A 288,358-nucleotide genomic window follows, 5' to 3' on the forward strand; every position below is an offset into this window, starting at 1 on the left:
GGGACACCATCGTAGGACCTAATCACATCAGCCACGCTTTCAGAGGCTTGTTCACCTGCACATCTACCAATGTGATATGTGCCAGCAGTGCCCCCTCTGCCATGTACGTTGGCCAAACTGGACAGTCTCTACGTAAAAGAATAAATGGACACAAATCAGACGTCAAGAATTATAACATTCAAAAACCAGTCGGAGAACTTTTCAATCTCTCTGGTCACTTGATTACAGACCTAAAAGTGGCAATTCTTCAACAAAAAAACTTCAAAACCAGACTCCAACGAGAGACTGTTGAATTGGAATTAATTTGCAAACCTGGACACCAGGCTTGAATAAAGACTGGGAGTGGAAGTGTCATTACACAAAGTAAAACTATTTCCCCATGTTTATATTCCCCCCCGCTACTGTTCCTCACATGTTCTTGTCAACTGCTGGAAATGGCCCACCTTGATTATCACTACAAAAGGTTTTTTTTCTCTCCTGCTGGTAATAGCTCACCTTACCTGATCACTCTTGTTACAGTGTATATGGTAACACCCATTGTTTCATGTTCTCTGTTTATATAAAATATCCCCACCGTATTTTCCACTGCATGCATCTGATGAAGTGAGCTGTAGCTCACAAAAGCTTGTGCTCAAATAAATTTGTTAGTCTCTAAGGTGCCACAAGTACTCCTGTCCTTTTTCCCCACTTGTAAGTTATTGATACAAAGCCTGCCCCATCCTGGCCCTTTGAGTTCATTACACTCCTGAGGCAGTGGTATTTCAATATAACCTCCTCCCTCTCAGAGCCAAGGGCAAGGGTAGTAGGTTCTTACCTCCCAGCCATGAGGCTGCTGCCTTGTTTTCCCCAGCAGCACCCCAGGATTCCTCCTGGAAACAGTCTCCTCCTCACAGTTGGGAGATCTCAGTGCTTTAGCCAGAGGGAGAGTCCTTCTCTTCTAAACACAAAATGAAAGTGCACACTGGCCCTCCTCGGCCCATAGCCTTCAGTGGTTCCTCTGACACCTCCAGATGGGAGAGATTTCCCTTCCCCAGGCCAGACAGTTCAACTGTCCTATCCATCAGTATCTACCCTGCCCTGCCTCCAGTCTTCTCTGGAAGCCTGTGCTGTGAGCCCTACAACAGAATCCTCACACTCAATTCCCATCCCAAGCCCCACCACATTCTGCACCCTTCACCCCACCCCATTAGTCCCTTACCCAGCTGTTCACAGCCTCTTTGGACACCTACCAGGACCCTGCACAGGCTTCAACCCAGGTCTCCCATCTCCTGGGCCAGGCTGTGAACAAGTTACCTCTTTTCAGGGATCCTACCCCATCTCAGGCTACTTCCCCTGCAACTTCAGCAGCCACTCTACTTCTCTACAGCTCTTGCCTCATCTCCCTTCTCGCAAAGCCACAGGACCTGCTCCCCTCCCTTGCTCTCTGTCACAGGCTTCCTTTACATTACAGCCTCCAGAATGCCTGGCTTTAAACAGGAAGAGGGGTGTTGGGCTGCACCTGCCCTTAACGGGCCAACACACCCTGGCAGAGGAAACATCACATTGTACCTATGTTCTTTCCTCAGCATTGTTGCATAAATTGTACCCATTGGTGTGCGAGGGTCAGCAGCCGAGGAACCTGCCCCCTTACCGTCTGTCCAGAATTGATGCACACTATTAATCCCAAAGATGGGGGACAGATTTGCTTGAGTAGCTCCATTCCTGTCTAAGAGGACCCGGGGTTAGGGAGTGCACGCATGCTGAGAGGTATTCGCTGTGCAGATGGCACCCAGCTCCACCTCCTTCCCCTGTCTGACCCAGCTGGGGCAGTGGAACAAATAACCCAGGACATTGTTCTTAGAAAAAGGCACCCCGCCCAGATTAGACCAATAGCCACCAGATTAGACCAAAATATAATGGACTTTATAAACTTGTATTGGCCAGGAGAGGGCTGGACAGTACAGGACGTACATTTCTGGGGGAATATCTAAGACTGGGGGTGGGTTGAGGTCACCCTGCTGTGTAACCCAGACTGGTGAGAGCTCAGTGTGACTGGGAGGCTGCAGTTACACACACACACTCAGGGTGTGGCTTGCATGCTGGAAGGCTGTTTGTGAGCAGCCTGGGTGGGAGCTACTTCAGCAAGGCATTGTAAGGCACCCAAGCATGCAGGGCAGGGGTGACATAACTGCTCATTAGTCTGGATTGTACCCTTGTAGTAGTAGGATTTTATGTTTGTATTTTGTGTGATTTAGAATAAAGAATACAAAATAATGAGATAATAAAGCATGTATTAAATGTATTGGTGTATGATTTGATCATATTCTGCCAGCCACCCTTTTTGAATAGCAGAAAGGAATGGGCTAATGAGCCATTTGGTAAAGATGCATCAGCCGGAATCTGTGTCTGGGCTGATTTCAAGGCAGTAACAGACGTTTTAAGGTCACTATTTTGTTATAGGTTTAGCATTTTAAAATAAGTAAAAGAATGTCATGATTGTTGTCCTGTGCATTGCAATTTGATATCCCTGTTCAAAATGTTCTATGTAAATTAATTCTGTTTTGTGTGTGAATAAGGAATGTATGTGTTAAGAGATAAGCGTGAAGGCCATCGCTGAGCTAGATGTATGAGGGAGGAACCAGAAATGGACACAGGGCGCCGGAAGGCTGCAACACACCCCTATTAAAATGTCAGAGGAGGGCAGATTAATGACTCTAAATATACAACAGGCACCTATCAATGGGGACAAAATAGCTGTGATCAAAAATAAGGAGGACAATTTAAAAAAACAAGCACTTGTCAAACAACAATTGATTACAGCATAACAGTGCAAAACTCATTGGTCCCAATAAAGGAAGATCACTATATAAACACGGTGCCTTGCCGTGAAACTTTGGGTTTGTCCTACCAAGACTTCCTCAGAGCATCGCATCGCAGCCGACAGAACCCAGCTCCTCCCTACCGGTTGACCTCTAGGTTGATCCAGACTCTGGACTGGAAACTATAACATCTACTGGCAGGACAGTGTGGGTGGGTGGGTGGTGTGATTGAATGCATATGCTAATTGTTGTATCTTCAATCAAAACGGCACATTACCCTTTCCCCTGAAAAAGATCCCATGTGTTTCTTATAAGTATAACATTTTTGGTGGAGAATTGCGAAATGGGGAAGACATGCACTGTGATTGTTAAAAATACTGCTAAATATCGCTAAAAGGTATACCATACGTATAAAGTGATCAATCACTCAGGTGTGCACATCCCCAATCGTAGAAGTGCTGGGCAATAGGGGGAGGATTAGAGTCCTTGCTCTGACCCATCTGTTGGGGAAAACTATACAAATAAGATATATGCAAATTGTCTAGGTATATATACACCCCCGGTCACAGAGCTGCCAGGCCATCAGAGGGAGGGTTAGAGTCCTCACTCCTACCCGTCTGTAGGGGGAAAATTGCATAGGTGAATATACCCTCAGTTGTAGCAAAATCAAGCCCAAAAGGTAGGGGGCTTAAAGTTTCCCCCTCCTGCTCTGTCAGGCAAAGGTTTTTTAGTGGGTATAGACTTTTGTGTTGTGTAAGTCCCAGCACAAGCGTGGGCACAGAAAAGTTATAAAGGTAAAAAAAATTCATAAAGAAATATGTTCAGGTGGTGTTTTCTATGTGTGGGCAAATAGTGGTAGCACCTGTGTAGGAAATGTTTAAAAGGAAGCAATCCAAAGATGATACTTTGTTCAAGAGATTTAAACAGATCTTGCTCTGTTCAACCAAACTCTGAAGGATATAGGAGTTTGGGCAGTGTAGTATTTTTTTGTAAGTAGTATTATGGTGATTTCACAATTTTAAAAGAAATGTTGAAGAAAAGGGACCAAAAGGGTGGGGGCTAGTTAAAAAGCCCATCCTTCTTGCTAAATTGGTAGTGGAACAAAGCCTGTGTCCATAAAAAGAAACAGTTCAGCAAAAAAAGCAGAATCGGGCCCAGACAAGCAGGCAGGCAACAAATAAAAACATTAAAAAACAGATTGGAAGCCCTGAGGGCATAGAGGCAAACGTAAGTACAGGCCTGGGGATTTCAAATCCCTGCAACAATACTTAAAATGGTAAAATCTAAATTAATAAAGGTGTCATTTTAAAAAATAAGCAAATAATTAAAAAAAAGTTTACTCTGCAAAAGCTAAAAGAATTTAAGCAGTTAAAAGTTGTAAAAAAAAATGTTTAAAAAAGTGTTATAAAAAAAATCTTGGTTTCTTTGCAGCCATTCTGAAGGGAAAATGGGCCCTTTTCCAAAAAAAAGTCTGTAAATAAGCCAGGCAAAAAAACCAATCTGATTTAAATCATTTGACTATGAACAATTTAGTCAAATTCGCTAAAAGAACATACGGGGTTTCTTTTGAAACTTAACTGCCCCCATATGTATACAAATGTAGTCTATGTACAGCTGTGTAAAAATTAAAGCAGTGTAAGGGATATTAAAAAAAAAAGAAAAGGAGGACTTGTGGCCCCTTAGAGACTAGCAAATTTATTTGAGCATAAGCTTTCGTGAGCTACAGCTCACTTCATCAGATGTTTTCCACTGAATGTATCCGATAGAGTGAGCTGTAGCTCACGAAAGCTTATGCTCAAATAAATTGGTTAGTCTCTAAGGTGCCACAAGTCCTCCTTTTCTTTTTGCGGATAGAGACTAACACGGCTGCTACTCTGAAAAAAAAATGTGTGTATAAATATATTGTGTAAATATGTGGAGTATTTAGAACCTAAACCAACACTCCTGGTGAGTAAAACTCTTGTAGGTTTAAAATAAATTGGTTTTGTTTTTAAATAATACCTCTAATATCCATTTGAATCTTTCATTCAAAGTTGCAAAACCAAAAAACACTTTTTGCCAGACACAAATAATTAGTGTTGTTTGGCTTTGGTATTTAGCATTTAACCCTTCAGGTACCATAATGCTTTATAAGTTCAATATCTTTTTAAAAGACCAAAGTCATAGCTGCAGCAAAGCAATCAAAACCAAAAAAATGGGGGAAAAAATCTGGATTTGTCTTTTGGTAACAAAATAGCAAATAAAAGCTGTAGTAAAAAAAAAAAAAAAAGATAGTGTCCCACACTGAACCTTATGGTGGCTCTATGCAATCAAACTGTCACTTTAATAAGGGTACATAAAAACACAAAACACACACACACAAAAAAGGTACATAAAAACAGTTACACCTTATGTAAAAATTAATATGGCTAATGTTATAAAAGTTAAATTATAGAAGAAATGTGCATTTTCCCCAGAATATGTGCAGTGTATATTGTCGAAGGGGTAAAAGATGCAAAAACATACCATACTACTTAATTAAAATCCTATTAGGACTTCAAAGGGAGCCACAATAGGTTGTGTTTTCTTTTTCAGACCGCTGTGTGTTTTGGAAGCAAAAGTTAAAAGTGAAAAGTAATCAAAACTCTGGTGAAAGTTGATTGTGTCCCTTTTAAGACAAAGTCTCTAAGGGTATGTCTACACTACGGAATAAGGTCGAATTTATAGAAGTCAGTTTTTTAGAAATCGGTTTTATATATTCGAGTGTGTGTGTCCCCACAGAAAATGCTCTGAGTGCATTAAGTGCATTAACTCGGCGGAGTGCTTCCACAGTACCGAGGCTAGCGTCGACTTCTGGAGCGTTGCACTGTGGGTAGCTATCCCACAGTTCCCGCAGTCTCCGCTGCCCATTGGAATTCTGGGTTGAGATCCCAATGCCTGATGGGGCTAAAACATTGTCGCGGGTGGTTCTGGGTACATATCATCAGGCCCCCGTTCCCTCCCTCCCTCCCTCCGTGAAAGCAAGGGCAGACAATCGTTTCGCGCCTTTTTTCCTGAGTTACCTGTGCAGACGCCATACCACGGCAAGCATGGAGCCCGCTCAGGTAACCGTCACCGTATGTCTCCTGGGTGCTGGCCGACGCAGTACGGCATTGCTACACAGTAGCAGCAACCCATTGCCTTCTGGCAGCAGACAGTGCAATACGACTGGTAGCCATCATCGTCGTGTCCGAGGTGCTCCTGGCCACATCGGCTGGGAGTGCCTGGGCAGACATGGGCGCAGGGACTAAATTTGGAGTGACTTGACCAGGTCATTCTCTTTAGTCCTGCAGTCAGTCCTATTGAACCGTCTTATGGTGAGCAGGCAGGCGATACAGATTGCTAGCAGTCATACTGTACCATCTTCTGCTGGGCAGGCAAGAGATGAGGATGGCTAGCAGTCGTACTGTACCATCTTCTGCCGAGCAGCCATGAGATGTGGATGGCATGCAGTCCTTCTGCACCGTCTGCTGCCAGCCAAAGATGTAAAAGATAGATGGAGTGGATCAAAACAAGAAATAGACCAGATTTGTTCTGTACTCATTTGCTTCCCCCCCTCCCCTGTCTAGGGGACTCATTCCTCTAGGTGACACTGTAGTCACTCACAGAGAAGGTGCAGCGAGGTAAATCTAGCCATGTATCAATCAGAGGCCAGACTAACCTCCTTGTTCCAATAAGAACAATAACTTAGGTGCACCATTTCTTATTGGAACCCTCGGTGAAGTCCTGTCTGAAATACTCCTTGATGTAAAGCCACCCCCTTTGTTGATTTTAGCTCCCTGAAGCCAACCCTGTAAGCCATGTCGTCAGTCGCCCCTCCCTCCGTCAGAGCAACGGCAGACAATCGTTCCGCGCCTTTTTTCTGTGCGGACGCCATACCAAGGCAAGCATGGAGGCCGCTCAGCTCACTTTGGCAATTAGGAGCACATTAAACACCACACGCATTATCCAGCAGTATATGCAGCACCAGAACCTGGCAAAGTGATACCGGGAGAGGAGGCAACGTCAGCGTGGTCACGTGAGTGATCAGGACATGGACACAGATTTCTCTGAAAGCATGGGCCCTGCCAATGCATGCATCATGGTGCTAATGGGGCAGGTTCATGCTGTGGAACGCCGATTCTGGGCTCAGGAAACAAGCACAGACTGGTGGGACCGCATAGTGTTGCAGGTCTGGGACGATTCCCAGTGTCTGCGAAACTTTCGCATGCGTAAGGGCACTTTCATGGAACTTTGTGACTTGCTTTCCCCTGCCCTGAAGCACATGAATACCAAGATGAGAGCAGCCCTCACAGTTGAGAAGCAAGTGGTGATAGCCCTGTGGAAGCTTGCAACGCCAGAGAGCTACCGGTCATTTGGGAATCAATTTGGAGTGGGCAAATCTACTGTTGGGGCTGCTGTGATGCAAGTAGCCCACGCAATCAAAGATCTGCTGATGTCAAGGGTAGTGACTCTGGGAAATGTGCAGGTCATAGTGGATGGCTTTGCTGCAATGGGATTCCCTAACTGTGGTGGGACCATAGATGGAACCCATATCCCTATCTTGGCACTGGAGCACCAAGCCGGCGAGTACATAAACCGCAAGGGGTACTTTTCAATAGTGCTGCAAGCTCTGGTGGATCACAAGGGACGTTTCACCAACATCAATGTGGGATGGCCGGGAAAGGTACATGATGCTCGTATCTTCAGGAACTCTGGTCTGTTTCAAAAGCTGCAGGAAGGGACTTTATTCCCAGACCAGAAAATAACTGTTGGGGATGTTGAAATGCCTATATGTATCCTTGGGGACCCAGCCTACCCCTTAATGCCATGGCTCATGAAGCCGTACACAGGCAGCCTGGACAGTAGTCAGGAGCTGTTCAACTACAGGCTGAGCAAGTGCAGAATGGTGGTAGAATGTGCATTTGGACGTTTAAAGGCGCGCTGGCGCAGTTTACTGACTCGCTTAGACCTCAGCGAAACCAATATTCCCACTGTTATTACTGCTTGCTGTGTGCTCCACAATATCTGTGAGAGTAAGGGGGAGACGTTTATGGCGGGGTGGGAGGTTGAGGCAAATCGCCTGGCTGCTGGTTATGCGCAGCCAGACACCAGGGTGGTTAGAAGAGCACAGGAGGGCGCGGTACGCATCAGAGAAGCTTTGAAAACTAGTTTCATGACTGGCCAGGCTACGGTGTGAAAGTTCTGTTTGTTTCTCCTTGATGAAACCCCCCGCCCCTTGGTTCACTCTGCTTCCCTGTAAGCTAACCACCCTCCCCTCCTCCCTTCGATCACCGCTTGCAGAGGCAATAAAGTCATTGTTGCTTCACATTCATGCATTCTTTATTCATTCATCACACAAATAGGGGGATGACTACCAAGGTAGCCCAGGAGGGGTGGTGGAGGAGGGAAGGAAAGTGCCACACAGCACTTTAAAAGTTTACAACTTTAAAATTTATTGAATGCCAGCCTTCTTTTTTTTGGGCAATCCTCTGTGGCGGAGTGGCTGGTTGGCCGGTGGCCCCCCCACCGCGTTCTTGGGCATCTGGGTGTGGAAGCTATGGAATCATAGAATCATAGAATATCCGGGTTGGAAGGGACCTCAGGAGGTCATCTAGTCCAACCCCCTGCTCAAAGCAGGACCCATCCCCAATTAAATCATCCCAGCCAGGGCTTTGTCAAGCCTGACCTTAAAAACTTCTACGGAAGGAGATTCTACCACCTCCCTAGGTAACGCATTCCCGTGTTTCACCACCCTCCTAGTGAAAAAGTTTTTCCTAATATCCAACCTAAACCTCCCCCACTGCAACTTGAGACCATTACTCCTTGTCCTGTCTTCTTCTCCCACTGAGAATAGTCTAGAACCAACTTGGGGAGGAGGGCGGTTGGTTACACAGGGGCTGTAGTGGCAGTCTGTGCTCCAGCTGCCTTTGCTGCAGCTCAACCATACACTGGAGCATCCTGGTTTGGTCCTCCAGCAGCCTCAGCATTGAATCCTGCCTCCTCTCATTATGCTGCCGCCACATTTGAGCTTCAGCCCTGTCTTCAGCCCGCCACTTACTCTCTTCAGCCCGCCACTTACTCTCTTCAGCCCGCCACCTCTCCTCCTGGTCATTTTGTGCTTTCCTGCACTCTGACATTATTTGCCTCCACGCATTCGTCTGTGCTCTGTCAGTGCGGGAGGACAGCATGAGCTCGGAGAACATTTCATCTCGAGTGTATTTTTTTTCTTTCTAATCTTCACTAGCCTCTAGGAAGAGGAAGATCCTGTGATCACTGAAACACATGCAGCTGGTGGAGGAAAAAAAAGGGACAGCGGTATTTAAAAAGACACATTTTATAAAACAGTGGCTACACTCTTTCAGGGTAAACCTTGCTGTTAACATTACATACATAGCACATGTGCTTTCGTTACAAGGTCGCATTTTGCCTCCCCCCACCGCGTGGCTACCCCCTCAAACCTCCCCCTCCCCGTGGCTAACAGCGGGGAACATTTCTGTTCAGCCACAGGCAAACAGCCCAGCAGGAACAGGCTCCTCTGAGTGTCCCCTGAAGAAAAGCACCCTATTTCAACCAGGTGACCATGAATGATATCTCACTCTCCTGAGGATAACACAGAGAGATAAAGAACGGATGTTGTTTGAACGCCAGCAAACATACATTGCAATGCTTTGTTGTACAATGATTCCCGAGTACGTGTTACTGGCCTGGAGTGGTAAAGTGTCCTACCATGAAGGATGCAATAAGGCTGCCCTCCCAAGAAACCTTTTGCAAAGGCTTTGGGAGTACATCCAGGAGAGCCGCGAATGCCAGGGCAAAGTAATCCTTTCACATGCTTGCTTTTAAACCATGTATAGTATTTTAAAAGGTACACTCACTGGAGGTCCCTTCTCCGCCTGCCGGGTCCAGGAAGTAGCCTTGGGTGGGTTCAGGGGGTACTGGCTCCAGGTCCAGGGTGAGAAACAGTTCCTGGCTGTCGGGAAAACCGGTTTCTCCGCTTGCTTGCTGTGAGCTATCTACAACCTCCTCCTCCTCATCATCTTCTTCGTCCCCAAAACCTGCTTCCGTATTGCCTCCATCTCCATTGAAGGAGTCAAACAACACGGCTGGGGTAGTGGTGGCTGAACCCCCTAAAATGGCATGCAGCTCATCATAGAAGCGGCATGTTTGGGGCTCTGACCCGGAGCGGCCGTTCGCCTCTCTGGTTTTCTGGTAGGCTTGCCTCAGCTCCTTAAGTTTCACGCGGCACTGCTTCGGGTCCCTGTTATGGCCTCTGTCCTTCATGCCCTGGGAGATTTTGACAAAGGTTTTGGCATTTCGAAAACTGGAACGGAGTTCTGATAGCACGGATTCCTCTCCCCAAACAGCGATCAGATCCCGTACCTCCCGTTCGGTCCATGCTGGAGCTCTTTTGCGATTCTGGGACTCCATCATGGTCACCTCTGCTGATGAGCCCTGCATGGTCACCTGCAGCTTGCCACGCTGGCCAAACAGGAAATGAGATTCAAAAGTTCGTGGTTCTTTTCCTGTCTACCTGGCCAGTGCATCTGAGTTGAGAGTGCTGTCCAGAGCGGTCACAATGGAGCACTCTGGGATAGCTCCTGGAGGCCAATACCGTCGAATTGTGTCCACAGTACCCCAAATTCGAGCCGGCAAGGCCGATTTAAGCGCTAATCCACTTGTCAGGGGTGGAGTAAGGAAATGGATTTTAAGAGCCCTTTAAGTCGAAATAAAGGGCTTCATTGTGTGGACAGGTGCAGGTTTACATCGATTTAACGCTGCTAAATTCGACCTAAAGTTGAATCATGGAGCAGGTCCTCAAAGAATCAATCCTGAAGCACTTGCATGAGAGGAAAGTGATCAGGAACAGCCAGCAGGGATTCATCAAGGGAAGGTCATGCCTGACTAATCTAATTGCCTTTTATGATGAGATTACTGGTTCTGTGGATGAAGGGAAAGCAGTGGATGTATTGTTTCTTGACTTTAGCAAAGCTTTTGACACGGTCTCCCACAGTATTCTTGTCAGCAAGTTAAGGAAGTATGGGCTGGATGAATGCACTACAAGGTGGGTAGAAAGCTGGCTAGATTGTCGGGCTCAACGGGTAGTGATCAATGGCTCCATATCTAGTTGGCAGCCGGTATCAAGTGGAGTACCCCAAGGGTCGGTCCTGGGGCCGGTTTTGTTCAATATCTTCATAAATGATCTGGAGGATGGTGTGGATTGCACTCTCAGCAAATTTGCAGATGATACTAAACTGGGAGGAGTGGTAGATACGCTGGAGGGCAGGGATAGGATACAGAAAGACCTAGACAAATTGGAGGATTGGGCCAAAAGAAATCTGATGAGGTTCAATAAGGATAAGTGCAGGGTCCTGCACTTAGGACGGAAGAACACAATGCACAGCTACAGACTAGGGACCGAATGGCTAGGCAGCAGTTCTGCGGAAAAGGACCTGGGGTGACAGTGGACGAGAAGCTGGATATGAGTCAGCAGTGTGCCCTTGTTGCCAAGAAGGCCAATGGCATTTTGGGATGTATAAGTAGGGGCATAGCGAGCAGATCGAGGGACGTGATCGTTCCCCTCTATTCGACATAGGTGAGGCCTCATCTGGAGTACTGTGTCCAGTTTTGGGCCCCACACTTCAAGAAGGATGTGGATAAATTGGAGAGAGAGTCCAGCGAAGGGCAACAAAAATGATTAGGGGACTGGAACACATGAGTTATGAGGAGAGGCTGAGGGAGCTGGGATTGTTTAGCCTGCAGAAGAGAAGAATGAGGGGGGATTTGATAGCTGCTTTCAACTACCTGAAAGAGGATGGCTCTAGACTGTTCTCAATGGTAGCACATGACAGAACGAGGAGTAATGGTCTCAAGTTGCAGTGGGGAAGGTTTAGATTGGATATTAGGAAAAACTTTTTCACTAAGAGGGTGGTGAAACACTGGAATGCGTTACCTAGGGAGGTGGTAGAATCTCCTTCCTTAGAGGTTTTTAAGGTCAGGCTTGACAAAGCCCTGGCTGGGATGATTTAACTGGGAATTGGTCCTGCTTTCAGCAGGGGGTTGGACTAGATGACCTTCTGGGGTCCCTTCCAACCCTGATATTCTATGATTCTATGTAGACCAGGGCTAAGCTGCTAATGGCTTTGGATCCAAAAGCAAGCCAGAAAGCGCCTATGTTAATGCAAATTATGTAACTAATAGATGTAGGCAGTGTCAGGATGAGCTCCACCCTGACATCTGGTGGTGAGGTGTGGCAAGTTATGGAAAAGAACTTCAGGGGCCGATCTCATTTGCATAGGCAAACCCACCCCGCCTAGAATGAGGCCATAGCTGCCCAAATGGTCACTTTGGCTGCTGTGGGATCCCCAGTGTCTCTCTTATTGGGGCAGGAAGAATAAATTGTTATTACCCTGATCATGGGAACTGTGCTGGGAACTGTACTTGGTCTTTTGTTATGATGGAGGGATTCACCATCAACTGAGTAGCACTCGCTAGGCAAGAGTCATGGGTTCCAAAACTCTGTGAATTGAGAGAGGCTGGGGACAAGTATTAATACTTGGTGGTATGGGCCCCTTGGTGAGGGCCTTACGTGCTAATTGCATTTCCTCCTCTCTCCACTGTGGAATATCAGAGCTAATTTTAATTCCATTAGGAGTCTAGTTACAGGCTGCTGAGCTCACTTTGGGCTAATGGTGGACCAGCACTGAGACTCCCCTACTACAAGCTGAATTCACCAAAGAGCTGAACTGACTAAGAGCTGAAATCACTGAGTGTTCTGTTCAGTAGTGGGGGAGCCTGAAGATATATTGTGGAGCAGTTTGCAGGACGGCTGGAGTGCCTTGTGGACAGGCTAGTGGAGCAGTTCGTGGAATGGCGGGAGCTGCTTGTGGGACGTGGAGCGGAGCAGTTCGTGGCCTGGCTGGTGGAGCAGTTTGTGGGACGGCGGGAGCTGCTGGTGGGCAGTGGAGCGGAGCGAAGCCGAGCGAAGCAGTTCGTGGGGTGGCTGGCGGAGCTGAGCAAAGGCCTATGGAGCTGTGGGGTGGTCAGCTTCAGATCATGTAAGGTGCCCCTTACCTCTCTTCCCTCCCCCCCATCTCCACCCAGGTTGGGAGGTAAAGTCCTGCAGATAAACGTTCGAACTCTGGGGCTCCCCTGACCAGGGAAAGAGACTTTTGAGTCATTGGACTTTTGGGACTTTGGGTGATTTGGGGTTGCTGGACTCAAGAACCAAAGGGAAAAGGGCACGCCCTAATTTGCTTGGGGTGGGTTTTTGCTCATGGGTTGTGTTACGAATCCGGTTGGTGGTGTTGCCCCAACATAATGCCACATTGTTTCTCTCTGTTATTAAAAGGCTTTTGCTACACTCAGACTATGTGCTTGCGAGAGGGGAAATATTGCCTCTTGGAGGTGCCCAGCGGGGGTGGTATATATGTGTCCCAGGTCACTGGGTGGGGGCTGGAGCTGGTTTGCATTGTGTTATTGGAATGAATCCCCTAGATATTGAACCCGGCCCTTGTTGCTGCCAACTCTGACGGGCAGAAGGATTACATAAAAAAAAAAACTGCCCATAAATGGCAACACAAGTGCCCAGATTATTAAAGCAATCATAAAAAAAATGCAGCCCTCCTTACAAACCAATATTTAAGGAATAATTCACTCCCTGCGAACCAATCATAAATTCCTATCCGTAATCCAGTAATCCTCATAAAATAATATAATAAAAATACTAGCCAACTCTTAAAACCTTTAAAAAATACCAGTATGTATGTCTGGGAAGAAAAAGTGGGATTTAAGGTTCACCTTATAAACACCACAAAAATACCAAACCACTGAGCATAACACCCTGGTCTGTCACAGTCACCTGCTGCTGTCTCCTTTCTCAGCACACATAGCTGAGCCCAGCCATTCAAAAGTGCTCAGCACCCCATAGCACCTATTAAAGAAGGAGTTTGTAAGACTTTGCAGTCACCCCAAGTACTATCTGGGAGGGTATAGCAGAGACCCAACAGTCAATTGTGGAGCCACCCTCCATGGGCGTGACCTCCTCACCTGCCCAGTCTGGGGCATAAGTCAGTCAGTTAGGGGCTATCAAGTTAACAGCTAAGAGTCCCTTTATCCCCAAATGGAAATGAAGAATGTAGGGCACTTTTACAGGGTGGGAGCAATGACTGAAAAGCAATGACTCTGAAAAAGGACTTAAGTGCTATGGTAGATAAGCAACTGCACACGAGTCACCAGTGAGATGCTATGGCAGAAAGGAATAACGTGATCCTTGGTGTAGAAGAAAGGGGAATGTCAAGAAGGCGTAGGGAGATGCTGTTCCCGCTGGGCATGGCTTTGATGAGACCATTCTTGGAATGCTGGGTCCGCTTCAGGTGTCCACACTTCAAAGGATAATGAGAAACTGGAATGGATTCAGAAAAGAACGACAAACATTATTCCAGATCTGGGAAACATTGGTTATTATGAGAGAATCATTATAACAAAAAGAAAGTGAAATGGTGACTTGATGGTGGTCTGCAAATGTCTACGTGGGGAGGAGATAAATTATAGAACTGGCTTTTTAATCTAGCCAGCAAATGGAGCTGCTGGCAATGGAAATGAGAACAAAATGTATTTTGAAATAAGATGCAGCTTTTTTACATGGAGGGTAATGAACAACTGGCTAATCTTGCCGCGGCCTGTGGTGGAGCCTCCAGTACATGGAGTCTGTCAGTCGAGGCTGGATGTCTTTCTAATAGAGATGCTCTAGTTCAACCACCAGTTGCTGGGCACAGTGTTGTCCACTTACATAGCAGGGAAGAATTCCCTGCATTGTGAGAATCACTGAAGTTCTTTGGCCTGTGTTATACAGGAGGTCAAACAAGGTATGATCATAGTGGTCTCTTCTGGTCTTAAATTCTATGTACAAGGAGGGGTTAGCTCCTGGTTTTGATGCCTATTAAATATGGGGCAAGATCATCAGAAAGATGTTCACGTTGGCTCAGAGTTAAAGTTTTGGTGTTGCGATGAAATAGTCTCCTCTAGCCACTCACTAAGCGTAGCTAGCCAAGTTGTCCTGAATGGCAGCAGATTTTGGATGCCTGATTTGCCACACCTGCATCTGAAGAGGGCTGGGTACTCACCACAGCAGCTGAGGGTGAGGGGAGTGCTGCACCACTGAAAAGCAGGCTCAAGTTGCTGATTTTTTTAAAAGACTTCTGTGAAGCACAAACATTCCAACAAAATCATGCTGAACATTAAGGAGCATCCCTCTGGACGTTGCCTCAGTAAGGAATTAGCAAGCAACAGCTAAGATTGGCAGAAAACACTCCAAGCCCAGTCCTTCTAAAACATCTGCCCAGATGTGGTGACACACAGCACAGCCTCCCCCCCTCCCCCATCTTTCCCCTGCCTCCCTGGATTGTGACTAGGACTCGTCTTCCTTTCCTGCCTCCATCCCTCAGGAGGAACCTCACTGGGGCTCATCCCTGGTCGGTCACAGCAACCCCTCTCCCAACCTGCTTCCCCATGTGGCTGGTTCCTGGCGCAGATCCCACTGCAGCCGTGCTGCATTCAATGCCTGGCTCAGCGCCCTGCTGTGGGAGCACTCACAGCAGGTGAGCAGGTCTGGTGCCATTTGGGGAGGGAACTGACACTCTGCACAAGGCCTCACAGTTCACCAGGAGTATCTGCCTCAGCACCTAGTGGATGCAGTCTGCGGTTCTCTCCAGCCTGAATCAGAGCCCTCTAGTGGCCACCGCTAATGAAACCTCAACCCTACACTCTTCTGGGTAAAGTTATGCCAAAATCCTTGCCTCCTGCCTTAGGAGAGGAATCTACAGCACAAATAACCCAGAGGTTATCTCAAAAATGTGGCCCCTGCTGACAGTCAGGGTTGCACGCCATCTGCCTGAAGCCAGGATCCCATCAGCCCCATTCCCTTTTATTTTGGGGGAGCCCCATCCTGGTCCCCTTATCCATGGACTCCTGCAATCTCCTGATTTCCATCCTCGCTGCTCTAGGGAGAAGGTGGGAGGCCAAATGCTAACATGTCTGAGTTCTTTAGAGTGCCCTTTAACTCTTCCCCAGGCAAGAGACTGGGCCAGCTGGCAGGGGGCTTTGTCAGCTGCGGCTGTGGAAGTCCCCAAGTCTGCCCAAGTCTGGGAAGCCAAGACAACTCTGCGTCCTGCTCCAAGCCTTTGGAGGGAACTGGCCTAAGAACTGTGCTGGGGTTCTGGTTTTTTGGCCACTAGCTGAGAGTATTATTACAGTATATTATTGTATTATTTCCGCTGCAGCTATCATGCAAGGGATCTCTTGCTAAAGGGAAGAGGCTGATATGGCCAAGTGGAATTAATGGACTGGCCAACCAGTCTTGCCACCTAGTGGAACATGATAGTGTCTCCCAAGGGGCTGGAACTCCAGAAAGACCCATGGACAGGCAAAGTAAGCTTCCAAATAACTGAGCTAAAGAGCCATTGAGCTAGTAATTCTCTTGTTTGACATCCCTGACCAACACTCCAGATGCAGAACAGACAGATTCCATTGAGTTAGTCACTCTGATTTGACACTGAACCGGTATTAAAACATGACTTCCTTTCCCCTCCCCTCCTCCCCCGCTATGAAATGACAACAGCTTCAAAAACCTTGATTGTTAACTTGCCTCCTGGGGCTGATGTCCCTGGGGGCTCATGGCATCTTAAATGGCCTTACTCTCACCATCTGAACAGTACAAGGACTTCTGAAATTAACTGCATCAGTAGAACGATTCCAGGCAGCAGTCTTGGGAGCCGTGGGACAGATCCTCAGCTGATGTAAATCAGCTTAGCACTATTGCCGTTCATGTAACTATGTAAGTTTCCACCAGCTGAGGATCTGGCCCCATATCTCAGGGAGTAGGAATGCTCTACTCAGAGCAACTGGCGGCTGCTTTACAATGATCGGAAGAGCCTTTTTACCAGCGATACTTAAATTGCGTAGAGGTAGCTACCTGAAGTGGGATTCCTCTGACATGCTGAAGGCTCTGGCACTGGGAGAGATGGTTTTTTTTCTCTGCAACCATAAGAGCTAGAAATGTCACTCCATGACTAGTTTAGTTTCTGCAGAAACAGAGTTTAACTGGAAGTGCTGATGCAATGCACAGCCACATATAGGCCTCTGCCTTCTAGGGGCTAGTTTGTTAAACAAAAGCCAATTTCAAAATACAGTAACTTCTTGCTTAACGTTGTAGTTATGTTCCTGAAAAATGCTACTTTAAGCGAAACGATGTTAAGTGAATCCAATTTCACATAAGAATTCATGTAAATGGTGGGGTTAGGTTCCAGGGAAATTTTTTTCACCAGACAAAAGACTATATATATACACACACACGCACAATATAAGTTTTAAACAATTTAATACTGTACACAGCGATGATGATTGTGACTCTTGGCTGAGGTGGTGAAGTCAGAGGGTTGAAGAGGGTGGGCTATTTCCCAGGGAACGCCTTACTGCTAAATGATGAACTAGCACTCAAGGGTTAACCCGTTGTTAATGTATCCTCACACTCTACAAGGCAGCACAAATGGAGGGAAGAGACACAGTATGGCAGAGAGAGACAGAGACACACACCCTGTGTGTGTGAGAGAGAGATGCGCATTGCCCCTTTAAGTATGCTCACCCCACTCTAAGTACATTGCCCTTTTAAGTAGATCAGCAAGTTGAGACAGCAGCTGCTGCCAGCAAGCTCCCTCCGTCCTGAGCCCTGTCGTGTCCCCCCTGCTCTGTGGAGATGGCCCGATGGGCTAAAAGGGGGGGGCAGAAGCAGGGAGGAGGGGGACACCCTGACATTAGCAAAAACCCCTCCCCCCACAACCCCTTCCCCAGGAAGCAGGAGGCTTCCGGGAGCAGCTCCAAGGCAGAGGGCAGGAGCAGCACATGGCAGTGGGGGAAGGGACAGCTGAACTGCTGGCAATTGATAGCCTGCTGGACAACTGCTGCACAGGGAATTTAGGGTAGCTGATGGGGCGCTGCCGGACCACCCTGGTTCCAAGCCCCCACCAGCTAGCTCCAATGGGCTGCTCTTCCTGCAAGCAGAGGACAAAAGAGGTGGCTGCCAAATAACGTCATAAGGGATAACTGTGCAATTTTAAACGAGCATATTCCTTAGTTGATCAGCAGCGAAACAACGTTAACCGGGACGACTTTAAATGAAAAGAAAAGGAGGACTTGTGGCACCTTAGAGACTAACAAATTTATTGAGCGTAAGCTTTCATGAGCTACAGCTCACTTCATCGGATGCATCTGATGAAGTGAGCTGTAGCTCACGAAAGTTTATGCTCAGATAAATTTGTTCGTCTCTAAGGTGCCACAAGTCCTCCTTTTCTTTTTGCAGATACAGACGAACCCGGCTGCTACTCTGAAACCTGACTTTAAGTGAGGAGTTGCCGCAATCCTACAAGAAAACAGTGCCTGAGTCTTCTCCCCAAGCTTGGCAATTCTTTCCCTCTGGACCGGTCTATCCCAGGGAATATATTCTGAGGACTTCCCGTGCCTCGCTTATAGCTGAGGGAGATAACTAACCAGGTGCACCAGCGAGTGTAAACCCACTGAACCTTTCCCTGCAGGATCAACACCTGCTAAAGTGTGTATTTCAGGCAAAGAGTTAGCCTGTTGCAATGGGCTGTAGGTTACAGGAAAGGCCACGAAAGCAATAATAGCAGGGTGTTAAGCAGACTGGGCAAAACAGATGTCTCTAGAGCAGCATTTCTCAAATGCAGCCACCAAGGGCTTTTCTTGCAGCCACAGCCTGCTGGGCTGTGATTGGGGGAGGGCAAAATAGTGGCCCCTCCCCCTGCCCGTTGCTCATGGCTGCACCGTGTTGGCACTGATTGCTGGGACCGCCAGCAGGGGTTGGGCTTTGCCACCGTCTGGAGACACCTGGGGCACAGTGCTGTAGGAACAGGCAGCAAGTGAATTCCCCACCTTCCCAGGGGCTGTGGGGCTCAGGCTTTGGGCTTCAGCTCTGGAGTGGTGGAGCGGCAGGTTCTGGCCAAGAGGCTTCGGGCTCCAGCTCCGGGCTCTGGCTGTGCAGTGGCAGGCCACAGAGTCCAGGTGCACAGCTTCAGGTTCCAGCCCCCCACTGCCTCCCCCAGCCTCCCACCCACCAACCCCCATTGCCCCAGGCCCCCGCTCCTTCCGTCAACACCCCATCCGGCACTTAATTTGTCCCCAGGCTTGGCTGGGCTGCGTAAGTCTGCTGTGAAAAGAGATATTTGTATGTTTGTTAATATCACTTTTCACAACAGACTTACTAGCTAGCAATAAATACATTACAAGGATTTGGACGTGTATATGTGCATATTTATTTGTTTTTCCCAAAGCTACTTGAGTGTTTTAGGGAAAAGTGTGAGAGCGGCCACAAGCAAGAGTTGGTGGCTGCACTCTGAGGCCACCCAAAAATTCCTCCTGAGAACCCCTGCTCTAGAGGATAATTCTGGGCTAGGGCAAAGGAAAAGCTAAATGATCCAGCTGGCCCTTTCCCAGAATGTGAGATTCTGTGTAAACTGTTCTCATCATGACCTCCTGCAGAACAAGGCAGGCAGAAGCCAAATCTTTCAGTACTATCCCTGTGTTATATTTTATGTTCAATGGGAACCTAAAACAGGGGTTCCCAGACTTTTTCTTTGTGACCTCCCTTGTCCACAACGTGCTATGAAAACTCCACAGCCCACCTGGGCCACAACAACTGGTTTTCTGCATATAAAAGCCAGGGCCGGCGTTAGCGGGTAGCAAGCAGGGCAATTGCCCAGGGCCCCACGCCACGGGGGCTCCCATGAAGCTACGTTGTTCAGGCTTCAGCCTCAGCCCTGGGTGGCAAGGCTCAGGGCCCTGGGCTTCAGCCCCATGCAATGGGGCTTCGGCTTTCTACGGTGCTCGCCCTGCTTGGTGGCCTCCAACACCTGCTCATGGGCCCCCGGGGGTCTCAGGCCCCTGGTTGAGAACCACGGACCTAAAGGAGCTTATATGTTGTTGCATTGTGTACCACAAATAGCACCTTCTTCTGCTATGTGCCCTTTGCTGGGGTATTGGCATGGTGGTATTCTATTGCAAAGAGGCTGGGTGTGATTTTGCTTTTTACCTGGACTGGGTGGTTTCAAGTTATCCAAGAGGGACTAAGATTGCATCTCAAGTACAAAACTGGCAGGATATGGCACAAAGTATCCTTTGACAAGGAAAATGTTTGTTGATCTAGAGCTTTTGTTTGTGTCTCAACAATTAACAGTAGATGGCTCAATAAATAACCCACACAACTTTGCTGGGATAATCACACCTTTGTTCCCTTTTCCATATCAGACTAATACATCTCAGCGACCCAGAGATGGAGCAGTAATAGTCAAGGGGTTGCAGGTGAGGAATGAGGTACACAGAGGAAGCTTGTACACTGCATAGTAGGCTATGCCCGGTTCCAGCCAGTCCTCCTAGTTTCATGCTTTTGTGACTAACACAATCAATAACAATATCCTCCCCTTTTTATTCACCATGGAGTGTGTAGGGCTGGGTGGCTCAGGGCTTGGTGATGAGTTATAGACTTTTTCCTCATCAAGCCACCACCAGTTTGAATCTAGCCTGGGCCAGTGGTGATTAGAAGCTGGCATTGCTGGGGATGCCCATTTGCTTCCCTAAGCGAAGGGAGTTGGTGGTTGCCGTTCAGTTTCCAGTGGCCAGAAACAGGGGGTCAATATTTCAAAGACCACCCCTCCGTTGTCGTCAGTCTCAGCGGAGAAGCCACAGGATGAATTGGTGAGGAGCTAAACCACTTTCTTAGCCAGGGCTGTTACCTGGCACAGGTTTGAGGTACATTGCTGAGGAAGCGTGGCAAAGCTCACCTGGTTATAGTGGTCTGCTGTTCACACAAAGGAGTTCACCGCAACAGCCGGTGGTGCTGGGGCTGATGGTGATGAAAACACCTGGGCCAGGTACTGTGAAAGAAAGCCCCCCCTCAGAAGGTTTGAAAGGAAAATATGAATAGCTCTGTAGCACAACTGCAGAGTGCATTACGTTTCCCCCTTTGAGGCTGAGGCAGGGAGGATAGGCACCTGCTACTGTCCCCAATGTAAGAGGCTGCAAGTGGGATTTTCAAAAGAGCCTTAGGAAGTTAGGAGCACAAGTTCCATTGACTTTCAACTGTGCTTGTGCTCCTAAGTCTGTAGGTTCTTTTACAAATTCCATCCTTTAGTTCAAATGGTACAGCCCTGCCTAGGTTTCAGAGCTACAGGTCCCAGGGTCAGTCTATACTGCTGACCCAATCAAGTGATCACTGCACATCTATTAATGGATAATCCCATTTGCAGACTAAATGTGATTGCCAATGCACACGATAGAAAAGGCATCCTACTGAAGGATTCTCTCACCCTTTTTTTACTGCAGGCATGGCCAGAATGGTATTGTTGGTCCTTTTCAACCTGAGCAGCCAGTCAAGGTTTGGGGCCCTCTGGGTACTCCAGGCAGGAGTAGAAATTGATGGAGACTGATATTGTCTTTGATACAGTTTGGTTTATTTACAAAGAATGTACAAAGTTTCTGTTTCTGAACACACAGGGAATCAAGAAGAAGGAAACAGCTTCTTTCGCTCCCAGCAGCAAGAGCACTCTTGTAGCCTTCCCCCCTGACCTCAAAACCTCTTCTCAAGTTTCTTCTAGGGACAGCCCCCTTGCTTTCAGGTGTCTGTTCTTGTCTGACTTCCATTTCTGTAAGATCTCTTCCCACACCCAAAACAACACTCAGCCAGAAACTCCTGGGCACAAGCGGCAGGTCGCATGGGCAGGGGGAGGCATTGCCTCCCCAAACAGCCAGGCGTGACCCCACCCCCTGCTGTGATGCTCCCTGTGTGCGGCTGCAGCTCCAGTCCTCCCGGCTCCAAGGCCAGCAGCCTCCCCAGGGCTCTGGAGATGGGGCTGTGTGCTGCCCATCTTCCCAGCACTCCAGAGCTGGAGAGGCTGGGGCCATGCGCCGCCTGTCTTCCTGGGGCTCCGGAGCTCAGGGCTTGGCAGGGCCTCGGGCAGAAGGGCTGGGGCTGGGGGCTAGCCTTCCCCAGTCGGTGGTTGATGGGCTGCCCATGCTCCTGGGCCACACATACCTTTTGTCTTAGGTGGGGCCTATGCTTACAGTCATGTTAACTGAAGGCGAGTTCACATCTACCAATCTCAATGAGGCTTTAACTCAAACCATAACAACGTTTCCCCCAGCTCATAACAGTGTACAGTAGCTTTCCCTTTCAGGCACAACCCACAACCACAGAATTCAATGGAAAGACTTTGCATTGACTTAAATGAGCATTGGATTGAACCCTAAGGAAGGAAGCCCATGTACATTCTTCCATGGAACTTGTGCTCTTGATACACTTTTTCAATTAACCATGTGATGCATTTAACCACAAGGAAGATTCTGTGAATTCCTGAACTCTACATTTTCTTACCTTAACATGTCTGGATTTGCTTAACGATGGACTTCCTGTCTTTATCATGCTTGGTTTGGGGATAGTTACTATATTGCTGTAATTTTTTTTTAGCCTGAAATTACTGGTATGTGCTCAACCTTAAATCCATCTTACTGTGTTTTTTTGTCTGGGAATTTCCTTAGTTTCCTGAGCTAAGATTACAAATTTTGTACAAGACCACTAAACAAAATCCCAAAGAGAGTGCTACTTCTAATGATTTGAAGATAGGTAGTATGTGTGACGATGCACTCCATATGATTTTATGAAAATATGCTAATGAGTGTGAAATATAATGTAACTAGAATATGCTTCATGCAAAAGGTCTCTTGTAAGGTATCCTTACAAATCTTATAATCTACTGAGTGTGGTCATCCAATTTGTATGAATGTATCATTCTTGTATCTGAAACTAGGAATATAAAATATAACTCTGAGGTCCTATTGCAGTTATGCAAAGTGTGGGCCATTAATGGTGGTTTGGAATCTTGATGTCTCCCATCAACTAGGACAATTGACTGTAGATGGATCTGTTTACTTGCAGGCCTTCCTGTGAGTCAGGCTGGGAGCAATGAAGGGTTGGGGTCTCACAGGACATGACACCATGTTACCTTGTACTGGAATCCATCTTAAACCTGGTGCTTTTCCATTTAGGAGGAGGGGTGGGGACCCAAAGAGACAAAAGATTCCCACCTTGTAGCAGTGCCAAAGCTATACGAGGGGGTGGAACAGAACAAAGGGGGAGGCAGATATGAGAAATCCCCTAGCTACCACCTGAGCTAGAACAAGGACTGTACCAGGGGAAAGGATTGGGCCCAGGCTAGATAAGAGTCTAGTGTGTGGAAGATGCTTATTAGAACATCTCTGAGAGTGAGATTTTATCTGTAGTCAGTTTCTTAATGTATTAGGCTTAGACTTGCATGTTTTTGTTTTATTTTGCTTGGTAATTTACTTTGTTCTGTCTGTTATTACTTGGAACCACTTAAATCCAACTTTTTATACTTCATAAAATCACTTTTGCTTATTAATTGATGCAGAGTAAGTAATGAATACCTGGGGGAGCAAACAGCTGTGCATATCTCTCTATCAGTGTTATAGAGGGCGGACAATTTATGAGTTTACCCTGAATAAGCTTTATACAAAATAAAACGGATTTATTTGAGGTTTGGATCCCATTGGGAACTGGGTGTCTGGGTGCTAGAGACAGGAGCACTTTCGAAGCCGTTTTCAGTTAAGTCTGCAGCTTTGGGGGCGTGGATCAGACCTGGGTCTGTGTTGCAGCAGGCTGGCATGTCTGGCTCAACCAGGCAGCGTTCTGAAGTCCCAAACTGGCAGAGAAAACGGGCTCAGAGGTAGTCTCAGCACATCAGGTGACAGTCCCAAGGGGGTCTCTGTGACCCAACCCATCACACTCCCAGCATTTAAATGGTTAACTTTTAAAACTATATTTACATCCCTACTGCAGAGACAAATGCACCATGAAAGCAATGATACATCTGAGATACATTGATGATATTTTCATCCCTTGGCCAGATGACTTGAACTCCCTCACAGATTTCCACCACAACTTCAACCACCACCACCCGTCCATTAAACTCTCCCTGGAACACACACACACCAGCATCAACTTCTAGGACACCAGGATCAGCTTCAGCAATGGAGCCCAGCAGACAGCTATACACAAGAAGTCCACAGATCACAACGCCCACTTTCACAGATCCAGTGACCATGCCAAACACACCAAGAAATCTGTTATCTACACACAGGCACTCAGATACCACAGAATATGTTCTGAGGAGAAAGTCCAGGATGCACACCTTAAACACACTCAAAACCACGTTCAAACAAGGACACTCCACCAGAGAAGTAAATTGCATCATGGAATGGGCCGCCCAAATACCCCGAGAGAACCTGCTTCCATACAGAATTAAAATCCCCTCTGACCACACACCCCTAGTTGTCACCTACCACCCCACACTGGAATCCATATGATACAGGGTATCATCAAACAACTACAACCTATACTTGATGGGACCCCATCCTGAAAAGAAATCTTTCCTGAACCCCCTCTTCTGGCATTCAGACACCAACCTCATCAACAGAAGCAAACTCCCCACAGAGCAGGACATACCAAGTCAAAGAGGCACCAGACCCTGCCAGAACAACAGATGCAAAACCTGCAGACATACCTCCACCACTACAATGATCAGAACTCCCTCCTCACACCCTAACACATCTTTCAAAATCCCTGGGTCCTACACATGCCAATCACAATATGTGGCGTACCTCATCCAGTTCACTAAATGCCCCAAACAACAACTATGTGGGTGAAACCAGACAATCACTATGCTCTCGAATGAACTCACACAGGAAAATCATAACAGACAAAAACACCACATCACCTGGGGGGGAACACTTCTCACAAAGTGATCACTCTATATCTGACCTCTCAGTCCTCATCCTCAAAGGAAACCTGCACAACACTTTCAAAAGCCAAGCCTGGGAGCTTAAATTCATTACTCTACTAGACATTAGAAATCAGGGATTGAACAGAGACACTGGATTTATGGCTTATTACAACAATCTATAACCCACTAACAACCCCCTCCATCCCAGTTGCTACTCCCCTCCTTCCTCCCTGTGACTGGAGGGGTGTTAATGTGATGCTTCACCTTGAACGGTCCCTTGAAATATGTGATAACTACTTATACTAAACAATCTGTTCCACCTTGTATTTAGCTGTGACACCCAGACCTAAAGCAGAGCTCTGTGTAAACTCGAAAGCTTGTCTCTCTCATCGAGAGAAGTTGGTCCAATGAAGGATTAGTGGCTACAATAACAGTTTACTGCAGAGATGTGGCCCTGTCTCCAGTTACAACTATAATTAGTTGGCTGTTAGGTTACAGTAGCTGGGCAAGATGGTGCTAGATGCAATGTTAATCCTGGAGGGACACAATGATTTTGTCGGGGTTTGTAGATACTGTAATCTGTTCCAGTGTTTTAAGCTATCCCCCAACTGAGTCTCTGTTGGCAAAGGATTAGAGCTATATTAAAACATGCTTGGGCATGAAGAATATTTACTGCCAGTTGCTATGATAGCTATTAGCCAGTAAGCCCCTGTGTTTTACTGAATAGCAGAATGGAAGAGCCTTGTGTGATTCACTTTCCAATATGTGTGCAGTCTTTATGTCAGAGCTGAGGACGCAGCCATGCTGACAAGATCTGTCTCCTTTCGTGTGTGGGGCAGGTGCCTATTCCAGCCACCCAAGAGAAAAGCCACCCTCATAATCAGCTGGAGAAAGATGCTATGAATGATCCAAAAAAAATTTTTTTTAAATTACTAGTTGTATCTCCCTTTAAGTAAGCATTCAAATAATTTACATGGGCCCTAGTTCTGCAGTGCACTTAAGAAAGTGCTTCTCTTTAAGCGCTTAAATCCCATTGAAGTCAAGGGTGCTTAACCACATGCTTAAAGTTGCTTTGCTGAATCCTGGCCCTAAAGATCAAATCTGAAGCTGCTCCATGCGTAACATTTGGGAACTGCAGAGCCTGAAATCAATGGGAGCTTTACTAACTTGCCAGGCCCTATGGATCACTGATTTGGATTTAAACTATTAGTAGAAAAATGAATAGCCTTTTTTACTTTCTGTATAAATTGATAGTGCACTGGTCTGGGATGCAGGAGACCTGGGTTTTATTCCCAGCTCTGCCACTGGCTTGCTGGGTGACCTTGGCCAAATTGCTTCCCTTCTCTGTGCCTCAGTTTCCCCATCTATAAAATGGGGGTAATGATAATTTGTGGTTTTTGTAAAGCACTTTGAGACTGATTGAGACTCAGACTCCAGTGATGAAAAGCACTAAATAACAGCTAGGTATTATAATAATAATAATAATTAATAAATCTAATAGCTATAATAAGAAATAATTAATAACGCATCATTTAATCTCAGATTTTTCATCTAAACTCAGGCATTGAGGAAAGACCCTTGCTTAATCCCTGGATTTCTCTGCACTTCTTGACAAAGATTCTGAGCACTTGTCCCAGGAAATACACAAAAACAGCTGCGAGAAAAGGAACTTGGTGATGTGAATCCAGATTAGGGGCTGATCCTTCACATCCTAATTTTTGCAACTAGTTGTTTGAACTCCAGCAAGTAGCTTCTTGGAATTACTTTCCTGACTAGGATTGACTTAGACAGTTAAGGGCTTACAGGACTGATCTTCACACATGTTGCTTTACAGGGGAGATATGAATACAGCTTTGGGTCCCAGCTCCTTTGCCAGCTCTATTCCTTGCACTGGATACAGACATTAACTTTTCAAAATCTATGGGTCTCGAGTAACCTTTTTTTACCTTTCTTAGGTACATTATGTGTAGCGCTGTCAAGTGATTAAAAAAATTAATCGTGATTAATTGTGTGATTAAAAAAATGAATCGCAATTAATTGCACTGTTAAACAATAACAGAATACCATTTATTTAAATATTTTGGAGGTTTTCTACATTTTCAAATATATTGATTTCAATTATAACACAGAATACAAAGTGTACAGTGCTCACTATATATTTATTTTTTATTACAAGTATTTACACTGTAAAAAAAATATTTTTCAGTTCACCTCATACAAGTACTGTAGTGCAATCTCTTTATCATGAAAGTTGAACTTACAAATGTAGAATTATGTACAAAAAAAACTGCATTCAAAAATAAAACAATGTAAAACTTTAGAGCCTTCAAGTCCCCTCAGTCCTGCTTCTTGGTCAGCCAATTGCTTCAGACAAACAAATTTGTTTGCATTTGCAGGAGATAATGCTGCCTGCTTCTTGTTTACAATGTCAGCTGAAAGTGAGAACTGGCATTCTCACAGCAGTGTTGTAGCTGGGATTGCAAGATATTTACATGCCAGATGTACTAAAGATTCATATGTCCCTTCATGCTTCAATCACCATTCCAGAGGACATGCTGATGACAAGTTCTGGTTGATAACAATCCAAAGCTGTGTGGGCCGACACATGTTCATTTTCATTATCTGAGTCAGATGCCACCACAGAAAGTTGATTTTCTTTTGTGGTGGTTCGGGTTCTGTAGTTTCTGCATTGGAGTGTTGCTCTTTTAAAGACTTCTGAAAGCATGCTCGCCACTTCGTCCCTCTCAGATTTTAGACAGCACTTCAGATTCTTAAACCTTGGGTCGAGTATATAGAAATCTCACATTGGTACCTTCTTTGAGTTTTGTGAAATCTGCAGTGAAAGTGTTCGTAAAATGAACATGTGCTGGGTCATCATAGAATCATAGAAGATTAGGGTTGGAAGAGACCTCAGGAGGTCATCTAGTCCAATCCCCTGCTCAAAGCAGGACCAACACCAACTAAATCATCCCAGCCAAAGCTTTGTCAAGCCGGGCCTTAAAAACCTCTGAGGGTCATCATCCAAGACTGCTCTAACAACATGAAATATATGAAGATTGTGGGTAAAACAGAATAGGAGACATACAGTTCTCCCCCAAGGAGTTCAGTCATAAATTTAATGAATGCCTCATTTTTTTAACAAGCATCATCAGCAAGGAAGCATGTCCTCTGGAATGGTGGCTGAAGCATGAAAGGGCATTCAAATGTTTAGCATATTTGGCATGTAAATACCTTGCAACGCCAGCTACAAAAGTGACATGCAAATGCCTGTTCTCACTTTATGGTGACATTGTAAATAAGAAGAGGGCAGCATTAGCTCCTGTAAATGTAAACAATCTTGTTTGTCTTAGCAACTGGCTGAACAAGAAGTAGGACTGAGTGGACTTGTAGGCTCTGAAGTTTTACATTGCACTCAAAAACAAAACAGTTATGTAATAAAAAAAATCTACATTTGTAAGTTGCACTTTCACAACAAAGATTGCACTACAGTACTTGTATGAGGTGAATTTAAAAAAAGAAAATAAATAGTATCATTTTTACTGTGCAAATATTTGTAATAAAATACACTTTGATTTCAATCACACCACATATGAAAATGTAGAAAAACATCCAAAATATGTAATAAATTTCAATTGGTATTCTGTTGTTTAATAGTGCTATTAAAACTGCCCATTAATCACGATTAATTTTTTTGAGTTAATCGCATGATTTAACTGCAATTAATCAGCAGCCCTTACTATGTTTAAATGTCACACTGTCCAAGAGCCTGTTAGATGCATTATATCCTAAGCAGTACTAAATAAGAAACCACATGTAAGTTGTCTAGCAACACACAGCAGGATAAATGAATGTCAGACTGCTCCGGCGAGAGCACATACTCAGGGCTGTGCAAGCTCAGTGAATGTCAGAGCTGGGAGGCCTGCTGCCGGAGCCACAGGCTACTTGCTAGGAGGTTGCAACTCGAAATCCATGCCCATTTGGCACTGTAGCGTTTGTAGGGGTCCCACCCCCATAGTGGGAGAGGGGTAGTTTCATCTGCCCCAAAGCAGAACAAGGCACCTGACATGAAGTGATCAATGTACAGTGAGGTTGCAGACATATGGTCCTGCTGTGCAAATGTCCAATGCAAGTCAGGGCTCCTCTCACAAGTGCTAACTTCCAATCCGCTCACTGTGTACGACTGGGGATCACACACAACAACTTGCCCACATGGTCCTTCCCACATGTATCCACACCACTGAACCCTCTGGTGATACCAGGTGCATGAGAGAAAGAGGGCCTGCACCCAGAAGTTAATGGGCTTGATGCAGGGCCACGGGGTGAGATTCTCTGGCCTGTGCTACGCAGGAGGTCAGACAAGATGACCGTAATTGTCCCTTCCACACTTAACCTCCATGAATCTACAACTGGTAAACGTGGTTGTGGCTCTGAGGGCCTTGGCTGTAGCAAAATCTCCCACTTAAGGCAGGAATTCTTGATGACCTGGTAAGAGTATCATTGACTAATATGCATGGATCTAGCCCAGAGATGGGCAAACTACAGCCCGCAGGCCCCATCCGGCCCGGCCCCTGAGCTCCTGGCCTGGGGGGCTCGCCCCCGGCCCCTCCAACACTGTCCCCCCTCCCCCGCAGCCTCAGCTCACTGCGCCGCGGCGCAAGGCTCTGGGCAGCCGGGCAGCGCAGTTGCAGAGCCGTGGCCTGACCCAGTGCTCCGGGCGGCACGGTAAGGGAGCAGGGGGTGGGGCTTGGATTGAGGGCAGGGGAGTTGGGGGAGGTGGTCAGGGGGCAGGGGTGTGGGTAAGGGTCGTGGCGATCAGAGGGCAGGAAACAGGGGGGTTGGATGGGGCAGGAGTCCCGGGGGGCAAGTCAGGAATGAGAGGGGGGTTGGATGAGGTGGCAGGGGGCAGTCAGGGGAGGAGAATCCGGGGGTGGTCAGGGGACAGGGAGTGGTGGATGGGGTAGGAGTCCCAGGGGGGCAGTCGGGGGGGGGGGGTTGGATGGGGTAGGAGTCCCAAGGGAGCCATCAGTGGGCGAGAAGCAGGGGGTCGGATAGGAGGCGGGGGCCGGGCCACGCCTGGCCGTTTGGGGAGACACAGACTCCCCTAACCGGCCCGCCACACAATTTTGGAAACCCAATGTGGCCCTCAGGCCCCTGATCTAGCCAGCACTTGCTTTGGGCAGCAGGTTCGGTAGAATTGTCCTGTGTCGTTTCTCTATTGTACTGAAATTACACAGTACAACAATGAATCACCCTGTATTAGACCTGCCAAGCATTATGCGTTTTCCGCTACGATAGTCCCTCATTTTCCCAGTGCCGTTTCAAGAAACTGGTTGGCGAGAACAGGAGAGAACAATCAAATCTCTGTGTCTGACAGCATGTTGTGGTGCAGCTTCTCACACAGATTTCCGCACATTTGGGCACCTTCCATCCTTCACTGCGAAGGGCAGGTAGGGAGCCAGTGGGACATGTTGCCGCCAGATACTTACACAGCAGCTGCTATACGAACACCCGCTAGAGCAGGGGTGGGCAAACTTTTTGGCCCGAGGGCCACATAGAGGTATGAAAATTGTACAGTGGGCCATGAATGCTCACAATATTGGGGGTAGGGGTATGAGAGGGGGTGAGGGCTCCGGCTGGGGGTGCGGGCTCTGGGGTGGGGCCAGAAATGAGGAGTTCAGGCTGCAGGAGGGGCTCTGGGTTGGGGTGCTGGGGGATGAGGGGCTTGGGGTGCAGGAGGGGGCTCCAGGCTGGGACCAAGGGGTTCAGAGGGCAGGAGAGGGATCAGGGCAGGAGGTTGGGGTACGGGGGAGGGTTGCAAAGGCTCCAGCTAGGGGTGCAAGCTCTGGGGTGGGGCTGGGGATGAGGGGTTTGGGGTGCAGGAGGGTGCTCTGAGCTGCGATTGAGGGGTTTGGAGGGTGGGAGGGGGATCAGAACTGTGGCAGGGGATTGGGGCACAGCGGTGGCTCAGGCTCCGTGCGGCGCTTACCGCAAGCAGCTCCCAGAAGCATGTCCCCTCTCCGGCTCCGAGGCCTGGCCAGGAGGCTCTGTGCACTGCCCCTTCTGCAGGCAACACCCCTGCAGCTTACATTGGTCGGGAACCAGGGCCAATGGGAGCTGTGGGGGCGGCACCTGCGGCTGGGGCAACACGCAGAGCCACCTGGCCACGCCTCCGCATACTACATAGGAGCTGGAGGAGGGTCTAGCCAGTGGGGAGGTCATGCTGGCTGCTTCCTGGGAGCTGCGCAGAGCGGGGCAAGCCCCTGGCCTAGCTCCCTGGCTGGAGTGCCGGAGCCAGGCAAACCCCCAAGCCAGCTCCCTGGAGGGAACTGAGGGCTGAATTAAATGGTCTGACAGGCCGGATGTGGCCTGTGGGCCATAGTTTGCCCACCCCTGCGCTAGAGACAGTTACAACGGAACGGCTAATCAGCAGGCAGCCCCGCCATTCCATTCAGGAGAGTGAGGAGTTACAAAGAGACAGTACAGAAAGGACTGAATTAGAAGGATAAAGGCTTCCAAACCAGACTGCACTGCACTCTGTCCATTTGTACTGGCGTTGATGCATTATGCTGAAATCTGAGGGCTAGATTCCTTATTCCACATATGCCTATGAGAATTTAGGAGGATTCCTTTTTGCTCGGAAGGGCCCAGCAAACCCAGGATTTTGAGCCTCATCCAGAAAAAGATAGGTGTGTGTATCTGACTGGAGGTTGGGTTTTCAAATCCATGTCCCAGCCAAAGATAGCACCCCAAAGCTAATGGACGGCGGCTCCCACCTGTGTGTGTATTCTCCTCATATCTTCTCCTTCTCTCTGGCACATGGTAATGGTCTCTGCTTGGTGTGTCAAACAACCCTATATAAGCCTTCCAGCAGGGAACAGCCCCACATCCATTTCACAGCTTGCAGGTCTAAGTGGAGGCTGGGGGTTTGTCTTAAGGGGTGGGAATTTAAAGGGTGCTCCGTGCTGGCCTAAATCTGTTAGCTGCCCATTGCTCTAACTGAGAACAGAATTTGGCCAGTGCTGAGAACTTTGGAAAAGCCCAGCCCCAGTGTTGATAATTGCTGTGGCTCTCTGAGTCCTTTCCAAAGCTCCCCTGGCCTTCCCAAGGATCACAGCCCACTCCTACACTCCACTCCCACTGATAGATACTGCTCTATGCCTCCACGGCCCTCCTCCAGGCTCTCTCACTTCTGACCCATTTCTTGGAACAGCAGGCCCAAGTCAGGGACAAGTGAAGGATGCTGTTTAAGTATATTTCACCTCCAGTTGGGCACTGTTAGGAGGACAGGCATGTCCCCTCTGAGCGAATCAATATGGAGTTTGGAGGCAGTGAATACTGCTAGGTTTCCTTAGGCCCTTCAATAAGATAAAGGATCATCTGCAGAAAACAGGAAGAACGAGGAGGACTTGTGGCACCTTTAAGACTAAAATTTATTTGAGCATAAGCTTTCGTGAGCTAAAGCCCACTTCATCGGATGCATTCAGTGGAAAATACGGTAGGAAGATATATATATATATATATATACACACACACACACACAGAAGACATGAAACAGTGGGGGTTCCCTTACCAGCTCTAATGAGACCAATCGATTAAGGTGGACTATTATCAGAAGGAGAAAAAAAAAACACTCCTGTAGCGATCATTAGGATGGCCCATTTCAAACAGCTGACAAGAAGACAGTTTCCTGCAGAAAACAGGAGCTGAAGCTGATGAAACAAAAAAAAAGATCTGAGCTGAGCAGATTAGGTGTGTGTTGTGGAGCAGCACCGGAGACAGATCAGTCTCTCAGGTATAATACCATGGTAACCGCCACTGGTTTACAGATAAGAGCAGATTGCATCCAGGTGCTGGTGAGTACAGCAGTTTTCTCCTTTACTGAGCTTTCTATAGAGATCCTTTCCTCTGGCTCTGCAAGATCGGGGGCTTGTTACAGAACCAGGAAACTCCTAGGGGCTTGCATCTGCTTTAAATGATCTGCTACAGTGATGACAAGCCACAGGGAAAATGTAGAGCATAAGCCTGACTGGCCAGGATTCTAGCTCTAGAAGCAAATCTCCTGCAAAGCAGTTCATTTTCCATCATTGTATATTTCTTCCCATGAAAATTAAATATGTATTTGTAAGGCACCTATCACTGTGGCTGCTATGTATTACAATAATGTCAATAATGTAGAATTACTAGCCAAAAAACCTCAGAGCATTCAAGAAGATCTCCCTGCTACAGGCATGGTCATTCACTAATAAGAGTGGTGGATGAAATGTTCAATATATAACCAAAATAATTTAATTACCAACTCCCTGCCATTGCAGCTGCCTTGGCGGGGGGCCTCTCAGTCCCTCCTATTGTCTGCCTGTGGCACACTGTAGGTTAGTCTCTGGGGGCTGCAATACTTGGATTTACATCAGGCTGTTGGCTTGGTGTGCGGGTGGCATTTAGGGTGTGTCTACACTGCAATCAGACACCCATGGCTGGCCCCCCGGGGCTCAGGCTAAGGGGCTGTCTAATTGCTGAGATAGAGTTTCAGGCTCAGGTTGCAGCCTGAGCTCTGGGATCCTCCAACCTTACTGGGTCCTAGAGCCTGGGTTTCCACCCGAGGCCGAATATCTACACCGCAATTAAACAGCCTCTTAGCCCAAGCCCTGAGAGCCTGAGTCAGCTGGCATTAGGGGTACCAACTTTCTACTCACACAAAACCAAACATCCTTGCCCCACTCCTGCCCCACACCTCCAAGGCCTCACCCTGCCCTACCCCTTCTCAGAAGCCCCGCCCCCTCTCACTCCCTCCCCTCTCCCTCTGTCGTTCGCTCTCCCCACCCTCACTCACTCATTTTCACTGGGCTGGCTCAGGGTGTTGGGGTGTGGAAGGGGGTGAGGGCTCTGGCTGGGGGTGTGGGATCTGGGGTGGGGCTGGGAATGAGGAGTTTGGGGTGCAGGAGGGGACTCCGGGCTGGGGCTGAGGGGTTCGGAGCGGGCTCTGGGCTGGGGCTGAGGGGTTCGGTGTGGGGGAGTGACGGCTCCGGCTGGGGGTGTGGGCTCTAGGGCAGGACTGGGGATGAGGGGTTGGGGGTGCAGGAGAGTGCTCTGGGCTGGGACCTAGAGGTTTGGAGAGCAGGAGGGGAAATCAGAGCTGGGGAATGGGGTTGAGGCATTGGGGGTGGGTGCAGACTCTGGGCAGTACTTACCTCAAGCAGCTTCTGGAAGTAGTGGCATGTTCCTCCTCCAGCTCCTAAGCAGAGGTGTGGCCAGGCAGCTCTGCATGCTGCCCCATCTGCAGGTGCCGCCCCTGCAGCTCCCACTGGCCACAGTTCCTGGCCAATGGGAGCTGCAGAACCGGCCCTTGGGTGGGGGCAATGCATGGAGCCCCCTGGCTGCCTCTACCCGTAGGAGCCAGAGGAGGGAAATGTTGCTGCTTCCGGGAGCTGCATGGACCCACAGCAGGCAGGGAGCTGCCAACTCCGCTGCACAGCCGACCAGACTTTTAACGGCCCAGTCAGCAGTGCTGACCGGAGCCACCAAGGTCCCTTTTCAACCAGCTTTTCTGATTAAAAACCAGACACCTGGCAACCCTAGCTGGCATGGGCTAGCTGAAGGTTTTTAATTAGAGTATAGACATACCCGCAGTGGCCTGAGCTATACAGGAGGGCAGTCTCCCTGGTGGTCCCTTCTGCCCTTAAACTCTATGACTACCTAGATTACGAGCACGTTTGTGCTTTTTGCCACAAATTCAGGATGTGCCCTCTTTGTGAAAAATATTTGCACTCCGGGCTCTGTGAAGATGAGCCTATGTTTGAGTGCATCAGGTTACACTAAAAAGAACAGGAGGACTTGTGGCACCTTAGAGACTAACAAATTTATTTGAGCATGAGCTTTCGGGCGCTAAAACCCACTTCATCGGTTAGTCTCTAAGGTGCCACAAGTACTCCTGGTTCTTTTTGCTGATACAGACTAACACGGCTGTTACTCTGAAACCTGTCAGGTTACACTGCAAGTCATGCAGTTTCATTCAGAAGACTGGATGTTTTGAAAGCCAATTTACAGCTTTCTTGAAGTTATGGAAAAGATGCAAGATCGTGTTCTGCAAAACCGCAGAGACTAATTATTCAGGCTCAGCTCCAGCAAAGAACATGCTTAACTTTAAGTACGTGAGCAGTCCAATTCATCGCAACGGGCCTTGTTGCTCAGGGATGAGATTTTTAAAGAAAATAAAGAGTTGCTTTTCAAAAGCACAATGGGACGCCTGCTCCTACCTCCCTTAAGCACTGTAAATTCTAAACACTGGCGTGCCTGGCCGGTCTGTACCTTGCCTAGCATCATGTGTGCGCGTGGCACTTCACAGATATATTCCATGCCAAGGTACCTGTACGAGGCACTTTCAGTCTGAAATAAATTGCATCTACCAGAGGACAATATACTTACGGCAGGTTCACCACCCTGAGCCACTCTCTCCCTCTGTCTCAGCAGGCCCTGATGCAGCTCCACCTAACCTGGCTGCAGGAGTCTTTCAAAATAGAGTGACCTCAAACACAAAACCTTGGTAGTAAATGTCCTTCCTCCCACTTATTCCACAGGGAGGGTTTCCATCCCTCTGCCACAGACTGGGGAGGGGACTCCAGATCACCCCTTTCCCTCCCAAGATTGCCAGTCCACTGACAAACAGCCCTTCTCTAGTACCCCTCCATGTGCAGGCAGAGAGCATTCTATCCGATGAAGTGAGCTGTAGCTCATGAAAGCTTATGCTCAAATAAATTTGTTAGTCTCTAAGGTGCCACAAGTACTCCTTTTCTTTTTGCAAATACAGACTAACACAGCTGCTGCTCTGAAACCTATCCTAGTTCAGTGCCTCCTACAGGTACCCTCTCTACTGTTTTCTGCAGCTCCTAAAGTCTCTCCCTTTTCTACCCCCAAGGTCTGAATGGGTCAAATTATCTTAATTTTCCCTACCTGGGGAGAGGAGTTGGCTATGTTACAGCTGGGGCTGAGCCCCATCTCCCTTTAAAGGGCCAGCCACACTGTGACAGGTCCCCTCATGAGTCTTTTCTGTTGAAAAAAAATCACAAACGATGCAGCAAATCCTTGGTGACTGGTGTGAGTTTCACACACTGTTTTCCCTCCTTTATTAGGCTCCACACAGGGACATCAGTTTGCATGAAGAGCACATTAGATTAATATTTTCTGAAGGAGCTAGATGACGAACAGGTGAAGTATCTGAGACTGGGATGGGGGAATTTATTGCCTGAACCAAAGCCCACCAAAGTCAATGGAAAAACTCCCATAGATTTCAATGGGCTCTGGATCCTGCCTTTGGCTCTAGACATTTCCCCTTTCAAACTTTGCTTCCACATGGCCTTACAAGCTGCTGAACACCCAGAATCCCCGGTGATTTCAGTGGCAGTTGCAAAAAGTCAGCATTTCTCAGGATCAGGCCCTACTGTAAATGTGCAAATGCTTTTTCACGCTACTGGACACGCAATTGATAATAGGAGACTGCTTAGTACTTCGATAGATAGTGCTTTCCTTCTGCAAGGTGGTGTACAGGCACTAGCAAAACCCCCTCACAGCACCGGTCAGGTAAACACTAGCCTTCTCCTTTGGCAGATAAGGATATTGTTGCGGAGAGGTAAAGTGACTGGATCAAGGCCACAGAGGGAGTTCAGTGTCAAAGCAGGATTACAGTGCAAAAGTTCCTGATACCTACTCCTTATCTCAGCACTAGGGCCAGACCTTTCTCCATGGCACCTCTAAGCCCTGATTCAACAAAGCACCTAACTTCAATGGGATTTAAGCTACCAGGACTACTCATGTGCTTAAAGTTACACACATACTTAAAAAGAAAAGGAGTACTTGTGGCACCTTAGAGACTAACCAATTTATTTGAGCATGAGCTTTCGTGAGCTACAGCTCACTTCATCATCCCCTGCAGGAGAGTGAATTTGTGTGGGGGGGTGGAGGGTGAGAAAACCTGGATTTGTGGTGGAAGTGGCCCACCTGATGATCACTTTAGATAAGCTATTACCAGCAGGACAGTGGGGTGGGAGGAGGTATTGTTTCATATTCTCTGTGTGTATATATAAAGTCTGCTGCAGTTTCCACGGTATGCATCCGATGAAGTGAGCTGTAGCTCACGAAAGCTCATGCTCAAATAAATTGGTTAGTCTCTAAGGTGCCACAAGTACTCCTTTTCTTTTTGCGAATACAGACTAACACGGCTGTTACTCTGAAACATGACTAGGAACGTTATGGATCATTCATATCTATAATTTGAGTGATATTTGATTTTGCTTTCAAGCTTTTTTTACTGTATTTCTGGCAGCACTACAATGCCCTGGATTAATGCTTTGCTACTCATTGTTTGAGAACAAATCTAAATGGCCACATTTTCAAAAGAGCTCAGCATCCAGCAGCTCCCCAAGAAACATCTGAATAAATCTAGCTACTTCACACAATAATTCTGCAGCTTTCCATTGCTAAGAAGGGACACTCCCCACACCCTCCCTGGGAACTCTGGTTGCCGTGAAGTTCTTTGGAAAATCTGAGCCCAGCCTTTCACAACTAGAAATCGTTCAATGGACAGCTTTGATCCCCATTGAAAATGGGTATAGGAGTCTCATCCCATGTGTCCACAACACAAAACCACCATATCATATTGTGGGACTGGCAGCCTCTGTTCAAGAGGGACCAAGAATTCAGTAACATGGGTGTCACAGGTCAGGCTTTATGTGTATAGGCTGATCTATTCCTGAGGGTGAAATTTACACACCTGTCCACAGAGATGCTTGATGTAGGTTACTGTTGTGCTGTTATAAGTGTCAGTTCCAAGAGCATTGTATTTTACATGGTCAAGGGGTCCACTCACCACAGTGGCACCTCCTGCTGGCCATCGTGGGGATTAGCTCTGCTAAATGGTGCCTCTCCCATTGTCCTCTCACCCTGCAGACCCACCTCACTCCAGGAATCCCAGCATCCTCTTCATGACTTGGCCCTCTGGCCAGGCCACTATCTATGTTTCCCCCTTCTGAGGTTACCTAAAGTCCTTCTATGCAAACAGTCCCAGGCAGTCTTCACCCATGCTGCCCTGATGGTGTCCCTTCCCCCAATGGCCAGCATGGGAACCATCGTCCACTGCAGGTTCCAGTCCAGGGACTCTCTGCTTAGCAGTTCTGTGCTCTAGCCACTCAGCCCTCACTGCTCCTTCCTAGTCCTCCCTTAGAAGCTCCAGTCTTGTCTTGTCTTGTCTTGTCTTGTTGCCTGCTACCTTCCTACCATGCAGCCTTTCCCAGGAGCCCCCTGTCTGTTGGGGGCTGCCTGGCTTTATAGGTCCCACCTCTCCTGCCCAGTTGAGCCTGCCCACAATCAACCCTGCCCCCTGGCTCTCCCTCCAGGTGCAGCCTCTGGAGTTAATTGGCCTACCTGGCCACCTTAACCCGTTTGAAAGAACACCCCATCTCGCACACAGAATTAAAATGAAATACATCAACAAATAAAGCTCTTTGCATGTACCGCCCAGAGAAGCTGCTTTGATAATATATAATTTAAACCTGCAACAAGAACTGCTGTGCTTTATCTAGTGTGGAAACCCTGGAAAGTGAGTGTTAAAAGCTCATTCCCTTCTTTCTTTTAGAAAGACATGTTTGAATTTAATAAAGGCTGGAGGTTCTCTGGAATCCAAAGGATATTTTACAACAATCTGGTCAAAGAACTGGGAGGGTTTGGGACAGAGCCTGGCAAGTTCATCTGGCCAACCAATGTGACCATGGCTCTGGATGGAGATCTGGTTGTAAAAGATAGTGGAAACAAAAAGATCCAGCTCTTCAGCCCTGATGGTTGCTATAAGAATGGGTTTTCCTATGGATCTGAACCAAGAAAAGGTCTGGGAGATGTAGCATGCACACAGGATGGCTTGTTGCTTGTGACTGATGGATCCAAAGCCATCAAGGTCTTCTCTAAAGATGGTGAGATGATCCACCAGCTGAAGTCTCCCAAAATGGACTGGAATCATTCCTACAGGATGGCAGTCCTGAAGTCCAATGATATTGCAGTGACAGACTGGATAGATGGGGGAAAAGTTCACATCATTGGGGTGGACTGGAGAATGAATGCCATCCTGAAGATGAACGCGATAGATGGCTTTCATAGACCAGAGCACATTGCAGTCAATAAGGTACAGTATAGTACAAACTACTAACACAATGATTATTTACATTGTGGCAGTTCCCAAAATGCACTAAGTGCTTTCTAAACACAGGGAAACACAGTCCCTGCCCCCATGTGCTTGCAATTATTGATATTATTATCAATATTATAATTGATTATAATTATAATATTATAATTATATAATTAAATTATAATTATAATATTATAATGATAATATAATAATTATTATCATTATTAATTATCAATAATTATTGATATTATTATTAGATAATCTCAAATTCAGAGGTAGTTTAGAGTGTGTGCCAGGTTTTTTCTGATAAGTAAGGGGAAAACTGTAGGATCTCAGATCTGATGTGTAGTCATTGTTGGTAAATACTGACATTTGAAGAGCTAATTAAAGTGATCAATTCTGTTCATTTGCCTAATGCTATTAGGATATGAGTTTGCTACTTGTAAGCTTTCCAGGTGTGCTGGGATGTACTCTCCTGAAGACAGGGTTATCCTACATGTGGCCGCTGAATTGAGACTATGAGAGTATTTGTATTCAGGGCTCTCTCTTACCTTTTTGCTGTAATGGAGATGCACTGGGAATCATTCAAATATCAAATATCTCCTCTCACTGCAGTTTTTCCACCAACTCCAAATGTGTTGTAATAATCTCTGTAACCTGCCTTCCTGCCATCTCTTTTGGTCAAGAGTCTTCTACCCAAGCCTCCCAGTGGATTCTGGTTGCTTCCTAATATAAAGTATCTTGATTCTTCTTCTTTAAGAAGGGGAGTGTTAAATAGGAAGGGGAAAAGTTAAATATTGGAGAGGGGTTTTCTCGTCATAGACACAGAAGATCATGAGCAGTACTACAGGAACTTCTCTTCCTCACTTCAGAATCGCAAAGAAATTGGTTAGTCTCTAAGGTGTCACAAGTCCTCCTTTTCTTTTTGCGAATACAGACTAACACGGCTGCTACTCTGAAACCTGTCAATGATGGGGTCCTCACTTCAACAACACTAACAAGGGCGGATAGCACCAATATGTTAAAAAAAACCCTGTGAATTAGTCAGATACGATTTATCAGTAAGTATCTGCAAGTGGGTAAAAAGGGTAAGGTACACTGACATAGGTTACATGCCAAAGGGCCAGAAGGAAGGAGCAGAGCAGGATGATGTAAGAAGGTTCAAGTCATAGTTTGGGAAAACACGGTTACTTACGTTACAGTAACTGTCATCCTTCGAGATGTGCTACGCATGTGGATCCCACTCATGGTCCATGTGCACCTCATCTGGCATCCATATGCACAGGGACTCCAAGACTTTAACTTTCAATCTCCTCTTAGGCCTTGTCTTCCGCAGGAGAAAAGGTCTGTTTTCAACATGTGTGAGCTAGCACATAGTAAGTGACAAATCTGCCTGCATGCAGAGGGCTGACCAAAGGCCAGTGCACCTCTTGAGCTGTCGCTCATACGCTCCCCTAGAGTATGTCTATGTCTCAAGCAGAGGGTGTAATCGCCAGCTTGAGGAGACACACCCCCACTAGCTCTGATCAAGTTAGCATGTTAAAAATAGAGTGCCAGGCAAGCAGCAATGGGGCTAAGGCACCTCAAGTACAATACCTGTCCGAGATGCGGGTGTAACCCCCACACCTCCTGGGTGTAGGGTTCTGTCCCCTCTAGTGGCACTGAGACCATTTAGAGAGAGAGAGATTCTGAGTCTGCTCTACAGCCTTAGCCAACAACCAGCTGACTTTCAGCTCATGTGCTAGAGGCTCACGCGCTAAGCTCCAAAGGGCCCAGGTTTGATCCTGATGACGGGGGTCTGTCACCGTTACACGAGGCAAGTACTCGTGGTGGCTAGCCGCTCACAGTGCCGCGACCGCTGTCTGTTTTTACCACGCTCGCTCAATTAGAGCTAGCATGGATATTTCTCATCAGGCTGGGAATTACGCCCCTGGTTTGAAGTGCAGACATACCCTTAGACACCCTTGCACTTGTTTTCTAACATGTAACATTCACCACCTTAGAAATCAGATCTGAAATTTGCTTAAAGTGTTCAAACATGCCGTGGGGCACTTGGTTTCCTGGAAGGTGTGATAACAGACTCCAATGCTGTACATTCTTCCTGGGGTTGTCCGAAAGGAATGTCTCATTATCAAACTTTAAAATATTCTTACAAAACCCAAGGGATTCGGTGGCCTTGGCACATGAAACAACAGTGACCACAAAGTGGTTAAAGAAGAAGCACAATGTATTAATAAAATGTTTTAGCAAACCAATGGGTTATCAGTGATGTGTCCTTAGACAACCAACTATTTTAATACAGAGATTTGGAATAGAACCATTTTATGTTAATGATTTAAACAACCATTTTATTTTTTAAACAAACTAAAACGATAGCATTAGTACAATATGAACATAGTCATCAGAATGTAGGAACCTCAGGAGGAAATCTAGTCTGTCCTCTGGCACCATGGCAGGATTACATATTAATAAGCCTGAAGGATTCCAGGGCGTGCAAGACAAGACAGATGGCGGTATCCTCAATCTTTAACATGCTCCTTCCTTTACAATCTTTATATTCATGTCATGTTCCCTAGGGAAAACAAGAAAAAACTCTCAAGCTTTCTCAAGCTGGGTCACAGGTATGCAATATTCCGGGGTACTGCTCTCATAGATCAGATGCACAATGCACCCAGTCTGAATAGAGACTTCCTACACCCAGAACAGATACTGAAATCTTTGCTGTCAACTCCAGTTTCTTTCTACATAAAAGGAAAATACCAGGCAAGCTTGCGTTGCACCCTTCCATTGCCTGTTATATGTCACCCCTGAGAAACAATCTGCCTCAGCAGCTCAGCACATCTTCAGTCAGATGGCACAAAGAGCCCTGACATGAATCTCACCTGCAGTAACTGCAGAGCTCACACTTGTTCCGGTAGGTTCTCCCGTCACTGCCACAGACAGGGCGATAATACAAAATACATATTGGTCTGAGGATGTAATGAACACACACAGGCTGGAAAAATTGAAGGAAAAATCATGAGATCAGTATTTCATTATTTAGACTTTCATGGAGAAAGCCAGAGTGAATACAAATCAGAGGGCTGCGTTCTGCACACCCAGAGCAATCCCCACTGAATCCAGTCGAGAAGCCTGGAGTGTAACGCAAAGTCTGGCCCATGGTCACTAGCTCAGACAGCACTGATCGTGATAAATGGAAGAGTAATTTTTACTGCTAAAAGTTATTTGAAAATAAAAAGTGCATATGACACCTACATTCAATCAGAGAATGTTATACACCCCTTGGCTAGTAAAAGCATTGGTTGTAAGAGAAATGGGGGGGGGGGTTCAAAGGCCTCATTGGCAGCTAGACACCAAACTCCCATTGAAAGTCAAGGGCCGTTAGGTGCCTAACTTGCTGTTGTGTTTTTGAGACTCTTCCCCACTTACCCTTTCGGGGGAAGAGCTAAGGACAGCACTTACCAACAGAAATAAGAGAAAACTCCAAGTTCCACCTTAACAGATGGTCAACGTGGAAGTGATTAAGATGGAAATGCTGAATGAGCAGATGTGATCCTTGGTCATTTGCCAGGGAGTTAAAGTCATCAGTAACTTTCTCTAAGTTTAAGCAAATATCAGTTGATGTTACATAGTCTTAGGCATAGTTAAGCCCTTTTGTACAGAATGTTTCTTTTGCTTTATGCACCACCACTTAGATCCATTTAGATCACAAAGGGAACTAAATAGCCTGTCCAATGCTGGACCACGTTCAATAGTCATTTTTGTAACAATCAGATAAACACTTTCTCTCTGGTCTCCCTTTATGGAAAGGGGAGTGATCAGGGGACTAGAATTGACTTGCTCACTCACAGTCCCCTGCTTTCACCACTATACAAAACTGGCCCTGCCATGTGTGCTTATAGAAAAATATATCCACTCCACTCCCATGTGTTCTATAATAATACATACAGAAAAGAGTAGACAGGGAATGGGATGAATTCAGGTTGATGACAGTGAGTAACAGAGCTGGGTGAATAATTTGTAACAAATAATTTTTTCAATCAATTTTGCCCATTTCATTGTCTGCGAACAGATAGTGATTTATCCATATTTATTATCTATTCAAAATTCTTTGCTTAATAATTTCTGGGAATAATTCCCAGCCTGTAGCTTGTTCATGAGGAATTTGTAGTGAGCATTTGATATTTAAAATTTGAGCTGCATGGAGGAATTTTGATCAGACACATAAATCAAAAGATACGTTTCTGGTCCCTGCTTGGCTGAGTGAAATTTTGACTCAAGTTTCCAGTTTGAATACTTGTGATTAAAAGTTCAAAATTTGCTTTTTCTGCCTTGTCACTTAAAATTATCTATTCCATGGTCATTCCTGCCAGTAACCTTATTTGTTAGACTGTTTATGGAAAGCAGAAGGGTGCAAGATAGTCACAGCAAATTTGTTTAAAAATTCAAATTAATATTATCAGTATTTGCTCAGTTCTATTGAACAATATTTCATACATGTAACAGAGTAAACAAAGAAAGATCTTACATAGCTTGGTAATTGTCCAGTTCTATTTAGTCCTTCATATCTTCCTGTGCCTTCCTCTGAAATACAATTTGTTCATATGAAATCAAAACATAAGCTTGAAGTGGTGAACACTGCATCCATGATCAAACTTTAGTGAAATGTGCATAGAATTAATCTATGTAGCCATGTGTTCCTCATCCTCCCGCAGTATGTTTGCTACAATCATTTGTTGTTTCTTGTTTTAATTTAGATTGAAAGATTTGGGGGCACAGACTGTCTTTAACAATGGGCAAATGAGTGTGCAGAACTACATCGAACGATAAGAGGCAATATGAATGTTTCCCTTAGGCAGTCTCTGCACCTAGGTCACAGCTCTGGTACCTGGGGGAGTATCTGGGGCTGCATGCCAGATTCCCCCCACCAGCAGAAACTGGGCAAGGAGCAAACAAAGCCATAATTTCTCTCCCTCCCCCCCTACAGTGGGCAGTGGAACTAGCTGGTTATGCAGGGTGAGGGATGGAATATGCTGCACCCCTTACAGGAGAGTCACAAATTATTCCCCCCTGCCCCAGCACAAACAGGATCACTGTTAGGCAAAGTCCCGGTGCCTCCTCCAGATCACACCCAACACTGTGAGCTGCTTGCAGATAGCATGATCCCTTTATGGGCGAAATCCTGGCTCCATTCAAGACAATGGGAGATTTACCACAGACTTCAATGCAGCCACCATCTCACTCTATGTATTTTTACAATGCCTAGCACAATAGAGTCTCCTTCACAAATAATAAAATAAGAGCTGCAAGATAGGGCAAAAACATGTAATAAAATTCCAAGCACTGATCATCCACCTGTTATAGAAAGGTCACAGTTAAACGAAAGAATATTGGGTCAAATCCTGCAGTTTGCAGCCAATGAGACCTTTCGCCGAGGAAAGACCAAGGATTGTAGAAATTAGCCCATTGACTCTCAGGATTTCATCCTCCAGATGCTATAGGATGTGGTAATGTTCTTACTACCAGGAATAACTCCATGGAAATCAAGAAGATAAGTGAGTCTTCAGCACCCCTGAAATATCAGGTCACTTATATTTAGTTGCTCAGCTGTGGCTATAGGTAGCTAACTCCAACATCCAAGTTTGAGAGTTTTGGTTCAGTGTTTCTAAGCAAATGAAAAATGTACCCCCCGCAACACAGTGAAACAGGAAAGAAAATATACGGAGACTTACCGGCAAAAGCAGAGAAGCAAAACAAGAGCACAGCAATGTGAACTTTAAAATTCATCTTGGTTTTGACATCGCCCACACACTAGTAGATCAAAAGCTTTGCTCTGATACTGTTTCTGGGCAGCAGTTAACTGTCATTCTTTTCATAAAGAAGTGTCTATTATATGGGCTGGGAAGTGCCAGAGTTGTTTATTTTTGGTATTTAACTCTTTCACTTCTGACTCTTCAGAAACTCCACCTCCCGCTTCCTTGCTCAATTCCCCCGACTGCTCTTCCCCTATCCCCGAGGAAGCCCGCTAATCAATTTCCCTGTCACCTAATAAATTCCATCTACAGCCAAAACTCTGATCATCCTTTGATGACCTGGAGCAACCTCCCATTCACCAGCACCCCAGTTATCCTATCCTGCTCATCCCACATTCCACCCACCTTTCCCAACAGCAATACCCTCACCCCAAGTAACCCATACAACAAATCCTAAGAAATACCCTCCGCAGAGCAAATTCCCCCACTACAACAGCAACTCGACTCATGCTGCTGGTTACAACATGTGCTCACTGGAGGAATCATGGGTGAAATTCTCTGGGCTATTACCTAGGTCAAAAGAGATCATCATGATGGTCCTGTCTGGCCTTAAAATCTATGCAGCTATGATTTTCAGAGATACTGAGCCCCCACAATTCTCACTGACTTCAGGTGGAGATGTGGGTGTTCAGCACTTTTGAAAATCGGGTCCTTGGCACCCATGTGTGTTTACCTACATACACAGAACTTCTGTCCAGGGAGATATCCCACAGCCCTCACCAGCAGCAGGAGTGGTCTTCTTGGAAGTCCTCAGGAGGAGATGTCTTTTGGGAAGTGGCAGGCCAGTCTGTTCCACACACCAAGAGCACTTTCATCTTCCTTCTGTAAGCAGTGTCATGACGAGCTCCACCCTGACATCTGGTGGTGAGGTGTGGCAAGTTGTGGAAAAGAACTTCAGGGGCTGATCTCATTTGCATAGGCACACCCACCCCGCCTAGAATGAGGCCATAGCTGCCCAAATGGTCCCTTTGGCTGCTGTGGGATCCCCAGTGTCTCTGTTATTGGGGCAGGAAGAATAAATTGTTATTACCCTGATTATGGGAACTGTGCTTGAAACTGTACTTGGCCTTTTGTTATGACGGAGGGACTCACCATCACCTAAGGAGCACTTGCTAGGCAAGGGTCATGGGTTCCAAAACTCTGTGAATTGAGAGAGGCTGGGGACAAGTATTAATGCTTGGTGGTATGGGCCTCTGGGTGAGGGCTTTGCGTGCTGATTGCACTTCCGCCTCTCTCCGCTGTGGAATATCAGAGCTAATGTTGATTCTATTAGGAGTCTAGTTACAGGCTGCTGAGCTCACTTTGGGCTAATGGTGCACCAGCACTGAGGCTCCCCTCCTACAAGCTGAATTCACCGAAGAGCTGAAATCAGTGAGTGTTGTGTTAAGTGGTGGGGGAGCCTGAAGATATGTTGTGGAGCAGTTTGTGGGACCTGCTGGAGTGCCTTGTGGACAGGCTGGTGGAGCAGTCCATAGGACGGTGGGAGCTGCTTGTGGGACGCGGTGCAGTTCGTGGATTGGCTGGTGGAGCAGTTTGTGGAGTGGCGGGAGCTGCTTGTGGGCTGCGAAGCTGAGCGAAGCAGTTCGTGGGGCGGCTGGCTGAGTGGGGCGGCTGGCTGAGTGGAGCGGAGGCCTGTGGGGTGGTCAGCTTCAGATCATGTAAGGTGCCCCTTACCTCTTCTCCTTCTCCCCCCTCCCCCATCTCCACCCAGGTTGGGAGGTAAAGCTCTGCAGACAAACTTTCGAACTCTGGGGCTGCCCTGACCAAGGACAGAGACTTTTGGGTCATTGGACTTTTGGGACTTTGGGGGATTTGGGGTTGCTGGACTCAGGAACCAAAGGGAAAGGGCATGCCCCAATTTGCTTGGGGTGGTTTTTTTTTGCTCATGGGTTGTGTTACGAATCCTGTTGGTGGTGTTTCCCCAACATAATGCCACATTGTTTCTCTCTGTTATTAAAAGGCTTTTTTGCTACACTCAGACTATGTGCTTGCGAGAGGGGAAGTATTGCCTCTTGGAGGCGCCCAGCGGGGGTGGTATATATTTGTCCCAGGTCACTGGGTGGGGGCTGGAGCAGGTTTGCATTGTGTTATTGGAATGAATCCCCTAGATATTGAACCCGGCCCTTGTTGCTGCCAACTCTGATGGGCAGAAGGGTTACACTTCTGTGGGAGGGGGATGTCTGAGAACTGTTTTTCTTCCAATCCTCTGCGTGGGTGGGCGCAGGGGGTGCAGTGAACAGCATAAGCTGCTTCTTCCTTTTCTCAGAAAGTGGGAGAATTTAGAATAGCTTCTTTTCCCCACCTCATTGGAACAGGAAGCCCAGGTGGAGTCTCCTTAGTTCCCACTGTGGAGCCTACTGATGGTGCTAAGTTCCCAGTGGGGCATATTTGTTGAGGGCCTCAAGTGCCGTACTTCCTACTCAGGCAATGAGGGGAGTGCTCCTGTCAGAAGTGGCATGCGTGCCAGGTTTGCATGGACACATGCACCTGCTGCTGGGTTGGGCTTGAAACTCCTCAGGGATTTCAAGGGGAGAAAAAGTAGCCTGGCACAGGCTGCAGGATCAGCTGCTAATGGCTGTTGTAGGCCCCAGGGCCAACTCACTGTGGGACCCGGCTTCCCTCCCACACATCATCCTGGTTGTTAGCATCACCCTCAGACTTGGGTGGGTAGGGCAAAGGCAGAGGGGGACACAGGCAGAGAATAAATTCCATGCAGTTCAAGAAGACATTGCTTTAAAATAACTAAATGTGGGGATTATATTGCCCCTTTCATTTACTTCCCCTCTCTTTCCCTGACAGAACTCCATTTCTTATTATTACTGGCACTGGTTCCCTCACCTCGGCACGTACTTAGGACACTGAATCCTAGCTATGCAACTAGTTCAGATCCGGGCCAGGCTGGTGCTGATCAAACTAGTTTCTGTGCAATGGCTATTCAGGGGGCTATAGTATGCACTAGTGGAGAGTGAATTGGCCTGAGTCCACCCTGAGCAGTAGCCACAGTTGCGACAATCAAAATGCTACATGTGTGGGCAGGGTGTGGGGGTGCAAGGGATGGGATATGGAGGTGGGTGGGGGTGGGCAGGCTATGGGGCAGGGTACAGGGAGAGTGGGGCATGGGGTGTGCAGGGTGTGGGGGTGCAGTGTATGGGCTGTGAATGTGGACAGGGTGTGGGTTGGGTAGGAGGGAGTGGGGGGGTACCAGCATAGGCAGGGTACGGCAGGGCCGGATTAACCTTTTGTGGCCCCGGGAGTGGTGCAATCAGCCAGGCCAGGGCCTGCCCCAACAAGCCTCCCTCAGGACCCACTTGCCTGGAGGGGCCCAGCCAAGCCCCACACACTGTCCCCCACAACTGGCTGAGACTGGCCAGGCTTCTTAACCAGTCCCAAGCAGCGCAGCTCCGGGGAGACCGGAGGGGCCCCACAGGTGGTGAGAAGCGGAGACTGCCCGGAGCCGGATGTGCACTGGGGGCTGGCCAGGGGGTGAAGAGGAGCCCTTGGCAGGCAGGCCAAGAGGAGCAAGTGGTGGGCTGGTGGGGTCTCAGGGTGCAGCGTAAGCTGAGCAGGCTAGGGCCCCATGGCAGGGTGCAGGGGACTGGCTGGAGGGTGTGCTGGGTGCAGGTTATGGGGTTCATGAATGGGGCAGGGTGGTGCTGGTGGCAGGGTACACAGAGTGCTGGGGGTGTGGGGCAGTGCCAGGGTCTGGGGGGGGAGGCAGGGTGGGGTGGTGGGGTGTGGAGGTGGGCAGACTTGGTAGCAGAATACAGGGACTGTGGGGGGTATGGGTGTAGGGGTGCAGAGTATGAGGTGTGGACGTGGGAGGCGGTGGTGGTAGCAGGCTACAGGGAGTAGAGGTTATGGGGGTGGGCAGGGTGTGGAGGTAGCCGGTGTGTGAGCAGGCTGAGGTAGCAGGGTACAGGGAGTGTGGGAGGGTAAGGGGCTAAGTGGGGTATCGGGGGTGGATGTGGCCGGTATGTGGGCACGCTGTAGTGGGAGGGTACAGGGAGTGTGCAGGGGTGGGCAGGGGGGAACTGGCAGTGTGGGGAGTACGGGGGTGGGCAGGGAAGCAGGGTACGAAATGTGGGAGGGTACAGGGAGTGTGGGGGGTACGGGGTGGGCGAGGTGTGGGGGAGCAGGGTACGGGGTGTGGAAGGGGACAGGGTTTGGGGTGAGTAGGCTGTAGTGGCAGGGCACGGGGGGTACAGGGAGGGGGGGCGGAAGTGCAGGATATGGGGTACGGCATTGGGCAGGCTGTGGTGGGGGTGTGTGGAGGTGGGCAGGCTGTAGTATCAGGGTACAGGGTGGGCGGGGTATGGAAGTGGACAGGGTTTGGGGATGGTGGGCAGGCTGCAGTGGGAGGGCTCAGGGAGGGGGGGTGTGGTGGGGGGGAGGGGGCGGTGGGGGGGTGCACGGGGGGATGGTGTGCAGGCTGTAGTGGGAGGGCTCAGGGAGTGCGGGGGTGAGGGTGCAGGGGGCATGGTGGGGCAGCGGGCAGGGTTTGGGGGCAGTGGGCAGGCTGTTGTGGGAGGGCACAGGGAGCAGGGGGGTGCGGTGTGAGGGTGCAGGGGGGGCGGTGGGCAGGCTGTAGTGGGGGGGCTCAGTGGGGGATGTGGGGTGCGATGTGGGGATGCAGGGGGGGCGGTGGGCAGGCTGTAGTGGGGGGTTCAAGGAGTGGGGGGGTGTGGGATGGGGGTGCAGGGGGTGATGGAGGGGCTCAGTGGGGGGTTGTGGGGTGGGGGTGCAGGGGGCTCAGTGGGGTGTGCGGGGTGGGGGTGCAGGGGGGGCAGTGCGCAGGCTGTAGTGGGGGGGCTCAGTGGGGGGTAAGGGGTGGGGGTGCAGGGGGGCTCAGTGGCGGGTGCGGGTGCAGGGGAGGCGGTGGGAGGGTGCAGGGAGGCTCAGTAGGGGGGCTCAGGGGGCGTGGCGTCACAGCGGAGAGGAGTTGTCGGGGAATGTGGGGGCGCAGGGGGGCGGTGGGCAGGCTGTAGTGGGGGGCTCAGTGAGGGGAGGTGCAGTGTGGGGGTGCAGGGGGGCTAAGTGGGGGGCTGCGGTGTGGGGGTGCAGGGGGGCTCAATGGGGAGTGCGGGGTGGGGATGTAGGGGGCAGGGCGTGGCAGCGGACAGGAGTTGTCGGGGGAATGTGGGGGCGCAGGGGGAGCGGTGGGCAGGCTATAGTGGGGTGGCTTAGTGAGGGGAGGTGCAGTGTGGGGGTGCAGGGGGGCTCAGTGGGGGGGTGCAGGGTGGGGGTGCAGGGGGCGCGGTGGGCAGGCTGTAGTGGGAAGGCTCAGGGAGTGGGGAGGTGCAGGGGGGCAGCTGGGGGGCTCAGTGGAGGGGCGGGGTGGGGGTGCAGGGGGTGGGCGTGGCAGCAGAGAGGAGTCGGGGGTATGTGGGGGTGCAGGTGGCGTGGCTGCAGTGGGGGGCAGGCTAGGGGTGCAGGGGGGTGGACAGGCTGTAGTGGGGGGGCTCAGTGGGGGGGTGGGGTGGGAGTGCAGGGGGCAGGGCGTGGCAGCAGAGAGGAGTTGGGGGTATGTGGGGTCTTGGAGGGTGGCTGTTGTGGGGGGCTCAGTGGGGGGGTAAGGGGTGGGGGTGCAGGGCGGCTCAGTAGGGGAGGGCTCAGTGGGGGCACAGGGGGGCGGCGGACAGGCTGTAGTGAGGGGGCTCAGTGGGGGGTGCGGGGTGGGGGTGCAGGGGGCAGGCTGGGGGTGCAGGGGGCGTGGCGTGGCAGCGGAGAGGAGTCAGGGGCATTTGGGGGTGCAGGGGGCCGGTGGGCAGGCTGTAAGTGGAAAGGCTCAGGGAGTGGGGGGGTGTGGTGGGGGGGTGCAGAGGGCTCAGTGGGGGGATGGGGTGCGGGTGCAGGGGGCGTGGCGTGGCAACGGAGAGGAGTTGGGGGCATTTGGGGGTGCAGGGGGCAGTGGGCAGGCTGTAGTGGGAAAGCTCAGGGAGTGGGGGCGTGCGGTGTGGGGGTGCAGGGGGGCTCAGTGTGGGGTGGGGGTGCAGGGGGCAGTGGGCAGGCTGTAGTGGGGGGGCTCAGTGAGGGGGGTGGGGTGCAGGGGGGCTCAGTGGGGGTGCAGGGGGCGTGGCGTGGCAGCGGAGAGGAGTCGGGGGAATGTGGGGGCGCAGGAGGCAGGCTGTAGTGGGGGGCTCAGTGGGGGGGCAGGCTGGGGGTGCAGGGGGCAGGCTGTAGTGGGAAGGCTCAGGGAGTGGAGGGGTGCAGGGGGGCTCAGTGGGGGGGCGGGCTGGGGGTGCAGGGGGGCGGTGGGCAGGCTGTAGTGGGGGGCTCAGTGGGTGGGCGGGCTGGGAGTGCAGTGGGCAGGCTGTAGTGGGAAGGCTCAGGGAGTGGGGGGGTGCGGTGTGGGGGTGCAGGGGGGCTCAGTGGGGGGTGTGGGGTGCAGGGGGGCGGTGGGCAGGCTGTAGTGGGGGGTGTGGGGTGGGGTGAGGGGGCAGTGGGCAGGCTGTAGTGGGGGGCTCAGTGAGGGGTGGGGGTGCAGGGGGGCAGTGGGCAGGCTGTAGTGGGGGCTCAGGGAGGGGGGTGCGGGGTGGGGGTGCAGGGGGCGTGGCGTGGCAGCGGAGAGGAGTCGGGGGAATGTGGGGGCGCAGGAGGCAGGCTGTAGTGGGGGGCTCAGTGCGGGGGCGGGCTGGGAGTGCAGTGGGCAGGCTGTAGTGGGGGGGCTCAGGGAGTGGGGGGGTGCGGTGTGGGGGTGCAGGGGGGCTCAGTGGGTGGGCGGGCTGGGGGTGCAGGGGCAGGCTGTAGTGGGGGGCTCAGTGGCGGGGTGCAGGGGGCGGGGCATGGCAGCGGAGAGGAGTCGGGGGAATGTGGGGGTTCAGGGGGGCAGTGGGCAGGCTGTAGTGGGGGGCTCAGGGAGGGGGGTGCAGGGGGGCTCAGTGGGGGGGCGGGCTAGGGGTGCAGGGGGGCAGTGGGCAGGCTGTAGTGGGGAGGCTCAGTGGCGGGGTGGGGTGCAGGGGGGCTTAGTGGGGGGGCGGGCTGGGGATGCAGGGGGCAGGCTGTAGTGGGGGGGCTCAGTGGCGGGCTGGGGTGCAGGGGGGCTCAGTGGGGGGGCGGGCTGGGGGTGCAGGGGGCAGGCTGTAGTGGGGGGCTCAGTGGGGGGTACAGTGTGGGGGTGCAGGGGGGCTCAGTGGGGGGGGCGGGCTGGGGGTGCAGGGGGCAGGCTGTAGTGGGGGGCTCAGTGGCGGGGTGGGGTGCAGGGGGGCTCAGTGGGGGGGCGGGCTGGGGATGCAGGGGGCAGGCTGTAGTGGGGGGGCTCAGTGGCGGGGTGGGGTGCAGGGGGGCTCAGTGGGGGTGCAGGGGGCGGGGCGTGGCAGCGGAGAGGAGTCGGGGGAATGTGGGGGCACAGGGGGCAGGCTGCAGTGGGGGGGCTCAGGGAGAGGGGGGTACAGTGTGGGGGTGCAGGGGGGCTCAGTGGGGGGTGTGGGGTGCAGGGGGGCGGGGGGCAGGCTGTAGTGGGGGGCTCAGGGAGTGGGGGGGTACAGTGTGGGGGTGCAGGGCGGCTCAGTGGGGGGGCGGGCTGGCGATGCAGTGGGCAGGCTGTAGTGGGGGAGCTCAGTGGCGGGGTGGGGTGCAGGGGGGCTCAGTGGGGGTGCAGGGGGCGTGGCGTGGCAGCAGAGAGGAGTTGGGGGCACATGGGGGTTCAGGGGGGCAGTGGGCAGGCTGTAGTGGGGGGCTCAGGGAGTGGGGGGTGCGGTGTGGGGGTGCAGGGGGGCTTGGGGTGGGGTGGGGTGCAGGGGGGCAGTGGGCAGGCTGTAGTGGGGGGCTCAGGGAGGGGGGTGCGGGGTGGGGGTGCAGGGGGGCAGTGGGCAGGTTGTAGTGGGGGCCTCAGGGAGTGGGGGGTGCAGTGTGGAGGTGCAGGGGGGCTCAGTGGGGGGTGTGGGGTGCAGGGGGGCAGTTGGCAGTCTGTAGTGGGGGGGCTCAGTGGCGGCGTGGGGGTGCAGGGGGGCGGTGGGCAGGCTGTAGTGGGGGGGCTCAGGGGTGGGGTGCAGGGGGGCTCAGTGGGGGCGCAGGGCGCGGGCCGTGGCAGAGGAGAGGAGTCGGGGGAATGTGGGAGTGCAGGGGGCAGGCTGAGTGGGGGGCTCAGGGAGTGGGGGGGGTGCAGGGGGGCTCAGTGGGGGGTGTGGGGTGGGGGTGCAGGGGGCAGTGGGCAGGCTGTAGTGGGGGGGCTCAGTGGTGGGGTGCAGGGGGGCTCAGTGGGGGTGCAGGGGGCGTGGCGTGGCAGCGGAGAGGAGTCGGGGGAATGTGGGGGCGCAGGAGGCAGGCTGTAGTTGGGGGCTCTGAGGGGTGGGGTGCAGGGTGGGAGTGCAGGGGGGCTCAGTGGGGGGGTTCAGGGGGGCGGTGGGCAGGCTGTAGTGGGAAGGCTCAGGGAGGGGGCTGCGGTGTGGGGGTGCAGGGGGCTCAGTGGGGGGTGTGGGGTGCAGGGGGGCGGTGGGCAGGCTGTAGTGGGGGGGCTCAGGGAGTGTGGGGGTGCAGGGGGGCTCAGTGGGGGGTGCAGGGGGGCAGTGGGCAGGCTGTAGTGGGGGGCTCAGTGGGGGGCGGGCTGGGGGTGCAGGGGGCAGGCTGTAGTGGGGTGGCTCAGGGAGTGGGGGGTGCGGTGTGGGGGTGCAGGGGGGCTCAGTGGCGGGGTGGGGTGCAGGGGGGCTCAGTGGGGGTGCAGGGGGCGGGGCATGGCAGCGGAGAGGAGTTGGGGGAATGTGGGGGTTCAGGGGGGCAGTGGGCAGGCTGTAGTGGGGGCTCAGGGAGGGGGGTGTGGTGTGGCGGTGCAGGGGGGCTCAGTGGGGGGGCGGGCTGGGGGTGCAGGGGGGCAGTGGGCAGGCTGTAGTGGGGGGGCTCAGTGGTGGGGTGGGGTGCAGGGGGCGGGGCGTGGCAGCAGAGAGGAGTCGGGGGAATGTGGGGGCGCAGGAGGCAGGCTGTAGTGGGGGGGCTCAGGGAGTGTGGAGGTGCGGGGGCTCAGTGGGGGGTGTGGGGTGGGGCGCAGGGGGGCGGTGGGCAGGCTGTAGTGGGGGGCTCAGGGAGTGGGGGGTGCGGTGTGGGGGTGCACGGGGGCTCAGTGGCGGTGTGGGGTGCAGGGGGCAGGCTGTAGTGGGGGGGCTCAGTGGCGGGGTGGGGTGCAGGGGGGCTCAGTGGGGGTGCAGGGGGCGGGGCGTGGCAGCAGAGAGGAGTCGGGGGCATGTGGGGGTTCAGGGGGGCAGTGGGCAGGCTGTAGTGGGGGGTACAGTGTGGGGGTGCAGGGGGCTCAGTGGGGGGGCGGGCTGGGGTTGCAGGGGGCAGTGGGGCGGCTCAGTGGCGGGGTGGGGTGCAGGGGGCGGGGCAGCGGAGAGGAGTCGGGGGAATGTGGGGGCGCAGGGGGTGGCTGTTGTGGGGGGCTCAGTGGGGGGGAGTCGGGGGAATGTGGGGGTGCAGGGGGGTGGCTGTTGTGGGGGGCTCAGTGGGGGTGCAGGGGGCGGGGCGTGGCAGCAGAGAGGAGTCGGGGGCATGTGGGGGTGCAGGGGGGCAGTGGGCAGGCTGTAGTGGGGGGCTCGGAGTGGGGGGGTACAGTGTGGGGGTGCAGGGGGGCTCAGTGGGGGGGCGGGCTGGGTTTGCAGGGGGCAGTGGGGCGGCTCAGTGGCGGGGTGGGGTGCAGGGGGGCTCAGTGGGGGCGCAGGGGGCGGGGCGTGGCAGCAGAGAGGAGTCGGGGGCATGTGGGGGTGCAGGGGGGCAGTGGGCAGGCTGTAGTGGGGGGCTCAGGGAGTGGGGGGTATAGTGTGGGGGTGCAGGGGGGCTCAGTGGGGGGGCGGGCTGGGTTTGCAGGGGGCAGTGGGGCGGCTCAGTGGCGGGGTGGGGTGCAGGGGGGCTCAGTGGGGGCGCAGGGGGCGGGGCGTGGCAGTGGAGAGGAGTCGGGGGAATGTGGGGGCGCAGGGGGTGGCTGTTGTGGGGGCTCAGTGGGGGGGAGTCGGGGGAATGTGGGGGTGCAGGGGGGTGGCTGTTGTGGGGGGCTCAGTGGGGGTGCAGGGGGCGGGGCGTGGCAGCAGAGAGGAGTCGGGGGCATGTGGGGGTGCAGGGGGGCAGTGGGCAGGCTGTAGTGGGGGGCTCAGGGAGTGGGGGGTACAGTGTGGGGGTGCAGGGGGGCTCAGTGGGGGGGCGGGCTCGGTTTGCAGGGGGCAGTCGGGCGGCTCAGTGGCGGGGTGGGGTGCAGGGGGGCTCAGTGGGGGCGCAGGGGGCGGGGCGTGGCAGCGGAGAGGAGTCGGGGGAATGTGGGGGTGCAGGGGGGTGGCTGTTGTGGGGGGCTCAGTGGGGGGGCAGGGGGCGGGGCAGCGGAGAGGAGTCGGGGGAATGTGGGGGTGCAGGGGGGTGGCTGTTGTGGGGGGCTCAGTGGGGATGCAGGGGGCGGGGCGTGGCAGCGGAGAGGAGTCGGGGGAATGTGGGGGCGCAGGGGGGTGGCTGTTGTGGGGGGCTCAGTGGGGGGGAGTCGGGGGAATGTGGGGGCACAGGGGGTGGCTGTTGGGGGGCTCAGTGGGGGGGAGTCGGGGTAATGTGGGGGCGCAGGGAGGTGGCTGTTGTGGGGGGCTCAGTGGGGGTGCAGGGGGTGTGGCAGCGGAGAGGAGTCGGGGGAATGTGGGGGCGCAGGGGGTGGCTGTTGGGGGGCTCAGTGGGGGGGAGTCGGGGGAATGTGGGGGCGCAGGGGGGTGGCTGTTGTGGGGGGCTCAGTGGGGGCGCAGGGGGCGGGGCGTGGCAGTGGAGAGGAGTCGGGGGAATGTGGGGGTGCAGGGGGGTGGCTGTTGGGGGGGCTCAGTGGGGGTGCAGGGGGCGGGGCGTGGCAGCAGAGAGGAGTCGGGGGCATGTGGGGGTGCAGGGGGGCAGTGGGCAGGCTGTAGTGGGGGGCTCAGGGAGTGGGGGGGTACAGTGTGGGGGTGCAGGGGGGCTCAGTGGGGGGGCGGGCTGGGTTTGCAGGGGGCAGTGGGGCGGCTCAGTGGCGGGGTGGGGTACAGGGGGGATCAGTGGGGACGCAGGGGGCAGGGCGTGGCAGTGGAGAGGAGTCGGGGGAATGTGGGGGCGCAGGGGGTGGCTGTTGGGGGGCTCAGTGGGGGGGAGTCGGGGGAATGTGGGGGCGCAGGGGGGTGGCTGTTGTGGGGGGCTCAGTGGGGGTGCAGGGGGCGGGGCGTGGCAGCGGAGAGGAGTCGGGGGAATGTGGGGGCGCAGGGGGTGGCTGTTGGGGGGCTCAGTGGGGGGGAGTCGGGGGAATGTGGGGGCGCAGGGGGGTGGCTGTTGTGGGGGGCTCAGTGGGGGTGCAGGGGGCGGGGCGTGGCAGCGGAGAGGAGTCGGGGGAATGTGGGGGCGCAGGGGGTGGCTGTTGGGGGGCTCAGTGGGGGGGAGTCGGGGGAATGTGGGGGTGCAGGGGGGTGGCTGTTGTGGGGGGCTCAGTGGGGGGGTGTCGGGGGAATGTGGGGGTGCAGGGGGTGGCTGTTGTGGGGGGCTTAGTGGGGGGGAGTCGGGGGAATGTGGGGGCGCAGGGGGTGGCTGTTGTGGGGGGCTCAGTGGGGGGGAGTCGGGGGAATGTGGGGGCGCAGGGGGTGGCTGTTGTGGGGGGCTCAGTGGGGGGGAGTCGGGGGAATGTGGGGGTGCAGGGGGTGGCTGTTGTGGGGGGCTCAGTGGGGGTGCAGGGGGCGGGGCGTGGCAGCGGAGAGGAGTCGGGGGAATGTGGGGGCGCAGGGGGTGGCTGTTGTGGGGGGCTCAGTGGGGGAGAGTCGGGGGAATGTGGGGGCGCAGGGGGTGGCTGTTGGGGGGCTCAGTGGGGGGGAGTCGGGGGAATGTGGGGGCGCAGGGGGTGGCTGTTGTGGGGGGCTCAGTGGGGGTGCAGGGGGCGGGGCGTGGCAGCGGAGAGGAGTCGGGGGAATGTGGGGGCGCAGGGGGTGGCTGTTGGGGGGCTCAGTGGGGGGGAGTCGGGGGAATGTGGGGGCGCAGGGGGTGGCTGTTGTGGGGGGCTTAGTGGGGGGAGTCGGGGGAATGTGGGGGCCCAGGGGGTGGCTGTTGTGGGGGGCTCATTGGGGGCACAGGGGGCGGGGCGTGGCAGTGGAGAGGAGTCGGGGGAATGTGGGGGTGCAGTGGGGTGGCTGTTGTGGGGGGCTCAGTGGGGGGGAGTCGGGGGAATGTGGGGGCGCAGGGGGTGGCTGTTGTGGGGGGCTCAGTGGGGGGGAGTCGGGGGAATGTGGGGGCGCAGGGGGCCCCCACTCCTCAGGGCGGGGCACCGAGCCACGAGCGCCACACTCGGACGGGGCCCAGCTGTCGCCAGGGCCCGTTGCGCGGGCGACGCCCTGCGGCCGGGATTGGCTGCGTGTAGCGCATGCGCAGAGAGCCCGCCCCTGCCGCTGTGGTATTGCCCATTCCTCCTGGAGAAGGCCCAGGCGCTGCGCGAGGGCCCTTTCGCGCTGAGCATTTTTTTCCTTCTTCCGTTTCCGTAGCCACCGTAACGTGCTGGGAGCCTCGTGCGGCGGGAGGGGCCGAGCGAGACGGGGCGGGGCTGTCGATCGTGGGCAGGGGCACGCGCCGACGCCGATTGCGCTCGCGCTCCGCGGGGAGCGGCCCCCAGCGCCTCTGTCCGCGCGCACAGGCGTCCGGCCCGCCGCCATGCTGGGCCTCCGAGCCCTGCTCCTGCGGGGCGCGCGCCGGGCCCGGGCCTGCCCCCAGGTAACGGCCGGGCGGGGCCCCCCTCGCGAGGGGCAGAGGAGGGCGAAGGGAGGGGGCGTGGCGTCATGGGGGCGCGGGGGAGGGAGGGAGAGAGGGGTGTGTCAGTCAGGGTGTGGGGAGGGGTGGGGGGCAGTGCAGGGGCGGCTGGGGCGTGGGGGGGAGGCAGTAAAGGGGGGCATGGAGCTGGGTGGGGGAGGGGGTTGGTGGTATGGGGGCGCTGGGGCATGGGAGGGGGGATGCAGTAAAGGGGCATGGAGCTGGGTGGGGGAGGGATTTGGTGGTATGGGGGCGCTGGGGCATGGGAGGGGGGAGGCAGTAAAGGGGCATGGAGCTGGGTGGGGGAGGGATTTGGTGGTATGGGGGCGCTGGGGCATGGGAGTGGGGAGGCAGTAAAGGGGCATGGAGCTGGGTGGGGGAGGGATTTGGTGGTATGGGGGTGCTGGGGCATGGGAGGGGGGAGGCAGTAAAGGGGCATGGAGCTGGGTGGGGGAGGGATTTGGTGGTATGGGGGTGCTGGGCATGGGAGGGGGGAGGCAGTAAAGGGGCATGGAGCTGGGTGGGGGAGGGATTTGGTGGTATGGGGGCGCTGGGGCATGGGAGTGGGGAGGCAGTAAAGGGGCATGGAGCTGGGTGGGGGAGGGGGTTGGTGGTATGGGGGCGCTGGGGCATGGGAGGGGGAGGCAGTAAAGGGGCATGGAGCTGGGTGGGGGAGGGATTTGGTGGTATGGGGGCGCTGGGGCACGGGAGGGGGAGGCAGTAAAGGGGCATGGAGCTGGGTGGGGGAGGGGGTTGGTGGTATGGGGGCGCTGGGGCATGGGAGTGGGGAGGCAGTAAAGGGGGGCATGGAGCTGGGTGGGGGAGGGATTTGGTGGTATGGGGGTGCTGGGGCATGGGAGGGGGAGGCAGTAAAGGGGGGCATGGAGCTGGGTGGGGGAGGGATTTGGTGGTATGGGGGTGCTGGGGCATGGGAGGGGGAGGCAGTAAAGGGGGGCATGGAGCTGGGTGGGGGAGGGATTTGGTGGTATGGGGGTGCTGGGGCATGGGAGGGGGAGGCAGTAAAGGGGCATTGAGCTGGGTGGGGGAGGGATTTGGTGGTATGGGGGCGCTGGGGCATGGGAGGGGGGAGGCAGTAAAGGGGCATGGAGCTGGGTGGGGGAGGGATTTGGTGGTATGGGGGTGCTGGGGCATGGGAGGGGGGAGGCAGTAAAGGGGCATGGAGCTGGGTGGGGGAGGGATTTGGTGGTATGGGGGCGCTGGGGCATGGGAGGGGGAGGCAGTAAAGGGGGGCATGGAGCTGGGTGGGGGAGGGATTTGGTGGTATGGGGGCGCTGGGGCATGGGAGGGGGGAGGCAGTAAAGGGGCATGGAGCTGGGTGGGGGAGGGATTTGGTGGTATGGGGGCGCTGGGGCATGGGAGGGGGGAGGCAGTAAAGGGGCATGGAGCTGGGTGGGGGAGGGATTTGGTGGTATGGGGGCGCTGGGGCATGGGAGTGGGGAGGCAGTAAAGGGGCATGGAGCTGGGTGGGGGAGGGATTTGGTGGTATGGGGGTGCTGGGCATGGGAGGGGGAGGCAGTAAAGGGGGGCATGGAGCTGGGTGGGGGAGGGATTTGGTGGTATGGGGGCGCTGGGGCACGGGAGGGGGAGGCAGTAAAGGGGCATGGAGCTGGGTGGGGGAGGGATTTGGTGGTATGGGGGTGCTGGGGCATGGGAGGGGGAGGCAGTAAAGGGGGGCATGGAGCTGGGTGGGGGAGGGATTTGGTGGTATGGGGGCGCTGGGGCATGGGAGGGGGAGGCAGTAAAGGGGGGCATGGAGCTGGGTGGGGGAGGGATTTGGTGGTATGGGGGTGCTGGGGCATGGGAGGGGGAGGCAGTAAAGGGGGGCATGGAGCTGGGTGGGGGAGGGATTTGGTGGTATGGGGGCGCTGGGGCATGGGAGGGGGGAGGCAGTAAAGGGGCATTGAGCTGGGTGGGGGAGGGATTTGGTGGTATGGGGGCGCTGGGGCATGGGAGGGGGGATGCAGTAAAGGGGCATGGAGCTGGGTGGGGGAGGGATTTGGTGGTATGGGGGTGCTGGGGTATGGGAGTGGGGAGGCAGTAAAGGGGCATGGAGCTGGGTGGGGGAGGGATTTGGTGGTATGGGGGCGCTGGGGCATGGGAGTGGGGAGGCAGTAAAGGGGCATGGAGCTGGGTGGGGGAGGGATTTGGTGGTATGGGGGCGCTGGGGCATGGGAGTGGGGAGGCAGTAAAGGGGCATGGAGCCTGGTGGGGGAGGGATTTGGTGGTATGGGGGCGCTGGGGCATGGGAGTGGGGAGGCAGTAAAGGGGCATGGAGCTGGGTGGGGGAGGGATTTGGTGGTATGGGGTGGGAATAAGGCAGTAAAGGGGCATGGAGCTGGGTGGGGGAGGGGCATGGCAGTTAGGGGAAGCGGCTGGGGGCATCAGGGGTGAGGCTGTATAGAGGCATGGAGAGGGGTGGTGGCATGGCACTATGGGGGCCTGGGCAAGAGAGGGGAGGGAACCCCTGGGGGCATGAAGGGGGAGCAGGAGGGAGCGGGGAGTTGAGTTGGTGCTGCCCCTGCAGGTGGCTGGAGACCATGTTGCTGCTGCGCAGTGCAGACAGTAAGGAGGAGTCACTGTCCTGGTCCTTAGTGACTCATGAAACCAACCCTGTGTGAGCGCTGCACAGCCCCTCTTACTTGTCTGTGAACATACAGAAAGGGTTAGCCCGTTTCTGCTCTGGCTCCCTGCAGTAACTTACATGTGCTAGGTGCATTTTCACTGTTTCGCTCCAACGATTTCCATGAATAGAAACTTGGTCTCTCTGTCAAAAAAGAAAGAAAAAAAAAAATCGCTGTTCTAAAGCAAGCACAGATTCAAACTCAAAGAGTGGCAATGGCAGCCACATTGTGGGTTTTACACCTTCACTTTGAAGATAACTTCAGCTTCTCCTCGGTCCAGACAGCCAGGTAACACAGTGGCAAGCTTTCACTTCTTGAAATGTCAGTATCCCAAGGTTCCCTCTCATTCTGACTTGCACCGAACAGGCTCTGGCTTTTGATATTCAAGGTATTCCCACAATATTATTGGGACTGATACATCATTGCAACACGATACTGTAACATCACATTGTAGCAATGCAGTGACCGCCTCTAAAGACATTGTTCTTAAATTGGAAACTCTGAACAATTGCCCTCTGCACACAGAAGTTGATCCAGGTTAGTGCTGCACTTACTAGTGCTTTTTAGGCCTTGTCTACATTGCAAAATATAATGGTGCGTAAACATTTGAGTTGGATGACGCAATACTAGCCATGACTTGGAGGTAAGTGTAAGCTGCAATAAACTCTGGTCGGCATAATGTCATCCACTTGACTGCTCACAATCATGTTCTCAAACAACCACATTTTGTTATGTAGCTGAGCCCTTGGAGTCCTCCAGGGACCTGGGGCAGCTTCTTGTGGAAAGGGGAAAGATGAAGCAACAGTGACTGGTGTCTTATGGAACCAGTCAATTATACAGACTTTAATCCTTGAAATGCATGTCAGAACAATCTCTGAACATGTGCTGTTGGCACTCATGAAGGATATGAAGGGCAGAAACTGTGACCTTGACACTGATTCACCATTTGCCTCTATGGTTCTCTGAATTTTTTTTCAGAGTAACAGCCGTGTTAGTCTGTATTCGCAAAAAGAAAAGGAGTACTTGTGGCACCTTAGAGACTAACCAATTTATTGAAAGCTCACGAAAGCTTATGCTCTAATAAATTGGTTAGTCTCTAAGGTGCCACAAGTACTCCTTGAATTTTTTTTGTCCTTTTGAAGCTTGACATTGAGTGGGTAAATGATAACACATTGCACAATTGTGGTTACTCAAAATATGTGCAGGTTTAAAATTTTTGTGACAATCTTCTTGCATTAAGAAACAATGAACCTGAAAGGAATCCAGGGATATCTCCATCAAGGCTAAAGTTAGGATACCCCAAAATTTATTTAAATGGCTATCTATACCATATGTAGTGCACTTTAAGGTATTTGTGTAGCAGGGGTTCCCGCGGAGTGATGTATTTAAGAAAGTTCTTCATCACACAGCACATTGTCAACCTATGGAACTTGTTACCAAGGGATGTTGTGAAGGCTAAAATGATAACTGAGTTTGAAAAAGATAATTTAATGCCAAGATGCTCAGGTGCTCAACCCAATGCTCTGGGTGTCCCTTAACCTTTGACTGCCAGAAGCTGAGACTAGACGACAGGGGATGGATCACTCGATAATAGCCCTGTTCATTCCCTCTGAAGTATCTGGCACTGACCACAATCAGAGGACAGGATACTAGGCTAAATGGACCATTGGTCTGACCCAGTATAACTATTCTTATGTTAGGAGTAGAGAGGTGACTGCGGCTATGGGCTGGGTCTGTGGGAGCTGCTGTGGCATCTCTCAGATGTTCCCAGTACATTATGTGTTGGTTCTGCTCTTGCTTTGGTAGCAACATCAGCCTGGCCTCAGAATGCTCCTGTTTAGTCATTATTTTTGATATCCTGCCAAAAACTTCCTGAGGAGAGGAAATGAGAGAAGGGAACTGCTGATTTTTAACAGTTAATATCTCGGCAAAAACTGATCAGAATTTCATTGGAAAAAGAAAAGGTACCTCAATGGCCTGAGGGCTATCCCTTGCCAAGTATTAAAGGGCTACTGCAAACAATGGAGGTGAGAGAGCTGCTCAAAAGGTGTCAGGAATCCTTTACAGTGGAAAGTATTAAGCAGGCTAAATTATAGGCATTGCTACCAGCTTCTATCTAGAAATGAGATGCACTGAAATCTAGAATGAACTGGCAGATTGTTTTATGTCTCCAGTAGTAACTTTAGTTATTTTTTAAACATTCTCTGTTCAGGTCCGCGCATCTTTGGCTACAGGGCCCAGGCAAAGTGATGGCACGTTTTATGAAATTCGTACCTATGATGTTAAGCCATCAAAGATGAAGGAGTTTGTAGAAATGGTCAATAAACACATCCACCTGCGCACAGCTCATTCAGAGATGGTTGGAATCTGGACTGCGGAGTTTGGGGGCATGAATAAGGCCATCCATATTTGGAAGTTTGGTATGCGCAGCATCACTTCATATTGCTCTTGTGTGTCATGTGCTTTAGACAGATGAAACAGGATGTTTGTCTTGGGCTCTTATAAATGAAGGATTAGAGAATAGCTCCTATACTGACAACTGAAAACAAATACAGTAGAGCCTCAGAGTTTCGAACACCTCGAATGGAGGTTGTTTGTAACTCTGAATGTTCGCAAAAAGAAAAGGAGTACTTGTGGCACCTTAGAGACTAACAAATTTATTTGAGCATAAGGTTTCGTGAGCTACAGCTCACTTTAACTCTGAACAAAACATTATGGTGGTTCTTTCAAAAGTTTGCAACTAAACATTGACTTAATTGACAGCTTTGAAACTTTACTGTGCAGAAGAAAAATGCTGGTTTTAACCACGTTAATTTAAATGAAACCAGCACAGAAACAGTTTCCTTATCTTGTCAAACCTTTTTTTTTTAACTTTCCCTTTATTTTTTTTAGTAGATTACGTTTAACACAGTACTGTATTTGCTTCTTTTTTTTTTTTTTTTTTGTCTCTGCTCTTGCCTGATTCATAGAATATCAGGGTTGGAAGGGACTTCAGGAGGTCACCTAGTCCAGCCCCCAGCTCAAAGCAGGACCAATCCCAAATAAATCGTCTTAGCCAGGACTTTGTCAAGCCTGACCTTAAAAACCTCTAAGGATGGAGATTCCACTTCCTCCCTAGATAACCCATTCCAGTGCTTCACCACCCTCCTAGTGAAAAAGTTTTTCCTAATATCCAACCTAAACCTCCCCCACTGCAACTTGAGTCCATTACTCCTTGTTCTGTCGTCTGCTACCACCAAGAACAGTCTAGATCAATCCTCTTTGGAACCCCCTTTCAGGTAGTTGAAAGAAACTATCAAATCCCCCCTCATTCTTCTCTTCTGCAGACTAAATAACCTCATTTCCCTCAGCTGCTCCTCATAAATCATGTGCTCCAGCCCCCTAATCATTTTTGTTGCCCTCGGCTGGATGTTTTCCAATTTTTCCACATCCTTCTTGTAATGTGGGGCCCAAAACTGAACATGGTACTCCAGATGAGGTCTCACCAGTGCCAAATAGAGGGGAATGATCACATCCCTCGATCTGCTGGCAATGCTCCTACTTATATAGCCCAAAGCCTTCTTGGCAACAAGGGCACACTGTTGACTCATATCCAGCTTCATGTCCACTGTAGTCCCTAGGTCCGTTTCTGTAGCCACTCAGTCCCTAATCTGTAGCAGTGCATGGGATTCTTCTGTCTTATCCTCTGCACTTATCCTTGTTGAACCTCATCAGATTTCTTTTGGCCCAATCCTTCAATTTGTCTAGGTCACTCTGGACCTTATCCCTATTCTCCAGTGTATCTAGCACTCCTCCCAGTGTAGTGTCATTTGCAAACTTGCTGAGGGTGCAATCCATGTCATCCTCCAGATCACTAATGAAGATATTGAACAAAACCAGCCCTGGGACCGACCCTTGGGGCACTCTGCTTGATACTGGCTGCCAACTAGACATGGAGCCATTGATCACTACCCGTTGAGCCTGATTATCTAGCCAGCTTTCTATCCACCTTAGAGTCCATTCATCCAGCCCGTACTTCTTTAACTTGCTGGCAAGAATAGTGTGGGAGACAGTGTCAAAAGCTTTGCTAAAGTCAAGGAATAACACGTCCACCGCTTTCCCCTCATCCACAGATTGCGTACTTCCGGTTCCAAATGAGGTGTGTGGTTGGCCGGTCAGTTCGTAACTCTGGTGTTCATAATTCTGAGGTTCTACTGTACTTGCAGAATTAAGGTGAAGCATTTTTTATATCTCCATGCTACACTGTCTTACAGGACTCTAAAATAGTTAATGGAGGAATTGCAATTGAGACTCTTAATTGCAGTACACATTCAAACTTAGGGCCTGATCCTGCGCTATTGAAATCAATGAGAATTTTTAAAATTGATTTCAGTGGAAGTAGGTTTGGGTTCTTCAGGTTAAAGTGTGCATATGTATAGTTCTTAGGTGGCCAGTCCAATATTTTAGATTCCTCTCTCACCTTTCTTGCTCAGATAATGTTTAATCAGTTTTCTTGTGTGCTTGGAGTCACTGTCGTACTGGAGGATATTCCGGGACCAAATAAAGCTCCAATCCTGCAAAGAGAGCTGTGTGGATGGACCCTTGCACCCACACATAGCAGCCCTGAAATCATTGCAGTTTTGTGCAGGTGCAGGGGTTAAGACTTCAGGTATCGTATAGTAGATTAGGATTTATTTCTACTCTGGGGCATTAGTATCCTTTTTAAAATTTTCCCCAGATCCCCCCTTTACATTGATAGAGCCTCATGAAGTCTGAGCAACTGTCTAGAATATCCTTTTACCTACTAATTGATCTAGCATCTGTAGGGCAAAATATTTTGAATTCAGATTTAGCAATGATTAACACATAATTCTAATCTTCGTTAATTTCTCCAAATTTGTTGTCTGTTCAATTGCTTCTCTTTTTACTTAGTTAATTACTTAAATTCATTTTTGAAGGGTAAACCACTGAGAAACTAATTTATTAGGGAAAATTGGGATGAAGCTTGTGTGTTTTTGTTTTGTTTTACTTGCTTTATTTGTTCTCTAACCATGCTCCAGTGTGGCTACACATCATTCTCTGTCTTTTTCTGATGCACTTAGATAACAAAAAAGATGTAAAAACAAAGCTAATTAAAATTAATTTGCTTAGTTATTCCCTGTATTTATGTCAAGATACTGGTATGTCTCATTATTCATTTGTGTGGCTTTCTTTTCTTAAATTATTGAAAATTCTGTGTGTGCGTCTGTGTACTTTCATATATCCTAGTTATTCAAGGTAACAAGCAGGATTTAGGATTGTTACTGAGCCCTTAAAAATGGCAAATTTAATCAAGAAATTTTATGCTTTTCCTTTGTTTGAAAAGCTGTCTGAAAGATTTATGGTTTAGTAGTGTTTCATATAGCCAAACAAAGCATACTTAATGTTACATAAGGGAGAATTAATAAAAAATATTCTCATATGAGCAAAAACTCAACCTAAAATTAGAAGCCTAAAGCAAATCTGTTTATGGAAAAGGCTAAGCCACTACTTATTTTCTTATTTCCATTTCCCTGTCCCTTCTTATTTTGTACCAATAGCCAAATATCTAGTAGGTTTAGAAAGCGTATACATGAAAGACTTAGTGCCAACTTCTTGATACTGAGATACTGTGGCCACCAGCTTTCATTAAAAAACCCTGCTTTAATATTGATGGGAATTTTGCTTGGAAAATTGGTTTGTTCTGAAAATTGTTAGATTAACTCTGAGGGCAAAAGAGGATATTCCTGAAGAAAGTTAAACTGTTCTTACGTTGTCATTTTAAAAAAAATTACCCTGAATTTAACTTTTGAATGTTCACGGATGACATTAAGCTATGGGGAGAGGTGGATACTCTGGAGGGTAGGGATAGGGTCCAGAGTGACTGAGGCAAATTGGAGGTTTGGGCCAAAAGAAATCTGATGAGGTTCAACAAGGACAAGTGCAGCGTCCTGCACTTAGGACAGAAGAATCCCATGCACTGCTACAGTCTAGGAAACGACTGGCTAAGCAACAGTTCAGCAGAAAAGGACCTAGGGATTACAGAGGACGAGAAGCTGGATATGAGTCAGCAGTGTGCCCTTGTTGCCAAGAAGGCTTACAGCATATTGGGCTGCATTAATAGGAGCATTGCGAGCCGATAGAGGGAAGTGATAATTCTCCTCTATTCAGCATTGGTGAGGCCACATCTGGAATATTGCATCCAGTTTTGGGCCCCCCACTACAGAAAGAATGTGGACAAATTGGAGCGAGTCCGGTGGAGGGCAATGAAAATGATTATGGGGCTGGGGCACATGACTTATGAGGAGAGGCTGAGGGAACTGGGCATATTTAGGTTGCAGAAGAGAAGAGTGAGGGGGGATTTGATAGCAGCCTTCAACTACCTGAATGGGGGGTTCCAAAGAGGATGGAGATGGGCTGTTCTCCATGGTGGCAGGTGACAGAATAAGGAACAATGGTCTTAAGATGCAGTGGGGGAGGTCTAGGCTGGATATTAGGAAAAACTATTTCACTATGAGGGTGGTGAAGCACTGGAATGGGTTACAGAGGGAGGTGGTGGAATCTCCATCCTTAGAGGTTTTTAAGGCCCGGCTTGACAAAGCTGCTTGTAGGTCCTGCTTTGAACAGGGGGTTGGACTAGATGACCTGCGGTCTCTTCCAACTCTAATATTCTGTGATTCTGTGAATAGTTTGTCTCCTCATAATACATTTATTTTAATTGAATCCAGTCTGACAGAGCTGAATATAGAATTTTAATGTCTTTCCCTTTCTGGTAGATAACTTTGCCCATAGAGCAGAAGTCCGGAAAGCAGTAGCCAATGATAAAGAATGGCAAGGAAAATTCATCTCTCCAGTTCTGCCCTTCTTGAATAAACAAAACAATGAAATCGTTTACCTGGTACCTTGGTGTGAGATTGGGAAGCCTTCAAAGGAAGGGGGTGAGCTTTATCTGTCTTTGTATTGATTAAAGCTATCAATGTGGATTCAATAATAAGAAATAGCTTAATGTTTTAACCAAATGTGTAAAAGTCTAGGGAAAAGTTCAACAGTGACTTTCTTTTACAGGAATATGTAGGTTAGGGTAGGGCACAGCATACGTTTGTGTGTGTGTGTGTGTGTGTGTGAACTTGCACTTTCATGAGTGGTGGCTAAAGCCCTGTGCAGTATGGTTGGGAATGAATTGGAAAATTGGATGGATGAACAGCTAAGATGAGCAATCTATTCCCCCTACAGCAATGCTCTGAATATTTTTCTCTTAACTTGCTTCTTTGCTTAATGTATGGGAATGCATTTTCTAGAGATATTAAAAGACAATCCAGTATCCCTTCTCGCTTACAGATTTCATGTTTTACAGTATAAAAGAAAATAAGATTGCTGCAATTTGTAGTGTGATTTCACGCACAAGGTCAGTTTAGCAGATGACACTCAGATTTTTCACAAATCCATTCACTTTTCTCTCTGTTTAGGAACTATGTTTTTTTTTTCTTGTTTTGTCACAATCGTGATTTTAAAAACCTTCTATGAGGTAAATATGCATCATTCATGTAGAATTCATTGCGTTTTTTATAAGGCATGTTGGCCACAAATATTTTCCTATCTATCTACTATCTACATCTTCTCTAATCCTTCAGTAACAGTGTTGCCAGTTTTAACTGTTCATCCATCTATTTATCAAGCCATCCAAACCTCATATTGTTTATTACATGGAATTTTCTCAACTATTTGGAAATGGTGGAGATTTAATCTGTGGTATTTGTGTGTATATCTGTATATATAAAAAAGAACCTTTGTTCTACATTAGTGAGTTTTGGATTCTGGGCCTTTTATTTAGTTTTAGTTAACAGGTAGATAAACCCTGGCTAACTTCCTGTTAAAAGTAAGCAGGTAACAGATTTTTTAAAAATGTCAATTTGTTGCCTTCCACTTATGTGTAGAATGGAGCTAAAATGTATATGCTGTCCAGAGTTGGAGGATTAAATTGGAAGATATATTGCCTGGTGGCACTTACCTTGATTTATATTAGAGTTTTTGTTTGAGATCACATTTACATTGGTGTCAGTACAGATTAATCCCTGGAATGTCAATGTTAAAGGTGGCATGTCTTTCAGCAAGCCTGGAGTCCAATCTGTAAACCTTGCCCTTCCTGTAGTTCCTCCTCAAACAGGAAAGACCCTTGAAGGATAGAGCTGATACGTTTGTCCCAGGTGTCTGGTCAGTGATTGCTGCTTTGGCCTTAGGACACCTCTTGCTGTGATGGATGCTGCCAAGATTCATGTAGTGGTTATGTCGTCACAAATAATATTGACCACAAAGGACACTGTCAGTTTCAGAAAGGGTAGTAAGATCTGGGCTAGTTCAGATTGTTCATCTTTCTGTAGACTCAAGAGATTTTGTTGATTTCTTTTCTGTGACCTGTATTCCTGTGTGACATGATGGATCTTGGGACCATTTGGAGAAATGTTTTGGTCTATTAACCCCAAAGAGTTGAAAGTTACTGCTTTAACTGAATCACAATAAATGTGAGGATGGCTTGTAAAATTTTTATACCTTTTAGAGAATCAGACGATTAATTTGACATTTTGTGGTTTGTACTACTGTATTCTTTTTCCATCAGGGGTGTATGAGATGGTTACTTTTCAGATGAAGCCTGGTGGGCCAGCTCTGTGGGGCCAAGCGTTCAGAGCTGCAATCAATGCTCATCTCAATACAGGCTACACGAAGCTGATTGGTGTTTTCCACACAGAATATGGATTACTTAACAGAGGTACAATACTAGTCAGTTTCCAGTACAGTCATGGGCACAGAGGGGCAAAGGTGCAAATCAGCAATACTCATGAGAGTGTTCAGACTCCTGATTAATGTAACTACAACTTTGGAGGCTGCATTTTGGATCCTGGGCCTCTTGTATGGCTTTAGCTAATCAAAAACTGTGATGTCTTATCATTTCTGTCACCATAACTTTACTTGCCCAGAGTCTGCATCCATAATGCTAGTACCGAGCACTGGTATGATGATGATGGGGTGCTTGTCTCATAGAATCTCAGGGTTGGAAGGGACCTCAGGAGGTCATCTAGTCCAACCCCCTGCTCAAAGCAGGACCAATCCCCAGTTAAATCATCCAACAGATTTTTGCCCCCTCAAGGATTGAACTGACAACCCTGGGTTTAGCAGGCTAATGTTCAAACCACTGAGCTCTCCCTCTCCCTGTAAGCCTGCTACGAACCAGTGCCAGCACAAGCCCTGTGGGGAATTGAAACTCCATATATACACATCTTGCTGATAAGCAAGCCCTGAAATCATTGAAAGGATTTAAATTTATAAATAAGTCTGCCTCATGCTTGCTTATGGATCTCTTCCCCTCTCAAATATGGCCAAATTACTCCCTCTTGCCAGGGGAAAAGGAGCAGCATCTTGGCACTAGTTCTGATGTCACTGTAAGTGCATGGAAGAGCACACATGCACCAGGATAGCCCCATTAGTATCATGGATGCTGCATATGGACATACTGGCTCTGACTAGGTAGACAGTTGTGTATTTCTTTTTCCCTGAAATCATGTTCACTGTCTCCCTGAATTCAGCTTGACATGGGGTCTAAAGACAGTTTACTGAAACTAGAGTTGTGGCTTAAAAGGGTTAGAAAATGCAGTGTTAAAAATCAGTGTAAGGAAAGCTCTGCAGAAGGAATGTCTTAGAATGTAGTTGTCTGATGAATTGCTGCTTCTGGGTGGAGGATTTCAGAACAGAGCAAAGGACCTGTAGGATATTTCATACTGTAATTTAGCTATGGTCTCACTCTTCAATTTGTTTTGCTTTTGTTTTCACAGTTCATGTGCTCTGGTGGAATGAGAACCCTGACAATCGTGCAGCAGGGAGGCATTATGCCCATGAGGATGCTAGGGTGGTAGCAGCTGGTAAGCAAGAAGGCTCTGTCTTTTCAGCATGTGTACTGAAAATTCAGAATACAATTGATTTAAGAATGCTGTCTTGATTTACCTAATTCTGTGTATTTAATTTCAGTGCGGGAGAGTGTTAGATTCCTGGAGTCCCAGCAAAATATGCTCCTGATTCCTATGCCTTGTTCACCATTGAAATAGTTTTCTACCAACTGATGTAATGGCAGACAACACAACTTTCATACAGCATTTTTATCCTGAACTGTCATATGGGTCTCTCTCAATACCAATATAATCTAGCCAAATATTCTTCAGTTTACAGTATGTGGATAAAACCTGAATCCACATGCTTAATCTTAGCCATAGTCCTCTGCACTCTATGCCACAATAAGAATTCAAGGCCTGTCCACCATGCCATGAACTCTGCAAACGCTTCATATTAGCCATGAATTTCTCATCTTATTGCCACTTGAAGATGCATCCATACAGAAGTATTCTATAACTGGTACAAAAAGGTACAAGGCCCTTGCCAAAGCTCACAACTGTGCCAGTGCAAGGGAGATTAGAGAGCTGTTATCTGTATAATGTACTTTGCTACCTCCTGAAAAGGTCACATCTTCCCAGTTACTACTTGTTGCCCTAAGAAGCAGGAATCCTAGCCTAGGTTTTGCATGCTGACCATACATCTCACGGATGTGTCTGCTTGTATTTATTATTTTTAATAAGGTTGCAATGAGGTTGGAATTAGGTATGAGAAATGTTGCAGTAAAATTGTTCAAGTGGTGATATAGGGAACTCCGCTTAAGTATCAGGAGCACCTTTTTTACTTGAAGTACTGTATTGCGATTTACTTAAATACTTTCTATTGTGGGTCTACACCCCTTTATTCAGTTACGACTGAACAGTAAGTTACATGGATCACCTCTCCATGCAAATACTTGTTTATTGTGCTGAAATGGATTATGAATGAACTGATTAATTCTGAGAGTTTCTTTGTGGATTGTGTATCAGATTAACTGTCCACTAAAGTACATATGCCTATACTTTTGAAGAAAGCTTTGCTAGACTGTAAAGCTTAAAGCCTAATAAAAGCATTGATTATTGTTTTGCATCTTCTATATAGCTATATTACATGCCTAAAACTCTTCCTGTTCTTCCAACCAAGAGGCTATAATACTTCTATAAATGCAGCATTCTGAAGGTTCTACATGTTGGTTCCAGCAGCCGAGATAATAGTTCCTTTAGAGCCAGTAATCTTTCCCCTTAACTTGCTGGAAGGAGTCACTGAGTGTGTCAGTGCATGTTGCCCATCCGTCTGGGACTAAAAATCAAATCTTGGTCTAGTTTACAAAGCATTGCCCCAAGATGTTAATTCAGTTACTTCATACACTGAATAAGTCAACTTGTGTGTAAAGACTTACAACTAAAGCCTAGTTTTAAAATAAAAGCAAATATAAATGGGAAAAATACTGTCTTTACAAATGTTAAGTCGCATCCCATGGGCAAGTGTATGCAGTGCAGATAGGCTCTAATTGAAGTTGCCAACTCTAATAGCCCCCCTTAGCTGTTCACTGCATTACAGAGGACACGGGCACTATCCTCAGGATGATAGGACCAAGGTCAGACTCAGTGGAGACTGACTTCTTTAGAGATCAGTTCTTCCTATCTTAAAAAAAAAAAAAAAAAAAAATCAAAGCGCTAGATTAGGTCTTCAACTTGAATCTGATTTGATTACGCTACTACTATCAAATTTGAATATCTCTGACCTTAACCTGGACTAAGTTTTAATAACCAGATGTTATGTGGCAGAGGGGGAGGGATAGCTCAGTGGTTTGAGCATTGGCCTGTTAAACCCAGGGTTGTGAGTTCAATCCTTGAGGGGGCCATTTAGGGATCTGGAGCAAAAATTGGGGCTTGGTCCTGCTTTGAGCAGGGGGTTGGACTAGATGACCTCCTGAGGTCCCTTCCAACCCTGGTATTCTATGACACTGAAATTTACCCTCCACCATACTGGACTGCAGAAGTAAAACTTACATTAATATTGTTTGCATTAAAGGACTAAAACCATTCAGTTCATGGGGAAAGGTGTAAAACAATTTTCCACTTTGTGCGGAAGTTCACATCACAAGCCAAACATAAGGTCCTCCTGCTTGTCACAGATGAATAGCACCCTTCTAAGCAGTAAATGCAGAACAGCAAATTTTGTCGAACAGTGCTGTTACAGCTTTATTTTTGACTTAATACAAGGCAATTAAAATGCCTAATACTTCACAAACAGTTATTGGCAAATACAAATATATATATATATATTTATTTTTAATGAAAATGTCCATTGAAAGATTTAACTTAAAAGTTTTGTTGTGAAATCTCTAGATTTTGCAAAGTTAATAGATATTCCAGTGCAAAAATAGATCCCATTACAGACAGCATAAAGTGCTTGGAATGAAGGACCAACAGTATTTTTGGGGGGCAGGGTGGGGGGGGTATGAGGAAGGGGAGAAGCACTTTATCTTGGGAAAAATAACATGTATCGTCCTTATTGAAATACAAATATACTACAAAAAGGGTTGCAACAATTTAATAGCATACAGTAAGTGGTAACATTGTTTCAAATACATAAATGCCCTCAATGCAGTTCTGTTATCAGAGTGGTTCACAATTGTAACATGTGTGGCACTAGGATAATTTTGCCTGACATCCAACTCCAAGGGCAGAAAAGTCGTTGGAAATCATTTCATCGAGTGAGAGAGCAGTATGAGAGAACTGTATGGCACAGGCTGGATTCCATACAGATTAAAAAAATGTACAAGATCTGAGATTTCTCCAGGGACTGAAGAGTTGTGAAATATTCCTGTTACCTTCAACATCTAGGGTAACTTTCTTTTTATCATAGAAGCCAGATTGTGCATTAGGAATCTTCAAGGCTTTCTTCTTTGGCAGGGTTAGGAGAAATATGTACACTGTCTATGCACTGCAAATGAAATCATCCATCAAAAAACTGCAACCATCTGTATGGTTTAAAATAAACTCCATTGCAGTGGGCTCAAACTTGCACACCCCACATTCGTACTATACTGACTGGTAGTTCTGTGCATTGCAGGATTGAGTCTATTGCTGTAATCTTTCTGTTGATATTGTGAATTAGTGCCACTTGTGGTGTTGGTTTTCAGAGGTACTAAATGTTCAGTGTGTTCGCTGACTCTGAAAATCACACCGTAGCCCAGATCCTTCAGCCCTTAGTATCGTATGAGTTACAGCTGCAGGATTGGGCCCAATATTTATAACAGCTCTGCTCTTGAAAATATAATGTATACTGTTAATTTATATTAATAACTCGCTGAGGATACTGTAGGGAAGTGTCTGATTGAGTTCTTGTAAGTACAATACAGATTATGCTTTAAGAAATGAGGTATACTAACCCCTTCTTCTGTCCTTTCCCCTCTACAACTGTATTCTGTGGATTAAATTATGAATACAGAATGTCAAAGGCACTTCAGCTGAGCTGTAGCTTGGTTTGCTTTATTCCAATGCAGGAATACAGTGAGTACTGGTAGACTTAACCCTTTGCACAGTGCTTCATTTAATAAAACGCTGAATTTATCGATGCCTGGAAGTATATAAATTACCATCACATTGCCTAATGCTGCTAAAGTGATAATTTCAGTTCATGGCACTTTCCATATTTATTAGTGTAAGACTTCAGGGCATTTACTGAAAAAAATCAAGTCATGATGGAGGAGCATCAAGAGGTAATAAATACATTTTAGAGGCACAGGTTCAGCAAGGGACGTAAAGCACAAATAGCCCTGTTGAAGTCAGTGGGGCTGCTCATGTGCTTAGAGTTAGACCCAGCATCAGCAAGGGGCTATTTTATCACAGGTTTAAGTATTGAAGCACGGCCAAGGTACCTGAGGAACACATTTGTGCAGATGTGCTCCCAAGGCACAGCCAGACGAGAGAGTGTGTCAGTAAGTCTCACCATGATAAACATTTTTTGGTAAAGTTTTGAAATTTAGATGACTGATAGCTGTCACTGTGGTGTTGTTCCCAAGGGGAACTTGAATGAGGTGGTTTCCCACACGAACAAAAGTAAATTCTGCAATTAGGGTTCACCTAATAACTGAAACTACATCACATTAATCTAACCCTATCTCAATTTCCATGTAGGAGAGTTTCAGGCAAATTTTTGGAGCTGAAGCCAGTGCTAGTGGGAGTTGCATAGATCCTGTTTAACAACATGCCTATAACAAATTGAAGCATTTCCATACCCTAACTATGCTACCTTTTTAAGGACATAAATAATACTACTGAAAAAAAATCTACATCTCATCAGGTTTTCAGTTTAAGTGACAAAGCCAGAAATGACACCACATTTGAGCTAAGCAATAGAGAATTTCAGATGCTGGTTACCTTTCTGCTGCCTTGAAACGGGAATTCAAGACACTACGTAGCAGAATGACTGTCTTGTGTTTTGTAATGTACTCTGGGCATTAGCAGCATATGCAACCACTGAGTTTGCTGCTCTAGTCTGATCACTAGTTCTGCTTCTCATCCACTGCTCTCTACGCAGTCCTTGTGCAGCCTTCCAAGTGGCACTACTGTGGTACCTCAAGAGGAGCAGCAAAGTACTTAACTACAGAAAGGCTAGTTAGGAAGCAGGTGATTGGTCTCAATGCTAGTGGGACAGTCCCATACATTTGCAAGGTTCACAGTTGTGCACACTGCTACCCCTGCAGCGGATGATGAGACAGGTTATCAAATCTCTGCATACCATCTACACACAGTATGCGTCGTGGTTTAGGATTATTACCCATTGACCTCCACCAGTCTATAAAGATCTTTACAGAGTAGCTGGTCAAGTGATTCCCCCCCCACACACAAAATAAGGCCACAACACTGTGCCTTTTGGTAACTGGTTGGCACTTACTGTTTCGGTGCATTCATTGCCGGCAATGCATGTAGCACCAGGGAAATTCCACTCCCAATATGAAAAAAGTTAAAGAGTATGAACGTGCACACCTTTAAAATATCAATAAATAAGCACTGGCCATGATTCCTCAATGAACGATTGTTGCAACCCTAGGAAAAGTATATGATGTAGGAACAAAATACAGTATGGCTGAAAGCCCACAGTGTCCAATGGGTTCCATACTACAGTTTCACAGAGTTATACTGTAATGAACTAGATTCAAGTCAGTCACTTGAGAACAGTACAACAAGGCAATGACTCCCAAGAGGCACTGCCTCTGAATTGGAATTTTGTTTTCATTGCATTGAATTGCATTGCATTGAATGGTTATCAGTAGAGTGTCCAGTTCACATCTTTCCCTCTGTATCCTCTAGCTTTCGCCTTTGGGAATATCCCATTCCATGCAAAGGAAGGTGCGCTGTCTCCTCCTTCTGCTCAACACCATGTCCTTGCCTATGGTAGCTCACACGCAACTTTCTTTCACCTTCTCATCTCGCAGAAAGGAAGTAAGGATTGCAATGTCCACAACAGTCTGGTTTTTGTGCAATGACATGTCCTTTGTGTGGTCATCATCGCTTTGGTCCTTGGCAAAGTTTACAAACACCTACAAGAGAAAAGGGTCGTGTCTTTAGTCACTTTGGTTCTGCTTAGTGCAGGATATTTTCCTCTATGAACTGTTTGTTTAACATGGATTCAACCCTGCTCCCTATGGAAATCAATGACAAATTTCCCACTGGCTTCAGTGGCAGTAGGATTAAGTCCAGTATCTACTTCTTGTCAATTAAAATAAGAGTTACAGAAGAAAAGCCCAGGTGGAAAAATAAAAAATCTGCCACACAGTAAGCAGCATTGTCCAAAGGCCTCAGCTGCCTTATCAGCTGTTCTGGCTACAGCACCCCTCTTCATTGCACTGGCTTCGCTGCTCACTGCTTTGAGCTCAACATCCTATTCATCAATTTCTTCCTGCTTATAACCCTCATGTCGTCCTACCTTCCTCTGCATCCTCCGTCTCTCACCCTTTGCTTCCGATCACTCTTGCTTTCGGCCTCCTTTTCCACTATCCCCAGAGTGGGACCTCTGTGCCGAGCATCCTCCTCAAACCCTTTCAACACAGATCTCTTCAGCAATGGCAGTGCCATTCCTTTTCCTCCCTTCATACTGCACAGTGCCTGTGCTAGATTATAAACTCTTGGAAGCAAAGGCCCTGCCTTTTGAAGTCTCCTGGAAGGTGCCATGTATTTTTACAGTGCTGTGTACCTTGCATTTATAAATACCACAGGTGTTTACTGCGTGCTATATACCTTGCACTGTCAAGTATTACCTTGCACTACTATGGTGCCTCTCATCTGAGGATTTCAAAGGCTTTTATACACATGAATTTCGCCTCACAAGACCACTGCAAGGTAAGCAGGCATTCTGAACCCCATTTTACAGATGAAGAAACACATACACACACATCGGGTTAATGACTTTACCCACAGTCACACAGGAAATCTGTGGAACAGGGAACAGAAACCAGGTATCCTAACAGCCAGTTCTGTACAATTGCAAGACTATAATTCCTCCCTCAAATGTGTTTCTCTTAGCTTTTATGTCGCATTTAGCCTGCATGTTTGATTCAGAATAGGGAGAAAAAGATGCAGTGAATAAGCCAATTACGATAATGAAGATAATACCTAGCTCTTACGTAGTCCTTTTCATTAACAGATCTAAAAGTGTTGTAGAAAAGGAGGTCAGTAGCATTATCCGCATTTTATGAATAGGGAAACTGAGGCCCAGAAAGGTAAAGTGACGCCCAAGCTAGTTGCAGAGTTGGGACTAGAACCCAGGTCCCCTGAGTGCCCTATGCACTAGGCCCCACATAAGTAACCCATTTGCCTTGCTACAAAGGTGAAATTCATTGATGTGTTACCATCTCCATGTAGGAAATACTCAGCTGAAGACAAATGGCCCAGCTCTGCTCCCAGTCACACGCTGGAGGGCCAATGACGTCCGTGAAGTTACTCAGGGTTTCCCAGCCATGTGAGGAGAGGAGAATTCGGCTCACAATGCACTAGAAACTTACTTGATCAAGTGTAGTCTGAGAAACGGAGTAGTCTTCTATGTGGAGTCTTTTTTTGTTCTGGGAGAGGACGCTAAATATCCTGGCCAGAGAGGATGGTGAGGATGGAAGCTGGTACTGCAGCATGTTCCGATGCTTCTCCTTCAGGACGCTGCCAGGAAAGGCAAGCCCAAAGAATTCCTGAACGGGCTTCAGGTTAGGGTTTGCCCCCGCTATTCGCACTACTATTGTATAACCATCTCCAAACCTGCAAACAACAGCACGCAGAGGAATTTAGGTGCTTTGAAAAAGGGGTGTCCTTTCTTGTAGCTTAAAGAGTAACAAGAAAGCCACGTAAGAAGAACTGAAGAAGGAGAAAAATCACTCATGTCAATATCCCAGCAGCTCAGATTGAACTGGGATGGGCAGCCCTAAAAATGCAGGCCCACTGACCATTCTGTGGCCTGAGCAAATTGAAAGCGCTCACCTGTTCTTCAGATGCTGGACACTGCCAAGACACCTGAACCGCCCGTTGACCATTATTGCCATTCGAGTGCACAGGGCTTCGCATTCTTCCATGCTATGGGGGCAAATGAAAAAACATTAGCCCTGCAAAAAGGCTGCATTTTCTGAACTCACCACCACCATGTAGCACCAACCTGCGTTAACAGAAACAAAACAGGTGAGCTGAACGTTTCGATTTCAAAATCCACCCCCAATTAAATCAGACTGGAGAAATACAATGAAGTATATACCCAACTATAATGAACACTACATGCCTGTGAGATGTAAGCACCACTGATCTCCCCTCCTTGATGATGCTCAGAGCACAGTTCCATAAGAAACGGCGTGCTTTGGGATCCATTCCTGTGGTTGGCTCATCCTGAAAATTACATTTAATAAACCATTTTCTACTATAACATGCTACTGATAAATATTGTCATAGTATATGAAATAGTGTAACTGTGAAGAGTGAAAACCACACCCATCCAAATGATTTTTACTGGAAAAGTTTAAAAGAAGAAAAAGTTTCATGGAAACTTTTCCCCTTTTCAAAACTTAAAGTATGATTTTTTCCCAGAAATGTTAACTTAGTAAAAATTTGATCAGTTGGTCAAAATTTGGGGAACAAATTTTGTGAACATCGTTAATTTTTTTTCTCTAATTACTAAATTTGATCATCAGTTTCAAAATTGGAAAAAATTAATGAGCTCTAGTTTAAATAGAATGCGTAGCTCTCACTGATCACATACTATGGATTTTAGTAGTTGTCTTTCAAGAATCCACAAAAGGAAAGATAAAACCGTTGCTTTCTTATCTGTTTTTTTTTTGCAAACTGTTTACACATAAAGGGCTGGATCTGATCATCCATCTATGCACAGTACTCCCTTGAAGTTAAGGGAGTTTTGTATATAAAGCAGTGGCAGGCTATTGTCCTTAATTCTTAGTGAGTATCCAAATCTAGACGGTCATTGCCAAAGTAACTGGAAACAACTCTCTGGAACAAATTTCCAAAAATAGAGGCCTGAAGCTCATGCCATATATTTTGCCCTGTATTTGTACATGTAACTACATCATGTTCACATATAGGTTGGCCTTTGCACACGCAAATGACTTGTTATGCATTTAAATGTATACTTCATTGCTAAATGGCAAAACGTCACAGACCTCAATGGGAACAGCATTCAGACCTAGTTATTTTTAGTGGAAAAAAATGTTAATACATGAACAGTCGTGAACTCACCAGGAACACCACCGGAGGGCTCCCAATCAGGGCAATAGCAGTGGAAAGCTTGCGTCTGTTCCCTCCGCTGTAGTTCCCAGCATATTTTTCTCCATATTTCACAAGGCCCAGTTTACGAATTGCCCATTCGCCAACCTACAGGAAGAGAGGGCAATAGGACCTTCTGAATCGATATCAAGGGGTGAGGAACTACTGCACTGGAAGGTAAAGAGTCTTTGGGAAATAGAAACATATTTATAAAAATTAGGGCTGTCCATTAATCGCAGTTAAGTCATGCGATTAACTCAAAACAAACGCGATTAAAAAAATCCTGATTAATTGCACTTAAAACAATAGAATATCAATTGAAATTTATTAAATATTTTTGGATGTTTTTCTATATTTTCAATATTGATTTCAGTTACAACACAGAACACAGTGCACAGGGCTCACTTTATATTATTATTTTTGGTTACAAATATTTGCACTGTAAAAATGATAAACAACAGAAATAGTATTTTTCAGTTCACCTCATACAAGTACTGAAGTTCACTCTCTTTATCGTGAAAGTGTAACTTACAAATGCAGATTTTTTTCAGTTACGTAACTGCACTCAAAAAGAAAACAGTGTAAAACTTTAGAGCCTACAAGTCCACTCAGCCCTACTTCTTGTTCAGCCAGTCGCTAAGACAAACAAGTTTGTTTACATTGACGGGAGATACTGCTGCCTGCTTCTTATTTACATCACCTGAAAGTGAGAACAGGTGTTGGCATGGCACTTTTGTAGCTGGTGTTGCAAGGTATTTACATGCCAGATCATTCATATGCCCCTTCATGCTTTGGCCACCATTCCAGAGGACATGCTTCCAGCTGACTATGCTCATTAAAAAATAATGCAGCAATTAAATTTGTGACTGTACTCGTTGGGGGAGAATTGTATGTCTCCTGTGCTGTTTTACCCACATTCTGCATGTATTTCATGTTGTTATAGCAGTCTCGGATGATGACCCAGCACGCGTTTGTTTTAAGAACACTTTCACAGCAGATTTGACAAAACGCAAAGAAGATACCGATGTGAGATTTCTAAAAATAGCTACAGCACTCGACCCAAGGTTTACGAAGCTGAAGTGCTGTTCCAAAATCTGAGAGGGACGAGGTGTGGAGCGTGCTTTTAGAAGCCTTAAAAGAGCAACACTCTGATGCGGAAACTTCAGAACCCAAACCACCAAAAAAGAAAATCAGCATTCTGCTGCTGGCATCTGACTCAGATGATGAAAATGAATCTGTGTCAGTCTTCAGTGCTTTGGATTGTTATCAAGCAGAACCCATCACCAGTATGGAAGAATGTCCTCTGGAATGGTTGCTGAAGTATGAAGGGACATATTTATGTGCCAGATGCGCTAAAGAGTTGTATCTTGCAACACCAGCTACAACAGTGCCATGCGAACGCCTGTTCTCACTTTCAGGTGACATTGTAAACAAGAAGTGGGCAGCATTATCTCCTGCAAATTGTAACCAACCTTGTTTGTCTGAGCGATTGGCTGATCAAGAAGTAGGACTGAGTGGACTTGTAGGCTCTGAAGTTTTACATTGTTTTATTTTTTAATACAGGGTTGTTTTTTTTTGTACATAATTCTACATTTGTAAGTTCAACTTTCATGATAAAGAGATTGCACTACAGTACCTGTGTAAGGTGAATTGAAAAATACATTTTTTTTGTTTTTTACAGTACAAATATTTGTAATAAAAAATAAATATAAAGTGAGCACTGTACACTTTGTATTCTGTGTTGTAATTAAAATTTATTTGAAAATGTAGTAAACATCCAAAAATATTTAAATTAATGCTATTCTGTTTTTGTTTAACAGCACGATTAATTTTTTTAATCACTTGACAGCCCTAATAAAAATAGATCCAGTTATACAGCACTCTCGTTGGATAATGCTCAGTGCCCATTCACTTGGTGGCAAGCTACTGTTTCCCAGGGCTTGTAGTAACATGACTCATTGTGCGCTCATAGGAAATGGCCCAAGATTCCTCAAGGTGCTTGCAGTTACTACACACCACCACTGCAGATGAAGGCCCTTAAACTGATTGAGGAAAATCCTCAGCTGGTGTAAACGGCCACAGCTCTTTTACATAGATACAGCCTGTTAGTATTTCCAGACCAGCACTCTGTTGAGATCTCCCGCATTTGGGATGCAGATGGTGCACGTTGCTGACAGCATGAGAAATCAACAGCAGAGAGGGAGGGAGTTGATACCAATGGCCTGAATGACTGCTCCAGCACTGGGAACACCAAAATGTCAGTGTTCAAGTAATGAAAATTTAGTCCCTATAAAAGATGAGTGGCCAGACTGGGAAACCCTTAAATTGGTGAGCATTTATTCCCAGTGAACTCAGTGGGACTGCTCCTCAGAGTAAATGATCAGCAACAGGAATAAGGACTCCACCATTTGTCCCTAAATAAGCATTCCTTAAGGCAACAGATCAGTCTAGGAGTAATGGTGACAGTAGGAAAAGCCCAGGGAGGGTTTAACTGACTTGAAACCCAGATTTACTGGTAATATCAGCTGCTTTGGGCAGGACACAGTTGTCCTAGGTAGGAGTGAACGAGCAGAACACTTGTTTGGTACTGAAAAAATACAGGAGATGACAATTTCGCTATCCTGTCCAAACAAACGGATTGCAGTGGGCAGCGGAATGCATGCCAGCAAAAATGTGTAACCAGTTCAGCCAGGGTGTGTGCTTTCCGTTTTGCGTACCTGGCAGACCTCTTTCTCAGGAACACCCCGTAAAAGTGCAAAGAACTCCAGATGTTCTCTCCCTGTCAACAGCTCATTAATAGCATCAAACTGAGGGCAATAGCCCATGTTCTGATGGACTCCTTGGATGTTAGATAAGATACTGTAAAGCAAGAGAAGATCCATAGTTAGGGTGGTGCAACATCCATTGCCTTTTCAGGTAGGGAATACAGAACAGGGGTGTAACCAGTCAACATTCTGGAAGTATCAAACCCCAGTGGCTTAGGCAAAGATGTAACTGGATCCCCAAAGCAATTCGGGGTCACATTAATTTCTTTTAAAATGTGACCGTTAATCATGATGGGTACCTTTTCAAAACGCCTACGTAACTTCAGAGCCTATTGGCATGTCTACATGGCAAGTTACTGCGTGGCAAGCCTGGTCTGCTACAGCACAGTGAAAACCCTGGAGTGTCAGCAGTAAGGCAAGCTGCACTCTGGGACTTTCGCTATGCAGCAAGCTGATGTGCTGGAGTTTCATACCGTGGTTTGCTCCGCAGTAACTTGCTGTGTGGACAAGTCCTAAGCCTCAATTTCAAAAGTGACTTGGGGTTTAGGTACATTTGAAAATGTTACCCTATGACCTTGACTCAGCAGAGCACATGCTTAAAGTTAGGCAGGTTTAGCCCTAGTGCAAGCAGGGGCCAGTCTAGCAAAGTCAGTGGAGTTATATTTGCTTGGGAATTTGAGCACACAGGAAGGAGAGAGAAGCAGAGGTTTTTCTTTGGTGTAAAGCAGAGGGAAGAGGAGTTGTGTCTTCTGCTCACCTGTTTCCCTTCAGAAAAGCTTCTCCTCCCGTCACATCTGTATCTCCAGTTAGCATCTTGAAAGTTGACGACTTGCCAGCGCCATTCACTCCCAGGAGGCCAAAGCACTGAAAACATTAAAGAGCATATGAATCCATGTGTATTTGAGTGCATGATTTGTCCTGCAGAATCTTTTATTACTGACAATGACACATAAGGCGGGAAGAAGTCGCTGGACTCTCAGAGCTCAGGGTGAGAGTGAGGGACTATAGGAAAAAAACATCTTTTTATGTATAAGTGTGAGCAAATTTGATCTGGAATTAGCAAGACAGACTAACGCTGGCTCCCCCTATTCTGACAGCTGCTCTTCAGTGTAATACCACATTTTCATAGGAAGTTTCTGAACTTTTATTTCAAACTGAAATCATTTGGAAGGGAGGAGGGAACAAAAGCATTTTATCTAGTGGAATAGCCTCAGACTGCATACCAAACACTAATGTATTTATCCTGCCACCCCAAGGGAGGTCCAGGAGTGTGATTATCCTTGTTTTCCTGAGGGATTTAGTGATTTGTCCAAGGTCACACCCAGAGTTTATGGCAGAGCTGGGAACTGTCTTAAGCACAAGACCATGTCTCCTCTTTATTACAATGAAAACCTGAAGGATTTCAGCTCTTATCCTACTCACTGCCTTCTACTGCTCCTAAATAGTCAGGTAAAAGCAAACACAGATCTAGATGACCAATAGGACGTTACCTCCCCAGGAGGGATTCCAACACAGATCCGGTCAACAGCTGGTTTTCTCTTCATTCTATAAATCTGAAACCAGGATATACAAATTAATAAGAATAACAAACGTGGGAGGGTGGGAGAAGAGAGAGAATCTGAGCCCCTCATACTTTCTAAGACATCCTTAAGGCTCCAGTCCTGATCCCCCTGGACTCGATGGCTAAACTCTCATTGGACTTCAGTGGGACAGGATTAGGCTTTTTACAACTGCATCAAATCATACTAACCATACTCCCGGAGGTAACTGGTGGTTGAGATAATCAGGGGAGCTGATTTTGGTGTCTGCACTCAGGCATACAAGGCCAGAACCTTGGCTGGGGTTAATTGGCGCAGTTCTGTTGATTTCAATGGAGGGTCTGGCCCAGTATCTGATTGGGGAAGAAACTGTAATGTGTCAAGACAGTACCCCAGACATGTGAGACTTGTGCCCGAGATGTGTGTGTTTCTGGATGAAGATGCATTGCTGACATCCAACACATTTTACCTGATGGAAGTGAACTGCCTTTTAAGTCTGTGAATAGAATATATCTGGACCCTGACTCAAAGTCCACTGAAATCAGTGGGAGTCTTCCCCTTGACTCCCGTGGGCTCTGGATCAGGTCCTGGGTAAGCTGTGTGGTACTAGTGAGGGACTGCCCCACTCCCTACCTATCTAGGTAAGCATGAGCAGCCCTCTATCTCTCACCTTGGTCAGCTCTTTGATTTCAAGGATGTCACTCTGTCCACCACCACTAATTATCCTCTGCCTCTCCCTGGTCACATCCTCATCCTCATCATTGACAGGAGACAACTTGGCACTGACAGGCCTTCGAAGGGGAACGAGTCAACATGTGAAAAGGAAGAGGAGAAAGCATGCTAGGTGAATGCATTACAAATGAAAGACAGAGAGGGTGAGACAGGTATCAATCATGCACCAGCATCCAAACAGAACACACCTGGGGAAGCCCATCTGTGTTTGCAATTCAACCCTATGCAGAAGGCTAGCAAGCTGCTTCCATCCCACTTAGGCCCTCAAAGCAAGGCTTCAGTGCACAGGCCATGTGCTGACCCTGTGCATGCTGGGGAACTTCACCCATAGCGAATGCTGATCTGTTTGGTGTCAGAGATTCTATAAATGTCTCACTGTTAAATCCAGGAACATGTCCTAAGGTCTCCAGCACACTCCTGGGCTACTGATTATTGCTGTGTTCACATAGCATCCTCCAGGCAAAACCGATTTCACACCAACTAACGTTTGCTCAAGTTCAAAATATCGCCAAGGACCAAAATGTCCTTTCTTTGAGATGCCTCCCCCAGCTTTTCTCAGGCTGGTTTGATTGGCTTGGGGTACACAGGGAGGTGGTTTTGCACTAGAAACTTTAGGCCCATTCCTGCTGCCACTCAGGTAAATGGAAAAACGACGTACAGGGTCTGGCTGCACAAGAATTTCCCACTGTCAATTGACAATGAGATGGTACAGTGGCTGGCTGCACAAGCATCATCACTAACACAAGGTTGATAATTGTGATTGGACGTTGCTGATTGTCTAAGTTGTAGCATGGGTCTTTTGCAGTATGACCGGGCCAGCTGTGTCCTATATGTCAGAGCCAAGAGCACACCTCAGGCTTCTGTGCATCTTTCCCCCCAGCCCACAACACTGAAGCATGGTGCAGAGCAAGCTTACCTCGGTTTGATGAAGAACCTGTACTGGATGAGCACTGTGATAAGGAAGAAGACTGCCCCTTCCACAGCCATGGCAAAGAGGTTCCGTCCCACCAGATCCCAGGACAGAGGGGACACAAAACGGTTCTCGCCTGTTTGGAAAAGCCGAAGCACACAGTCAGCTTTGCACAGCGGCTGGAGAGACCAACACAAAGATGAAAGGCTCTTGCCCTGAGAGAGCTTTACAGACTCATTTTAGACAAGATGCAATGAGGGCGTGACACTAAGGGGAAAGAGAGGACAAAGATAATAAGATCACGTGGTAACCCAGTTTTGGCTTGTGCACATAGTACTTTTATAATAGTGATATTCAGATGTTTGGTGTGCTAGGAGCTGCACATAGCTATAGTAATAGACAGGCCCTGCCCTGAACAGTCTACAATCTCAATAGACAAGACAGTGAAAGGAAGCATTATCCCCATTTTACAGAGGGGGAACTGAGTCACAGAGAGATGAAGTGACTTGCCCAAGGGCACACAGAAGGTCTGTGGCGATGCCAGGAGTTGAACCCAGCTCTCCTGACTCCCAGCCCCACTGCCTTAACCACACGACCATCCTTCCTCTCAACTTGAGGCTGCATTTCACACAACTACATTTTTGTATTTTTAAAGAATCAGTTGACTCCCTAATAACTCAAGCTCTCTAACAGCTGAGAACTATTTGCTCTCTAGTCCTGGTAAGGAATCAGATGGGATAGCTACAGGCTCTGGCCAGTTCAGAGCAGACCTCTGTACTGTTTTCACTACTGTTAGCTAGGCACTAATCCTGCCAGGCCCTGTGAGCCAAGGGCCCTCAGTTCCTGGTGATTTTAATGGGAGTGGACGGTGCTCAGCACCTCCCAGGCTCATGCCCTGGGTGTCCAGCTGACGTTGTGGATCCCACACTGTGTGAGGTCACTTACCAAACCTTTCCAAAGCGTCGGCCATGGCCTGATTTTTCACCATGTCGATCAGTCCCCGCCCCAGGCAGAAGTGGGGGAAGACGAGGAAGACAGACTTCAGGATTTCATTGATGTTGTTCAGCTTCTAAAGGAACAAAAGCCAAGCACAGATCAGCCACTGCGCTGCTTCTCAAGGCAGAGAACAAAAAGGCAGGGAGGCTTAGCTTGCTGAGGGTGACTGTCCTGCGAATTTGCTTCCCAATGGGTAGAAACAACCACTCCACCACCAACCTCTGACAGCACAGATTAGACAAACAAACCTGACAAATAATGGGAGAACCCTCTGGACATGATGATAATTGTGCCCCAGGACCCCATGGTGCAAAGCACTGTATGTACCAACATCACAAAGACAGTCCAGCCAGGAGGGCTCACAGTCCAAGATTTAGATAATATGCTTGAGGTGAACAATTAGGGCTGGGTCGAGGTAACGGCAGAGAGATGCACTGTCTCAGCGCCCATAATAGTCACAGGTTACCATCAGCTGAACTAATGCCAAGCAGGCATGGGATAGCCCATTCCCCCAGGTCTCCAGAGGGCAGGGGACTGATATTCTTATCTCAGCTTTCACTTCCATCTCCCAGTGAATACAGAGCTTAGCTTGTCTGCACAGCACTCAGTAGCTACCAAACTCACTTTTTTCCCTTTGACTATCGATTAGAAACAGCAGAAGAGTTTTAAGCCCCTTTCAGCAAGGAACGTAAGCACGAGTCATGCCACTGATGTCAAAGGGGCTACTCGTGTGCTTAAAGTTACACACATTCTTACTTGCCTTCCTGAACTGAGGTCTTCTGGGCAACATGCCCCACTTGCTCCACCATTCCCGATTCTGACCACCTGACCTAGCCTTCCCTACCATTCCCCTGAATACCAGGAGTGGACACTGGTTTTCTAAGGGCCATGTAAAGCAGCAGCACTGGGGGATGTGGCGGCGGCAGGACACGTCAGTGGGAACATACGTTGTTGGTGAAGAGCTCGAGGACGAAAGTGGCCACGCTGCCATTTATGCCAATGAAGAGATTCACGCTGGTCAGCACCACGTAGGCTGTGCTGGGGATCTTGAACACAAAGGAAGCTGGGTACATGAGTGGCGTTATAGACCACCTGGTGAGCAGAAAGACACAGTAACACACGTCATTCACAGCACACAGTCCACTGGGGCCTCAGGGATCCCCTCGAGAGATGCAACCTTACCCATAGAGCAGGAGGAGAAGGGCCAGTGCAGGCAGGTTGGAAGAGGACACGTAGGACTTCTGCTGGAAGCAGATGAAGATGATGATAACCAAGGTGGCTGGAACTATGTAGTTGCACTGGAGGAGGAAGAAATAGCTCCAGGTTACTTGCAAAATAAAATCAAAAGCATCTTAATGCTCTAAATGGAGGAAATCAGGGTAAAAATATGGGAATAGAATTGAAAATTATGATGCTATCTGCTCAGAAAATAAATCTGCACATTATACGTGGTGATTGGAGAGCTGGCCAGCCACTCCACATCTTCCTTAGTCCAGCACTGGAAACATACTGTGTACTCATCCTAGGGTGAATCGCAGTGCCCAGGATGTTCAAATAAATGAAGAGGAATAAGTCAAGGTGTTTATGATTGTCACAATTATTTGTATCAGAATAGCCAGATACGGATGAGAGGTTTTTCACATATGGGGCCCTGTTGTGCTGGCTCTGGACATGCACAAAGTGACAGCCCCGCCCTGGAGAGCTAGCAATAGATTAAAAGACAAGATATAAAGTGGGAGGGGAAACAGAGGCATGGAAAGGAGAAGTGACTTGCCCGAGGTCACAGAACAGGCCAGCCAGCAGCAGAGCTGGGAATCAAACCCAGAGCTGCTGAGTCCCAGGGCAGTGGCCTGATCACACTGTCGAATCTTCAGCGCTAGCTAATGTCAGTAAATTCCCCTGAAAGTGGGAGTTCACCATGCCCTTTCAGTAGGTGTGTGGCCATATGCACACGTCTGTGTGCACACATGCATGCACCAGGGCCAAATTCAGCCCAGCCAGAACTCCATAACTGCACCAGCTTATTCCAGGGATGGTCAGCTGTGCAGAGAGACAAATGCTGTGTTGGCAGGACAGCCAGGTGGGTGGAGCAGGGACAGGAGCAGCTTGTCAGAACTACCAGGCACCAGAACACGCATCACATGCATCCCGTTAGGGCACGGAGAACAGCACACATTCCTTCATCCCAGGGAACTCTGCAACCAAGGCGTAGTGCCTTTGAGGCTCTGCACTGCCTCCGCAGCAGGCCTGGGCCTAACCGGCACAAGCTGGCCTTAGTTTTGCAGCAATGGGTGTTATACACATTGTAACCTGCTCTAAAGGATGAGCTCCCGCGAGGCAATCTTACCATATCCCAGACGAAGTTAGCCAGCCAGTAGATCACCGGCTTCACCCCGCTGATGAACTGCAGGTGCTTGGCCTTGCTGACCCGCTCCTGGATCAAGAAAACCACAAAGCTGGCTGGGACAAAGGACATGGCGAAGATCACACAGATGGAGACTAAAACGTCCACCGACGTGGTCATCCTGGGCAGAGGGAAATCAGAGTGGCAATAAATTACTGCCAGAGTCTCCCTCCAGACATTCCAGTGCACATTAGCACCATAACCTGAACAGGGGCCCGATTCTGCCAGCCTCGCTACGCAATGGGAATGCAGGTGGTAGAACTGGGCCCTCTGTTTAAGCCCTGTTGCAGGTATGTTCATTGGAAAGGCATTGTTAGGACGGATAATGATGAGAGGTCTTTCACATGTGTCTAAACGCATGGGAAAATGTAGGGATTTACAGCTGGTCTTTACTCCACCGAAGATCAGATGTGCAGGGTGCGGGCGCAGGAGAGCAAAGCTCCGCCCAGCACTTTTCTAGCGTTAACAAGTTTCAGCATAATGCAGCTGGGAGAGTCAGGGACTCAGATTTGCAACGCTGCTTAGGGGATATGGACACCCAAGTCCCATTAATGTAATGGGAACTGGAGATGCAATTCCCATAGGTGGCTTTGGAAATCTCAGCCTGGAGTGCTGCAAAATCCCTGGCCAGATCCTCAGCTGGTGACTACAACTGGCCATGTTAATCCACATTTGAATCACTAAGGTAACCTGGTTCTTTTATTTACCCGCTCCCCTCCCCAAACACTCATTTCTTGCAGCTTCCTTAATTCCAAGGCATTTTCTTCTCCCCTCCTTTCCATTCCCCATAGCCCCCCCGTCTCCAGCAGGCCGCAAATAACGTTCATACTAGGACGTACAGGGCGACCTCGGAGAGCTGCTGCTTGGTGAGGTTGAGCGGGTGGTTGAATGCGGTGATCCCGTAGGTGCTGGGATTCTCGCCGTCTTGAAGGTTGGCCCGGAGGATGGCATTGTTGATCACATTCAGAAAGGAGCCAATGGCATGCCAGCCTTTGTTATTGAACCAAACCTGAAAAGCAACACACCAGCATCAATAGGATTGCCAGCCATGCCTACCATTCTACAGGCTCCCTCGTGTCCATAGCCAAGGGGTTCAGAGGTCTGCAGCCACTTCCGTGTGGTGGGACGTTGTACTGATTCTTCCTGCCTTTTTACAAACTATTGTCAGCCACCTCAGTGGCACAATATACGGTTTGACAAGGGCATCATATATGCCCCCTGGTCTCCTGAACAAATGTCGTAGCATCACTTCAGTTTATGAGGAACCTGGGATGAGGTCCTAAGCATGTGTGAATGGATGCATATGGCCCATGTGCACTGGGAAAGCACAATCCATGGTTCCTATGCTGGTAGCAGGTACATGCCACGATCTACTGATTTCCAAGACCTTGATCCAACATCCATTAGAGTCAATGGGCTTTGGACTGGGGTCCAAGAGGCCACTCTCTCCTGGAAAATCCCACACAGGGATGTGGGCACTTTGGTTCTGTTGGCAAACGATTCGGGTGCAGTATCCCCTGCTCTGAACACATGCTGCATACAGATCGCCATTAGAGACAGAGCTTGGTTTAAAGTGCTAGGGTCTGGCTCTGAATATCAGGCACAGCAGTGGGTGGGCAGGATTTACCTTCACGTTGTTTTTTGTGTCCATCCCTTTCATGAAGCTTCCCAGGCTGTGAAGAAACTGATCTCCAGAACTCCCCTGTGAACAGCACACAATGGCACATCTGCTTCATTCATTATAGACCGTGCTATGGATACCTTATTTATACTGGTTTCTTTGCCACAGACTGAGGAATGGGTAAGATGTCCCAGCCTCACACTCCCCCCTGCACTGCAGTCCCAGGGCTCAAGAGTCTGCTCCCGCACTATTCTTCTGGGATGACTCCAGAGTGGGCAGGAAGTTGAGAGAGCCCCAGGGAACTCCAGAACTCTCTTTTGTGTGGTAGCAACTAACCACCACAGTCCCACACAGAACTTTCCTATTACACCAGCTCTCGGAGACACGGTGTCACAAATACTTGCCCTCCCAAGAAAATCAATAGCCTAGATTCCTTCCTGTGCCAAGATCCATTAAGTGCAAAGGGGTGGGCCGAGGCTCACTGATTCTCTGAAGCAATTTGCACTTCCCAGGCACAGGTTAGAGCAGCTGCGAGGCTGCTCTAATTTACACCAAGTGGCAATTGGGTTGGATGGGGCATAGAGGCCCTCTACTCCAGCTCTGTGCCATCTGAGTGTAGAGGAGCTCTGAGCTAGCCAGATCCAGCTGCTATCTGGCTGCTCTGAAACATCAGAGTGGCACAGAGAGGCCAGAATGAATGAGGATATCAGGCTTGATTTTTTTCCCCCTGTTCTCATGTTGTGGTTTCTGAGACACCCAACTTGCTCTCTGCTCTCTCTCAGATTCTGAGCTGTGCTAGCTGATAGTAACTGGGATCTTTTTTTGTGGCTCCTCACTGACATCAATGGAAGCTTACTGGAGTTAAAAAGGAGTAAAAGCAGAATAAGGGCCTCAGGACTTAGTCCTCTTTAAGTCAGTTTCCTGACTCTACTTTGGGTTTATATGATCAGGTATTACGAGACCGCAGTTACCAAATGGTTCTTCTGAATTTGAACAATGACGACTCCTCCCACAAATGCAGTTATATTACAACCCATGCTAGCATAATGTGGCTCAGCACATGGTCCTTTATCTCAAGCAGAGGAAACTCATATTTTTAGACCCAAAGGTCCCGGGGTTCAATCCCTGCTGGCCACACTCCCTCCCACCCCCAAGGGGGTACTGTGATATCAGCACATTCTGAGCCCATACGAAATTGTCTTCACCTTGGCTAGCTCCAAGATTTTCTTCACTTGCTTGATGGCATCACTGACTTCATCGCTGGGAGGAAGCAGGAGGGAACTGCTGGCGCCCACTGAAAACCCACCATACCTGAAAGCACAGACAGACAAGATAGTGAAGCACAGACTGACTCCACAGTGTCCTCCATAAAAGGCCCTTTTTTATAGCCTGTGGCTTTTAGCTTGCTGCTCTGTGCTGGGACCTAATACCTCAAAGTTCAGTGGCCTTCAGTGGCAACTTGAAGTTTACATTTGTTTGTTAAGCTTCCATTCGACAGGAGCCTCTCGGGGAATCCACCCAGCTCAGAGCAGTGAGCCTGCCATGCAGACATGCCCGAACTCTCATAGCAGCATGCGCTGAACTGAACAGAACTCCAGCTCGCTGAGCTCTCAGAGGTGACAGCAGGACAGTCAGGGTTATTCCTCCCAAGAGCTGTGCTAGACTTGAGATTAGTTCCCCCAAACAAAATTAGATCTGACTGTTTACAAAAGTAACCTGTGGCCTTTCCACACTGCAGTCCAACCTTTTAGTCTGCTGCCCTTTCATCGGGCTGGGGTTCGAGGACGGGGAAGCAAGGCAGAGAGCAGCTACCGTTCCACTGCTAACAGCAAAGTGGGGTCCTCTCTCTGGCTTGGCTGATCAGTGCTCCCCTGGCCCCTCTTAGGATGGTGCAATTGATTGTACTAAGGACCCAATCCCGCAAGGGCTTGCGAATGAGCATCCTGCTAACTGGAACTACTCACAGTAGCAGGCAGTGTAGTAGGCAGACAGCATTTGCAGGATTGGGCCCTTGACTGCTCACAAAGCCCAGTGACTAGGGAAAGGATCAGTAATTGTGGATACTATTTCTAGTGCAATGCTAAAAATAATCATTTCACTGAAATATTTCTGGTGGGTTTAGATTTTGAAAAAAGCTTTGTTTTACAAAAACTAAATTTAGGGGCAAATTTGACCAGACAGCAGCCCACAGAGCATGGCACTCAATCGGTTAATGAGTTCCAAGCAACCTAAAGAAAGGACAGTAACTTACCTGAACTCATTCACCCAGATCTTGTTCCTTAAACTGGGAAGGCAAAGAGAAGAAAACAAGTCTGTTATTTATGAGATGGACCATCAGTCAGACCTACTCTCCAGCCACATGAACGCAGACTGTAAGGAGACAGTCGTGCACTAATGACGCGGTCAGAGTAATGCTTTGTGTAACTCCAAGGAGTTCAGTTGTGTCACCCGGCAGAGGAGTTTGCCCTGATGCTTTACACGGATATAGCAGCTCCCGGGCTCACTGCTGCACCACTGCACTGCACTGCCTTTGCCCACGGGATAAAGCAGAGATGGACCTGAGCTGGAATTGGACTCAGAGATGCTTCTGAACTTGGCTGACGTTCTGGGCTGAGCCCACTGCCAGACTTATGTCCAACGAGCTGCCTTTGCATCCCAAAAGCATCAGAAGCTGCTCAGAAACCGTAGCCGGGGGCCGGTGGAGTCTCCATCCCTGACCAGACTTAAATCAAGAGTGGGCGTTTTCTAAAAGCTCTGCTCTGGGATTATTTGGGGGAAATTCTCTGGCCTGTGTTACACAGGTGGTCAGGCTGGATGATCACAGTGGTCCCTTCTGACCCTGGAAGGGACCCAGCAGTTTCAGGCCATGGTTTTAAAGGCCTCATATTTTACTTCAGGAAGAAACATTTCAGCTAGTGGAGTACTTTGCTGGAAACACTTCCTGCTGATTTGGGCTGGCTTGCACCAGCCATTGAGAGAACAGGCAAAGTGAGTTCGAAATGTAGGGTCTGATCCAAAGCCCATTGAAGTCAATGGAAAGACTCTCACTGACTTTGCATCAGTCCCTCCAAGATGATCGGGAAGGGACTGTTAGCTCTACACAGGCGGGTCTAAAAGAGCCGAAGTGCGTACCAGGGAGTCGAAGCTGGGGTGTGCCAGGAGAAAGCGCAGACTAAACTCACTGAGCCTCCCATAGCGCCACCTCTGCAGATGGCCCAGAGTTTAAGGCTCTCTAGGGGTCAGAGTCACCCCATAGGAGTTATGTGGTGCAGAGGTCTCTGCACAGGGGCAGCAGCAATCGCCAGGGAACAATGTGTGTAATAGGCACCTTTTCCCAATGATCTGCGCGTAGGTCTTCACCAGATAGTCCGATACGTTCCGGCCCGTCAGGTTCTGCAGGATGTCACCAGTGTTCTGTTCTCTCTGGTGCCAGGGGGAAGCAGAGGGACTTGGAATCAAGGATGTTTTCCTTGGCTTCATGCACATCCCCCAAAAGACCCAACCCAGCCGCCCGTGCTCCACGCACATCCCCGGGCTGCCCTGGGGCTACCGAGCAGCTGGGACCTCTCCTACCTGTGGAAGAGGCAGCCCCCCCGCGCCAGGTGGGCACACAGGGAGCATTTTCTTGATCTTCTCATTGCTGCATTCGCAGGCCGGGGAAGGGTTCTCCATGGTCCAGTTGCCATTCAGGAAGACGTCCAGGACCGTGTCGGGGACAGAGGCGGTGGTCCATTTATCCTCTCTGACCAGGCAAGGAGTGTCTCTGCATGAGGCCAGAGCCAAGGCAAATGCGACGTTTTATGAGACCGGTCAGCTGGCTCCAGGGCGGCTCCCCAATTCCGCTGCCCCAAGCAGGCGCCGCCGAATTGCTGCCGCGCCAATAGCGGCAGAGCTGCCGGCCAAAAGCCGCCACGGCGGGGAGGGCGTCGGAGCTGCCGCCAAATTGCCGCCGCGGGACAGGGACGGCCGCCCATTTCCCACTGCCGCCCAGGCACCTGCTAGCACCTAGTTTGCTACACTACGTAAACAGTCAGCGCCGGTCAACGCGCCGATGGAGTTTTCCGAAGCGCTCCGCTTGGGCCTAGCTCCGCTCCCGCTGAAACCAACAGTCAGACTCCCACTGGCCTAGCCTGGCCCCCGGGGAAGGCAAAGGGAAAGCTCTCAGTAACATCAATGGGAGCAGAGTCAGGCCGACGCCGGGCACTTTGGACAATCCCACCCATTATCACTCCTCTCGGGGGAGCTTCGAGACCTTTATTTAACTCCGCCTCACAGCCCCCAAGAGAGCTATTTTGTGGGGCGGGGACGCTGACACGCAGGGGTGTTTGCGGGCTTGGGTGGGCCCCGAATGCCAGCTCTGCCTTTGGGGTGGACATGGAGCTGCGCTGCCCCAGGGTAGCCCCAGGAGGCAGTGTGTCTCGGAGCTCCCGTTCACGCAGGGTGAGTCTGCCTGCTACTGCACAACTTTGCAGGTGCAGATAATTACCCCCCATCAACCGGCCTACCCCACTGCCTGATGTGTGGGGCAAGGAGCTATGGCCCCATCACCACCCTACCCAGCTGGGGGCAGTGACTTCAGTTCTGGGTGGCCAGATCACACAAGGGTTGGTGGCGGGGAGGGTTCTCCTTTGTGCCTTCCTTCCAGGCACAATCAGGCCATAAATGACTTGCCCAAAGCCACGCAGAAAATCCGTGGCAGAGGCCTGTCTCCAGGCCTCCCATCCTGCCTGCTAGCCATGAAAGCCCACTTGTGGAAGCCACACACAGAGAAATCCTGCAGAACACGGAGCAGAGAACTGTGGGAGCAAAACAACTAGACCAAGCCAATGATACACTGCCCCGTGGCCAGTTCAGCTTTTTCTTTTCAAAGCCAGAATCCCACTGCTGGTAACCTGGGGACACCCTTACGTCTCTATCCCGGTCAATGACAGTTCCCAGCAGGCTGCCTGCATGGAGCACGAGCAATGGTCTGGGAAACCCTGGGGGGCAGGTTCTTGAAGAAAGAAGGAGAGAGGTTGTTTTCACAGTACACGACTGCACCCCTTTGTGCTCTGTTCTGCCCTGCGGAGCGAGTAGCTCCCACTAAAGTCTGGGTCAATACTCGCAGTGAGCAAGGGGAAGGAAAAGCTGGGCCTGAGCCTGCAACCCTTCCTTATCTGAGTGGCGGTGGCAACGAAGGTTGCCACCATAAATCAATACTTTAATACAACATAGGAGGCAAGGGTCCTACACCTCTGAAGGAAGAGCTTTCAGATGAGTCCAGGCCGCTGGGATCAGGCCTTCTGCTTGGTATTTCCCTAAGCTGATTGCTACAGCTACTTCTAACTAACCTCCGCCATTGTGCTAATACGAACACCGCACCCACCATGCTGAGGTTACGACCCCTGAAAGTGGATTCGGAGGCTGGTGGCAATGGCAGCTATGATTTATGTGACACACATTAACAGCATCTACCGGTATCTGAAAGCAGCAGCAACATCCAGTGGCTTAGAAATGACAGAGCTGCTCCTTGCGCCTACCCTTGCTCGGGTTCTACTTACGGAATGGAGTGTCCTTCCACACAGCGGGTCCCAAAGCCGGGTTCATTGACAAGAGTGTTCACAAGCTTCTGAGTGCCCGCATCGTCTGGTGCGTCATTGCTATGGGCGCATCAAAGAAACACAGTCAGGGCACCGAGATAAGGCTTGTGCAGCAAAACCAGCAACATGGCAGGGCAGAGACACAGGCAAGAGGGTAGGAAAAGGAACTGGGTGGAAAGTCTCCTGTGTGGAATGTGTGTGTTCTCTCTCTCTCTCTCACACACACACACGAAAAGTACTGTAACATTTGGAAAGAGTTTGGGATACTTTTAGCTTCTTTTCTGTGTGATTTAGCATCTGAGAACAAAGTGAATTGAGATCTGAGGAAGAAAAGTGAAATAGTATTCTATTCCTCCTGCCATTCAAACTCACTCTTATTTGGAGCTTGCCTTGTTAAAGCTACAAACAGGCAAAATGGTGCCTTTTCCTTACACTGTACTTTGGAGCTATGCACACAAATGCAAACTTAGGTGATGAGACCGTAATGGTGAATAGAGAAAGCAGAACCAGTCCTAAAGAATGTTTTCTGGTCATTTGAAAGGTACCTGATAAAAGTGTACTGCTCATCATACATCCAGGGCTGCAGTTCCAGGCTGGGGTATTTCCCAAAGGGAGGTACGATCAGGCTGAACATGAGAGCAATGCACACAAACACAGCTGGCAGTACGATCTGAAATCACAAGGGAAGAGGCAGAGCCACCTTTAAAAGAACCGCCCCCATAGGCATCAGCCACCCAGAGTGATGCATTTAACCACTCGGAGACACTGGCCGTTTCAGTGACCTCTGCAGGAGCTGCTGCCTGGTCTCACCTGGGCGAAGAAACCCTTCCTGCTGCGCTTGGCAATGAGCAGCCTCTTCCACAGCAGAGCTACGAACTGCTGCCGGATGAGCTTCCAGCCCTTCATCTGGTAGGAGCCTTTGCCATCCACCCCACTGAGCAGGTCTGTCTCTCTGGATTCTGCTGACAACGAATGATACAGGACTCTCACCCACATAGAAACAAAAGCAGATTTCCTTCTCCTTCAGAGGCTGCTCCTGCTTGTGCAGACAGAACCCTGGTGGCTGCCCATGTTCTTACCACTGTGTCTCCTAGACACGCTCTGAGCACAAAGGAGTATGGCGTGCAGTGGGGCCAGGGGAAATGATCTCTCATGAATATGCATTTGAGTGTTTATCTTTCTGCATCACCGAGGCTGAGACTACTTCTCCAGACAACCTTCTGATCTGGCTGCCATTCATTTCCAAAGGGAACTGGGCATCCAAATCACACATTGCCTGATGTGTGGGGAACCTCACTTTTGGAAACCTCAGCCTTACAATCTATACCAGTGGTTCTCACACTGTGGGTCACGACCCCCTTTGAATGGAGTCACCAGGCTGGCTTAGACTTGCTGGGTCCCAGGGCTGAAGCCCGAGCCATACTGCCCAGGGCTGAAGCCAAAGCCTGAGGGCTTCAGCCCTGGGTGGCAGGGCTCAGCTTCCAGGCCCCCGACTAGAGGCCGAAGGCCTTGAACTTCTGCTTTGGCTCCCCTGCCCGGAGCAGTGGGGCTCGGGCAGGCTCAAGCTTCGGTCTCCCCTCCTGGGGTCGTGAAGTAATTTTTGTTGTCAGAAGCGGGTCATGGTGCAATGAAGTTTGAGAACCCCTGCTCTATACTATCTGTTGATTAAACCCCTCTTGGAAGCAGAGGTGGGCCAAACCAGAAATGCCAGCTCTGAACATCCCCAAACATTGGGGAAAGTTCCACTCTAGATGGAACTTTTCAGCCCAGGTCCACCTTTCATTATAAGGTGTCCTATAACAGACAAAGGTGAATTATATATTTATCCTGAGGATTAAGAATATTAACTTGGCCATAAGGAAGGGTAGATGCATTTCAAAGGGCAGGGGAATGTTGATATGACAGCCGAGATCCAGCAACATCTGGACATAGAAAGCCCCTGCTTGAGTTATTGTGGCTAGGTCACATTGCCATAGTCTAGGTATCACTATGGGCACCTCTCTACTATAAAATGTCCTGATGCAGTGCCCAAGGAAATCACTGAAAAAGCTCCCATTTGACTTAATGGGTTTTGGGTCAGGCCCTAAGTCTGTCCCCTTTGGACAGACTGTCTCATGCATGTTCACACATTAGATTCTCTTGCCTTGGCCCATGCAGGGAAGCAGAGATTAATAAACATCCTGCATGAGGATGGAGCATCCAAGGTTAAGTATGTCAGGAATTCTAGCACACTTCAACAAATGCCGGAGAAACTAATAGGACATTTGCTGGAAGGAATTTAAATAGCGTCCAAAACTCTTCCAGGTGTGCTGGTTAGTTCGTTTAAATGCCCTCATAAAATCTAGTATTTCTTGCATTGTGATTCACCCAAGAACATGGACAATGAACACATTTCTTTAAAACATTAATATTTTAGAACTGTAGATTAGTAATGAGGCACAGACAGACAGTTGAGATTATTGCAGTACAGCTCCTTCCATCTTTACCTGGATCTATGTCTGAATCATTAGGGTCGAAAGCATCATCTTCTGTGAATGGATGAAGGCAGCTCTGTCTGTCTCCAAAGACACGCCTGTTCCTTCTTGCAGGTAATGTGCCATCTGAAGAGGACAGCACATGTTAGCTGATTTGCTCAAGTTAACAGAGACAGTGAACAACCCTATTCTTCTATGAGCCCCAAGCACTGGGAACTGAAGTGTCACCAGCAAGCTACTGTATAGAAATCTTCACTGAATATTTGCTTTCAACTTTTAAGAAGTTCCCATATGCAGACTGAACAGCTGTAGACTGCCTCTGAGCTGCTGCTAAATTAGCACCAGTGCGGGGAAATGTAAAGTGCATTGATATGTAAAGTGAACCCATGTGCCAGGTTTCATATGGTGTCCAAGGAGCTTACTTTTAAGAACACTTCAAACGTCCTGTTTTCACATTGATCAATTAAAATTTGGGGGGCGGGGGGATAATCCTAAAATGTTAATTCAAGAGTATTGTTACATTAAGCAGAATTTGTTCTGTGTTTCCCAGGAACAAAGAGTCTAGTAGAACAAATTCGTGGTGCGAAGAGCAGCATTTGTAGTGAAGAGAAAAGTCAACTGAACATAGACACAGTCAGAGCTGATCATTTGCTCAGAAACTTACTTAATGACATATTCAATGTTTCATGATAAACTCATTTGGACACTAAGTTACTGGAAAAAATCTTCCATTCCAAGAAATATGTGCACGTGTCTTGACACTCAGTAATGACAATTTTGTATGGCTATTTTGTGACTTTAAAAAAGTCACCACAAAAGTGTTCCAGTTTCTGATTTTGAAAATAATTTGTGTATCATCTTTCACTTGTGACTTCTACACCAGGGCAAGAACCATCATTTTACAGATGGAAAAGGTGACACCCAGAGAGGTCAACGGATTTGCCCAAAACTATAGCACGTGTAAGTGGCAAAGTGGGAGACAGAACTCGTATCTGCTAAATTCCACCCCTTGCTCTAACCACTAGATGGTTGATTCTGCTTGCCCAATGGCTTAATTCCTTGAATGGGAATTTATATCAGTTGAGAATTTAACCCTCTGTCAGTTGTGTGCATAAGGGATGATGCATGCAAATCCCAGGTATAAAGCTGTACACATAGAACCTCCTTTGACAATGCAGCCCTGAAACGATTGCACTAACCTGAGGTCTCTGCATCCACCCCATTATCTTCAGCCACTTTGAGAAAGATCTGACAGGCAGAGAGGTTAAAAAGAAAATTAGAAGTGGTCTAATACAGCAATAATGTGCTGCCTGATGTAACATGGGAGATCCAATGATTCCAGTACAGAATGCATCATGTCAACATGAGGGGCTATATGGAATATCCCTTGCCTATAGCAGTGGTTCTCAACCAGGGGTACGTGTACCCCTGGGGGTACTCAGAGGTCTTCCAGGGGGTACATCAACTCATCTAGATATTTGCCTGGTTTTACAATAGGCTACATAAAAAGCACTAGCAAAGACAGTACAAAGTAAAATTTCATAGTCAATGATTTGTTTATATTGCTCTGTATATTATACACCAGAGGGTCTCAAATTGGGGGTCAGGGGTCACAAGGTTCTTACATGGGGGCTTGGGAGGGTCAGAAGCTGTTGGCCTTCACCCTAAACATTTGCCTCCAGCATTTATAATGGTGTTGAATGTATAAAAAGCGTTTTTAATTTATAAAGAGGTGTCGTACTTAGAGGCTTTCTATGTGAAAGGGGTCACCAGTACAAAAGTTTGAGAACCACTGCTCTACACTGAAAGGTAAGGACAATGTTTATATTCCAATTGATTTATTTTATAATGATATGGTAAAAATGAGAAAGTCAGCCCTTTGTCAGTAATAGTGTGGCTGTGACACTTCTTTTGTCTGAGTTTATGTCTGATTTTATAAGTCTTTAAGTGAGGTGAAACTTGGGGGTACACAAGACAAATCGGACTCTTGAAAGGGGTACAGTCGTCTGGAAAGGTTGAGAGCCACTGGCCTAGAACAACTTAGAAATATAACCAGTGTGACACCTGAGGACTTGGCAGCCAAATGCAGCCCTATGATTTTGATTGCTGAGTTTGGGACAGTATTTTTGGGGGGGGGGGGGCGGCGGGAAAGGGGTGAACAGCACACATGTTCCATTAGCTCCAGCTAAGAATGGCACGGGACATTTTTTATCTGCTCACTATTCAATAATCATGATGCAGAGTAAGCACTTATTGTAACCTTCATCCCTTTCCAATGAAGATGCACATATGAAGCGTGGTATTAAACTGGTGGAAGTCCACCTGCCTTCTAATCAAGAAGGAACAACATTCCCAGCTGTGATGGGATAGGCTTTCCCCTGTGATTTCTTACACAGGAAGGACCAAGTTTTCAAACACAGAAGACAACAACAATGTTCTAGAAGCTGCTGGAAGAATCAGGTTTTCCTCCAACCAGTTACAGAGGAAATCATGATAGTAAATGTGTTTCAGAAGGTGTTGCAGAATACAACAGACAGGGCTTCAAGGGGACTGGCTCTTTGTGCTGCTCTGGTGACGCAAAGCTACAGGAAAGCCAGTGTGCCCTAGTGAAAGTGAAATCTCTAGGTGGAGGAGAGTCTGGGCAGGGGATACGACCAAAATGTTGCTGAAATCCAGCAATCCCTGGCTGCTGGAATGGCCCCTTGGAGTCTCTTGGAACCAGGTGCACTTACAGCAGCCCCGAGATATCTGAAAATACTTGACAGAGTAAGTTAAAAACCTGATCATTAGAAAATAGTTCGGGCCAGACCCCCAGCTGGTGAAAATGGGGAGCTGTACTGTCTATAACAGAGCTGTGCTCACTCACCCCAGCTGAAGACCTGGCCCTCAATTTTTAATGCACGTTTCCCTTGTGGGCACACTTAAATTGAGCAGGAGGAGAGAATTCTTTTCACACTTCCGTGGGTTATGAACTCAGGGCCAGACCAGTTCCCTGGTTGACAGGTTTCCCATGGATACACAGGGGATTTTGCCGTGGAGTCTGCAATTACTTGTTTGGCATTGTCTAAGCCATCAGATGAGCTTCAGCTCACATACTTCCTCCAGGGTAGTCTCCGAGATGCCGTAACTCGAAATGCCCAGGTCAGAGAGACGGTCGTCGATCTCATGGAACAGCTCCACAAAAGCTCCTTCTCTAGCAGCTTCATATGGCAAGATGTAGGTTAACTCATGGCCAATCTCCTCTACCAGCCTGGCCTCAGGAACATGCTTCATAATGAGGTTGGAGATAACAGAGACGTCTGGAGGAACCAAAATACAAGATGCCTGTCCTGTTACTCTGTGGGTCACCGGTAATAAACACTGCAGAGACTCAGGAATCTCACTGAGACACATCCTCAGCTGGGGTAAAACACAACCCAGTGAAGGATCGACTTCAGTGGAGCTAAGCCCCAGCTGCAGATCCAAGCAGCTATTTCTATTTGCACCATTTCTGAAGACCTTTGAAAACAGAACACAATCAACAGCCCTGCAAGCCACACTACACAAATGTTCTCTGTGCAGTGCTAACAATTGGCAAGCACATCGGCTTTGATGGCCCTTAAATTCTGGTCTCGTTTGATCGTTAGGTAAAATTTCATACTATTCAGCACTTTGCATTCATTATACTTTGCAAGTATTAAATGTCCCTCAAAACCCCAGATAGGGCAGTGCTGTTATCCTTTTTTTTACAGATGGGGGAACAGAAGCAGAGAGGTTAAGTGAGTTGCTCAAGACCACAGCGGTGAGATTCAATTTCATGCATGCCTTTTTCAGTCCTTACCTATTGTCAAGGTGTCACTTTCATGGTCACTGCCAAGCCCAGCATCCGAGCTGCTCTGGGAGACACTGTCGTCCTAGGTACATAAGAAAGGATGAGCATATGTTAACTGGATCAAAAGGCAGCCAGCTGTATGCTGCACTCTTCTTATAACACCACCCAGAGAGGCCAAGCAATCCGGATGCTCTAGGAAGGGGCTATAGCGTAGAGGATCTTAATGTCCTTTATTGTAACAAAGGGTTGAGATAAGTACTGTAAGAGGATGTAAGAGCAGAAGCTAATATCAGCAGTGATGTATTTAATCTATTCAGGTAAGCAGCCAAATTGCAAAGCAGCAGCATCCATTGTCAGGCCAAAAACACTGTCATTAAAGATGCCATGCAAAGAGGGTGTAATGGACACAAGCCTCCAATGCAATGGTTTAACCGGATCTGATCTCAGGGCTGTGCCAAGGTAGATAATGCTTCTGTGCCGTGCTAAGGGATTTCTTTTCAACCCATTTACTCCATTGCATTTTAACTGTTGCTTCTTGGCAGCCTTAAGATTTGGTGTAAGGAGGACAGAGGTGGAAGGAGAAAGGAAGTGGACAGCCGCTATGGGAACTGTACCTTTTTCAGATACGACACCGTACTGCTGCTGTTTCTGCAGGAGCTCAGTGAAGAGTCCACATCCTTCTTGACCAGGGTCAGGTAATAGCCTGTTCCCAGCTGGTTCTTCAGGAACAGGGAAGAGCCAATGCAGCACAGTTTGCCATGAGAAATGATGGCGATCCTGTCCCCTAGGATGTCTGCCTCATCCATGTGATGTGTGGACAGAATGATGGTGCGTCCTGTAAACAAAGAAGGGAAGACAAACACCAAGGAGTTTGCCAGTAAGTCAACAATATCAACGTTCCTAGGTCATGGGGGATGCAAGCACCCTGCCCTCCCCATACTGCTAAATGGGTCCCTGGTATGAGTGGGGGAATGGTATGGAATAAGTTAACAACTACTAGCTCCGGTGGATTCTCTCCTCTCCTTCATGACCTAGTCCCCATCCTGTTTGTATTTCGCCACTCGTCTTGGTAGGCATTTACAGTGCTAGCTATGGAAATAGAACAAGCCACACCCAGCAGTGAGTGGACACACAGTGATCTGAGCAGTGGAAGATGTGGTGCTCCTGAATTCCCGATTCACCAGGTTCTGCTCAACTGGAGCAAGGGTTGTGATTTCAGGGTACACCAATGAAAGGGGTTTCATACCAATAAGTAAGCCTACTTAACACCAGAGGGCTTTACCCTAATGCAGACACCAAGGGTCAGCTTCTGATCTGAGCTACACCCATATGAATCCAGTTACTCCAGATTTACACCTGTGGCAGTGAAATCAGAATCTGCCCTCCTATCCTCTTCCCTCAGTGGGAAGTGTACGTAGAACATGGTTTACTCTTGAGCACTGAAATGCAGTCCCATCAATTAAAGAGAAGGGTCTCGTTATAACGAGACTGCAGAAAGGGTCTCATTAATAGGGAATGCAGGTGTCTGGGTGCCCAGAGCCCAGGGCTGGGGCTGTCTGTTGCCGTCTTCTACCAGGGCACCAAGGGATTTGCAATGACACGTTAGTAACAATTTCCCCATACGATCAGCAAAGGCAGAACAATGTATTTTATCAAAGCCACAAACCACTGATGCCCTTTCGCTTTCAACTATAACTGGGTGAAAGAATAGCTACCTTGGCGATACTTCAGAAGCAGTTCCCATATCCCTCGGCGAGAGTAAGGATCCACCCCAGCTGTTGGCTCGTCCAAAATGACAACCTTTGATCCACCCACAAAGGCCAAGGCCACCGACAGCTTTCTCTGCATGCCACCTGCGAAGCAGACGGCACGAGAGAAGAATTCAGGCTGGAGGTGTGAACAAAGGAGCAGTGATCTGTGCTGTAAGGTGCTGTGGGAGAGATTCCTCACCCCCTGCACACAAATGCCTTCTGAAGCCAAGTGTGCACACAGATAAAGGTAAATCACTCTAGGCTCCATCCTCCCGCCATGACAGAGCTCTGCACCGTGCCTGGGAACAAGGAGGGGGAAGGGGAGCCCTTCAAGGAGCTGGTCGTTGCTCCTGGATCTTGCGCTGCTTACCAGCATCAGAGCAGCTGAGCAGCTGATCTAACTTATTTGACTGGTGTAAAGTCTGCGAAGTCCCTTACTGCCAATGGAGAATTGGCAGAGTGGAGCTCCACCCCACCTACACTGGGAGCGGGGCAGCTGGTGCAGGAGCCAGTGCAGCCAGCCTCACACCAGCAGAGTGTTCTCCTACACAAGCGGATTCTCAGTTAGCCGTTTGGGGCCAGAATCCACTCATCTGGCACTGCCTGAGGGGGATAAAGCGAACAGAGCAGACTGGAGAATACAGGCTTTAACCACTTTGCTTTTGGCTAACTTTCTAGGGGTGGAGGGCAAAGCATTGCTCCAGTCACTGCCCAGGGTGCCAGACGTACTGGTTTAGTTTTATATTTTATTAAGATGTCTAGAGATCTTTGAACACTGGCTACTGATAAATTCAATAGTGTATTTACTATGAGAGCTTTTGTAATGACTGTCATTGGATTGAAGCTGGGACCTCTGGAACTAGTGGGCAGGGGGCTCAGGGAGGGGAAGGTGCTGATCCGCGGGGCCATTAGTGCATGCTGAGCACCCACTATTTTTCCCCCATGGGTGCTCCAGACCGGGAGCATCCATGGAATTAGCACCTATGTCAACAGGGATTGAACCTTGGCAGGTCCAGAACTAAGAGCATAAGTCTCCTCATCTTGAGCTACAGGACTAAGTTCTCAAGCTACTAGCTGTAGCAGACCCACCTCTGTTGTAGATTAGGCATGGAGGTGGATATTTAACACACACTGAGTGGCAGGTTACACTGTAGTACCTTGCTTTGCCTCTCAGTATTAGGGAACGACAGTGCCCTTGTCGAAGCCTCCTGAGCAGCTGAGATGAGACACGCAAAGGGCTGAAGAGTTGGACCTACCAGAGAGTTTGCTGGTTCTAGCTTTGAGTTTGTGAGGCAGGCCGACATCCAGCACCATCTGCTGCATCTCCTCTTTCACCTTTTCTTCTGACAGCCCTTTCAGACGTGCGTAGAACCAGATGTGCTCTTCCACAGTCAGCCTAAGGGGTAGGGAGCAGAACCGGCAAGGCACTATGGCTCAGTCAGGCTCAGACTCATCCCATGAACCGTTTTTTAATTAGTTACAAAACCCATTCTTATTTAGGCAGGAAAATATTGTACAGGGATAAGATTTTTGGAAGTGACTAATGATTTGGGGGACTCAACCTGGGACACCTTAGAAGGGCCTGATTTCCAGAGGGTAGGTGCTCAGTGCAATCTGAAAATCAGGCCATATTAAGGTGCCTCAGGTTGGACTCCCAAACACTGAGGTGCCCCAAATCATTAGTCACGTTGGAAAATTTTAGCCTTTTTTTTTTAATGGAAGGAACAGTTTTCTAAAAGAAAAACTGGGAAAATGGTCTCGATGGATGTGCAAGGCACTGCTGATAGACCCCAGATACATCGAACAATAAAACAGAACCTACTTCTGTCCAGCTACAGATTCTGAACACCTCCATCACTGAGCTATCCCAGACCACATATACAACTCAGAACAGCACCTCCTGGGTGGGAAGTAATCCCTAGTAGAAGCCACTATTTGCTGGTTTGAGCCCATGAGGTGCAATGTCTCCCATGTGACACCAATGACCCTCAGCTTCCATTGAATATTATGTTCCAGATCCGCAGCTGGTGTAACCAATCCACCCACTTCAATTGAGCTATGCTGAATTACACCACTGAGCAGGTAGCCAAATACAGTGCATTTTAACATCCTGATTCTTGGTTCATTCCCATTTACCACTATATTGATACTACTTCAACACTACTTCATCGTTCAACTGCCTTTAAACAGCAGCCTTTATACCCCTTGCAAAATGATATGCCAGTTACATCTACTTCTGTATGCACATTCGCTAACCGCTGTCCCATGGAGTTACTCTGGATTTACACAAGCAAGAGAGAGACCAGAAGTGGGCCTAGAGCCATAGAGGGTGGTAATGTCAGAAAATGAGAAAAGGAATCCACTGTAATTTTAAATAAACACACACACATTTTTGTGTTGTATTACAGACCCCATCATTGTGCTTCCTGGCTGCTACTCACAAGTCAAAGAGGACATTGTGCTGGGGACAGACGCCCAAGTTCTGTCTGATGGTGCTGAGCTCGGAGCGGATATCTTTGCCCAGGATGAAGGCCGTGCCCGAGGTTGGAGGAAATAAACCAGTTAAGATGGACCTGAATGACAAATGCAGTAAATGGTAAGTGAGCTCCAAAATGTCACAGCACAATCCAAATCAAGGGGGGGCTTGTTCCATATGCACTAGGGAATGAAAGGACAATGGCTAGGATAGAGTCTTGCTGATATCCCACATCACATGATTATTCCCCAAAGGAAAACAATCAGAGAAACATCTCGCACGTGAGCTCAGTTTTAATGGGAGCTGGACAGAACCACATGCTCTCGGTTCTGCAAGAGAAAAATACCCTCCACACTCCCTAAAAGCTTTTAATGCTTTCAGAATTCATTTCCTTATTCTGATAAAGCAGGGTCACAAAGTAGGTTATTAAAAAGTGTTGCTGACATTGTACCAAGTCAGCCATAGTCCTGATCTGGAACCGTGACAATTCACTGGCATCAAAATGTTCCATTCCCCAATATCGGTGTGTTTCATGGGCCAGATTCTCAGAAGATGTAAATCAGCAGAGCTCTACTGAAGTCAGCGGAGATACACTGATTTACACCTGCTGAGTCTCCGGCCTTGCAAATTTAATCTATACATCTATCCACATGCATATATTACATTGTCGTGTTTTGACAAAACACTAGGTTTCAGAGCCACTCTAACAAGCGTGCCTTCCCTACCCTTAAAAATATTGTCCTTACATGGTTGTGGTTTTCCCAGCTCCATTATGTCCCAGAAAGGATGTGATCTGCCCTTCAAAGAAATTAAGTGTGAGGCCATCCACAGCAACCTTCTTGCCATCACGATAAATCTTCACCAGGTTCTGAATGGAGACCCCCAGGCTTAGATGAATGGGTTCCTCCTCCATGCAGTCTGCGAGAAGAAAAAGTAATCAGCAAGGCAGCATAGAACAGACCACCACCAATAAATATTAACACACATCTTTCCATGGCCAACAAGAACCCACAGTGAAGTGGGGCATCTAGGAAGATTCCTGATCTCCCTTCCTGGGTGTTATCCCTCCATGGAGGTTCACTTTAGCTTGGCACTAATCAGTTCTTTGGAGGCCAGTTGTAAGGCCCTGATCCAATGCCCCCATGTCAGAGAGGACCCAGTCCTGTGAGATACTGAGCACCCTCCACTGAAATCAGCGGAAGTGGAGGGAATGCCACAGCTCACAGATTCATGCCTCAATGCCAAAGGAGAGCCCAGTCCTGCCTGCCTTATTTGGGCAAGATTTCCAGCGATATATGTGGGAGTTTTATTGGAATAAGGACTGCACAATCACGCGCACATTCTGTTCATTATCAGGGGAATGAATAGCGAGTAGGACAGGAGCAGCTTTAATTCCATGATGCTAAATTCCAACATCCTTTCACGCAGTCCTTACCCAGGGTAAGTCATTTAAACCTAAGCGCCTGCCTTCTGGCCCAGCGTGGGTCAGACACTTACGCTCCGACGGCCCTTTGTGATCAGAGTGAGCATGCCGCCTCTCCTCAGATTCCTCGCCGAACCAGTAAGTCTTTGTAAAGGGGAAGTACCAGGGCCTGGGAATTCCATACTGGCCTAAACGGGGAGGAAAGCATTCACGTGAGCCCAGCAAAATCCACCATAACGTCTCGATGTTTAAAAGCAGAGGGCAAGTACTGACACATCGTATCTCCAGCTGTCGGGCCTTGGAGACCAGCAGCACATATAGGTGAAAATCCCCCTTCTAGGATGGAAATTGGCGACAGATTGAGAGATTTTAGCCAGGTGGGGAATATTAGATGATTTCAAAATGTTACAACCAATCTTCCCAAACCCCACTTTACTCTAATAGTTAAATGCCCGATACCTGGGAGGTGCTAACCACCCTGTGCCAGGTACCAAGTGCCCTCAACTCCTGGCAAAGCCAATGGGAACTGAAGAGGCTGAGAATCTCATAGGAGGTGCTAGCACCTGGCTGGACTGAGGCTAGGTTCTCTGTATTCGGGGGCACTTGGAAATTGTCCAGGAGTTTGATCAGCGGCTTCGATGTGCGGGGTTGCCCCCTTCCCCCTTCTGTAACATGTGCTGCCTGGAATGTGAAACGCTCTTGATGAATGGGCAGGAATACGCAGGACCCACAAAGAGCAGGACACCACGTCTCTAGGCAATAGTAAAGGCTCACCTGGGAAGACAGACTCAATGTACCAGGTCATAACCCCATAGAGGAAGGTATCAAACAACATCATGAACGCAGATATGGTGAGGTTGAAGCCATCTTCTTCCAGGGGGCTTTCAAAGAGGTTGTCCCACTGCACGCCAACCCCCTGCTCCTCAAACAATGCAAAGTACTCGCAGCCAAACCCAAAGGCGACCGGGGACAGCAGGCTCTAGGAGAGCAAGATGTTCACACTCTTGAGACCATTCACAAACTCATCTCTTCATCTTTAAAAATAAACGGAGAGGGGCTGCTCAGCCCTCATGCTAGTGTCATGACTCAAAACACAAAGGGTGGAATCTGGGCCCTACTGAAGTCAGGTGGGGCCAGGGTTTTCACTGAGGGCTCTGCAAGCTCCCATTGCCTAGTTTTGTGCTTGCATAGCCATCCTGAGTTTGAAAGCTTGACTCCCACTCAAACGTGACGGGGTTTGTGTTGCTCTTATAAGAGACTGAAACAAGGAGCAGAGGTAGAGCGAATAATGCAGTAGAATAACTGTGTGTGTGTCTGTACAAATAAGTAAAATGAGGGGATTCTCTACCCCTAGTAACCAGAAAGGACTTTCCTTTAGCTGCAGAAACATGTTGTCCTTGTTTGTTTTTATTGAGTCACCCTAGGAAGAAAACCCAGGTTTAAATTACCGGGGGGCGATTGCAAACTCAAAATAGTGCTGCAACCACCCCAAAAGTAAGACCAGAACAGGCACCCTGGGTCAGACCAATGGTCCATCTAGCCCAGCATCCTGTCTTCCGACAGGGGCCACCACCAGATGCTTCGGAGGGAGTGAACAGAACAGGGCAATCATTGAGCGATCCATCCCCTGTCATCTACTCCCAGCTTCTGGCAGTCAGAGGCTAGGGACCACCTGGCATGGGGTTGTGTCCCTGACTATCTTGGCTAATAACCATTGATGGACCTATCCTCCATGAACTTATCTAATTGTTCTTTGAACCCCATTATAGTTTTAGTCTTCACAACATCCCTGCAACAAATTCCACAGGTTTACTGTGTGTTATGTGTAATAGTACTTCCTTTTGTTTGTTTTAAACTTGATGCCTTTTAATTTCATTGTGTGATACCTGGGTTCCTGTGTTACGTGAAGGGGTGAATAACACTTCCTTATTCACTTTCTCCACACCATCACAATTTTATAGACCTCTGTCATATCCCCCCTTAGTCGTCTCTTTTCCAAGCTGAAAGTCCCAGTTTTTTTAATCTTTCCCCATACAGAAGCTGGTCCATAACAATGATTTTGTTGCCCTTCTCTGTATGTTTTGCAGTTCTAATCGATCTTTTTTGTGATGGTGTGACCACAACTGCACCCAGTATTCAAGGTGTGAGCATACCATGGATTTAAATAGTGGCATTATGATATTTACTGTCTTATTACTGTCCTTTTCCTAGTGGTTCCTAACATTCTGTGCGCTTTCTAGACTGCTGCTGCACATTGAGTAGTTGTTTTCAGAGAACTATCCACAATGACTCCCAGATCTCTTTCTTGAGTGGTAACAGCTAATTTAGACCCCATCATTTTGTATGTATAGTTGGGATTATGCTTTCCAATGTACATTACTTTGCACTTATAAATATTCAATTTCATCTGCCATTTTGTTGCCCGATCACCCAGTTTAATGAGATCCCTTTATAAGTCCTTGCAGTAGCTTTGGACTTAACTATCCTGTGTAATTTTGTATCATCTGCAAATTTTGCCACTTCACTGTTCACCCCTTTTTCCAGATCATTTATGAGTATGTTGAACAGCACTAGTCCCAATACAGATCCCTGGAGGAACCCGCTATTTACCTCTCTCCATTCTGAAAACTGACCATTTAGTCCTACTTTTTGTTTTCTTGTCTTTTAACCAGTTAGTGATCTGTGAGATGACCTTCCTTCTTTCCCATGACTGCTTACTTTGCATAAGAGCCTTTGGTGAGGTACCTTATCAAAGGCTTTCTGAAAGCCCAAGTACACTATATCCACTGGATCGCTGTTGTCCAGAGGTTTGTTGACCCCTCAAAGAATTCTAATGGTTTGGTAAGGGATAATTTCCCTTTACAAAAGCCATATTGACTCTTTCCTAACAAATCATGTTCATCTATGTGTCCAATAATTCTGTTCTTTACTACAGTTTCAACCAATTTGCCTGGTACTGACGTTAGGCTTACCAGCCTGTAATTGCCAGGATTGCCTCTGGACCCTTTTTAAAAAATTGGTGTCACATTAATTATCCTCCAATCATCTGGTACAGAAGCTGATTTAAGTGATAGGTCACATGCCACAGTTAGTAGTTCTGCAATTTCATATTTGAGTTCCTTCAGAACTCTTGGGTGAATCCCATCTGGTCCTGGTGACTTATTATTGTTTAATTTATCAATTTTTTCCAAAACCGCCTCCACAGATACCTCCATCTGGGAAAGTTCCTCAGATTTGTTACCTAAAAAGAAGAGCTCAGGTGTGGGACTCTCCCTCACACCCTCTGCAGTGAAGACCAATTGAAAGAATTCATTGAGCTTCTCCACAACGGTCTTATCTTCCTTGAGTGCCCCTTTAGCACCTCAATCGTCCAGTGGCCCCACTGGTTGTTTAGCAGGCTTCCTGCTCCTGATGTACTTAAACATTTTTTGGCTGTTAGTTTCTGAGTCTTTTGCTAGTTGCTCCTCCGATTCTCTTTTGGCCTGCCTACTTATCCTTTCACACTTCATTTGCTAGTTTATGCACTATTGTCCTCAGTAGGATTTGACTTCCCATTTTTAAAGGATGCTTTTTTGCCTCTAACCGATTCTTTTACTTTGCAGTTTAGCCATTGTGGCACAGGTTTAGTCCTTGTACTAGCCTGAGCAGTTCTCAAAATTGCAGTCTGCATGATGGGCACCCATCCCTATCTGCACTGGGATCACTGAAGTGTTCAGAGAGTGACAGATTTTACGGCCAGAAGTGACCATCATGATCATCTAGTCTGAGCTCCCGCATAACACGATCCGTGGAATTTCACCCAGTGCTCCTGGCCCTGAGCCCAAGGTTTGAACACTATGCTGTTATGTGGCTAGGCAGTGCCCCAATGGGAGTTCTTCATGCTGCTATGCTGAAGACAGGTTTGGTTTGTTTCCCCCTCCTCTTGCTCCCCAGATGACTAGACCGCAGTATGGAGGAAGGGAGGGAGTGTTGTATGCAGCCACCCCCCCAGCGAGTTAAGGAATGCTGTGGAGAATCTCTAAAGGGAGGCTGATCCAGTTCCTCTCAGATGGACAGGCCTCTAGGGGAGAACAGCTTAAGGGTCTGATCCTGTCACAAATGGGCAATACGACATGAACTTCAGCGGGGCAGCATCAGGCCTCACAGCATCAGATGGGGGAATCTCAGTACTCCCTGAAGAGCATGCCCAGAGATCCCTTCCCCACTCCCAGGCTCTCTGATCACTATCAAACCCAGAAGTTTTTAATTGGTGCCAGCTCTGATGGCCCTTTGCCCTGGGTACAGTGGAAAACAATGGCCTCCTGCACACCCAAGCCCCACATGCTAAAGAGCCACCGAGCGCTTTGCTGGCCATGGTATAATATTCAATACAGCTCCTCTGTGCCAAGCCCGCCGTGACTCACCGCAAACATTTTCAGGGAGAAGCTCACGTAGTCCTGCCAGGCGACGCACAGCACGTAGGGCAGGTAGAGGGTGAAATAGATGATCCCCCCACAGGCTGTTGCCAGGTTGGCCCTGGAGAACATGGTGCTGATGAGGAAGCACTGCAAGATGGTCACCACGGCAAAGACGGAAAGGAAGACAAACACCACACTGGGGTCGCTATAGGGCAGCAGGTTTCCCATCTGGGCAAGAAGGAGATACATGTGTCACAAGGCAAACAGGGCTCACTGAGACGCAATCTACAGGGCCCACTTGCAGAATCGCTATTCAGAACAGAACTGCCCTTTAACTGCTTTAGCTGCCCTGTCCTGTAAGCAGGAGGGATTGTGCCAGGGCCAGAGTGCATTTTGCCCTAGGCATGGTACTCTGCACGCTGAAGCACCTCTATTGTTTGAAATCAGTGGTTCTCATCACGTCATCTCCATATTTGCCTAGTTTTACAACAGGCTCCATGAGAAGCACTAGCAAAGGCAGCAAAAACTAAAATTCCACACGGACAGTGACGTGTTTACACTGCGCTACGTACGACACACTGAAAGGTAAGGACAACCTTTATATTCCCATTGATCCATTTTATAATGATACGGTAAAAATGAGAGAGTCAGCCCTTTGTCAGTGACAGCGCGCTGTGACACTTCTGTATGTTTATGTCTGATTCTGTAACAAGTCGTTGTTAAGTGAGGAGTAACTTGGGGTCACACAAGACAAATCCGACTCTTGAAAGGGGCACAGTCGTCTGGAGAGGTTGAGAGCCACTGTTTTAAATCACTCAGCCTCGTTTGGGAACCAAGAGCCCCTGCCCAGTGAGTCACTGCCTGATCCAAGTTCCTAGAAGATTAATTAACCCCAGATCATTCGTTACCAGGCTGACTGTCAGCAGGGCCCTGCATTAAGCTGCCCCACGGGAAATCAACACTGCTGAGGTGGGGAGAGAGAGAGAGAGGGAGATGGTGCCGGCCTCACCTTCAGGATCAGCACCAGAAGCCCAGCGCTCATGAGGAGGGGGATGAGGCTGCTGATGAACCAGCTGAACCAGAGGGTGCCATTGTCCAGGCCCATGATTCTCATGGTCTCCTTCAGCCGGGCTTCCTTCTCGTACACAATCCCCTTGATTATTACAGCCACCGAGTAGATCCAGGCCAGAGTCATGAAGAGGGGCATGGAACGACCCATGACACGCAGGAAACTGGTGGCGGGAAGGAAAGAGACGGGAAAGATTGCGGCGGTTATTTACTTTAGAGAGCGTCACCAAGGGCTGCCGGGTACCCTACAGGCGCGGAGGACGAGGATCACAATCGTGCCTTGAGGTCCCTGTCGGGGCCAGGGCTCCATTGTGCAAAGTGAAGCATGCACACAGGGCCAGGGCCTCACCTGGTACAAATCGGTGTAGCTCTCCAGAAGTCACTGGGGGAGGGGGCGACTCACAATGCGGTGCTGCTGCTCTGTTAGCAGGGCAATGCTTGACGACCTTTCTAGACTAGTCCCCGGCCACTTCCGGGCCAGCCTGCAGCTGCACAAGCCTGGGTGGAGGAGAGGGCCCAGGGACCAAGCACAGCTACATTTCCTGCCCCCCCACTGCTGACCCCTGCCTCTCCCGCTGAGGCCTGGCCAGACACCGAGAGGGAGTGACACAGCACTGTCCTGATAATGCACTCTCCCATCCCCACACTCTGCAGTTGGGAGGCACCATCCTCCACAGAGCTCTCCTGGGGCAGGGCCTCCTTGCGCAGCCCCCTCAGGAGCCATCATGGAGCCAGAAACCCTTTGGGTACCTGCACAGAGCAATACACCCAATCCCACATTAAGGAGCTCTGTTCATGCACCAGCAGAGGAATGCACAGGTACCACTAGACCAAATCAGTGGGGTAAAAGAAGGCCCAACCCTGCCCCTGTCAAAGCCAGTGGCCGCAGTCCCAGTGACTCAGGATCAGACATGGATCCTGCTACCTGGTCGACCTACTTCATAACTTACATATCATCCACGTAACAGGGGTAGGGCATCTGCTGTACATAGACACCAGTCTTCTTCTCCGTGCCAGTCAGCGCCCTGATGATCGCCTGCTCCACAACATCCTGCAAGTACACGAAGCCGCCCCAGACATACCGCATGTCTTCAAAGGGGTCAGCACGAGGACCAGGGTCCCAGTACCTAAGCCAAGGGAACAAAGATCACCTGTTAGAAATCCTTACCAGGCCTAGAGTCTCCCAACACCTCTCTTGAGAAGGCAGCCGGGCAGCACTCACCCATCCTTAATCTTGTTTGTCCTTTCCACATTGTCTATGTCCATCCGTATCTTGTACTTGATGTGAGGAGGCAGCTCTACACTGTTCGGGGAGATTTCAGGGAAGACAATGCCAGCCCAGAACCTCCTCTCATCCAGGAGCTCCATGGACCTGTTTATGAGCCGCACTTCTGTGGCCACGGGCTCCAGTTTGTCCAGGTTGACACACTAAATGGAGACAGATTTGCAAGTCCATGGGCAGAGTTTATTACATAGGGTTATATGTTGGTAGCTACAGTTATAGAACACATTCAAGCCTTTGAAACAAGAGGGACCCTGAGATGCTAACACCTTCACCTAAAAGATGGGGCAAAGCTACACGGTGCTGGAACACCCAGTCATTCATTTAGAGAGGTGGAATCCAGTGAGTTCAATACAGCCTAGAGCTTTAAAACTGCTGCAGTTTCTCCTGCAGTCACTATATAATACCAGATGCAGAAAAACAAGCATCCAGGGCACTGATGAGACCAGCCATCACCAGCTGCCCATAATGTTGGGGCAGGACCGTCACTGGAAACCACATGGAACATGCAAGATAAGATTTTTTCAAAGATGATGGCCCAAAGTTAGGCTCTTCTGTCTGTATTTTGGCACCTAAGTGAGCAGCCTGAGTTTCAGAAGTGCTGAACGCCCAGCAGCTCCCAGTGAGGCTAGGATACTTACTTAGATGCCTAAAGGTGGGCCATGACACTGCAAACCCAGACACCAAACTACCACCTATAAGCGTTGAGCTTTTTACAGTATGACTCTCCTAGACCCCTTGCAGAGACCGTGGCTTGGTCTTGTACTGGAGGATATGCATGAGCAAAACCTCTCTGCTGTCAAGGGGGAGCACAGACGTTACCTAACAGCAGCAAGAAGCTTGCGTGTGGGCTCACCTCCATGAAGCGGGAGATGGTTTGGACAGCCTGGTCAGTCTCATTGAAGGCATCCATCCAGGTGTATGTGGAGCCATTCATTGGCTGAACGTCCTCTGGGGACTTTGCCAAGAACAGGGAAACATCTTGAACCGTCCAGTTTGAACCGCTCAAGTGAGCGTCCCAGAGGCCTTCGCTCTTCAGCAGCGTCTGCAATTATGGTGTCAAGGGGAAATAATGACCGTTAGGCTCAGTTTTCGATCCCCCCCAGCAAGGCAGAGATTGTACCAAGCTACCATGACTCTTTCCCCTTGGACCTGGAAGTCCAGCTCCGGACAACGACTGAGAATGGAGAGTTTCCTGAGCACATAAATGCTCCTCAGCATGCCCTGTTGCTAATTCTGCCAAAGCCCGGGACTTCCATCAGAGAAGCCCAGGTTCCCGGCGTGCAGCATCACAGTGACTGCAGTGTGACAAAATGAAAATCCCCAGGGGACAATAACATTCAGGGGAGACACAAAATTAGTAGTATCAAATGGGGCGCCCAAGTTGCCTGATCCAGGGGCCTCGTTTGGCAGCTTGCTAGAAGACCGAAGGCTACTCCCAGTTCACAGGACAATAAACAAGTTGCAGCTACTCTTAGAGAACAGGTTTCAGAGTAACAGCCGTGTTAGTCTGTATTCGCAAAAAGAAAAGGAGGACTTGTGGCACCTTAGAGACTAACCAATTTATTAGAGCATAAGCTTTCGTGAGCTACAGCTCACTTCCTCAGATGCATATCGTGGAAACTGCAGCAGGCTTTATATATACACAGAGAATATGAAACAATACCTATTCCCACCCCACTGTCCTGCTGGTAATAGCTTATCTAAAGTGATTTCCAGCACAAATCCAGGTTTTCTCACCCTCCACCCCCCCACACAAATTCACTCTCCTGCTGGTGATAGCCCATCCAAAGTGACAACTCTTTACACAATGTGCATGACAATCAAGCTGGGCTATTTCCTGCATAAATCCAGGTTCTCACATCCCCCCCACCCCCATACACACACAAACTCACTCTCCTGCTGGTAATAGCTCATCCAAACTGACCACTCTTCAAGTTAAAATCCAAGTTAAACCAGAACATCTGGGGGGGGGGTAGGAAAAAACAAGAGGAAACAGGCTACCTTGCATAATGACTTAGCCACTCCAAGTCTCTATTTAAGCCTAAATTAATAGTATCCAATTTGCAAATGAATTCCAATTCAGCAGTTTCTCGCTGGAGTCTGGATTTGAAGTTTTTTTGTTTTAAGATAGCGACCTTCATGTCTGTGATCGCGTGACCAGAGAGATTGAAGTGTTCTCCGACTGGTTTATGAATGTTATAATTCTTGACATCTGATTTGTGTCCATTTATTCTTTTACGTAGAGACTGTCCAGTTTGACCAATGTACATGGCAGAGGGGCATTGCTGGCACATGATGGCATATATCACATTGGTGGATGTGCAGGTGAACGAGCCTCTGATAGTGTGGCTGATGTTATTAGGCCCTGTGATGGTGTCCCCTGAATAGATATGTGGGCACAGTTGGCAACGGGCTTTGTTGCAAGGATAAGTTCCTGGGTTAGTGGTTCTGTTGTGTGGTATGTGGTTGTTGGTGAGTATTTGCTTCAGGTTGCGGGGCTGTCTGTAGGCAAGGACTGGCCTGTCTCCCAAGATTTGTGAGAGTGTTGGGTCATCCTTTAGGATAGGTTGTAGATCCTTAATAATGCGTTGGAGGGGTTTTAGTTGGGGGCTGAAGGTGACGGCTAGTGGCGTTCTGTTATTTTCTTTGTTAGGCCTGTCCTGTAGTAGGTAACTTCTGGGAACTCTTCTGGCTCTATCAATCTGTTTCTTTACTTCTGCAGGTGGGTATTGTAGTTGTAAGAAAGCTTGACAGAGATCTTGTAGGTGTTTGTCTCTGTCTGAGGGGTTGGAGCAAATGCGGTTGTATCGCAGAGCTTGGCTGTAGACGATGGATCGTGTGGTGTGGTCAGGGTGAAAGCTGGAGGCATGCAGGTAGGAATAGCGGTCAGTAGATTTCCGGTATAGGGTGGTGTTTATGTGACCATTGTTTATTAGCACTGTAGTGTCCAGGAAGTGGATCTCTTGTGTGGACTGGACCAGGCTGAGGTTGGTGGTGGGATGGAAATTGTTGAAATCATGGTGGAATTCCTCAAGGGCTTCTTTTCCATGGGTCCAGATGATGAAGATGTCATCAATATAGCGCAAGTAGAGTAGGGGCTTTAGGGGACGAGAGCTGAGGAAGCGTTGTTCTAAATCAGCCATAAAAATGTTGGCATACTGTGGGGCCATGCGGGTACCCATAGCAGTGCCGCTGATCTGAAGGTATACATTGTCCCCAAATGTGAAGTAGAGAACACAAATCCCAGCACAGATTGGCCACTCACATCATGGTCTAGCTATTTGGTAAAGGCAACATGGTCTGGTGCGTAGGCCACAGGACTGAGACTCATCAGGCCGGGATTCTAATCCCTGTTCCGCCACTGGCCTACTGTGTGACTTTGGGCAAGTCACTTCATCGTTCTGTGCCTTAGTTTCTCCCCCACACTTCGTCTGTCCTGTGCATTTAAACTGTGCAGGGCAGGGACTATCTCTCACAATGAGTGTGCACGGGTCCTACCACAGTGGCATCATGATCTTAGCCTAGGCTGAACTGTAATACAAATAGGAATCTCCAGATCTATCTAAATCCCTCTATCTGAGGAATTCACAGAGTGCTCAACAGCGTATGTCCTGCCTTGCAGGCTGAGAGGTGACTCTGGACTGCTCTCTCTACTGCAGGTGGAGGGCAGTAGAGAACCACACACTTTGGACACTCAGAGCCTGCCCATTGACACAGTAAATACGCTCCCAGCCTCTGATAACAACAACTCTCCAGCAGGTGGCAGCCTTACTCAGGTCTCTGGGAAAGTGGGAAGAGTTACAAAACATTCCCCCCCAACCAAACAAAAAAGCCATCACTGGAAAGCAGAGAAGCACAAAGAAAACAGGAGATTTTTTCAGCTAATTGGTGGTTGCTGCATGCTACTGACACCTTCCAAACAATTCTTGGCTTTGAGTGGAGACGAAGAGGTGATCGAGTGTAACTGGGAATTCAATTCCCGAGGTGCTAAGCATAAATATCAATGCAGCAAGGCTGACCCTGCCTCCTCCGGCATGTATTTATTGTAAGTTACAGCACAGTGTTGCTCTGGGAGTAGAGGTTATACAAGGAGGAACTGCTGGCAGAACCATCTGTCTCACAGACAGAGTGGGTCACAATATTAAAGGGAAGGGACATCCCAAATATGCAGGACAAATAATAAAACACTTAATAAAAGAATCTCTGGAGGAGGGCTGTTAGAGGAAGGCTAATCCTGGGGCTAAAGGCACTGAACCGGGAGCCAGGTAACCTGGGTTCAATTCCCACCTGTGCCATAGACCCTGCTGTGATTTTGGGCAAGTCATGTAATCTCGTGACTTAGTTCCCCATCTGTAAACTGGGATTGTATGTCCTTTGTCTGTTTACACTGGAAGTAAGACTGTCTCCTATACAACTCTACCACATGTAACATTACATACCATATAAGGCTCAGTAGAAAAGAGGGAAGCATTCCCTGCAAAGGATATGGCTAAGCAGAAGAACAACAAATCTAAGGAATGGTTACAAACTATACAAATAGGAAACTGACTTTTGAGCATACTTCAGACTAAAGAAAGGTAAAGAATTTAAACCTGAATAGCTGTTTCAGACACACAGACAGTGCAAATGGGCACGAGATTAAAAAAACAACATGGCAAAGCAGGAAAAAAGGGAAGAATATGCCAAGCTAGTAAAGGAGAACACAAGAAAGAAAAATAGAAATGGAAAAGGGGTACATTCTCCTGTCCCTTCTGTCTATATTTTGTCTCCTTAGCGTCCGCTCATGCAAACACTCCTTACAGCTGCCAGTGGTCTCACACTATTTGTATTCACGTTGTTCATGTTAAAAGCAAACACGCACTGTTCTCTGAGCAAGTCCTTCTGCACCCTTTAAGTCAATGGTGTGTTGTCATATATCCTCACCAGAAGTAGGCTCCAGCCCCAAATGTCAAACACGAGGTAGAAAAACATTTCTCCTTTCGGTGCCCCTTCAGCTACAAGGAGCTTGACATAAACATACAGTGACCTGCAGGGCTGGAACTCGGCATCTAACCACTCAGTAACCCTATAGCCTGCCTGTCTCACAGAAGGGATGTCATTGGGTTTAAACAAACAGCCGTCAAGGTCATTAGGCCAAAGAACTGACCTACCATGACAGTGGCCCCAGCTGGAAGGTCTTGTGTTTTGGCCTGATAAGTATGCAACTGATCCTTGTTCCATCTCTAAAGTTAACAGAATGTTGATGCATGACTTTGCCAGATACTCACAATAAAAGGCCCCATGCACACACATTGGGATAGGTGATGGGGAAGGAGTGATGCCTTGAAAACTGAGCTATAATGGAATTTGTTAAAACAAAGCAGGAGACTGGAACTCTTTGGAACCTCAGGAAGCCTCTGCTAGAATGGAGACGATTAACAACAGCTCTCTTGGTTCATGGATCTCGCTTCAAAACGCACCACTCACTTTTCCAGGGACATCTGATTGCAAACCAGTATCCAAAGGCTGGCCCTGCGGCAGGGTATGCAGCTCCCTTTATAGTCTCCGGGCCTGATTCTGATCTTACTCAGACCAGCGTAATCAAGAGAAACTCCCATCAAGCCAGCACCACCATTAGAGTGATTAGAGAGTCCTGCCCTCACATTTCCAGGCCCCGGGGACGAATGCAGCGGGGTGGGCCAGAGAATACTTTGCACTTCCGTTCAGTGTGGGAACTGGGAGACAACGCCAGGGCTCCAACAGATATAGGAAGATTACCGCAGTGCAACGACGACATTCTGATGTTTGTCTAGCTTTATTGGGGGGACAGCGGTAACAGCTGTCTCGGACTTGTTCTGAAGGGCCTGATTCATCACTGCGCCCCTCCAGTTTTACATTGGTGTAACTCCCGTGGGGAAGGTGCAGATGGTCTGACTCTGAGTCCACCTGATCAAGGGAGCTATGCCAGCATGTAAGTGCAGTAATGCAGCAGCAGACCAGGCCCCTGATATTTATTTTATATGTTAGGCCTGATTTGCTTCTTGCTTACACGGGTGTAAACCAGGAGTTACGCCGCTGAAGCGAAGGGATTTATAACAAAGGTGGGAGATCATATTCAGACTCACTCCTCCTTCCGGTAAGTCAGCACGCACTGTATGTTATCAAGTGATCGGCCCCTAGGGCAACATTGGCTCTTCCACAAATTTAAGCACACCGTGCAATTCAAAATGAGCCCAATCCTGCCAGATGCCTCACTTCAGCTGAGAGGTGCTGAGCCCCCAATTCCCACTGCACTCAGTGGGATCTGAGGGTGCTTGACATCTCCCAGGATCAGTGCTTGGTTTGTGACTGCTTTCTACAAGGTATACCTTATGCTAACACCAAGACAGCAGTTGCCCTGGTACTTACAGACATTTGCTGTGATGAAGGAGAACCCAGCATAGCAAGTTAAATGTGTCAGGAACCCTGCTCTCCAGGTTATACACATGTAATAGTCAGCAGTGAAGAAGAAAGAGCGGACCCCAGGCAAGGCAGATGGAGAGCAGTGGTTAATCATGCTCTGCTTCAGTTCACGGCACTGTGTGACATGATTACAGGGCACTCATATGTCACATCCTGGACTTAAAAATCTCTTGTTCTCAACTCAGACGGGCCAGATCCTCAACTGATGTAAGCTGGTGCAACTCCAGTGAAGTCAGTGGAGCTCTGCTGACTTACACCAGGGGAGGAACTGACGCAGCTGTGTCTAGTGCGTTATTCAGTTCCCATTTCACGCACACACAGTTTCAGACAAGACTAAAACCTTCCTTCTCGAATCATGCTGTAGCATTGCACTGGCAGTAGCTACCATGCAGGAGAACTTGTCTCCAGGAATGACCCCTTAGTGCTGAGCATACCAGCTCAGGACTGAAGTGCCAGTCACATCCCCAAAATAAATACTTTAGCTCACTCCTTGTATACAAGGCTCTTGTGGCTTTGGCAAGGACAAAGTTATCCAAAAAATTTAAGGTATGTCTACACTGCAATTAACCCCCCCTGGCTGGCCCATGCCAGCTGGCTCGGGGCCAGGCTAAGGGGCTGTTTACTTGCAGTGTAGACTCGGGTGCTCTGGGACACTCCTACCTCACAGGGTCCTAGAGCCCAAGGTCCGGCACGAGCCAGATTGTCTACACCACAAATGAACAGTCCCTTAGAATGAGCCCTTAGCCTGAGTCAGCTAGCATGGGCCAGCCGCAGGGGTTTAATTACAGTGCAGACATACCCACAGTGACAGCATACTGACCCGGATCAGATCCATTTCCTGGCTGCTTTCCATGAACGTCCAAATCTTCGGGCCTATCTCCTCCCACATCCCTCCTAGGTCCCGGAACACGCCCAGCTCCTGGAAAGTCCTGTTCACCTGCCAGCAAAGGGGAAGGATTATTCCAAAATTTCAGCATTGCAGGTCTGAGCAGCAGCAGGTCAGGTGGGCAGAGTGCAAGTCTAGGCACTGTGCTGCCCAAGTTTTATTGGTAATGTGGTAGCTACAGCAAGGAGAAAAATCACACGTTTGAAAAGAAATAGATCACAATCTAGTACATTTGTGTGCCCAGGATCTCAATGCCTTTGTAGGCCACTTTGAAGGGCTGAATTATGGCTGGCTCTTTCATGGGTGTGCATGGGGAGCAGCGTACAAAAAGCCTGCCCCTCCCACTCTCACTTTTCATGTCAGGGCCATTCAGGAAAGCACTAGGACTGCTGCTTCCCACCGCTCCCAGAAGTGAGTATCTCCCCAAAGGAGGTGGGAAGGAGACGCAGCCTGGGTATGCCCCAGCCACCCCTCCTGTCTTCCAGCCCCTTCTTCTCTGTGAGGCTTCAGCAGAGAACAATCACCTTTCTACTTGAGCTGGTTAAACCAACAGTAGGGCCAAATTAAACCATCTCCGTAAAACAAAGCTGTGAACTGCATAAATGGGTCGGGCCCCATCTCTTCTGTGCTGCTTACATGCGGGACAGGGTTCCATAGCCTACCTCAGCCATGACCCTCCTCGTGACCGGGGTGTCAGGAGTGTACAGGATCTTCCCAATAAGCAAAGGCTTCAGAGCCCTCCAAATAATTCGGGAAAGTGGACTGGATTCAAGATTCTTCAGCAGCTCATTGCAATAGGGTGCTAAACAGGGAGAGAACGTGCATGAGCTAAGCTAGAGACACGGTATCGAACAACTCAAAGGCACTTACTCATGGGCAAGCATGTCACACACGTGTGCATTTTAAAACCAGAAATATCTGAGCCAAGAGGGTTGGAGTTATCACCCTGAGCTGCACAGGACCAACGGGATCTGGAGTTCTGAAAGTGACAAAGGGACATCTGCATAACATCCACCATGAAAACCAGGCACCGTGCAAAGCGTGCGTTGCTCACTGATCACAAAGTGCAGTTCAATCAAAAGAGCACATCAAAGGCCCAATTTTCAAAGGCTCAGTAGCCAGATCTGCAGCAGAGCTCAGCACCTCATGTGCACCCACAGGGCAGAGCACTTTGCAAATCTAACACATGGTAGCACACACAAGGCCTAACCCAAAGCCTAGATTAGTCAGTGGGAGTCTTCAGTGGGTTCCGTGTCAGGTCCTTACACTGCCATTATAAGAACCTCTCACATCATATGGAACGGTCTCCGCTAGCCTATCGTGCAGTATAATCATGTAAATACACACAGGCCTTGAGTCATTATCTGGCTATCCTGTCAGCCTGTGGGACAGTCAAGAGGAAGCGGAGGCCTCTCACGAGTCACACACTCGTAATGTGAACAGGCACGTTGGCCAGGACTGGGTCTCACTTACTTGTAGAATTATCATAGAAATTCGCTGCATCCTCCTCGGTGCTGTTGCCTCCAAACAGGGCTTTGTAGTTGTTGTCCTCGTACCAGTTGAGAGATTTGATTTTCAACCCTCCTCCCTCTGGATGGCCACACACGATCCGCGACACCGCCTGGTAGATCTGGGTGGAGGAACTTGTGGAGTTCACATTGGTCAGAAATATCACCTCCTGCCTCATGTCACTCCAGCTCTTCATGCTCACCAGCTGCAATGCACAGGGACAAAGGGCTTATTTATTTCACTTGCATGGAGCAGATATTTTGATATCAAAGCATCTGTCTCCACAAACACCTCATTAATTTAATAAACCATCCACGTGAAACAGACCTTGGAAAATCAATGCAGGGGACCTTGCACTCAGGAAATGTCCCATGTATGCAGTAGGGGCCTGGCTTCTGTTACGCCATCTCCTTTATTCTGCGTTTTTCAATGACTCGCAGAGAAAATCCCTAGCTCCTGCCCTCACATGAACTCCACCCTTCTCAGGGCTGCACCCCATTCACATTCCAGCAGGACCCCCTCATTCAGGCGACAGAATGTGGGGGGGAGGGGGGGAAGTGAGCCAGAAGGAGAGGCAGGGAAATAATAAACAGTGAGTCAAACTAATCAGATGCAGCTTTGCAACATTCAGAGGCTGAGAGACAGGGCCCAGTTCTCTGCTGGTGTAAACTGGCATAGCTCCACTGATGTCAATGGGCTTGTGCCCATTTACACTGGCCCGTGAGCTCAGATATCACTTTCCTCCCACCCTCCCTTTATCAGGGGCATTCCCAGAAAATCCTTGATGGCCGTGAGGCAAGTCCAGCTGCAGCCAAACTTCGGGGTCACAACAGGGATCTTCATTGCCTCCGCAACCATAAAGCCAGCCAAACATCACAGGGCACTTCCCTTGGCATCTTCCCTAACACAAGGGGGAGGGGCATTAACACTACAGGTTGGTTAGGAAGAGTCTATCCTCCACCAGAAACAGAATCCCCGTCACTCTGACATAAGCACCCATGTCCGCTCACTTACAAATGATGTGAATAAAAACACCACAGGACTGGCCTATGACACTACAGTAACATACTGTGCTTTAAGAGAGAAGGCCAGACACCCAGAGCGTGTAAAATGGCATGTCTCCACGGATGTCCATTTATACCAGCTCACAATCTAGCCTGTAATGCTTCGGACCATTATTTTCAGAGCTGCCGCCCCATTGACTTCAACTGGAGCTGTGCACGATCAACACCTTTGGAAAATATCAGGCCACCTTAACTAGAGGTGTCGCTATATTCGCCACCTATTGTAACAACAACAAGGCACATTTGTATTGGTAACCTGAACTGCTTCCTTGTCAATGTGTAGAAGGGCGTTCTGAAATCGAGCAGAAAGAAACTAAATTACACAGTACCAAGAAGTGCTGTGGTAGCAGGGTTGGTCCCAGGATATGAGAGACACAAGGTGGGCAAGGTAATATCTTTTACTGGACTCTGCTGGTCTGAGAGACAAGCTTTTGAGTTACACAGAGGAGCCTGAAGAAGAGCTCTGTGTAGCTCGAAGGCACTTCTCTTTCACCAACAGACAATGATCCAGTAAAAGATACTGCCTCACCCACCCTGTCTCTATAATAGCTAGAAGGCACTACAGTATTGCTACCAAAATGTCCCTCACCCACATCCCCAGACCTATAAACGTGCAGCTGCTCTCATGTTCTGCATTGCTAGCCAGTATGCTACCCTGGTACCTACATGGTCAGGTCAATTTGAAATCTGAACCAATGAGCTGTAGTCCATCACTTTATTTCCATGGACGGTGACACAAAATCAATCAGAGTGTAGCTGGCCTGCTGGTTCTGATGTACTATGTCTCTTGATTTTGACAGTCAAAAATGACAAAGCCCTGGAACAGAGCAAACCAAATTCACCCAGGAGGTTACACCACTGAAGTTGGTGGAGTTACACTGGGGATGAGCTTGGCCCGCTGAGTTTATTCCCAGAATTGTGGATGTTTTAAATATGTTCCAATGACTTGGCAAAAATTCAGCTGATGCTGATCAAGAGCCACTCCCATGTCACACACAAAAAGTGTTTATTTTTAGAAAAATACACACATCACATCGATATGATGGGAGACAGATGAGACAAGCAAAACCTTGGGGTTTGCTCCATATTTGCCTAATGTTAATGCCTGAGGCATATTTTAAAATTTCTCCACTATATCCCTCCCCACCAGATCTGGTGTCATTGTGCACAGCACAGCTTGGAGGAGGCAGACACCATGCGATACAGTGGAAATAACCTTAGGTATACATCAGTTATTTTAGGTTTCAAAATGGCTAACTTTAATTTTGTTCTGGTTGACTCTTAAAAATAAAAATTTGACAAATATGGCCAAGATTTTCAAAAGAGACTCGTGATTTTCAGTGCCCACTCAAAGGTCTCATCTACACTACAAAATTCATCCATTCCACTAAGCTAGTTAAAGCAGTATGATTCACTTCCCCCAGCATTCCTAATGTGGACACAGGTATATCCGTATAAAGGTGCTTTATACCTGCTATTCTCATATGCAAAGGAGAATAACTATATACCAGTATAAATGTATTCACAACAGGGCTTTCACCGGTATAACTATATTGGTTAAAAAACAAAATCACCCGCCTAACTGACAGTTATACCTGTTCAACTTCCAACCTTAGGCTATGAGTTAGGCCAGGCCTAAACGACAGATTTTAGCAGTTCCACTATGTTGAGTTGAGGGTGTAATGAGGTGAGATCTGTGACGGCTAGAAGCCTCTAGTGTAGATGCAGCTATACTTGTAAGCCTGTGCTTTTCCCAGTGTAGCTTGTTTTGCTCTGGGGGGCTGGAATAAGCTCTACTGGCCAAAGCACAGCTTTGCCTGTGTGAGTCATGTCCACACTAGGAGCTCTGTGCCAACGTAGCATACTGGGCTAGCTATAGCGGTAAAGCCCAGTGTAGACCTGGCCTTCGAGAAGGGCCTGGTTTTCTGAAAGTTCTGGGCACCCATTCTCTGAAATCAGACTGCTTTGGCTTGAGCTGGACATCCCAAACCCACTAGTCACTTCTGAATATCTTGGACATCCACATCCACAGGGGTATATTGATCAAGCAGTCTGGGATGACTCATTTTATACCACTGATTGATAAAGAGAGAGATTAGATGAATAAAACAGACAGACTAGATTAGGCTGAGTAGTAATGCTGGCAGTTCGAGTCTCATTTACTCTACTCTTTATAGCTCCTTATAGTTTGTATTTCCTTTCTATATGTCTCCTGTCTCTAATTTCTGATAAAACCACAGTGGGCAAACTCCAGAACACTTGAGAGCTACTCCCCGCTTTGGCCTGGGGACGTACAGAAAACACGCTGTGAGGGTCACAAACCCTGGATCCCAATATGCCACTGCCCGAGCAGAGTAACCAATAGGCCTCTGTTAAGCACTGGAGACGCCTGAAGGCATAACAGGTAAGAAGCTGGCTGTCGGGTATCACCTATCATTAAGGTTTCAGATGCATATGGCTAGCTGACTGCTGCACTGCATTCAACATTGAAGGCTACATTGCAATAGCAGTAAGGGATGGTTCTAATCTCAAGAAAGCCGCAATGCATATCCCACATCACAGAGCAGGATCGAGTTGAAAATATTTTACTGAAAGCAACACAAGCATGGAGATGTGGCTTTCTACAGCTCATTCGCAGTTCCCCTGGCTGTGCCCTGAGCTTTGCATCACTCGCACTGACAGAGACAAGCAGTCAGTCCACTGAAGGCAGTGGAGTTGCATTGGTGCAAAATGTACCACAATCAGCTAAAGTGGGGAAATGGGGGGGGAGGGGGTGAACATGTTTAAGAGCTGGACTGAAAACTCAAATGGCAAGTCTCAGCCCGATGTTAGTGGTTTTCTATTGCAGAAAACAGGCTTCATAGTGGGAACATGACTGAGAAGTAACCTGGCCTAGAGGCTAGGGCACTGGACTGAGAATCAGGGTTCAGTTCCCAGCCTGCCACTGATCTGCTGTGTGACCGTGGGCAAGTCACTTCACCTCCGTGCCTCAGTTTCCCCTCCTACCCTATGTCTGTTGTCTGTTCAGACTGCAAGCTTTTTGGGACAAGAGCTGTCTCTTACTACATGTATATAAAACACCCAATCTCAGATGGGGCCCACAGGGTATGTTTAACACTGCAAAACATCTGCGGCTGGCCCATGTCTGCAGATGTGAGCTTGGGCTGCAGGGCTATGAAATTGTGGTGTAGACGTCCGGGCTCAGGCTGGAGCCTGGGTTTTGGGACCCTACAAGCTGGGAGGGACCCAGAGCCTGGGCTCCAAACAGCTACCCCATAATTGTCTCGCCCCACAGTATGAGCCTCAGAAGCTTGGGGCAGCTGACACAGGCCAGCTACAGGTGTTTAATTGCAGTGCAGACATACCCTTTGATGCTATCATAATAAAAAATAATAATAATTCAATCTAGCAGACCCTGCCACTAAAAAACAAAAAAAAAAGTCATTTGTGTGAGCAGCTTTGTTCAGTCTTTAGGACTGTGTGAAGCACTTGAGAAATGTAAACTAACAGTAGCCACTTGAGGAGTTATGTCGATTTATAACCGCCGAGGATCTGGCCCATGCATGTTTTCCAGAATACTGGGCTCATTCTCTACTGCAGGCTGGGAGCCTCTCACCAACAGGTCAGGCTAGGAAACATTCAGCACGTAGAGGCTGAATTGGAAACTTGTCCAAGGACCGGGATCCGGATTGTCCTCAGGTTCAGAGCCAGGGATCTAGTTCAGTCCCTTTCCTAATTAACACCCTCTGCTAGAAAGGCTAGGGGATGTGGTGCAAATAATAGTGCCCTCTTTTCCACAACACCTGCTGCTAGATCAACAAGGGAATGAATCCTCCTTCCCCATTTGTCACACAACAGTCAGCACCCCAAACAATGAAATGTGACTTTCGGTCAAGTCGTCTGGGAGGCCGATGCTACGGGAGCTGCAGAGAAAAGGCGGCCTTTGTTTGCACTGGAACAGGGAGAAGGAAAGGTACTCCTACCCAGGACAGCTGCCAAGCAAAAGGCATGTTACTCAGGGAGTTTTCAGCCACATCAGCAAAGAGAACATCACATGGCTTCAATTATTTTTACCCCCAGACAAAAGAAATAAAGAGAGGCCTGAATGCTGTAACAGGAAACAGCTGTCACCAGACCCCAAAGCCAGGAGCGTAGGAGAGGCTCTCCTGTGGCCTTGGTTCCAAACTGACGCTGATCTTAGAATCTTCTTGTCAATTTCATCATAAATGGGAACCGCTGCAGGTCCCAGGGTTGGGCAGGGAACGTGTCCAAGGAAGAGCTGGCGGGCATTGTGCCGCTGCGAACACCCTCCCCTCTCTGGAAGCAGAGCGCTCAGTAACCTGAGGAGCCCTCGGCTTTCTCAGGCGCTAAGAGGTTACTCCAGTTCATGGCTGTCGGGCTCTCTTTCCCTGATGAAGGATAATGGGGAGGAGGGGGATGGTATTGTTTAGCTTCAACGTCAACTTCTCCAAGAGAGAAAACACATGTTAGAATAATAACAGCCCATCACCGTCAGCACAATCGGAGCTGAAGTAAGATAGCTCACTTCTTATTGCTATTTATATTCTCATAGGGCCAGCAGCCACAGTCCTGGAGCAGGGCCCCACTGTGCGGTGCCATACAAACACAGAACAAAGATAGTCTCTGCTCCAAGGAGCTAGCTTTAAAAATAGATCGGGGGGTTGGTCCAGCACTAAGCACGTAGGGCTGATTTTTCACCATTTCACCTACAAAAATGTTCTTTCTCATCCATAAAACTGTCATTTACACATGCAGATTGTCACATTATTCTTTGTGTTTATATTCAGATAGAGCCTGGAGGGCCCCAAGCAGGATCTGGTGCCCACTATGCTAGATGATGTACAAATATAGATGGGACAAGAAACAAACACGTAACTGCCCAGAAGTCCAGAGCTAGTAAATTCTAACATCAACCTACTTTCCCCCTCCCATAACTCCTTGTCACTCCCTGAGACCAGTTGCTGAAACCAACCTCACCTCAACCACTGCGAGCAAAAATCATTATGCAGGCTCGCGCCTACAGGCCTCGTCCAGGGCACAGCAAGCATTCTGTTTATGTTGTCAATGCAATGATTGTTCCTGCCTTTGAAAAAGCAGGCTCTGAAAAGCAAATGTAGGGCACGGTACATATCACAGATATGTCAGAGTTCTTCCTTCAGAGGACCAAATCTGCAGCTGCATGGCTCAAAGGACTCCCACTGACTTCCCTCAGAGTTCTGGGCACAAAGATGCTGCAGAGTAGGGCCTATCTTTATTAAAAGGAAAAAAGCTGTAAGGCAGGTGCAGGTTATGGAGCAGCTTTGTGCTTTGGGGAAGTCAATTTCAGGCTAGAAACGGCGATGGCAAAGAGAGGTTCTCCCTCCTGACGCAGGAAGGAGCAGCATACCTCTTTAACGAGCGTCCCAAGACTCTCCACCAAGGTCTCCATGGCTCCTGACAGATCCTGTAAGGAGTAATTGGAGGCAATTCCTTTCTGTAACAGGAAAGAGAAATAGAAACTTGGGATCACAAAAAGAAACCAAAAGGGAAACGCAAACCCTCAGAAACATTCAGATACCAAGCAGAGAGGAGTAGGGAGGAGGGTTTAGTGGACAGGGTCTCAGGAGACCCAAGTCAATTCCCAGCTCAACCACAGATTCCCTCTGTGCAATCTTGGGAAAACTTCTTAATCTGCCCCGTGTCTCAGCTCTTCATCCATCAAGGGTGGGTAATGCTTCCCTTCCTCACAGGGCTGGAGTGAGGATAATATCCATTAGTGATTGTGAGTTGCTCAGATACCATGGTCATTAGGGCCATACAGATAGAACACAAGTTGTAAAACACCTGCTTTTATTCTGCATGCGCCTTCAACTGAGAGGGTGCTCCATGTTCCTGATTGCCTACAGCCTAAGTGGGTGCACCAGAGGCCCCTTCCCCTCTGTGCTCCAGCCAGAATGCTGATCCCCCAAATACAAGGGTGAGAAGGTTATAAGCCCTGAGTGCACTAAAGGGGGAATGTCTGGAAAGATCAGGAGATGGCTGTGGCCCCATGAAGCCAAAGCTGGGAAGTGGGAAGCCCAAGTTATATGGCAACATAACACAGCTGCTGGTAAGAATGTTCCCCCCCAGTGTGCCTGGAGGCATCCTACCTGCTGCTACACTGTGCAGGCAGGTTTGGGCAGTTCCACTTCTTTCCCCGGACCCTGAAGGAACTCTGGCTTTAGTGGCTTTAAATGAGACCTTGGGATTTTAACATTAAACCAAGTGCATATTTTATTTTAAAGCAACCAATTTCCATAAAATAGTCAATGATCCAAAGTCTAATCCAGAGCCAATGCAAAATAAAATAGTTCCAAATGTCAAACAGTGGAAGGCGATTGCTTTCAGGAAGCCTTTATTTATATTCAGAACCAATCCTTGCTGCATCCGGAAACCACAGCAGACAATTGCATGTCAAGGTTCCTGTTTACCGTTAGTCCAAGAGTTATGTGGGGGTTGATTGTTATTTTAGTTCTGCATGCAGCAAGGAATGATTTATTAAAAATTACATCTCAAATGCAAGACATTTCACATAAGTTTCAAATGATCACTTAGATTAGGTGTTTGGGCTCACAACTTTGACAGCCTCTCTCCTTTGATCTGAAGACCATTTCCTGAGATGAGACATTTGAGGCTTATAATGACAGGTTTCAGAGTAACAGCCGTGTTAGTCTGTATTCGCAAAAAGAAAAGGAGTACTTGTGGCACCTTAGAGACTAACCAATTTATTTGAGCATGAGCTTTCTGTGTGTATATAATATCTGCTGCAGTTTCCACGGTATGCATCCGATGAAGTGAGCTGTAGCTCACGAAAGCTCATGCTCAAATAAATTGATTAGTCTCTAAGGTGCCACAAGTCCTCCTTTTCTTTTTGAGGCTTATAGCATGTTACAGCACTGTGACACAGTGACAAGAATCAGGGGGTAGCCGTGTTATATACTGTCAGAAAAATAAAGGGAAGGGTAACCACCTTTCTGTATACAGTGCTATAAAATCCCTCCTGGCCAGAGGCAAAACCCTTTCACCTGTAAAGGGTTAAGAAGCTAAGATAACCTTGCTGGCACCTGACCAAAATGACCAATGAGGAGACAAGATACTTTAAAATCGGGAGGGGAGGGAAACAAAGGTTGTCTGTCTGTGTGATGCTTTTGCCGGAAACAGATCAGGAATGCAGACTCAGAACTTCTGTAAAGTTAGTAAGTAATCTAGCTAGAAATGTGTTAGATTTCCTTTTGTTTAATGGCTGGTAAAATACGCTGTGCTGAATGGAATGTAGATTCCTGTTTGTGTGTCTTTTTGTAACTTAAGATTTTGCCTAGAGGGATTCTCTATGTTTTGAATCTGATTACCCTGTAAGGTATTTACCATCCTGATTTTACAGAGGTGATTCTCTTAACTTTTCTTTAATTAAAATTCTTCTTTTAAGAACCTGATTGATTTTTCATTGTTCTTAAGATCCAAGGGTTTGGGTCTGTGTTCACCTGTACAAATTGGTGAGGATTTTTATCAAGCCTTCCCCAGGAAAGGTAGTGTAGGGTTTGGTGGGATATTTTGGGGGAAGACGTCTCCAAGTGGGCTCTTTCCCTGTTCTTTGTTTAACATGCTTGGTGGTGGCAGCATAGGGTTCAAGGACAGGGCAAAGTTTGTACCTTGTGGAAGTTTTTAACCTAAGCTGGTAAGAATAAGCTTAGGGGGTCTTTCATGCAGGTCCCCACATCTGTACCCTAGCGTTCAGAGTGGGGAAGGAACCTTGACATATACAGACTAACACGGCTACCCCCTGATACTTGACACCATGCAAGACACTAAATTTAGCCATATGGAGTGGAAATCCATCAACCTCAACAAAAAACTTGCACAGATACAGACAGACATCATCTTCCTCTCCAAGTGCAAACAGATGGACATCATACCAAATGGACTGAAGGTAAAAAAATCCACTGCCATTGACATACAACACTGACTATGGTGAGAGACTGTGCCACACACTCTCAAAGCAACTGAAATCCATCTGAAGAAGTGGGTCTTTTGCCCACGAAAGCTTATGCCTAAATAAATCTGTTTGTCTTTTAAGGTGCCACCGGACTCCTTGTTAATCACAGGAATGGCTCTTCAATTACAAGCCCCCGTTCTTAGACACTTCTATGATCCTTTGAGCTAAGATTTCTCATGTTTGTCCTGTGCCCGGGGTGATTTTTTGGGAGAAAAGTCTGGTAAAATGTCGCTTGGCCTATTTAAGTCACGGGAGCGTGATAAAACAGCTGGCTAGATAGTGGTTCTCAACCTATTTACCACTGTGGGCTGCATATGCGGGCCTCATCCAATATTACCTGTATGGCCCTGAGGATGTCACATGGGCCGCAAGCAGCCCACAGGCCACAGGTTGAGAACCACTGGGCTAGAGCCTCCGTTGGATCAGCTGAGCACATTCACACCAGCTAAGGGTCAGGAACTTAAGGCTCAGATAACTTGAAAAACCAACCCACACACACAGCGAAGGAAGGAAAGAAAAGCAGTTCAAACTTGCCACAGATTTAATCCTTACTGGGACAAATTTGAAATATGGGTCACAAATAATGAAGTCTCAAAGGTGTGGCAACATTTTAACAATATGCCAGGGTGAGCGGTCCTACCTCCATTCACACAATGTACGTGCATATCCCTCTGGAGCATCGCACACGGAAATAGACACAAGCTCCATTTCATTATTATTTATATTACCGAGAGGCTACAGAACACATCAGGGCCCCATTGTGCTAAGCACAGCACACGTACATAGTATGAGACAGCCCCTGCCCTGCAGGGCTCACCATCTAAACAGGCAAAACCTGGGAACAGCAAACATTATCCCCAATTTTCCAGAGGCAGAACTGAGGAGCAGGGACAGTTAGTGACTTGCCTAAAGTCACACAAAAAGGCTCTGATCAAGCAGTAATCAAACCCAGATCGCCTGAGTCCCAGTCCAATGCCCAGTCCAGTACACCACCCTGCCTCTCTTGCATAGACACAAAAGTTCATGCCATACCATGCATTTATAGGACCATGCTACAGTAACACAGATGTGAGACTGCCCCCTGAATTAACTGTACACTTTACACCCAAGGAATTCCACTGGTTTCAATGGAGTTGCTCCTGATTCACATCCGTAGAGGCGGGCAGAAATTCAGGCCCAATAAGCCAGCATTCCTCCTTACACAAGCAGACCTTTCATGGAAGTCACTGGGAGTTTTGTCTGAAGGCAGAGTTAGCTTGAGTCATCTGCACTCCCATTCCTCCTCTGGAGTTAGCCCAGCTCACGTGAAAATGGCCACGCCATGAAAGAGCACTCCAGCTGCTGCGTCCACACTGGTGCTGAGACTTCTGAGGGCACATCCCAGAGTTCTTTGTGCTGCAGGAAGCTGAGCTGCTCTGTGAATTCTGTCTCAATGGATTGTGGGAGAATTTCTCTCCTTCTGGGCAGATGGGGAGGACTGTAGGAAGGCATCAGAGAGCCAGCAGCACTCGAGTGGAGCCAACGGCAGCAGAGCGGTTGTGTTAGCAGCTGACCAGTCGCTCAGTTGAGCCTTAGCCTATACCCCTCGCAGGCCAGTCGACTAGGATTAATAGCACCCCTGCACTTCAGTGAAGGGTATGTGTGGATAGAACTCGAGGTAGGGGCAACACTCAAGCTAACTTTGCTGTGACGACAAGCCTGAGTAAGAGATGCAGGAGCTGGTCATGTGCTTCTGACATGAGAATGGACAATTCACAGGCTGAATTGTGAGATTTTAAAAAATGATTTCTGCACAATATGCAATCAAATATGTCAGCATTTTTTCAAGGGGCACAATGTTTGCATATCTGTCGCCTTGCCCTGCCACAGGATACTTCAGTGGTTGCTTCTGGTAAGTAAATATGGCATCTGAGTCATATTTACTTTGCAATGGGAAACAATGTTTGTCATAAACACTATTTCAACCAGGAAGTGGTAGACAAATCACGCATTTGGAAGTTCTGTTATTATTTCCTAACAGGAGTCCTGCCCTATTGTTTAAGGGAAGGATGATCTCATGCGGCTTCATCCCAAAAAAAGGACACAGCAAGTCGGAGGTTCAAATGACGCTTGTATTTATATTAAAGAAAACCTTCTTTTCATAGGCAACGTTGTGCGCTGTGTTAAAGTCATTGGAATGTATGTATTATTCAGTGTTCTGTTTGGGCCAGAGCAATGACAAAATGCCACCCATGTCATTCAGAGAGACCAACACAATTGCTTTTTGTAGCCCTCACAGCTCCCTCATGGCCTCGTGCAACATGTGAATCACGGCACAGCTACAGCTCACTGCCAAACCTGGAGTCATTTTCTGGGATGCCCCAGTGCTGCAGAGCTAAAACCCTTTACTTAACACACATACAAATTGCCTCTCCATGCTGAATATCTGATATCTGAATATCAGAACTGGGAAGATCTACACAGAGCAAAGTTCTTCCCTACGTGGGAAGGTCCCATTTCACCAGCAACCACACACTACACAACAGAATCACTAACCCAGGAACCTATCCTTGCAACAAAGCCCGTTGCCAACTGTGTCCACATATCTATTCAGGGGACACCATCATAGGGCCTAATCACATCAGCCAAACTATCAGAGGCTTGTTCACCTACATATCTACAAATGTGATATATGCCATCATGTGCCAGCAATGCCCCTCTGCCATGTACATTGGCCAAACTGAACAGTCTCTACGTAAAAGAATAAATAGACACAAATCAGACGTCAAGAATTATAACATTCAAAAATCAGTTGGAGAACACTTCAATCTCTCTGGTCACTCGATTACAGACCTAAAAGTGGCAATTCTTCAACAAAAAAACTTCAAAAACAGACTCCAACGAGAGACTGCTGAATTGGAATTAATTAGCAAACTGGATACAACTAACTTAGGCTTGAATAAAGACTGGGAGTGGATGGGTCATTACACAAAGTAAAACTATTTCCCCATGTTTATTCCCCCACCCCCACCCCCCACTGTTCCTCAGATGTTCTTGTCAACTGCTGGAAATGGCCCACCTTGATTATCATTACAAAAAGCTTTTTCCCGCCCCCCCGCTCTCCTGCTGGTAATAGCTCACCTTACCTGATCACTCTCGTTACAGTGTATATGGTAACACCCATTGTTTCATGTTCTCTATGTATATAAATCTCCCCACTGTATTTTCCACTGAATGCATCCGATGAAGTGAGCTGTAGCTCACGAAAGCTTATGCTCAAATAAATGTTAGTCTCTAAGGTGCCACAAGTCCTCCTTTTCTTTTTGTGAATACAGACTAACACGGCTGCTACTCTGAAACCTGTCATTTTAACTTGTGTGGTTTACTATCTCGCGGGGAAAACCCACTCACAGAGATTGCTTCTCATTCTGTCAAGCAAAGGAGGGTTGGTCCCACATTTAAGTGGCAGGGGTATCCCTCCAGCACTGATCTGGGGTATTAACTGAGGGCAAGCACTAGATGCCCCCTCCCCAGCCATGGCTGCCTGTAGTCCCTGATTGGCATCACTCCTCTTTTCTGAGTCAGCAGCAGTCTCAATACTAGAGAAAAGTTTGAAGGAAAGAGAAAATGAGATCCATGAAAGTTAGTCTGAAATGGCCCCTCCGTTCCCCTGGTTTTTAGCCAGCCCTGCCTAAAGCACTGAAAACTCTCTGCATACTGTGGGAATTAACAGCAGCTCCCTGCAGGGTGGGCCCAACGCGGAGTGTCTAATACTGCACATGGCAGGTCTCATGCATCACCCTAAAGAGCCTATGCAAAGGGAAAGGCTTACATAGATCTCTACTGAATATGCAGTTCAGTGATTGGTACTGCTTTATGCCCATGTGTGTTGCTTTCCTTGGACAATGAACATCCATTCAACAAGGGCTTTTTGCCATCCATCCAGCCATAATTTTGGACTTTTTGATGATCCCTCCCAGAGTCCCTTCTGAAGTCCTGTCTAAACTGATTTGCCTAAGTGCTTATATAAGCCAAAGTATAACTAAGCCCATTTAATTGATCCTCTGTGAGGTTAGGAAACACCACGATCGCCATTTCATAGGTGTGGAGCTGAGGTACAGAGACATTCAGGGCACGTCTACACTCCATCCGGCAGCAAGCCTCCCAGCGGGGGCCCAGAGACTCACGCTGGTGAGGCTCACGTTGGTGCTCTAGAAATAGCTCTGTAGGCGGTGCTTTGATGTTGCAGTTCAGGCTGGAGCTTGGGCTCTCAAGCCCACCCCCGCCCCAGAGCATGTGCTCCAAACCGAGCTGCCATATCTACACTGCTATGTTTAGGACCCGGGCTCGCTCCCAGATGCAGCACAGACATGCCCAGAATCAAGTGGCAGGACAGTGGCAAAGATGGCAACCTGGCTCCCAGTCCAGGGTTTTAACCACAACTGCCTCCCTCTATTCCTGTGGCAAAGGTTCTCTGTCCCCAGGTTTGGACCATTTTTTGGGAAGTTCTCCATATGGAAAATTTGCGAATACGAAGTATGGTAAAAATGAGCACCATTTTTCTATCTGGCTTTCTTCTTCTTAATTGTGCTGAAATCTCACCAGCCAATTCATTGCACTTTGTACCATACTGATATCCTTTGTAACATTAATTCTTCTCTTTTATTTAGAGCTGCACACACTCTCCAGTGCAGAGAGACGAATTTATCACTCAAGCCCTTAATGTGCTGCTTAAATGGGAGCTTGAGTTTTTCACAAAGTCACAAAGCTGCAAACTCATGGACCCTTCTTCTTTTTCAGGGTTCTCAGAAAAGAAAATGATGAAAACTTGTAGCGAATTGAGCCATGTCTGTTTGCATCGGTTGAAAACATGGCCCAGAGTTTCCGTTATACTTATATTACAGCTAGGGAGACTAAAATGCCATTAAACAAAGACCTCTGAGGCACTTTTAAAAATTTAATTGCCTTGGCCAATGAGCTTTTCAACACGGGTTTATGAGCTTTGTATAAGAAGCAGAGCAGAACTTGTTTCCAAGATTTCACCCTTAGGAAAATGCTGCTTTTATTGATACACTGCAAGTGAACAGACTCCTTTGTTCAAGAGTGACGGAATGTTACCTCCTTTTCCAAGGATATTATTGTAGGTCAAGGGACTGTTTAGCCATTAAGCTAGAGTGTTTCACATGTGTGATGACCATTTCCTAGGTTAATTTATTCAGTCCGCTTGGCCACATAGAGCACATTTAACGATTCAGGCATTGCAGCAACCTTCACCGTTCTCCTTTGGAAAAATTATGCTTTGTGCTCCTAAGTAAGGTTGGCTGAATGCTCATCAGGTTCAGAACTGCTGTATTCAAGATTCTCTTCAGAAGCACAAAGCTTTTCTCTAAAGTAGAGATCAGAAGCAGGATTCTCCCAATATCTATTTTGTTCTTGCCCAGTGGCAGGAGCATAATGACTTATGGCCACTCTTTTACTGATTGAAAACATAGTCTTAGACATGGCCAGTGAATTTGTTTCTGCTGGGCTAAAGAATTTGGACTTTACTAAGGGTATGTCTATATTTACCCCACTTGTTGGCAGTGTTCTCACTTTTATCCTTTTACGATCTTTGCTGCAAGAATATTCGTGACCTTGTTGTTATAGAAAGCGAGTTCTATAACCGAGGATGGTGGGAAATGAGGAAGTTAAGCCTGTACTAAGCGAGTTTGGCTGGAACCAAATTCATTTCATGAGGAAGAAAACCTACGGGCCAACATTTCCAGTGGGTGGCCTCCTTTTTCAGGGCCCAGTTTATTCTCAGGTAATTTGCTCCCGTATTTTGCATCTGCAGTTGGATTGTGGGTGCAAATCTCAGTACTTGTACCTTCACCTACCTGACTGTGAGCGTAAACTGGGCAGTTAGAGGCACATACTCAGACTGGCATCTGAAAATCTTTGGCTCAAAGTGAGTGTGTCTGGAGATCTGGGAGGTGTAAACTGTGCCCAGGCAGAGAGAGGCTAGGCTGCAGCCGTGTGAATGTTTATGCCTGTGCAGAGGGCCAGTAAAAGGCCTAGAAACCACTTCAGTCCCATTCAAGCCCACAAAACGCAGATTTCACTTATTATGAACACACTAATTAACTAAAGATAATCTCAACTCAACCTCTCCTGTCCCCAGCCTGCTCCGAAATGCTTTCCTTCCCGGAGTCCTTTTCAAAGTAGTTCATTTCGCTAGAGGAACCATTTTTGTGCTCTCTTCCCTCTGTCTGCTGTTACTTCATCTCTCTGTATTCATTATTATGTCATTCTCAGTAGTAGCCTCTCTCAGTAAGGACAAAATGCACGTGGGAGACATGTGCAAGACAGAACATGAATTACAGTAAAGTCGGGGCTGAAAGGTAATCTGACTCCAGTGCTTGATAATCAACCCCTTTGATTGGGCAAACTCCAAGCAACTGATGCTTGACTATCTGTCCTATGAGGTATATCAAATCTGGATACTCCCAGAGCAAGAGTGCTGAATTCCTCTAAGCAGACAGCAGAGTATTTGTTTTATTGGACAACAAAGTGGGTTCCATCGGCCCCTTCTTCTCTGTGCTGCTGTTTTCAGTATCAACTTCATCAAGTTCTTTGTATGCTACCCAGACACTGTAGGTATACAAAGAGCCACCTGGGTTTCAAAATAAACAGGCATGTCTATTGCAAATATCTTCACCAAGCACCTTAAGTTTACTTAAATAATTGCAAACTTCATGCAGCTAAAATATTTAGATACTGATCCAAAGTCTATTAAAGTCAGTGGAAAGATTCCCCTCCACTTCAATGGTCTTTGGATCTGGCCCTAAAATCTCACGTGCGCGTGTGTTAAAGCTACTCAAAGAGTTTGGGTTGCCATTGGCTATAAGCTTCCTCATGTTGCAAACATATGAAAGTTCTAATGCTAAATAGGTTTCTGTCAGACATCTGTGGGTTCATTCCAGCTGAGACACAACATCTGATCAAAATACAGGAACAATGAATGGCCCATTTGTTACCATACAGCATAAATATTTTTCTCCTGAGAAATCCGTGTAGAGACACATGTTCCCAGGCAATGTCCTCATTTAACACATCACCCCAATCAACAGAAAGCAGGAGTGTGGCAGGAGAAAACTATATGATTAACCTGGGGACTCAGAATCCTCTTCCATTTTCCTTATTGGCATTAAACAGTCTATTCCAAAAAATAAAGGCTCGTGTATTCTTAAACACTCCATCCCCGTATTTCCCAAAAGCTTGTACAACCACGGATTATAACAGGGGTGGCCAACCTGGGGCTCCGGAGCCTCGTGCGGCTCTTCAGAAGTTAAGATGCGGCTCCTTGTCTGGGCACCGACCCCGGGGCTGGAGCTCCAGGCACCAACTTTCCAATGTGCCGGGGGGGTGCTCACTGCTCAACCCCTGGCTCTGCCACAGGCCCTGCCCCCACTCCACCCCTTCCCGCCCCCTCCCCTGAGCCTGCCGTGCCCTTGCTCCTCCCCCTCCCCCCCAGAGCCTCCTGCACGCCACGAAACAGCTGATTGGGAGGTGCAGGGAGGTAGGGGGAGGCGCTGATCAGCGGGGCTGCCGGTGGGTGGGAGGCGCTGGGAGCAGGGGGTGGGGAGCTGATGGGGGGCTGCTGACGTATTGCTGTGGCTCTTTGGCAATGTCCATTGGTAAATTCTGGCTCCTTCTCAGGTTGAGGCTGGCCACCCCTGCATTATATCATGCCCTTCATAAAGCATTAATTCCCAGCATTGATGCTCTCCCTTAGGAATCACTGTATAGCCAGTGCACTCACCAGTACAGGCTTCAAAAGGTCTATATTAGCACGAAAGGCTTGTTCTGCTGTGTGGAGTTTTTCCTTAGGCATGGTGCAGAGGAAGGCTTCGCTGACCACTGCGACTACTGGGTTGTGGATTGTAAGGAATTCAGACAGCTCTGACCCATTGCACAGATCTCTCAGCTGCATTCGATAGCCAGACAGGATGACCTGGGAACAGTTGTGAAACAATACAAAATGCCATCAGTAAATCATTCTTGGCACTAAACTAGTATCACTGAGTCAGAAATGATCATTTGGCTACATCATGATTCACAACACTCAAGGTTAGAAGGGAGAGGGAATTTCTCCCTAAGGATTTCATGGTTCTTGGCCATGTATTACTTGGATTATGACAGAAGTGTATGGCCCCCCTGAGTTCCATAAGAGAGTCCGACGGCTGAGATATCCCCAACACTCCAGGCAGAGCCATATAGTAGTAGACTCCCTACTCTATACCAACCTCAATATACGTGTGTCTGGGACCTGGGCCCCTCCAACGAAAGGTTTGTGCTCAAGCCTAAGAAGTCGGCAAAAGCAAGGAAGAAAGACCCAAAGCCTAAACTCCTGAGATATATCATCTGTAAGGCACTTTCTCTCGCCTACAATTATTTGCGATCAGATTCCTCCTGCCTCACATACAGGTGCGGCAGTTGAGAGCACAAGAATCCTGTGGTTTGTGCTCCTTGGCCCGATCGAAAGCCCACCAAAGTTACTGGAAAGACTCCCACAGACTTTAATGGGTTTTGCATCAAGACCTTTGAGCACAAAGTGATGTGTGAGTGTGACTATGTGTGAGTGGGAAATCATAGCTTTGCCTGCAGCACAAGACACCCCCAATGGCCTATCCTCACCAGTGTGCAAAGGACATGAGATGGGGGAGATTGGTTCCTCCCTCTCTCTTCCTGACATGCTCACAAAGGAGCAGCCATAGCCTGGCGCTTGTAATTCTGCAACGTTTGGAACTGATCCTGAGCTACTGAAGTCAATGGGAACATTGCCACTGAGTTCAATGGACATTAGGCCAGATCCCTAACTCCTGTCCACAGACACCTCGTACTTTAAGTTAAGGACTCCTGTTTAATATCTGTAAAGGAAATGAATGAAAATCTCTGATCAAGCATCCAATACGTGGGTCTCTCATGGGAGGGACTGATCTCCAAATCCCTTCAACAGGTCATTATGGCACTGGGGTCCTTTGGATGTGCAATGGTAAGTGCTTAATGCAGGTGACAAACAAGAGAAGCTCTGTGACTCTATTTGGAATGTCACGGTTTGCTTTGTGAATTGTGGCAGGGCAACCAGATTTACACAACTAACAGTGGTGTTTCTCTCCATTTCTGCTTCTCTTGGTTTGCAACCGCTGGTATGCCTGGACTGGACGTCAGTCGGAATCAAAAGTGATCCCGAGGCGTCGGTCCGAGGGTCTTGCGGCAGCCTGTGGCACAACAAGCAATGCTTGTCTCAGTTTCCCTTCTGCAGACTCCCAAGCACGCAACTCCCTCTGCTGCTGCTGCTCCTGCCTTCAGCCCTCTCCAGTTCTGGCTCTCTGGTTTGGGGACACCAGTCAGCAAACCCCTCCTGCTGCTCCTCCTGCTGTCAGCCTTCTCTAAAGAACCAACTTCAGCTTCCTTCCAGGACTCCTCAGTGACCTGGTCTCTTTGGGGCCAGCCACACGGTGACAGAGTCTCACCAAAATCTCTTGTATCATGTGGAGCCAACGAAGTACAAGAACTTTCATATTTTTCAAGGCAAAAGCACATCAACCATCCAGTGGAGAGATGCCTATCTAAGGAAGGATGCAAATGGACTCAGAGTGATAGAACCTTAACTTCTGCCTACAGCTGCACTCCAGAAACAGGATAAAGCCAATCTTTGTTCTTTGCTGAGTAAATGGGATGTGTTTTGTGATCTGTGATGGTGGCACTTTACAAAATCAGCATCACCAGCACCACAGCAATATCAGAGAAGGACGGTCTGGTGGTAAAAGGCAGTGGACCCCACGGGATTCAGGAGATCTGGGTTTAGTTTCCAATTCTGTCACAGATTTTCTGTGTAACTTGGGGCACAACACTTATCACAACAATTGTATTAAACAAAAATTACAAGCAGACAGGACCAAAAAAACTCCCAGCTGCATAAAGTCACAACTTCATGAAAATTACAATCGGTCTGAAATTGTGGTGACTTCAAGTAAAAGCATACTTATATTATGAATAAATTATAAATGACAGGCTAATTCCCCCAAGGACTCTTAAAATGTCAAGATCATTTTTGTAGAAGTTGAATCATTGAATATCAGAGTTGGAAGGGACCTCAGGAGATCATCTAGTCTAACCCCTTGCTCAAAGCAGGACCAATCCCCAATTTTTGCCCCAGATCCCTAAATGGCCCCCTCAAGGATTGAACTCACAACCCTGGGTTTAGTAGCCCAATGCTCAAACCACTGAGCTATCCCTCCCAAGTTTGGATGGGCTCTGAAAAACAAAATGATGGTGGCACTTTACAAAATCAGCATCACCAGCACCACAGCAATATCAGAGAAGGACGGTCTGGTGGTAAAAGGCAGTGGACCCCACGGGATTCAGGAGATCTGGGTTTAGTTTCCAATTCTGGCACAGATTTTCTGTGTAACTTGGGGCACAACACTTATCACAACAATTGTATTAAACAAAAATTACAAGCAGACAGGACCAAAAAAACTCCCAGCTGCATAAAGTCACAACTTCATGAAAATTACAATCGGTCTGAAATTGTGGTGACTTCAAGTAAAAGCATACTTATATTATGAATAAATTATAAATGACAGGCTAATTCCCCCAAGGACTCTTAAAATGTCAAGATCATTTTTGTAGAAGTTGAATAATTGAATATCAGAGTTGGAAGGGGGAGGTTTAGATTGGATATTAGGAAAAACTTTTTCACTAAGAGGGTGGTGAAACACTGGAATGCGTTACCTAGGGAGGTGGTAGAATCTCCTTCCTTAGAGGTTTTTAAGGTCAGGCTTGACAAAGCCCTGGCTGGGATGATTTAACTGGGAATTGGTCCTGCTTTGAGCAGGGGGTTGGACTAGATGACCTTCTGGGGTCCCTTCCAACCCTGATATTCTATGATTCTATGATTCTAAGGGACCTCAGGAGATCATCTAGTCTAACCCCTTGCTCAAAGCAGGACCAATCCCCAATTTTTGCCCCAGATCCCTAAATGGCCCCCTCAAGGATTGAACTCACAACCCTGGGTTTAGTAGCCCAATGCTCAAACCACTGAGCTATCCCTCCCAAGTTTGGATGGGCTCTGAAAAACAAAACACGGGTCACTTTATTTCAGGCTCATGGATCATGGTGTCCATTCTTTCCCGTCCACGAAGCACTGTGTATGTAAAATTGGGAGATTTGTTCCATATATTTATACAGTCAATCACAAGTGGCTTAGGTGGCTTAAGTGCAATTGTTCAGTCCTATTATTAGTTATACTGTGGTAGCACCTAGGGGCCCCAGTCATGGACCAAGACCCATTGTACTAGGTGTGGTACAAATGCAGAACACAGAGACAGTCCCTGCCCCACAAACCTACAGTCTAAGTGGTTTTACAGCTTTCTATGTTTTCGGGGCTCAAATCTCCAGCTTCTGGCTGAGGAGGTCTGGGTGGATCTCTCTTCGGCACTAATCAACAATCCTTTGAAAATCCCAGCCTAACTGGCCTGAGGAGTGCTATAGAGTGACCTGAGTTGTGTCTCCCTTGCACAAGAGCTGACTAAACTGCTATTCAAGGCAGAGACCTTATATCTCATCTCATGTATGTGTACAGTACCTATAGAGTACACAATCCTGACTGGAGCTTTAACTATATACCAATAATGTCTCCTTGGCACGGCCAGTTCCTACTTCTCTGAGGAGAATGAAAGAGAAAGCCGCACCTGGAAATAATCCCAGATCTCACAAAGGGGGATACAGAGCCCTAACTTCAATACAGAGCTGGGGAGAGGACTGTATACCTGCAGTGGGCACTAAATTCTCTCTGCAGAGATCCTCCTCTCTCCTTCTCCATTCCTATCCCGCAAAACCAAACAAACCTTCCCCTCACAATCAATATTCAATCCAGCGGTAAAGTCAGGCCTCTCACATGACTCTCGAGCGAAATCACTCAGGAACATTTTATGCTTTTTCTGAGTCAAAAGTCAAATCATGAAGTTTTCCAGGAAGAAAGAAGTCTGCTTTGATTCATTATTTATATTATGGTAGTGCCTGAAGCCCCCTACCAGGCTCCAGGGTCCCACTGTGCGACTGTACAACTTGTTGATTTTGGTTTATGGCTACTACTGTACTTCAATAAAAAATATTATGGAGCTGGAAAACATTCTAACAATACTGACAGAGTCCACACAAAACGTGTTTTTCTATTGACAAGATCAAGGTGTAAGTTCAAGTCATTCAACAGAAACCCTAGCTCGCAGTTTTCCCCTCTAGAGTCACCAGAGTAGCTCTAATATGTTGGTCTGCTAAAAGTATTACTTTCCCTCTCACTTATACTGCCTTCCTAATGGCTACTGTGGCTACCAAATCAAGTTCAAGTTTGTCAAAAGACTGGATGCCAGTTAGTTTTATTTCATCTATCTTTTACTTCCTTTATCTTTAAATTATTAATCTATTTAAAAGCTGTCTCTACATTCCCAATACTCAGCACTACACACGTTGTTGTTAAAGTTCTCTGATTATCCTATGTTTACATCTAATATTTGCTTCTCTTTGATTCTATATTGAGCTTCAGAAAAATTAGGGTGGCAGACAGATTTCTTAAAATAGATACAAAGAATTTTTTTTAGAGTAACATATTATTAACTTATAGGGTTAACTATCAAAGGCAGAATGCTTTGTCAAATTCTAGAAAACATCAAACATTTATATGAATGAGACCAGCATCTGAAATTAAGAAGGATCAAAGTTTAAAAGGGTTAAGTCACCATCCTTCAGGACATAAACTGATCAAGAACAGGGGTGAGAAGAAGGAAGAATTTTCCCTCAATGCTAGGCAGCTGTGTGGGCACTTGCATTACTGTGAGCATACGTTTTCCTCTGAAATCTGAAGCAACCAGCCCTGGCCAATGTCAGAAAGAGGAACATGATCTAGGTAGGCCATTGATCTTTTGAAGCATGGTAAACCCAATGTTCTGAGCTTGACAAAGAAAACATCCTGTTATGTCAAGGACTCCAGTATTTGCACCTTCCTGTATTATGTGCAGCAGCTTTCACAGGTCTCAGCCAAAATCAGGTCACCATTGTACCAGGCACTCTTACGAATTTGGGTCCAATTTGGTGAATAGTTTCAGCCAAAAAAATTGATTTTTTTCCCACAAAAATCAAAATGCTTCATTTTGACCATTTCAAAACAACATGCTTTGACTTTTCTTTTCAAAACAGCATTCTGTTCAGAAATTTGGCTAATTTTTTAAACCAAAACAAAGGGTAAAAAGCACCCAAAAATTACCCAAAATGAAATGTCAAAAAAAAAAAAATCACTTGGGGTCAAACTGAATCAATTTTTCTTCAGATCCTTTGAAAAAAAGTCAATTATTCACCTAGTTCCATGATGTTCTGTACAAGCACACTGCCCCTGTCACAAAGAGTTGACAATCCAAACAAAAGACAGACACAGGGTGGGAGAAAGGAACCCTCCTCTTCCCCATCAGACAGATGGGGAACTGAGGCAGGGAGAAATTAAGTGATTTGCCGAAGGTCACTCTGGCAGTCTGCAGCAGAGCTCCAGAGTCCCATTCCTGTGACTTACCCACGAGAGCATCTTTTCATTGTCATTGAAAAAGAAAAGTAAAATAGTCCAAACAATACTATTTGGATGTGTCTTTTCATTGGAAAGCAGGCCTTGAAAAATTCTCTTTGGCTTTTCAAGTGTTCTGTGCCTTTTAGGCATTTCCAGACTCTCTACATGGATTTTCAAGTCCTTTTACAGCCTTGCTGCAAACCAACCAAGATGAGATTGTAAGCTCTTTGGGGCAGGGGCCATCTTTTTGTATTGGTACGGCAACTAGCACAATGGGGCAAGGCTCCTAGATTCTACCACAATAAGAATAATAATGCTTGAAAGAGTTCCTCACCTGCTGGAAGTTGACCTCTGCATTCAGTATCTCATCCACAGCAAACAATGGCATGGAAACATTATGATGGAGAAAGTCTGAGAAGGTCTCATTGTCAACCAGGAAATCCTGAAGTTTCAAACCTGTTAGGTGAGAAGCAAGCGTCACTTGGTTTTATTTAGCGCAAACCCAAAAAGGAGAAAGAATGTGAAATCTTCAAACTAAAATAGCAAAACCTGGCTGAGGGGAAGGGGAAGGGACAACGACACAATGGAGGACACAAAAGGAAACCAGTAGCTGCTGCCGATGTGCTCTGAAATACAGCAGCTTGCAGAGATACGTCGGACCTGCCGTGTTTTTACACCAAAAATAGAATCTTTGAAAATAACCTCCCTCCAGCACCTTCGCTAACACCTGCTTTGTTGCATTTAATCTGCCGCCAGGCACATGAGATGCAAGGGGAGCTCAATGGTTCAGAATAAACTGCTCTTCAGTTTTGGGGAAATTCACTCCAGCGCAGAAGGCTAGGCACAAGAGATTCACGACTCCACTTAAACTCTATTTTGTAGGCTTAAGCAGGACTGAACTGGTGTACAGGGCAATAAGAAACTTACTAAATCTTATATAAAAATGTTTGATCATTAATAATACAAATACTACTAATAATCATCAACATCATAACCTACCACAAGACATTTCCAGGCCAAGCACAGGCAGACACAAGTGTGCCTGGAGCCAGAGGTTACTTTATACAGATAACACAGGTAGATCTAGGAAGTAGTGTTGCCATCTCTCACATTTTTGGGGGATACGTCTTATGATATTTGGTGTTTTTCTAAAAGCCCCAGCTCCTGGAATCATGTGATTAAATGAGAATCTCAGGTTTTTTTTTTTAGCAGAATCTTCATGGTTGAGGCAAAATGCTGGAAAATGTGACTCAAATGTGTCCTGAAGTCTTAGAAACCAGAGAGTGAAGAACAGAACCGCATCACTGATTCTTTTAAACTAACCACATGATTTTGGGGGCCTTACTCCAGGGCTTTTGAATGCTTGAGGTTGGCAATACAAAGGAACGCAGTTGAGGTGAAAGGTGCAAACGCTAAGCAGTGGAGAGTTGAGGGAAGAAAGAGATCTTGGGAGTCATTGTGGATAGTTCTCTGAAAACATCCACCCATTGTGCAGCGGCCGTCAAAAAAGTGAACAGAATGTTGGGAATCATTAGGAAAGGGACTGATAATAAGACAGAAAATATATTGCCTCTATATAAATCCATGGTACACTCACATTTTGGATACTTACTGTGTGCAGACCTGGTCGTCCCATCTCAAAAAAGATATGTTGGTATAGAGAAAAGGTAGAGAAAAGGGCAACAAAAAGGATTAGGGGTATGGAACAGCTTCTATATGAGGAGAGATTAATAAAACTGGGACTTTTCAGCTTGGACAAGAGACAACTAAGGGGAGATATGATAGAGGCCTATAAAATCATGACTGGTGTGGAGAAAGTAAATAAGGAAGAGTTATTTACTCTTTCTCAGAACAGAAGAACTAGGGGTCACCAAATGAAATTAATAGGCAGCAGGTTTAAAACAAACAAAAGGAAGTATTTCTTCATACAATGTACAGTCCACCTGTGGAATTTGTTGCCACAGGATGTTGTGAAGGCCAAGACTTTAACACGGTTCAAAAGAGAACTAGATAAGTTCATGGAGGACAGGTCCATCCATGGCTATTAGCCATGATGGGCAGGGATGGTGTCCCCAGCCTCTGTTTGTCATAAACTGGGAATAACCAACAGGGGATGGATCACTTGATCATTAACTGTTCTCTTCATTCCCTCTGGGGCCCCTGGCACTGGCCATTGTCAGAGGACAGGATACTGGGCTAGATGGACCTTTGGTTTGACCTGGTAGGGCTGTCTTTATGTTCTTATGAAAAGAATTGACACGGCTGACTCAGAGAAGATTCATAGGCATAGGCTAAGCTGATTAGGTAGATAACCTGATACTTTTTCTACTTAAGGAAGAGCAGAGTCACAAAACAAATTGGTAATTGATGGCAAAGAGGGAAAAAAGACCCACGTGCCAAGCCCTAATGCAATGGACTCCTAATAGCGTGTATTCCCTCCTGGCTGTACTGCTCATCCTGGAGGGAACAGCAGCCACTGTGGCACTGGGCTCTCGTTCTTGTTTTAATCAGCTTGACTGCTTACAAGAAACACTCAGTGCCTTTCTGAGAAGGCATCGGAGTGAGCCTGCTGCAAATCTCCACAGCGCTGGGAGGGGATGGGGAGCAAGCCAGGGCGGCCACATGTCACAAGAACATGGAATCCCGCTCTCTGTATGCCTCTCAGTGTTTCTTTTGTGCTGCTCGGTCTCGACTTGGCAGGACACCAGTCTGGTATAAGAATTATGAGGAGAGAGCAGGGGAAGAAAAGCAGCCTTGCAGCAGGAGCGCGCTGGGGTTACTGTCGGTCATTGCTCTCTAGCCTACATCTCTGGTTACAAGTTCCCTGTAGCCTTTTTGTTCTACATGAAAAATAATCGCCACCATCAACTGGGCTGAGGAAAGCTGGAGGTAATGCTGACAGGAGGTTACTTCAGGGTGAAAACTCCATTCCCCCCTCCCAGGCAGGATGATTTAATAACCTGCCCATTGATCATACTGTGAAAAAAAACCTAACAGGCTCGTGCAAACAAACAGACTGAGTTTTCTTTTCAGCCAGCACTGGCACTAAGAAAAGCGGGCCAGATCCTCAACTGGTGCAAATCAGCACAAGCCATTTACACTGATTCACACCAGCTGAGGGCTTTGCCCCCCAGAATCACTCAGATTCAAATAATCTCCTTCCTCCTGATTTCTGGCTACTTCCTAACTGCACTGCATTTGCTAAAGAATTGCTCTGTATATTTGGGTTTTGGTGAGATCATCAACAGCACTGAAATTCAAATGGACAAAGAGATTAGCTGGACAAAGAAACAGTGGCATTTAAAGATCAGACATTTGCAAGCTTTTTGATTTAGCCCAATTCTAAATGGAGTCTATTTTTCTAGTTGCTCTTGAAAGGCCACACATCTCATGGAAACCTTTTAATAAAATTTTATTGAACAATAATTCTCCTGCTCTTCCTGTATTTCCTCCTCCTCTGAGCTTTGCTGCTGCTCGGAAACAGGATCTTTGTTACTTAGGAACATTCTCTTTAGTTTGTCTAACTCCAAGTGTTTGGACAACTGCAGCAAAGCAACTTGCATCTTATTACAGGATGTAAAGAAGCTATTTTTGGATGCCCACTGCCCTGTTTGTAAAAATGATGTGGACTGCCAAGGAACGTCGTCTTCTTACTTGTCTATAAATTAACTAACACAGAGTCCCTCAGGTGTTTTCTTTCCTCATTATCAGCCAGCATTTTCAGAAGTGCACAGCATTACATCTGGCTGAAATTCCCAGGCATGTTTCTACATTTGTTTTCATCCCAATTCGTGAAAAAAAGTCAAAGTTTTTCACCAAATGGAAAATTTGAAAAAATTTTGATTCAGAAATGCCAAAACATTTTGTTTCAGGTTGGCGCAACATTAATCTTTGTCCCACAAGCAACTGTGCTGACATGCCTGAGGTCCCACAGAAAGCCTGTGGCAAAGCAATGACTTATCTTGACCTCAAGTCCAGTGCCTGAACCAAAAGGCCAACCTCTTTCTTGGTGAGCTCACCCCGTCTCTCGTCCTTTTTCCATCAGGACAGACTGAGCCACCCCAGAGTCTCCACTCTTCAAATCACAGAGGCCCACACACTGACTTGCCCCTGAAGCCAGTCACAGGTGGGGAGGGGAGCAGAGCAGTGCAATCAATCTGACCTTCAGCACTGCACAGTCTAAGTGTATGTCTACACTACAGACCTTACAGCAGCATAGCTATACCGATGCAGCTGTGCCCCCCGTAAGATCTCCCGTGTAGCTGCTCTATGCCAAAGGGACAGAACTCTCCCGTCGACACAATTAAACAATCCTCAATGAGCAGCGGTAGCCGACACAGCGCTGTCCACACCGGCGCTTCTGTGGGGTTAACTTATGTTGCTCGGGGGGGGGGGTGTTTTTCACACATCTGAGCAATATAAATTATACTGACAAAAATGCTAGCGTAGACATAGCCTTAGAAGGCGAGGCTTTTTTAAAGGCACCCCTTTCAAAACACGCATCATTCTGTCCAAGGCTATTTACCCACCAGAGCATAACACAACCAATGCGAACAATGCAAGACTGTTAGCTCAAAACTGCCACAATGCCCGCAAACAACACAGTCATAGTTCCTGAATGCGCTAACAACATGCTAAGTAATGGAACATACATGCTGGAATTACAGCGTAATCACCAAAATGCATCCCTGCCATTAAAGAAATTCTTCACACCCTGTTGGGATGATCTATGTTCTACTGAGATGGAACAGCCCACCCCCTTCGTCCTGCCCTTAGCAGCCAACAGAACCAGAGGAGTTCAGTACCATAGTACTGCTTGTGCTTCTGACAAACTAGGCAGCAGATCAGGCCCTTCTGGCTGAAATGTATAAAATAAATAAATAAAATGAGAGATGAGCCCTAATCATGAATCTGGATCTGGGTTTGGATGTAGGCTCAGCTGGTGTCAATTAATTTAACGCCACTGAAGTCAACAGAGCTTTGCTGATTTACACCAGCTGAGGATCCAGCCTAACATCTGAAAGGAGCTCCTCTCCCTACTGTACAGCCAGCTTTGCTTTTTAATTCCCAGTCTAACCCACACTAAGGCCTAGATCTTCCAAGGACCTGTGTTGAGCTCAGGACTTGAGGCTAGCTCCCTGCTGCTCTTTGTTAATTAAAAGGTTTGAAGAAAACAAGGCAGCCAGTCAGTCCATGTGCCATGACTGCATCTTCAGCAACTGCAGAGACTCTTCTAGTGGGACATTCAAGACAGAAAACAATTATGTTATTTTCTGCGCTTCCTTTGCTATTACTGAATTGATCGGCTTCTGGCTGAACTTCCATTTCTCCCACCTCAGCCATTCCTTCCCCTTGATCCTGAAGTGCAGTCATAACCCTTCATTTATTATCTCAGAGGCTGCTAATATAAACGTGATTGTGTTGCCATAAAAACAGCATTATTGCAAGACCACGTGGCAAGACCAGACGGGTTACGGAAGCCTTTACTTTGCTCCTTAGCCTCGACAGATTCTTGTAAGTGCCTGCAGGCGAGCGGATTCCTTTCCTGGCACAAAGCAATCACACACCTGCCTCTCTCAATTAATGAAAGCGGCAATGCAAGATTGATAAATCCATGGGAACGATCAGTGGACGTTTCTTTCCTTGTGATGTGATTGAGAAGGGGCTGCAAGGCACCAAGATGCCCACTAGGTAGGGTTCAGACTTATGGGCCTGATTCCCAGCTCTGGGTGAGCTGGACTCAATACAGAAACTGGTGTGAGGAGAAGGACACCTTTGCACCTCTTGGTATACTGGGGCTAAGCCCATTTATAAGTCAGAGCAGCAGCAGGACTGGTCTCACATATCCCGGGCTGTCAAAGACCTTAAGGAGCTGTTCCAACTGCCGGGAACAACCGAAGTGCCCTTGCATCCTTCTGGATCTCTGCCCTCCTCAACAACTTCTCTCCCGCCACAGGTGCTCCTTGCACTGCACCAATACAGACAACATCAGAGGTCTGGTCCACCTGTTTGGGACGTGGCACAGGACTGGGATCCAGGAGGCACTGTGTTCTCAGCCTGGATCTTCAATTCATTTACTGAGCAAGTCTCTTAGCCTCAATTTACCTGCATATAAAATGGAGATAACAGTCTCTTTGGTGAAACTTCTCCATCATATAGCTGAGTGCCTACTCCTTCCATCAGCCCCCACAAAAATAAAAGAGGGGGAAAAGACCTGAAACAAACAACCCAATCAAAAAAAAATAACCCTACCGCAATCAGAATTCTTATATCTAGAAAAGTCAGAAGAGTCTCCATGAAGTCTAATCGGGACTTCACTAATGCTAATCTATTTTCTGAGGAAGGCATTTAGATATGATGGTGTTGGACAGCAATATAAAACCCTAAGACAGGCTAGTAAATTACCAATGTCAGATATGGAAATAGAACTCAGGACCTGCAAGCTTTCAGCGCCTCTTGCTTATCCAGAGGAAACAGCAATCACAGTAATGTTGGAGACTATATTAGCAAAGGACCTACTGATCCAGTGACCCAGCTCTGTTATGCTACAAACAAACCCTTTTGATTCCCAGTGCTGGGCAATTTTTGTTTGCCCTTGTTATACTCCCTTGATTAAACTTTTGGCAACACATCCATGGAGTGTGCTGGAGCGACACACAAGCCTCCTTTAAGGGCTCATTTGGCTTTTAATTTTTTCCTCCCTCCACATGGTGTCCTTCCCTTGTACAGTTGGTTTAGTCCTCACAGCTAAATCTCTTCCTAGCTGATGCTGACAGGAGCTAAAACAGCCATAGGAACTAGTTACACAACATTACCTTGATTTTCTGACAGGAAATTGAGCAGCTAAGCAGGCCTGTGGTGCAAGATCTGCTAGCATCAATGCACCAGCCTAATTTGCCAACAGTTGTGGCTCTGTCCCTTTCCCATGTAAACGTGTTGTCCTTTTGCTGTGGGAGGTGGTAGGCCTATCTGCTCTCAAGCCATAAAGTGTTCTCAGCCTGTTGTCACTGGAGACAACCAGTTATGTTAAGGCCCATCCAGAACCTTCACACATCTTCCTTTCGGAAAACAGGCTACTGCAGGAGGTTGTGGGATCCCCATCACTGGAGGTTTTTAAAGAACAGGTTGGACAAACCCCTGTCAGGGATGGTCTTGGTTTACTTGGCCCTGCCTCAGCCCAGGAGGCTAGTCTTGATGACTTCTAGAGGTCTCTTCCAGGCCTACATTTCTATGAGTCTGGGTTCAAGAAGGATTCAGGCAGTTCCCTTTCTCCTGTCTGTTTCATTTACTTGTCTGACTGCTAGATTTCTTCTGAGTGAGGGGGGAAAGGTTATATGCAGACTCCTCACCCCCTCTCCACAGGAACTCTGGAGAATGGCTCACTCTTCCTCCTCCTCTTCTGGAGGTCATGCTGGGAAGGTTTCAGTCAGACGGCATGTGAGCCAGGCAATATCCCAGAGCACCTCACAGGGCTAACAGAGCCACAGCAGAAAGCCCAGAGATGAAGCTATAGGCTCCTACTCTTACCTCCCAATGGCCATTGTCCCAACGACACCTATATGCAACTCACATTTGGTATTACCTCACGTATACTGCTGCAAATTGCTGACACTCGGCAGTAAAGACCCCCGAAGAGGACAGGCAACAGAGAGAGTCATTCCTACTAAAAGAAGCGACCCTGCTGCATTTTACGCTTCCGGTGTAAATCACGTTTTTGTGTCCCTCACTCTTAGCTCTCGGTCACACACTGTCCCCCACACTTGGACCTTGGCGTGTTGAGTGTTTGATAATGCTCCCTGCCCCCCGCTGCCACAAGAGGCACGGAAAGGGCTGCCCCTCGCAAAGAGAACACGGGGGAGGGGAGGTCAGCAACCATGGGAGCCTGGAGCACTGTGGGAAATGAGCAACTCAGACGGGTCAGAGGGAAGAGGTGGGTAACATTTTGCAGTTTGCCTCTCACTAGTGTTCAGTCAGACATCCCGTCAATCCACGCAGGAGAAAGAGGAGAGGTGAAAAACCATAAACTCTGGAGCCGACAAGGCATGTTCCATCTCCAGCACAGAGGGACACACTTTAAACTTGGTCAGATGGTGTGGGTGAACAGCTGCAGCAAAAGTGTTTAGAATAGGAGCAGCAGGAGAGACCCTAATAAAAAGAATGGGCTCTCAGAAGGGGGGAGCCATGGGAGGACGTATCTTTCTGCCGGCTGAGTTCACTTTCCAGGAATTCCCAAAAAACTTATTTCTGCCAGGGCTAATGGGAGACTTTGGTGTCACACGTCACATCTGTTGTTGTTTATGCGAAGCAAAGGTAAGTATCAAAAACGCGGCTCCACATGATTGAAGAGGTGTCCCTAGGTGAACATGCAGCTTCTGCGTGCTGCACCTGAGTCAACTGCACATGCTGGAGGAAGTTAAAAGAGCTCGTCTCTCTTCCTGTCCCATTCAGCTGTCTTGCACAGGGGTAAAAACGCTGCTTTAAATGCTGCAACACATGCATGTGAGAAGAGCAATTCTGACAGCGAGCACAAGCTCCTCACGAACGATTGCACACCACAGGCCAGATCCTCACATAGTATGAACTGGCATTGCTCTGTTGTCTTCAATGGAGCAACGCCAGTTTACACCAGTGGAGAATCTGCCATACAGCCACCAGACCAACCCAAATCAACAAATTATTTTTTTCTGCTGGTAGTACCTTGAGTCCCCAGTTGTTATCAAGGCCCTGTTGTGCTAGGCACTGTATATACAGATAGCCACAGACAGTCCCTGCTCCAGACAGCTTACAAAGGGCAGGAGGGGAAACAGAGGCACAGAGAGGTAAAGTGACTTGTCCAAGGTCACTCAGCAGGTCAATAGCAGAGCTGGGATTACAAGCCAGGTCTGCAGACTGTCAGTCCTGCATCCTACCCATCAGAGAACATTCTCCTTATTTAGATACTGCACAAAAGCAGGGAAAGAGACAAATGCTCTATTATCTCTTCTTCGACCCTGGACCAGATTCTGTGATTAGTACAAACAAGAGTAAAACAAAGTTTGCCAAATGCAGGCTAAAACAAAGAGAAAAACATATTTTCAAGCTTCTTACTGAGTATAAAACATGATACGATTTTTTTAAAAAAAAAACAGGCTAATGAGGTACTGGGAAATAACAGAGAGAGAGAGAGAGAGAGTGTATGGGCAGCAAATTTAAACTAAAACGAAAATTCCCCATAACATTTTTTGTTTTGGTTGAAAATCCATTGCTTGTCTCCGCCGACTACCCGTCCCCCCAAAATCAACCACTTTTAACACTTATGCTTTCGGCTTTTAAGCCAACCTCTGATTATTGGGAGTCAGAAGGGAAATTTCTCCAGGACAAGTTACTGCATAAACTGCCTACTGCAACGGTTCTTGCAACTTCTTCTGAAGTAGCTGATACCAGTCATCATTGGAGACAGCATACTGGACCAGAAAAACTATTGGTCTGATCTGATGATACAGCAATTTCTATGCTCCTGACACTTTCCTGGGAGTCCTGATGAAAACCAGGGCAAACATGCACTAACTGCATGAAAAGATATCACCATCCAAATCAGGATTATCCCACTGAGGAGCACAACTTTGTAATCAGTGCAGAACATGCTGGAGTTCAGCACAAGTAGTACGCTGTTTTGAACGTACTGGACAGGGTGGGTATGTCCACACAGCAAAGAAAACCCCATGGCTGACCCGTGCCAGCCAGCTTGGGCTTGTGGGCTATGCACGGGTTTTTCTTTGCTGTGTAGACATACCCTGTATCTTCATGCCACTGTCCCCTGCTGCCTGGAATGTCTAATCATTCCAGGGCTTGTTATGTCATCTTCAGGTGCAGCGGTTCTCACCCCGCAGCCCAATCAGCCCACAGCTGCGGACCGTGTGACAGCCTCAGGGCACTACATGTAATGTCTATATTGTGTGGATGCGGCCCAGATACCGCATAGAGAGCTGCATATGTGGCCCACAACGGTAAATAGGTTTAGAACCACTGTTCTAGTGCTCAGTCTAAAGAGAGGATTAAAACCTTGATATTACAGACAGCTAGCAGCGATTCTCTTTCAGCTGAAGCAGTCCAGACCTGCGCACTTGGACATGGACATGCTAGGTTGGGTCCTCAGCGCCACTTGAGTGCAGTGCAGCTGAGGAACGCAGCGTGTGGACTGGCAGACGAGTTGGATACATTAGTCACGGGTAAGGCTCCATGTTTGTCACGGCGGTCCCGGTTTCCGTGACTTTCGGTGACCTCTGACTTCTGCAGCAGCCGCCTGAGCAGCTCTGGCAGCTCCTGGGCCAGTCACACCGGCTGTTGTTGGGGCAGTCTTGGGCCACCCCCCCCCCCACCCAGCAGCAGTAGTTTGGGGGGGGGCCCCTCCGGGCTGGGGGGGGGGTGCTTACCTGTGGGGAGCTCCCGAGAAGGGTGACAGCAACTCCCCTCCCTCAGCTCCTAGCTCCACGTGCTGCCTCCACCTGCAGGCACCGCCCCCGCGGCTCCCATTGGCCCTGGTTCCCAGCCAATGGGAGCTGCAGAACTGGGGCTTGGGGCGGAGCAGAGGCCGCACATGGGGCTAGGAGCTGGGCTAGGGTCTCCTCTTCCCAGGAGCTGGGTAGGGAGCCTCCCCCAGCCCCACCAACCCCCCCGCTCTCCCAGCAACCGCAGTGCCCCCCTGGGCCGCAACTCCCCCCTCCAGCACCTGTGGTGCCCCCCCAGCTGAGGTTCTAACCCGCCACATGCAGGCAATTTGCATGCATTCAGCTTACTTACAATATACTGCATGTCTATAGTACGCTTTCATCTCAAATTATTCCATAATGCGTTGGAAATGTGACTCAATATACAGGCTACAGTACATGCAGGATTCGCTTCACTAAAATGCAGCTATCTCTGTGGTGAAATACGACCACTGCTCAACATGCAGCAACAGAACAGACAACAGTTTAGACCAAGAAGTCAGGAAGAATGCTGTAGCTGGCTGAAACTGCAATGACATTGAGTAACAGGAGGCAGAACGTAAGAGGAAGTTACTCACCTTGTGCAGTAACGATGGTTCTTCGAGATGTGTGTCCCTATGGGTGCTCCACTTTAGGTGTCTGTGTGCCCCTGCACCTCTAATCGGAGATTTTTGGTAGCAGTGTCCCCTTGAGCCCGGCCATGTGCTCTCCCTCCCTCGTGGTCTGCCTCGAGGCTATTTAGCACTGCACGGGCAAATCCCCCTCACTTCCTCCTCTACCACAGAACCCTATAGAGAGCTCTGAAGTAGAGGGGAGGAGGGCGGGTTGTGGAGCACCCATAGGGACACACATCTCGAAGAACCATCGTTACTGCACCAGGTGAGTAACTTCCTCTTCTTCTTCGAGTCGTGTCCCTGTGGGTGCTCCACTTTAGGTGACTCCGGAGCAGTACCCACCACTGGAGGCTGGGACTTCGAAGCAGTCTTTTTCTACAGAGAGTACTGTGGAGTCGAAGATGGTGTCAGCGGCCATATCTTCAGTGATCGCATAATGTTCTGCGGAAGTATGGACAGAGGCCCCAATCATTGCTCTATAGATTGGGGAGATAGGGGTATCCCTATGGAATGTGATTGAGGTAGGAACTGATCTCATGGAGTGCGTATGGACGGAAGCAAGTTGCGCCTTGCTAAGTGATTAATGCAACTAGAGATCCATTTGGATAGTCTTTGAGGCGATATCACAGAGCTTTTGGATCTTTCTGTGGACGAAAAGAAGAGTTTAGGGGATTTCCTGAACTCCTTAGTCCTGTCCAAGTAGAATGCTAATGTCCTTCTAATACCTAGCATATGCACAATTGTCTCCCAGTTGTCACAATGTGGTTTTGGGAAAAAACAGGGAGGTGGATCTGTTGATTCATATGGAAAGTTCAGAAAAAGTAGGGAGAAACTTGGGATATGGCCTTAGAGGTTTTTTTTTTAAAGACAAATGCCGTGAGTGATGGGTGTGCCATCAGGGCCGCTATTTCTCCTATGTGCCTCGCTCAGGTGATGGCAATTAGAAAAGCTGTCGTCATGGACAGGTGTAAGAGAGAACAAGTTGCTCCGGACTCGGAGGGAGGTCTAGTCCAAGACCTGAGAACTAGATTAAAGTCCCAGGCTGGAGTGTGTGGTGTCACATGGGGGAAGAGAGTCCCAATGCCCTTAAAGAGTCTTCGCATTAGTGGTTGAGCGAACTCCAAGTGGGAAGCCATGTTCGCCATGAAATGAACCTTAAGGGAGCTGAGGGAGAGTTTAAAATGTAGTGCAAAATCAGAGGGAGGAAAGTTGAGGTTTGGTCTGTCCGTTTGGAACGGTACAAACGTGGAGTTGTTTCCATTTTGTAGATAGGTATGTGGAGTGGTCAACTTGTGGTTGTGTTGCAATGTGTGTTTCAGTTTGTCAGAGCATTCTGCTTCTAAGCCTTGGAACAAAGAAAGATCCAAGCCTGGAGGCGGAGGACCCATGGGTTGGGGTGAAGGGTCAGCCCATTGTTTTGAGAGAGCAGGTGAGGAATGGGCTGACGTCAGAGGAACAGGAGGGCATATTGCCATCTGTGTCAGGTAAGGGAGCCAGACTTGTCATAGTCAAGAGGGGCAATCACAATAACTCTCGCTTTGTTTCGTTGAATTTTCAACAGAATCTTAGATAGGGTAGGAAACTGGGAAAAGACATACAAGTGGGCCCTGTCTGCTGGAAAGATGAGGGCAACTGCCAGTGAATGTTTCCCCAAAGGGTGGCCATATCTTGAAGCACCTGTGAATTCAGTATACACTCACTGTGGTGAGAAAATTCCAACTGAGACTGTTGGTTATCCCGTTCTGTATCCCTTGTAGACAGACAGCTGAGATGAGCACATTGTGATGGGTGCATCAGTTCCAAAGTTTGAATGCTGTCTTGCAGAGGGAGGGAGATCTGGCAGCTCCTTGGCCATTTATACAAAACATACAGGTCACATTAAGTCCATCATAACCTTTGTGTGTTGTTTTTGATGAAAGGCAGAGTTTATGCACAGTCACTCCTGACAGCCCCTAGCCCCAAAAGAGTGATATGGAAGGTCATTTTTGTGGAAGGCCATTTGACCTGAACCTTGCTGTTGTGTAGGTGAGCTCCCCAGCATATTAGAGAGACATGTGTCCCAGGGTGGTGAATGTGGGTAGTGAGAGGAGCGCTCTCGCTTGTACTGCCTCAGGTTGGTGCTAATAAAGTCCAGTCACTGTACCGGGGTTAGTATGCCACTACAATGAAGTGAACCTTGGAGACTACCCTGTGTGGAGCAGTCTGTAACTATAATGATCCTGCCCCAAAGGTAAGCAGTAGGAAATCTCCTGTACGATGGTTGTATTGAGATATGGAAGTAGGCACCCTGTAAGTTCAGGGCTAGAAATAAATCTCTTTGCTCTAGAACTGGTCCTAACTGCTGTGAAGTAAGGTAAGGTGACTTCTGAGTGGTGTGACAGGTATATAGATGGCAGCTGATGCTGTACGGTATCATTGTTCAGACCCCCGACCAGGTCAACAAAGTGCTTATAAGAGGCAGTTTGAGAGGTCATGGACTGGGGTGCAGATTGTTCTCACTTCTGAGCCCTGGGCCTCTTACACTGTGGCTCATAACAGCACAGAGATGGTGAGTATTGAGAAGACTGTGATCTGTGGTGTGGTTGAGGGGTATATCTTCTCCTCTGTTCCACAGTGTAGATTCCTAAGGAGTGTAGTGTGGTCTGAGAATCCTTCAGGATGTGGAGAGAAAATCTGTCTTCTCTGCAAAGAGTTTGGCCCTTCAAATTGGAAGTCTGTAGCTCTTTGGGCAATCTAGAGAGGTGTAGCGAACAAAAAAAAAAAACCCACAACCCACCTCAGTACCACTGGAGACTGGGCGGGCAGCTGTAACAGCTACATCCATTGGGGTCTCTAGGACCAGTCTGGCTATTAACAGACCTTCTCTAAGAATGGTCTGAATCTGTTCTTTTTGTGTTTCCAGTAATGTTTCAGAAACATCCTGGGTTTCCCAAGATTAACAAAATTGTTTTGGCCATGACAGTTTGGTAATTTATGACTCTAAACAGTAATGTTGTTGATGAATACGCCATCTTGCAAAGCCTGATCATATGGAGTTGACTTGGCATTATGCTGCTTGCTTCATGCATTAACCACATCCACTATGATGGAGTTGGGTTGCGGATGCTGAAAACAAAGTCTGCCTCTTTGGGTAGAGATGTAGAGTTGTTTTTGTTTACACTCTGTTGCTGGTTGGTGCGATGGAGGCTGGCTCTGCCAGATGATTTTGGTAAGATCTAGAATCAGCTCATTAATTGGGATGACAGTTCTAGATGAGAAGGTAGTGTGCAGAATTTCCACCAACTTGTGATGTGTATCTGCCACCTCCTGTAAGGGAATACTGCAGCTCGTCTGCCACCCTCTTGGTAAGATCCAGAAAGTTCTTAAATCTTCACCTAGTGATGAGGGGTGGGCAGCACAGTCTCATCTGGGAGAGATGAGGAGAAGTGTGCTGAAGAGGTAGTTTCCTCTTCAGGTGTTGTTGGTTTTTTGTTTTTTGGTTTTTTTCCCCTTCTCCCTTCTTTCCTGTTCTGAAAAAGCTTTCTCCTGTCCTGGCTCAGGTGCTCTCCTGCACTGGCTCAGGTGCCAGGCTGTAGTAAACCATCTCCCTGAGAGACACCGGAGACGGTCGCACCATGTGTGGGTATATACCCAAAGAATTACAATATGGCCTTGGGAGGGAGAGGCAGGCAGGAAGGCAGGCACGGGCGGTTGGCACGATGGAATTGGGGATGACCCTTGTAGTGTGGTGGTGGGCCACCTTGAGGGGCCAGCGAATGATCTCCTCCTGGCCAGTGTCAGATTCGTCCGTGGGTAAGGGTGCCGCTGACTGGGGCATTGGCAGTATACAGCCCAATGCTAAGAGTGATTCTGGGTGCCAGGATGTGCTCGATACCGGGGTACCAAGTAATGGAGATTATGGTTCTTCCCCAATCATCAGGTCTCCAGGATACCAGAGCTCATGCGGTACCATGGCTTCATTTGGTACCACAGAGGAGGATCCGTGGTACATTGTCAGTACCAATAGTTGGGCAGAGCACTCCCTAAATGAGAGTTTCGCCCAGTACAAAAAGTTTGATGGTGCCACTTTTTTAGAGACGGTATAGTAATTGTCTCTCCCTGGGTACTGAGGCCACAGGTCTCCAGAGTATCAGAGTACCTGTGTTACCATAGGCTCATCCGGAACCCCAGAGGAGTGTCTGTAGTTGGTATCAATGGTTGGGAAGGTGCAGAACACTTCCTAGATGGGAGTTTTGTTGCATCTGGTACCAAAGGGTTTCTCTATGCTGCTCTTTTGGAGATGGTACGGTAACTGTCCCCTCTCCTTAGGGGATGGTACCCTTGGCTCAGAGCATGAGGGTGGAAGCCTCTGGTGTCTTGGTGCCGATGTGCCGCTCTTTTAGAGATGGTACGGTAAGGGTGCCCTCTGGATGCAGTAGTTGCCCAGAGTAGAGCTCAGAGCAGCAGGGAGCTCACAGAAGCCCCTTGTCCGCGGAGAGCAGAGCTCAGAGCAGGGCAGAGCTCACAGCAGGAAGCCCCTTTGCAGGTTTCAGCTTCCAGAGCTTCCTGCCGACCTGTGGCAGCTGAGCTCACAGCAGGAGGTTCCTCTGCCCTACCGAGATGGCCGTGGCCGCACTGGGGAGTCCCACTGGCTGGCCAGTTGCTCGAGGGTCGGTGCCCAAGATGGCCGCACTGGGGAACACCCCTCTGGCTGGCCAGTTGGTGGGGGTCGGTGCCGAGATGGCTGCACTGGGGAACACCCCTCTGGCTGGCCAGTTGCTGGGGGTTGGTGCCCGGGATGACCGCACTGGGAAACACCCCTCTGGCTGGCCAGTTGCTCGGGGGTCGGTGCCCGAGATGGCCACACTGGGGAACACCCCTCTGGCTGGCCAGTTGCTGGGGGTCGGTGCCCGAGATGGCTGCACTGGGGAACACCCCTCTGGCTGGCCAGTTTCTCGGGGGTCGGTGCCCGAGATGGCCGCACTGGGGAGTCCCACTGGCTGTCCAGTTGCTGGGGGTCGGTGCCGAGATGGCCGCACTGGGGAGTCCCACTGGCTGTCCAGTTGCTGGGGGTCGGTGCCGAGATGGCCGCACTGGGAAACACCCCTCTGGCTGGCCAGTTGCTCGAGGGTCGGTGCCCGAGGTGGCCGCACTGGGGAACACCCCTCGGGCTGGCCAGTTGCTGGGGGTCGGTGCCCGAGATGGCCGCACTGAGGAACACCCCTCTGGCTGGCCAGTTGCTCGAGGGTCGGTGCCCGAGGTGGCCACACTGGGGAACACCCCTTGGGCTGGCCAGTTGCTGGGGGTCGGTGCCCGAGGTGGCCACACTGGGGAACACCCCTCTGGCTGGCCAGTTGCTCGAGGGTCGGTGCCCGAGGTGGCCACACTGGGGAACACCCCTTGGGCTGGCCAGTTGGTGGGGGTCGGTGCCGAGATGGCTGCACTGGGAAACACCCCTCTGGCTGGCCAGTTGCTGGGGGTCGGTGCCTGAGATGGCCACACTGGGGAACACCCCTCTGGCTGGCCAGTTGCTCGGGGGTCGGTGCCCGAGATGGCCGCACTGGGGAGTCCCACTGGCTGGCCAGTTGCTGGGGGTCGGTTCCCAAGATGGCCGCACTGGGGAGTTCCACTGGCTGGCCAGTTGCTGGGGGTCGGTGCTAAGATGGCCACACTGGGGAACACCCCTCTGGTGGCCAGTTGCTCGGAGGAGCCTTTCCAGGGGGAGTCTGCTGGTGGCTTCTTCTTTTTTCTCTCTCTCTCTCTCTCTCTCTCTCTCCTCCTCACCACTCAGCCCCTTTTGAAGTGAAGGCTCTGGGGACGGGGAGGATCCGGGGTCAGCACCCACCGGAGTCCCCTGCAGACTGAAGTGTTTTCTCCATAGGGAGGAATTTTTACTTCAGCTCCCAGCTCCTGTGAGGCTGCAGTTTTCGGTGTGGCGGGTGAAGCACTTCTGTGAGGATCTCCCAGTCACAGTGAGCGTCTGGCCATGACAGGAACTGACTCCTGGCAGGAGAGGCACCGCTTGGAGCAGAGAGAGGCAGGCAAGCCCCTGGGCGAGGGGTGTCACCCTCTAGCAGGGAGGAATATGCAGAAGAACGTCATCTTTCCTTTCCTTTTTTTTTTTTTTTTTTACTGAAAAAGAAAATAATTATGAGTCTACTAGATGCCTGGGGGGGAGGGGGTGATGCCCCCTGACAGGGAAGGAAAGTGAAGTTCTTTTCATTTTTCTCTTTTCTTTTTAAACCAAAGGAATAAAATAAAATAAAACAAAACACTAGCCTGAGCACTGTTAGGGAGAACAAAGGTAACGAAACAAACACCACATATGCTAAGGACATAGATAAGGAAGGGACAACTGCTCCTTCCCTCAGACGGTAGAGAAGGAAGTGAGGGGGCGAGAGGCAGACCAGGAGGGAGGGAGAGCACATGCCCGGGCTCAACGGGCCACTGCTACCAAAAATCTTCGATTACAGGTGCAGGGGCACACAGACATCTAACGTGGAGCACCCATAGGGACACTACTCGAAGAAGAATTACACATATTGGACTTTAGCCAGAACTCTGGGGTTAACAGTCCCCTATTTATATTACCAATAACATTTTAAAAGGTAAGTCATTTGATTTGCATGAAGAAGCAGCCTGCAAAAATCTATTTCCCATGGATTCATAGATATTCTGGTTAAAGTATGCTCCATGTTCCTGCCTGGCTAAAGCTGACCTTTGATTCAACACAGATAGTATTTCCAACACATCAGTCTTTTACTGCCCCAATGTTACACTAAAATCCATGCCACACCCCCCTGTATTTCAGAGTGAGGACTCTAGTCCTTTGGCAGCTGTTACTTAGCTCACAGGGATATTGTGAAAATTGACTGGTGAATGTCTGTAGAGCACTTTGAAGATGAAAAGTGCTATGAATAGAGAAGTTCTGAATTTGGGGAGGTAGGGCCTCAGAACCAAATCCCTCTCTACGGATTTGGTTCCAGGTGAGATGCAAATGTGGAAGGGGCCTGTGTTCTAGCCATACATCTGATGTGGCTGCGATCTTTCAAAAACAACCATTTGCACAAGATTTCTGTTCCAGATGGTGGAAGTCTCCCAAAAACAGCTGATCTGTCCACTATTCAAAATGTCATAAGCTTCCCAAGGTCACTTTTTCACTATTTTTGGCAGAAATGGCACAAGATATTGGTGCTATCAAACCCACGCTGGAATCAAAGCCATGGGTCAGAGCCAAACCATGAACCCTAGCCCAGGTCCAGGCTCTGCCTACTGAGCTGAAGCCAAATGCAACGTTCAGCAAATTAGCCAATTTTTACATTTCAAGATTTTGGGGCTTAAAATTTACTACAAACCCAGAAATTCTGTCAACACAGCCTGAAGAGAGAAAATAATTGCAAACTGAAGATAACCATATGCATATATTTCTGATTACACAATACCAGTGTGTAATAAACTATGCGGACAAGTTTATAGAGAGAGAGCACAAGATAATGGGAAAGTACGAACGTTCTATTGTTTATTCAGTACAATTTTTACTTCTCAGTTCCAGATAGAATCTGTATTTACAGATAAGGCTACAGCAAGTACTTTAGTTGACTAAAAGCAAAGCCACACAGAGTTTTCAGAACCAACCCCAGCAGTGTTTTATGCAGGCAGATACTAGTTACACTGACTCTAACATCAGAACTGGGAAGTGCTTGTTCTCTCTATTATTATGGCTGTATCCAGGCAGTAAAGACAAGCTAATGGAAAGATAAAAACAGTGTCCTTAAGATACCGTATTTTGTTGCCTACTGGAATAATACTGTTATGTGTTTCTAAGTGCTATCATTAAAAAAAGTAAAAACTATCAGTTTTCCTGGGCCTGGAGCCAATCAGTAAGTTGGCAGTGCAGAACATACTGAAGAAGGTAACAGAACTGCCAACCAGTACTGGCTAACAGTATTACACTTAAGACTCTCCTTTCTGCTAACACACACATGCAGTCCAGTGCTAGCCCATGAGGGCCCTTGAACAGGAATATTTTTGCCTCCCCCGCCACTCCCACAACACACTAATTAATAGGGTCCCCCTTGAGCTGCTCGGGAAGTTCAGTTCTGAACTACACATCTGAGTCCAGTTCTGCTAGAATCGCATAAGTACAATGCACATTGTAGCGTACCACCCTGTGCCGTGTTGCCAACCTCTGCCTCTGATTGTGGATCATGTAATTATGCTGTTAAAGAAAACAGATGCTTTGAAAGTTCCGGGGCATCCTGACCCACAGAGCGCTCCATGGGGAAAAGAAATTTAACGCTTCACCTGACCTTTCTATTCAAACTGCTGCAGAGATAATTTCCTACAAAAATCCTACCATTGACTTGGAAAAATAAAAGGGGAAAGCAGAAGTTCATTAAATTTAAAGGGATAATTTCTCAGCATGGAACAGGGGAATTCAGTATATACAATAAAGCCTCGCTAAAGGAGCTGTGTTTCTAATCCCCCAACACAGACAGTTCTACCAATATCACACTAAGGGTCTGTCTACACTGGAAAAAAAGGGATGTTCTTAACTTGGGTTAGTTAAGGTGGGGAGAGATAGCTCAGTGGTTTGAGCATTAGCCTGCTAAACCCAGAGTGTCCTTGAGGGATACCCAATCCTTGAGGGGGCCATTTAGGGATGTGGGGCAAAAATTGGGGATTTGGTCCTGCTTTGAGCAGGGGGTTAGACTAGATCATAGAATCATAGAATCTCAGGGTTGGAAGGGACCCCAGAAGGTCATCTAGTCCAACCCCCTGCTCAAAGCAGGACCAATTCCCAGTTAAATCATCCCAGCCAGGGCTTTGTCAAGCCTGACCTTAAAAACCTCTAAGGAAGGAGATTCTACCACCTCCCTAGGTAACGCATTCCAGTGTTTCACCACCCTCTTAGTGAAAAAGTTTTTCCTAATATCCAATCTAAACCTCCCCCACTGCAACTTGAGACCATTACTCCTCGTTCTGTCATCTGCTACCATTGAGAACAGTCTAGAGCCATCCTCTTTGGAACCCCCTTTCAGGTAGTTGAAAGCAGCTATCAAATCCCCCCTCATTCTTCTCTTCTGCAGGCTAAACAATCCCAGCTCCCTCAGCCTCTCCTCATAACTCATGTGTTCCAGTCCCCTAATCATTTTTGTTGCCCTTCGCTGGACTCTCTCCAATTTATCCACATCCTTCTTGAAGTGTGGGGCCCAAAACTGGACACAGTACTCCAGATGAGGCCTCACCAATGTCGAATAGAGGGGAACGATCACGTCCCTCGATCTGCTCGCTATGCCCCTACTTATACATCCCAAAATGCAATTGGCCTTTTTGGCAACAAGGGCACACTGCTGACTCATATCCAGCTTCTCGTCCACTGTCACCCCTAGGTCCTTTTCCGCAGAAAAAGATAACCTCCTGAGGTCCCTTCCAACCCTGATATTCTATGATTCTAACTCAGGCTAAAATAGCAGTGAAGACTCAGCTTTTAACTTAGATAGCAGTTTGAGTTCAACCTCAGACTCCCCTATAAACTTTAACTCGAGATGCTAACCCAAGTTAAAAGCTGAACGGACGTGTCTTCACTGCTATTTTAACCTGAGTTAAGAACTCACCTTTTTCTTTGCAATATAGACATAGCCTAAGAAACCTTTCACTTGCATGCATCATATTTGCATTTTCTGGCAGGGTGTCTTGTTTTGGTATAAAACAGAAAAACAACAGGATTCATTTAGATTCTGAGCCCACTGTCTGGGAGGGGGACACAGAGACCTGCCACCACAAAGGCGTGCATGCAAGCACTGGTTGGGATTTTTCAAGCAGTCCCAGGGATTTAGACACAACTTCCATTTATTTTAACAGAAGAATTGAGCGAGACTTTCAAAAGCACTCAGCATTAGCCTAACTCTGCTCCCCATGATTTCAACAGGAGCAGAGTTTTAGCCCACATGGACTGCTTTTGAAACTTCCCCCTTGTATGTCTCAATACCCTGGACTGCTCTGAAAACCTCAACCACTGGGACTGAGACAGGCAGTTTATTTCTAAAAAACTGCTTGAATTGGTCACTAAGATGTTAGTTTTGGTAGCACAAGCAAAGCACACAATGGGATTAACTGAACCTCCCACTGAGTTATATGTACAGTGCACACAGCAGAGTTAACTACTCTCAATTGCCTTATCCCAGAGCACAGATCTATCATAGAATCATAGAAGATTAGGGTTGGAAGAGACTTCAGAAGGTCCTCTAGTCCAACCCCCTGCTCAAAGCAGAAGCAACCCCAACTAAATTATCCCAGCCAGGGCTCTGTCAAGCCGGGCCTTAAAAACCTTTAAGGAAGGAGATTCCACCACCTCCCTAGGTAACCCATTCTAGTGCTCCACCACCCTCCTAGTGAAATAGTGTTTCCTAATATCCAGCCTAGACCTCCCCCAGTGCAACTTGAGATACCTTTCATACCTGAGAGTAGTGTGTTGGGCAGCATGTTTCTAGAACCAAGAGAAGCCAAACTGCATGACTCCATGCTAGACTCCATTTGGGGTCCTCAGGTGAGTGCTGCGATTTATACCTTTACGCAGCCCCTTGTGGTGTTGGACAGGCAGCTCCCCACTGAAGAGTGGGAAAGTGCTACATATATTCTTTGCTTGCTCTCTTATCATTCTGATTCGTTCGGTTTTTGGTGGTGGTCCCTACCAGGGCGAAGTGAGAAAGGAAAGTGTTTTAAGGAAGAGAGGAGGAAAAGATACACATTAAAAAAAAAAACCCAACAAATAAAAAGAGAGAAAAGTGGAGGGGGCTGATTAGATGAAACCAAAAGAGGGTGGCACCAAGGGTTTATAACGCTGGTTTCTGGCTCCATCAGGTCAGGATGAAGGGTTGGTTAGACCTGAGCACATACAGTGGGGTCTGAAGGCAGCTGTGTCTTTGTCCTTAAATGTGGGTTTGATGGAGCGACGGGGGGTGACTATTTCATACAGCTGTTATTACAGTTTGTTAATGTATTTTTTTGAATGAGCTCTTAGGTTAAAGCCCATTTCTTTCAGTCGTCTCTTGGTTTCTCCCTGCCCTTTCTCTTGCCCATATTTCTGTGAGTCTACAACCCTGTCTCCTGCTCAGTGTTTCTCAAACGCGGCCACCATGGGCTTTTTGTGCAGCCGCTAAACCCTCCTGGGTGGTGATTGGGGCGGGGGGGCGCAGAGGGGGCAAAGGATCAGCCTCCGCCCCACCTGTTGCTCCTGGACGTGCCACACTGCATTGCCTCTGGAGTCAGGTGGGGCCCAGCACTGCAGAAGGTGAGTTCTTAACCCTCCGGGGAAGGGGCTTGGGCCTCCGGGGTGGCTGGGCAGCAGGCTCCACTGATGCGGCTTCAGGAGCCAATCCCCAGCTCCAGCCACGTGGCCCTGGCTTTGGGCTCTGGCCCCTGGCACCAGCCCCGGGTCCCCGGCTCCAGTCCCAGGCGCCAGCTGCGTGATGGGCAGCCAGCTCTGAGCACTGACCCCAGCCCCAGCTGCAGGCTCTGACCCCTGGGTTCAACCACATGGCCCCAGCCGTGACTGCACAGCCGCAGGCATTGACCCCTGGCTCCGGCCATGCAAGCTCACCCCCGCCCCATCGCCCCCGCTATCCCCCCCTGGCCCCACATCCATCCCCCCATCGCCCCAGGCCCGCGCTATCCCCCCTGACCCCACATCCATCCCATTGCCCCGGGCCCCCACTGCCTCCCCCTGGCCCCGCATCCATCCCACTGCCCCGGGCCCCTGCTGCCTCCCCCTGGCCGCGCATTCATCCCACTGCTCTGGGCCCCTGCTGCCTTCCCCTGGCCCCGCATCCATCCCACTGCCCCGGGCCCCCGCTGCCTCCCCCTGGCCCCGCATCCATCCCACTGCCCCGGGCCCCCGCTGCCTCCCCCTGGCCCCGCATCCATCCCACTGCCCCGGGCCCCCGCTGCCTCCCCCTGGCCCCGCATCCATCCCATTGCCCCAGGCCCCCGCTGCCTCCCCCTGGCCCCACATCCATCCCATCACCGCGGGCCCCCACTGCCTCCCCCTGGCCCCGCATCCATCCCACTGCCCCGGGCCCCCGCTGCCTCCCCCTGGCCCCGCATCCATCCCACTGCCCCAGGCCCCTGCTGCCTCCCCCTGGCCCCACATCCATCCCACTGCCCCGGGCCCCTGCTGCCTCCCCCTGGCCCCGCATCCATCCCATCACCGCGGGCCCCCACTGCCTCCCCCTGGCCCCGCATCCATCCCACTGCCCCGGGCCCCTGCTGCCTCCCCCTGGCCGCGCATCCATCCCACTGCCCCGGGCCCCTGCTGCCTCCCCTTGGCCGTGCATTCATCCCACTGCTCCGGGCCCCCGCTGCCTTCCCCTGGCCCCGCATCCATCCCACTGCCCCGGGCCCCCGCTGCCTCCCCCGGGCCCCGCATCCATCCCACTGCGCCAGGCCCCTGCTGCCTCCCCCTGGCCCCGCATCCATCCCACTGCCCCGGGCCCCTGCTGCCTCCCCCTGGCCCCACATCCATCCCACTGCCCCGGGCCCCTGCTGCCTCCCCTTGGCCGCGCATCCATCCCACTGCCCCAGGCCCCTGCTGCCTCCCCCGGCCCTGCATCCATCCCCCCCATCACCCCAGGCTCCTGCTGCCTCCCCCTGGCCCCGCATCCATCCCCCCCATCACCCCAGGTCCCTGCTGCCTCCCCCTGGCCCCGCATCCATCCCCCCATCACCCCAGGCCCCTGCTGTCTCCCCCTGGCCCCGCATCCATCCCCCCCATCACCCCAGGTCCCTGCTGCCTCCCCCTGGCCCCGCATCCATCCCCCCCATCGCCCCAGGCCCCTGCTGCCTCCCCCCGGCCCCGCATCCATCCCATTGCCCCGGGTCCCCGCTGCCTCCCCCTGGCCCCAAATCCATCCCCCCATCGCCCCAGGCCCCCACTATCCCCCCCGGCCCCACATCCATCCCATTGCCCCAGGCCCCCGCTGCCTCCCCTTGGCCCCGCATCCACCCCATTGCCCCAGGCCCCTACTGCCTCCCCCTGGCCCCACATCCATCCCCCCATCCCCCCACTGTCTTCCCCTGGACCTGCATCCATCCCCTCATTGTCCCAGGCCCCATCTGCCACCCCTTATAATCCCCCCATCCGGGCTTAATTTGTCCTGGGGCTTGCTGAGAAAAGTAATAGTTGCATGTTTGTTAATATTACTTTTCCCAGCAGACTTTCTAGCTAGCTGGGAGGCTGTGATAAGTGATACTTCCATGTTGGTTAACACCACTTATCACAGCCCTCCAGCTAGCTACTAAGTGTGATGTAAAAAGTGATATTAACACACATACAAATCTCTCTTTTCACAGCGTTCTTTTTATTATTGAGTCTACAAAAAAACCCTACATAAATAAATTACAATGATTTGGATGTGTATCTGTCCATATTTATAGGCATATTTGTTTTTCCTAAAGTTAATTACGTATTTTAGTAAAAAGCATCAGTGCCATTACCAGCAAGAGGTGGTGGCCACACTCTGGGGCCACCAAAGTTTCCAATGAGGCTATGCTGTTGCCATAATGTAATGTCGATTCAGTGTCCACTGAAGTCAATGCAAAGACTCCCCTGGCTTGCCGTGGATGCCGGGCCAGATCCATGCTCTCAGCTACATCAGAAATGCATAGGCAACATAGTGAAGCCTGCCTGATGCCGAAACCTGTGTAAGGGGGCTCTGGCAAAATGGGTAGGCAGAGAGCGCTGAACTGGGACTTGTGGAGACAAAAGGTACAGCCCTTTTAGCGTAGGTCAATTGAAGTGTCTGTTCCTGATGTTGTTTTAATGCAAATTTCATAGTGTTCCTTACGCTTTTGTTTTTAGATTTTCAATTATTTAGTACTCTGAATGGGCTCAGACATTCCTAAATGCAACTGCCCAGGCTCATGGAGGTCTGGGTAAGTAACATCATTTCTCCTATTAAAACTCTTATGTAGACAACCCTTGACACACTTGTAAACAAAAAGTATGAATCAGTATATCCATTGTATCAAAGTCAACAACTAATCATGAGTGAAATTTGTATTTAGGTCGGATGCTTTTCAGGGCAGGGACCATTTCTTAATAGGGGTTTGTACAGTGCCTAACACAGTGGGGTCTTAATTTTGCTTAGGGCCTCTAGGCATTATTGTAATACAAGTCATTCACTATTTATATACTATTTATATTTCGTTGATAGATGGTCATCGCTTTTGTAAGCCTAATCATTAGCATGCCTAAAGCTTTTTGTATGGGGTTTTTATTCTTCTTTAAATCTGAAGAAATATTAAACATTGGAAGCATCTGGGCAAGCATCAAGCCTGCCAAAGGATATAACATCTCTCTGCTTTCATGCTCTCACGTGTGCAGTTCTGGTCTCAAGTCTCATTGAATCCACCCGGCTTATCATTTAATTGCCCACTTACACACCCCTTCGATCAGTGCATTCTTTAGAATTTGAAGTCATTCCATCTGTGGTGCCAAAGCAGAACCGAGATGTGAACTACTCAGAAAGCATAACAAGTCCCTCCAGCCCTGTGTCAAGTACTGGGATTGTGGCACGTGGATATGGGACGCTTGTTTTCTACTCTGAGAAAACAGACGACCAATCATAAGATGTCTACTACAAACCAACCACTTGCCTCATCTCCATTTTTAATTCAAATTCACTGGGCCAATTTTTATCAAGTTGTTGTAAAACTGGCCTGATGAGGTGAAGTTCTGAGCATCATCACTGCCTGCTGAAGTATGGGGATTGTGGGCATGCAGCACCTTGCAGGATTGAGCCTAAGATGCTGCTGTGTGGAGGTTCTACGTTCAAGTTGCCAGCTTGCTTCCTGAGGCACTGGAGGTTAGGCTCAACCTTGCTTTAAATAGGACCAGTTTTTGTGGGGTCTGGAAGGAGTCAGATCCAACCCTTCCCTTAGCCAGTGGGTCACCACAAAATGTGACCTCTGAAGCCAGTGGGTAGAAGATGGAGAAAAGTGAGATGGTAGAGGAACCTCCACTTCCAAAACCAATCAAAAGCTGCTCTTTTGGGCAGTATTGAGAATACAGGAAGACACTAACGTAGGCCTCAGGAAACCTGGCTTCATTTTCAGCCTCTACCCCAGTCATCTTGTGTGACCTAGGGCAAATCACTTCCTCTGCCTTAGTTCTCCCCCTGAAAAATGAAGAAGATAGTATTTCCCTTGTCTATTTACATTTTAAGCACTTTTGGGTAGGGACTGTCACCTCACACAATGGGGCACTGATCTCAGTAGAGGCCTCTGGCTGCTACTATAATATTACTAAGTAATACTAGTCAAGCAAGTGATTCCATATGGAAAGGGGAGGACAAGACTTGAAGGGCAATCCATGCTGAAACCTTGTCTGGCAAGTTGCAGCCCACAGTGAGAGCCTGAGGAATACGTACTTCTTGAGGGGGATATTTGTGTGGAGCTGTGTGTTTCGTTGTTGTTTTTGTAAGAAGTGAACAGAAGCTGTAGTGAAAAAGCAGACTGTCATTCTGATGTCCCTAGAATGTGGAAGCCATGAGTTGACTATCAACTGCTGATTCACAGTTGTGTGATTCCTAGTAATTAACAGGAAATTTGGCTGAGTGTTACCCTGGGATTTTTATTGCCAGACAGTAACACTGAGCCAGAGACCTAGTATTTCTTGTGGGGGGCTGCGTCTCAGGGCTAACTCCACAGGGTGCCTTCACACACCAATGCAATTTGCAAAAGCAGCATGGGAATTTTTCTTGAGAGCTGCTAAACTCAAACTCTGTCCCTGTGAACCCTTCCTTGTCACCTAAAATGCTGCTGATGGGAGCCACACAGTCAGCGTCTTAGAGCAACCACTGCAAACTGGGCTGCGTGGCTGGAGCTTTGACTGCCGTGTTATGCTTCTGGCACGGCTATGATTCAGGGCTCTGAGGCTTAGGCTCTGGCTCTCGTGTCTGGCTCTCGTCTCAGGGCTGAAGAGTTGGCTCTGTTACATGTATCAACAACACAGGGGAAGAGAGAAGCTCTGGCACCTGGCTTGGGTTATTTTTTTATTCTTGTTGATTTTTTTTGTCCTAAAGGCTCCTTAGTGATTGATAGCCCACGAGCTCACAGGGCCGTTAAGCAGCAGTGCTTATAGCATTGGAAAGCCTTCTGTAGCATTAATCGTTGTAAGGAGACAATGTATCTGTGCAAAGAGCTTTGGCTGGGCGGTGAAATAAAGCTGTACTCTCTCCAGTGGATCCCATGCGTGTCTCCCTTCCCCTGTAGCTGGGGGGGGGGGGTAAGCAGGTCACTTCCATAATTTCTGGAGAATGGGCCCAACTCTGTGAGGTGCTGAGCATCCTCTGCTCTCCCTGAGGACAGAAGGCATTCTGGCTGCAGCACGCCTCGCAGGGGGTGCTCAGTGCCTTCTAGGGTAGGTACTAAAGCAGGAAGCTGCATGCTCCAGGGGAAGCAGCTGCATTTCAGCCAGGAGCTAACGCACGTGGCTGGCTTTAAGATGCAAGCAGGCCCACTTCAGTGACATCACTCACACCCCTAAAGCTGAGCACATGCTTAAAATGAACAGAACCATGGTGCTTAATTACTGTTGCTGGGAGCAACAGGCCAACTCCCAGCAGTCAGTACTACCCCCCTAGCTAATGGAGGCAGGAAATGACCCTCGGACTAGGAGGAGACACACAGACGGATGGCAGCCCCTGTAAGGGTTCGGTTGCTCTAAGTAAGTCTGGATTAAAAAAATCCAACGGGAAGATGAGGCTGGGCAAAAGGAACAGAGCGTTCACAACCACTGGTAACTGGCCTTCCCCATCCCTCGGTCTAGGGGCATCCTCCCCTCCGGTAAGCGAGCCCTGGACACGAAGGCTCTTTCAGATCAAGGATGATATAACTGATCCACTGAGACTTTGGACCTCACAAGAAGTGAACAAAGGACTCTGGCAAATGCTGACTCAATAACTGATACAAGTTCCCAGCTTTAGACACAGACAGCATTAGCTATGCCAAAAACCACTCCTGGGTGCACTTCATAGAGCAAACAGAAAAGAGGCAGGGCTTCCTTTTTAAAAAACAAAAACAAACAAACTGAAGGTTATTAAATGGATTTAGGGCCTACTCCAAAACCTAGCGGAGGCAAAGGCAAGCCTCTCTCCCACCCCCAATTATTTCAATTAGCATTGCATGGGTCCATTTTTGGAGCGGGGAGGGTAATACAGAACTTTTAAATAATTAACTTCGTGTTGCTTCAGTGAGCAATAGGCCCAGCTACTACTGATGGCTGAGAGCAGCCCCAGGCTCCTTCTCCCGCTGACCTCAGCCTTAAAGACAAAAGATAGGGTAGATTAAATAAGGTACCATCTTCTCTCTTTCACACATTCACAGCACGCGCGCGCGTGTGTGTGTATATATATTTAGAAGCTGGTGGTTCTCTTGCTCACACACACACACACACACACACACACACACACACAGTGTATTTAGAAGCTGGTAGTTCATTTGTCTATCAGGCAAGCTTTTGCTTCTGGTATTCAGAGTATGAGGTCTAGGCACAGAGCCCTTTACTCCCAACTCAGAGTGTCTTTTCAGCAAGATAAAGTTCAACAACTGCTGATAAAGATGCAACCGCTATTAGAAGCGCGCTGCTGAGTACTGCTCTACAGAAAGGCAACAACTGTGCCAATTGAGTCCTGCATATTGTGATGAGCTGAGAGGGGGCAGGCAGAGTCAGATGCAACCTCTGGACTTTGCCCTGCCCTTGGCTGGTGCAGACCCAGCTTCTGCAGAATGCAACGGGCATGGTTGCACAAGAGGAGGAAAGCTATCGGGATTATCTGTGGATATCTGACACCCAATGAAACACAGATGGCCCATATGCTCTGGAAAGTGATGACACGCTATAGTCATGAGTGTACGATAACAAGGGAGCCCTGCGTGGCAAGCTGAGTAGAACCAAAATGCCATATGACCCCTTTCTATATCTGCCTACTCCCTCCCTTTAACCAGCTTGTCTATTTCATGAGAACACTCCCAATCCTGCCAAGAACAAACAAAATGCCTTTACCATGTCAAGGACTTGATGCTCACATGTGAGATGCAACCAGCAGAGTGCCAGAATTCCTGCTGTTTAGTCTGTTAGGATTAGCCTGAGGTCCATGGGCAGCTCCCCATTGTCCTTCTCTCTCTGACATGTTTCATGCCATAATGTAAAAACTCTTAATGAGTGTCTATGTTTTGCAGACAAGTGATAACCAATGTCTCTTTGCGCTCCCTGGAGACTTAGGTTTGGCTCTGTGCCAGCAACTAAGCAAGGAAAAGGGAAGTATGAGGATGAATAGGCCACAGAAAACAGCTACAGGTGCTTTGAGCATTTGTTTTGATGAGCTGCAAGGGGGCTGGAGACAAGACGGCCATGTTTTGGCCTCAGCTACACCACCGTAAATCCTCCATAACGCCATTGACCTGAGTGGAGTTATGGTGTATTTACTTAGATGTAACAGGAGACAAATATCAAAATGATCCTGGAGAAATCACCACACACACACTCTTAAGGACTGTTTTTCTTCTTCATCCAGTAGTCAGAAATACCCTGTCACCCTGCCATACCATTTCACAGCTGCAGCTATCTCCTCTTTACACTAAGACAAGTAGATATTACAGACTTAAGGTCTGTGTCCTTCGGAAAACATCAGCACAAAGAGAACACACCTATGGAGCCTGCTCCTCCTCTGTTAGACTAAGCATACATTGAAGTCAATGGAGTTACACTGGTACAAATCCAGTGTGTAACAAAGCAGGGGAAAGCTGGTCCAGTTGTAAAACCCAGGTTCAGGTCCCTGCTCTGCTATAGATTTCCTGTGTAATCTTAGGCATGGCACTTTCTCTCTCTCTGCCTCAGTTCCCCAGCTGTAAAAGGAGGATATAACAGCACTTCCTTATCGCACCAGCACAGAGGGCCATGTTAGTACAGGAGAGAGGCAGGTCCATAGTGATTACATTTTAACTCAAGGTGCTGGAACAAGATAATAACTTAAGTAGTTCCTTATTTAGGTGGGGGAAGAGAAAGGGGATTAAGTATGTCATCTTTTTTCCCTGGACAAGCTGTGACCTCACCCCTTTCCTACAACTGACATAAAAACCTTTATGATGCAATATTGCCCTATACTAGGTATTTGTCCAGCACCTCACACAATGGGGCCTGGAAATGGCTCAGGTGTTTAATTACTATGGTAAGTGTTAATCATTCAGAATAAATGAGGGCTAGTAGGCAAAAAGCTAAGTGTTTTCATTTCTTTCTCCTCAAAGTTAGCATTTTTTCCAAATTTTTCATGGACATGTTCAATTTATAGAAATATTCATTTAGATTCAAATTTTTTTTTAGCTTCAGATTTTAAGGTTTACCCCGTCCCTGTTTTTAAACTAGGAAAAAATAGGGAGAGAAACAGGGAATTGACCAAAAAGGAGGAAAAAAAATTCACTTTGATTTTAAAATCAAATGTTTTATTTAGATGAAAAGCCGTCAGATTTGAAAATTTTCTGCCTTTTTTCCATGGAAGAAGGCCACATTTCCAATAAAAGTTCTGAAATTTTTTGATCAATAATAAAATAAAAAACCAACAATTTTCTCTTAACACTAAACTTTGATCAAAGCAGAATCAGTGAACCCCATTGAAGATGCCAATGGCAGGTGGCAGGGAATGGTAGGGTACCGCTATATCCCTCATCCTCCTCTTGGTCCTGTAAGAAATGGTCCTCCTGTGTCAGACAAAGCTGAAAGATCCTTTATTATATGTGGCTAGAGAAAAGGTCGGCAGCCAGGAGAGCCTGATAGGAAACTTCCAGACTTGTTTTAATGAAGAGTTTGTAAGTGAGTGTACAATGGAAGGGACAATCGGGCTTTGTTCTCTGCCACACAAACAATGGAGGGTCTGTCATGGCTAAGCTGTTGGGTTTTTTACTTACACACACACAGTTGAATTAGTTGATTTTTTTTTATACACACTTTATTATAGAATGAAGCTCTTTCCTGTGTTTGCTCTGAGCCTTGTCTTTGCAATAAATTCACCAAGCATTATAATCACACAGCATGAGCATCCTTGCTTTGACTTGTACTGACCAAGCTCCTCTATGTGAGACACCCCTGAGTAGAACCCCTCCCTCTGGCCTTCCCAGCAGCATCTAGTTCAGCTTTGTGGCTCTGATCAGATTTCTTTAAACATCCAAACTGGATTCACATTTCAAGTTTCACTACACACAATATCAAAGCACACCCTCAGGGCCTGGTTATGGAAAGTACTGTTCTTCCCAATTAGGACACTGCTTGTTTCTGCGCCATCTGAAGGCAACAGGAGTGCAGCCATTAATTTTCAAGGGGAACAAGACATACCAGTAAAATGTAGACAAGTTTTTTCCAAAATTGACCAGTGATTTTAGGTGCCTCAAGTTTTCAGTGACCAACTTGAGACACCTTAAAAGGGGGCTGAAGTTCAGAAAGTACTAAGCACTAACCCTGTGGAAAATCAGGCTCCTTTAAGGAGTCTCAAGTTGGGCACCCAAAAATGGAAGCAACCAAAATCCTTTAGAAAGTCTTGGGCGTAGTTCTCTGCACGCACATGCGTCAGATGAGGGCACAGACTCTCTGCAGGTGGCATTGGGGAGTTGTCAAAAGCAGCTGCCTTGAACACACCTGGGGCATGAAGATTTGGGACTCCCTAGTTAGTGTGGCAGGGCTGGGAAGAAGCAGGGCGTTGTGTTTCTCCTTCTGAGCAAGCAAATCAAGCTGCTTCCTCGTGTTCTAGAGACCTGGTGGATTTTGGGCACAAGACAATGACCCTATCGGTCAGCTCCCAAAGGAGCAACAACGGGGGGAACAGCCAGGGAGAAACCTGAGGCGGGGCACCAAGCCTGACAGGGTAGGGTTTCAACAACTGGTGCCCCCAAAGACAAAGGTGAGCAAAAGGGTGCAGACATGGCCTATGACAGAAGGGAAGGAAATAAGCTGGAAATGTTGAAGGCCTAGGCTGGTGTTTGTTGATCTGCTTAGAGCCCAGAAGCTGCAGAGCCCTGATTTGGGGTTTTGAATCTCTAAATGAACCTTGTGCACAGTTCTACTCTGAACATAACCCCCCAATATATTAGTGGATATATCGAGTCCTAATACACACTCACACTTGTCTAAGTACCCAAGGATGTGAAATGAAGTAAAGAGACAAGCCCTGCTCCAAAGAGTATATAGTCTAACTCTGACCTGATAACTTGAAGCACTGTGAGTAGTTAAGTCTTTGCAGGACTGGGGCCTAAACAAGAATCATGAACAGACACCAAGTAATGCATGTGGGAGGAATGTCACCGTAGTAAAATTGTGCAGTTCCCCATTAAGACCCAGATTCTGCAAAGCATGTGCTTAACTTTATGCATGTACTTAAATCCCACTGACTTCAGCAAGGCTCCACGTGGGTGCAGGAGCCTGGCTGTGCAAAGGCAGTTGAAGGATCAAAGCTTAGAGGCATGTCCACAACTGGATGCTTCCATTTGTTTTTAGAAGGTTGCTTTTTAAACCAACCCCCTGCCCCCCCATCATCGTTTCTAATAGGAGAGGCAGAGCATAGGCAGTATATGAAAAATAACCTATGGAATAAATATTTATTCCTTTAGAGGGGAGTACACAAAAAACTCTTAATAAAGGCTGCCCAATTAGATGGCATTTACACAACAAGAGGAAGGATGTTGCTAGCCAGGGATGTGTGAAACTCAGGTTCAGTTCCCTGCTCTGCCATAGCCTTCTGCATGACCCTGGGCAAGTCCCTTGACTCTGTGCCTTGGTTCCCCATCTGAGAAAGGGGAAAATAGCACTTCCCTCCCCACATCAGTGTGTTGTGAGGATAAATATATGAAACACTATGAGGCATTCAGATTCTACAATAATGGAGGCCATATAAATACCTGAGACAGCATTTTGTTTTAGAAACTGATCAAATTCCTTCTAGACTACATCAAATAATTAAGTGCCCTAAATACACCTGGTTACATTAGAAGGGAAGTGGGGTAATTAATTTTGGATAATATTCTGCTTTGATTTAGCATGCTATGGCTCAGCGTCAGCTGTTTCACACCCGCATTCTTCTGAACCTTTGATTTGTTGTTTGTTTTTCCCCTGCCAGTGCCAGCTGTATTGGAAAATGTGCTTTACTATTTTGTCATTTGTCTCTGAAATCCCTAACAAACTTGTATTTTCCAAAAATGCAGCAACAGGCTACAATGCTGGCAATTTCTCAAATGAGACTCACTTCAGCTCCGAGGATGGTAAGTTTACATTAAAAACCAGCTGCTGCAGGTGGCTGCCATAGGCCAGAAAGACTGAAACTGCACAGAACACTGATCCTGGAGAAACAGATGTTTTTAGGGTGGGATCTGATGAGCAAGGACAATCTACACTATGCCCTTTCCACCGGTTTCCAAAAAATAAAATAAAATTTAAAAAGTGCCGACTAACAACAACAAACTCTACTGCCAAATGTACAAGGCTCTTTTTCCCCACTGAGTTACCTGAGCCAGAGTTCCCGAGCTTCTGCAGTTTTCCCAGGAGTTTCTGAGCATCCTTTAAGCTGCTGTCCTTCTGGCTGTACAAGAGTAACCTCTTGGCATCCGAGAACAAGCGGGAAATGCTGCAGGACAGGGATGGAAAAGCAGACAATGCAATCATTACCCATGTGGTGCTGTCTGCACCAACTTCCACAGGCTCAGTTTTATGTCTCAATTCCTTTATATTCAAAGACAACCCTCTCCTGTACCGTGAAACCTGTGTTAAGCGACCATCCGGGGGACAATGCAAGACAGCCTAAATAAAAATGGCCTTTAATGAAAGACTAAAGAAAACCAAGTGCACTGGGACCCTTCAAGTTATCTGAAAGCAGTTATTTAAGATGGGGGAGAATGTGAAGTGTTTCTGGTAGGTTTGTCTGGTTTTATCTGCTAGGATAAAACACTTGGTTGTTTGTAAACACACTGCTTGTAGAGCGCCTCAACAAATACATCCCCTGTTCTTTACAATTCTTTTCCAGGTAGCCAAAGTCGACTGACCCTGAACTCCGATTGTTCTGTGATTCTAGCCGTGGTCTTAGGGACAGATTGGGGCTGACCATCCCGTGGGCATAGTGAGGTGGTAAGGGAAGGGCACAAGGATGCCAACCACAGCTGGAGCCCCTGCATTTCATCCCAGTGGGACCACTTGGGCAAGGCTTCTCCATAGTGCCATGTTGTGAATTTCCCCCCTGCTCCCCCAGACTGGGGAACCCTGGGAACATGGCATGTCTGAGAGGCAACGCTTCCCAATGCTCCCCTGGGAGCAATGCAGAGTCGCACCAACCCCTAACACAGGGCTGTTCTTGAAAGCTCTTCATGTTACACACATATCACATGGTATGTATGAAAGGTGTATTTTCCTCAGTGACTAGCAGAAGGCGCACATGCCTCCATCTCACTCACCCAATCTCATTGCCCAGAAGTGCTTTATGGCCATTGTTCCAGACCACCACTATTGTTCCTGCCCTTACAGGTACAAGATGCAACCCCCCCTTTGATGGGGGTTTTTAATGCCTTTGTTACAATTAGCCAGTGATTTCTCTGTAGCAGGGAAATCAGGGAAAGGTCACACCCAGTCTAACCTGGCATTGCCCAAATGAAACAGCTTCTCAGTCAAGGAATAGACCTGACTCTTCTCTCTATAGGCCAAATTGGACCTCTGTTTATAGTCATTCCTTACTCAGGCAAAGCTCCTTATTTCACTGGGAGCTGTGCCTGAGTAAACACTGGGTTTGCACAACCATTTGCTATCGATAACATCACAGGCTGGGTACTGCAGCCATGGGTTCTTTGTATGGTTCCTTCAGAGTCCAGCTGCAGGAAAGCACCACCACAGAACAAAGCACTTGGTGGTGATTGAAGTAACTTAACCCTTAATGCCAGTCTAACCACCAGCTGCTACTCCCACAATTCACAGCTTACGCTTGGCTGGCTGACCCCTGTGAATGGTCACAAGGAAAAGCAAGATCTTGTACTTACATGGACCTATTGAAGTTTCCAACGACACCTGGGGATTCCCCAGGCGTTGGGTAGCGGAAGCAAGGGTTGTTGGCATTACAGATAATCCCTTGGATCCAGGGCAAGGTTCCTGCTGAAGGCATGGCCTTGTTTGGAAAGTGACCTAGAACAGAGGGGCAAATGTTTGGAAAAGTTACCCCTTTGTTTGCAAAACTGCAAAATCGTAAACATAGCCAGGAAATGGGAGAGGTGTGTGACAGCACAGAGTCCAATCTGGTCATTATGTACCATAACCTCTTACTGAGGTCAACAATATGTCAACCCCAAGCATTTAGGAGTCCAGCCCCCAAAACTTGAGATTTTAAAAATAATTTTAAAAAAAACCCCACCAAAAATTTGACACACAAAATAAATAAAACAAAACAAAAAGAACAAATAAAACAGACTTGGCAACACTGAATTGACAGGACTTTGGCGTGAACAAGGAATGCAAGACCTGGCCCTGAATTTGGAGCTAGAATGTTCTCCAAATTTCCTCCTCACCAATCCCTAATTTCGCATGTCCTAGCAGATGCTTTAACACAGAGAGAGCAGGCTGACAGCTAAGAAAAGCTTACAGGTTAAATTCTCCCTTCAGATGCATGGATGAGCAGAACGGCTTCCCTTGCAGGCTCCCCTATCAGCCCTGGCTCCCTCCACCTTTCAAGCTGCCCTTAGGTCCCTCCTACCTCTTGCTTCTGCCGTGTCTGAGGTACAGACTCCTCCCTGCCGTCATCCTGTCACGCCAGGCATGCTATGCACGGAAATAAGTGACTCTACACAGAACTTCACAGCTCTGTGTGCACAGGTCTCTTGAACCCATGAAGTCATTCTGGATTTACCCTGGTTCTAATGAGAAGAATTTGGTTCAGGGCTACATGCAACATTTGAATTTGTGTTTTGAACCCCTGTAGCATTCAGGGGTGTTTGGATTCAACATTTGGGCCACTGTCTAATCGAGTCCCATTTTATTTTTTAAAGATGCTTCCAACTCAGCCCATACCACTGAAATGCCAGGAAAGCAGGAGAGTTTCTGCACTAGTCCACCAGTGAGGTGGGCATGTCACTACTAACTCACAGTGGCTTGGCTTCTGAGCAATACCTCTGGGGCAGGGTTTTCAAAGGCAGCTAAGAGAGTTAGAAACCCAACTCCCATTGGCTTCCAGCTGTCTGGCTCCTTTGCAAACCCCAGCTCTGATTACTGAGGGTCTATTAGAGGGGAGAAAAAAAATCACCCCTCAAGTTTCTCTTACTGCCTCATATAGAGCTATTAAGGCAGTGATGTAAATTACTCATGACTAAGATTTATTACAGTGTTTCACAGGGATCTCTTTGGGTCTTCTCTCCTACCAATGACAGGATGATAGAGGCTATCTTCTTATGGCCATGTAAGTGAAAGGAAATACTGGGACATTTACAGTACACAGAAGGCAAAATGACTTTTCCCACCAGCGCTAGGAAAAGAGTCTCCTGCCGTTATCTTTAATAGTATTTGCATAAAATTACTATTGAAGCCTAGGATTCTATCATTCCAGTTCTTCCTCCTTTCTACAAAACTGAAAACCTTCCACAGTCCCATGAGATTTTTATAAACCAGGAAGCTTATTCACCATCTCTGAGCTCTTTGGCGACAAAGATGGAATTTAAACTAAACCAAATCAGTTTCCTTTAAGTTTTCCCAGGCACAAAGAGCAAAACATTTATTTTGCTCTGACTTCCATTTCAGATTAAGGAAATTAGCAAAGAAAGAACCAATACGTAGTCCACGAGAGCATGTACATTGGGATCCACTCTGTTGCATTCTGCATGTGAGCTGAAACACAAAGTGGCAGCTGGCAGCAACCAGGCATCCTCTACATTTAGAAGTGCAGCATACAGAATGCTAGCATTCCCCTTCAGTGACATAGCTGCAAACACAGCTGCTTTTTCAGCAATGTTTAAAGTAATGCAGATTTTTTTCTAAGTACACGTTTTGAAATCCTGAGGAGGCAGATTTTTAAAAAAGTAAGTTTCCACAAGATGAAGACAGCAATCTCACCACAGAGCTATATTTACAATGGTCTGTTTGGCTTGACTATGGTGGAAGTCATAACGATCACTTATATAAGGGGAAAAATCCTGCTGACTAGATCTGACAAGAGTGCTTCAACAAGCTGAAGCTGTTAAAAATTATCAAAATCCTGAATGGCAAAGGCTTAGCCTAATATGTGACTCAACCCTTGGTTACATTCTTGTCCTTTTCAGATAAGATTAGACAGATGACAATTTTTTGTTTTTAACCATGCTTGGCACAATAAAATATTTAATATCTCAGTTTGAAAGTGTTTTTGCATGGCCTAGTTACTATTATAATTTGTAATTGTCTGCAAGTCATTTCTTAACACCATACAGGATCACCACTGCAGATAACAAAAAGAAAAGGAGTACTTCTGGCACCTTAGAGACTAACAAATTTGAGCATAAGCTTTCGTGAGCTACAGCTCATTGCATCCAATGAAGTGAGCTCTAGCTCACGGAAGCTTATGCTCTAATAAATTTGTTCGCCTCTAAGGTGCCAGAAGTACTCCTTTTCTTTCTGCGGATATAGACTAACACGGCTGCTACTCTGAAACACTACAGATAACTCTGTTCCTCTAAAGACATATGCAGAGTTGCCACAGAGTTCACTGTGACCTGATTTCAAGGTTTCTCTCCATAGCCCAGCTCCTGATTCAGCAAGAGACAACATTCCACTTTACAAGATTCATCCATGTCTGTTTGCAAATGAGTGAATGTTCAATGAAACTGAACTGCACTAGAGAGAGGCTTAAAAGAAAGAATCCAGTTACTTATTCTTGGAAGCTATTAGATGAAAGGAAAGAGGTTAACTCAGAGTGAATTAAAAGTTGTCGGATGCCACTCCACAATCCCTGCTAAAAGCCTCAAAAAATAAATTAAATAAAAGGGAAGGATTGCATGTCAAACAATGGTTGATTAAAATTCAGCTCCTGACACAGCAGTGTTAAAAGGAAAGGATTTAGGGCAGCCATATGCAAGTCTGAGTGCAAGTCTCAACAGGGAAAATAGCTCTGGCTTTCAGGCTACACACAGGGCCAGATCTTTAGCTGGTGTAAATGAGCATCAGTTGAGCTACACTGATTTACACCAACTGAGCCCCTGGCTGACTGAGTTTCTTCTGCTTTCCCTGAGTTTCAGTCTCTACGTAAGAGAGTAAATGGACACAAATCAGATATCAAGAATTATAACATTCATAAACCAGTTGGAGAACACTTCAATCTCTCTGGTCGTGCGATTACAGACATGAAAGTTGCTATTTTACAACAAAAAAACTTCAAATCCAGACTCCAGCGAGAAACTGCTGAATTGGAATTCATTTGCAAATTGGATACAATTAACTTAGGCTTGAATAGAGACTGGGAGTGGCTTAGTCATTATGCAAGGTAGCCTATTTCCCCTTGTTTTTTCCTACCCCCCACACCCAGATGTTCTTGTTAAACCCTGGATTTGTGCTGGAAATGGCCCACCCTGATTATCATACACATTGTAAGGAGAGTGATCACTTTAGATAAGCTATTACCAGCAGGAGAGTGGGGTGGGAGGAGGTATTTTTTCATGCTTTTTGTGTGTATATAATAAGATCTTCTACACTTTCCACAGTATGCATCCGATGAAGTGAGCTGTAGCTCACAAAAGCTTATGCTCAAATAAATTGGTTAGTCTCTAAGGTGCCATAAGTACTCCTTTTCTTTTTGCGAACACAGACTAACACGGCTGTTACTCTGAAAGGTGTCCTAATGCCACTGTCTCCACTAACATGTAAGGAAAGACTCTAGGAATGTCTCAAGGAGTGCAAAAGCACAAAATTTCACCCAGGGAAACTTCCAGTGCCTGCCAAGCATTACAGACAGCAATAGGCTAGTTAGGCAAAAAAGAAAACCCACAAGGCTGCGTATGTCCAGAGTTTGCTGGATAATGGAAAACTGCAAACATCAGCACTTCAGCTTTGCTGGAAGCCAGATTGTGAATAAAATATTTCTCTGTGAAGGGATTCCCAGATGGCTTGAAGCTCTACCAGGCAGCATTCTGTACAGCAGTCACTCATGTGGGAATGTTGTGCTAATGTAGCAAAGCTGCTTTCATAATAATCCATTGTTATATTGCATTTAAAAAAATCAAACACTTGGGATTCCCCTGTGCATTTTGTGGAGAGCAAAAATTCTCTTAACTTGGGCATTAGGCCTAACCTAGAAGTAATCAGGTAAAGGAAAGATAAACAAGGAGCCCTTCCCCAGTCGGCTGACTGCTGAGAAGAGGCGGTTATCATAAGACTGGGCACTGTGCTGACCAGCAAATCTGGCTCACTAAACAGGGAGCATCCCAGAGGACTGAAGAAGAGGTCACTGTAACTAAAGGGAGGATAGCTTCCTCTTGCCTCTTTAAAAGGCTTGCTGAGAGGACTATTCTATGTCCATAGATCTAAAAAGACAATGCAAACCAGTTTTCCCCAAACAAAAAGCTGCACATGATTCAAGATGGAAAGGAATGCCCTAGAGATAAGCTGGCTATTGTGGAGTCTGCAGAGTGCTGAGCTAACATAGTCCCTGGTGTTTTTATATTCTTTAGTATGTATATTGCAGTAGCATCTAGCCCCAGCTGAGATCAGGGCCCACGTTTCTGGTCGCTGTACAGTCACATATAAAACTGCCCCCCTGCCCTAGAGATCTTACCTAACTAGACAAGACAGCCAACTGGTGGGAGAGCAAACAGAGGCACAGAGAGGGGAAGTGACTTGCCCAGGATCACACAGCAGGACAGCAGAAACAGAACCCAGGTTTCCAGATTCCATGTGCTGTGCCCTACCCACTGGACCACACTGTCTTATCTTTCCCAGGCCCTCGCTGGAAGTTGCACTGTCCCCTCTCCCAACAGGCTGGCAGTCAGTGTTCTGAACGCTTTGTGAGGAAGATGGTTCTGCTTGCATCAGCAAGCTTGCAAGGAAGCTCAGCCTTGCAAGCTGCTCCGTATGAACTGCCTGCAGACTGCAATCAGTGGGGTGCCGAGTGACGCAGAGCGACATCCTTGTGGAGCAGCAGAGTCCAAGCTGCTGACGTCTGCTGTTTGGGAGAGGGGCAGGTAAAAGTCCCATCTGCACTGCAAAAAATGGTGGCGGGGGACTCCACTACAGCACAGCAGTGCCCTTGTACAATTTGGGTCAGTCTGTGGCCTAAGGAGGCTAAGCAATGTTTTCACCATGTCCCTGAACTTCTGTGCTACAGCTCACTGCAGGCCTTTAGTACTGTTTAGGAACATGGTTAACACTTAGGCTATCCCATCTGGTCCCAAAACTTATGTCAGTCATGCTAGGGCAGTGCCATATTACAACTGGTAACCCAGGTTAGTGTTTTCTGTCCCGTAGCAGGAGCCAGACTGCTTAAAGCAACTCCAGTCACATGCTGCTCTGGATGTGGCTTTCTTCTAGGTCTATTTTTGTTGAAGGGAGACTCAAGGACCAATGACAGAATAAGGCTGAGGTGCTTTCCAGAGGATTCCCACAAACGAGATGTTTTCATACAGCACCTGCTTAGGCCAACGTAATATAAATGCTAAATGCGCCCAAGAGAAGCAGCAGCTAGGTACAATGCTGCAGCAGCAGGACACAAGTGGCATAACACCCCAAGATCTGTGTTGGTGGCAGTTGGAGGGGGAAGGAAAGGTGATGGTAAACAGCCCTGATTAAGATTTGATCAGTGTGTCAAACTGCATTCCCTCCAAGCCATGAAACAATAGCCTGTCCTTGGTACAGAAGCCTCATCTGTTACTTACATTCATGTTGTTCGTAGGGCGGATACGAAAGGCGTACGGAGATCAGTATAAAGAAGATAAAGAGAGGCCAAGCAACTTCAATCAGCAGCTGAAACTGGAAAGAAAAAAGACAACAAGTATTAGGATTTCATATTGAAAATACCGAGGGAGCTGAGATCACAGTACAATCCACGTATTAGTCAGAAATATTGTAAGCTTCACACTGGCTATCTGCGTAGGTGCTCTTAAAGAGTCAGTGGATTCTCTGTTTGCTATGGATTACAAGAACCTTTTAGGGCTGTTAAGTGCCACTTACACTGAATATACAAAATATACCATAGAGGGCTTACTTCTGGTTAACTTCAGTCTGTTGGGCGAAGAAATGACGCTTACCCCCAATGCATCTCACAGCCAGCTAGCTGAAACTTTGGCCTCCTATGTTAAGGATAGCTGAAAAGTGCAGTTCACCCACCCCCAAAGCCCTAAACCTTTACCCAAGAACCAGGGACTCAGTTCCAGCTATTAGTTACAGCACTGTGTACCTGGATCACCACCACTGATGGCACACATTAGAGTACAACTGATCCCATACTGTCGTGTTTGGTCTACAAATTATTATTTATATCTCGTTAGTACTTACAGACCCCAGTACAGACTGGGGGCCATTTGTGCTAGGCACTGTACATATGTAACCCACACACCTCCTGGGTGTGGTGTTCTGTCCCATCTAGTGGCAGGCAGGCGGGCGAGATTCATATTCTCTCTCTCCTGCCCAGGTCTGTCAGCGTTACACATACACAGTGCAAGACAGTCCTTGATGCAAAATCGCTTACAACAATCTACATGGACCAAAGGGTGGGAGAAGAGAGTATTATCCCTATAGTGTTATCTGGATGGGGGACTGAAGCACAGAGACATCGAGTGAATTACCCAAGGTCAAACATCTGTGCTGGAGCTAGAAATTGAACCTAGAGTGTCTGTGTCCCTGTCTAGTTCCTTCCTCCCCTGAGTTTTGCTGCTCAGAAAGCTTGCCTACACACTACATGCTAGCCCTAAGGTAAGATCAAAAATAAGTTGGTCTCCGTTTGCGTTTTAGAAGATGGTTTTGGTTGCTGGGTCCGTTCCATTCCTCATCAATCAACTAAAAAAACTGAACATCCTCCTTTTGCTTCTAAAACTCAGTGGGTTTCTCTCCTGCTAATTACATGCATCACTTTTCATCAATAGTTCACGTGTAAAGGTGGGGTTATTTACCCATATTTGTAAAGGGAAGACAGAGGCACAAGGTCACACAGGAAGTCTAGATTGGAACCCAGGACTCCATGATAACTACTAGATGATGTTGCCACCCGTGGAATGCAGACAGCAATGAAAACTTCTAAATATACTTCCCCAACTCCAGTCCAGAATCCTTCCAGGATAGAATCATAGAATATCAGGGTTGGAAGTGACCTCAGGAGGTCACCTAGTCCAACCCCCTGCTCAAAGCAGGGCCAAGCCCCAACTAAATCATCCCAGCCAGGGCTTTGTCAAGCCTGACCTTAAAAACTTCTAAGGAAGGAGATTCCACCACCTCCCTAGGTAACGCATTCCAGTGCTTCACCACCCTCCTAGTGAAATAGCGTTTCCTAATATCCAACCTAAACCTCCCCCACTGCAACTTGAGATCATTACTCCTTGTCCTGTCCTCTGCTACCACTGAGAATAGTCTAGAACCGTCCTCTTTGGAACCCCCTTTCAGGTAGTTGAAAGCAGCTATCAAATCCCGCCTCATTCTTCTCTTCCGCAGACTAAACAATCCCAGCTCCCTCAGCCTCTCCTCAGAAGTCATGTGTTCCAGTCCCCTAATCATTTTTGTTGCCTCCGCTGGACACTTTCCAATTTTTCCACATCCTTTTTGTAGTGTGGGGCCCAAAACTGGACTCAGTACTCCAGATGAGGCCTCACCAATGCTGAATAGAGGGGAACGATCACATCATTGCCATGCACACTCCCAGCATTAGTCCAACTTTGCTCCCATTGAAATCAGTGGGTGTTTTAGCATTGTTGGACAATGTAGCTCCTCTGATTTACACCAGCAGAGGATCTAACTCAATGTGAGGGGACAGTTAGATAGTGAGATCTTGCAGCGTGTATAGGCCTGCGTATAGCTGTCTGATTCTTAGATAGCTAGCTATCTACAAAGGAATAGAGTAGCAAGAGGAGGAGGTGCTGAATAAGGGAAGTTGAATCAGAACAGTGTGTTTTTGCACAACTGTGACCCCTGCCCCTGGTTTTCCTTTCCTTCCCCCTGCCCTGGGAGCAGTCAGGATACTTTATACTGGACAACTTCCAACAGCACAACAGTTATACTTGAGTTGCACACGTCAGGCTGAGCTTTGAACCCAGCTTTTGCAATGCAGCTCAAACTCACTCCAACTTGGAAGCGAAGTTGTGATAGGAAACATAGGCGGTGCTGGCTCATTACAGGGGTTCTTGTGGGATGTAAAAATGATATTTGATTTGTGTCCACACACACTGGTTTTCTGGGTCAGATCTTTGGCTGGTGTAAATCAGAGAAGAGGTCACTTAAATGCACCTATGCTCATTTACACTAGCCTCTAACACAGAATTACCAAGCTAGCCATGAAAATGGTGTAGTGGGGATCCTTTTCCTCTCATTTTTGTTTCTATCACATAATATTCTTCCCCTCTTGGTATTGCCAGTCAGATCCCACAGCTGGATCATTAGCAAGATAAAAGCCTTGAGGACAGGCACCAGAGAAGGCACTAAAATTACTCTGCCTGAGGCCTTCATTACACGTTAACTAACCGTTCATTAAAAAAATTATTAGCACTGTATCTTATCCAATGGGCTAGTAGCCAGGAAAACTACACCACAGAAGCTATCCAGATGGTACCAAAAAACATGAATTAAGACAACCAAGAACACAGCACAAGGAAAGAGCCAGAAGGCCATTTTCATGACAGTCACACGGTTCACTAATCTTCTATATTGGTCACTACGTTTTTGTGGTATCTCCAGAGGTCTAATTATGTCCAGGTTGCCCAATAAACTGATATATTCTGCCTGGTCAATATAGATTAAAACTAAATTCCTTTACCCACCTTCTATTTTGTTCAGAATGCAGGACTCTCGGAAGGCCTGGGGATAAACAACGCTTGATACACAGGGGTCAGTTCCTCAGCTAGTGCAAACCAGCATAGCTCCACTGACATCCATGGAGCTCTGTCAATTGACACCAAGGGAGGATCAGGGCTTATACAGGTTTTGCATAAGAAGGAGATACAGGGCTAGAGATGAATGGAGAGAACAGCCCTATTGGCCATGCTGCAGCCCTCTACGTATAGGAGTAGCTCTGCTTCAATCAGTTCACATAAGGCCTAGAGCAGGTATTCTCAGCCTTCTCCACGGAAGGATCCCCCTCAAAATCTAGCAAAATGTGCTGGGCACCTGTTTTAAACTGCAGGGTGAGGACTTATGGGCTAGAGGAGCAGGTTCTGTATGATTGGACCCGATGCAGAATGCATGAAGTGGGAGAATCTCGACTACAGAGAATTTCCTGGCTTCATCAGCACTCTTGCCATCACTGAGACAGCCAGAAAAAGCTAAAGTTCGCTTGACCTCACTTTGTTTGGTTTTTAAGTACTGTAGAATGGGATAAACTCAGTCCTGAAGTAAATGAGTGAAGTCCCGTGGCCTTCATGGCTTTATCCCCTGCTTATGTTGGAGCTCACTTGGGTCTTCTACAACACATTGAAGCAGACACTTTAGAGACACAGTTTCCATTTCCACTAGTGAACATGACTGGCCCCCCCTCTCTCATAAGTCAGCATTTCTAATAAGATTCAGGCCTGGCCATTTGGCAACTTCTTGACATTTACAAGGGTCATACAACTTATCAGGCTACTTTCCACCCCCAGTCTACATAACACATCTCATGCTGACTTTGCAATTCACACTTCATCAAGGTCAGATCCACCACGACAGTACTGCGCACCACAGCTCCAAAGAAAGGGCTCTCCTATCCCCACTGGCAGAGACACCCAGGCAAAAGCCCTGGAGGGCACTCCAGGGTAGTTTTTGCTCTAGAAACCACTGGAGCTACACAACAGGCTGAGGCAAGACAGGCCCTAGTAAGACGTGATGAACCCTGAAGCCCCACACCTGACTGGATTAAGCAGCTGCCTGGAATTCTTACAGTGCCACCCTATCCGAAGGCAGGTCTGTGCACACGGCGCCACCATGTCAGCCACTTAAGACATCTCGCACTTGTGGTATTGAAAACAGCACTGAAAACAGACACTGGCCAAGTGCGCCACTCCTCGCACAGTGACGGGACCACACGGAGACCTATGGATCTGCTACTGCCTCTAGTTAACAGACGAGGGATGAAGTCCTGGCCCCACGGAACTCAAGGGAAGTTTTGTGAAGGACTTTAATGGGAGCAAGACTTCCTCCCTGGCCACGCAGCTGAAGCTCATGCTTTTAGATCCAGAGGCCCCAGGTTCAGTCCTGACATACAGCCTGATCGGCAGGCGAAGCACCACCGCAAGCGATGCCGTGGTCACTGCACAAATGCTCAGCCGAGGTGAGCTCCACCTCTTTGTGCTGCAGGGGTCTGTCTTTTCTCACGAGTGGGTGGGCTTGGATATGGTCGTACTCGGGATGCTGGCCCACAAGTTCACACTCTTCTGACCTCGGTTCCGAATCTACAAGGTGCTGAGCGCCCTCAGTTCCCACTGACCAGGTCACCTCGACACCTTGCAGGATTGGGTCCTTTCAGAGACCTAAAAATCAGACTGTCATATTAATATGGACATTTTTACAAGATTACATCCTGGACCAGTGTGTCTTGCTCTCTCTAAGTCTGGTGGGTTACGAGGCTGCAACTTAGGCAATGGCTCAAACTTACTGTCTGCCTTCGCCTGTATGTGAAGTTCTTCCATAGCAGCAATCCCAGCTGTGTCCAGAAAGCCATCTTCCTTCAGCAAGCCCCGGAAGCTCCCCGGTGCAGCAGTGGCAGGGTCCACTGTGGCTGGGCATTCACTGGAGAGGAAACACTAAGTTACAAACAGAAAGCAAACGAACAAGTCCCACGTTCTGATCTCCCACATGACACTCACATGACACTCTTACACTCCCACACCCGTGCTGACTCCAGTGCTGCTGCCAGATTGTTCCATCCTACCCACACCCAACCCTGTGGACAGCCATGGGTGCAAACGAGCGCGGACTTTGACGCATAGCATCGCCTCCCCAGGAGTTCCAAGACTAAACCCACCATCCCCAGGAGGGCCATTCCCCTGTTTCCTGCCCATCAAATCTGAAAGCAAAAAACAAAACCAGGAGACAAAGCTCTAGTTACTTACAGCTGCTTGAGAACCTCATTTCAGGTTAAACCCTACAGAGATCTCGTAAAATGGCTGTGTGTGTTCCCCGCCACGTTTTTTTTTTATAATGGTGAAAAACCAGCCATTTGGATGGGAGTGCAGCTATTTTAAAAGCTTCAGCCTCTGTCAGCAGCATTGCTCGCAAAAGGCAGCACCAGAGGTGCCCATAGTGGGGGGAAACATTGGGTCAGTCAAACAGTTCTCCATATGGCACACAATAGGCATGTCAGGGCATAGGCAACAGCAAATGCAGCTACACTTAATGGGCGAGTAGAAAAGCATCTCTTCCCAATCTTGCTAGAGAGGTTTAGTTACATGCTTGCTAAGATGCCACTGATGCATCTTCCTCAACACGAGAGATCTGATCAACCAATGCTCTGCACCTTGCAGAGCCATTTACAGCAGTACTGAGTGTAAAATGCTCCCAAATCAATATAGCAATTGTGAGCATGGTGCATTCTGACCTGGTAGCATGTCACACTCACTTTGCACTGGGGTAAGGTGACTACACAAGGGGCAGGATAACAATCAGATCCCTAGTATTTATTTTGCTGTCAATTTCTGACAAGTACAATATGTTAATAGCCTAGAAAGTCCACCCTATCAAAGCTTTAACTGGTTATTTAAACACACTGAGCTACAGCTACCCCTGCTTGATATTACTTACACGGAGAACCCACACATGCCTTTGATAATCACCTGACAAACCAGTGCCTCAGCACTGAGATTCTAAATTGCATTCCTGCTTGCAAAGTGCAGTGAAAGCATTCCCAAAATTCATCAACAAGATATGAACATAAAACTTGGGTGAAATTCTCTGGCCTGTGTTATACAGGAGGTCAGACTAAATCATCATAATCTGGCCTTTAAAAATCTGAATCTATGAATGTCCAGACTAATCAGTTCTTTTTAATGTTGTTGAAGACTAAACATCATTATCACAAAGCTACACATCACAGTGACCTCCAGATTAAAACCAGGATGAGAAAGGTGACATTTTCTCATAAGAAAACGAGCACTTGTGGCACCTTAGAGACTAACCAATTTGAGCATAAGCTTTCATGAGCTACAGCTCGCTTCATCAGATGCATACCGTGGAAAGTGTAGAAGATCTTTTTATATACACACAAAGCATGAAAAAAATACCTCCTCCCACCCCACTCTCCTGCTGGTAATAGCTTATCTAAAGTGATCACTCTCCTTACAATGTGTATGATAAATCAAGTTGGGCCATTTCCAGCAGCAACTTGATTTATCATACACATTGTAAGGAGAGTGATCACTTTAGATAAGCTATTACCAGCAGGAGAGTGGGGTGGGAGGAGGTATTTTTTCCATGCTTTGTGTGTATATAAAGAGATCTTCTACACTTTCCACGGTATGCATCCGATGAAGTGAGCTGTAACTCATGAAAGCTCATGCTCAAATAAATTGGTTAGTCTCTAAGGTGCCACAAGTACTCTTTTTCTTTTCGCAAATACAGACTAACACAGCTATTACTCTGAAACCTGTCATTTTCTCATAATGTAACTACCAAAACCAATTAAACCAAACTGCTGTTATACCAAATCCCTAGGGTGACCACGGTGTTGTAGGACAACAGTACTGTTTAACACTAGCAAATGAGCAGGAGAACACGAGAAGAGGCTCCCTATAACCACCACCAAACATGGATCTAAGAGAAGTGATCAATCTCATCCCATAGTCACCTCAGTATATTGTCAGGATAGGTCCATTTACATCACTGGATTCTCCAGGATCTAGAAGTGTTCTTTATCCACAGCTGCCCCTCTCCACAGTCAGAAAATGCCTCGGTGCTCTGTGCAAAGGGAATGCCTCACTCTAGATTCCCTCTCGTTGGACAACTCCGCCTGGGACGTTCCAGCCGCACATACATCTGGTGCGTGGCACTCTGAGACATGCTAAAAACGAGGTGTTGACAGGCTCTGCAGAACATCCAAAGGGAAAAATCTGGCCTCTGACGAGGTCAAAGGACAAGCTTTGGCCTCCAAGGACTCCCCTCAAACACCTCCCACCAACAGCATGCTCGCTTTCCTGCTTGATAACAGAGCCACGTGGCAACCTCTCTGTGACGTATCCAAGTGAAATATTTCAAACTGCAACAAAACATAACCCAGAAAAGAAACTAAGGAACATTACCGTCCCCTCTACCCACTCATCGCTGCAGGGTATCCAAAAGCATTTTCTTTACAAGACTCTGAGCAAACAGACATGGATTCTCTGTGATCACTAACAGTACAAAGATGACTCTAGTGAAATGTCCCAGCAACTACACAGAACTCTTGTTTTTCCAAGCATTTGCCACACAGTCACCATCCCTGGGCCATGAATCCATGATTCCCCCTTTCCTAATTCCCATTGTAGTACAGCAAAAAGGATTCATCCCTTTCTTGCATAGGGCCTAATCTTGCACCCATTAAGCAAACAAAAGTTTACAACTGAGCTTACCCTAGATTCGTTTGCTCTAGTACTCAGTTCAACAGAGGCAGTATCGAAATTCAAGCAATCATTTATGGGATGCTTCTGCTGAGAACTAATCACTAGATAGTTGGGATAATCCACTTCAGTGGAAAACCTGAGGCCTGGAATGGGAGCAGGATGTCCCACATGACAACAGGCAAATCCCATGCCCAACTGTCCAAAGCCCAGCACTTGGAATCTGGAGGCAAAACAGCAAGAACTGACTTTGTTAGGAGCAAGAGATTCAATCAGCTGAGTGTAACTGGACAGTGGGAAGTCTGGGCCAAAAATCCATAGGATGGACAAAGCCAGGACTTCCCAGATAAACTAGAGGGTGCTACATGTGTTATTCCAAACTGTGCACACCTGTTCACGTCCACCTCTCAGTCATCTACAACTACTAATCCGATGACTACATACAGAGACATCCTGAGTATCTGTCAGACATCAACAGAGATTGGGCAAAACACTTCTGTGCATGCCTAAAGCTGGCTCTGATTTTAACTGACTTGAGAGGCTGACAGAGCTCATTCATTTGTGACATAATCTAGGTAGCTCCCCAAATTCACTACTAATGCATCAGAAAATTCTAGTGGGTAAGAATCTCTTCAGAAGGCTCTTACCCTTAGCCTCCTTCAGATATTTCAGACATTTGTTTTTCCAGCGGTCAAAGGACGAGAATTAAACCACCACCTATGGGAAGATCCTTGCTATAGAAGACACCAATAGGTCACCTAGAGTTGAAAGTCCATCAGCATTTCCACCCTAACCTATTCTGATGGGTTTTCAGCACAGCTGTAAAAATCCAGGCCAACTTGCAATGGAGAAGTGCAATGCTACAACAGAGTTCAGCCAGTTTCAGCAGGGACTTTGCCTTCCCCCTTCCAGTAATATTTTGTGAGCCATTAGTACATACCATGAACCCTAAAAGTACTAAATGCAGGAGTGGAGGCATGCAAGTAAACTTTTGTTCTATGCATTCACTACTATAGGCTAAATTCTCTTGGTGTAAACTGAGGCCACCCTATTGAAGTCAATGGATAGCCACACATTGACACCAACAGACAATTTGGTCCTTTCAATCTATGGCATAATTTGTTTTTAATATATCCCATATTCTCCAACAAGACAGCAAGAAGTCCCTTTACTGTGGCAGATGGTGCTGTCTGGAGTGAGCTTTATTGGGCACCGCTGTCCTACATACACCTCACCACAATGCATAGAGCTTACTATTGCAAGTAATCCAGCTATTCCCACATGCAAGAATCAACAGGAACAGGCCAGCAGAAAAGATTCTGTGATGTATCTGCATAACCTTCATTTTCATACCCACTTAAGAGACATGAGCTCAACTGCCAGCTCTGTCACAAGCTCCCTGGACGTCCTTGGGCAAGTCACTTCTCTTTCAGTTCCCTCAATGAGACATCAGGATAATTCTTCCTTTGGTTGTCTTGCCTATTTAGGATTGTAAAACCTTCAGGACAGACACTGTCTCTTACTAAGTGGCTGTATGGCACCTAGCATAATTGCAGTTGGAGCCTTTAGGTCCTACCAAAATTCAAATAAGAACTGATTGCTACTTGGAGCATGGAACTGGGCTGTGACTGCACTCTGGAGCAGTGTTATTTCTATGCAGAGCAGTCTCTGCACAGAGCCCAGTCATATTAGCAGATACAAGGGAGGGCTGAGAACAATCTAAGGTCTCTGCTAAAGAACAAGCAAGAGCAGATCTAATGGTCAGGAGGCCCCTTTGCATTTGATCACAGGAAAACACAACAAGACTCTTAATCCAGAACCAACTGTGGTGCGGGAGGTTATTCTCTATCCTCAAAGAATAGAGTGTGTATTGGATTTTATGTGAATAATTTGGCAGAGAATACTCTGCCTAAGCTCATGCACAACTCCATGGGTTCGGCTGTGCACATCACTATTCTGATACCTAGCCGAGGGGAGGATGAGAAGACAGCTCTCTGGCCACTTGTCTGTACAGGGTGCAGTCTGCCCTACCAGCAATTGGCTGAATATCATCCACATGCACTGAAAAAATCCACAGGAGGGAGCCAGGTGAGAGAAATTTGTAAGTTTCCCCCTCACAGCATCCCCCAGATTAATCCATTGGGTGTGGGGGTGTTAACCCCCCAATCACCAAATTAGTGAGTGGTTCATGTCACAGCTCCAGGCAACTGCACTTGTTTTCTCCCTCTGTGGCCTGCCCAGGATACCATAGGATCCCAGCTCCTCATTCATCACTAACTCTTGGGTGGAGACCCACGTTTCCAGGCTGCCCAGCTCCCTGCCTACACTGATATTTGCAGCAAGGCATCGTCTGCATGTTGCTTTCCCTCCAGACTCTATGAACAGTTCAATGGCCCACAGTTATAAGTTACTACACAGCCCTTTCTAACAAGCAAGCATGCTTATTCTTAAGATGAAAGCATTCGAGAAAAATACATTAAAAACTATAAAAATCCTACACGCATGCTAAAAAGCTGATCGGAGATCACCTTAACTTCAGCCTCGGACTCTGGTACCTGTTATGAGTTTGGAAGATCTGGTGTCAGATCTTCCAAACTCACAACAGGGTTCTCTCTGTGGTTACAAGTTCATAACTGTTTCAGATTAAGGAACAGAACCCTGACAGGGCAGCTCAGCTGATTTCTTTATAGAGAAATCACTCCTGAAGTGCCAGATGAGAATGGACTTTTGGAACCAAAAAAAGTGGTTTGCCTGGGGAATGGCTAAGGGACAGTGAATGCAAATACCCCTCCTGCAGTTATGCACAACCCCATCTTTTTGTAGCTTAATAACCCAAAAGGTCTCCGAAGAATATTGCAGGAAATTGCCAAATCTGTCACAGTGCAGCCGACAGAACCAATGGATCTCAGACAATCTGCACGGGCCCAGAGCAGTCTGTCAAATGCCTCTGCTCTGGCTCAGGGCTATATGGCCCCTCTCAGATGCTTATTTAGCACAGGTCTAATGCAACTGTATGGTCAGGGCTCCCTTTATGCCTTAACTCTCCATAGGCAAAGTTCTATTGCCTGAATAGAGGAGTAGGAACTGCATATAAGAAAATGCAGCCTGATGCCAGCTGTTACCCTTTCACTGTTATCCATGCCCTTTCCCCAGTTTGTTCCCTATACCTCTGTCTGTTGAGTGGCTCTCCAACCCTACAGAGGGACAGGAGAGATTTCAGAGCAGAGGCCCCCATCTGCACATGCCATCTGAGGGATGATCCAGCAGCGCAGCAGAAATCATTAATTTTAGCAATAAACTATCACAATGGACCATCTGTGCCATAAGAGCTGCAGGTGCATTGACAGCAAAAGGTGTGCTTCTCTTCGCCCTTTATTACTGGCACAACACTCCTGCACTGCTCTGAAGCAGAGTGTTCCAAAGTGCCTCTAAGCCAGTCGGACAGGAGTCCCCAACACCGGACCCAGTCCGAAGAGAAAGCTGCATTTTACAGATTTAGAATTTAAACCGAGAAAAAAAGCTGCAGTGGCAGAGAATCCACCCCTGCCTCTCTTCCCTCCCCCTTCCACTCCTGGTGTCTGTACTCAGCAAACATACAACAGCCTTCAAAAGATCTATCTGCAAACAGTGCAGCTGTTTGCTCTAGGACAGGGAAAGACCTTTCCTCTAGAAAATAAATCACTATTTAGACAGGAAACATAGCAAACTAATCAAATCCCAGGGGATCCAGATGTTTCAGAATATTGATAATGGGCTACTGAGCCTTTAACCTACAGACAGCTGTGACCAACAGCGGTTACCAGCTGATGGGAGTTCAGTGGCCCATGTTAAATAACTTCAGGGGCCTCAGTCCAGTGGTTAGCGGGCAAGAATCCACAACTGTAACCACTACAGCTGGCAGCTCTCCAGAGGCCAAGGACTGAGGGGCCATGGAGACTGACATGGTTACACCAGGACAAGTTTGAAGCACGCTGGCTGGACAGCGTGGGTTTGCACTGCCACTCCCAGTGCTGTCCCTGATGACAGCCGCCTGAGTTATCTATTCAGCCTCTTGCATGAGCAGGGAGGATCAAACGCAGAGCCCACTGAAATCAATGGTTGGCTTCATCGGCTTTGGAGCAGGTTCCAAAATGAATCAAACCAAACCAGAGTAGCCATAAAAACAATTCAAGAGCAGGAGAAAATGCCTTGCAGGGAGAGATTTAAAGAGCTCAGCCTGTTTAGCTTAAGAAGATTGAGAAGTGACTTCACTACAATGTACAAGTACCTTCTCCTGGGGAGAAGAAGATACTGAGGGTTAAGGGGCTCTTCAATCTAGCAGACAAAGGCACAAGAAATCAATGGCTGAAAGCTCAAAGCACACATTTTTATCTGGCTTATTTCCAGTTTGAATTTAACCATGATAGTGATTAACCATTAGAACAAGCTACCAAGGGAAACAGTCAAGTCTCCATCTCTGATGCCTTTCTGGAAGTTATGCTTTAGCCAAACACAAGTTACTGGGTTCAACATAAGGGTAATTGGGTGAAATTTAATGGCCTGTCAGATACCGGACTAAATGAACTAATGGTCCCTTCTGGCTTTAAATTCTGATTCAATGCATAAAATGTCTTATTTACTTTCCTTTAAGCAATTCCAGGTTGGATTTGATAAATAATCACAACAAATCCTGTGTCTTGGCAGGGGGTTAGACCAGATGACCCTTGTGGTCCCTTCTAACCCTGCGATTCTATGATTAGCTTTGCAAAGCCCTTACTTGTAGTATTGTGGTAATGCTAGAGCTCCCCACCTAGTGGGCCAGGTGCTCTACACATAAATAGCAAGAGACCATCCCTGCCACGAAGAGTTAACACTCTGAATAAACTAGCCAAAGAAAGTGCTATTATCCCCATTTTGCAGATGGAGAACCGAGGCACAGAGAGATTAAGGCCTCAAGCCTCAAAAGTGTTTAGGTGTTTAACTCCTACTGGAGTCCATAGGAGTTATGTGCCCAAATACTTCTGGGGATCTGGGCCTAAGTGACTTTTCCAAGGTCACATAAGGCACCTGCCAGAGACCTGGGAACTATATGCAGCTCTCCTAAATCACAGCCTTCAACCTTAGCCATCTGCCTGCAAGCTCTTCAAATTAGACTTCAAATTCCAGTTTCTCCCAGCACAATGGGATATAGAGGGTAGCTTCCAACAAGTAACATAGCAATGTGCAGAAATCTGGAGAAAAGCTTATATTAAAACTAACAATTACAGTAAACTCTTCAACTTTAATTGGACCGGTGGACTTAAAGCAGACAACTTTAGGCTGAGTTCTGTTCAAGTCAAGTGAGAAAGGACAGCTAACAGCATGTGTACACAAGGTAAGCTCTCATTTGTATTGGTGCTAAAATAGTAATGAATTCCATAGCAAAGGTGTTTGTAAAATTCTTTGGGTCAACGACTACAGAGAGCTCTGAATGGTAGTATCTATTATGTGCTCAATAACAGCTCACACAAAGACTTGGAAACTCTTGAAGAACAACTTTCTTAAGTGTGCAGCTGTCAATTGGATTGGGCACTGGGGTTCTCCAAAACCCTTCTCTAGAAGGGCCACAGAATTGTCAATTTCCACCTGGAGGGCCAGTGGAGATGGGGAGTCAGGACCCGGTTTGACAAGTCAGTCAAACAAAGGTACTTTGATGGCAATAAAAAAAGATACTTGGTGCTTTTAAAACATCTTTCCTCCAATGAATTTGAGTCAAGTTACAGAGAGTTGTTAAAGCATCACTAGCCTTATTTTACAAGGTGGGAAACAGAGACACAGAAGTTAAGTGACTTACCCAGGATCACCCATTAAACCAGACGCAGAGCTGGGAATAGAATCAACAGACCCCACAGTTCTCAGTCTCCTGGTCTAAGTACTAGAAAGCACTGCAGCATGCTGAAGTAGCATAACAGTATCAGCTGTAGATAAAACAAGGAGTCCTTGTGGCACCTTAGAGACTAACAAATTTATCTGGGCATAAGCTTTTATGGGCTAAAACCCACTTCATCAGATGCATGGAGTGGAAGATACATATTTTAACAGTAGGGGGAAATTAGCATGGTGAAATTAGTTTTTGTAGTGACCCATCCACTTCCAGTCTTTATTCAAGCCTAATTTGATGGTGTCCAGTTTGCAAATTAATTCCAGTTCTGCAGTTTCTCATTGGAAGTTTTTGAAGTTTTTTGTTGAATTGCCATTTAAGTCTGTTATTGAGTGACCAGGGAGGTCTCCTACTGGTTTTTGACTGTTGTAATTCCTGATTTTAGATTTGTGTCCATTTATTCTTTTGCAAAGAGAATGTCTGGTTTGGCCAATGTACATGGCAGAAGGGCATTGCTGGCACATGGCGGCATATATCACATTGGTAGATGTGCAGGTGAACAAGCCTGTGATGGTGTGGCTGATGTGGTTAGGTCCTATGAAGGTGTCCCTTGAATAGATGTGGACAGAGTTGGCAACGGGCATTGTTGCAAGGATAGGTTCCTGGGTTAGTGTTTTTGTTGTGCGGTGTGTAGTTGCTGGTGAGTATTTGCTTCAGGTTGTGGGGGCTGTCTGTAAGCGAGGGCTGTCCTGTCTCCCAAGATCTGAGAGTGAGGGATCATCTTTCAGGATAGATTGTAGATCCTTGATGCACTGGAGAGGTTTTAGTTGGGGGCTGTAGGTGATGGCTAGCCACATTCTGTTACTTTCTTTGTTGGGCCTGTCCTGAAATAGGTGACTTCTGGGTACTCTTCTGGCTCTGTCAATCTGTTTCTTCACTTCAGCAGGCGGGTACTGTAGTTTTAAGAATGCTTGATAGAGATCTTGTAGGTGTTCGTCTCTGTCTGAGGGATTGGAGCAAATGCGGTCGTATCTTTGAGCTTGGCTGTAGACAATGGATCATGTGGTGTGGTCTGGATGAAAGCTGGAGGCATGTAGGTAAAGACTGGGAGTGGATGGGTCACTACAGAAAACTAAAAACTAATTTCCCCATGCTAATTTCTCCCTTCTGTTACTCAGACCTTCTTGTGAACTGTTTGAAATGAGCCACCCTGATTACCACTACAAAAGTGATTTTTTGTCCTATTGATAATAGCTCACTTTAATTGAATTGTCTCCTTAGAACTGGCCTCCACCCTCCCACTGGGAAAGGCAACTCCCATCTTTTCATGTACTGTTGTATGCATCTTCCTATGGTATTTTCCACTCCATGCATCTGATGAAGTGGGTTTTTAGCCCACAAAAGCTTATGCCCAAATAGATGTGTTAGTCTCTAAGGTGCCACAAGGACTCCTCATTGTTTTTGCTGATACAGACTAACACAGCTGCCCCTCTGAAAGCTGTAGATAAGAGCTGTGAACCTACAACCCTCTAGCTGCGGCACAGGACTGCTATCAACTGAACCCTACAGTCACTGGAAAACAGCTCTTTCAGAATTCCCAAACACTAGCTTCTATATCGCTCAGGGTTTCCAATTAGGCAAACCCATTCCCCATTTCCTATACAGCCTTAAAACTTCAGTCTGCAAGAGCTCCTCTCCAGCTGAAATCACTGGTTTATATTTGCAGCTCTCCTTTTTGCAGCGCAACCAGGGAACTGCTGACTCAGCAGACAATAGGGAAGCATTTAATCACACAATAATTACTCTTCGTTGATAGTTATGGGCAAGATCCTCACCTAATTTACATCATTTCATGTCAGCTAACAATCTGGCCCTACGTGTGTTAATAAACAGATCCAAGTCTTGTTCTCTAACACTTAATAAAAACAAATTCATGTTTTAACCAAGAATAAAGTGATTTGCCTGCCATCTAAATAAATGAAAGCAGCTTGAAATTGGCTGTAGACTACTAAAAAAGGAAAGATAAAGCTTTGTGCTCACCTGCAGTGTGTATGGTAATTTTCTTTATCCCCAACTCTTACCAGTTGGGAAGTTTACAACATGACAAAATAAGAAGTTACTTAAATAATCTCAGTTCACATAGTGATTCAGTCTCTCAATATTCAATATCTTCATAAATGATCTGGAGGATGGTGTGGATTGCACTCTCAGCAAATTTGCGGATGATACTAAACTGGGAGGAGTGGTAGATACGCTGGAGAGGAGGGATAGGATACAGAAGGACCTAGACAAATTGGAGGATTGGGCCAAAAGAAATCTGATGAGGTTCAACAAGGATAAGTGCAGGGTCCTGCACTTAGGATGGAAGAACCCAATGCACAGCTACAGACTAGGGACCGAATGGCTAGGCAGCAGTTCTGCAGAAAAGGACCTAGGGGTGACAGTGGATGAGAAGCTGGATATGAGTCAGCAGTGTGCCCTTGTTGCCAAGAAGGCCAATGGCATTTTGGGATGTATAAGTAGGAGCATAGCGAGCAGATCGAGGGACGTGATCGTTCCCCTCTATTTGACATTGGTGAGGCCTCATCTGGAGTACTGTGTCCAGTTTTGGGCCCCACACTTCAAGAAGGATGTGGATAAATTGGAGAGAGTCCATCGAAGGGCAACAAAAATGATTAGGGGTCTGGAACACATGACTTATGAGGAGAGGCTGAGGGAGCTGGGATTGTTTAGCCTGCAGAAGAGAAGAATGAGGGGGGGATTTGATAGCTGCTTTCAACTACCTGAAAGGGGGTTCCAAAGAGGATGGCTCTAGACTGTTCTCAATGGTAGCAGATGACAGAACGAGGAGTAATGGTCTCAAGTTGCAGTGGGGGAGGTTTTGATTGGATATTAGGAAAAACTTTTTCACTAAGAGGGTGGTGAAACACTGGAATGCGTTACCTAGGGAGGTGGTAGAATCTCCTTCCTTAGAGGTTTTTAAGGTCAGGCTTGACAAAGCCCTGGCTGGGATGATTTAACTGGGAATTGGTCCTGCTTCAAGCAGGGGGTTGGACTAGATGACCTTCTGGGGTCCCTTCCAACCCTGATATTCTATGATTCTCTGGTCTAAACAAAACTCCTTGGCTTGATGCCCATATCACTTTAAATAGGATCCCTTCAGGATACATATGCCCAGTGAAAGTGAGTAAGGGCCACGAGGGGAGGAGGAATGTAGTGAGCAGGGGGCAGGGACTCAAGGAAGGGGCAGGGCTAGGGTGTTCGGTTTTGTGCGATTAGAAAGTTGGCAGCCCTAACCACTGGGTTACTAGTACCTCCAGGTCTTCTTTTGAGGATGCCCTTATTGCTATATAGCGGTTTCTCACCTTTTCCTTTTGGGATCTTCCTGCGGACGCGGCACATCGGTGGGTTGAGGGCTGGCCCCTGGTGCCACCTGACTTCCCCTTCAAAGGGACTTGTAGTTCCAAAAGATGCTCAGCATCCTCTTAGGTAACCCTCATAGAGCAGCCCCTGACCCTATTAAATCCTCAGGTACTCCATATTTCCTCAGCACTGGTGTAAGCATCCTCCTGTCCACTGTGTCATATGCCTTTTCTAGCTCTGTAGAATCCCAAACACAGTCCTGGTGGTACTTAGACACTTCTCTCTCATGTGCCAAATTACAAACAAGGGATCTGTGGTTCCTCATTTTTTCCTAAAACCCAACTGTTCTTGTTCAAGGAGGGGTTCCACCACCCTCCTAGTCCTGACATCCAAGGTGTATTCAGTAGCTTTACCCCATGTGCCAGTACCTCTATCCCTCAATAGTTTCCACAGTCATTGATGCTTCCTTTTTTGTATACAGGCATCAGGATAGACTTGCGCCAATCTTTGGAAATTTTCTTGTCTCGCCATATGGCTTTAACCACTCTGTTCATCCATTTTGTGCCTCTCTTGCCCAAGGCTTTCACCAGATCCAGCATCACAGCTCTCTGCCTTACTAGGCTTTATTATCTGGACTGCAGGTCTCACCTATTCCTCCATTAGGTCAGGCTCAGGCACCACGCTAGGATCACATGTTGGCAACTCTGCCAACGATTTGCCTCATTTAAAAAAGACTATCAAAGGATTGTTTACACGTGTTTACAATACCATCCTCCATTTGTTTGCCTCATTTTTGCAGTGATACAGATCTTTTTGCAAGTCAGCTGTGGGTAGTTTAAACACTCAGTGTACAGGAAATCTAGGACGTTCTCTTGGGCCTTCTTCACTGCCTGTTGGCAGCTCACTTGCTTCTTTGTATTTGCTTTCACTAGCACTCAACAGGTTAATTCCTCTCTCTTTAAGTACCATTTTCTTGTTTCAGTTGCTATCTGCACATCAGTCCACCACTGCTCCTCTCCCGCTTGGTTTTCCCCATCTGCATCATCCACAAACCATGTTCTTTGGTGGTAGTTCCACCCTTCAGCCAATGCCAAATCTTTTCCCGGATACTTCACTCCACTAGTGAAAACAAATGCAGCTCCAATGGGATCGAAGGAGTTGTACTTGCAGACATCATTGAACTTAAAATATTACACCCCAAATGAAATTCGTTAACCTATCATGCACATTCCGAAAGCCACTAGAAAGACGAACTGGCTGAGATATTGAAGCTCTATTATAAACTAAACTGGCTGTCCTAAACTAAAAGGCCAAAATCTAGTTTATTCTCTGTGCCAGGTAAACATAGGGAAAGTGAGGTTCCAATCTGCCAAGAGACAAAATCAAATAAGATAGTCAATTAATCAGTCAGTGCCAAAGATCCAGAGCCCATATTAGCTGAAAATCTCTCTTTTTACTGCCAATGAATGTGCTGGTCTCTGTAGCAGGATCTGAAAAGAGTAGTACACATCCTACTGAAACCAGAATTGAAGAACTTGGGCTCTGCTCAGCCTTGATCTCACAGTAACTCTGTTCTAAAAGAGCCAATGTATCATCCACAAAAATTGCACAATCCTGATAAAAATCGACTTCTGCAACTGATGGTGCACATTCAGACTGCAGTATTAGGTGCAGGCTTCACCCACTTAAGTTCAAACATCAGTCATTTTTGTTTTGGGCTTTGCTCTCTGGGACCAATATGCCACAAACTATCCTAGGTCAACTGCAGTAACTAGCGGCAAACACATCGTTTTCTGGTGAAGAGGGAATACTTTAGTGGTGTTTCTGGGATTCACCAACACTACCAATAATTTGTCAGTTACATTTGTGGGGATAAATTCTGCTCTTAAGCAAACCACACAATTCCATTTAAGTCAGTCCACGAGCATGGGTGTCACCCTGGATAAGAATCACTGAACTCACCAAGAGTAAGAGACCAAGAAATGGTTCCAGAGCAATGGAAAAGTGGCATCAGTGTCACAATAGCAAAGCCTGGTGACCTAAGGGACTGTAAGTGGCAAGGGGCTACACACCTTTCTCCTTGCAGTATCCTCTTAAGCAGGATAGGGGAAGTGGCTGAGACAAAACTAGAGGGAAGAGCAGTCTAGATTGACCCAGAAGATCCCGTATCGACCAGATTTCCCTCTTAAGAATGATCTTGGAAAAGAGCATCCAATGGCAAAAAGCCACTAATCATAAACTTCACAGATGTCAAGAAAGCATTCAACATTACAGTTCACTCTGGAACATCCTGAAGTGCGGTGGTATGCCAACAAAACCAGTTCTCATCCAGGCTTTCTATCAAGGTGCAGCTCACACAGTTGAAGTAAACTGCGTCTGGCTTGAGCGAACAGTTCAAGAGACACTGGCATAAACAACCATGTATTCTCTCACCTCTACCATCTGGCACTGGTATTGACTTCATTATGAGAAAAAAAGTGTAGACAAATACAACAGTCATCACATGGCCCAACAGGGCACTAAGAACATCTGCCATAACAGGTGTGCCATTGGGCAGCTGGAGGAACATGCAAAAGGCTCCAACAGAAAGAATCCCTCCATCAGACAAGACCCAGACAGGGAAAACTTATGGGACTTAACAGAGGGCCTACTAAAAGTAGCCCAGGATAGACAGGGATGGCGGAGTTTTGTTCAAGCCCTAAGCTACATCCCATGGCTCAGGAAGGATTCAGATTCAGAAAAGAGCAGAATTTTCTCCATTAACTTTAAAGACTAAACACTGGCTCAGGACAATTTGTTTTACTTACAATACATAAAATTCCTCTTATACAGAATACATGATATAACCTTGTTTTTCTAATACACACTTCAATTTTTGGAGTTTAGGGTTTTATTTTCACACACAAAATATAGAGAGAGGTGAAAAGTCCAAGTTTGGTCAATTAAAAACAATGTTGCTTCAATATTGCTTTCTTTTTGAACTACACAATTCTGTGTCTATGCAGAAGGACTGTGAGGTTCAAAAGGGAGGGAAACCCAGCACAGAATACCAGTATAAACTACCAGATGGAGGAGAAAGAGACAAAGAACTGGCTTCAAAAATGAAAATACACATAATGGTCAAGCATTTACAAGTTGTTAAGAAGGAGACTGTTTGTTTTAACAGAAAAATAGGCTCCATCCATTTTAAATACTGAGAGCAAGATATCCTTAGTTGGTTGAGTTGGCAACGCTCCAATGAAGTCAAAGGAGCTAACCTGGTCTGTATCTGCTGAGGATCTGGCCTATGCATGTCTGGGTACTGCAATAAATCCAGACTGTACCATGTGTGACTGGGATTGAGGAGAAGGATCTAGAATGTAGCACTAGTGAAATGATGACATGAACCTGGGATGGAGGCTCTGGAAAAAGAACAAAGGGGACAGAAATGAAAGGGGGGGGGGAAGGCTTCAGGGACAGTAAGAGGTAGTCTGGGGGAATGGGAAGACATCAAGAGAAGAGGAGGTGGTGTCCATCCCCTGTAAACAAACAGGGATTAAAGGTAAAACCCTGACTCCACTGAAGTCAATGGAAAAAACCCCTAGACAGCAAGAATTGCCAACAGTTTAATGGGGCAAATAATAATTAAAAACACATTGTATTTAAAAAGGAAGACAATTGGTCAACAGGAAGGGAAACATTTTTCTTGCAAAGAAACCGTTTTGAGACACTTCTTTTTTAGGTTAAAAAGGCCGAGTTATGTAATTACAGGACAAGGTCAGTTCTGTTAGTGGTCACTTTGACCTTTTAGAGCTACCTGTTGAAGGCCACGTGGAAGCTGGTTGACAATCAGGCCTTAGTTTGTGCCCCCACAAACAGATGGGCCGAAGTTACTGCTCCCACAACAAATGGTAGGTAGGGGTGGGAGTTTGGGCCTAACTCTGCTCCCACTGAAATCAACCAGGTGAAACTCTTGACTTCAGTGACAGCAGAGCTAGGCCAAGGCTGAGAGCTTTGGAAAATTCCATGCGAGCAGTTTATTAATATTTGCATCCACAGATACAGATGCAGCTTTGTGCAGGCACAGAAAGTACCTGCAAGAGCAGAGGTCCTTTTGGAGAACTTGGGCCTTAAACTCAGCAAGACGACATGGACACAAAGATCTCCCCAACCGCTGTCCTCAAGGAGATACACCCCTCCTCCCCCCACTGAGATATGCAGCTCTTCCAATTCTGAGAAACACTGCACTCTCATGTGTGTCTGGCATATTGTCAGCCCTTAACTTTAATATTATTTGTATTGTGACAGCCAGAAGCCCTAATTGAGCTCCCCATCATGCTAGGCACTGCACAGATCAGCAGGTGGGATTGAACCTGGGACCTCTGGAACTTAGTGCATGAGCCTCTACTGCATAAACTAAAAGCCAACTGGCTGTTAGTGAAGGCTGTAAAGCAGACTCAATCTCTCTAAATCAGTGCTCACCAACAAGTCAATTGCAATCTCCAGTGGTAGAACGTGGCTGCCCCTAAGGCAGGCTCCCTGCCTACCCTGGCCCCACACCACTCCCGGAAGTGGCCAGCCCGACCCTGGCAGTAGGGCTCTCCCTCCATGCACTGCCCCTGCAGCTCCCATTGGCCGGGAGAGCTGTGGGGGTGCTGCTTGCAGAGAGGGGCAGAGCCCAGAGCCATGTGACCCCCCCCACCCCCAGCTAAAGCTGTAGAGCAGACTCATCCTCTCTTAGTGATCTCAGTGCCAATAGAGGGGACAGAACACCACAACCAAGAAGTGTGTGGGTTATACATACACACAGTAAGACAGTTCCTGCCCCCAAAACCTTATAGTTTAAATACAAGATAAACTGCCAGGATTGTTAATTAGTACAAAATTTAGTGAGAGGTTTTTGGGGTGATACTCCACAAGTTATTTCACCTGGGACAAATGATCATCTGAGGGTAATAACTTTTGGTCACTTACAAATCTTTTCTAGGGCACCACTAACTTGGTGTCTCAGTTAGACAAGAAAACCAGATTTCCTTTGAAATGCTCTCTGGACTCTGGTCAGAGGCCCGGGCTTTGTTTGCTTATTCCCAAAGAATATACCTTTCAGTCTAGCCCAAACTGGTACAGTCTTGGAGCTACTCTTCTTTTTTCCTGTCTAATGCCAACTGTTCCCTAATGAAGTTAACAGAATGCAAAATGGTCCTTTATTGGATTTAGCTAGCATTCTTCTAAGCAGCACTCCCACAAAAAATAACTAACGGGCATAAGAAGTCAGCTTGAATGTGGATATTTATCCTGTTTAAACTACAGGCTCTGATGTTCATTCCTATTGTAATCTTTAATCCACTGCTCAGAAGAATAAAGTGCTCTGAGTGTTCTTTATCAGTCCATGATGTTAGGCGTTTTGTCAGAAAAACTGCATCAACAGTTTTCCATCCTACCCTGCCTCAGTCCTTGAGACAAGATCACAGATCTTCGTCCAATGACAAATGCTTTAAAAAAAGGTAGAATTAGCCTTTTTAAAACCTACCCATAACAGAACACAGAAAAAAGTCTATGAACATATTCCATCAATAACAGGGACATGGTGACATTAACATTCTTTTAATGTCCTGCATTTTCAGAGGACTTACTGTGTGACCAAGAAAAGTCGACTGAAGTTCAGAAGCATGGCTAAAGTCTGGAATGTATTTTTAATATTATTGCTCTCTTTTGCAAGATCAATAATACATATCTAATGTATATTCTTAACATATTCTGCAACTACATACATGCTGGGTATCTACACACAAGAATAGATTACAATAAAATGCAAGTTCCACAGTCAAATTCTCAGCTGATGTAAGCTAGCAGAGCTCCGCTGAAGTCGATGGAGCTCTGCCAGTTTACACCAAGAGAAAATTTGGTCCCTAGCATCACCACAAAAAGTAAGAAAATCTGGAGGTAAAGTAAAAGATTAGGACTGATTCTGCTCTCACTCACACCAAGATAAATCAAAAATAACAGTCGATGTCAATGAAGTTACATGGAGTTTGATCAGTCATGCCCTTTGTGCCTAACTCCTCATTTAGGGGTGAAGTTCCAACCCTGTGCCAGTTGTTAATGAAACATCATGAAAATTAAAGCACATCTGTTTTCTACTGTGACTAGTGTTGGGTCGTACATAGGATCCACTGCTGTACAGTGTATGCTGTGCTGTTTGGGTTTTAGTATTTTAATTTATTAATGTGGCCAGATTTTCAAGAAATCTCAGTTTCCATTTAGGCCCCAGTTCAACAAAGCACTTAAGCACGCACTGGCTTACCTGATTCACCCCACCTGAGAATCTGCCCTAAACGTTTCCCTGAGGTTAACACATTTTGTATTTAGGTTAAAACTATATTTTGAGTCTTTGATTTTTTATTTTTATTTATGTTTTTAAGATCATCGAAAAACAAACAAGAATTTGGAAATGTTCATTTGCATTTTTATACATTATCTGTGCTAGAACCAAAAGGAATTTTTGGTGAAAAAAATGTCAGTGGTTTTCAAGTTGCAACTTGAATCTTGTTGCTTTATTTTGACACTTTTTAAAAAAAATTTACACTCCATGGAAAACCAAACATCAGTGTTTATAAGAGGCTGATAATAGGTTATAGTGTACCAATTTAGGGTAATCAGCTATAACGTAGAAACAAAGGGATGTAACACTCCCTTAAAGTTTCCGGCGCTCACAAAGTAGTCCTGGGACAGATTTTGATCTTGTATGCACCTGGAGTAACTCCACTGACTTTAATGGACTGACATTGCTGTAGCGGAGATCCGATTCTGACCCATCCGGCTTTCACATATCACAGTGGAGGAATAAATGCAGGGAGCATGAACTATGTACCCCACAAGAACACCTAAAGAAAGTGAACGACGCTGTCCAGAAGACTAGAAAGCCCGCCCCTCCTCCCAAGCCCTCCTTGCTATTCTGCACAGACACGCTCCGGCGCAAGGGCGCTGCGCGCCCGGCCGGCGAAGCCGGGGAAGGCGCAAGGGCGCTGCGCGCCCGGCCGGCGAAGCCGGGGAAGGCGCAAGGGCGCTGCGCGCCCGGCCGGCGAAGCCGGGGAAGCCGGGGAAGGCGCAAGGGCGCTGCGCGCCCGGCCGGCCGGCGAAGGCGCAAGGGCGCTGCGCGCCCGCTCCAGGCTGTGTCTCCACCCCCCCCCTCTTTCGCGGGAGCCCGTCCGTCTTTCTTCTCGCACAGAACCGCGCTGCCTCGGGGCGGGACGCTCGCCTGCAAGAGCCCCGTGTCTCCCTTCCGGGCGAGGGGCCGGTCTCCCGGCGAGAGCCGCCTGGGCAGCCCGGCCAGGATGCGGCCGCCCCGGGTTAGGTCGCGGAGGAAGCGGCGCTGGCAGGCCCGGGGTTACTCGCGGTCAGCGCGAGCGGATGGGGCCGGGCTCCCCCCCGGAGGTCCCGGGCCGGCGCGGCGAGCCGGGGCTCGAGCTGGCGAGCCGGGGGCTAGCGCGGGAGCGATGCCCAGCCGGGGCACTGCGTTTCAGGGAGCAGAAGCGAGCAAACAGCTGGAAAGACACGGGCGAGGGAGAGAGCCGGGGGAAGGGGCAAGCCCCGTGTCCCCTGGGGCCAAGGGGAGACGGGGGCTGCCCCAGAAGGAGCGGGGGGCGCGGAGAGGGGCGACCCCGCAAACAGAGCTCTAGAGGCGCCGCTCCCGGCGCAGCCCAGGCCGGAGACCCCCCAGCCTCTCCAGGAATCGCCCCCAGGGCAGCAAGCGCCGGCCGAGCCCTACCTGGCTGTCGCGGTGGCCTCCCGGCTGCGCGGAGCCCCCTGCCCCGAGCGCTGAGCTGCGCGGCCGCCCCGACCCGCCGCTGTTCCGCTCGCCGCTGCTGCGAAGCCGGGGACTCGAACCCGCGGCGCCTTTTATAGCTGGCCCCAGCCGCGCCGCGAGGTTATTGTCGGTCAAACGCGGCTCCCGCCTGCGGCTGTTTATGTCGGGCCGTCACTCACCCACGGCACGTGGAGACCCGGCCCGCCTCTTAAAAGGGCGATGCGCGCCACCGGCGGGCCCCGGCCGCGCCGCCTCCAGCGCAGCTGGGCACCCTGGGGCGGGGGGCTCGAGCCACCAGCTGCCGCTGCAGCAGCGCTACCGGGCGAGCGGCCGGTCACCCCGCCCGCAGCCCCGCCCCGCCCGCGCGTGCGTGGCCTCCTAGCCTGCCCCGAGTAGCTGGCCAGCAGCGGGGAGTCCCCCTGGTTATCAGGGGTTCTCCACCCCACTCGCCAGAGGGTTTCAAAGGGTCCCCTGATGGCTCCTGTGCCCGGGGGCCAGCTGGGCTCGCCGCCCTGCTCCGGGCATTGCAACCTCTGGGGGCCCAGCCCCCAGCACCGACTTCCTGATTTCCCTGGGGGTGCTCAACCCCCACTCTGCCCAGGGCGCCGCCCCCACGCCACTCCTTCCCCCAGGGACCCACCCCCCCACCCTGCCCCAGCTACAGCCCCGCCTTGCCTCTTCCCACCACCTTCCCCCCCTCCCCCAAGCACACCCTTCCCGCCTCTTCCCGCCCCCTCTCCCCCCAGGGCCTGCTGTTGAACAGCTGCTCGGCGGCAGGCAGGAGGCATGGGGGCGGGGGTGGGAGCTGAGCGGCAGGGCCCTCTTTGTGTTCCGCGGGTGCTCCAGCCCGGGACGCTCACCGAGTTAGCGCCTATGGTCCCCGCGCCACTCAGGCTCGGCCCAGCCGTCAGGACGAGGAGAGCCTGGGTAGGCCAAACCTGACGGACGGGCACTGCGAGCCCGTGAGCCAGGTCACAACTCTGCTCAGACGGGGGAGGCCAAACCTGAGCAGCGCTGTGGCTCCAGGGTGGCAATGCCTGGAGCAGAGAGCCGGGCCCAGCCAGCCCCACAGCCCAGGAGCTGCCGCCTGGGGTGAATGCCTGGCAGAGCCCAGCCCTCCTGGGACGCAGGACCTGACTGAAACCACCCCAGGGCCCTCCACCCCCAGACTATTTACTAGGTCATAACAGTCTATAAACATTTACAAATCAGTCCTGTGCCCAAAAAGCAGGGCTGGCCTTACGATGAGGCAAACTGAGGCAGCCGCCTCAGGTGCAAGACTGGGGCGGGGGCGCCACTAGGACCCAGAGTTTCAAAGTTTTGGCCCAAGCGAGGGGGCACGGGGGCATCATTTGAGCTCCCCTCTTCAGGTGCCAAAATGTTGTGGGCCGGCCCTACCGGAAAGGTTGAGAATCACTGTTCTAGCAAAGGGTCTAGGCCTCACTGGGTGAGTTTCTCTCGCTGGGCCCTGTTATGATGGTCAAAATGACCCTTTCTGCCTTAAAATCCATCTCTATTCCCTCTCCTCCATGAACAAGGCAAGGGATAACACCCAGCAAAAGGTGCAGTTACTCTGGATATCTGTGTGTGTCTTAGAGGAGTTGTGAGCAGAGCTGGAGGGAGGAATGATTTGGGGGGGGGGGGGCTTTTAATATATTTCTTTATGAGCAAATGAGCCACTAGTATCCATGGGATCTTAATATTAATTGGGCATATTCAGGCAACTGCCAGTTGTCTTATAAAGTCTGTAAACTTGGATGTTTTATAAAGTTGAGTATGAATGGTTATTTATCCAAACATTCATGCCAGAAGTTAGTTGATGTAAGGAGGGTCTGAATGAATTCTCCCCTGACAGCTAGCTGGTCGGGGGAGAGACTGTAGGAGCAAACTGTATTTACATGAACACAATCCTACTCTGCTTAGATATCCAGCAGATAGAGTGATGTTACTCAAAGTAATCAACTTTGGCTGGTGTTAGGTTACAAACAGTGATGAGCTGTCAAAATCTTAACAATGGGTTTCCTCCTTACCCCACAAGAGGGTTGTTGCTCACCCCCGCACCCCGGGACTCCTGCCCCATCCAACCCCCCCGCGTTCCTTGATGCCCCCCCAGGACCCCTGCCCCATCCACCCCTGACTGCCCCCAGAACAGGGCAGGAGGGTCTCGTGGGCCACTGCAGTGGGTGCCCAGCCCACCCCACCCCTAAGAGCCAGAGGGACCTGCCGGGGCGCGAGGTGCGGAGTCCCAGAGGTGCTTACCTGGGGCAGCTCCCAGGAAGCATCCGGCAGGTCCCTCTGGCTTCTAGGGGCGGAGAAGCACAGCTCAGGGTGGGGCAGGGGGAGCGGCCACTCCCCAACGGATCACATCAAAAGTGGAGCCTTAGGCTCCGGGGCTAGAGCACCCATGGGGAAAATTTGGTGTGTGCAGAGCACCCACCAGCAGCTCCCCATCCTGCACCTGGCCCCAGCTCACCTCACCGCCACCCCGCTCTGCTTCTCCACCCCCCCACTCCCGGCTTCCCGCAAATCGGCTGTTCGCACGGGAAGCCAGGGAGGGCTGAGAAGCAGGCGGCGGCTTCACACTCAGGCCGAGGATGGCGGAAGTGAGCTGGGGCGGGGAGCGGTTCCCCTGTGCGCCCCCCGGGTTACCTGCTGCGGCGTGGGCGGCCCTCCTTCCGCCCCCCCCCCAGCTCACCTCCGCCTCCCTGGGCCTGCGCGGGAAGCCGTGGCCTGCTTCTCAGCCCACCCCGGCTTCCCGCGCGAACAGCTGATTCACGGGAAGCCGGGGGGGGCGGGGAAGCAGAGCGGGGTGGCGCATTCAGGGGAGGAGGCGGAGGTGGAGCGGAGGTGAGCTGGGGCCGGGAGTGGGGCGGGGAGCTGCCGGTGGGTGCTCTGCACCCACCAGATTTTCCCCTTGGGTGCTCTAGGGCTGGAGCACCCATGGAGTCAGCGCCTAAGGCGCCACTTTTGGCTGGTTAAATTTAGAAGCCCTTTTAGAACCGGTTCTCCCTCATGGAACAACCAGCTCTAAAAAGGCTTCTAAATTTAACAACCGGTTCTAGCGAACTGGTGCGAACTGGCTCCAGCTCACCACTGGTTACAAATCATTTTAGTACTGAATGCAGGGGTAGTGAAATGCTGTTATTAATGTTGTTGTCATTATTATATGAATAAAGGGAAGCAGAACTGTGCTTAACCTGTCCCAAACTAGGTGGTCACCCTCAGCTGAAAGGGCCTCATTAAGCCAGGGGCTCCAATGCCAGAGAAAGTAAAGGGAGGGGAGACAGGTATCCCAGTCAGAAGGTGTGGACTGTTCCCAAGGGTGCTGGTCTGGTTTAACCTGTTCTTTCTCACTGTTCAAAGAGAACTAAATACGCTTTATTAGGAGCCTCTGTTATTTAAAATGCTCAGTCAGAGCTGAAATCACTTGTGGTGGGACCCAGTTTCTGCCCAGTCTGCAAAGAGCTAAAAATCACTAAGAGACTGACCTGGAGAGGTCACAGCAGAGAGGCAGGTAGAAGCAGAAGGGAACTGAAGCGGCAGGAGAGGCCAGCCAGAGCAAGTGCTCAGATGGCAGAGCAAGCCAGGTGTCTTCTTCCCCAGGTGGGAGGTGACCTCACACGCACGCACCTCTGAACCCTGGGTCCTCCCTGACCAAGGGCAATCACTGCGAGTGGGGCATGGTCGGGGTGAAAGTAGGCCCGTACAGGCTGCTATGGTGTTCCGGCCCGAAGCTGGTACCGGCCCGTATCCAGCCGATGTTACAATGCTGCCGCAGCGAAGGACCCTTCTTCGAGTGCCTCCATGGCAGTGCTTTAGCGTCATTGTGCCCCCCCCGCCACCAACAGCCAGGGGGCAAAAGGAGCAGCTGCCCCGGGACCAGTGATTTAAAAGGGCCAGGGGCTCGCTGCTACCGCAGCACTTTTAAATCGCCGCCGAGGCCAGGCAGCATGAATGGGCTGGCTGGGGGAGGCTGACCCCCAGACCTGCCCCTTTCCCCCAAGGCTCCGCCCCTTCTGGGGGGGCCGGAGCCAGGCCCCATACTGGTAAGTGTTCCATATTGCTTTCACCCCTGGGTATGGTGAAGGAGCAGAGGGGGGCACAGTAAAGGAACTGTGGTTGTAGAACTCAAGAACAGGAGACGGAAGGCTCTGCCCCACGCACTCTGGGGTGGGCATCCCGCTCACAGTTTTATGCTTATGAATCCTGCTTGTGACATTTTCCCTAATGAACGTTGGGTGACTTCTTTCATTAAAAGTTTCTTTTCTACACTCAGACTCTGTAGCACAGAGTGGGGAATTATTGCCTCTCAGAGGTGCCTCGGGCTCGTGTGTAATTTTCCCAGGTTACTGGGTGGGAGCTCGAACCAGTTCTATGTTGTATTGTTGAAAAGGAACCCTTAGATATTGAACCCGGCCCTGGTTGCTGCCAGCTCCCTCTGGCAGAAGGGTGACATTATTAATCATTTGTTATGCTCCTTTCAAAAAAATCTTGGAGTTTCTACACCCACATTTGCATTTGTTTAGCTAAACCAGTGCAAACCCCAAAATGGAAACTTCTTTTGATTTGAATGGTTTATTTTGGTGTTGCATGACCCTGTCCCTAGTCAGCTTCAGCGAAACCAAAATGTGACGGTCTTCACTACAGTCAAACCTCAAGGTGGGCAGTTGGGAATTAGTTACCTTGCTTTATTCAATAGAGCACGACAACGCTGCAGAGTAGCAGGCAAGTTCTGCATGACTGCAGCCATGCCTTCATCCAGCCTGGCATGGTATCCACACCCCAGAGAAATCTGAGTGTGTACCCAATGGTTTGTAATGCCCCAGTTTGCTGAGACACTGCTTTCACAGGCTGTTCCCTCCACAGACTGTGTGCAGAAATGGTCTAGGCTGAGGAAATTCCTGTTGGCAAGGTCTTGGCAAGACCAAAGCTGGTGTGCTGTTACCTCCTTGTGCTCAAAGCCTACTTTAAACTGAAGTAAGAGCATCTCCACAGCCTTCTACCCTGGTTTAACTATTTTTTGAACAACACCTTCAGTTATACCAATGCAACTTTGGGTGTAAAGGAGCCTTCTGGTTAGTGGAAACAAACCAGGAGTGAAATCCTGGCCCTGTGAAGTCCATGGGAATTTTGCCATTGACTTCAATAGGGTCACGATTTCACCCCATGTTACTTATTGTAGGTAACAAAGCATGAATGGCAAAAGTTAGCAGTGCACCAACAACCCATCGGCTGCAAGTTGTTTGTCCAACTAATATTTATGAATAGGTCAGGAAGCAATTGGGAAGAAAAAGAAAAAAGGCTAAACTCATGTGCAGAATTATTTGCGGTGCATAATTTGACCAGCTCTAGTTGTAAGACGTAGAGTCAACATTTTTTTTCAGCCCTTGGGAAATGTGCTTGATTACCTAGTTTATTGTACGAGGGGGCAGCTCCTGAGCTGGTGTAAATTGTTACAGCTCCGTTATTACCCCAGCTTTCTCCTTCTGCAATGCCTACTGATATATCACTATTAGAAAGAGGGTCTCAAAAGCTGCTGGAGCATAGGCTGTGCCTGTGTATTGTGAATTTTTCCACCAAAAATTCTATATGGTAAAAACATTTAATGCACAAGAGATAAGAAGTTCTAAATTAGGGTTCCCACTGCAGATCCATTGCTCATATGTAGTAAAGTCTTTTGCATTACTGCACATGCTATTAATATGAGCAATCTGGCTGGTGGGAACAGAATCTGAATCTCCGGATTTCTGTGTGTTTCAATGCTCAGCCATAAAGTCACATTAACTTTTAACCTCTTTCATTCTTTAAAGAAAAATCAGGAGACTGAAGTGAGTGATCACACCCTGAAATAGACTCTCAAGAGATTACAGTGATCCCGCTTTAAAATAAAATTAGCCACGTGAGCCTCAAATATACCAAATAAATGTGCATACTCACGTATGCAATGTATAGGGTCACACACTGAATTCAACACAAAAGGTATAACTAAGTAGAATTATGCCAAACTATGTAATCTCAAAGAATAAATTAAATCAATGGGATTGAATGGATCCACTTCTGGATAGAATTTGATTCTCTGGCCATGTTCTGATATCCGTTCCATCACTGCGATTGCAGAGTAACTCCATTCATCTCAATGCTTTGGATTTATACCAGTGAAATGGAGATCAAAATCTGTACTGAGTATTAAATCCACAGCAGATTTGAAGTTAACCCTAGTACCTTTTTCAGTACTGGGAGGTGGAGCAGGTCAGAACTCACAAGAGGAGTCAGTTATGACCCATTCCACCTTCCTCTTCCAAGAGCCCAACAATTCTCCCTCAGCATGACCAACCACCTGCAGGCCTGGGCCAGCATGGGGCAGACAGCAGGCACTGGCCAGCAGCAGGAAGAAACGGACATGGAGGCAGCAGCATGAGTGAGAGGGGAGACAGGGCCAGAGGAGGAAGATGGGTGAGGTGCTTGAGGCTAGACAGTCGCTCAGGATGCTTGTGTTGTGGTAGTTAGTGAGATGGGAAAGTGAAATCTTCTGAGGGTCGCAGAAGAGAGCTCATTCGATAGAGCGGAACAGGAGGCAATAGATGTGGGAAAGGAGGCCGGGCACTTGCTGCATGGAAAAATAAGCGTATTCATCCTTAATGCTCTAAGGGGTAAGCCATGGGGGAACTCTCCAGGCATGTTCCCAAAACTTTATGCAGTAGGATCAATGTTACACTCAAGGCCTGATCCAAAGTCCATTTGGAATCAGTGAGAGTCTTTCCATTGACTTCAGTGGGCTTTAGATCAGGCGTTTAGTATCTTCCTATGAATCGAATCGTGGAAGTCAACGAATGGCTACGCAGGTGGTGTCGGAGAGAAGGCTTTGGTTTCTTTGACCATGGGATGGTGTTCCATGAAGGAGGAGTGCTGGGCAGAGACGGGCTCCATCTTACGAAGAGAGGGAAGAGCATCTTTGCCAGCAGGCTGGCTAACCTAGTGAGGAGGGCTTTAAACTAGGTTCACCGGGGGAAGGAGACCAAAGCCCTGAGGTAAGTGGGAAAGCGGGATACTGGGAGGAAGCACAGGCAGGAATGTCTGTGACGGGAGGGCTCCTGCCTCATACTGGGAATGAGGGGCGATCAACAGGTTATCTCAAGTGCTTATATACAAATGCACAAAGCCTTGGAAACAAGCAGGGAGAACTGGAGGTCCTGGTGATGTCAAGGAACTATGACGTGATTGGAATAACAGAGACTTGGTGGGATAACTCACATGACTGGAGTACTGTCATGGATGGTTATAAACTGTTCAGGAAGGACAGGCAGGGCAGAAAAGGTGGGGGAGTAGCACTGTATGTAAGGGAGCAGTATGACTGCTCAGAGCTCCGGTACGAAACTGTAGAAAAACCTGAGTGTCTCTGGATTAAGTTTAGAAGTGTGTGCAACAAGAGTGATGTAGTGGTGGGAGTCTGCTATAGACCACCGGACCAGGGGGATGAGGTAGATGAGGCTTTCTTCCGGCAGCTCACGGAAGCTACTAGATCGCATGCCCTGATTCTCATGGGTGACTTTAATTTTCCTGATATCTGCTGGGAGAGCAATACAGCGGTGCATAGACAATCCAGGAAGTTTTTGGAAAGCGTAGGGGACAATTTCCTGGTGCAAGTGCTAGAGGAGCCAACTGGGGGGGCGCTTTTCTTGACCTGCTGCTCACAAACCGGGTAGAATTAGTGGGAGAAGCAAAAGTGGATGGGAATCTGGGAGGCAGTGACCATGAGTTGGTTGAGTTCAGGATCCTGACGCAGGGAAGAAAGGTAAGCAGCAGGATACGGACCCTGGACTTCAGGAAAGCAGACTTCGACTCCCTCAGGGAACGGATGGCCAGGATCCCCTGGGGGACTAACTTGAAGGGGAAAGGAGTCCAGGAGAGCTGGCTGTATTTCAAGGAATCCCTGTTGAGGTTACAGGGACAAACCATCCCGATGAGTCGAAAGAATAGTAAATATGGCAGGCGACCAGCTTGGCTTAATGGTGAAATCCTAGCGGATCTTAAACATAAAAAAGAAGCTTACAAGAAGTGGAAGGTTGGACATATGACCAGGGAAGAGTATAAAAATATTGCTCGGGCATGTAGGAATGAAATCAGGAGGGCCAAATCGCACCTGGAGCTGCAGCTAGCGAGAGATGTCAAGAGTAACAAGAAGGGTTTTTTCAGGTATGTTGGCAACAAGAAGAAAGCCAAGGAAAGTGTGGGCCCCTTACTGAGTGAGGGAGGCAACCTAGTGACAGAGGATGTGGAAAAAGCTAATGTACTCAATGCTTTTTTTGCCTCTGTCTTCACTAACAAGGTCAGCTCCCAGACTGCTGCGCTGGGCATCACAAAATGGGGAAGAGATGGCCAGCCCTCTGTGGAGATAGAGGTGGTTAGGGACTATTTAGAAACGCTGGACGTGCACAAGTCCATGGGGCCGGACGAGTTGCATCCGAGAGTGCTGAAGGAATTGGCGGCTGTGATTGCAGAGCCACTGGCCATTATCTTTGAAAACTTGTGGCGAACCGGGGAAGTCCTGGATGACTGGAAAAAGGCTAATGTAGTGCCAATCTTTAAAAAAGGGAAGAAGGAGGATCCTGGGAACTACAGGCCAGTCAGCCTCACCTCAGTCCCTGGAAAAATCATGGAGCAGGTCCTCAAAGAATCAATCCTGAAGCACTTGCATGAGAGGAAAGTGATCAGGAACAGCCAGCATGGATTCACCAAGGGAAGGTCATGCCTGACTAATCTAATCGCCTTGTATGATGAGATTACTGGTTCTGTGGATGAAGGGAAAGCAGTGGATGTATTGTTTCTTGACTTTAGCAAAGCTTTTGACACGGTCTCCCACAGTATTCTTGTCAGCAAGTTAAGGAAGTATGGGCTGGATGAATGCACTATAAGGTGGGTAGAAAGCTGGCTAGATTGTCGGGCTCAACGGGTAGTGATCAATGGCTCCATGTCTAGTTGGCAGCCGGTATTAAGTGGAGTGCCCCAAGGGTCGGTCCTGGGGCCGGTTTTGTTCAATATCTTCATAAATGATCTGGAGGATGGTGTGGATTGCACTCTCAGCAAATTTGCGGATGATACTAAACTGGGAGGAGTGGTAGATACGCTGGAGGGGAGGGATAGGATACAGAAGGACCTAGACAAATTGGAGGATTGGGCCAAAAGAAATCTGATGAGGTTCAATAAGGATAAGTGCAGGGTCCTGCACTTAGGATGGAAGAATCCAATGCACCGCTACAGACTAGGGGCCGAATGGCTAGGCAGCAGTTCTGCGGAAAAGGACCTGGGGTGACAGTGGACGAGAAGCTGGATATGAGTCAGCAGTGTGCCCTTGTTGCCAAGAAGGCCAATGGCATTTTGGAATGTATAAGTAGGGGCATAGCGAGCAGATCGAGGGACGTGATCATTCCCCTCTATTCGACATTGGTGAGGCCTCATCTGGAGTACTGTGTCCAGTTTTGGGCCCCACACTACAAGGAGGATGTGGATAAATTGGAGAGAGTCCAGCGAAGGGCAACAAAAATGATTAGGGGTCTAGAACACATGACTTATGAGGAGAGGCTGAGGGAGCTGGGATTGTTTAGCCTGCAGAAGAGAAGAATGAGGGGGGATTTGATAGCTGCTTTCAACTACCTGAAAGGGGGTTCCAGAGAGGATGGCTCTAGACTGTTCTCAATGGTAGCAGATGACAGAACGAGGAGTAATGGTCTCAAGTTGCAGTGGGGGAGGTTTAGATTGGATATTAGGAAAAACTTTTTCACTAAGAGGGTGGTGAAACACTGGAATGCGTTACCTAGGGAGGTGGTAGAATCTCCTTCCTTAGAGGTTTTTCAGGTCAGGCTTGACAAAGCCCTGGCTGGGATGATTTAACTGGGAATTGGTCCTGCTTTGAGCAGGGGGTTGGACTAGATGACCTTCTGGGGTCCCTTCCAACCCTGATATTCTATGATTCTATGAGACTTTCACATATTAATATTTGTTTGGCCCTTTGCTCTCTTTCAGATCCCTCATTAATTTTCATTGACTGCATTTTTCTCTCTTGTACCTGTTTGGTTGCATTTCCCACGTAGGGGCCAGAGACATTGCAGATGCAAGCTGTTGCTGGGTCTAGTAGATCAACTGCCCCAGTAAATTTAAGTGAGACAGGCGAGCTATACAGCATCTCTCTTTCTCACACATCCATGAGAAATTTCTGCCACTTTATCACCCATACCAAGAGAGCCTCCACTATAAAGTGAGAAGATTTAAGCCACTTAACCAAAAGGCTGTGTATTACAAGAGCAAAGGAAACAAAAGCTTAACATGCCTTTTACTGTCTTTGGGTTTCTTGCAGTAAAGTATTATGGGGATACGTCTGAAATTCTGAACTCTAATTCTACGTGACCTTGTTTGGGCTCAGGTCAGGAAGCAAGAAAGATGTGCAAACTGTTTAGTAACTTTTATTCAAGAAATTGCTTCCTAACAAACTTTGACAACTTCCTTATTACTTGACAGTGTGGCAACACAGCCTTTGTGCCAAGCTTCCTCCTTCCTAGCTATTGCATTTTCTTATACAAAGTGGAAGTTAATCAGTATATCAAGCATCTGCCCTGGTTTTTTGAACTTCTCAAACTAGATTTTTGTTATCTGACACCAATCAGAAATGCCACCAGTGCGGTTTCCTGGACAGATCCTTCTAATTTTAAACAAAAAGAAAAATTTTCCTATGTTAAAATGTCCTCTTTAGAAAAGCAAGATTTTAACATCCCACCCTCCATTTACCTTTCCTCATGCAGGTATTAGAGTCAGGTAAGTGCAGTTGCTATTCCACTACAGTGCAAATCATTACATCAAGATATTTTCTGCAATCTGCTACTCCCAGTTTCTTTTCATTCCTCTATTTCCAGATGGTTGAGACAAGTAATACACAGATCAGCAGCTCTTTCAAAGACATGTTACCACCTGGAGAGCTGTAGGAGAACTATTATCTGGACCTTAAGGCCTTGTAACTTGCACAATGCCACCTGCCCCAAGGAAGGGGTGAAGTGCTACATTATCCATAGGATTTGGGTACTTAATGATTTAAGGGCTATCATAATTAGCCATTAGTGAGGGTTCTGAATTCTCCACAACGGCTACGATCCTCTCCATAAGGAGGGTGGGACCTATATGTTACACAGACATAGCTATTCTGTATCCTTTCTATACTCCCCCAGTCACAAATATCTACCAGGGTATATTTTAAAAAGCAAAACAAAGGAATTCAATATGTATTTTTAATAAACAACTCTAACAAAGTTCCAGAAGCGAGAAAGGAGGGAGCTCAGAGTCTCAGCTGGTGCAAATCCATTCAACTCAATGGAACTAAACTGAGTACCTGCCAAGCCGGTCCATAGTTTTAAAGCAGTTTTCAAAGCAAAGAAAAGATGTAGAACTGCTAGTTAAAATATTTAGATATTCTAAATTTAGTAATCAGACATGTTTCCTCTTCAAGTTCTCTGAATGCAAGTATACACAAAACATACATTTATTGTACTGTATTATAATAATGTTAAAGGTCCACATCTACTTCTATGAAATCAATGGTAAAACTCATCAGCTTCAAAGGAAAGCAGAATCGGGTGGCAAAAGACTAGAATAGCATGGACAATTTGCAAAGGCTTGTAAAAATTAGCAAGAACAAGGACACCTGCATAAGCATTTCAGCCTGTGCTGTATATTATGGGCCAGATTTTCAGAGGGCTATTGTTTACATGTACATAGAACTCTTGATATGTATGCACAAGCAAAGGCTTGCGTGCAGGCCTTCTGGCTGCACATTAGAAGTGCATAGGTCAGATGTGCAAAATTGTGCTTTTAAAAGTTTTGTCTACTCTTGCAGTACCCAATGAAAAGCACGTATGTGGAGTCTAGGGCACTGCATGCAAATACTAGAGTCGTCATGCTAGTGCATGTGACCAAGAAGTGAAAATGACTACACAAAGCTCTCTCAATTACCAAAAGTTAACACAAAACACCATGGGAGAAATGTTTTCCCTGCAAACTCAGTTTGAGTAATTTAAGTCCAGATCTTCAGCTGGTTTAAATTAGTGTATCTCCATTGATCTGGTGTTACGTGTAATGATCAAAACCTGAGATTCTTTTATGCAAGACTGAATTCTGCTCTCAGTTACCCTGGCATAATAAGCCAGAGTAATTTGACTGCTTTCACGGGTTTCTTAGACACCAGTCTAAGAAAGTTCAAAACCTGGCTGTAAATTCTTATTCAGACTCACTCTCAAAGGGCTTGTCTACACTATGAAATTAGGCTGAATTTATTAAAGTTGACCTGTAGCCTCCAATTTTCCAAAAATCGATGGTGTATGTCCCCACTATGTACATTCCGTCGGCAAGCCCATCCCCACGACCATGGGTAGCACTGACTCACAGAGCAATGCACTGTGGGCAGCTATCCCACAGTTCCTGCTCCCGATTGGAATTCTGGGTTAGGCTCCCAATGCCTGATGGGACAAAAACATTTTTGTGAGGTGTTTTGGGTACATATCATCAGCCTTCCACGATGCACTTGGCTCCTACCTCCCTCCCAGAAAGCAACGGCAAAACAGTCATTTTCGCACCTAAGCCTGGGTTACTTGTGCAGATACCATAGCATAGACCCTGCTCAGCTGTACGCTGTTGTTGTGAGCATCACAAACACCTTGTGCATTGTCCTGCTGTATTTGCAGAGCTTAGCCAAGAGCAGTAACACAGGAAAATGTGATGCCATGCAAATAGCTGTGCTGGAAGCTATGGAATACAGTACATACTGGCAGTGGCAGCCAGGCTTGTTTATACAGTGGAACGCCACTTCTGGGCCTGGGAAACAAGCACAGACTGGTAGGACCACATCCTGATATGGGATGAGGAGCAGTGGGTGCATAACTTTTGCATGTGCAAGGCCACTTTCATGGAACTTGTGAATTGCTTTCCCCAGCCCTGAAGCACAGAAATACCAAAATGAGACCTGCTCTGGCAGTTGAGAAGTGAGTGGTGATAGCCCTGTGGAAGCTTGCAATGCTGGATTGCTACCGGTCAGTCGGGAATCAGTTTGGAGTGAGTAAATCTATCATGGGGGCTGCTGTGATCCAAGTCACCGGGGCAATCAATTCACTTCTGCTAAGGTGGGTAGTGACTCTGGGAAACATGCAGGACATAGAGGATGGCTTTGCTGCAGTGGGGCAATAGATGGAATGCATATCCCTATCTTGGCACCAGACCACCTCGCCAAAGAGTACATAAATTGAAAGGGGTAGTTCTCAATGGTGTAACTGCTGGTGGATCACAATGGCCATTTCACCAACATCAACGTGGGATGGCTGGGAAAGGTGCATGACGTTCGCATCTTTAGAAATTCTGGTCTCTTCAGAAAGCTGCAAGAAGGAACTTTCTTCCCAGACCAGAAAATTACTGTTGGTGATGTTGAAATGCCAATAATTATCCTTGGAGACACAGCCTATCCCTTGCTCCTGGGGCTCACGAAGCCATACACAGGCTGCCTGGACAGCAGTAAGGAGCAGTTCAACCATAGGCTAAGCAAGTGCAGAAGTGTGGTAGAATGTGCCTTTGGACATCTAAAGGGGCGCTGGTGCAATTTACTCACTAGGTTAAACTTCAGTGAAAGCAGTATTCCTAGTGTTGTTGCTGCTTGCTGTGTGCTCCATAAGATCTGTGAAAGTAAAGAGGAAAAAAGTTTCCGGGGGGGTGGGGGGTTAAGGCAGATTGCCTGGCTGCCAATTACGAGCAGCCAGACAACAGGGCAATAAGAAGAGCACATCACAGCGCACTGCATCTCCGAGAGGCTTTGATAACTAGTTTCGTGAATGACCCAACAGTGATGTGGTAGTTGTGTGTGTTGTTCCTGACCAACCTGCCCCCTTTTTTGCATGTACTACCCTATAAACTAAACCCCCACCAACCACAGTGTGCACAGTGAATAAAGAACCTCTTAGCATAATAAAAATGCAACAGAGACAGCAATGAATAGTAATGATAACCAGGTAAGGGCCTGATAATACAGGGAGGGAGGGGCAAAGGCACATTGCTAGTCAGTGAAAGCGTAATAAGCTATCAAAGGTATGGGAATGAGAGCCTTCTGCTCCATGAACCATCCCCTAGAGTTGAGTTCAAGGGATAACAGAACCCCCCCACACATTCTAGGACATCTGGGAGGAGGAGGAGGATATGGAACGTGGTGAGGAGGGCAGCTGGTTCATCCCTGGGTGCAGTAGGACTCTAAGGTCTAGCTGCCTTTCCTGCACCTCAACATGTCTGTTTGCTCCCCCATAAGCTCCATCGCCTCCTCTTGCGTGTTATGCTCTTGTTCCCTGCTTGCTTTCCAGCCCTCTTGGTCGACATGTTTGCTCTGAGAGCGTGAGCCTCCATATATGGAGCTGGGCCCTGTCAGCCTTGGAGGAATGCATCAAATCACAGAACAGGTCTTCCCTTGTCCACCTTTTTCCAACTTCTAATCTGCAACAGCCTTTGTGCTGGAGTAGAGGAAGCACCCAGAGAAAGTGTTGCAGCTGCAAGGAAAAGCATAAAACAAAAGGTTAATTGTTGCAATGAAAAAATTCACAGCAGTAAATACATTCCCTGAGGTACTCGGCCAAATTGTGTTTCAAAAGAAGAGCCTGCCAGTAAGGTACAGCACTGGGCAGCAGATTTCAGTTTGCAGGCAGGCATAGTAAGTACACATGAAAGGATAGGTGGTTTGAGGGCATACCTGGGGACTTTTTTTTAGTGTGGAAACTCTTGGCACAAACAGGCTTTTTCGGGGAGTACCCTTTGCGAAGCTGGACTCGCTACCACTGTCATTTGCGGTAAACAACTGGGATAAACATTAACCACAATTACATTTAACCCCCGTAGTGTTATTACAAGTGTGCGCTCACCACAGGTGCCTTCCGCGCCATCACAGTCACGCACCAGCGGGACCTGGGAGGGGATTAGCTCCAGAGTTCGGAAAAGAGGTCCTGGCTGTCGGGGAGAATGGATCCTCCACTTGCCTGCTGTGCATTCTTCTCCTCCTCCTCAACAATGTGCTACTCGTTGTTGCCCATGGCTGCCTGGGTCCCCTGGGAGGTATCCATGGAGACTGGTGGGGTCCCCCGCCTAGAACCGCATGCAGCTGTTCATAGAAGAAGCATGTTTGTGGCTCAGCATCAGAGCTACTATTTGTCTCCCTTGTCTTCTGGTACACTTGCCTGACCTCCTTAATTTTCACACGGCACGGCTGTGTGTCCCTGGTGTAGCCTCCCCCCACCCCATGCCCTGTGCCATTTTGGCATTGATGTCAGCATCTCTGCTGCAGGTCGGGAGCTCTGCCTGCACAGACTCTTCTCCCTATACAGATCCAGCATCTCCTGGGTGCTCCACCCTGGAGTGCGTTCGCGGCCCTGGGCAGCCATAGTCAGCTGTGGTGGTGAACGCTCCATGCTGATCAAACAGGAAATGAAATTCAGAAGTTCCCGGGGCTTTTCTTCCTGTCTACCTGGCTGAAGTGCAGTGGAGTTGAAAGTGCTGACCAGAACAGACACATTGGAGCATTCTGGGACACCTCCCGGAGGCCAAATAAGTTGAAATGCACTGTGCGGTCTGCACTACCCCCATCTGACATGGAAAGGTCTAATCTAGCACTACGCCTCTTGTAGAGGCAGAGTACAGGCATCAGTTTTAAAAGCCCTTTAGGTCTGCAGGAAGGGCTCTGTAGTGTAGACAAGCTAATTACAAACTCAGTCCAATGCAGGGAATTTTGTTCTAATGACATAGTGTAGACCAACCCAAAGTCAATGAGAGTTTTGCCCAAGGTAGGACCTCTGCATTTGAGCCAACACCACACACCCCCCTACTTACCTACCGGCCAAGTCCTCAGCTACTGTAAATGTGAGTAGCTCCAGTAAAATCAGTGAAGGAAAAACAAATGCACCTTCAACATTTTGATCTTTAATTCTTCATGTCAAAAACAACAAATATAAAATAGGTGGACATGGAGTTATCCACTTAAATATTTCAGAGAGCCTTATCATGATGAGCAGTAACTCATACATTTCAGGCCTGATCCAGGGCCCATTCCAGTGTAAAGACTTCCCATTTAATTCAATGTGCATTGGATTGTGAGCAAATAAAACGCAGAGATATATCCTTGAAATAGGGCCAATGCTGAAGATGGAAATATTGATGACCCTGAGCTTACAGAACAGTAAAACAACTTAAAAATTCAGATATCTTCTTCACTAACAAGGAGAGCTGCCCCCTTCCTTATAAAGCACTTTTGAAAAAAAGCTTGTTAAGTTTGTTGTGTTAATCTGTGATCTTTGTCTAGAATTCTAGGCTAAACTGTTGTGGATACTGAAGTTCACATGTTTTTAAAAAGAGGGCTTGGTCCAACAACAGTAGTCTAGGACAGAAAGATCAGAGGTTTCCTGGAGTCCTGTTCATGGTCTCCTGGGTTATTGCATCACTGTAGGTGGAATGGTTAGTTTTCCTCAGGAGAAATAATCTGTACAATGATATATTCTCCATAGCTAGCATGCAGCTCTGTTATTACCTACCAGAGCAGTCATTCAGAAAATACACAGGCAATTGATAGGTATTATCCAGTTTAAAAAAGGGGGGCATGTGAAAGGGAAAAAAATGGATCATAAAGATGGAATACATATACTATAATTCAGAACTTCCAAAACTTAAACTACTGAAGACTCTGTGGTTGACCATGGGGAGGTTGCATTTCCTGTCTTAAAACAGCGTAAAGCCAATACAATGCAACTTCAGGATATTTTTAGTTCTGGGTGCCAGAAACACAAGGCAAACCACCATAAGACAATTTTTTTTTTTTAAAAGAGTCACCCAGGGAAACATTTTGAAACATCCTTCAGTATTTCAGAGAAAGGAGAGAGATGGTGCAGTTAATTTTCTTCAGTGAACACAGAACCAGGGCAGGTGGTGATCTAGAACACTAGTGCTATTAATGTAGGGTTCTTATGCCTTCCTCTGAGGCATCTGGTGCCGGCCCCCGTCTGAGACAAGATACTGGTGAACTAGATGGACTGCTGGCCTGACCAGATAAGGCAATTCGTATGTTCACAGTATACACACATTGGGCCTGATTCACTACTGTGTCATTCTAGTTTTACAACTTCAAAAATCAGTGGAATTATGCTAGCTTATAATTGGTGAGTCAGTCCCATGATTGTATTTGCTCCTTTGTCATTTTCCCCCTGTGCTATAACCGCCTAGTGCCACCTACAACTTATCTTAAATCACTGACACCATAAATATGGATACACATGATCTCATTTATGATAAAATAGCAAATTCCTCTTCAAAAACAAGGTTCCCCTATGAATTCAATTCATTATTGATCAGGTTCAGTGTAAAAAGAAAAGGAGTACTTGTGGCACCTTAGAGACTAACCAATTTATTTGAGCATGAGTTTCGTGAGCTACAGCTCACTTCATCGGATGGAGGTTCAGTGTGTTTATCTCTGATATCCTGCTGCATAGAGGAAATCTCTATGTGGTCCCCTGGGATGTCTCTGCCTCCTTCACATCCCAAAAGGGAAAGGGGGACAGGGAGAAAAAAAAATGTGAATTGAGATTCATTCTAACAACAGAATGAAGGAAGCTGTTAAGAGCTGATGTAAATTAAAGATGGCCTTCAAAGAAAATGTTTTGTACCCTGATTTTCTTCTTTATGACGTATCGTAAAGGATTGGAAGACCATTTGATTTTTTCTGCCTTTAAAAAAAAAACCCAAATCTTAAATATATCAGGAACATGAAGTCAGGTCACCTCTGGTTTTGCTGGGGAAGTCTGAGGTCTCAGATGCTGAATCAAAGACACTGTCTCCCAGGTGTCTCTCAGGCATTTGGAGTTAAATGTGGATTTACTCACATGCACACTCTTTTGTATAAAGCATAAAAAAGCAAAAGGTGGAGACAGAAATAGGCACAACCCCCAATTCTATTCCTTTGCAGGTCACATGCGGAGTATGAAGTATAAAAAATGCTAATCACTGCATCTCAAAGCAAAGCAAGGCTGGGATTAGAACACCCAATTAAATGGGAACTGGGTGTCCAAATTCCTTAATCAACTTTAAAAGTTCCACTCTAAGTCACTTCAAAATTCTGCTTTCTGTCTCAGTGTATTAGCAGGAGGTGGCTTTTCACAATGTAGCTGCCTTGGGACGTTTTTTTTAAAAAAGGATGAAAAGAAGATGTGCTATTGAACTTGTAGCACTGCCAGCAACAGTCAGAAGTTATTTAGACCACAATGGGATGGCAGCCCTGCTGAGCCTGGGAACTTCATGGAGTGGGGCCACATACGCATGGTTAGTCTTCTCAGTGTAACCCTTCTGCCCATTAGAGTTGGCAGTAACAAGGGCCAGGTTCAGTATCTAGGGGTTCCATTCCAATAACACAATGCAAAACCGGCTCGAGCCCCCACCGAGTGACCTGGGACAAAATATATACCACCCCCGTTGGGCGCCTCCAGGAGGCAATACTTCCCCTCTCGCAAGCACGGAGTCTGAGTGTAGCAAAAAAGCCTTTTAATAACAATGTGGCATTATGTTGGGGAAACACCACCAACAGGATTCATAACACAACCCATGAGCAAAAACTCACCCCAAGCAAATTGGGGCGTGTCCTTTCCCTTGGGTTCTTGAGTCCAGCAACCCCAAATCACCCAAAGTCCCAAAAGTCCAATGGCCAAAAGTCCGTGTCCCTGGTCAGGGCAGCCCCAGAGTTCGAAAGTTTATCTGCAGAGTTTTACCTCCCAATCTGGGTGGAAATGGGGCGGGGGGTGAGAGGTAAGAGGCACCTTACATGATCTGAAGCTGACCACCCCACAGCTCCATAGGGCTCCACTCCGTTCCACCAGCCGGTCCACAAACTGCTCTGCTCAGCTCCGTGTCCCGCAAGCAGCTCCCGCCGTCCCACGAACTGCTGGTCCACAAGCTGCTCCAGCTGTCCCACAAACTGCTCCCCAATATATCTTCAGGCTCCCCCACTACTTAGCACAACACTCAGTGATTTCAGCTCTCAGTCAGTTTTTGCTCTTTTGTGATTTCAGCTTGTAGTTGGGGAGCCTCAGTGCTGGTGCATCATTAGCCCAAAGCGAATTCAGCTCAGCAGCCTGTAACTAGACTCCTAATGGAATCAACATTAGCTTGGATATTCCACAGTGGAGAGAGGAGGAAGTGCAATTAGCACATAAGGCCCTCACTAGCGGGCCAATGCCACCAAGCATAAATACCTGTCCCCAGCCTCTCTCAATTCACAGAGTTTTGGAACCCTTGTCCCTTGCCTAGCGAGTGCTGCTTAGTTGATGGCGAGTCCCTCCATCATAACAGTACTGTTCCAAGCACAGTTCCCATAATCAGGGTAATAACAATTTATTCTTCCTGCCCCAATAACAGAGACACTGGGGATCCCACAGCAGCCAAAGTGACCATTTGGGCAGCTATGGGCTCATGTTAGGCGGGGTGGGTGTGCCTATGCAAATGAGATCAGCCCCTGAAGTTCTTTTCCACAACTTGCCACACCTCACGACCAGAGGTCAGGATGGAGCTCATCCTGACACTGCCTACATCAGCATTGTCCAATTTTAGGCCATGATTCTCCAGCTACATAGAATATCAGAGTTGGAAGGGATCTCAGGAGGTCATCTAGTCCCACCCCCTGCTCAAAGCAGGATTCTATGATTCTCTGTATATCAAATCTGGATACTCCCAGACCAAGAGTGCTGAATTCCTCTAAGCAGACAATAGAGTATTTGTTTTATTGGACAACAAAGTGGGTTCCATCGGCCCCTTCTTCTCTGTGCTGCTGTTTTCAGTATCAACTTCATCAAGTTCTTTGTATGCTACCCAGACACTGTAGATATACAAAGAGTCACCTGGGTTTCAAAATAAACAAGCATGTCTATTGCAAATATCTTCACCAAGCACCTTAAGTTTACTTAAATAATTGCAAACTGCAGGGAGCTAAAATATTTAGGTACCGATCCAAAGTCTATTAAGAAGTCAGTGGAAAGATTCCCCTTCACTTCAATGGTCTTTGGATCTGGCCCTAAAATCTCACGTCCACATGAGGGTTTTGCCTGCAGAGGTGAGGTTGCAAGACTGGGGCCAACAGCTTATGTACCAATGCACCAAGTATTAGGCACTTCCCCCAGCCCATTTAAGCTGCTTGAACAAAACTGCAGGCAACCCATCAGTGTAATCAGCCGACCATTGTTTCACAGATATTTAATGCCTATTTAAATCAGCCACAATATTTTATCTGCTTTCCACTTCCACTTCTCAACATTGCACACAATGATGATATACAACTTTAAAGCCAATGTTAATGATTTGTTTATGCATGTTCAAGGAAACCTAACAAATAAATCTCCAATGGTGGTAAAGCTGATGCAAGGACTGTTTACTATGCAATTAGAGTTTATTCATAGCAGTGGCTGCAACAGGACTCAAACACTTGCAAGTTGCTATGCATAAGCAAACTAAGGTTGAGTTATTGGTAGTCTCCTGCACCTGAAATCAGAGCACAGGTAACATTGATGCCAACTTTAGTATAGGTTTCAGAGTAACAGCCGTGTTAGTCTGTATTCACAAAAAGAACAGGAGGACTTGTGGCACCTCAGAGACTAACCAATTTATTTGAGCATAAGCTTTCGTGAGCTACAGCTCACTTCATTGGATACATACTGTGGAAACTGCAGAAGACATTATATACACAGAGACCATGAAACAATACCTCCTCCCACCCCACTCTGCAGTTTCCACAGTATGCATCTGATGAAGTGAGCTGTAGCTCATGAAAGCTTATGCTCAAATAAACTTTAGTATAGTTAGGCCAGAAATCTCAGACTGCACTGGTACAATTATGGTTGTAGTTCTGGTCAAACATTTCATTCAAAACAGTTTCCCCCTCCCCCCCCGCAAACATCAAAAAGTGGTAAATAGATTTCCTGGAGAGAAAACACAAAAAAGATTTTTTTGTATGAAATCATGAAAAAAATCTTGTCTTCTAAACTGAAAAAAAAAATTCAGGTGTTTGTTTTTTCCTCATTTCCTTCTCTCTCCCTGCCCCAACTTGTTTTACCCTGTGGAAAAAAGTGAAAACAAGAGAAAAAAGAAAAGGTGGGGGGAAGAGGAGGAAGAAAAAATGGGGGGGAAAAATGGAAAAAAGTTTTAAAAAAAACCTCAAACACTGTTGGTGTTTGAGTTTCCAGGTTTTTCCATCAAGAAATCAAAATTATTTTCAGGAAACAGATCTGTAGAACTATTTTAAAAAGTTGTACAGTCTCTGGCCTGTGTTATACAGGAGGAGGCCAGACTAGATGATCACAATGGTCCTTTCAGGCCTTGGAATCCATATGTGGTGAGGGAGAACCCCCGAAATGGTGCATATGGCAGATCTACAGTAGTGCAGATACATCCCCGATAGCTGGAATTAGAGTTGGAAGGGACCTCAGGAGGTCATCTAGTCCAACCCCCTGCCCAGAGCAGGACCAATCCCCAATTAAATCATCCCAGCCAGGACTTTGTCAAGCCTGACCTTAAAAACGTCTAAGGAAGGGGATTCCACCACCTCCCTAGGTAACGCATTCCAGTGCTTCACCACCCTCCTAGTGAAAAAGTTTTTCCTAATATCCAACCTAAACCTCCCCCACTGCAACTTGAGACCATTACGCCTTGTCCTGTCATCTGCTATCACTGAGAACAGTCTAGATCCATCCTCTTTTCAGGTAGTTGAACCCCCTTTCAGGTAGTTGAAAGCAGCTATCAAATCCCCCCTCATTCTTCTCTTCTGCAGACTAAACAATCCCAGTTCCCTCAGCCTCTCCTCAGAAGTCATGTGTTCCAGCTCCCTAATCATTTTTGTTGCCCTTCGCTGGACTCTCTCTCTAATTTTTAGGACAGTCTCCCAGTGTAGACAAGACTAAAGCCCTGCCTGGATACAAAATTTTATCCCCATCCAAATCAGAAAACCCACACCCGTGGATATCTGCACCTGCGGTTATCCGCAGATTTACAGGGCTCTGGACAAGGCCTTAGATTCATAGATTCCCAGGCAAGAAGGGACTACTGTGATCATCTAATCGGATTCCCTGTATAATCCAGGCCAGAGAACTTCCCCAAAATTATTCCCAGAGCAGATACTTTAGAAAAACATCCCATCTTGATTTAAAAATCATCAGCAATGGAAAAGTCCACTACAATCCTTGGTAATTTGTTCCAATGGTTAATTACTTTCACTGTTAAATTTTTACCTTATTTCCAGTCCAGCTTCTAAATTCTAATCTGAAATTGTCTAGCTTCAACTTCCAGCTATTGGATTGTGTTATTCCTTTTGCTGTTAGATTGAAGATCCATTATTAGATATTTATTCCCCACTTAGGTCCTTACAGACTGTAATCATGTCACCCCTTACTTAACCTTCACTTAGTTAAGCTAAATCGATTGAGCTCCTTGAGTCTATCCCTATAAAGGCATATTTTCTAATCCTTTAATCATTCTTGTGGATCTTCTCTGAACCCTCTACAATTTATCAACATCCTCCTTGAATCGTGGGCACCAGAACTGGACACAGGATTCCAGCAGCAGTCACACCAGTGCCAAATAAAGAGTAAAATAACCTCTCTATTGCTACTTGAGATTCCCCTGTTTATGCATCCCAGGATGCGTTAGCCCTTTTGGCCAAACCACCACACTGGCAGCTCAAGTTCAGCTGATTGGGGGGCGGGGGGGGAAGGGGGAGAACCAATCCTTTTCAGAGTCACTGCTCCCCAGGCTAGAGTGGCCTGTCCTGTAAGCGTGGCCTACATTCTTTGCTCCTAGATGTATACATTTAGCCATATTAAAAAACGCATATTGTTTACTTACATCCAATTTACCAATCCAGATGGGTCACTGATTTCGAGCAATCCTCTTCATTGTTTACCACTCCCCCAATTTTTGGATCATCTGCAAGCTTTATCAGTGATGCTTTTATGTTTTCTTCCGAGTCACTGATAACGTTAAATAGCAAAGGGCCCAGAACAGATCCCTGTGGGACCCCACTGGAAACAGTCCCACTCGATGAGTCACCATTTACAGGTACATTTTGAGATCCTTTCCACACTAAACACTTTTAATCAGGATTGTGTCACATGTCTGTGGCACAGTCACCACGAGCAGTAACAGTTCTGTTTGCATCCACATAGCAGCCTACCTCCCAACGACATTTCGAGTGGCTCATGCTGGATACAGCTCCACTTTGGCTTGGCCCAGCCACCCACCCTTTGATGAAGGCAGAGGGGTGGACAGAGCAAATACGAGTGGTGCTGCAAACTGCCCTTCAACCAGGCCAGCAGGCTTGGGGGCCAACAGGGGGATAGTAACACAAAGCCTGGGACAGGTGGGAGGGATGCAGCAGCTTTGTTGCTATCACAGCCACTTGTGTATATCCTCAGCTCTTTCCCTGCTCTAACCTATGCTTTTTAGCTGGGAAAGCTTGCATGCTGGGAAAATACCACACCGCCCCAGCAAACGAGACCAAGTGCTTGGAAGACATGCACACAGAGCTGCATGGTCTACAGCGCATTCTGGGCTGTCCTGCCTCACACAAAGCTGGGAGAAAAGAGAACTGGACAAGCCAATTATAGAGGGATGGATAGGAGGCCCCATCTCTACCACATACACACCCCTGAACTGGTTCCAGGTTGTGTTGACACAGAGGAATTTAGGAAAGATGCCCACCACCATTGCTACGGTACCGGTATCGGCTATGGTGGAAGCGTTCATGTACACAAGCCACCAAAATTTTTCCCCACCTGAGAGCTTTAGGTCACCCCCTTGCGTTCAGTTTTAAAATCTTTACACGCCCACTCTGGTTTTTTGGCCTCCATATCAACTGTAATAACCTTTGGAAACCTCGAGTGACTCAGTCAGTGCTCTCCACAGATACACTTCCTGCTCAACCATTTCCCCACAAGTGTTTAAACTATGGAATTTGTTGGCAATGGGAATAAATGGAAATTGAGCAATCACTGCTAACTCCCTTTTTAGCAGTGACACTATGTTCTCAGAATCACATCTTATTTGCAGCCAAACCCTTGATGCTATCAATGAGAAATTTCACCAGGCCTTTGCAGTCCTTTTCACAGTGTTTGAGATTTGAATATGTTGGGAAACTTGAGAGAAATTGAGCCTGATGAAGATACAGAGGGAAAGAGCAGGCCTGTTTCTAACACAGACAAGGAAGGGCAAAATTAGGTCTACATCTTTGGATATGAGCACTGGCATACTTTGCATCTACCTTACCGGTTCATTGTGCACTCAATTACCATGATTGTGGGTGTGGAAATTTTGCATGCATATTTTTCATTCATGCAGTTGCTCAGGTATAATTCTAAAATTGTAGATCTCAAGATGCATGCTCTTCCTCTAGACTGTTACGGAGAGAGGGTCACTTGTTGAGCTCACGGCCTTTTACTTGCAGCCCCCTTTGCTGTAGCTGTGTTGACGGTTTCCAGCTGCGTCTTGCTGCTGATGTCCTGGTGTGTTGACATGGGTGTGTAAGCAGAGGTCAGCTTTTTTTAAAAGTGGAAATTGAGCTACAGCATGCACACAGCTAAGAAATTAGAAGTGGCTGCAATGGGTAAAATCCCATATCAGAAAATGTAGACGGGGGTGGGAGGGTGGATTTTGAAGCAACACATCCAATAACCCTACTCTTGATGCTTGGATCAACTCCCAGTTGCACTGTTTGATTTAAACACCTTATTAATGCTTTGTGCCACGGGAGTGCTTGTTACTGAATCATGCTTATTAAAGTAGTGCCTAGAGACCAACCAAGATCAGGGACTCAATGTGCTAGACACTATACAAACACCGAGGAATAGACAGTCCCTAGTGATGGATACAGATGATTGCAGATCCTTCTTGAAGATGGAATTCAATCTGTGTGTTTTTTACATCAGTTCAATAGGGCTATGAGGAACCCACTCATACATCCCTGCCACCCCCCACCCCCATATTTAGCCATGGTTTAGGAAGACACTTGTATGTTCCTCCCCAGCTAGTTGGAAAATGCCATTTGTCCAATTCTCTGCTAGCAAAACTCCAGTGTTTTCAACTGAGTTACCCACCAGCTGAGAATTTGGCCCCATGTATGCAGGAGTTCAAGGAGAGAGCTGTTTTAAGCCCCTTATTGTGCTACTTTATATAAAAAGCCTCCTTATGCAGTGATGGCAGAATAGACCTTTGTGCAGGGCAGTACTGATGGCAGAACTGGGAGGCAGATTAAGGATAGGATTTCAGCTTCAAGGGTCTTATTTTCCCTTTGTGGGTTCGTGGTCAGAGCTCAAACTGGGGGGGGGATGCAGCCCCCTTGTTGCAATTCACTAAGCTGGTTCATATTTCAAACGAAAGCTCTCCTGGTTAACTACGTGCCTTTCAAACTTGGCTAATTACTCACAAGCTTAAGGATATTTAACCAGGAGAGTTCAGTTTCCAGCAGTGTCAGCCACCCCGGTCAAGCAAACGAGACCGAGTGCTGAAAACAATGGGGCCAGGTCTTCCGTTGGTGTAAACTAGCACAGCTTTGTACCAAGAGAGCTGTGCCGAGAGGATCTGACCCAGTGGCTTTGTCCGTTTAAACACATAGGCTTGGCAGCTCTGCAAGCTGGACACTCTTGCCTGAGACCTAGCACAGTGCAGACGCAACTAGCCAAAAGCCTTCACCCTCCTCCCTCTTTGCGTGATGAAGCGTGGTTTAGGGGACATCTACACTGCAAGAAAACCCCACAGCTGCAAGCCTCAGAGCCTGGCTCAGTTGACTCAGGCTAGCGGGGCTCAGGCTGGGGGATTACATATTGAGTGTAAACATTCGGACTCAGGCTGGAGCATAGGCGCCAGCTTCCTTCAGGCCTCGGGGTGCTCAACCCCAGGCACCGCCCTCACCCGACCCTTCCCCCGAGCTCCCACCTCCACCCCAGGCCCAGTCCCCACCTCACGCCCACACCTCTGCCCCACCTCTTCCCCATCCAGTTCCTTCCTCTGCCCCCAGCATGCCCCATCCCCACTCCTCCCCCTCACTCCCAGAGCCTCTGGCATGCCGCGAAACAGCCAATTGTAGCGAAAAAGTAGGTGCTGGGAGGGAGGGGGAGGCACTGATTGGCGGGGCAGCAGGCGGATGGAGGGGGGAAGCTGGCTGCCAGTTGGTGATGAGCACCCACTAATTTTCTCCATATGGGCTGGAGCCTGGGCTCTGAGCCCTAACCCCTAGTGGGGCTTCAGAGCCTTGCCTCAGAGCCTGAGCCCTGCAAGCCTCAGTCAGCTGACCCAGGCCAGCTGCAGCTGTGTTTCAGGGCTTTTATTCCTGTATAGACTTACCTCGAGTCTCCACGCCCAGTTCAGTCTCAGGCCTCTCCAGCCTTTTCCAGCACCCCATTCACGCACAAAACACTCTACTCACTCCCTACACAATGCACACAAACCTTATTACTAGTTTCCCCACCCCCTTCTGAACCCATCTGGGCAGGCCATCAACCTGCTGAGGAGGAGCCAAATCCTCAGCTGGTAAAAATCAGTATAGGCCCAGTGACTTCAATTAAGGGATGCCAGTTCACATCAATCGAGGGTCTGGCTCATGTTCTGTATGTGTCAAAAGTAATTTTGGTTTTTCAAGCCAGTCTGCAGCTGAGAAGCAGTTCAGGGCTGCGTACATACCATGCAAGTATTAGGATCAGCAGCTATTCTGCACACAGTGGATAGGTTTTGGTTCCAGAATCTCATGCCTCTACCACTTGAATGGAAAGGGGAATCTCCATTAGCCAGCAGAAATAGAAGGGCTTTTATTCACTCTTTACTCAGCCACAAACAGGCTGTGTCTTTCTCACACTTATGAGCCTCCAGTACAGCAACTTCACCTTTTTGATTACAACTGTGTTTAAGAAAATACCAGCTCTTAATGTGAGCATGAAGGAAACAAAACTACAAAAACTTGCAAATATTAATTAGAGACACTGGAACATGGAAGTATGCGTTGTCATGCAGAATAACCACAGCTGGTATACAATTTATTGACTGCACCCTACGAATGATGCTTCTTACACCTATGTGTGTCAGACAGGCCCAGGGCTAGTGTGAAATTAATACTAGTAACTGGATTTTTATGCCAACAAGCCCTTATAATTATGTGGTTGCCAAAAACGAAGTGGCTGCAGTGTGCGATCTAGCACATGCAATGGTTCAGTAGCGAAGAAGGATTCAGTGACCTTCTGTAGGCAGCAGACTGGGCGAGTGTACTAAGTTCTGTCTTTTGGAAGTCTGGGCTAAGATAGGAGAAGTGACACCCTTTGTTTTTGGGTGCCCAATCTGAGACAAGATTAGATGGGCTGATTTTCAGAGGGGGGGAAGCTTTGCACATTTTAAAAAGTCAAGCTCCTTAAGGCATCTCAAGTTGTGCACCCCAAGTCACTAGCCACACTCTTCACAATTTAAGCTATAGGTTCTAATTTGCAATCTGCATTTGGTCACAATGGAGATGGCCTTAACTTAATTACTCATGGACATTCATCCATCTCAGGAGCCATCACACACTTTGGTACACAATACAACTGAGTCTCTGCTCAGGAGTGGTCTAGAGCTGGAGTATCAAGTGCTTTGGAGGTAGGGATAAGCAGAGCTTGCACTTAACCCCAATCTATCATGTTTTGATATCAATGAGCTCAGAGCTTCACTAAGAACAAGAACAGAACAAAATTAAGAGTTATGAGAAAACCAGGATTTTTCTGCAAATCCCATTAGGATTAAACTATTCTGGATATAACTAGATATTAAGGCAGGTTGTTTGCCAGGCTGACTGTAAGACACTACTATTAGGGAACCTGTGTACACACTATAAGGAAATCTAATGATAAATTACATAAAACATTCTTTTATTGGAGTTTTTGGTAAGTTTGCAAAGTCAAGCACTCAAAAGTTAGGAAATGCCAGAACTAAAGGTTGCCTGTGAAAGCTTAATTCACACCCCCTGCAAGTGTGCTATGATACAGTCTTTAATTGTATGATCACATACTATTCCCCCCCCCACCTCCCGCTTAGGGCACCTGCTTCATTCAGTGCACAGCATGAACAATGAAGAGAAAACAAAATATTGACCAATGTGTGGCCCTAGTTTACTGCCCACTGTTCAAACGCTGTGATAAATACAGATTATTCATTTCCTCATGAGTTTTTCTATGCCATTCATCACAATCACATCTGAGTGCTTCACAGACATTACTGCATTTATTTTCACAACATCACAATGAAGTCAGAGAGTATTATTATCCCTATTTTACAGATAGAGAATGGAGGCACAGCAAGATTAAGGTCAAAGTGTCCACTAACATTGGATCCCCAATTGAGAAGCATAAGGCCTGATTGTTCAGCATCCTCAGGGCATGTCTACACTGACCTCCAGAGCAATTGATCCATTGCATCTAGACTAGAAGCAATAAATCGACCTCCAAGTGCTCTCCCGTTGACTCGGTACTCCACCGGAGCGAGAAGTGCAGGTGGAGTCGATGGGGGAGCGTTAGTTGTTGACTCACGGCAGTGCAGACACCGCGGTGAGTAGATCTAAGTACGTCGACTTCAGCTGTTAGTTATTTGCATAGCTGAAGTTGCTTAACTTAGATCGATCCCCCCCGCCGTGTAGACCAGGGGTTAGTGTAATACAGCACATTAAAACAGAATTCTTATTGGCTTCAGTTGCAGCCATGAGTTCTCAGCACTTCTGCAAATCAGCCCTCGTTCTCTGAAATAGTTGAGCCATTTTAGGTGCAACTTTCTAAAACATTTCAGCCTGAAACAGACACCCAGCACAGGGAATTTCAGCACAAGCAGTCAAAGTTGGACAGAGTTACAAACAACTAAAACCAGGTCCTTATAGTGGGAAGTATTGGGCAAGTTCATGTCTAGATGGTGCTACCAGTTCTAGCTAGAATCATTAACACAGACTACAGCAAACTGCTTGATCTAGCAGGCAAGTCTAATTAATACTAATGCTGACTCTCAGTGAAGCAGAAAGCCTTTGTGCAATATGTACTTTTTAAAAAGAATACTACAGTTAGTTACCAGGAAACGTCTTTTTAGCCACAAAATGGATACAGTTGCTGAGCCCAGACATTTGGGCCTTAAACCTGGTTTAGACAGAAGGTTTCTGTGGGCTGGTCGACAGCCACAGCTTGTACTAAACAAGTGTAGTTAAAGACGTACAACCTCTCTAGCGCGGATGTACTATATAAAAAGGTGCTTATGCCAGTATAGGTTATTCTAGTACAGGAAGAGGAATAAACTGTACCAGGAGAAGGCCTCTGATGCCAATACGACTGTCCTCACTAGAGGTTGTACCAGCATAATCATACCAGTCAAAATTCATACCCTAATTGACATAGTTAAATCAGTACATAAATCTATGTGTAGAACAGGCCAGCAAGCTAAACCCAGCCTTAGATCACTGGGAGAGTGCCCTCACACACAGCTGCATTGTGTTAACTAAATGGGTATAAAAATCACACCTTTAGTTACATCGACACTTGCCTTTGGAATGAACGGATAACTCCTGGCCGAGAGAGCCAATATAGCTATGCCAGATGTTTTTAATGACAATAGCAGATTTTGCAGCGTGGGCTCTTGTGTGGTCATTACTGGAGTTGGATCCACCAGTCCATTCCATGTAGGTCAGACTGCAGTTATCATGACTGTCACATTTTCAAAGAGAAAATGAAGGTGCCCTCAGTTCCCCACCCTTCCCATTCACCACCATCTTTCTGTACCTTATTCAATTATTCTTTGGGCTCTCCCCCCCCCACCCCTTGCTTTCCCTCAGATTAGGTTTCTTCAGGAGGTTCATTTTTAAAACTTCTCTCTCTCAAGGAGGTTTACTCTCCTGAGCTGGTTCTTCTCCTCCTCCTCCTCCACCTTCAGTCTCTTTCCCCTCCCAGCTCTTCCCTTCTGTCCCAGTCTGATCCGGCCATTATTTTTCTGTTCGCCACTTCCTCCCATCCTTATCTCCCTCCTTCTTGAGACCAGAGCAACGAGAGGCCATTTCTGAAATGTCAGTGGAAGGGCAAGTCCTGCACCCCCTCCAAATAGGAGTATTTTGAGAGGCGACAGTAAATTTGAGGGTGTCACCCTCGAAAAGTCAGAGGGGTAGCCATGTTAATCTGTATCTTGTAATAGTGTCAGAACTCACCATGGGGGCACCTCCTGCTGGTTGCGCTGAGAATTAGCTCAGTCCAGCTCCAGAGCACCTTCTATAGGTAGTGTCTTGTCCGTTGTTCACTCTACTCTGCTGTTTTGGACCTGCGTTGCTCCCCAGCTCGGCAGTGTCTTCTTCAGGACACTGCCCTCCAGCAATGCTCACTACTTCTTTCTCACCCCCCCTACTAGGGGGTCAAGGCAGTCCTTTGGCTTGCACCTGCCACAGGGGCCAACCACAACCTAAAGTCTAGCCCCCCACTTTAGGGGCAAGTTGCAGTCCATATTGGCCATGCTCCTCCACGGCCAGGTGCAGTGCAGGGGGGGTGGACCCAAGCCCACCCGCTACTCTGACCCAGGAACTCTCTAGGGGCAGCCTCTCTCTCTTTCCCCACTTGTCTATCATCCCTGGGCCGCTTCCCTTTGGCCCTTGAACCTTCTTAGCCCTTTCTAGCAGGGCTCTGCAGCCTAGCAAGTAACAGGCCAGAGCTCACCCTCCACTCCCCTGAGACTACCCAGTACTGCTCTATCCTAAGTGCTATCCCTAGGAGCCAGTCCTCCTCCCTGCTTGTCAGGGAAAGACTACCCTCTACTCTGCTGGGCAGCCCCTTATATCTGAGCTGCCCCAGCAGCTGCCTCCTGTCTGGCTCCTAACAAGCCCCACCCTAATTAGCTACAGGTTTCCACAGCCTCCCCTGGCTGCTTCTACCCCACCCCCTGCTGGAGTGGGCCACCTGCACCACTACAACCCAAAAAAACAACGAGGAGCCCGGTGGCACCTTAAAGACTAACAGATTTATTTGGGCATAAGCTTTCGTGGGTAAAGAACCCACCTCTTCAGATGCATGGAGTGAAAATTACAGATGCAGGCGTTATTATACTGACACATGAAGAGAAGAGCGTTACCTCACAAGTGGAGAACCAGTGCTGACGGTGCCAATTCAGTCAGGGTGGATGTGGTCCACTCCCAATAGCTGATGAGGAGGTGTCAAAACCAAGAGAGGGAAAATTGCTTTTGTAGTGAGCCAGCCACTCCCAGTCCCTATTAAAGCCCAAATTAATGGTCTTAAATTTGCAAATGAATTGCAGCTCTGCAGTTTCTCTTTGAAGACTGTTTTTGAAGTTTTTTTGTTGAAGCATGGCTACTTTTAAATCTCCAGATGTCGGGAAATTGCCAGTCCTGCCCTTCATCAGTCACTTGCAACCCCAGGGTGGCTGCACTGCCGTCAAGGTGTGTGATTGCATAGGCACAGACATACCTGAGCTAGCTTTAATCTAGCTGGCTTGGGGACGGGTAGCAGTGAAACTGCAACAGCACAGACTTCAGCCTGGGTTGTATAAACCTGTCCAGAACCCTGGGTAATGATTGGCTAGTGTTGCCACAGCTTCACCGCTTTTGGCAGCTGTGCTGGCTAGAGCTAAGCCAACTCAGGTATGTCTATGCTAGGCTGACCAGATGGCAAGTGTGAACAATCAGGACAGATGGTAGGGAGTAATAGGAGCCTATATAAGAAAATGCCCCAAATATTGGGACTGTCCCTATAAAATTGGGACATCTGGTCACCCAAGTCTATGCCTGCTGCAATCACCTCTCATTGCAGCGTAGACATACCCTTACCTGCAATTCCACTTTCGGAGTCTGGAACATCTTTTCTGAGGTGCTGCAAGGGGATGTTACAAATCTGTTATAAAGCTGACCAAAATGTGAATTCAGGTCTGGGCTTGTTATAAGACTTTAGAAGAACCATTCTCCTGAGGGATGATTAATGCCCAGATTTAATTAGGCTAAATTCATTAGTATTCATAAAGTATTGTGAGCTCTTCAAATGGATGGAGCTATATGCACACTCATTTCTGCACTATTAGAACTCACCTGCTACTACTGCCATCTCGGAGCTCAAGGGATACGGGTTCATTAACTGGCCTTCTACAGAAGTTGCACCGGTGTAATTAAATTAATTAAACTGATGCAAACCCCTGTGTACACACTGATTTTGGTTAAAGAAAAACTCTTTAACTTAACCCTGCTCTTAATTTAAATTAAGACAAAATAATCCTTATTTAAACTGCAATAAACTGGCACAGAAGGCTATGTGGACACTCTTAACTAAATCAGTTTAAAATCATACCTTAAACTGGAGTTACCCTCTCATGTAGGCAAGCCCATGGGTGCAAGCTTATCTGCAGTACAGCAGTAGGGAAGATGTAACTGAGCTTCATAGTTAGGGTGACCAGACAGCAAGTGTGAAAAATTGGGACAGGAGGTGTGGTGGTAATAGGAGCCTATATAAGAAAAAGCCCCAAATATTGGGACTGTCCCTATAAAATCAGGACATCTGGTCATTATCCCATTTCGATAAATAGAAACACTTCACACTTGTTTCACATCTATTGTTTCAGGGCAAAGAGCCCTGTTTGTAATACAATTAAAAAGGTCACCTTCACAATAATCTAAAAAATGAGACCTTGTCTACACGCTGCTTGGAAAAGTAGGTCTGATCTACACCACAGACTTATAGAGGTATAACTAGGTCGCTCAGGAGTGTGAAAAATCCACAGCCCTGAGCAACGTACTTACACAGACCTAAAGCTAAAGCTTTTGACATGGTCTCCCACAGTATTCTTGCCAGCAAGTTAAAGTATGGGCTGGATGAATGGACTATAAGGTGGATAGAAAGATGGTTAGATTGTCGGGCTCAACAGGTAGTGATCAACGGCTCGATGTCTAGTTGGCAGCCAGTATCAAGTGGAGTGCCCCAGGGGTCGGTCCTGGGGCTGGTTTTGTTCCACATCTTCTTTAATGATCTGGATGATGGGATGGATTGCACCCTCAGCAAGTTCGTGGATGACACTAAGATGCGGGGAGAGGTAGATAAGCTGGAGGCTAGGGAGTGGGGCCAGAGTGACCTAGACAAATTGGAGGATTGGGCCAAAAGAAATCTGATGAGTTTCAACAAGTGCAGAGTCCTGCACTGCGGAAGGAAGAATCCCATGCACTGCTACAGGCTGGGAACCGACTGGCTAGGCGGCAGTTCTGCAGAAAAGGACCTGTGGATTACAGTGGATGAGAAGCTGGATCTGAGTCAGCAGTGTGCCCTTGTTGCCAAGAAGGCTAACAGCATATTGGGCTGCATTAGTAGGAGCATTGTCAGCAGATCAAGGGAAGCGATTATTCCCCTCTATTCGGCACTGGTGAGTCCACATCTGGAGTATTGCATCCAGTTTTAGGCCCCCCACTACAGAAAGGATGTGGACAAATTGGAGAGTCCAGTGGAGGGCAACGAAAATGATTGGGGCACACGATTTATGGGGACAGGCTGAGGGAACTGTGGTTATTTAGTCTACAGAAGAGAAGAGTAGAGTGTGGGGAGATTTGATAGCAGCCTTCAACTACCTAAAGGGGGGTTCCAAAGAAGATAGAGCTCAGCTGTTCTCAGTGGTGGCAGATGACAGAAGCAGCAGCAATGGTCTCAAGTTGCAGTGGGGGAGGTCTAGGCTGGATATTAGGAAACACTATTTCACTAGGAGGGTGGTGAAGCACTGGAAGAGGTTACCTAGGGAGGTGATGGAATCTCCTTCTTTAGAGGTTTTTAAGGTCAGGCTTGACAAAGCCCTGGCTGGGATGGTTTAGTTGGTGTTGGTCCTGCTTTGAGCAGGGGGTTGGACTAGATGACCTCCTGAGGTCTCTTCCAACCCTAATATTCTATGAACCTCCATGTGGATAGCGCTGTTGGTGGGAGAACTTCTCCCACCAACAAAGCTACTGCCTCTCTGGGAGGTGGATTAACTACGCCAATGGGAGAGCTCTTCCCCTTCGGCATAGAGCATCTTCATTAAGAGCTACAGCAGTCCATCTGCATCATTGCAGCCGCACCAATGCAGCATTTTAAGTGTAGACGTGCCCTTAGTTATGTCAGAGCAACCTCCTTGGTTGGGCACCCTGAAATCAGTTTAAGAGTGCCTCTAGTTACATCAGTACAAGTCCTAATTTTTTAAATGAAAGCTTAGATTTATGAGTGCAAGCATATGACGGTGCAAAAAAAAATAGAGAATTATGCAGTTATTTTTGCAGCTTTATAATCACATTACACACGGGACTCTCTTTTAAAGTATAAAACTACCAGTAAGGGATAGCTGGCAATTAAAAAAAAAACAAAACTATGTATTGTTAATAATATAAAAAGTCTAAGGGCCCTAGTCTTTGCCCCTGTGGTTCTATAATTTTCATGTGAATTTACATGGAAGGCCAGTGTTTAAGTTGTCTAGTATAAATTACCATACACAAGATTTGATTTCTGCTGTCAGGAAAGCTATGCACAAATTGAAGTCCATACACTTTTCATGGCCCACAGGAGTGCCAAAAGGATAGAATTATACTTTAACAGCCATATCTGTACTCACACCATTCCAAAGAACATGTGAAATTTGTTTCTCGTGCCTCTGAACACATCCACCCTGCTGAGGGGAAAACAAAAATGCATTAAGCATAACTTTAAAATAATCCTTACAAGAATTTTCCTGAAGAAATGTATCTCTTAATGAAAAGTCATAATACCTATTGTGCTTAAATATTATTCAACTTATCTTGACAACTGTTTTCACATAGTAAATAAATCCTGTCTCAGCTCTTGCCATTTTCTGTAATAATTGCCCTTTTAAGCCTAGGTACAGCCATAGGCGTGTTTCTGCAGTACATGCTGGGAACTGTAGGTCTTCTGGCTCTTTCTGATATAGACTTCCACCTCCCATTGCACTACGGTTCTCAGATCACAGCAAAGCAGCAGCAATTTCACATTAAGCTCTACTTTGGTCTTTCCTTTGCAGTTCTTGTTCTGAAAATGACTAACTGAACACTTGCCAAGAGGCATGGGAAACAAAGCCATTTAGTGGCTTTTTGTGAGCAGTTTGTCCACAGACAGAATGTATTCTGTAAAATGAAAAGTTGAGTTTGCTGGAGGTTTTGGCTTTACTTGTTCAGTGTGCTCATCTGGCTCAACTGGACATTGCTATATTTTGTTTTAAAGAGAGACTGTTGAAAACAAAATTAATATAATTGTTACTGAAATAAAAAGCTCACTTAGGTCTCACTAGGTAGAATTCACCCTTGTTTTTGGTGTTGTACCCACGCTGGTCCCAGAATATTAGAGTCACCCAGACACATGTACTTTGTTACCAGGCATTATTCATATACCCAGTACCTTCAAGTTAGAGCCCACACTGTATCTTCTTATGATTAAGAATAATGGACGAAGCAGCTGATTTCACCTTCTGATGTGTCCAACTGAGACAAGCTTAGCACAGCTCCTAGTTCCTTGTGCACTAGGCTCCCTGTGAATGAGCTTCTGCCGTCAGACCACAAAGGTCCCAGCTCAAGTCTCAGCAGTGATAATGTGCAGACTCTGGGCACCAGGGTTGGGGGATCCCCTTGCCTAAGTGGTGAAGTTAGCTATAGAACAACCCTAGTCCAACATTTAGAGTACTTCTATTTGCAACTTCTGTAATATTAATTAACTTGAATCCTACCACATGCCTTACTGTAACCCTTCCTAGTAGGACTGAGACTGACTTACAGAAATGCATGGCTTATAAGCAGAGAAAATGGCACAAAATTACTGAGTGTTGAAGCATGTCTATACACTATTGTTTGCTGGGACATTTTTTCTTGTTAAGTGCGCTCAGAAAGGTGTGCAATTCAGCAGCCAGCCTCCTCCCACACACCTTGCTTTTGGACGATACAAGTAATGCCTATGGGTTATTAGTTTGTTCTCTGCCTTGATAAGCACATGCTTCTCATACTTTGTTTGCACTTCGGATAGAACGCAAATAAATGTTTTAAAAATTAAAAGCTGCCATCCCAGCTGTTTGTGCTAGTTCTCATCTAAAACACACACCATTATCCATTTTGTGTGCACAAATGGATGCATTCACAAGTTTTGCAATCACATTTATTGAAGGCCATGTGAAATACAATCCTAGCAGAGCACTTACAGTATGTATAGTACACCCAAACCCCAATTTGGGCGGGGGGGGGGGGGGTTAAACTGAAAATTTTCAGTTTTCAGGCTAACAAAAACCTGAAGAATGTCAAAAGGAAACTTTCAAGGAAAATTAGAAAAAATTTAAACCTTGTTATAATACTTTGTAAAAAAAATTTAAGCCATTTCCCAGCCAGCTATAGCAGCCCCTTTAAAGCTCTGTATATCAATCTGAGAATACAGAACCCATATTATAGAGCAGTGGTTCTCAAACTTTTGTATTAGTGACCCCTTTCACACAGCAAGCCTCTGATTGCGACCCCCCTTTACAAATTAAAAACACATTCTTTATATTTAACACTATTATAAATGGTGGAGGTGAAGCAGAGTTTGGGGATGGAGGCTGATATTGCGACCCCCACATAATAACTTAATGACCCCCAGTTTGAGGCCCTGTTATAGAGGCTGGTAGGCACAATATGCTGTTAATGATCGCAATGTCAGAGCCCAAGTCTCTGCTTTAAGGGGACACTCCAAGTAGTTCTATATAAACATATTTCTTTTTTCAAGGATGCAGAATTGTCATTATTTACATCATTCCCAAAGCATGCTAGTAGGTGCTTAGCAGAAAAATAAGGTGATGAGCTAAGAAGTGTATAATCTGAGGCCAAGATGATGCTCTAATTGAAATCAGTGACAAATCTCTCACTGACATCAACAAGTACAGGATTGGGCCCTAATTTTATTACACTACAACACCAGTGAATTTTTTTTTAAACAGCCACATTTCTTTAAAAAACCCTCTCAATTCCTTAGTTGTGGCATAGGAAAAGCTCTTTCCTGTCAGAGCAATTCTTGGAATCAGAAGTTTTGCCTACACTAAGAGTGCTTTTGTTCAGAGTCTGTACACACACACACACTCAGAGTAATTCTGTAAGCTATAAAGTTTAGTTGGAGCCACAGGATTTGGCTTGTTCATTGTGCTCATCATGCTCAATTGAACTGTGTTGCAATTTTGGCAAAAGAAAAATTGTGCAAAATATTAATTGTACAATGAACTCTACAAACAAGATTTTGAACTTTTAGCAAGAGTTCTGCAGAGCCCCATGAAGACAGACTTATAAATCCATGAAAAGGGGGGTTTATGGACATACTGATAGACTGAAAACAATAATTGTACACCACTCAAAAATACCACTTATGCACTAGAGGCAGCCCCTGTGGTCCTCAAGTACACTCAAATGCCATGGTGATGGGTGCAGTCTGAGAACCTGAATAGAACTGTGCCTACATAGAACCCCATTAAAGACAACTGCCAAATGTGGGTTTAAGACAGTTTCCACTGTTCACAAAGGCAGAAATACGTTCCACTGATTTTAATCAAACTACAAAAGATTCTTTCAGAGCAATAACAGGACTGGTAACTCACAAACCCACTGTTACAAACAAACTGCATCTTTCCAGGTATGGGATCTTAGAACTGTTACATGGTGACTACCCTGCACTAATTGTGTCTGTTAACTTTGCTCTTTTTGTGATGTTTTACAGTAGGTTTATATTTCCATCTTGAAGCACCTCAAACACTTTGAAATTAGTTATGGTGATTTTTACAATAGATATTTGAATTGCCGTAATGCCTAGCAACCCCAATCATGGACCAGGATGCCAATGCGCTAGGTGCTGTACAAACGCAGAACAAAAAGACAGTCCCTGCATCGTATGAAAGTGTTTTATAAATGTTGACGGCTGTTTTCACCTAAAATTTGGTAGATCAAGTAATTGCAAATGTGTTATTACAAAGTTGTAAGTGCATATAACGTTAAAAATTAACTCCCAATACTTCCTTTGTCACACACTAAAATTTTAGTCAATAAGTTTAGGAGTCTGTTTGCATGGGTCCAATTGCATGATTGGAGCCTTAAAAAGCTGCTCCAAATTCTGATAGCAGAATGAACCAAAATTCTTTCCTTCTGTTAAATTAAGCCTAAGAAGGAAGAGGATATCTGCATAAATGGCTAAAAATCCAAAACCAACCAACCAAACAAAAAAAACCAAACAAATTTCAGTAGACAGGAAGAAAAGACAGGAACTATAATTCCTAATACAAAAATGCAAATATTCCCTTAACTCTAAAAGATGAACTGAAAATGAACAACGGGACCTGTGATATTGTAAAACAACAGTTTTCAAACAGTTCCTGCTAAAGTGGGTTTTAACATGGTTTCAAAGTCAGTGGAGACATATCCAACCTCTTCAAACCATTTTAGTAGCCTACACTATTTACCTGGGCTAGATATTTTTTTTAACCCAGTTCTTACATGGTTTTGACCCATCCACATTAAACCTTAAGACCATATGAAAGTAGTTGAACAGGAGCAGTTCTTGAAAACAATACTGTATTTACAGTAACTCCATTTTCAAACAATACCTAGGCCAGCATAGACAAGGCCTTTAAACTGCCTGAAATTTATTCCCTTTTCCCTCCTTGGGGGTTTGGGAATGTTGCAGCTGATATAGTCTTTATCAAGGTCTTCCAAAGAGTGCTAAAGTCCCGCAGAGAAAGGAAGACAGACAGAATATAACACGTCTTTTTACATTTGAAATAAGAGGCCCATAGACATATTATAAAGGAGTAGGAAATAGCATAAGATATGGCCTATATTGATCCAACTGCAGGATCAGGACCTCTATAGGGTGTGTATATTATTGCTTCACAGTTCACCTTTAAAGCATGTTTTACCCAAATCCATTTAGATCATATTTTCTGCACTGCATATGTCAAGGTTCCTTCCCCACTCTGAACTCTAGGGTACAGATGTGGGGACCCGCATGAAAGACCCCCTAAGCTTATTTCTACCAGCTTAGGTTAAAACTTCCCCAAGGCACAAAGTCTTTGCCCTTGGATTAGGTAAAACGCTGCCACCACCAAGTGATTTAACAAACAATCAGGGAAAGGACCACTTGGAGTTCCTATTTCCCCAAAATATCCCCCCAAACCCTTATACCCCCTTTCCTCAGGAGACTTGAGAATAAACAAGATAAGCACAAACCAGCCTTGGATTTTTAAGACCCAAAAAACCCAATCAGATTCTTAAAAAACAGAACTTTATTAGAAGAACAAAAAAAGATAAGAAAACAACTCTGTAAGATCAGAATGGAAGATCATCTTACAGGCAGTCAGATTCAAAACATAGAGAATCCCTCTAGGCAAAACCTTAAGTTACAAAAAGACATAAAAACAGGAATACACATTTCCTCCAGCACAGCTAATTTACAAGCCAAAACAAAGAAAACCTAACCCATTTTCTAGCTAGATTACTCACTAACTTTACAGGAGTTGGAGGGCTTGCATCCTTGATCTGTTCCCAGCAAAGGTATCACAAAGACAAAGGCCTTTCCCCCCCACCTCCAGATTTGAAAGTATCTTGTCCCCTCATTGATCATTTTGGGTCACGTGTCAGCAAGGTTACCGGAGCTTCTTAACCCCTTACAGATGAAAGGATTTTGCCTCTGGCCAGGAGGGATTTTATAGCACTGTATACGAAAGGCGGTTATCCTTCCCTTTATTTTTATGACAGCATACTATGACTCTATTAGTATGCATGAGTCCACAGCTACTACTTAAAACTGAAGGGACACCTGCAATGTAAACAGAAGACATTGTAATCGCTACACTTTAGAAACAAAATGGATGATTTAGCCAGTTTGTTTGTTAGAGCAAGGATAGAGGTTAACTTAAAAAGAGTTTGAAAGTTTACATTTCTCACACATTCCAATCACAAGCTCGGTTTCTTCTGCCACCAGAACGTTCAGTATCAAAAAATGTCAGTTCCAGTGGAAAGCCATACTAGCTCTAATGGCTGTGATGGAGAGTGCAGATACAATGTAAAAACTGTTTTAAAAATTCATGTTTTTTCCATATATATAGTTGTAATACCACAGGCCTCAAACTTGCAGCACTTTTGAATGTGCTTCCCAGGATGTCAGAGGAATCATTGTCATATGTAACAGGACCCTAGACAGTTAAATAACTGTACAACTTCCCTTTAAAGCTCCTGAAGTGAAAGATAGCAAAACCACTACTAAAAACAGGAGTGGGAATTGTTCTGTTATTGAAAAGTAGCTTCAAAGCTTGAGAAGGTGACAAATGATTTGTTTCCTAAAGCCCTCTAGTTACCCTCAACAAATCTATTATTTCCCTTAGCACATTGCTGTCTTTGTACAGCGTAGGAAAGGCAAGTAAATAGCTTTACTTAGGAACCTGGATGCACTGAGATGCTGAGAGAATGCATCGGTGCTTGCAATGGGAAAAAAACAGAAGAAAATCTTTATCTAAAGACTGGATTATGATTCTGCTGAAGGACAGAAAGACTATGAGAGGTGGGGGAGAGTGAAAGACATTTCATTCTACAGCACATCACTAGATATTATGGGGAGAAGACAGTCGTCTCTCTAAGAGCAAAAGGAGCACTTTTTCCTAGCTTATTGCTGGTTAATCTTATGCTGCTTTGCAGGAAAACACAAACACTGAGTAGTTGGATACAAGCAACATGCAGTTTCTTTCATCTCTTTTGTAGGGATTTAATGACAGCTAAACTTAAAATTATTTCAAAGGAAATGCTGGGGGAAACAGTCAAAAGCCACAGGGTAGAGAGGATCTAATAACGTCCATTTAACTGAGGTAAAACCCTGGACAGTACAAGGCTTTAGACAGGTTATAGGCAGTTTGGACCCATCCATACTGCGGCTTTTAACCTTGAACCTGAGCCATGGAACAATTGTGTTACAACTGCAGTGTAGATAAGGCCTTACTGGTAAAGGCCAGACACCTTGGTTTGCCTGTAGAGAGACTGCAGGGCTAAGTTCCTGTATAATGACTTTGGAGGCCAAATTCAGATCTCCCTCTCCCCCTTACACTAACTGTGAATTTAGCTGTGCTTACAGGTCTACATGGTTGGCCTTAATAACTGTACTTATTGCAGACTGTCCTTTTTAAAAATTATCACATCTCCTCACCCCCTCACTGTAGTTTGTTCAAGAGTTGCACAAACTTTGGAGGAATTGCAAGAAATTTCAATTTGCTGCTTCAAAAGATTGCAAATAGAGGCCTCATTTTATTTGATTGACTCTTTTTCCATCATTTACTGCCAGCTCTGAAACAATAATTTGGTGTTGGTCTAGAGGTTTCCTCAGTCTCTTTCAAACAGTTATGCTAGATCCAAGATCAAAAATCTCATTAGAAGTAATACTTTCGTACTTAAATCCATACAGTATCGGTATATGATTTGTGTGCAACAGAGACTCATTCATACAGCGAATACCGTGGAGACCCATAAATATTACTGAGAGGTAACTCTGAGGAGAGGAATGGGTTGCATTACAATTTTGCCAAAAGCAGTTAAAAGGAAACCTAAATCAAGATGTAAATGATGGTTAAATGCACACAATGAAGTCACCTTTTCCTGTACAGGACTCAGTAATGCAAAGCAGAACTATACACTCGCTCTGAAGATTTGCCCGATAGTAACCTCAAGCAGGGAGGGACAGATTTAGCCAGAAGTGAAAACATGCTATTTCCTTGCCAACATTTAAGACAAGCAAGCACTAGGAGTATCTGCAGCATAAGCCAGGCAGAGCGGAACCTTTGAGAGGTAGAAGAGGAAAAACAACAACAGTGAACAATATTTGTTGACTTTTGCCTTGGAAGAATTCATTGGGATGGGAGACGGCCATTGGGATAAGGGGGTGATGGGATAAGGGGGGGGATGGCCGTTGGGATAAGGGGGGCGATGGAATAACAGGAGGGACGGCTGCTGGGATAAGGGGGGGAAGCCGTTGGGATAAGGGGGGGATGGGATAAGGGGGGATGGCCGTTGGGATGGGGGGGCGGACGTTGGGATAAGTGGGGGGACGGCCATTGGGATAAGGGGGTGATGGGATAAGGGGGGGGGATGGCCGTTGGGATAAGGGGGGCGATGGAATAACAGGAGGGACGGCTGCTGGGATAAGGGGGGGAAGCCGTTGGGATAAGGGGGGGATGGGATAAGGGGGGGCGGACGTTGGGATGGGGGGGCGGGATAAGGGGGGGCGGACGTTGGGATGGGGGGGCGGGATAAGGGGGGGCGGACGTTGGGATGGGGGGGCGGGATAAGGGGGGGCGGACGTTGGGATAAGTGGGGGGACGGCCATTGGGATAAGGGGGTGATGGGATAAGGGGGGGGATGGCCGTTGGGATAAGGGGGGCGATGGAATAACAGGAGGGACGGCTGCTGGGATAAGGGGGGGAAGCCGTTGGGATAAGGGGGGGATGGGATAAGGGGGGATGGCCGTTGGGATGGGGGGGCGGACGTTGGGATAAGTGGGGGGACGGCCATTGGGATAAGGGGGTGATGGGATAAGGGGGGGGATGGCCGTTGGGATAAGGGGGGCGATGGAATAACAGGAGGGACGGCTGCTGGGATAAGGGGGGGAAGCCGTTGGGATAAGGGGGGGATGGGATAAGGGGGGATGGCCGTTGGGATGGGGGGGCGGACGTTGGGATAAGTGGGGGGACGGCCATTGGGATAAGGGGGTGATGGGATAAGGGGGGGGATGGCCGTTGGGATAAGGGGGGCGATGGAATAACAGGAGGGACGGCTGCTGGGATAAGGGGGGGAAGCCGTTGGGATAAGGGGGGGATGGGATAAGGGGGGATGGCCGTTGGGATGGGGGGGCGGGATAAGGGGGGGGCGGACGTTGGGATAAGTGGGGGGACGGCCATTGGGATAAGGGGGTGATGGGATAAGGGGGGGGATGGCCGTTGGGATAAGGGGGGCGATGGAATAACAGGAGGGACGGCTGCTGGGATAAGGGGGGGAAGCCGTTGGGATAAGGGGGGGATGGGATAAGGGGGGATGGCCGTTGGGATGGGGGGGCGGGATAAGGGGGGGCGGACGTTGGGATAAGTGGGGGGACGGCCATTGGGATAAGGGGGTGATGGGATAAGGGGGGGGATGGCCGTTGGGATAAGGGGGGCGATGGAATAACAGGAGGGACGGCTGCTGGGATAAGGGGGGGAAGCCGTTGGGATAAGGGGGGATGGCCGTTGGGATAAGGGGGGATGGCCGTTGGGATAAGGGGGGCGATGGAATAACAGGAGGGACGGCTGCGGGGATAAGGGGGGGAAGCCGTTGGGATAAGGGGGGCGATGGAATAACGGGAGGGACGGCTGCTGGGATAAGGGGGGGATGGCCGTTGGGATAAGGGGGCGTTGGGATAAGGGGGGCGATGGAATAACGGGAGGGACGGCCGCGGGGATAAGGGGGGGCGGCCGTTGGGATAAGTGGGTGATAGGATAAGGGGGGGATGGCCGTTGGGATAAGGGGGGCGTTGGGATAAGTGGGGGGCGGCCGTTGGGATAAGGGGGGGCGGCCCTCACCCAGCGCCCCCCTGCAAACCCCACCCCGGACCCGCGCGAGGCCGGGAGCGCCGCGCAGGCGCAGTGAGCGGCAGCGCCTGAACTCCAGTTACCCCGCGGCGGCGAGCCGCGGCGAAGTGGGTGAAAGGTAACTCGGTGTCAGCGCGCTCCCCCGGCCGCCGCGGCAGAGTGCGCGTGCGCCCCAAGGGCCGGGCGCCTCCTCGCTGTCCTGCCCCTCCCCCGCCGCTCCTTTGCCAGGGCGCGGGGCTGAGCGCGTGCCCGGGCGGAGCTGCCCAGAGCCGGCTGCAAAGCGGCCCCGGCGTCCCTGCCCAGCTCCCGCAGCGGGCCGGGCCGGGCCGGAGGCTGCTGCCTGCATGTGCCAGGGACCGCTCTCCGGGTGCATGCAGGAGAGTCGCGCCCCGGCTGGGAGGCAGCAGCAGAGAGTAAAGGGGGCATTTGCTTCTCCTCGCCCCCACCGCCCGACCTCCGCAGGCTCATTCCTCCAGAGCAAAAGGTTCTCCCCTGAAGACGCCTGTGTGTAAGGACACCCTGGAGTGAGGGGCAGGGCCTGTTGACTAAGACTATCAGGAGGTCATCTAGTCCAACGCCCTGCTCAAAGCAGGACCAATCTCCGACTAAATCCTCCCAGCCAGGGATCTGTCAAGCCTGACCTTAAAAACCTCTGTCAAGGTTCCTCCCCCACTCTGAACGCTAGGGTACAGATGTGGGGACCTGCATGAAAACCTCCTAAGCTTATCTTTACCAGCTTAGATCAAAACTTCCCCAAGCTACAAAATATTCCACCCTTTGTCCTTGGAGTGGCCGCTACCACCACCAAACTAATACTGGTTACTGGGGAAGAGCTGTTTGGAAACGTCTTTCCCCCACAATTACTTCCCAAAACCTTGCACCCCACTTCCTGGACAAGGTTTGGTAAAAAGCCTCACCAATTTGCCGAGGTGACCACAGACCCAAACCCTTGGATCTGAGAACAATGAAAAAGCATTCAGTTTTCTTACAAGAAGGCTTTTAATAGAAATAGGAGTAAATAGAAGTAAAGAAATCCCCTCTGTCAAATCAGGATAGTAGATACCTTACAGGGTAATTAGATTCAAAACATAGAGAACCCCTCCAGGCAAAAACTTAAGTTACAAAAAAGATACACAGACAGAAATAGTTATTCTATTCAGCACAATTCTTTTCTTAGCCATTTAAAGAAATCATAATCTAACACATACCTAGCTAGATTACTTACTAGAAGTTCTAAGACGCCATTCCTGGTCTATCCCCAGCAAAGGCAGCATAAAGACAGACCCTTTGTTTCTCTCCCTCCTCCCAGCTTTTGAAAGTATCTTGTCTCCTCATTGGTCATTTTGGCCAGGTGCCAGCGAGGTTACCTTTAGCTTCTTAACCCTTTACAGGTGAGAGGAGTTTTCCTCTGGCCAGGAGGGATTTTAAAGGGGTTTACCCTTCCCTTTATATTTATGACAACCTCTAAGGAAGGAGATTCCACCACCTCCCTAGGGAACCCATTCCAGTGCTTCACCACCCTCCTAGTGAAACAGTTTTTTCCTAAAAGCCAGCCTAGACCTCCCCCACTGCAACTTGTAGAAAGAATAGTAAATATGTCAGGCGACCAGCTTGGCTTAACAGTGAAATCCTTGCTGATCTTAAACACAAAAAAGAGGCTTACAAGAAGTGGAAGATTGGACAAATGACCAGGGATGAGTATATAAATATTGCTTGGGCATGTAGGAATGGAATCAGGAAAGCTAAATCACACCTGGAGTTGCAGCTAGCGAGGGATGTTAAGAGTATCAAGAAGGGTTTCTTCAGATATGTTGGCAATAAGAAGAAAGCCAAGGAAAGTGTGGGCCCCTTGCTGAATGAGGGAGGCAACCTAGTGACAGAGGATGTGGAAAAAGCTAACATACTCAATGCTTTTTTTGCCTCTCTCTTCACGAACAAGGTCAGCTCCCAGACTGCTGCGCTGGGCAGCACAGCATGGGGAGGAGGTGACCAGCCCTCTGTGGAGAAAGAAGTGTTTCGGGACTATTTAGAAAAGCTGGACGTGCACAAGTCCATGGGGCCGGATGCATTGCATCCGAGAGTGCTAAAGGAATTGGCGGATGTGATTGCAGAGCCATTGGCCGTTATCTTTGAAAACTCATGGCGATCGGGGGAAGTCCTGGAAGATTGGAAAAAGGCCAATGTAGTGCCCATCTTTAAAAAAGGGAAGAAGGAGGATCCTAGGAACTACAGGCTGGTGAGCCTCACCTCAGTCCCCGGAAAAATCATGGAGCATGTCCTCAAGGAATCAATTCTGAAGCACTTAGAGGAGAGGAAAGTGATCAGGAACAGTCAGCATGGATTCACCAAGGGCAAGTCATGCCTGACTAATCTAATTGCCTTCTATGATGAGATTACTGGTTCTGTGGAAGAAGGGAAAGCAGTGGACGTGTTATTCCTCGATTTTAGCAAAGCTTTTGACACGGTGTCCCACAGTATTCTTGTCAGCAAGTTAAAGAAGTATGGGCTGGATGGATGCACTACAAGGGGGGGGTAGAAAGTTGGCTAGATTGTCAGGCTCAACAGGTAGTGATCAATGGCTCCATGTCTAGTTGGTAGCCGGTATCTAGCGGAGTGCCCCAAGGGTCGGTCCTGGGCCCGGTTTTGTTCAATATCTTCATTAATGATCTGGAGAATGGTTTGGATTGCACCATCAGCAAGTTTGCGGATAACACTAAACTGGGAGGAGTGGTAGATACGCTGGAGGGTGGGGATAGGATACAGAGGGACCTAGACAAATTGGAGGATTGGGCCAAAAGAAATCTGATGAGGTTCAACAAGTGCAGAGTCCTGCACTTACGAAGGAAGAATCCCGTGCACCGCTACAGACTAGGGACTGAATGGCTAGGCAGCAGTTCTGCAAAGAAGGACCTAGGGGTGACAGTGGACGAGAAGCTGGATATGAGTCAGTGTGCCCTTGTTGCCAAGAAGGCCAATGGCATTTTGAGGTGTATAAGTAGGGGCATAGCGAGCAGATCGAGGGACGTGATCGTTCCCCTCTATTCGACATTGGTGAGGCCTCATCTGGAGTACTATGTCCAGTTTTGGGCCCCACACTACAAGAAGGATGTGGAGAAATTGGAGAGTCCAGCGAAGGGCAACAAAATTGATTAGGGGACTGGAACACATGAGTTGTGAGGAGAGGCTGAGGGAACTGGGATTGTTTAGTCTATGGAAGAGAAGAATGAGGGGGGGATTTGATAGCTACTTTTAACTACCTGAAAGGTGGATCCAAAGAGGATGGATCTAGACTATTCTCAGTGATAGCAGATGACAGGACAAGGAGTAATGGTCTCAAGTTGCAGTGGGGGAGGTTTAGGTTGGATATTAGGAAAAACTTTTTCACTAGGAGGGTGGTGAAACACTGGAATGGGTTACCTAGGGAGGTGGTGGAATCCCCTTCCTTAGAAGTTTTTAAGGTCAGGCTTGATGATTTAGTTGGGATTGGTCCTGCTCTGGGCAGGGGGTTGGACTAGATGGCCTCCAGAGGTCCCTTCCAACTCTGTTATTCTATGATTCTAACTTGAGACCATTGCTCCTTGTTCTGTCATCTGCCACCACTGAGAACAGCCAAGCTCCATCCTCTTTGGAACCCGCCTTCAGGTAGTTGAAGGCTGCTATCAAAGTCCCCCTCACTCTTCTCTTCTGCAGACTAAATAACCTCAGTTCCCTCAGCCTGTCCTCATAAGTCATGTGCTCCAGCCCCCCAATCATTGTCACTGCCCTCTGCTGGACTCTCTCCAATTTGTCCATATTCTTTCTGTAGTGGGGGGCCCAAAACTGGACGCAATACTCCAGTCGTGGCCTCAGCAGTGCCGAATAGAGGAGAATAATCACTTCTCTTGATCTGCTGGCAATGCTCCTACTCATGCAGCCCAATATGCCATTAGCCTTCTTAGCAACAAGGGCACACTGCTGACTCAGATCCAGCTTCTCATCCAGGTCCTTTTCTGCAGAACTGCCGCTTAGCCAGTCGGTTCCCAGCCTGTAGCAGTGCATGGGATTCTTCTGTCCTAAGTGCAGGACTCTGCACTTGTTGAACCTCATCAGATTTCTATTGGCCCAATCCTCCAATTTGTCTAGGTCACTCTGGCCCCTATCCCTACCCTCCAGTTTATTTACCTCTCCCCTCATTTTAGTGTCATCCACAAACTTGCTGAGGGTGCAATCCATCCCATCATCCAGATCATTAATGAAGATGTTGAACAAAACCGGCCCCAGGACCGACCCTTGAGGCACTCCGCTTGATACCAGCTGCCAACTAGACATCGAGCCGTTGATCACTACTCGTTGAGCCCAACAATCTAGCCAGCTTTCTATCCACCTTATAGTCCGTTAATCCAATCCATACTTTAACTTGCTGGAAAGAATACTGTGGGAGACTGTAGCAAAAGCTTTGCTAAGGTCAAGAGATATCACATCCACTGCTTTCCCCATATCCACAAAGCCAGTAATCTCATCACAGAAGGCAATCAGGTTGGTCAGGCATGACTTGCCCTTGGTGAATCCATGTTGACTGTTTCTGATCACCTTCTTCTCCTCCAAGTGCTTCAAAATGGTTTCCTTGACTACCTGCTCCATGATTTTTCCAGGGACTGAGGTGAGGCTGACCAGTCTGTAGTTCACCTGGTTCTCCTTCTTCCCTTTTTTAAAGATGGGCACTATATTTGCCTTTTTCCAATCGTCCAGGACCTCCCTCAATTGCCACAACTTTTCAGAGATAATGGCCAATGGCTCTGCAATCACATCAGCCAATTCCCTCAGCAGCCTCGGATGCATTAGATCTGGATCCATGGACTTGTGCATGGCCAGCTTTCCAAATAGTCCTTAACCTGTTCTTTCACCACTGAGAGCTGCTCACCTCCTCCCCATACTGTGTTGCCCAGGACAGCAGTGTGGGTGCTGACCTTGACTGTGAAGACGGAGGCAAAAAAAGCATTGAGTACTTCAGCTTTTTCCATGTCAGTAGATTGCCTCCCCCATTCATTAAGGGTCCCACACTTTCCCTGACCTTTTTCTTGTTGCTAACCCTGTAGAAACCCTTCTTGTTACCCTTCACATCCCTTGCTAGCTGCAACTCCAGTTGTGTTTTGGCCTTCCTGATTACACCCCTGTATGCTCAAGCAATATTTTTATATGCCTCCCTAGTCATCTGTCCACGTTTCCACTTCTTGTACGCTTCCTTTTTGTGTTTAAGCTCACCGAAGATTTCACTGTTCAACCAAGCTAGTCGCCTGCCATATTTGCTATTCTTTCTGTACATTGGGATGGTTTGTTCCTGCGCCCCCAATAGGGCTTCTTTAAAATACAGCCAGCTCTCTGGGACTCCTTTCTCCCTCATATTAGCCTCCCAGGGGATCCTGTCCATCAGTTCCCTGAAGGAGTCAAAGTCTGCTTTTCTGAAGTCCAGGGGCCGTATTTTGCTACTCTCCTTTCTTCCTTTTGTGAAGATCCTGAACTCGACCATTTCATGGTCACTGCTGCCAAGGTTGCCACCCACTTCTACTTCCCCTACCAATTCTTCCCTGTTTGTAAGCAGCAGGTCAAGAGGAGAACGGCCCCTGGTTGGTTCCTCCAGTAGTTGCATCAGGAAGTTGTCCCCAACACTCTCCAAAAACTTCCTACATTGTCTGTGCACTGCTGTATTGCTCTTCCAGCAGATGTCAGGGTGATTGAAGTCCCGCATTAGAACCAGGGCCTGTGTTCTGGAAACTTCAGTTAATTGTCCAAAGAAAGCCTCGTCTACCTCATTCTTCTGGTCCGGTAGTCGATAGCACATGCCCACCATGACAGCACCCTTGTTGTTCTTGCTTCTAAACTTAACCCAAGACTCTCAACGGGCTGGATTCATTTCCCAGCCCTGTGGGACCTGGTGCAAGTTCCTGATCTGTGAAATGGGGTGATGTTTCCTTTCTCAAACGCTTTTGTCTGTCTTGCTGATTTAGACTGAAAGGTCTCTGGAGCAGGGACTCCTCTTGCTCTGTATATGAACATGGTGTAGCATAATGGAGACCTGATCATAGATGGGCCTCTTGACACAGCTGTAATAGTAAAAGCCCCCATTCTTTTCCATTTGCAGTTCCTCAGTACATTTATATGCACTTTTGCAAAGCAGTTGGAGGTCTACAGATGAAAAATGCTATGAGTGTTATATTTACAAACAGAGCACGTAGTATTACTTAAGTTACACTTAAACTGAAACCACTACTCTTTGAAAAAAAAAGTCTTCCATGTCATCAACTGTTGAAGGCACAAATCTTTTGTCACCTTTATTTATGCTTTAATTTTTTTGTGCAGCTTTTGTTACTAGTGGCAAGATTTCATTTAGTCACTTTGATGAATAATATCATGCTTAACAGATGACTTCATCTCTATAACATATCTTTTAGGAGCCATTAGAGCTACGGGGACAAATGACCTCATTTTGTACTTAGTTGCTTTTTTCTGTTTAGGATCTCATTTAAGGAGTCAGGCTAATCTAGGCTTTGCAATGATTCAAGGAGCCTTTGACCTTTGTCAGACAGTTCCAGTATGGAAGAGACAGAGTCATTACTGTAAAATAGGTGGGTCAATATATCATGTGATATGAGTTACAGTCCCCAGTCCAGTTGCTAGTGATCAGAGCTGATGTTCTCAAAACTACTCTGAAATAGCAATGGTAGCAAGTAGGTGAGGCCAAGCATTGTGACCAAAGGTGCCATTCGTTATACTGTACTGTTCCTTCAATGAGTGGAAGACTCCAGTTTCCAGGCGACAGTGCCTTAAGAACATAAGAACGGCCCTACTGGGTCTGACCAAAGGTCCATCTAGCCCAATATCCTGTCTTCCGATGGTGGCCAATGCCAGGTGCCCCAGAGGGAATGAACAGAACAGGTAATCATTGAGTGATCATCCCCTGTCGCCCATTCCCAGCTTCTGGCAAACAGAGACTAGGGACACCATCCCTGCCCATCCCGGCTAATAGCCATTGATGGAGCTTTCCTCCATGAACTTATCTTGTTCTTTTTTGAATCCTGTTATAATCTTGATCTTCACAATATCCTCTGGCAGGGAGTTCCACAGGTTGACTATGCATTGTGTGAAAAAATACTTCCTTTTGTTTGTTTTAAATCAGCTGCCTATTAGTTTCATTTGGTGACCCCTAGTTCTTGTGTTATGAGAAGGAGTAAATAACACTTCCTTATTTACTTTCTCCACACCAGTCATGATTTTATAGACCTCTATCATATCCCACCTTAGTCCTCTCTTTTCCAAGCTGAACAGTCCCAGTTTTATTAATCTCTCCTCAAACGGAAGCTGTTCCATACCCCTAATCGTTTCAGTTGCTCTTTTCTGAACTTTTTCCAATATATCTTTTTTTGAGATGGGGCAACCACATCTGCACACAGTATTCAAGGTGTGGGCGCACCATGGATTTATATAGAGGCAACATAATATTTTATGACTTATTATCTATCCCTTTCTTAATTATTCCCAGCATTCTCTTCACTTTGTTGACTGCTGCTGCACATTGAGTGGATGTTTTCAGAGAACTATCCACAATGACTCCCAGATCTCTTTCTTGAGTGGTAACACATAATGTGGACCCCATCATTTTAGATGTATAGTTGGGATGTTTTCCAATGTGCATTACTTTGCATTTATCAACATTGATTTTCATCTACCATTTTGTTGCCCAGTCACTCAGTTTTGCGAGATCCTTTTGTAGCTCTTCGCAGTCTGCCTGGGACTTAACTATCTTGAATAGTTTTGTATCATCTGCAAATTTTGCCACCTCACTGTTTACCCCTTTTTCCAGATCATTTATGAATATGTTGAACAGGACTGGTCCCAGTACAGACTGCTGGGTGACACCACTATTTACCTCTCTCCATACTGAAAACTGACCATTTATTCCTACCCTTTGTTTCCTAACTTTTAACCAGTTACCAATCCATAAGAGGACCTTCCCTGTTATCCCGTGACAGCTTACTTTGCTTAAGAGCCTTTGGTGAGGGACCTTGTCAAAGGCTTTCTGAAAATCTAAGTATACTATATCCATTGGATCCCCCTTGTCCACATATTTGTTGACCCCCTCAAAAATTCTAGTAGATTGGTGAGGCATGATTTCCCTTTACAAAAACCATGTTGACTCTTCCCCAACAAATTATGTTCATCTATGTGTCTGACAATTTTGTTCTCTACTGTAGTTTCAGTCAGTTTGCCCGGTACTGAAGTCAGTCTTACCAGCTTGTAATTGCCGGGATCACCTCTTGAGCCCTTTTTAAAAATTGGCATCACATTAGCTATCCTCCAGTTGTTTGGTACAGAAGCTGATTTCAATGATAGGTTACAGACTACAGTTAGTAGTTCTGCAATTTCACATGTGAGTTCCTTCAGAACTCTTGGGTGAATCCCATCTGGTCCTGGTGACTTATTATTGTTTAGTTTATCAATTTGTTCCAAAACCTCCTGTAATGACACCCCAGTCTGGAACAGTTTCTCAGATTTATCCCTTAAAAAGAATGGCTCAGGTTTGGGAATCTTCCTCACATCCTCAGCTGTGAAGACAGATGCAAAGAATTCATTTAATTTCTCCACAATGGTGTTATCGTCCTTAAGTGCTCCTTTAGCATCTCGATCGTCCAGTGGCCCCACTGGTTGTTTAGCAGACTTCCTGCTTCTGATGTACTTAAAAAATTTTTTGCTATTACTTTTTGAGTCTTTTGCTAACTGTTCTTCAAATTCTTTTTTAGCCTTCCTAATTATATTTTTACACTTTGTTTGCCAGTGTTTATGCTCCTTTCTATTTTCCTCACTAGGATTTAACTTCCACTTTTTAAAGGATGCCTTTTTGCCTCTCACTGCTTCTTTTACTTTGTTGTTTAACCACGGAGGCACTTTTTTAGTGCTCTTACTATGGTTTTTAATTTGGGGTATACATTTAAGTTGAGCCTCTATTATGGTGTCTTTAAAAAGTTTCCACGCAGTTTGCAGGGATTTCACTTTTTGCGCTGTACCTTTCAATTTCTGTTTCACTAACTGCCTCATTTTTGTATAGTTCCCCTTTCTGAAATTAAATGCTACAGTGTTGGGCTGCTGTGGTGTTTTCCCCGCCACAGGAATGTTAAAATTAATTATATTATGGTCACTATTACCAAGTGGTCCAGCCATAGTCACCTCTTGGACCTGATCCTGTGCTCCACTTAGGACTAAATCAAGAATTGCCTCTCCTCTTGTGGGTTCCAGGACCAGCTGCTCCAAGAAGCCGTCATTTAAGGTGTCAAAAAACTTTCTCTCTGCATCCCGTCCTGAGGTGACATGTACCCAGTCACTATGGGGATAGTTGAAATCTCCCATTATTATTGAGTTTTTTATTTTAATAGCCTCTCTAATCTCCCTGAGCATTTCACAGTCACTATCACCATCCTGGTCAGGTGGTTGGTAACCCCTAGTGCTACATTCTTATTATTAGAGCATGGAATTACTATCTGTAGAGATTCTATGATACAGTTTGGTTTATTTAAGATTTTTACTTCATTTGATTCTACGCTTTCTTTCACATATAGTGCCACTCCCCCGCCAGCACAACCTGTTCTGTCCTTCCGATATATTTTGTACCCCGGTATTACTGTGTTCCATTGATTATCCTCATTCCACCAAGTTTCTGTGATGCCTATTATATCAATCTTATTATTTAGACTTCTAGCATTGGTATATAAGCACTTTAAAAACTTGTCACTTTTTAGCTGTCTGCCATTACATGATATAACTGAACGGGACTTTTTTCATTTGACTGTTTCTCATCAGATCCCACCTGTATTTTATCATCTTCCATGTCTCTGTCCAAACCACGTGCTCCTCCGCATTTGTCAGCTTTCACCCATAAAACGGTTTTAGCAAGGGCAAATTTTCAAGGGGATTTTGTGGAGGCCCTGGCTCCTCTGCCTTTTCTGTTTATAGAAAGCTCTGGAGTCAGAGCCGTCCCTAGCTGTTCTGGGGCTCTATGCAGCGCCCCTGCGGGGAGTGTGTTGGGGGTCCCAGACCTCTGCGGGGTGGGGGAACTGGCCCCAGGACTCCGCAGGGGTGGGGGAACTGGCCCAAACACTTACCAGTGGCGTTCCTGGGGCCGGGTCGCTGCACTTCCTGCCGCCGGTGAGTGCAGGCCCCACCCTGCTGCATCTTCAGGGGTGGGAAGAGGCAAGGCTGGGGCTGAGCAGAGGCAGGAAGGAGTGGGGTGGGGGCTTTGGGGAAGGGGTGGAGTTGGGGAGGGGCTGGGGCAGAGCAGAGGCGGGAAGAGATGGGGCAGAGGCAGAACAGGGGCTGGAGCAGCACGCAGCTGTGCAGGGCACCAGGAAATTTGGTGCCCCAAATGTCCTGGTGCCCTACAGAGCTGCGTACTTTGCGTATGGGTAAGGACGGCCCTGTCTGGAGTAGAGGTTTGTTTGGAGAAGGGGGAAGAAGGATGGAAGGGGAGGAAGTCTTGATGTTCTGATTGTCATTGGGATACTAAAGAGGAAGGTTTGCACCATTTGCCAGCAGTGCTCAGAGTTTGGGTTAAGCCAGTCTCCTCTGCAGTTTCATTCTATAGCTGCCCCCAGTTAACTGAGAATACTCTGTCCCAGCACTTGTATGCACTGCAATTTACTGAACAAAAAAACCCAACACACTGGTGCCCTAGAGTAACAGCAGTATAGTATCTTTGAGCTGTGGGAACATCCCATGACTGAGAATGAGGATTAGTATCACAAAAATTATATAGGGCCATGAACTTAGACTGTACTTTACAGATGTAGATAAAATCACATCCTTCCTCTGAGGACTTACAGTATAAACAGATATTATCCTGCAGAGATGCTTTGTTTATCGCAAGCCCAGTGTGTGCCAGAACTTCAAGGAGGAGGGGATTCCCTAGGATCCATTACACTGAAGGTAGCAGGGTAAAACAGAACCTGGGCTAACTGAACACTGTTAATATTAACAGCAAAGTGTTGACATCAGTGAAAACCCAGGGTGCTCAGCACCTTTGAAAAAGTCAGGCCACTGTTAATTTAGGTACTATGACAAAGTTCCTGCTCTACTTTGGTGGGTCTTGTGCTTGTTGGCGGATTTGCTCGCCTTGGAGCTTCACGGCAGCCCTCAGGTTGGCTGTTTTTCTGAATTCACGGTCCAGGTTGACTCCTCCTGTGTTCGACCAGGAGTTGGGAGGATTTGGGGGGACCCAGGGCCCGCCCTCTACTCCGGGTTCCAGCCCAGGGCCCTGTGGAACGCAGCTGTCTGGAGTGCCTCCTGGAACAGCTGTGTGACAGCTGCAACTCCCTGGGCTACTTCCCCATGGCCTCCTCCCAACCCCTTCTTTATCCTCACCACAGGACCTTCCTCCTGGTGTCTGATAATGCTTGTACTCCTCAGTCCTCCAACAGTCCACATTCTCACTCTCAGCTCCTCTTGCTCCCAGCTCCTCACACGCACACCACAAACTGAAGTGAGCTCCTTTTTAAACCCCAGGTGCCCTGATTAGCCTGCCTTAATTGATTCTAGCAGCTTCTTGATTGGCTGCAGGTGTTCTAATCAGCCTGTCTTAATTGTCTCCAGAAGGTTCCTGATTGTTCTGGGACCTTCCCTGTTAAGGAGCCGGAATCGTTCTTCACTCGCTCCTGAGCTATTTGCTTTCCTTTCTTTCCTAAAGCCCCCCGGCCCGGATTTTTCACACTTTTCCTTTTGCTTAGCTTCCCCCCCCGCGTTTGGGCCGGACGCTTTGTTTTTTTGGTTTCGTTTTTTCCCGTTTTTTTGAGCTGCGTCAGTGTGCTGGCCGGTCGCCAGCACCCCCCCCCCCCCGATGCCTGCTTTTGGACTTTGCTCCTTGCTTACTTGAAACCCCCGGAGGAGGGGGGAGGACTGCCAACCTGCTGTCCGGAGAGGGGAGTGGACCCCCCCAGACCCAGCTGTTTTGTTTTTTGCCTGGACTTTTTCCGAGAGCCTTGGGACAGTGCCAACAGCTGTAGCAGACGCCAGAGGCCGGAGAACTCCCGGGCAGCTATGAATCATCGTGGAGAGAGGCCGTAAGACTGAGGGATTTCTTTTGAATTTCTACCCTCGGGGGGGGGAGTTGACTGCATTTCAGCTGCGCCTGCGGCGGCACAGGGGTGTAGCAGGGAGCTACCCCCAGATCCATCGGTGCCCCCAACCCCCCCACCACTATTACAACTATCACGGCCCCCGCTGCTTCGTCCCTGCTGGCAATCTGCCATCTGCCTTCGGATCCAGCTGTTTGCTTTGGACTTTGCCTTTTGGACCAGGCATAACAACCAACCAAGCGAGACTCTTTGGACACTTGTGGTGGGTTGTCCTCCCCCCCCCCCCCCCCCGGATTGTTTACCCCATAGCCTACCCCTCCTACCGGACCCCGATTTTTGCCCCCCCCCCCCCCCCCCAGTGTTTCCCTGTCTCTCCCTGCTTACAATGGCAGAGAAGGAGGGACGCAAGGCCCCTCCACCGAAATTGGTTGCCCCTTCCCCATCTACCCTCCTGCCCACCCCTCAAGATTTCCCCACCGCCTCCGTTGTTAGAACCCCTGCCACTGCCCCCGCTGGGGCATCGGCAGTGGGAGGCACCGGGGCGATTACTACTGCTGCTCTGGTTCCTGCCCCACTAGATTCTAGGAACCCCCCCCCAGTTAGACGGAAAAATCGAAGCGGGCCAAAAGGGAAGGGCCCCGCTAATGCCGCTGGACCCTCCGTGGCAGAGGCCGCCCCCACCACAGTGGCCTCGTCATCGATCGCGGCACCCCTCCCAGCTATTCCCTCCACCAGCTCTGCGACCATCCCTCCCCCGGCCCCCAGGACGTATGCCCGGGTGGCGACAGGCCCCCCCTCACCTGCCGCCTCCTCATCTCGCCCACCCACTGCCTCCGCTGCCATTACTAGCAATCGGGGCCCTCTTCCCGCCCTGACCAGGAAGCACGGTGTCCGTTGCCTCCTAGTGCCCGCCTCGCCCCACGTGGAGGCATACGTGCAGGCGTTGGCGAAAGTGGTAGGACCCATGGCCATTGTGGCGGCCTCCAAGATGTATGGGAAGGTCGTTCTCTTTCTGGCCTCGGAGACTGCCGCCCAGGAGGCGGTGGAGAAGGGCCTAGTGGTGGGGGGGGTGTTTCTCCCCCTAGAACCGCTAGAAGATCTGGGCGTTCGCTTCGTCCTCACCTCCGTTCCTCCCTTTTTACCTAATGTTGCCCTGTTACCTGCTCTTTCTGCCCTGGGGAAGCTTGTTTCTGTTATTAGCCCTCTCCCGTTAGGCTGCAAGGACCCCGCCCTCCGTCACGTCCTATCGTTCCGCCGGCAAGTGCAGATTTTACTGCCGGCGGGGGTGCGTGACGGAGAGGCGCTCGAGGGGTCCTTCCTAGTTCCCTACCAGGGAGCCCGCTATAGGGTCTTTTATTCCACCGGAGAGGCCCGGTGCTACCTCTGCCGCTCGGCAGGGCATGTCCGCAGGGACTGCCCTTTGGCCCGGGGGAGAGGGGCACCTGAGACCCCCGAGACCCGGCGGGATATCGGCCCTGTTGTTGCCGACACCCCTGGCCACCCGGCACCCGACACCACCCCCCCTCCCACCCGATCCACCGCTGCCCCCGTCCGGGCCCAAGAGGCACCCCTCCAACAACGCCCGGGCGACCACGGGAGTCCTACTCTTGCCGTGACCACCTCGGCAGAGCCTATGGAGGGGGGTGTGGCAAAGCTTTTACCGGGTGCAGGAGAGGGCTCGCCCCAAGGAGAACCCCCCGCCCCTAATGTTGCCTTGCCGCTACCCCCCCAAACCCCTGAACCTCTGCCTCCGCGCCCCGCTCCGTCCCCTGCTACTCAACCCCCGGACGACGCCATGGAGGGCTGGACTGTAGTCCAGGGGAAGCGAGGCAAGCGGAGGGCTCGAGCTCCGCTGCATTCATCTGACGCGGAAGCCCCCCGGAAGACCAGGAAGGGAGGTACCGACCTTGAGCCTCCCGCCTCGGCCACGAGTGAGATCCATTCACTGGTGTCGGGAGGTGAAGATAGACCAGCATTGGAGGGTGGAATCCCCCCTCCGCGGGGGACCCTCCCCTCCGAAGCCCCGGGGGAAGCCCCTTCTAACCAGATACCACCTGAACTCCCAATGAACCCCGACGTGACCGCCGAGGCGGGCCCTAGCGGAGAGGCCCCTGGGGTGGTGGGAGTTGGCCTCTCCTCTGTGTACGCAGAGATTGAAGCCCTGGATTTGACCCCGGTCACCCAGGGAGGGGATGACTTACTGCCGGCCGGCCTCGATTTGGGCAATCTCACCCCAGGCCCCCTCTCCCCATGTTCTTTCCCCCTGACTGCCTTTCCGGGTGAGCACCCCACGGAAAGTGGTTTACCACCTGAGGCCATGGCTGCCACGATCACCCCGGAGCCAGTACCTAGCATTCCTCGGAGCCCCCTCCCTTGCCCCTTAACCCCCGACCCAGCTCGGGAGGCACCTTCTTTTTGCTGCTCGCCTCCTGAAGCCCAGGGCCTTACCTCTGCCCCTGCCCCCACCCCTATTCCGGTTCAGTTTCCCTCCTCCTGCAAGGCTACCGCCGCCCCTGGGGTTATTTTTTTTCCGCCTTTTGCAGATTCCCCCCAGGGAGCAGTCTTTACGTTTTCTAGTTGCGACTCCCCAGGAGTTGCACCTTTCCCCCTGCCATCCCCGTCCGCCCCAAGGCACGAGATGGAGTTAATAACCCCAGCCTGCCAGACACCCCGTCGGCGGTCCGCACCCTGCCTACCCGCCTTAGCGGACCACGACGCTGTATTAAAAGCCCCACCAGGGACTGCTCTGGGACTTGTAACCCTACCCCCCCATGAGCTGCAGCATGCACTACGGGAGTTCTTGAAACGATGCCGTGGTGCCCGCGATAGGGCACAGCTGGCTCTCCAGCAATGGGGGGACTTTGATCGACTCCTTCGGGCCGCGAGAGCCCTTATGAGGGAGGGTAGAGGGCAAGGGAAGGGCGGTGCCGCGGCCTACGAGCGGGCCCGCAGCTTCCGGAAAGAGTTACTTACTCACGGGATGGGACACGGGTTGCTACGCGACCCGCCGGGGGCCATGAGTACCCCCACCACTGAGAACTCCCCACCCCCCCAGCCCTTCGCATGACACCTCTCATCATTGTAACCCTGAACACCAGGGGCTGTAGGATGGCTCTCCGCAGGTCCCAGGTGCTCTCCTACCTTCGGGAGGGGGGGTACTCTGTGGTTTTCCTGCAGGAGACCCACACGGACCCAACCGCCGAGGATAGGTGGCGGCTGGAGTGGGGGGACGGGGTATACTTCAGCCACTGCACGGCTTGGCAAGCTGGAGTGGCGACCCTGTTCTCCCCCACCCTGCGGCCCGAGGTGCTAGGAGTCACTGAGGCCGTGCCGGGCCACTTGTTGCACCTCCGAGTTCGTCTGGAGGGGCTCGTGGTCAATTTTGTTAATATCTATGCCCCGCAAGTGAGTTCACAGCGGCCGCAATTCTACCAGCAGGTGTCCGAATTTCTTGACACCCTAGATCCACACGAGTGCCTGATCCTGGGAGGGGACTTTAACACCACCCTCGAGGAGCGGGACCGCTCGGGGGCCGAGCCGAGCCCGGCCGCCGCGACCATTCTCCGAGACATAGTCGACTATCACTCCCTAGTGGACGTCTGGCGTGACCATCACCCAGATGATACTTCCACGTTTACCTTCGTTCGGGTGGAGGCCCGTCGGTCACACCGCTCTCGGTTAGACCGTATTTATCTATCCCGTCTCCATCTTTCACAGGCCCACTCCTCCACCATTCGGCCGGCCCCTTTTTCCGACCATCATTTGGTTGCCGTCACGGTCTCCCTCCGTGCAGAGGGACCGGGGCCGGCTTACTGGCATTTTAACAACAGCCTGTTGGAGGACGAGAGCTTTGTGATGTCCTTCCGGGAGTTTTGGCTGGCCTGGCGGGAACAGTGGCGTGCCTTTCCCTCGGTGCGGCGCTGGTGGGATTTAGGGAAGGTACGTGCCAAGCTCTTCTGCCGCAACTACACTCGGGGCACCAGCCGACGGAGAAATGCGGCGATAGAGCAGTTGGAACGGGAGGTCTTAGAGCTGGAGAGGCGCCTGGCCGCCAGCCCCGGGGACCCGTCCCTCTGCGGAGCGTGCCGGGAGAAGCGGGAGGAACTTCGAGCCCTCGAGGACCACCGGGCCCGAGGTGCCTTTGTCCGGTCCCGCATCCGCCTCCTTCAGGAGATGGATCGCGGCTCCCGCTTCTTCTACGCCCTGGAGAAAACGAGGGGGGCCAAAAAACACGTCACCTGCCTTCTAGCGGACGACGGCACCCCCCTCACGGATCCGGAGGAGATGTGTGGGAGGGCCCGTGACTTCTACGCGAACCTTTTCTCCCCGGATCCGACCGATCCTGGCGCTTGCGGGGTGCTCTGGGAGGGACTCCCCACGGTCAGCGTGGGCGACCGAGACCGGCTAGAGCTGCCTCTCACCCTGGCCGAGTTCTCGGAAGCCCTCCGTCGCATGCCCACCAATAAATCTCCGGGCATGGACGGGCTGACCGTGGAGTTTTACCGCGCGTTCTGGGACATCCTTGGCCCAGACCTAGTCGCTGTCTGGGCTGAGTCCTTGCAGGGCGGGGTCCTCCCTCTCTCGTGCAGACGAGCGGTGCTCGCCTTGCTGCCGAAGAGGGGGGACCTCCGCGACTTACGAAACTGGCGTCCCCTCTCACTCCTTAACACGGATTACAAAATCGTAGCGAAAGCAATCTCGCTGCGGCTAGGGTCCGTGATGGCGGACGTGATTCACCCAGACCAGACCTATACTGTCCCGGGTCGCAGCATTTTCGACAACCTCTTTTTAGTCCGAGACCTTTTGGAACTCGGGCGGAGAGATGGTTTGTCGTTCGCCCTCCTGTCTCTCGATCAAGAGAAGGCTTTCGATAGGGTAGATCATGGGTACCTCCTGAGCACCCTGCGAGCGTTTGGATTCGGACCTCAGTTTGTGAGTTTTCTCCGGGTGCTGTACGCCTCCGCGGAGTGTCTGGTTAGGCTCAACTGGACCCTGACCGAACCGGTCAGCTTCGGGCGAGGGGTGCGGCAGGGGTGTCCCCTCTCAGGCCAGCTGTACGCTCTGGCGATCGAGCCTTTCCTCTGTCTCCTCCGCAGGAGGTTGACGGGGTTGGTGCTGCGGGAGCCGGAGCTGCGGCTGGTCCTGTCGGCGTACGCCGATGACGTCCTCCTCGTGGTCCAGGACCCGGGCGACTTGGCGCGAGTGGAGGCCTGCCAAGCCATCTTTTCGGCAGCCTCCTCCGCCCGAGTCAACTGGGTCAAGAGCTCTGGCTTGGCGGTGGGGGGCTGGCGGCAGGTAAGCTCCCTCCCACCCGCGCTTCAGACCATCCGGTGGAGTGCCGGCCCTCTGCTCTATCTCGGCGTTTACCTTTCTGCCACGCACCCTTCTCCGCCGGAGAACTGGCAAAATTTGGAAGGCGGCGTGATTGAGCGGATCAGGAAATGGACGAGGCTACTCCGATGTCTCTCCCTTCGGGGGAGAGCACTGGTGCTTAACCAACTAGTCCTGTCCACGCTCTGGTACCGGCTCAACACCCTAGCCCCGGCCCCGGGTTTCCTGTCCCACCTCCGGAGATTGATTCTGGAGTTCTTTTGGTCAGGATTGCACTGGGCCCCTGTTGGAGTTCTCCACTTGCCCCTGAAGGAAGGAGGGCAGAACCTGAAGTGTCTGTACACTCAGGTCCGCGTTTTCCGCCTCCAGGCCCTGCAAAGGCTCCTTTATAGTGCAGGTAGTTCGACGTGGAGCATATTGGCGCATGCCTTTTTACGCCGTTTCCATGGGCTCCGATATGACCGACAGCTCTTTTATCTTTGCCCGAGAGGTTTTCCGCGAGACCTCTCCGGGCTGCCGGATTTCTACCAGGACCTCCTCCGGGCCTGGAAACTGTTTTCAACGACCAGGTCCGTGGCGGCCATCGTGGGGGCAGATCTCCTCACGGAGCCCCTGCTACACAACCCCCAACTTTGTGTGCAGGCGGCGGAGTCCCGCACGGTGCGCCAGAGGTTGGTCCTGGCGGGAGTTACGAGGGTCGGGGACCTCCTGGACTACGACCGGGGGGACTGGCTGGATCCCCTGACGCTCGCTCGACGCATGGGGCTCTCCAGCCTTCGCACCCCCCGGCGCGTGCTTCAGGAGGTGGAGGCCGCTCTGACCCCCGCCGCTCGGGCTTATGTTAGCCGAGCCTTGTGCGAGGGCGCACCCCGCCCATCCCTTACCCCAGGCCCGCCGGACCTTTCCATCGGGCCCCTACCCTGCCGATCCCAACACACCCCTCATCCTTTCACTGCAAGCCGGCTGCATGAACTGCAACCGGTCGGTTTTCAAGTTGCATCACGGCAATGTTTATATACACTCACACTCCATACCCTTCATGCCCGCACCCTGGTGTCCCGCCCCGATACGAAGTGGCGAGATCTCTTACCACCTTTGGAGGGTGAGCAACCTCGGTGGGCCAGCCTGTACTCCACCTTGGTCCCGAGGCCCGTCGGGGACATCAGTTGGCGGCTCCTTCACGGGGCTGTGAGCACGGGCGTGTTTTTGACGCGTTTTACCTCCCTTCCGGAGACTTGCCCTTTTTGCAACGTGAGGGAAACCCTGGCGCACGTCTATTTAGAGTGTGCCAGATTGCAGCCTCTTTTTCGGCTCCTCACAAATATTCTTTTGCGCTTTTGGCTTCATTTCTCCCCCCACCTCTTTATCTATTCACTCCCCATCCGTGGCCCCACCAAGTCGCGGGATCTCCTGGTTAGCCTCCTCCTAGCCTTGGCTAAAACAGCCATTTATAAGACCAGAGAGCGGAGGTTGGCTCATGAGGCGTCCTGCGATTGTGAGGCCGTTTTCCGACTCTCAGTACATTCACGTATCCGGGCGGAGTTCCTCTGGGCAGCGTCCACCGACTCCCTTGACACCTTCGAGGAGCGGTGGGCGCTGTCCGGGGTTCTCTGCTCGGTGACCCCGTCCGGTTCCCTCCGTCTGACCCTCTGAATGAGGGAAAGAGCGAGAGCCGCCGGCCACAGCCGTTAGTTGCTGTGAATACCATTATTACTGTCTTCTAGGAGGGGTCGTATAATACATGGGTGTACCCCCCTCCCTCCCAACCACCCACCCCGCAGCCGTGCCCATCTTGTCGGGCACTCTCAGGAGAGGGTAGGTCAGTGACCCTGGGCGCGGCACTAGGTAACTCGAGAGGGTGGAAGACCACGAGTGTCGAGGAAGCCCCCCCGCTCTAGGCCACCAGGTAACTCAGGAGGGTGGAAGACCACGAGTGTCGAGGAAGCCCCCCCGCTCTGGGCCTGGGCTAACCTGAACACCTCTCCCTCCTGAAAGCTGTTGTATACCTTCTGATTGCGTTGTTTTGTTGCTAAGTTTTTTTTTATCCTTTTGTATTCTTTGTAATTGTTACAAATAAATTTCCTTTCTGTTTCAAAAAAAAAAAAAAAAAAAAAAAAAAAAAAAAAAAAAAAAAAAAAAAAAAAAAAAAAAAAAAAAGACCTTCCCTGTTACCTTACCCAGGGAAAAGGGACCTACGTAGCCTGCTCTCCTGCTGCTCTGGCCTGGGCTTTCCTTGCTTTTTGCCCCTGCTTTTGGCTTCCCCTCCTGACCAGGCCAGATGCTCCCCGCCTTCTCTTCCCTTTCTTTTCTTGTTGTTTTTTTTTTTTTCTTTCCTGCTGTTGCTAGAGTGCTGGCCGGCTGCCGGCCAGATGTTAGCCCCCGCCCGCCCTTGGACGCTGCTGCCACTCCAGCTGAAACTCCCCCTGAGAGAGGGGAGTCCTGCCGGCCCGCTGCCCAGAGGAGGGGAGTGGAAGGACCCAGCCCCAGACCCAGCCACTTGCTGTTTGTCTGCGAACCCGTCTTCGGTCGAGAGGACTCTTATCACTTACTCCGGCATTTCTGGAATGCTGTTGCTGAAAAAAAGAAAACCCGGAATAAAGAGAAAAAGCCGTCCACCAGAGGAACACCGCCCGGGGAATCTACAAATCACCGTGGAGGGGGCCTAAGACTGAGTAACTTTTGAACTGTGCTCTTGTGTGGGGGGAGGCCTTGACTGTGTCTTAATTGTGTTTGTAGGGACATGGGGGGTGTGGCACGGAGCTGACCCCGATCCATCTGTGTCCTCCCAACCCCCACACTACAACCTTCCTCACTGCCCCCCCCCACATCTTTGCTGACTATCTAACATCTGCCTCTGGACTCAGCTGCTCGCCCTGATTCCACTGCATGGACCAGAAGCACCAGCCAACCAAACAGGACTCTCTGGACAAGCGTACGGTGGTTTATGTGCCCCTCCCCTCCCCCGAATTGTCCACCCCACAGCTTGTCCCTTTTTAGCTGACCCCAACTCCTGTTAACCACCTGTCACCGCCCCCGCTGGGGCACCTGGGCGACCTCCACCGCTGCCATGCCCATCACCTCCCCAGACTCTAGGGAAGCCCCTCCAGCCAGCGGGAAAGGCCAGGGCAAGAAGAAGGGGAAGGGCCCCGCTAAAACCATTGGGCCCTCCATGGCAGGGGCCACACCCACTGCTGCGGCCCCGCCACCGACCACGGCGTCCTCCCCCGCTGTCCCCTCCACCGGCTCTGCGGATGTCCCTCCCTCAGCCCCCAGGAAGTATACCCAGGTGGCGGCAGCCCCCCCGCCTGCCGCCTCATCATCTCTCCCACCCACCGCCTCCACCACCATCAATAGCGGCCAGGGTCCCTTTCCCACCATGACAAGGAAGCATGGTGTCCGATGCCTCCTGGTGCCCGCCTCGCCCCATGTGGAGACCTACGTGCGGGCGTTGGCAAGGTTAGTGGGGCCCTCGGCCATTGTGGCGGCCTCCAAAACGTACGGGAAGGTCGTCTTCTTCTTAGCATCAGAGGGTGCCGCCCAGGAAGCGGTGGAGAGGGGCCTGGCAGTGTGGGGGGTGTTTGTCCCCTAGAGCCGCTAGAGGACCGGGGCGTCCGCCTGGTCCTGACCTCTGTCCCTCCTTTTCTCCCCTATGCTGCTGCTACCCGCCCTCTCCACCCTGGGGAAACCTGTTTCTGTCATCAGCCCTCTCCCCTTGGGCTGCAAAGACCCCACCCTCCGTCACATTTTTTCCTTCCGCCGGCAAGTGCAACTTTTATTGCCGTCGGCGGCGCGCGACGGAGTGGCGCTCGAAGGGTCCTTCCTAGTCCCCCACCAGGGGATCCGTTACCGGGTGTACTTTTCCACGGGGGAAGCCCGGTGCTACCTCTGCCGGGCGTCAGGGGCATGTCCGGAGGGACTGCCCCTTAGCCCAGCAAGGAGGGGCACCTGGGATCCCCGAGACCCGGCAGGACATCAGCCCCATCATTGCTGACGCCCCTGGCTGCCCGGTACCCGAACCCGCCCCCCCCCTTCAGACCACCGCTACTCCCGCTCAGGCCCAAGGGGCACCTCCCCTACAACGCCCAGACGAGTGGGAGAGCCCCACCCTCCTGCTGACAATCTAGCGGGGCCTATGGAGGAGGGTGTGGCAGAGATACCACCAGGCATGGGAGAGAGCCTGCCCCAGGGAGAATCCTCCCTCCCTTATGCTGCCCTACCGTCCCCCCCCCAAGTCCCTGAGCCATCGCCTGTACCCCCTGACACGACCCCTGCTAACCAGCCCCCAGATAATGCCATGGAGGGCTGGGCCCTAGTCCAAGGGAAGTGAGGCAAGTGGAAGGCTCAAACTCCGCCTCAATTACCTGAGGCAGAGGTCCCCCGGAAGACCAGGAAGGGGGACACCGATGCTGAACCTTCCGCTTTGCCCACGAGTGCGTCCCATCCACCGGTGTCAGCCGGGAAAGACGTGGCAGCACTGGAGGGTAGTGTCTCCCCTCCACGGGAGACCCTCCCCTCTGAGACCCTCGAGGAAGCCCCTTCTGTCCTGACGCTACCCGAAGCCCCTGTGAACCCCGAGACAACCGTCGTGGCGGGTGCCGGCGGGGAGAACCCCGGGGCGGCGGAAAGTGTCCTCTCCTCCATGTTCGAGGAGATCGAGGCCTTAGATCTGACCCCGGTCGCCCAGGGGGAGGATGACCTTTTGCCAGCAAATCTCGATCTGGGCAACCTCACTCCACCCCCCTTTTCCCCATGCTCCCTCCCCTTAACTGTTGCTTCCGCTCCCACCTCCGAGGAGCCCCTGGACTCCTCCACCGACCCAGCCGCTGATGGCACCCTGCTGACGACCATCGAGCCTGCTCAGATGACAGCCGGTGCCACGCGGCCGGGGCACGAGTCGCCAGGGGCACCCCCCATTGGTGCGGAGCAATCGACTTCCTTCCCGGGCGGGGGCCCTACGGAAGATAATCCACCTCCTGATGCTGTGGCCGCTAAATCCACGACAGAGTGCATGCCCAGTGTCACTGAGAGCTCCCTCCCCACCCCCTTAACCCTTGAGCCTGATCGGGAGGCGCCACCATGCAGCTGCTTGCCTCCCGAAACCCAGAACCTCGCCTCTGCCCCTGTCCCTGCCCCTGTCCCTACCCCTATCCAATTTACCTCCTGCAATATCATTGCCTCCCCCGGGGCTGTCTCCTTCCCTTTCCCAACTGATTACCCCCAGGGAGCGGCCTTTGTGTTCTCCTGCCCCAACCCATTAGGAGCTGCTGTTTTCCCTCCACCACCCCCTATCGCCCCAGAACTTGAGGCGGGCCTAGAAGCTCCAGCCCATCAGGCACCCCGTCAGGGGTCCACACTCTGCTTGTCCGTTTTAGTGGACCACAGGGCTGCACCAAGGGCCCCACCGGGGAACAACCGGGAAACCGTAACCCCACCCCCCCATGAGCTGCGAGGAGAGCTGCGGAAGTTTTTAGAGGATGTCCGTGGCTCCTGCAACAAGGTACAGCTTGCTCTCCAGCGATGGGGGGATTTTTTTCAAATCCTCCGGGCCACAAGGGTCCTCAAAGGGGAAGGTAAAGGGACAGGGAAGCAGGATGGCGTGGCCTACTGGCAGGTCCGCGTCTTCCGTGACCAATTTTACTCACCTACGGGATGGGTTAAGGACTGTTGTGTGGCCTGCTGGGGGATGCGAGCGTCCCTGCCAGTGAGAATCCACCCCGCCCCCCCCCTCTCATGACACCTCTCACCATCGCAACGTTGAACACCTGGGGTTGTAGGATGGCTCTCCGCAGGTCCCAGGTGCTCTCCTTCCTTCGGGAGGGAGGGTACTCTGTGATTTTCCTGCAGGAGACCCATACGGATCCGACCGCTGAAGACAGTTGGTGGCTGGAGTGGGGGGACAGGGTCTTCTTTAGCCATTCCACGATTCGGCAGGCTGGAGTGGCAACCCTGTTCTCCCCCGACCTATGGCCCGAGGTGCTAGGGCTCGCCGAGGCCGTACTGGGCCACCTGCTGCCTCTCTGGGTCCATATAGAAGGACTCGTGGTTAACCTAGTTAACGTCTATGCCCCGACATCGGGCCCGGAGCGGCTGCAATTCTATCAGCAGGCATCCACTTTCCTCGGCACCATAGATCCTCACTAGCGCCTGGTCCTGGGAGGGGATTTTAATACCACCCTCGAGGAGCGAGACCGCTCGGAGACCGAGCAGAGCCCGGCCACCACGGACATCCTTCGGGAGATAGTTGAACATCACTCCCTAGTGGACATCTGGCATGACCACCACCCGGATGACACTTCCACGTTCACCTTTGTCCGGGTGGAAGCCCATCGGTCAAGCCACTCCCAGTTGGACCGCATCTATTTATCACGCTTCCATCTCTCATGAGCCCACTCCTCCAGCATTTGGCTGGCCCCATTTTCTGACCATCTCCTAGCCACCGTGACAGCCTCCCTCTGTGCGGAGAGGCCGGGGCCGGCCTACTGGCATTTTAACAACAGCCTGTTGGAGGATGAGGGCTTCGTGACGTCCTTCCAGCAATTCTGGCTGGCCTGGCGAGGGCAGCGGCGTGCCTTTCCCTCAGCGCGGCGATGGTGGGACCTGGGGAAGGTGCGCGCCCAGCTCTTCTGCCACGACTACACCCGGGGCGCCAGCCGATAGAGAAATGCGGCGATAGAGCAGTTGGAATGAGAGGTCTTAGAGCTGGAGAGGCGTCTGGCCACCAGCCCCAAAGACCCGCTCCTCTGTGGAGCGTGCCAGGAGAAACGGGAGGAGATCTGGGCCCTCGAGGACCATCGGGCCCGGGGCGCCTTTGTTCGATCCCGCATCCGCCTCCTTCGGGAGATGGATCGCGGCTTCCACTTCTTCTATGCCCTGGAGAAAACGAGGGGGGCCAAGAAACACGTCACCTGCCTCCTGGCAGAAGACGGCGCCCCCCTCACGGAACTGGCGGAGATGTGCGGGAGGGCCCGAGCCTTCTACGCTAGTCTTTTCTTCCCGGATCCGACCGACCCTAGCGCTTGCAGAGTGCTTTGGGAGGAGCTCCCTACGATCAGTGTGAGTGACCAAGACTGGCTAGAGTTGCCTCTCACTCTGGCCGAGTACTCGGAAGCCCTCTCTCGTATGCCCACTGTAATAAGTCTCCAGGCATGGACGGGCTGACCGTGGAGTTCTACCACGTGTTTTGGGACGTCCTCGGCCCAGACCTAGTCACTGTCTGGGCCGAGTCTCTGCAGAGCGGGGTCCTCCCTCCTTCGTACAGGCGAGCTGTGCTCGCCTTATTGCCAAAGAAGGGGGACCTCCGTGATTTACGAAATTGGCGTCCCGTCTCGCTCCTCAGCACAGACTACAAAATCATAGCGAAAGCAATCTCGCTATGGCTAGGGTCTGTGCTGGCGGACGTGATCCACCCAGACCAGACCTACACAGTCCCGGACCGCAGTATCTTTGATAACCTATTTATGGTTCGGGACCTTTTGGAACTCGGGTGTAGAGATGGTCTGTCATTCGCCCTCCTGTCCCTAGATCAGGAGAAGGCGTTTGATAGGGTGGATCATGGGTACCTCCTGAGCACTCTGCGGGCATTTGGCTTTGGACCCCAGTTTGTGGGTTTTCTCCAGGTGCTGTACGCTTCCACAGAGTGTCTGGTTAAGCTCAACTGGACCCTGACCGAACCGATCAGTTTCAGGCGAGGAGTACAGCAGGGGTGTCCCCTCTCGGGCCAGCTGTACGCTCTGGCGATCAAGCCCTTCCTCTGTCTCCTCCGCAGGAGGCTGACAGGATTGGTGCTGTGGGAGCCGGAGGTGCAGCTGGTCCTGTCGGCGTACGCTAATGACGTGCTCCTCGTGATCCAGGACCCCAGCGACTTGGCGTGGGTGGAGGCTTGCCAGGCCATCTATTCGGCAGCCTCCTCTGCCCGGGTCAACTGGGTCAAGAGCTCTGGCTTGGCGGTAGGAGACTGGCGGCAGGCGAGCTCCCTCCCACCCGCGCTTCAGACCATTCGGTGGAGCATGGGTCGCTGCTCTACCTCGGCATTTACCTTTCTGCCAAGCATCCCTCTCCACAGGAAAACTGGGAAAATTTAGAGGGCGGGGTGATAGAGCGGCTCCAGAAATGGACAGGTCTACTCCGATGTCTCTCCCTCCGAGGGAGAGCGCTGGTGCTTAACCAACTAGTCCTGTCCATGCTCTGGTACCGGCTCAGCACCCTGGTCCTGGCCCCGGGTTTCCTGACCAACCTCCGGACATCGATTCTGGGGTTCTTTTGGTCGGGAACGCACTGGGCCCCTGTAGGGATTCTTCATCTACCCCTGAAGGAAGGAGAAAAGCGCCTGAAGTGTCTGCACACTCAGGTCCGTGTCTTCCGCCTCCAGGCCCTGCAGCGGCTCCTCTGTGGTACAGACAGTTCGGCGTGGAGCACACTGGTGCACGCCATCCTGCGCCGCATCCGAGGGCTCCGATATGACCGGCAGCTCTTTTATCTCTGTCCGGGAGGTCTTCCGCGAGACCTCTCAGGGCTACCGGTCTTCTACCAGGACCTCCTCTGGACTTGGAAACTCTTTTTAACGACCAGGCCCGTGGCGGCCACCGAGGGGGTAGATCTCCTCGTGGAGCCCCTGCTACACAACCCCCAGCTCCGTGTGCAGGCGGTGGAGTCCCGCTCGGTGCGCCAGAGCTTGATCCTGGCAGAAGTCACGAGAGTCGGAGACCTCCTGGACTACGACCGGGGAGACGGCTGGATCCCCTGATGCTTGCCTGGGCCTGGGGCTCTCCAGACCTCGCACCCCCTGGCGCGTACTTCAGGAGGCGAAGTCTGCTTTGCCGCCTGCTGCTCGAGCTTACCTCGACCAGGTCCTGCTCGAGGGCACGCCCCGCCCACCCTCTACCCCAGGCCCGCTGGACCTTTTAATTGGACCCCTGCCCCGCAGACCCAATCGACCCCCTTACCCTTTCACTGTGAGCCGGCTGCATGAACTGCAGCCGGTACGCTTCCAAACCGCGCCAAGGAAACATGTATACACGCTCATGCTCCACACCCTTCACGCCCTCACCCTAGTGTCCCGCCCCGACACAAAGGGGTGAGACCTTCTGCCACCTTTGGAGGGTGAGCAGCCCCCGTGGGCCGCCCCGGTGGGCCAGCCTCTATTCCACCTTGGTTCCGAGGCCCATCAGGGACATCAGTTGGCGGCTCCTTCACGGAGCTGTGAGCATGGGCACATACTTGGTGCGGTTCACCCCCGTCCCAGATACTTGTCCCTTTTGTGGAGTGAGGGAAACCCTGGCGCACGTATATTTGGAGTGCGCCAGGCTGCAGCCCCTGTTCCAGCTCCTCACAAATCTCCTATTATGTTTTTGGTTGCATTTTTCCCCTCACCTTTTTTATTTATGCACTCCCCATCCGTGGCCTCACAAAGTCGCGGGATCTCCTAGTTAACCTCCTCCTGGCCCTGGCTAAAATGGTCATCTATAAAACCAGAGAGAGGAGGTTGGCCGATGGAGTTTCCTGTGACTGTGGGGCTGTTTTCCGATCCCCGGTCCGTTCACGTATCCGGGCGGAGTTCCTCTGGGCAGCGTCCACCAACTCCCTTGATGCTTTTGAGGAGCAGTGGGTGCTGTCCAAGGTTCTCTGCTCGGTGTCCCCGTCTGGGTCCCTTTGTCTGACCCTTTGATTGGGGGAGAGAGTAAGGGACCCCAGCCCCAGCCATTGCTGCTGCGGACACCACCACCTTAGAGGGGTCCTTTCACACGTGGGTGCATGTGTCCCCCCCCCCCCCCCGGATTGTCCACCCCACAGCCTGCCCCTCTTTCAGAGGAGGGAATTGTTGGTGACACTCGGGCATGGCGCCAGGTAACTCGAGGGGGTGGAAGACCACGAGAGTTGATGAAACCCTCTCGCTCTGGGCCACCAGGTAACTCGGAAGGGTGGAAGACCACGAGAGTCGAGGAAGCCCCCGGCTCTGGGCTCAGGCAAGCTTGAACACTTCCCTCCCCTGAAGCTAATGAGAAAACAATTGTGATTGGTTGCTGTGTTACACATTGCATATGCTGTTGTTTTTACTTTGTAAGTGTGTTATGCAAATAAAAAACACCTTTTGCTTCAAAAAAAATATTACTCTCCTATAGCCATCTAGCCTGACCCTGTCACAGTACCTAACTATGGATTAAGAAGCCTAGTACTAGATAGCCAGGTATAACGTTCCCCTTCACCCCTGATTTTCTATGTGAATAGAATGTCCCTCCCTACCCCAATGGAGCCAGAAATTCCCACATTTTCCTTTAAAGGAACTCCTCAACCCACAGTGTCCTGCCTGTCTTAGGTTTGGCTACATCTCCTCTTTTAGATCTGGTCTCTGCTGTTCCTTAATCATCAAGATAGATCTGTTTAGCCACACAGAGCACCCCAGTCTCTCTAGAACCTGTCTCAAGTAGAAACCAGACTCTGCTCTGCACTGTTCGGGGCGGTCACCAGTCCAGTCTAGCAAAAAATGGAAAAATAAGTTTTGTATGGGACTTCAGTATGCATTAGTATGGCATGTAAACTTGGGGAGGAATGTAATATCTTAGAAAGTAAGGTTTCTTTTCCTCCTGTTTGAACTGGCAATAAGACAATAGTAAAGAAACTCTTTTGTTTAGTACTTTACAGTGTCCCTAAATGTGCTTGCTGCTTCAGTGTACCGATGCAGCTAAGGGTCCAATCCACGAAGTTATAGCTTCTCACTGCCACTGGAATCAATGAAAGTTAGGAACCCTAATACTTAGAATCAGAGAATATCAGGGTTGGAAGGGACCTCAGGAGGTCATCTAGTCCAACCCCCTGCTCAAAGCAGGACCAATTCCCAGTTAAATCATCCCAGCCAGGGCTTTGTCAAGCCTGACCGTAAAAACCTCTAAGGAAGGAGATTCTACCACCTCCCTAGGTAACGCATTCCAGTGTTTCACCACCCTCTTAGTGAAAAAGTTTTTCCTAATATCCAATCTAAACCTCCCCCACTGCAACTTGAGACCATTACTCCTCGTTCTGTCATCTGCTACCATTGAGAACAGTCTAGAGCCATCCTCTTTGGAACCCCCTTTCAGGTAGTTGAAAGCAGCTATCAAATCCCCCCTCATTCTTCTCTTCCGCAGACTAAACAATCCCAGTTCCCTCAGCCTCTCCTCATAACTCATGTGTTCCAGACCCCTAATCATTTTTGTTGCCCTTCGCTGGACTCTCCAATTTCTCCACATCCTTCTTGTAGTGTGGGGCCCAAAACTGGACACAGTACTCCAGATGAGGCCTCACCAATGTCGAATAGAGGGGAACGATCATGTCCCTCGATCTGCTGGCAATGCCTCTACTTATACAGCCCAAAATGCCATTGGCCTTCTTGGCAACAAGGGCACACAGTTGACTGATATCCAGCTTCTCGTCTGCTGTAACCCCTCGGTCCTTTTCTGCAGAACTGCTGCCTAGCTATTCGGTCCCTAGTCTGTAGCAGTGCATGGGATTCTTCCGTCCTAAGTGCAGGACTCTGCACTTGTCCTTGTTGAACCTCATCAGATTTCTTTTGGCCCAATCCTCTAATTTGTCTAGGGCCCTCTGTATCCTATCCGTACCTCTCCTCCCAGTTTAGTGTCATCTGCAAACTTGCTGAGGGTGCAATCCAAACCATTCTCCAGATCATTAATGAAGATATTGAACAAAACCGGCCCCAGGACCGACCCTTGGGGCGCTCCACTTGATACCGGCTGCCAACTAGACATGGAGCCATTGGTCACTACCCGTTGAGCCCGACAATCTAGCCAGCTTTCTATCCACCTTATAGTCCATTCATCCAGCCCATACTTCTTTAACTTGCTGGCAAGAATACTGTGGGAGACCGTGTCAAAAGCTTTGCTAAAGTCAAGAAACAATACATCCACTGCTTTCCCCTCATCCACAGAGCCAGTTATCTCATCATAGAAGGCAATTAGATTAGTCAGGCATGACTTGCCCTTGGTGAATCCATGCTGACTGTTCCTGATCACTTTCCTCTCCTCTAAGTGCTTCAGAATTGATTCCTTGAGGACCTGCTCCATGATTTTTCCAGGGACTGAGGTGGGGCTGACTGGCTTGTAGTTCCCAGGATCCTCCTTCTTCCCTTTTTTAAAGATGGGCACTACATTAGCCTTTTTCCAGTCTTCCAGGACTTCCCCCAATCGCCATGAGTTTTCAAAGACAACGGCCAATGGCTCTGCAATCACATCCGCCAATTCCTTTAGCACTCTTGGATGCAACGCATCCGGCCCCATGGACTTGTGCACGTCCAGCTTTTCTAAATAGTCCCGAACCACTTCTTTCTCCACAGAGGGCTGGCCACCTCCTCCCCATGCTGTGCCGCCCAGTGCAGCAGTCTGGGAGCTGACCTTGTTCGTGAAGAGAGAGGCAAAAAAAGCATTGAGTACATTAGCTTTTTCCACATCCTCTGTCACTAGGTTGCCTCCCTCATTCAGTGAGGGGCCCACACTTTCCTTGACTTTCTTCTTATTGCCAACATACCTGAAGAAACCCTTCTTGTTACTCTTAACCTCTCTTGCTAGCTGGAACTTGAGGTGTGATTTGGCCTTCCTGATTTCACTCCTGCATGCCCGAGCAATATTTTTATATTCTTCCCTGGTCATTTGTCCAATCTTCCACTTCTTGTAAGCCTCTTTTTTGTGTTTAAGATCAGCAAGGATTTCACTGTTAAGCCAAACTGGTCGCCTGCCATATTTACTATTCTTTCTACACATCGGGATGGTTTGTCCCTGCAACCTCAATAAGGATTCTTTAAAATACAGCCAGCTCTCCTGGACTCCTTTCCCCCTCATGTTATTCTCCCAGGGGATCCTGCCCATCAGTTCCCTGAGGGAGTCAAAGTCTGCTTTTCTGAAGTCCAGGGTCCGTATTCTGCTGCTCTCCTTTCTTCCGTGTGTCAGGATCCTGAACTCGACCATCTCATGGTCACTGCCTCCCAGGTTCCCATCCACTTTTGCTTCCCCTACTAATTCTTCCCGGTTTGTGAGCAGCAGGTCAAGAAGAGCCCTGCCCTTAGTTGGTTCCTCCAGCACTTGCACCAGGAAATTGTCCCCTACACTTTCCAAAAACTTCCTGGATTATCTGTGCACCGCTGTATTGCTCTCCCAGCAGATATCAGGGTGATTGAAGTCTCCCATGAGAACCAGGGCCTGCGATCTAGTAACGTCCGCGAGTTGCCGGAAGAAAGCCTCGTCCACCTCATCCCCCTGGTCCGGTGGTCTATAGCAGACTCCCACCATGACATCACCCTTGTTGCTCACACTTCTAATCTACTTATGTGAATCTGGGCCAAGGTCCCTGTCCCAAAGAGCTTACAGTCGGTTACATCTCAGCAAAAGATATTGGAGTAGGTACAGAAAAGGGCAACAAAAATGATTGGGGTGTGGAACAGCTTCCATGTGAGGAGAGATTAATAAGCTTTCTAGCTTGGAAAAGACGACAAAGGGGGGGATTATGATAGAGGTCTATACAATCGTGCCTGGGATGGAGACAGTAAATAAGGAAGTGTTATTTAGCCATTCACATAACACAAGAACAAGGAGTCACCAAATGAAATTAATATGCAGCAGGTTTAAAACAAACAAAGGGAAGTATTTCTTCACACAACACACAGTCAACCTGTGGAACTCCTTGCCAGAGGATGTTCTGAAGGCCAAGACTATAACAGGGTTCAAAAAAGAACTAGTTAAATTAATGGAGGACTGGTCCATCAATGGCTATTAGCCTGGATGGGCAGGGATGCAAAACCATGCTCTTAAGTGTCCTTAGCCTCTGTTTGCCAGAAGCTGGGAATGGGCGACAGGGGACGGATCACTTGATGATTATCTGTTCTGTTCATTCCCTCTGAAGCAGCTGGCACAGGCCACTGTCAGAAGACAGGATACTGGGCTAGATGGACCATTGGTCTGACCCAATATGGATGTTCTCATGTTCTTATGATTTCCCAAGGGCTAGGGCAACTTAGAACAAGTTCGGACTGTGATTTAAAATGACAAACCCACAGGCATTTTAATTTTAGCATACCAGTTCTATGCTTTTGTTGTTGCTGTGCCTAATCCACAAAAGGGTGGGGTATTCAGCAGTACTCAGCGTGGGCCTAACTTTGTTCCCTGAATCAATGGGGAAGGAGAGCTGGGCCAACGCTTGGGCATTTCTGAAAATCCCACACAACTATTAGAAAATGGGATGGTTCTGCCTCTGGCTGCCAGCTACGCTGCTATAGAATGTGCTGGCCCAGTTATATAACACAGACCTGCTCCTGCATTCCCTGCTCCACAAGGTTTACTCCAGTTGGAGTTTTCCTGAATAAGAAATGCAGTGCCAGGCCTGCATCACTACAATTAGTTTAACAGAGTGGGACAGGGGGAAAATGAATCTTTCTTTTACTCTCATCTGCTGCCCCCAGGCACTGCCCCCACAGCTTTCCATTAGCCGCAGGGGTGCTCGGGGTGGGGGCAGCACGCGGAGGCATAGCCCCATCCCGCCCCAGGGCTGCAGGGAGGGGCCGGCAGCCACGTGGAGCGAGTGCGCAGAAAGCCACTCAGCTCCGCCCTGCTGCTGGTGGTGAGTGGGGCCCCGGGCTGTTTTAAATCGCCCGGGGAACGCTCGGGCTGGGGGGAGAGGGGGAGATCGCCCTGGAGCAGCAGGTGGGGTCAAGGGAGAGACCCGGCCCCAAAATTGCTGGAGCCCCGCGGGCCACATTGGGGAGGTTCTCTGGCCGCAGATGGCCCATGGACCGGAACTTTGAGACCCCTGATCTAGATTAAGCAGTTTTTCTCACTCATTGTATATTGCAGTTCATAGTACACAGATTTCACCCTTGAAATCTGGGCCAGTCCCCTCAGTTGGAGTCTTCAGAGTGTCCTTGTTGCTTGCACTATAGGTGGGTGGAGGAGAAAGGCCAAGCATGGGCCCCCTGTGTTCAGTTTTATACCCTCAGTCCATGTGCTTGGGGAACACACAAGTCCAGGCATGTCTGGGGGGGCGTTGCTGAGTCCCCAGGCAAGGTTGAGCAATTCCCCTGGTGTGGCCTCATGCAGGTGAGTCATTGTATTGTAGGTCCCTTGCTGGACAATGGCTGTTGATGGGTTGTTTGACACCCCACCGGCGTTGGTTACTTTCCTGGCTGATTCCCCAACTTACGGCATGTTTTGGTGACAACCATACAACACAATTCTCATAACTTCATATGCATTAATTATATACATATATGGATAGAAAAATGACTTTCAGCAGATCATAACCTTTCCCCTGATACCTCGAATGGCCTGCTTTATATGCAAGATCACAATTATATACAAATGAGGAACATGGGGGTCACAGGGTGCTCCCCCATGGTACAGAATGTCACATTCATATTCAGAAAATCATAACTTTTCCAATATTTTGATACTTTTCCAATTTGCATAAAATACATCATAGTTATGCCATCATCATATCATACCAATAGCACTGTGAAGAACAGGGGGTGTAGTGTCACGGGTACCTTCTCAGCCAGCAGTATTCACTGACCTTCACTCAGTATTGCCCTGTCACCCCTTTGGGAGAGGAGCACAAGGCAATGCCGGCAGCTGGCCAAGGGGGTATTTTAAAAACCATCATTTTAAAAAGAAAAACAGTCAGGGAAAGATAGTCACATTGGCGCAGAGAGCAGAATTTGGGTTGGACTGTAGGCCAGATCCACTCAGGAGCTATTGGTGAGGGGTAAACATGCATGGAATATTTTTCTTATTATGTTTGTGGGAAGAATAGCCTCGGATGTACAGGACCAGTTATAATCTCTCCAGACTCTCTTCACTTTATCACATTTCCAGACATACAGAGTACACTTTGGCATGCAGGGTGGTCCTTGTATGTCTGCAATTGATGCTTTTTGTAGAGCTGCAGGAACCAGGGAGGCTCAAAGCAGAATACAGTTGTGAGTAGCCTGATGCTTGCCAGAGGCTGAAGCCAGATTACTCATATTTTTAGTGTTCTGTGCACATTCTATTGAAGTAACAAGGAGTCCGGTGGCACCTTAAAGTCTTTAAGGTACCACTGGACTCCTTTTGTTTTTGTGGATAC

General features: G+C 48.3%; 2 protein-coding genes across 13 annotated transcripts; one reads left to right on the forward strand and one right to left on the reverse strand.

The window, feature by feature from the left end:
• Window positions 1–57,136: 57,136 nt before the first annotated feature.
• Window positions 57,137–70,972, forward strand: NIPSNAP3A (nipsnap homolog 3A). 3 transcript variants are annotated; one of them, XM_073345959.2, is made up of 6 exons: window positions 57,137–57,301; window positions 62,192–62,399; window positions 66,753–66,914; window positions 68,591–68,740; window positions 69,801–69,887; window positions 69,994–70,972. In XM_073345959.2, the coding sequence occupies exons 1-6, from the start codon at window positions 57,242–57,244 to the stop codon at window positions 70,068–70,070; spliced, it is 744 nt and encodes a 247-aa protein (XP_073202060.1). In that variant the 5' UTR covers window positions 57,137–57,241; the 3' UTR covers window positions 70,071–70,972. The 3 variants fall into 3 exon arrangements, with proteins under 3 accessions (XP_073202060.1, XP_073202061.1, XP_073202062.1); XM_073345960.2 differs by lacking the exon at window positions 57,137–57,301 and adding an exon at window positions 59,871–60,267; XM_073345961.2 differs by lacking the exon at window positions 57,137–57,301 and adding an exon at window positions 60,290–60,516.
• A 1,459-nt stretch (window positions 70,973–72,431) lies between these two features.
• Window positions 72,432–211,314, reverse strand: ABCA1 (ATP binding cassette subfamily A member 1). Of its 10 annotated transcripts, none has more exons than XM_073345949.2 (52): window positions 211,128–211,312; window positions 193,431–193,643; window positions 191,244–191,377; window positions 186,349–186,442; window positions 180,508–180,649; window positions 178,993–179,111; window positions 147,001–147,024; window positions 145,723–145,844; window positions 139,593–139,784; window positions 129,188–129,274; window positions 122,681–122,921; window positions 121,870–122,009; window positions 121,142–121,258; window positions 114,734–114,922; window positions 113,818–114,023; window positions 113,546–113,722; window positions 112,537–112,759; window positions 111,534–111,755; window positions 107,905–108,109; window positions 107,205–107,318; window positions 106,454–106,625; window positions 105,673–105,804; window positions 104,488–104,627; window positions 103,196–103,333; window positions 102,095–102,315; window positions 101,490–101,562; window positions 100,766–100,968; window positions 98,869–98,917; window positions 97,682–97,795; window positions 96,006–96,157; window positions 95,741–95,865; window positions 95,157–95,255; window positions 93,190–93,379; window positions 92,945–93,039; window positions 91,868–91,900; window positions 90,822–90,927; window positions 89,623–89,697; window positions 88,835–89,004; window positions 87,939–88,116; window positions 86,774–86,889; window positions 86,539–86,683; window positions 85,541–85,664; window positions 84,602–84,731; window positions 83,624–83,744; window positions 82,906–82,968; window positions 82,173–82,279; window positions 81,368–81,509; window positions 78,624–78,758; window positions 77,659–77,762; window positions 77,367–77,459; window positions 76,904–77,147; window positions 72,432–75,442 (listed from the first exon to the last, which is right to left on the reverse strand). In XM_073345949.2, the coding sequence occupies exons 3-52, from the start codon at window positions 191,307–191,309 to the stop codon at window positions 75,302–75,304; spliced, it is 6,810 nt and encodes a 2,269-aa protein (XP_073202050.1). In that variant the 5' UTR covers window positions 191,310–191,377; window positions 193,431–193,643; window positions 211,128–211,312; the 3' UTR covers window positions 72,432–75,301. The 10 variants fall into 10 exon arrangements, with proteins under 10 accessions (XP_073202050.1, XP_073202049.1, XP_073202051.1 ...); XM_073345948.2 differs by having other exon boundaries at window positions 193,431–193,667; XM_073345950.2 differs by lacking the exon at window positions 193,431–193,643 and having other exon boundaries at window positions 96,006–96,154.
• Window positions 211,315–288,358: the final 77,044 nt, after the last annotated feature.

Source organism: Lepidochelys kempii, chromosome 5, assembly GCF_965140285.1.
Source record: "Lepidochelys kempii isolate rLepKem1 chromosome 5, rLepKem1.hap1, whole genome shotgun sequence".
NCBI lineage: Eukaryota > Metazoa > Chordata > Testudines > Cheloniidae > Lepidochelys > Lepidochelys kempii.

Bases quoted from the DNA above. Each gene is read 5' to 3' on its own strand.
- NIPSNAP3A (XM_073345959.2), top strand. From the start codon at position 57,242: ATGCTGGGCCTCCGAGCCCTGCTCCTGCGGGGCGCGCGCCGGGCCCGG. The intron at 57,302-62,191 runs GTAACGGCCGGG...TTCTCTGTTCAG, and splicing joins GGGCCCGGGCCTGCCCCCAG to GTCCGCGCATCTTTGGCTAC. The intron at 68,741-69,800 runs GTACAATACTAG...TTGTTTTCACAG, and splicing joins ATATGGATTACTTAACAGAG to TTCATGTGCTCTGGTGGAAT.
- ABCA1 (XM_073345946.2), bottom strand. From the start codon at position 191,309: ATGGCTTTCTGGACACAGCTGGGATTGCTGCTATGGAAGAACTTCACA. The intron at 111,756-112,536 runs GTGAGGCCGGCA...CTTCTTGCCCAG, and splicing joins TTCTGGTGCTGATCCTGAAG to ATGGGAAACCTGCTGCCCTA. The intron at 89,005-89,622 runs GTAAATCCTGCC...GTTGCTTTTCAG, and splicing joins ACACAAAAAACAACGTGAAG to GTTTGGTTCAATAACAAAGG.